This window comes from Salmo salar, chromosome 12 (assembly GCF_965601325.2).
Source record: "Salmo salar chromosome 12, fSalSal1, whole genome shotgun sequence".
NCBI classification, from domain to species: Eukaryota; Metazoa; Chordata; class Actinopteri; order Salmoniformes; family Salmonidae; genus Salmo; species Salmo salar.
Genome location: NC_138302.1, coordinates 48147704 through 48436061, shown reverse-complemented (window position 1 = coordinate 48436061; position 288358 = coordinate 48147704). Strand labels below are relative to the sequence as shown.

At 42.6% G+C, this 288358-nt stretch overlaps 4 protein-coding genes and 1 non-coding gene across 6 annotated transcripts; 2 read left to right on the top strand and 3 right to left on the bottom strand.

Annotated features, from left to right (window-relative positions):
- Positions 1-31122: 31122 nt before the first annotated feature.
- Positions 31123-31198, top strand: trnae-uuc (transfer RNA glutamic acid (anticodon UUC)). Its single transcript has one exon. It is a non-coding gene; the product is annotated as a tRNA-Glu (tRNA).
- A 399-nt stretch (positions 31199-31597) lies between these two features.
- Positions 31598-73180, bottom strand: LOC106565269 (3'-5' exoribonuclease HELZ2). The gene is made up of 20 exons (XM_082959555.1): positions 73075-73180; positions 67224-68279; positions 66793-66976; positions 66268-66375; positions 55692-56206; positions 48984-49619; positions 44545-45343; positions 44312-44387; positions 40514-44033; positions 40368-40377; positions 39860-40031; positions 39605-39760; positions 39329-39473; positions 39010-39141; positions 37127-37319; positions 35955-36098; positions 34174-34383; positions 33869-34025; positions 33560-33727; positions 31598-33461 (listed from the first exon to the last, which is right to left on the bottom strand). Exons 2-20 carry the CDS (start codon positions 68225-68227, stop codon positions 33349-33351), a joined length of 8442 nt encoding a protein of 2813 aa, XP_082815681.1. The 5' UTR covers positions 68228-68279; positions 73075-73180; the 3' UTR covers positions 31598-33348.
- An 18102-nt stretch (positions 73181-91282) lies between these two features.
- On the top strand, positions 91283-110251 carry LOC106565270 (stathmin-3). Its single transcript, XM_014132185.3, has 5 exons — positions 91283-91452; positions 106829-106924; positions 108383-108558; positions 108730-108921; positions 109582-110251. The coding sequence occupies exons 1-5, from the start codon at positions 91434-91436 to the stop codon at positions 109639-109641; spliced, it is 543 nt and encodes a 180-aa protein (XP_013987660.2). The 5' UTR covers positions 91283-91433; the 3' UTR covers positions 109642-110251.
- A 34642-nt stretch (positions 110252-144893) lies between these two features.
- arfrp (ADP-ribosylation factor-related protein 1) lies at positions 144894-149137 on the bottom strand. 2 transcript variants are annotated; one of them, XM_014131725.3, is made up of 8 exons: positions 149012-149137; positions 148474-148566; positions 148257-148344; positions 148057-148139; positions 147837-147918; positions 147082-147152; positions 146111-146211; positions 145584-145936 (listed from the first exon to the last, which is right to left on the bottom strand). In XM_014131725.3, exons 2-8 carry the CDS (start codon positions 148564-148566, stop codon positions 145849-145851), a joined length of 606 nt encoding a protein of 201 aa, XP_013987200.2. In that variant the 5' UTR covers positions 149012-149137; the 3' UTR covers positions 145584-145848.
- A 14516-nt stretch (positions 149138-163653) lies between these two features.
- On the bottom strand, positions 163654-273598 carry LOC106565271 (potassium voltage-gated channel subfamily KQT member 2). The gene is made up of 17 exons (XM_014132186.3): positions 273089-273598; positions 226733-226823; positions 225553-225679; positions 221061-221236; positions 212506-212631; positions 211674-211784; positions 211343-211438; positions 210378-210472; positions 194784-194855; positions 194527-194556; positions 190692-190966; positions 189757-189804; positions 182466-182574; positions 182026-182157; positions 176807-176902; positions 167262-167385; positions 163654-167155 (listed from the first exon to the last, which is right to left on the bottom strand). Exons 1-17 carry the CDS (start codon positions 273388-273390, stop codon positions 166433-166435), a joined length of 2733 nt encoding a protein of 910 aa, XP_013987661.1. The 5' UTR covers positions 273391-273598; the 3' UTR covers positions 163654-166432.
- Between the last annotated feature and the right edge of the window lie 14760 nt (positions 273599-288358).

Genomic DNA, 288358 nt, shown 5'->3' with positions numbered 1-288358 from the left:
TTCTGCAGTTGGTAACCACAGACCACTTCTCAGTTCCTATGCTTCCTGGCTGATGTTTTGGTCACTTTTGAATGCTGGCGGTGCTTTCACTCTAGTGGTAGCATGAGACGGAGTCTACAACCCACGCAAGTGGCTCAGGTAGTGCAGCTCATCCAGGATGGCACATCAATGCGAGCTGTGGCAAGAAGGTTTGCTGTGTCTGTCAGCGTAGTGTCCAGAGCATGGAGGCACTACCAGGAGACAGGCCAGTACATCAGGAGACATGGAGGAGGCCGTAGGAGGGCAACAACCCAGCAGCAGGACCACAATCTCCGCCTTTGTGCAAGGAGGAGCAGGAGAAGCACTGCCAGAGCCCTGCAAAATGGGCTCCAGCAGGCCACAAATGTGCATGTGTCTGCTCAAACGGTCAGAAACAGACTCCATGAGGGTGGTATGAGGGCCCGACGTCCACAGGTGGGGGTTGTGCTAACAGCCCAACACCGTCCAGGACGTTTGGCATTTGCCAGAGAACACCAAGATTGGCAAATTCGCCACTGGCGCCCTGTGCTCTTCACAGAAAGCAGGTTCACACTGAGCACATGTGACAGACGTGACAGTCTGGAGACGCCGTGGAGAACGTTCTGCTGCCTGCAACATCCTCCAGCATGACCGGTTTGGCGGTGGGTCAGTCATGGTGTGGGGTGGCATTTCTTTGGGGGGCCGCACAGCCCTCCATGTGCTCGCCAGAGGTAGCCTGACTGCCATTAGGTACCGAGATGAGATCCTCAGACCCCTTGTGAGACCATATGCTGGTGCAGTTGGCCCTGGGTTCCTCCTAATGCAAGACAATGCTAGACCTCATGTGGCTGGAGTGTGTCAGCAGTTCCTGCAAGAGGAAGGCATTGATGCTATGGACTGGCCCGCCCATTCCCCAGACCTGAATCCAATTGAGCACATCTGGGACATCATGTCTCGCTCCAGCCACTAACGCCACGTTGCACCACAGACTGTCCAGGAGTTGGCGGATGCTTTAGTCCAGGTCTGGGAGGAGATCCCTCAGGAGACCATCCGCCACCTCATCAGGAGCATGCCCAGGTGTTGTAGGGAGGTCATACAGGCACGCGGAGGCCACACACACTACTGAGCCTCATTTTGACTTGTTTTAAGGACATTACATCAAAGTTGTATCAGCCTGTAGTGTGGTTTTCCACTTTAAGTTGAGTGTGACTCCAAATCCAGACCTCCATGGGTTGATAAATTGGATTTCCATTGATTATTTTTGTGTGATTTTGTTGTCAGCACATTCAACTATGTAAAGAAAAAAGTATTTAATAAGATTATTTCATTCATTCAGATCTAGGATGTGTTATTTTAGTGTTCCCTTCATTTTTTTGAGCAGTGTATTTCACTCTAACAGATTTTTTCAAATATAATTTTTCTAATGATCTTTCTCAAAGAAAATGGTGTATTGTCCCATACAATAACCTGTACTCTAAATGATTTGTTCCTAAAATGTACCAGGATTCTGATTGGCTGGCCTCATCACCTGTTATCTTCACAGCGTAGCCGGCTCTCGATAGCTAGTTCCTTGTTGTACACAGTGGCTTGCTCAGGGTTGTGCATTAGGTGACCCTTTATAGCTCCCAGGAGGGCCATCACAGCTGTGGGAGGTGCTTCCAGACTGAATGTGTTCTTCTTACGGAGAAGTGGAGTAGCATAGCGGGACACTCCATCCACTCCATTGGCCTCTAGCACCTCCACTGCAGCTTTGCTTGGAGCGGGTCACCTTCTAATTTATGTATGGGAGTGTGTCGAGCTGCCACAGTATCTCAACATTCTGGTGGAGTTCTTGAGAGGGAGAAAGGAATGTAGTGAGCAGGCGTGAGATCTCACCTGACAGATGCTGTAGGAAGCTTGTGAGTCCCTGCACAGCCCAGCCCAGCCCAGCTGTGTGCACACTGCAACAGGGCCACCCGGGGTCCAATGCGAACTGGATGTTATCAGGTGTTAACAGGTGACAGTGATCCAACCCTATAAGGAGCATAGGATGCACTCCACTGAATGTCTTGTGGGACACCTTTCAAATATCCATACCTCCTCTTCAGTGATTCCACGGGACAAAACTGTTCTTCCAGGTTTAACCCGTCTGCGGTGAAGGCATAGTGGATGTGATGTTTCACCTGTGGGTTGGTCTTAGCAGACACCTCGTTGGGCCACCTCTGGTAGGGTGATAGTTCTCTCTGGGCGATTGTGCAGGGCAGCATGGGTACAGTGGGTCCTCGTTTAAAAGTTGCATCATACCACAGCACAGCTTGCGGGATGCTGCACAATGTTATGAGATGTTGGATTTCAAGACGTCATAGTATTTTACTGTCAGCCATTGTTGCCATTGATGCTAGTTTGACCATCAGAGGGCATCTTTGAGAGCGCCTTTATTTAGCTTGTTGGTGCTTGCTTACTTTTTCAAATAATCCCACAGAGGTCCATGCAGGCCAGAGTTTTGATTGCTATACCCTATCCAAAAGAGCATATTCCAAGATTTTTAATTAACCTAGTTTTGCCAAACAACGCAAAATGTTTTACAGGTGGTCTTTCTTTCAGGGCGAAACGGTGCTGAAATAGTTGACCAGATGCGGGCTATTGCTTCAAATCCTATTATAACTATTGGATGACTTTGGGTGTTTCAGTAAGCAACAATTATGCCTTCCCTGTGGCTCAGTTGGTAGAGCATGGTGTTTGCAATGCCAGCATGGTGTGTGCAACGCCAGGGTTGTGGGTTCAATTCCCACGGGGGGCCAGTACAAAAAAAAATTCAATAAAAAAAATGCATGTAATGAAAATGAAATGTATGTATTCACTACTGTAAGTCGCTCTGGACAAGAGCGTCTGCTAAATATGTAAATGTAATTTGATGCCTTTAATTGCATTAGCCTACTTTATTTAAAAAAATTGTCAGTCAGTGATATTTATTCCCATAGTAATTCGTTATGGATCCTTGCAGATGAGGCTAGAAAACAGTGCTAGTGGTGGGCTACAGTATGTAAAGAGAAGGGTGAAGTCTCATTAATAAATGTAAAGTCCCTAAACTCGGCAAGATTTTATTGTCCTGCTGATAGCCCATTAAGGCTGGATGGCTTATTTTGTATTCAAATTTATTGGAAAGGCTGCTAAACCATTCACACCTGGCCCACAGCCTTTTTGCGTACTCTCTGCCACCAGATGCTTTTTATTGTTGCTACCTATTCGGTAACAGTCCACAAGTAAATGTAATAATTAAAACACATACATTATATAGCTCAGGTCTGTAAAATATGTTAAACCCTTTTTTTTGTTTGAAGCCGAGGCTTTAACTTGTTAATTTAGCAGACATCACTTGCATATATTCAGTCAACACATATATTTGAAGAATATAGTGGAATATAACAACATTTTCGTTTCTCTTAGAATAAAAACCTTACAGTGTAACAACAGTTTTATTAAGTAATAGGCTATAGTCCAGTTACACCATTTTATGACAAAGTAAAAACAAAAAAAAGTGCATTTGTTTGAGTGTGTGCGTGGGACAGCGGAAGAACAATTCTTACACTATTGTTCTAAATTCAATCACCCTCATCATTCTGTTCATTCCCGTTCAACAACTCCAAATCACTTTTGTATGTGCTCCAAAGAGATAACTTGAAATAACATGATATAGATTAATTAAATAATCGAAAGGTAAAATGTGATTATTTATTAGCCTTGTGGATATAAGTATTTTAGGCATATCATGTGAATTAGGCCTCATTTAAAAGCATTGTAAAGCACAAGAGATACTGTTGCATGCAACACAATCTCACATTCAATTCGTGCAAATAAAACAAATTGCTCTTCTTTCAAAAACAAGGACATTTCTATGTGACCCCAAACTTTTGAATGGTAGTGTACATAAAGTATTTCAACAGATTTTGTGCTTTTTTTGTGTGGCTTAATTCATGTGAAAAGACACATTTTTGTGTGACTTCATTCATAGCAAAAACATTTTTGGGGGCAAACTTCAGAACAGTCTTTTGAAAGTTATTAGAGCACTGCATGATGGGCAGTGGTGTTCTACACTGCCTTTTTTTGTGTCCCACATTTATTTATATAAAAAACAATGGTGTAAATAACCCAGTATTGTTAATCAACCAGGTTGTCACCGAAATAATAATAATATAGTACCTTACCTTGCCTTACCTTGTTTTTTATTAATGCCAATACTGTTTTCTATGCGTTTCCCACTTAAAACTTTGGGATAATGGGGCACCTGTATGCAGAATGGCCTTTTGTTCATATAGGCAACAGTAAGCCTACACTATTTTCTTCATAACGCATTTAATATTTAGTGAAGCCTACATTATACAATTTTGTTCCTAATGCATTCAATACAAGGCCTTGTCGAATTTTATGAGGGTTGCCTGATTGGAGAAAAAAAATATATATATACAGTTGAAGTCGGAAGTTTACATACACTTAGGTTGGAGTCATTAAAACTTGTTTTTCAACCACTCCACACATTTCTTGTTAACAAACTATAGTTTTGGCAAGTCGGTTAGGACAGCACACCTTGCGGGCTGCTGCAGAATTCTATGGTACGTTATTTCATTGTCAGCCATTGTTGCCATTTATCTTGGTTGGTGCTAGTTTGACCACCAAAGGGCATCTTTGAGAAGCATTTGACTGTCTTCAATATTGGTTGTACTAGAGAATTTAAAACCTTTTTTGTAAGAACATAGTATATGGGATTGGTTTTAAGAAATTTAGCTTAATTAAATGTATTAAATTATATGGTGTTTCTATTCCAAGAAAAACTCTGAAAATATGACGCTGTACAATGTGACCGGTCGGGAGTAGACTACAGTACTAAGAGCAAATAATCCTAACATTTCCACACCTTAATTGTAGACTAACGAATACCCAAACGGAGATTCAGTGAAAATAAAAATCAAATGTATTTATCAAGACCAGTCCCCATGCTTGTCTCAGAGCATTGCGAAACGGTGATGAAATAGTTGACCACACATGGGTAGGCTATTGTTTCAAATCCTATTGCTTCTAACTTCAATTTGCTTAAAATGCCACAATGTCCCAAATAATTGAACACACACAATTCTTAAAACTCTAATACTTTAATATTTAATCATTTCTGCCCTCCGAATTCATTATGTAAATAGGCCATGTGCACCTTGATATTGGGGGTGTGCCATGCGGCAGTGCCTAACGGGGCGACATGGAGATGCGGGGATCTGAGAGCCGAAGCCACCCTACCGACCCTCCCATCCCAGAACCCCACGCCAAGGGAAGGGAGAAGCGGAGGGTGTGGGCCCCCTACACTACCCAGTCCTCAGAGAGTCATAGATACTCCAGCTGTTTAGGCTAATCACACAATTGTACAAAATGGTAAGAGAACTGCTGAAGAAAGTTATAATAATGGTTCATCAACGAACCTTTTGTTCATTTTTTAACTCCCTGTACACCCTCCTTCCATTATAAAAAAAATATTTGTATAATAATAAAAATATTGACAATATTGATTTAAATAATTAATTGTTTATTTAGTGGCACCACAAATGTGAATTAAAATTTACAAACCAATTTACCAAACAAAACACATTACAAAATTGCAACACATTTTTTTAAATTTAACCTTTATTTATCTAGGCAAGTCAGTTAATTAAGAACACATTCTTATTTACAATGATGGTCTACCCGGGCAAAACCCAGATGACGCTGGGCCAATTGTGTGCCGCCCTATGGGAATCCCAATCACAGCCGGATGTGATACAGCCTGGATTTGAACCAGGGACTGTAGTGATGCCTCTTGCATTGAGATGTGCAAGAGGCATCACTGTAGGCTACTGTAGGCTACACAATGAGAAAATATGGAAAAATAAATAAATAATGAAATGTTAATTGTGTAAAGCAGCCTGTGTCGGCCCGAGTCCGATCATCATCAAGAGATTTGCTGGACCCTATGTCAGAGAGGTGTTTTTGGGACCACATCAGGTCTATTGTCCTGCTAATATCCCTTGTAAAACAATGTTTTTAAAAGGCCTCCAGGGCCGACAGAGAAGTTCCTTACTTTTCCTCCCTTCCACTTGTCTTTTCCATTTATTCCCATAGTAATTCGTTATGGTTTGCATTGCAAATGAGGGCATAAACTGGGTCAAGATGCCAGCAAAGTAGACCTTTATGTAGTAAAATAAAGGTTAAATAAAAATAAATAAATAAGACCTACAACACTTTTATCAGCACATTACTCAACACCAGTGAGACTCATGTCGCCTACGGTAGGACTACAGTATATCTAAAAATATTTTTTTCAATGCCGTGACTCTTTGCCATTAATACAGTTTAGAGGATTGGAGGATTCTAAATTAATATCTAAGGGGTGTTTTTCGTTAGATATTCTCACAGATCAGATTTGCCCTAAGGGGCTTTTATATAATTATAATGCAGGGTTAATAATAATAATAATTACTTTGTTTAAAAAATAACGATATTTTGGAGATGATTTCATTTTCAAATAACCGAAAGTGAGCGATTGAAATCTGAATAAAGGGAAAAAGGACCTTCTTGAACATGGGGTGAGACATTATTACTAATTTGTAAATAAAGCCAGTTTGTTATTTAGAATGAATTATTTCTGTTTTTAGAGGGAGAGAAACCAAAAGCCCACTATGCCTATTTTTTGGACAAGGACATCCCGGCTGGCCAAACCCTCCCCTAATCCGGACGACCTGGGCCAATTGTGCGCCACCCTATGGCACTCCCAATCACGGTTGGATGTAATACAGCCTGGATTCAAACCAGGGACTCTAGTGATGTCTCTTGCACTGAGATGCAGGGCCTTAGACCACAGCCTGCTACGCTTGTGAAAAACAAAATGCCTCCAGCTGTCCATCACTACTGTAAATAAAAACACAGAATATCTAAGGGGCTTTTATATAATTATAATGCAGGGTTAATAATAATAATAATAATAATAATAATACTTTTTTCTCCCTTCCACTTGTTAAAGGTTCCAATTGATAAAGTTGTTTTTATTTTTATAATTTAGTATATTTGAGTTTCATCACAATATTTGCTGTATTATTTGTTCTGTCTATTCTGATGGATTAAACTGAAATTGCAAACAATTTTCTATGGCTTGTTTTGATTTGATATTTTGGAGATGATTTCGTTTTTTAAAATAACCGAAAGTGAGTGAGAAAAAGGCCATTCTTGAACATTGGATGAGACATTCTTACTAATTTGTAAATTAAGCCAGTTTGTTAATTATAATTATTTATTTATGTTTTTATGGCGAAAGAAAGCAAATGCCCAACGTGCCTATTTTTTGGACAAGGACATTCCGGCCGGCCAAACCCTACCCTGACCCGGACGTCACCAGTTGTGCGTCACCTCATGGGTCTCGCGGTCGCGGCTGGCACGGGTATCGAAACAGCATCTGTAGCAACGCAGTTTGCACAGAGACATTCAATGACATAAGCAAGAGATATGCTGGACCCTATGTCAGAGAGGTGTTTTTGGGACCACATTGTGTCAATTGTCCTGCTAATAGCCCATGTGAAAAACAAGTGTTTAAAAACATTAAATATATTTTGGAGATTATTTAGTTTTCAAATAACCAAGGGTTATTGGCTGTACTAGAGAATTTTAAACCTTTTTTTTGTAAGAACATAGTATATGGGATTGATTTTAAGAAATGTACCTCCATTATTTTTGATTAACATTATGGAGTTTCTATTCCAAGAAAAACAAAAAATGAAACCCTCAGTGTTTCCTTTAGGAAAATGTGGCGTTGTACAACATGGCCTTTATTTAAGTAGGCAAGTCAGTTAAGAACAAATACTTATTTACAATGACTGCCTACACTGGCGAAACCTGGACGATGCTGGGCCAATTGTGTGCCGCCCATGGGACTCGCAATCACGGCCCATGGGACTCGCAATCCACTTGACTCTTCCATTAATTTTGAAAGAGTATTTTCCAGTAAGCATAATCAGTGCTTTAACTCCCCCTTGCGCTGGTCTGGAGCAGTGACTCAGGGTACCCTACTAAACCACAAATGACCTCTATGTCCCGCAGCATAATCTCAAAACTTGTAGTTGAGCAACCACTGTATAAAGTAAAATATATCATTATAATTAATTTTTCTTCTTGGCTTTAAAAGTAGCTTCAGACTAAACATTACTCACTCAGTTCCAGTTTGGATGGTGTTTTCAGGTTTCAAAAGTTTGGACACACCTACTCATTCAAAGGTTTTTCTTTATTTTCACTATTTTCTACATTGTCGACATCAAAACTATGAACTAACACACATGGAATCATGTAGTAACCAAAAAAGTGTTAAACAAATAAAAATATGTTTTATATTTGAGATTCTTCAAAGTAGCCACCCTTTGCCTTGATGACTGCTTTGCACACTGTTAGCATTCTCTCAACCAGCTTCACCTGGAATGCTTTTCCAACAATCTTGAAGGAGTTCCCACATATGCTGAGCACTCGTGGACTGCTTTTCCTTCACTCCGCAGTCCAACTTAACCGAAACCATCTCAATCTATTATTATTATAAAAAAATATATATTTTACCTTTATTTATACAGGTTTTTCTTATTGTCATAACATCTCTTTTTCAAGAGAGACCTGGTCCAATAGCAGCAGGGGGAACAACGTTTCAGACAAAACAACTTACATACACTAACACAACATTAAACAAAACTATAAACACACATACAATACAACAAAAACATTTTACATTAAAAACACGAAAGTCATTGTCCTGCCGAAAAACAAATGATAGTCCCAAAAAGAGCAAACCAGAAAGGATGTCGTATCGCTGCAGAATGCTGTGGTAGCCATGCTGGTTAAGTGTGCATTGAATTCTAAATAAATCACAGACAGTGTCATCAGCAAAGCACCCCCACACCATCACACCTCCTCCTCCATGCTTCACGGTGGGAACCACACATGCAGAGATAAACACATGCAGAGATAATCCATTCACCTACTTTGCGTCTCAGAAAGACCTGGCGCTTGGAACCAAAAATATCAAATTTGGACTATCAGACCAAAGGACAGATTTCCACTGGTCTAATGGCCATTGCTTGTGTGTTTTGGCCCAAGCGAGTCTCTTCTTCTTATTGGTGTCCTTTAGTAGTGGTTTCTTTGCAGCAATTTGACCATAAAGACCTGATTCAAGCAGTCTCCTCTGAACAGTTGATGTTGTGATGTGTCTGTTACTTGAACTCTGTGAAATATTTATTTGTGCTGGAATTTCTGAGGCTGGTAATTCTAATGAACTTATCCTCAGCAGCAGAGCTAACTCTGGGTCTTCTTTTCCTGCGGCGGTCCTCATGAGAGCCAGTTTCATCATAGCGCTTGATGGTTTTTGAGACGGCACTTGAAGAAACTTTCAAAGTTCTTGACATTTTACGTATTGACTGACCTTCAATACTTAAAGTAATGATGGACTGTTGTAACTCTTTGCTTATTTGAGCTGTTGTTGCCATAATATGGACTCGGTCTGTTACCAAATAGGGCTATCTTCTGTATACCACGCCTACCTTTTCACAACACAACTGATTGGCTCAAACGCATTAAGAAGGAAAGAAATTCCACAAATTAACTTTTAACAAGGCACACCTGTTAATTGAAGTGCATTCCAGGTGACTAGCTCATGAAGCTGGTTGAGAGAATACCAAGAACGTGCAAAGCTGTCATCAAGACAAAGGGTTGCTAATTTGAAGAATTTCAAATATAAAAATGTATTTTGATTTGTTAAAAAATATTTGTTACTACATTATTGCAAATGTGTTATTTCATAGTTTGATGTCTTCACTATTATTCTACAATGTAGAAAATAGTATAAATAAAGAAAAACCCTTGAATGAGTAGGTGTGTCCAAACTTTTGACTGGTACTGTATAACCCCTAACTTTAGTTCAGTCTTCACCAATGAGAACCTAGAGGGGCATAGGTTCATCCTTCATGACTGGGAAAGGCCTTGATTTTAGGCCGCATAAAATCCTACATCCATTGCATTAAATCAGAACAGTGTGGATCAACAGTGATTCATATTACTGGTTTGCATCCTAATAGTGTTTGGCTGCATAACACACATTGTTTGTCTACCCATATGATGTGGATCATTGTCTGGTTATTTGATATATAAGCTTCAGTAACAAAAGAACACCATGGTTGTAATAACACTTTAAAACCTGTTAAGGATAGGGGGCAGTATTTTCACATTCGGATGAAAAACGTGCCCAAATTAAACTGCCTCCTACTCAGACTCAGAAGGTAGGATATGTATATTATTAGTAGATTCGGATAGAAAACACTCTGAAGTTTCTAAAACTGTTTGAATGATGTCTGTGAGTATAACAGAACTCATATGGCAGGCAAAAACCTGATAAAAATCCAACCAGGAAGTGGGAAATCTGAGAATTGTAGTTCTTCTTTTGAATCCCTATCGAAACTACAGTGTCTGTGGGGTCACGTTGCACTTCCTATGGCTTCCATTGGCTGTCAACAGCCTTTAGAAAGTTGTTTCATCCTTCTCCTGTTACTGGGCAGAGAATAGTAGCTCAGTCAATGAGTGGACTGCCTATGGACAAAGGGCTTGGTTATGCGCGAGCCCACGAGCGCACCGTTCATTCTTTTTCTTCTGGAATCAATACGCTATTGTCCGGTTGGAATATTATCACATTTTTACGTAAAAAAATACCCTAAAGATTGATTGTAAACAAAGTTTGACATGTTTCTACGAACGGTAATGGAACATTTTAACTTTTCGTGTCTGGATTTACGCTCGCGCATTATGGCTTTGGATAGTGATCTGAACGCACGAACAAAACAGAGGTATTTGGACATAAATATGGAGTATTTCGAACAAAACGAACATTTCTTGTGGAAGTAGGAGTCCTGGGAGTGCATTCCGCCGAAGATCACCAAAGGTAAGGAATGATTTATAACACTAATTCAGAGTTTTGTTGATGTCAGAACTTGGCGGGTAGCTGTATAGCTTGCATTGATGGTTGAGCTATGTACTCAGAATATTGAACAATGTGCTTTCTCCGTAAAGTTATTTTGAAATCTGACACAGCGGTTGCATCAAGGAGTAGTGTATCTATAACTCTTTAACCTCTTCCATCTAGACGTTCCACTAGCGGAACACCGCTCCAATATCCAATGATAGGGTGTGGCGCGAAATACAAACTCCTCGAAAATCCGAAAACTTCAATTTTTCAAACATATGACTATTTTACACCATTTTAAAGACAAGACTCTCCTTTATATAACCACATTGTCTGATTACAAAAAGGCTTTACAACGAAAGCAAAACATTAGATTATGTCAGGAGAATACCCAGCCAGAAATAATCAGACACCCATTTTTCAAGCTCGCATATAATGTCACAAAAACCAAAACCACAGCTAAATGCAGCACTAACCTTTGATGATCTTCATCAGATGACACTCCTAGGACATTATGTTATACAATACATGCATGTTTTGTTCAATCAAGTTCATATTTATATCAAAAACCAGCTTTTTACATTAGCATGTGACGTTCAGAACTAGCATACCCACCGAAGACTTCCGGTGAATTTACTAAATTACTCACGATAAACGTTCACAAAAAACATAACAATTATTTTAAGAATTATAGATACAGAACTCCTTTATGCAATCGCGGTGTCCGATTTTAAAATAGCTTTTTGGTGAAAGCACATTTTGCAATATTCTGAGTAGATAGCCCGGCCATCACAGGCTAGCTATTTTGACACCCACCAAGTTTGGTACTCACCAAACTCAGATTTACTATAAGAAAAACTGGATTACCTTTGCTGTTCTTCGTCAGAATGCACTCCCAGGACTTCTACTTCAACAACAAATGTTGGTTTGGTTCCAAATAATCCATAGTTATATCCAAATAGCGGCGTTTTGTTCGTGCGTTCAAGACACTATCCGAAGGGTAACGAAGGGTGACGCGCCGGCGCGTTTCGTGACAGAAAATGTCAAAATATTCCATTACCGTACTTCGAAGCATGTCAAACGCTGTTTAAAATCAATTTTTATGCGATTTTCCTCGTAAAATAGCGATAATATTCCGACCGGGAGTCGTTGTTTTCGTTCAAAGACTGAAAATGTAAAATGGCCTCTTCACGTGTACGCGAGCACCCGTCTCATTGTTCTCAGATCGACCACTATCCAAATGCGCTACTGTTTTTCAGCCAGAGACTGCAGAGTCATCATTCAACGTTCTGGCGCCTTCTGAGAGCCCATGGGAGCCTTAGAAAGTGTCACGTTACAGCAGAGATCCTCTGTTTTGGATAGAGATGACAAAGAAGGCCAAGAAATGGTCAGACAGGGTACTTCCTGTACAGAATCTTCTCAGGTTTTGGCCTGCCATTTGAGTTCTGTTATACTCACAGACACCATTCAAACAGTTTTAGAAACTTTGGAGTGTTTTCTATCCAAAGCTACTGCTTCATTTTAGCTGTATTTTGGGTTTTTGTGACACATCTCCTTGCTTGGAAAATGGCTGTGTGGTTATTGTTTGTCTATGTACTGTCCTAACATAATCTAATGTTTTGCTTTCGCTGTAAAGCCTTTTTGAAATCGGACAATGTGGTTACATTAAGGAGAAGTGTATCTTTAAAATGGTGTAAAATAGTCGTATGTTTGAGAAATTAAAACTATTCGATTTTTGATGTTTTGTATTTCGCGTCCTGCTGTTCCATTGGCTCTTCGGAACGTCCGTCCTCAACAGGTTTTAAACAGGAAGTTTGTAAATGTGTAGAAGGTGTTTGTTTTGGGTCCACACTGGTAAGTTAACTTATGCAAATTAGAGAGGTGAGGAATTTCTTCTGAATAACTGGTTAGGGCATAGCACTTTCCATTCAGCTTCAGGCAACTTTGATGGAAGGCTTGATCACACCTGTAATGATTACTTCTATCCGTCACACCCATTGTTGCTTATCCATTGTTCACTAGTTATATCAATGTAATTACACCCAACACAATGTTGAATAACAGAATGCTTCCCACCACTAGATCACATAAATAGACGTGAGCTGGACATGATCCCAACTCTGCCACCAGTGTAGCGGAAAAAAGTGAAAGCTGTAGCAGGGACTCTAACCAGGTCTCATACGTGGCAAAGTGAGCTCCAACGGCCGTTGGCACGAAAGCATAGTAGGCCTCTGGGCAGAGGCAGTTGGCCTACAATGCTGGCATATGTCTTTTTACAATGGCTTAAGTATATGACATGATTGACATGTCTGTAATAACCATCATGAAATGACCTTTGAAGTGCCATAAGTGCAAGCCAACATAATTCATTATGTTAATTAACCTGTTTAATTGCATTGATATGGGTTAATTGATCATAGTCCAGACTCGTTATAGTTGCAAATACCATGCAGTTGCACCAGGGGAATTTAAACCAAACAGATTTTTTTGCAGGTCTTCTGTTTCCCCCCATTTATTGATGAATTAATTTCACATCATGAAAATGTATCCCAATTCTCCAATCAAATACCTTCAGAGATACCACAAAAATATATATATTTTTACTCCAATCTGGCAACCCTCACGAAATCCAACATAACACCAGTATCCCAAAGTATTCAGCGAAAACAAGCATAGAAAAAGTTGCTATTATATTCTAAGTATTTTGGTGACAACTTGGTTGATTAACAATATTGGGTTTTTAACGTTTGTTTTTTTGTTATAAATAAATGTGGGACACAAAAAGAGTCTGTGTAGAAAACCATTGCCCAAAAAACATTGCTCCAAAAACTTTCAAAAGATTGTTCTGAAGTTTGCCCCCCAAAAATGTATTTTCCTATGAATGAAGCCACATAAATACGCATGAAAACGCACAAAATCTGCTGAAATACCTTTAGTACATATTTGCACAAATTGAGTTGAGATTCTGCTGAATATTAGCACAACTAATTGACCTACACTACAAATTGAACAGCATTTTTAACACATCTGGTTAGTACATAATACATTATGTAAAAATAACAATTATTTTGATCTGATTATGCTCATAAAACCACCAATGTCTCTATTCAATTATTATTTTGGTGTATTTCTCTCTGCGTTGATTGGTGGGGAAAAACAGGTCTACGTAGCCTACTGTAGGCTACACTACCTTTTTTAACGTCAACATTCGTTCAGAACAATTAGCTTGATAGCAAGAGAGAATGTCGCTCTCAAAAAGTATCAAAAGAAAGGTGGATAATGAAAGTCGAAGAACCTTCTTTTCCCAATGCCAAGCCAGTGCGTCTTATTTGCAATGAAAATGTCGCTGCTTGCAAATCATTTAATCTCAGACGTCATTATGAATCTAAGCATGGAACTTTCGAAGTGACCTTGCCGCCCCAGACGAGCCCCGGCGCACAAACATTGAAGCATTAACTGCAAACTACAAACACAGCTTTTTTGGCTGACATATTCTGTCACTTAAAACGGGTTAAATTTGCAGTTACAAGGAAGAGGGAAAAAAGTTGTGTACATGGTGGAAAAACTTGAGGCCTTTACTAGGAAGCTTGAGTTGTTCGATTTGGACTTGTCATCTGGAAGGCTACTGCACTTCAGCACACTGAAGAAACTGCAGAGAAAGGTACCAGGCCGCAGCATTGTCACAGAGGTGATGGAAGATTTCATCAAGCAGCTGAGGGACAACTTCTACACTGGATTTGAAGACTACAGCAGGCCCAAGGATATCATTGCGTTTGTACGTGATCCTCTCACAGTCTGCCCAGGTGGAGAATTCTCCTCCCTTGCTAAAGAAACAATACCCTCACTGGATGAGGCCACAATTCAAACTGAGTTGATTGAATTCCAGACATCCTGCCAAATCAGGTATGCGCTCAGGAGTGCCGAGTCCTTGTGTTCGTTTTGGGTGGCATGCTCAGAGGAATAAAGCACAGTAAAGAAACTTGCATTTTATGTGCTAACAATGTTTGGATCAACTTACACCTGCAAGTCCTCACGACAGGAACCGTCTTTCACATAAGTCATACTGCCTACACATTAAAATCACAACTATCTCACCTGACATCCACAAGATTGTGTCCGAGTAAGTAACTTAGTGGCCTACATGACTGTATTTAGTAAATACTAACATTATTGTGAGTGCTTATCCAGGGCTATTTAGGTCTCAAGCTGACAGTATTTTCTGTATGTTCTGTCGTTACAGGAGCAGGCTATCCCAAGACTCCCAATACAGACATTCAGGCACAGACATCTTTAAATTATTGTTTTATGTAGGATGCTACATTTTTGGCTAGTTGCAATTGTAAGTAGGCTTAATTTAAAAAATCACGATTCTATTAGGCAAGATATTTTTTGCTTTTGCTGTTAAGCCTCATAGCCTACATTAGCCAGGTAATTTATTTTATATAGGCCTAGGCTTGGAAGAAATAGACACCAATTAAGCCCTCTTGTTGTTTAAAATGAAGATTATTGTTGAAGTGAATTACTCGACTGGTGTAGTTTTTCTCCATCTGTTGCTGTGCGCTACATGCATAACAAGTTAGCTATATTTTCAGCACTAGGCACAGTGCACCTCCTATTGATTGCGCTGTGGTTGCAGTTTTATGTTTCAGCACCACAAAATTGTCCGCTTCCTGCTTTATTATTTGACTGTCTACTGTATTCTTTCGCCTCATGAATTAAGTTAAAATGTAACTTGCATTTTTTAGGTACTGTAGGGATAACTTCCTGCTTGGGACATTGCATTTGCATCTCGGGCCCTAGATTTCTTTATAGTTTTTTTAATGGAACAAAAAATATTCATAATAATTTGGATGGCCAAATAAAATTGCTGGTGGGCCAGATGTGGCCCACGGTGTAGTCCATAAGATGAGGCTGGGCATTGTGGAGTCTGCTGGAGGCTAAACTGGTGCATTTGGAAGCACGGGATATGGATATCAAGACTCGATGCTGTGGCACTGGGTATGGTGCTGGCTGTGGCCAGGGTTGTGGAGCTGGCTGCGGCCCAGGTTGTGGAGCTGGTTGCGGCCTGGGTTGTGGAGCTGGCTGCGGCCCGGGTTGTAGAGCTGGCTGCGGCCCGGGTTGTGGGCTGGCTATGCTGGGTCTAGGGGCTGTGGCCCAGGAGGTGGAGGTGTCTGGGCAGGCTGAGCTGAACCTGGACCTGGCAGTGGCCGAATTGGTGATGCTGGCCGGGATGGTTGTATTGGGTTGATTCCCCGTAGCAGAGTATGAATTGGGCTATGTGGATCCAGGAGAGGAAGGCTCTGATGGTGTTGGAGCCGTGTGGACAGGGAACTTGTCTGGTTTCGTTTAATGACAACTGACAGCGCCCTCATCTGTCTGCTAATGTCCTGCCCATAGAAATATAGTGATCCTCTAACTGTAGCAGTCTGATGGGTAAACTCAGGGGGACTACTCACAATGGCTGCCTGGTAATGTGATGCAATTTCCATGGTAGTGTAGAATGTTCATTCAAATTATGCTAACTATTGTGGCTCATGCAATGTAATGTCTTTTTTTCTGTTGTCTGAGTTGATTCAACAAATCACAGCATAGATTGATGGGTACACTTCCTGCTTTTACTTTCTGCTTTGCTCCAATGTGTACACTCACAATGGCCGCCAGTCCAACCATTATTCCATCATTGGCTTCAATGGGGACGTCTGTTCTATTTCTTCTATTTCTATGTTCCTGCCAACATGCCTCCATCCTACTCCATCTTTGATCTTCACTTACGCTCTCCTCGACATGGGCAGCACTGTTGAGTAGTGGACCTGTGGACGCCGCAGCCCGTCTGGTGTTCAACTTTCCCAAGTTCTCTCACGTCACCCCGCTCCTCCGCACACTCCACTGGCTTCCAGTTGAAGCTCGCATCTGCTACAAGACCATGGTGCTTGCCTACGGAGCTGTGAGGGGAACGGCACCTCCGTACCTTCAGGCTCTGATCAGGCCCTACACCCAAACAAGGGCACTGCATTCATCCACCTCTGGCCTGCTGGCCCCCCTACCTCTGCGGAAGCACAGTTCCCGCTCAGCCCAGTCAAAACTGTTCGCTGCTCTGGCACCCCAATGGTGGAACAAGCTCCCTCACGATGCCAGGACAGCGGAGTCAATCACCACCTTCCGTAGAAGTAGGCTACATATTATGATTATATCCCCTTTATGTAATTAAGTATGCATTGGTTAAAGTCAGGGACATTCGAAGAAATACATTTAATGTATTTCAATTTTTATTTATTTTATTTCATCTTTATTTAACTAGACAAGTCAGTTAAGAACAAATTCTTATTTACAATGATGGCCTACTTGTAAAGTCCCCCCCCCCCCCCCCCCTTGGCCAAACCCTCCCCTACCCGGACGACGCTGGGCCAATTGAGCACCGACCTATGGGACTCCCAATCACGGCCGGTTGTGATACAGCCCGGGATCGAACCCAGGTCTGTAGTGAAGCTTTAGACCGCTGCGCCACTCGGCAGTATTCTGTAGGCCTATTATGATAGGACTAAAGAATTAATAAGCTGTATTGGAAACACTAACTTATTTAGAAAACCATAACTTTATGAAACATTCTTGAAAAAAGTAATGTGAAATGAAATACAGTATTAGTATGCTTGCACTCCAATCAAGTGATTCAATCTTATTTGTGACCCTCCTATTGCAGCAATTTCAGGTCCTCTGAAGCTTATAGTTAGGCCTATCTGTGTAAAGTGACAAACTGGTAAAAGTAAAGTTGGGCTGATAAAGACAAATTCAACTACCAGAAACCAAGGTTGAGTTATATCACAGCTATTATGACAGTATTTTTGGGAAACTTTTGACTGGAAACACTTCTTCCACATGAACAATTGAAACCATCAGGTACTATCCTGCTAAATTCACTTGTACTGACTTCTTCAAGAATTAAAAAGTCAACAGTACATTTTGGGGAAATTGTTAAAAATGGTTACATTTTGAATAATGATTTGGTTTAGTATGATACACCAAGTGTAGAAAACATTAGGAACACCTCCTCTTTCCATGAAATAGACTATGATCCTTTATTGATGTCATGTTAAATCCACTTCAATCAGTGTAGATGAAGGGGAGGAGACAGGTTAAAGAAGGATTTTTAAGCCTTGAGACAATTGAGACATGGATTGTGTATTTGTGCCATTCAGAGGGTGAATGGGCAAGACAAAGGGCCTTTGAACGGTGCGCCTGGCACCTATGGTAGTAGGTTTGAGTGTGTCAAGAACTGCCACACTGTTGGGTTTTTCACGCTCAACAGTTTCCCGTGTGTATCAAGAATTGTCCACCACCCGAAGGACATCCAGCCAACTTGACACAACTTTGAGAAGAGGTCAACATGGGCCATCATCCCTGTGGAATACTTTGGACACCTTGTAGAGTCCATGCCCTGACGTATTCAGGCTGTTCTGAGGGCAAAAGGAAGGTGTGTCTCATGTTTTGTACACTCAGTGCACATTCATAATAAATACAGACACCACAGTTTGAAAGCAGAACCGTGGTTAGTCAATCCATCCCACAATTTACAATGTGCCTGTTCACGTCTGTAATAACTCAATGTGGTTGCTGTAGTAATTCATTAGAGAAAAGCCTGGCCTTGTACACCGCTGACATCAGCCTCTATAAAACAAATACAAGATGGCCACAGATGACCACAACCCTCCACCCTGACTTGAGTCTCTGGTGAGAGCAGTAGTGAATTTAGCATGTCAATCTTGGTGGGGCAAACACTTTTTTTTTTTTTGATGCATGCCAGCGAAGCCAGTACACAACTCTAAACAATACATTAACTGCACTACAACGGTGACAAACGGTGCCCACAAACTTTTAGGTACTACATAAATCTGTCCCGAGAGTGGAACTTATGGCTGACTTCCTAAAATAAACTGACTCCTCGTGGATTTGTGTAACTGGATAAGAACTGCATTCTCCTTCAATAATAATGAACGTCGACATGAGTTTTGACTTTTGAACCATACACAAACGTTTTTACATTTATGTTCAGTAAATTCACAATGTTTGTTCTTATATAATTTAACACTTAGCTCTTAAGTATAAGCAAGTGCAAGCAAACGAGCTGCGATGAGGTATGCCTATTCGTTCAGCAATTTCGAAATGGATAGCGACAGAAATTCAGATAGATATTAGTTCCGATTAGTTTCGATAAATTCAGCAAGATGTTGAGGTCTTAACTTTACTCTTCTTTAAGTCACCACAGAGAGAGAAGAGAGAGAGAGAGAGAGAGAGACTCAGCAGTTAGCCTACCATTTTAAGTATTTTATTAGGCCTATGTGGTCTAACAAGGAAGGACAATACAATGATGATGATCCACTTTTATAGACAATATACAGACGCACTGACAGTGCATTGTGCAAACAAAACAACCCTCACAATATGAACTGGAATTACATGGGTCTATTACGGAAAGTTTTGTTGACATGGCAAACATGGTTACGAGGAGGGGATACTATAATATAATGTTGTTGGGTCTGTAACTTAACACTCTCCTCGTGGAGAAAAGCACCAGAGCTATTTATAACCCACAAAGTAAGAAAAACATTTAAATGCACCATTCTAACATTGCCTACAATTATTATTAAGATAGACCTATATAAGCAATATAACAATGCAGATGTACAAACTATGACATCTATAACGATAAGCGGTTAAGAGGCAAGCCGTAATTTCGATTGACTTGAGCGAGCTGAGATGGATGTAGCCAATATGCCACCTATTTGTTCAGCACTTTTGAAATGGACAGCGACATAATTCAGAACATGGGCCATTCTTCCAGTATTCTCCCTGTACACCAAGTCAGAACCACAGAATAAATAACGGTGGCACATAAGCAGCCAATGAAAGCTCTTACAAGGGGGGCAGGTAAGCAGGCAATGAAAGCTCTTACAATGGGGGCAGGTAAGCAGGCAATGAAAGCTGTTACAATATTCGGAGATGAGATTTCTCTAAAACAGGCGATAGGCTACATGTGCACCACCAAGTCAAAACAGTAGTCTAAGTTCTAAGTGGGGAAAGGGACCACATTCTCAGGGTGAGGCACATGGGCTACTAACTGCTTAGTATACAACATACACTTAGTATTACTTTCTTAGCTAATGTATACATAACTCCCCAGCATATTAAATCACTTATGCAGCAGCATACTAGACATATTTTTGGACTCACCTTGTTGTGCTGTGCTCACTTGAACAGGAAGTTGGCACAGTGGTCCTTCTTGTGGGCAAACTTCTCAATTACTTTGTCATCAAAGTCTGGCATTCTCTGGAAAAAGTCATGCAGGATTGACAGCATGGCAAATGCATTTAACCTTTTCTGGCCCATGGAGTTGCGTTTGAAGGTCTTTATCCTTTTAAGGGTGGAACAGTTTCTCTCTGACTTGGCGGTTGTCATCTAAGTGGTGATAATGATTTTGAGAAGAGAGACCGTCTCAGACAAGGCCTCCTGCAGGTTATTCTTGTAGAGTGATTTCAATAAAGAAAGTGTTACCTTTCCAGTGTGCAGCTCAGGATGCCGGTAAACTGTGAACAGCTCCCTCTTCAACTTCTCCTGGTTGCCGACAGGCCATAGCTTGGTAGCACACTGGAGTTCTGCGGTCGTAAAGGAATCCTAAAGTAGCGTTTGGACACCACGTACATTGCTACTCATCACCGCTGCCCTGTCGTAGGTTTGTGCAACCAGCTTCTCCTTGACATTCACTGGCGCTAGGACTTGTTTGATGGTGTTGGAGAGGACAACACCAGTTCTGTCCTTCAACTCTACAAAAACCTGTTACTGTTGTCTGGTAACATGTAGCGCAGCACTATTACCATCTGTGATTTACAGGAGACGTCAGTGGTCTCATCTGCCTGTACAAATGCAAAACAAGTCTCAGACACCTCCTTAGCTATATCTTCTCTGTACACTTCATACATATAATCCAAAAGTTTGTTTTGGATTGTGCTTGATGTACCCTTAAACATTGGTTGGTCGCCAGAATGCCTTTATATCCTGTAGTCTCCTTCATGCATGGTCTCAAAAATACACCTGAAAACACCTAGGTTCAAGGAGTCGGCCGACTTCATGGCTCCGCAGTGCTGTCTCACAATTGCCACACAATTTAATGCATGCTATAATTCTGGCAAGCACGTACCTATTCTCTATTTGTTGGTTGTGAAGGTCGATTGCTCATCTATATGCGGTGTCTAGCTAAGCCACAACGTTTGACTTCCCCAGTAATCCGAGTTTAACAGCATTGTCTATATGTGATGCACAATTCTCATGTTTTGAGACCCTTTCAGACAGATGTTTTAAATCCTTAAACGCAGACTTGGACCACACAGCCTCTCCACTGGATAGCGGACAGGGGAAGCAAAATAGTGATGCTTGCAGTTGAGATGCTTGCAGTTAGCCACTGCTCCTTCCAAACCACAAATTTCTGACTTGTTGTGTAATGTTTATGTCCAATGGCCAATGAGCACCGAGACCTTTTTTTCTAATTTCTCTTCATATGAGGATTGAAAAGGATTTGCCAGTAGATTGTAGACTTGATTCATGATGATGACTGCTAGCTTGCTAGCTAAGATTTTGAAAATATGATGTTGACATGATCAGTCCAATCAAAGGTACTGTAGATATAACTACCACGGCTCAGGATAAGGCCTGTAATGGGTGCATACTGATGGCAGAGAAGTCAGGCGCAGGGGAGCAAAAACTGATTTACAATGGCGCAGTTTAATAAATAAAACCACCGTTAACAGCACAATAAATCAATGGGTAAAACCCATCACACACCAGCATAACGTGCACAAGCATTACAATAAACAATTCCGGAGAAGGACATGGGGGGAACAGAGGGTTAAATACACAACATGTAATGATGGAATTGAAACCAGGTGTGTGGGAAGACAAGACAAAACAAATGGAAAATGAAAGGTGGATCGGCGATGGCTAGAAGGCCGGTGACGTCGACTGCCGAACGCTGCCCGAATAAGGAGAGGGTCGACTTCAGCGGAAGTCGTGACAGTACCCCCCCCTTGATGCGCGGCTCCAGCAGAGCGCCGACACCGGCCTCGGGGACGACCCGGAGGGCGAGGCACAGGGCGATCCGGATGAAGACGGTGGAACTCCTGCAGCATTGACGGGTCCAACATATCCTCGACCGGAACCCAGCACCTTTCCTCCGGACTGTACCCCTCCCACTCCACGAGATACTGAAGGCCCCTCGCCCGACGCCTCGAATCCAGTATGGAGAGAATGGAGTACGCCGGGGCCCCATCGATGTCCAGAGGGGGAGGAGGAACCTCCCGCACCTCAGACTCCTGGAGCGGGCCAGCCACCACCGGCCTGAGGAGAGACACATGGAACGAGGGGTTAATACGGTAATCGGGGGGGGGGGGGAGCTGTAACCTATAAAAAACCTTGTTCACTCTCCTCAGGACTTTAAATGGCCCCACAAACCACGGACCCAGCTTCCGGCAGGGCAGGCGGAGGGACAGGTTTCGGGTCGAGAGCCAGACCCGGTGCGAACACCGGGGCCTCACTGCGGTGGCGGTCTGCGTTCTCTTTTTGGCGCAGCACAGCCAGCTGAATGTGAACACGGACAGCTTCCCATGTCTCCTCCGCGCGCCTGAACCAGTCGTCCACCGCAGGAGCCTTGATCTGACTCTGATGCCAAGGCACCAGAACCGGCTGGTACCCCAGTACACACTGAAAGGGAGAGAGGATAGTGGAAGAGTGGTGAAGCGAGATCTGTGCCATCTCGGCCCAGGGCACGAACGCCGCCCACTACCCCGGCCGGTCCTGGCAATAGGACTGCAGAAACCTGCCCACATCCTGGTTTACTCTCTTCAACTGCCCATTACTCTCGGGGTGAAACCCTGAAGTAAAGCTGATCGAGACCCCCAGACGTTCCATGAATGCCTTCCAGACACTAGACGTGAACTGGGGACCTCAATCAGACACTATATCCTCAGGCACCCCTTGGTGCTGGAAGGCGTGCGTAAACAAGGCCTCCGCAGTCTGTAGGGCCGTAGGGAGACCGGGCAGAGGGAGGAGACGACAGGACTTAGAGAACGACCAGGATCAGGACCAGGATCGCGGTGTTATCCTGTGAGGGGGGAAGATCAGTAAGAAAATCCAGCGACAGGTGCGACCAAGGCCGTTGTGGAACGGGTAAGGAGTGTAGCTTCCCTCTGGGCAGGTGCCTAGGAGTCTTACACTGGGCGCACACTGAGCAGGAGGAAACATAAACCCTCACGTCCTTAGCCAAGGTAGGCCACCAGTACCTCCCACTCAAACAGCGCACTGTCCAACCGATCACAGGATGACCAGAGGAGCGTGACGTGTGGGTCCAATAGATCAACCGGTCACGAACAGCAGATGGGACGTACAGACGCCCAGCGGGACACTGGACGGGAGCGGGCTCTGAACGTAACGCCTGCTCAATGTCCGTGTCCAGCTCCCACACTACCGGCGCCACCAGGCAGGAGGCGGGGAGTATGGGAGTGGGATCCATGGGCCGCTCCTCTGTGTCATACAGCAGGGACAATGCGTCTGCCTTCACGTTCTGGGAGTCTGGTCTGTAGGAAAGGGTGAACACAACACGGGTGAAAAACATGGCCCACCTTCCCTGGCGAGGGTTCAGTCTCCTCGCCGCCCAGATGTACTCCAGATTGCGGTGGTCAGTCCAGATGAGAAAAGGGTGTTTAGCCCCCTCAAGCCAATGTCTCCACACCTTCAAGGCCTTGACGACAGCCAACTGCTCCCGGTCCCCCACGTCATAGTTTCGCTCCGCCGGGCTGAGCTTCTTTGAGAAGAAGGCAAAGGGGCGGAGCTTCGGTGGCGTACCCGAGCACTGAGAGAGCACAGCTCCTATCCCAGCCTCGGACGCGTCTACCTCCACTATGAACGCCAAAGAGGGTTCCGGATGGGCCAGCACGGGAGCCGAGGTAAACAGAGCCCTCAGGTGACTAAACGCCCTGTCCGCCTCAGCTGACCAGTGCAAACGTACCGGGCCCCCCTTCAGCAGTAAAGTAATGGGAGCCACTACCTGACCAAAACCACGGATAAACCTCTGGTAGCAGTTGGCAAACCCTAAGAACCGCTGCCCCTCCTTTACCATGGTGGGAGTCGGCCAATTACGCACGGCTGAAATGCGGTCACTCTCCATCTCCACCCCTGAGGTGGAAATGCGATACCCTAGGAAGGAGACGGACTGCTGGAAGAACAGGCATTTCTCAGCCTTGACGTACAGGTCATTCTCCAACAGGCAACCAAGCACCCTGCGCACCAGGGACACATGCTCGGCGCGTGTAGTGGAGTATATCAGAATGTCATCAATATACACCACTACACCCTGCCTGTGCAGGTCCCTGAAAATCTTGTCTACAAAGGCTTGGAAGACTGATGGTGCATGCATCAACCCGTACGGCATGACGAGGTACTCATAGTGCCCTGAGGTGGTACTTATAGCCGTCTTCCCCTTGCCTCCCTCCCGGATACGCACCAGGTTGTAAGTGTTCCTGAGATCTAGTTAGGAAATCTAGTTTCGCCTTCTTTTTGGAGAAGGCGAGAGCTAAATCGGCATATTTACGGAGGAATGCACACGGTGGAGGCCTGGTCTGGACTTTCCACCATAGTAGCACCAACGGAAACCCCTAAACACCTCCCCAAGCTCTCTTGCGACCAACCTGTGAGAGCCCTCTGTTGCCAAGAAACAGTGGGGCCATGACAAGCTAACCAGGGTAGACCTAGCACCACGGGAAACGCAGGAGAGTCAATAAGGAAGAGACTAATTCTCTCCTTGTGACCCCCCTGCGTCACCATGTGGCCTCCCTAATTAACCCTGACCCTAATGGTTGACTATCTAAGGCGTGAACGGGGAAGGGCACAGCCACGGGCACAATGGGGATCCCTAAACTACGGGCGAACGATCTATCTATAAAATCACCTGGGGTGATGCCAGAGCGCCCTGCCTGCTGCCTCGATACCCAGAGGAACCAACCCGGCACCGACCAGCAGTGTGACCTCTCCGGTCTCCCTGCGCACCACCCCTCCCAGCTCCATGTGTATCAGAGCGGGGGTGCGGATGGATGGAACCAACAGAGCCTGATCTGAACGTCCGCAGGTAGCCAGCAGGTTATCCAGCCGGATGGACAGGTCCACCAGCTGGTCGAACGTGAGGGTGGTGTCTCTGCAGGCCAACGGATGTCTTCACGCAGACTGCAGCGATAATGGTCGATCAGGGCCCTGTTGTTCCATCCCGCGCCGGCAGCCAGGGTCCGAAACTCCAGGGCGAACTCCTGGGCGCTCCTCGTCCCCTGCCTCAGATGGAAGAGGCGCTCACCCGCCGCTCTATCCTCGGGCGGGTGGTCAAAGACTGCCCGGAAGCGGCGGGTGAACTCCTCAAACTGGTCCAACGCCGCAACTCCCTCTCTCCACATGGTGTTGGCCAACTCCAGGGCTTTCCCGGTGAGCAAGAACACAAATCAGTGTATAGTGGACAAGAATACAGGACAAGAACTCTAAGGCCTGTCAAAAATCTAACTAACTCCCAATGCAATTAAAATGGGAGGCTACTTTGTTTTGAATCACCAAGTCAACATAATATAACACATTTCTTAACTACTTAATAATAAGAATCTTTTGAAGACTAATGATATTTTAGCATTTTTATATCTGGTGTAGGCCGTCATTGTAAATAAGAATTTGTTCTCACTGCGACTCACTGCGAGCTCACAGAACAGGGCTCCGGGCAGCCGAGCGGAAATGGAGGAAAACTCGCCTCCCTGCGGACCTGGCATCCTTTCACTCCCTCCTCTCTACATTTTCCTCTTCTGTCTCTGCTGCTAAAGCCACTTTCTACCACTCTAAATTCCAAGCATCTGCCTCTAACCCTAGGAAGCTCTTTGCTACCTTCTCCTCCCTCCTGAATCCTCCTCCCCCTCCCCCCCCCTCCTCCCTCTCTGCGGATGACTTCGTCAACCATTTTGAAAAGAAGGTTGACGACATCCGATCCTCGTTTGCTAAGTCAAACGACACTGCTGGTCCTGCTCACACTGCCCTACCCTGTGCTTTGACCTCTTTCTCCCCTCTCTCTCCAGATGAAATCTCGCGTCTTGTGACGGCCGGCCGCCCAACAACCTGCCCACTTGACCCTATCCCCTCCTCTCTTCTCCAGACCATTTCCGGAGACCTTCTCCCCTACCTCACCTCGCTCATCAACGCATCCTTGACCGCTGGCTACGTCCCTTCCGTCTTCAAGAGAGCGAGAGTTGCACCCCTTCTGAAAAAACCTACACTCGATCCCTCCGATGTCAACAACTACAGACCAGTATCCCTTCTTTCCTTTCTCTCCAAAACTCTTGAACGCGCCGTCCTTGGCCAGCTCTCTTGCTATCTCTCTCAGAATGACCTTCTTGATCCTAATCAGTCAGGTTTCAAGACTGGGCATTCAACTGAGACTGCTCTTCTCTGTGTCACGGAGGCTCTCCGCACTGCTAAAGCTAACTCTCTCTCCTCTGCTCTCATCCTTCTAGACCTATCTGCTGCCTTTGATACCGTGAACCATCAGATCCTCCTCTCCACCCTCTCCGAGCTGGGCATCTCCGGCACCGCGCACGCTTGGATTGCGTCCTACCTGACAGGTCGCTCCTACCAGGTGGCGTGGCGAGAATCTGTCTCCGCACCACGTGCTCTCACCACTGGTGTCCCCCAGGGCTCTGTTCTTGGCCCACTCCTATTCTCGCTATACACCAAGTCACTTGGCTCTGTCATATCCTCACATGGTCTCTCATATCATTGCTATGCAGATGACACACAATTAATCTTCTCCTTTCCCCCTTCTGACAACCAGGTGGCGAATCGCATCTCTGCATGTCTGGCAGACATATCAGTGTGGATGACGGATCACCACCTCAAGCTGAACCTCGGCAAGACGGAGCTGCTCTTCCTCCCGGGGAAGGACTGCCCGTTCCATGATCTCGCCATCACGGTTGACAACTCCCTTGTGTCCTCCTCCCAGAGTGCTAAGAGCCTTGGCGTGACCCTGGACAACACCCTGTCGTTCTCCACCAACATCAAGGCGGTGACCCGATCCTGTAGGTTCATGCTCTACAACATTCGCAGAGTACGACCCTGCCTCACACAGGAAGCGGCGCAGGTCCTAATCCAGGCACTTGTCATCTCCCGTCTGGATTATTGCAACTCGCTGTTGGCTGGGCTCCCTGCCTGTGCCATTAAACCCCTACAACTCATCCAGAACGCCGCAGCCCGTCTGGTGTTCAACCTTCCCAAGTTCTCTCACGTCACCCCGCTCCTCCGCTCTCTCCACTGGCTTCCAGTCGAAGCTCGCATCCGCTACAAGACCATGGTGCTTGCCTACGGAGCTGTGAGGGGAACGGCACCTCCATACCTTCAGGCTCTGATCAGGCCCTACACCCAAACAAGGGCACTCCGTTCATCCACCTCTGGCCTGCTCGCCTCCCTACCTCTGAGGAAGCACAGTTCCCGCTCAGCCCAGTCAAAACTGTTCGCTGCTCTGGCACCCCAATGGTGGAACAAGCTCCCTCACGACGCCAGGACAGCGGAGTCAATCACCACCTTCCGGAGACACCTGAAACCCCACCTCTTCAAGGAATACCTGGGATAGGATAAAGTAATCCTTCTAACCCCCCCCTTAAAAGATTTAGATGCACTACTGTAAAGTGGTTGTTCCACTGGATATTATAGGTGAATGCACCAATTTGTAAGTCGCTCTGGATAAGAGCGTCTGCTAAATGACTAAAATGTAAATGTAAATGTTCTCAACTGACTTCCCAGGTGTGGCATATCAAGAAGATTATTAAACAGTATGATCATTACACAGGTGCACCTTGGACTGAGGACATAAGGCCACTCTAAAATGTGCAGTTTTTTCACACAGCACAATGCCACAGATGTCTCAAGTTTTGAGGGAGCCTGCAATTGACCTTCTGACAGCAGGAATGTCCACCAGAGCTGTTGCCAGCTAATTGAATGTTCATTTCTCTACCATAAGCTGAGACTTACGTTGTTTTAGAGAATTTGGTAGTATGTCCAACCGGCCTCACAACTGCAGACCACGTGTAACCACGCCAGCCCAGGAGCTCCACATCCAGCTTCTTCACCTGTGGGATCATCTGAGACAGTTTCTGACAGCTGATATAACTGTGGGTTTGCACAACCAAACAATTTCTGCACAAACTGTCAGAAACCGTCTCAGGGATTCTCATCTGCGTACTCGTCGTCCTAACCAGGGTCTTTACCTGACTGCAGTCCGGCATCGTAACTGACTTCAGTGGGCAAATAAATGCTCAACTTCGATAGCCACTGGCATGCTGGAGAAGTGTGCTCTTCACGGAAGAATACCGGTTTCAACTGTACCAGGAAGATGGGAGACAGTGTATATGGTGTTGTGTGGGCGAGCGTTTTGCTGATGTCAATGTTGTAAACAGAGTGCCCCATGGTGGCGATGGGATTATGGTATGGTCAGGCATAAACTACAGACAACGAACACAATTGCATTTTATCAATGGCAATTTGGATGCACAGAGATACTGTGACGAAGGAGATGTTGCGCTGAATGAGGCCAAAAAAAGGCCCTTACCTTTTTTTAAGGTATCTGTGACCAACAAATGGATGTCTGTATTCCCATTCATGTGAAATCCGTAGATTAAGGCCTAATGAATTTATTTCAATTGACTGATTTCCTTATATGAACAGTAACTCAGTCAGAAATGTTTGCAAGTTGCATTTATGTTTTTGTTCATGTAGTATGATATCTTACGTTTGGTATGGTTACATAAGATCGATGGTTACTTAAGAGAAAAAATAAAGGAGGGTGTATAACATGAATGTATCACAAATGAACTTGTAGCAACCGAAAGGTTGTGAGTTCAAATCTCATCACGGGCAATTTTAGCTAATTGGCAACTTTTCAACTACTTACTACTTTTTTAGCTACTTTGCAACTACTTAGCATGTCAGCTAACCCTTCCCCTAACCCTAACCTTAACCCTTCCCATAACATTAACCTTAACCCAACCTATAGCCTAGCTAACATTAGCAACCTAGCTAGGATTCGTAACATATCATCCATTTTGCAAATTCGTAACATATTATACGAAATTCTCGGAGACCAGGTTGCAATGACAAGCACAGTAATTACCCTATATTTTAGCCCATTGTTAAGAATGAGAATTGTTCTACTGATCAGACTAAATAAAGTAAATAGATAACAAAATATCATGAAAACAAGATTACATAAATCTGCCCCTATACACCTAACTTATTTATTCTACCCCTCTAGAATAAAACTTAACCTTTAAGATTGTGGTTCACAATCTGTTTAACTTCCCTGCTAAAACATACTGTTGTCACATCTGCTCCTGCCACGCCCTCTAGTGCTCATCCTGTGTTTCCTTGACCTGCCGCCACTCCCCCAGTGCTTTCTCCCTCTCTCTCTCTCTCTGTGTGTGATTGTGTGGGCGGAGACAGGTGTGCTGGAGTCAGAGCAGATCCCCACCAGCTGCAACCTGTTCCATAATCAAGACTTCTACAAATACTCAGTCCTGCCACTTCCACACTACCAGATCGTAGTCTCTGCCCAGTCAGTCCACGGTTCTAGCAGTTTGTGCCTGGTTTCCCTTGCCTGATGCTGTTTTCCTCTCCGCTACAGTTCTGCCCGCTCTGACTCTGGTCCCTGTCTCCAGTCTGACTTCTCGTCAGTCCTGCTATTCTGTCCTGGATTCCCCACTCTACGCTCCCTTGGATTCCCCTCCGGACCTGCTTACCCTGTCCCCACACCTCTCGCTCCAGCCTCAGCCTCCGCACCTGGTTTCCAGCAACCTGCCCGAGCTTCCCCTGGCCTGCACTCAATCTTCACCCCGTGTTTCAATAAATACCTTGGTTACCTCATCCCAGTCTCCTCATCTGAGTCTGCTCTTGGGTTCACCTGTTCTGCTCCGCATGACAACTGTAGGTCTGTCTGCTGCCTTTTCATTGACACAGCCTAAATGGCAACCACCAAACGAGAGGACTAATGTGGATTAAGTCAACTAGTATATGGTGTCAAAAGGCTGCATTCTACAACAGGGACGGGAGTAATCGAATTTTGTTGACACGTAAAAGTTCTACATGCTGCTCTTTTTACAGTGTTATACACTGAGCAGAGAAAGATTCTCTCTCTCCATTCAGCCACTCAGCGTCTCTTTAAAACATGCATCCAATCCCCTTGATCCCTTACATAACTAGACCAATTATATGATTCAGTGTGCCGTGGTTCAGTGCTGTGGCAAGACAGGAAAATGATAGTTTCTGCTCGTGATGTTAAATTGCAGGCGCAGATGCTCCGATTTCAAAACAATTTGGAGTACATTTGAAAAGTTAACACGCTGACAATACAATGCACCAATTACAAAAATAAAAGCAGTACTTTTCAATGCTTGTGATATAAGAGGTGTGCCCTGAGATTAGGGTCAAATGCATGTGTCTCGCGGCCAATGTGTGAGAGTTGGCAGCTCTGCATTGCGGCATGCAACGCTGAATGTGTGCTTTTGACATCAGCCAACTAACTAGCTAGCTAGCTAACGTTGGACACTAGCAATAGCTAGCAAGTGATCTCGTCAGCTATTCAGACAAACAACCAAAGTTAAACTAACTAGTTAATTCAGGAATGTGTCCATTATGAAGACCAGCACAGATTTTTTAAATCCTGAATTGGTGTTCTGGCTAGCCAGCTAATGAAAAATGATGCAAATCATATTTTTTTAATCTGTTTTCTTTCAGGGACTAAACAAGGCAATTCATGCTTTGGCAGGAGACAGCAATCCTTTATGTGGGCCACAAAAAATATTAAATACTTAGGATGCTTAAGTGACAACGAACAACAAATATATATGAAGATAACTTAATTCCATTACTCAACAATATGAAAGCAGATCTAATTAAATGGAATAATCTTCCCATAAATCCTACAGGTAGCATAAACCTCTTTAGAATGGCATGGTCCCAAAGTTTTTTTATTTACTTTCGGTAATACCAATTTAAAGACATTCTTTAAAAAAGTATACTCGGTCATAAGATTTCATATGGCCTTCCCTGTAGCTCAGTTGGTAGAGCATGGTGTTTTCAACGCCAGGGTTGTGGGTTCGATTCCCACGGGGGGCCAAGTATGAAGAAAAAAAAAAATGTATGGAATGAAAAAAATGAAATGTATGCATTCACTACTGTAAGTCGCTCTGGATAAGAGCGTCTGCTAAATGACTAAAATGTAAATGTAAATATGGGAAAATAAAATTCATAGAATAAAAAGGAACATTTTACATCTTCCTAAGTTTGAGGGTGGTTTTAACCTTCCATACTTGGAATTGTATCAACTCGCTACCCAAGGCTTTTAATTCTGACAAATACAGTGCATTCGAAAAGTATTCAGATCCCTTGACTTTTTCCACATTTTGCAGCCTTATTCTATTTTACAGCCTTATTCTAAAATCGACTAAATTGTGTTTTCCCCTCATCAATCTACACACAATACCCCACAAAGCAAAAACAGGTTGTTAGATTTTTTTTGGAAATTTATTACAAATAAAACATGTAAATATAACATTTACATAAGTTACAGTTGAAGTCGGAAGTTTACATACACTTAGGTTGGAGTCATTAAAACCTGTTTTTCAACCACTCCACAAATTTCTTGTTAACAAACTACAGTTTTGGCAAGTCGGTTAGGACATCTACTTTGTGCATGACACAAGTAATTTTTCCAACAATTGTTTACAGACATTATTTCACTTCTATTTCACTGTATCACAATTCAAGTGGGTCAGATGTTTACATACACAGAGTTGACTGTGCCTTTAAACAGCTTGGAAAATTCCAGAAAATTATGTCATGGCTTTAGAAGCTTCTGATAGGCGAACTGACATAATTTGAGTCAATTGGAGGTGTACCTGTGGATGTATTTCAAGGCCTACCTTCAAACTCAGTGTCTCTTTGCTTGACATCATGGGAAAATCAAAAGAAATCAGCCAAGACATCAGAAAAAGAATTGTAGACCTCCACAAGTCTGGTTCATCCTTTGGAGCAATTTCCAAATGCCTGAAAGTACCACGTTCATCTGTACAAACAATAGTATGCAAGTATAAACATCATGGGACCATGCAGCAGTCATACCGCTCAGGAAGGAGATGCGTTCTGTCTCCTAGAGATGAACCTACTTTGGTGCGAAAAGTCCAAATCAATCCCAGAACAACAGCAAAGGACCTTGTGAAAATGCTGGAGGAAACAGGTACAAAATGATATATATCCACAGTAAAATGAGTCCTATATCGACCTAACCTGAAAGGCTGCTCAGGAAGGAAGAAGGCACTGCTCCAAAATCACCATAAAGAAGCCAGACTACAGTTGGGGACAGACTGCCCATGGGGACAAAGATCGTACTTTCTGGAGAAATGTCCTCCGGTCTGATGAAACAAAAATAGAAATGTTTGACCATAATGAGCATTGTTATGTTTGGAGGAAAAGGGGGGAGGCTTGAAAGCCGAAGAACACCATCCCAACCGTGAAGCACGGGGGTGGCAAATGGGTCTTCCAAATGGACAATGACCCCAAGAATACTTCCAAAGTTGTGGCAAAATGGCTTAAGGACAACAAAGTCAAGGTATTTGAGTGGCCATCACCAGGCCCTGACTTCAAACCTATAGAACATTTGTGGGCAGAACTGAAAAAGCATCTGCGAGCAAGAAGGCCTACAAAATTCACCCAACTTATTGTGGGAAGCTTGTGGAAGGCTGCCTGGAACATTTGACCCAAGTTAACCAATTTAAAGGCAATGCTACCAAATACTAATTGAGTGTATGTAAATTTCTGACCCACTGGGAATGTGATGAAAGAAATAAAAACTGAAATAAATAATTATCTGTAATGTTATTCTGACATTTCACATTCTTAAAATAAAGTGGTGATCCTATCTAACCTAAGACAGGGAATTTTTACTAGGATTACATTTCAGAAATTGTGAGAAGCTGAGTTTAAATGTATTTGGCTAAGGTGTATGTAAACTTCTGACTTCAACTGTATGTATACAGTGTATATATTAACAAACAGTATAGTTAGCAGTAAAAAATTTACACTAATACAATTGACAGATAATTTAAAGGTCACTTAAAAATGGCAGTGAGTGCAGATTATAACTAATTTGATTCAACATTGCAATATAGAAATTAAAAGCACATAATACATTGTCTCTGAAAACTAATTCTAATTTTACTATTCATAGTGCACTGATCCGGTGCCGAGACCATGTCTTTCAATGTAGCTTACAGGATGCTTTGCACAGAGATCTTGTCAGCTTCTGTGACAAAGTTCCTTGCTGTATAATGTTTGAGGAGCTGTCTCCAAGCGCCACTGCGGCTCAACAACTCTTGGTTACCTTTTAAGAAAGGAAGAACATTTTAAAATGACACTAGTTTAGATTAGGCTTACTCTAATGATCTTAACATTAAGCCCTGGATGAAAAGCCTTGCTCACCGATAATGCACAGTCCCTCTTTGGCCCTGGTGATGCCCACATTTATCTGGTTGGGGTCGCCAACAAAGCCCACATGTTTAGACCTCCAGGCCCTGTCCGGCTCGATCTCGATCTCCTTGCTGGGTAATGAGCGCACAGTGGACAGAATGACGTAGCGCCATTCACATCCTGCATTGGAGACGAAGCAGCGATTGTTATAGCAATGGCTAACCTAATCAGATTAAAGTTGACAAAAGGACAATGGGGGACAACCATAGCATCATAACCAAGATAGAACAGAGGGGAAAGTATGAAAGAGAAAATTGGCACCTTGACTTTTTGTGATGGTGGTGACAGTGATTTTGTCCATTTTGAGTTCACCAAGTTCTTTCTTAAGTTCAGACACCTGGGCGTTGTAGGGTGATAGAATTGCAATATTCTGTTGTTTTATTTTGGATTCTTTTACCAGTGATTTGGCGAGCCGGATCTGTGATGAACAAAAACAAAACCATAAATCATATAACTTCCTTTTAGGAAAGTGACTCACCTGACTATACCAGTAGAATGGCAAGATTTGAGGTGTATGTCTTGAAGTGTGAGTTATGTGTTAAGACAAAACAAAAAGGGTTCCTTACCACTTCATTTCTCTCCTCCCTATTCGCTTTGGAGTTTTCACTACCCTTTTCCATGCTCACAACCAGGCTGACCTCCTCTCCAATGACGTTCCCGAAAACAATGTGCGTCTGTTGGCTGTCAGCCTGAAGGACACTGCTTGAGTGATTCACTTCAGTCTTCAGTTTTCCTTCATAATATTCCTCCGATGGGAACTTGCATATATCTTCATGCTACAAAAAGGTAATCAATGGAGAATACTATGTACTTTGTCATTGGATATCAAATCAAAATCAAATTGTATTTGTCACATGCGCTGAATACAACAGGTGTAGACCTGACAGTGAAAAGCTTAATTACAAGCCCTTAACCAACAATGCAGTTTTAAGAAAATAATAGTAAAAAATAGATAAGTCCATTTTTTAAAATATAATTAAAGAGCAGCAGTAAAATAACAGTAGCGAGGCTATATACAGGGGGTACCGGTACAGAGGCAATGTGTGGGGGCACAGGTTAGTTGAGGTAATTGAGGTAATATGTACATGTGGTAGCAGAGAGAATAGTCTATGACTAGGGTGACTGGAGTCTGACAATTTTTAGGGCCTTCCTCTGACACCGCATGGTATAGAGGTCCTGGATGGAAGGAAGCATGGCCCCAGTGATGTACTGGGCCATACGCACTACCCTCTGTAGTGCCTTGCGGTCGGAGGCTGAGCAGTTTTGAGGATCTAAGAACCCATGCCGATTCTTTTCAGTCTCCTGAGGGGGAATAGGCTTTGTCGTGCCCTCTTCATGACGATCTTGGTGTGTTTGGACCATGATAGTTTGTTGGTGATGTGGACAGCAAGAACTTGAAGCTCTCAACCTGCTCCACTACAGCCCAGTTGATGAGAATGGGGGTGTGCTCGGGCCTCCTTTTCCTGTAGTCCACAATCATCTCCTTTGTCTTGATCACGTTGAGGGAGAGGTTGTTATCCTGGCACCACGCGGCCAGGTCTCTGACCTCCTTCCATATAGGCTGTCTCATCGTTGTCGGTGGTCAGGCCTACCACCGTTGTGTCGTCGGCAAACTTAATGATGGTGTTGGAGTCGTGCCTGGCCATGCAGTCATGGGTGAACAGGGACTACAGGAGGGGACTGAGCACGCACCCCTGAGGGGCCCCTGTGTTGAGGATCAGCGTGGCGGATGTGTTGTTACCTACTCTTACCACCTGGGGGCGGCCCATCAGGAAGTCCAGGATCCAGTTGCAGAGGGAGGTGTTTAGTCCCAGGGTCCTTAGATTATTGTTGAGCTTTGAGGGCACTATAGTGTTGAACGCTGAGCTGTAGTCAACGAATAGCATTCTCACATAGGTGTTCCTTTTGTCCAGGTGGGAAAGGGCAGTGTGTAGTGCCATAGAGATTGCATCATCTGCGGATCTGTTGGGGCGGTATGCAAATTGGAGTGGGTCTAGTGTTTCTGGGATAATGGTGTTTGTGAGACATGACCAGCCGTTCAAAGCACTTCACCGCTACAGACGTGAGAGCTACGGGTCGGTAGTCATTTAGGCATGTTACCTTAGTGTTCTTGGGCACAGGGACTGTGGTGGTCTGCTTGAAACATATTGGTACTACAGACTCAGTCAGGGACAGGTTGAAAATGTCAGTGAAGACACTTGCCAGTTGGTCAGCGCATGCTGATATTAATCAATATGCATCTAAAAGCAGTCAAAGGCACAGTTTTATAAACATTTGGGAAATTAGATTATATGATGTGAATTAGGCTGCGATAAATTCATAGCCCAAACATTTCCGGACCTCTTACCATTCTGTACTGGGTATCCAGCATCACTGTCTGGGACCGGCACTCAAAGTAACGCTCAAACAGAGACTTTGACATCCCCAACTTCCTTAGAAGTTCATTCTTAAAGATGGGACGTAGTTGTTTATGGTCACCGAGCAACACAATCTAGGAAGCGGAAAGAGGTTATTTCGCCATCAATCTTCATCACTTGCAAATGTGGTGATGACATTTAATAAACATATAGGATGGCTGGATTGGAATAAATGTAACAGTCAAACATGTGGTTTCCATATTTCATGTGTTTAATACCGTTCCATCTGATCCATTCCAGCCATTTCAATGACCCCATCATACTATAGCTCCTCCCACCAGCCTCCTCTGCTTGGGAAGCAGGTGAGAAAACAGGGTTGCTGTTAAGGCTTAGTTTAACAGATTCTGTATCAATGCAGTCTTTGTAGGGTTCTACTAAGCTAACATATGGAATTGTTTTAAGATGATCATACCATGGATCATTTAGCTATTTGATTTTTAATTTTAGGACCCCTTTATGTATATCATTTTATTTACATTTTATAAAATATAGAATTTCGACTTTATAACTATAGGCCATAGAAACACATTGAATAACACATTCAAAAATGTAAAAAAAAATAAGAAAAAAAATGTATCATAAGGAATAAGGTTTTGAAGTGTCTGTCCTAAATCTCGGCGATATAAGAAAGCTCAGGAAATATTGTAGTTTTTTTTTACCCATATTTAACCCCTTATTTTTGTTGCCACAAAACTACCTCCATACTTCCATTAATTTCCATGTGTTACCTACAGATGAGTCCCGTGACACTTGTGGGGGTCGTTCCGCAAAATTGAGAGTCTCCCCTTTCCACAGTGGGGTCATATTAATTTGTAGCCAAAACGGTTCGGACACTACAGACAGAAATTGGCACATCAGTGTTACCAACTTCAGAGTCCCGTGGGGCATGTGGGGGTCGTAGACGCTACAGATTTTCGGGATGTCTCCTGGTGTGACACTTTCAGATATCACTATCTTAAATTTACAGATTTTGATGGGGATTTTTTTGTTATATTTATTAGATTGACACACGGGTGCATCAATAGACTCTTATTTTAAACCCTCATACATGGAAATATCATTCTATAACAAAAAGTAAATGAATACATGAATTTTAACACACCTTTTCTGGTTTGTTGCTGACCAATGGGATGAGGGCCTGAGGTTCTGTTGCCATGGCACATTCATCAATAAGAATTTGGCGTGCACTGACTGTTTTAGTGAGGTTAGGAGAAGAGGCTGCTGTACAGGTGCACAGAATGACATCGTGCCTCTGCAGCTCATGCACACGAGCTTTATTCAGAAGCCTTTTGTAGCTAGAAGAAAAAACAAAACAAATGTACACACTTATATACACTGCTCAAAAAAATAAAGGGAACACTTAAACAACACAATGTAACTCCAAGTCAATCACACTTCTGTGAAATCAAACTGTCCACTTAGGAAGCAACACTGATTGACAATAAATTTCACATGCTGTTGTGCAAATGGAATAGACAACAGGTAGAAATTATAGGCAATTAGCAAGACACCCCCAATAAAGGAGTGGTTCTGCAGGTGGGGACCACAGACCACTTCTCAGTTCCTATGCTTCCTGGCTGATGTTTTGGTCACTTTTGAATGCTGGCGGTGCTTTCACTCTAGTGGTAGCATGAGACGGAGTCAACAACCCACACAAGTGGCTCAGGTAGTGCAGCTCATCCAGGATGGCACATCAATGCGAGCTGTGGCAAGAAGGTTTGCTGTGTCTGTCAGCGTAGTGTCCAGAGCATGGAGGCGCTACCAGGAGACAGGCCAGTACATCAGGAGACGTGGAGGAGGCCGTAGGAGGGCAACAACTCAGCAGCAGGACCGCTACCTCCGCCTTTGTGCAAGGAGGAGCAGGAGAAGCACTGCCAGAGCCCTGCAAAATGACCTCCAGCAGGCCACAAATGTGCATGTGTCTGCTCAAACGGTCAGAAATAGACTCCATGAGGGTGGTATGAGGGCCCGACGTCCACAGGTGGGGATTGTGCTTACAGCCCAACACCGTGCAGGACGTTTGGCATTTGCCAGAGAACACCAAGATTGGCAAATTCGCCACTGGCGCCCTGTGCTCTTCACAGATGAAAGAAGGTTCACACTGAGCACGTGACAGACGTGACAGAGTCTGGAGACGCCGTGGAGAACGTTCTGCTGCCTGCAACATCCTCCAGCATGACCGGTTTGGCGGTGGGTCAGTCATGGTGTGGGGTGGCATTTCTTTGGGGGGCCGCACAGCCCTCCATGTGCTCGCCAGAGGTAGCCTGACTGCCATTAGGTACCAAGATGAGATCCTCAGACCCCTTGTGAGACCATATGCTTGTACTGTTGGCCCTGGGTTCCTCCTAATGCAAGACAATGCTAGACCTCATGTGGCTGGAGTGTGTCAGCAGTTCCTGCAAGAGGAAGGCATTGATGCTATGGACTGGCCCGCCCGTTCCCCAGACCTGAATCCAATTGAGCACATCTGGGACATCATGTCTCGCTCCATCCACCAACACCACGTTGCACCACAGACTGTCCAGGAGTTGGCGGATGCTTTAGTCCAGGTCTGGGAGGAGATCCCTGAGGAGACTATCCGCCACCTCATCAGGAGCATGCCCAGGCGTTGTAGGGAGGTCATACAGGCACGTGGAGGCCACACACACTACTGAGCCTCATTTTGACTTGTTTTAAGGACATTACATCGAAGTTGGATTAGCCTGTAGTGTGGTTTTCCACTTTAATTTTGAGTGTGACTCCAAATCCAGACCTCCATGGGTTGATAAATTGGATTTCCATTGATTATTTTTGTGTGATTTTGTTGTCAGCACATTCAACTATGTAAAGAAAAAAGTATTTAATAAGATTATTTCTTTCATTCAGATCTAGGATGTGTTGTTTAAGTGTTCCCTTTATTTTTTTGAGCAGTATATATACATCAATCAGATGTAGGTTTATATTTTTTTTCATAAAAATTGCATTACAGCAAAATTCTTTACTTACTCCTCAACTTCTTCTTCTGTCAACTCCTCTCCCTTTGAGTCTATTGCTAGCTTTATTCTGTGGTCAAACTCTTTTATTGCCGTGGAATGTGGATTTTGTTCTTCCCGTATGCGATGATGCAAGGTAATATCTCTAAAAATGGTACAGATATGGTAAAATACTGTGATATGGTGAGTTTGTGTTATGTGAACCATTTGACAAAAACATGTTGAGACACTGGTCAGACATGATAAAGCCAGCCCTACGATCAGATTATCAAAGACAGAGATTCCCTGAAATAGTGGCCACAACTGCAGAGTGATGTGTGTATATTTTATACCGGAGTTCTGCCTTGGACCGCTCATGGCGAAGTGACCTGGGAGAGAGCTGAAGGACACTCCCTGGGTAAGGGTACTCCGCCATCTCCAGTTGTCGGCTGTACACCCTGAGGGGCTTCAACTTGTCTCCAAACTTCACCAGGCACTCTACAGAATGTTCAGAATTAATATAATGTTACCTAGAATGTTCCCTACAGAACCCGGATCATGTTTAAGCTGTGGTTGTATTATACATTATTTTGTAGAGACAATTTCAATTCAAGTATGAAGTAACTTGCCAGCAACCACATCGACAGACTTATTGGAAGGACCACAGCAAAGAATAACTTCTTTCTTGTCCTTGTCCTTCGGATTTTCAAATATCCTGGGGTTTTTGGAGTTCAGCACAAGGAACCAGTACACAATGTAAACTCCTAAAACAGTCTTTCCAGTCCCTATGAAACAGGTGTGTATTTTTTATTGCAGTAAACATAGCAATGGGCAATATAACAGCTTCAGGTATTCTGGTAGTAGTACTGTATTTCTTAACTTACCAGGTGGCCCTTGTATGATTGTGAAGTTGTTATTCAGAGCTTTCTCCACTGCATCAATTTGACTTTTATTCAGCTCTGGGAGACCCTCTGGTGCCTTTTCCCTTATGAGTTGGTACCGTGGTGGTACAACAGATTGCGACGCTACAATCCCAAGCAAGACCACAAAACAATACTTTCAAGCATATAGCTTAAAAACAAGGTTGTTGTAAATTCCCACAGATGTAAAATGGGGTTACTTTACCTCCTTTTGGAATGTGTTGTCCTAGGGCTATTTTCTGAACAAGCTCATTTGCAGACACAATGTTGTTCACAGCCATTTCTTTACGTCTAGACAGTAGAAATGCTAACAACCATTAATTATATATACTGAATTAATTATGGGAACATTATGTCCATCCAATAAAAATATGGGATAGTACTTTTACATTATCTTATTTTAAAGAGTGTACTTTAAAATAATCGTATTTTAAAATGTGAGTAGTACTTTATATTTGACTGCAGCAATTACCAGGTATTTACTAAAAATGGTAATTACATTTGAAGCACCATTTTGAAGACTTAAATAAGACTTAAATAAGAACTGGAAATGTAAAATAAAGTGTTACGGTAATACATTTGTTCAATGACAATTGTTCAATCTCTTTTTTTGCATACTAATTTAATACTTGCATGTCTGTCAGAAGCTTTGGGATTATCTCAACCGTGTATGTCGTCTTTCTCTGGTAGACACACTCCGGAATGGTATCCATTGGCAAGTGGTTGATGTAGAAGTGCACTTTTCTGGCTTGATTTTGGTTGTTTTTTGGTTCTTCAAACTTTGTTGTAACACCATGTGCTACCCATGTGTAATTCTTAGGGTCGACTACTTCCTCTGATTGGTCAGGGATTGAAGTCAGTTTCAATCCCCTTTTTCGGATGCACAGAAAGCACTTGCTAAGGTTGCATTCAATGGCCCATTCTTTAATGTATTTGAGTGGAAGGTCAAAACTTCCTTTCAGTCTGTTCCCTTGCTTCAAGTTCAGCTTCAGGTCCTCAATTATTATGCTGTCACTTTCATCCACAGCGTTGTCTGCAGACTCCATCTCACAAAGTGGTTGCCAGATCTTCACATACTCTCTTGCGTTGCTATATTCACTCTTAGATGGATAGTTTGCACATTTGGAGAAGCATTTGATAGGACTGTGGGCATGGTCTACACACACCTCAAATATTGGTTTGATGCACACCAACTGAACAGTGGGTGTCCAATAACCTTTTTTTCTTTCAGATGTCATTTGGACTTGAAGTGTGTCTCCTGGCTTCAAATCTAGGGTAAGATCAACATAGTGCTCCATTTCAATTTTTTCAGCTTGTCCATGTGCAGTTCTATGGGAGTCATTCCCAGCTTCAAGCAAATCCATCTTGGCATGTTTTAAAATACTCTTTACATTTTCTGTTTGTTTTGTTGTGGCATCTAGTATGAGAGACCTTGCTTTGTTCCATTTTTCATGGTCCATTGCATTAACAATGGCTTGCCAAGTCTTTTGTGGTAGCTTGATGCAGGCAGCTGAATTTTGCACCTTTTTTAGCTCTTGGTGAATATTGGCAGTGTCAATTGAGTACACTCGTCTTCTCCATGTCAGAGTCATTTGGTTCTCATTTGAATCATACAGTGGTTGATCCTCCAGTTGCAAATCTCTGTACATAACAGGAAAACACTCTGGAAAAGAGTGCCTGTCGAACGGAAATGACAGCTTGAAACTGTCTCCTACTGCTACACCAACAACAAATGCTAGCTTCAGAAAATGTTGTTTCTTCATGTTGATGGCAAAAGATATCATCGCAGCCTTCTTTTCATACTCATTGGCCTTCTTGTAGCTGTCTTCAATCTTCTGACACAGAATGTCAATGTCTTGTGGAGAATATTGGACTGGAGTGCCGCTTAGGACCGAATGCAAAAGCCTTTGCAGGATAATATCCATGTAGCGGCGTATGGGCGAGGATGCTTGTGTATAGGACTCAAGTTGCAAGGAATAGTGCCCAACTGTTGCCTTAAGGGATGAATTGGAACGGATGAAGTAGGCTTGGTCAAGACACTTCCTAAACTCATATATCACTGGAAGGAGTTGGGGGTAGATGTCATCTGTACCAATCAGATCAATCATTGTGTCAGTGTCAACTACCTCTTTCTTGGCAGCTGACAGGATCTCATTCCATATTGATGTTAGCACGTAGAAGCTTTTGCTCTCCATGGCCTCCTGGTCAAGTTTAATGTCATGGTCAAGGTTGTGCCTCAGGTGTGAGGACAGTGGTATGATGTCTTTGTATTGCTCTTTCAAGTCTTCTAACATTTCAGGGTCAGGTCTTACTTGACATCGGAGTGGAGTGCAGTTCTTGGTTTCATTTGCATTGATCAAAAATTCAGACACAGAATAGTTGAACAGTATACTAAGCTCCTCAATCATCTGACTGGATCTCCTCTTCCCTGGCTTATGGTGATCGTCCAATCGTTTATAGCTCCAATCCTTGCCAAGCCTGGCCTTCCTTTGGACTTTGGCAAAACGATATGCCACAGAAACACAGTCTTCTATAGTATCAAACTTGGCCTCTTCTTCTGACCGGTTACTGAGGATGTCCTCTGCCTCATCATAACACAACTTTCTATCGGACTTGATTTGCGAAAGCTGGAATTTCTTTTCAGTGATTTTGTGTGTTGCCTTGTCCACTTTTACCATTAACGAAACTACCTTTCGATCTCGACCAGGCAGGAGACTCAAGTGGTAGATGCTATCTGGTTTTGGGAACATGTAAACTGGTTCTTTTCTAGGGCTGTAAAATGTTGCACCATGTTTTTGTGCAGCAGCATCCAATGAATCGCCAAGATTCACGAAACTTGCCACATCTGCTATGTGGACTCCAACCTCATAATGGCTTTCCATGTCAATGACACTGATAGCATCATCCAAGTCTTGGGATTTCTTTGGGTCAACAGTGAAAGTAATCAACTTTCGGAGGTCCTTTCTGTTACCATTTTGGGTGTCTTCCCAGGAACATGGTTTAGCTAAAACATGGCTGGGAGGCAACGGTTGAACTTTAAATTCTGCATCCAAAATCCTTAAGCCCTCCTCCAAAGATGATCCTATGGAAAGAATATCTATCACGTTCCCTAACGGATAGGCATAGTTTCCTTTGTTTTCTGTTTTCGTTTTCCAGCAAAACACTTCCACCATAAATACATGATTGCGTTTGATTTCTTCATCAAGGTGTTGATATCTGACAATTTCCCATTCTCCATCATCGTGCTTCCATATTGGAATAAAATTGTGACTCTTCTTGCTGACCAAGGTACACATTTTGGTGGTGTTTGTGTTGAGGGGTACCATTATTTTTCGGAGGAATTGATATTCAGACTTCGTTTTGGGTTTCTGGTCATCTTCAACTTCAAGGGTACAAGCAAACACACGACGGGATTCAGCTGCCTTGATGGTGCCTAACACTTTTCCTTGTGGAATACCCTCACAAGGAACTACTTCGGCCACCACTTCATCACCACAGAAGGACTTGCCGAGGTTACCTCTACCTTTGATGATAATGTGGTTAGTTGGGTTGTCAAATGGAATGATATAACCTGAATTATGTTTCTCCATGACCAATTCACCTCGCTTGTACACATTGGGCTGCTCTCTCAACAACTGCAACAAGGCATCTCTTTCAACTTTGGCACTATCGTATGGTCTCTTTCGTTCCAGTACATGTTCACATTCTGAACTGTCTCCATAAGATGAATTGTAGTGTGCCCTGTTTTGCTCCTCTAGTAGTTCTTGGAGAATAGCATCCATGTCGTTCTCTGTATCAAACATGACTGACTGAGTGCTGCTCTCATCCAGGTATTCTGTCCTTTGGAATCTTGAGATTTCCTTGATATCGCCATCAATGAAGTCATTGGTAAGGTGTTTCGGTTCAGCACTTCCCTTGCTAATACAATGGTGAATGTAGCTTCTCCAGATTCTTGAGCACTTCCCAAAGTAGCAAAGCGCAGCAGCATCTCCAACCACAACAACCTGGGATTGAGCCCTAGTCATGGCTGTGTTCAGCATGCGAGCATCGTTGAAAAACTCCACACAATATGAGTCAGGAGGGTGAAGGCTGTCACGGGTTTGAACGGCTGTCATTACTATTGCTCTGAACTGTTTGCCTGTCAAGAAATAATGAAAGTGTTATATGATTATATTATTTTGATGATTAGAAAGGTTTCAATACAAAGATTAAAATAAATGAAGTCAACAAAAATATTACAACAATGTATTATATTAACAAATCATGTGTTAATTTCTGACTGAGTCAACATATGCAGCTACTGTGAATGATGTCTCCTCGAATGCAGGAACATTGCCTTTAAAAGCCGCATTGTCCACAAAGCGCGATCTGAATAAATTCCAGCCCAAATCTTTGAGTTGTTTTCATGATAAATACCTTGAACATTGGATATATTCTCCACAGTCACTCGGTCAAGGAATCTTTTCTGAAGCTCTTTCCTGATCATTGAAACCTATGAAAAATACATAAATAATGTCAACCAAAAAAGTTAAGGACATAACACAACATTGACTTGGGAGAAGTTTTTCCTCATTCTCTCAGGAAATGCATTAGAATTCTTAAACTGTACATGGTAATTGATAAGTTTAAATGAGGAACAACTGTTTCACCTGGCATCGTTCAGAGAGGACACAGATTGAGCTTTGATCATGATTCCCCCATGCGATTGGCCAATCTCTGAGCAGATTTTGCACTATTTCAACCACGCATTCAACCTCGTCAAGATTAAACCATGACATGGATGTGGTGTCCAAGTGGGATTCTCCTCTGACATGGTGAAACCTCAGGGGGTGGCTGTTCGGATGAGCTGGAACATTACCAACAGCCTTGATGGCATCCGACTTGCCAACGTAGAAGTGAGTGGACACAAATTCTACTATCTCTTTTGTGGTGCGATAGTTCTCGTAAAAGAATATTCTGCTTTTCAAAGCTGTACTACTCTCACAGCCTTGATAGAAGTGGAACAGACGGTTCAGCAAAGAGTGATTGGAGTGTTGGTCATCGTCCATTGAAAATAGTTTTGGTCCCATCTGCATGTGATCTCCGGCTAGAACCACCCGAGTTACTGGCCCTGCCAGACCAAGGGGCATTAGGGCTTCACATTCGAGCATCTGGGAGGCTTCGTCAATCAGGATGTGGGTGAAGTAGCCATCGGAAAGCTTTAGGTCATTGAAGTGTCTTGCCATTGCAGTAGTTGTTATGACTATTCTGTGGTGATCCAAAGCAGATTTGGTAGGAGGTAGAAAAAACTGACCATCTTTGGATAGAAGGCAGTACTTCTGTGTGATCTCATCTGTAGAACTCACTAGAACCCCTTGTTTATTTGCTTTTATTCTCAGTGGCTTCATCTCAGGGTGTCCAGAGTTGACGTATGGATGGAAGTGGTCTTTGATATACAAATCTGCAGAGCTGACCAGAGAAAGAGAGGGGTTAACTATGCTTACCATTTAACAGTTCCACTAAAATGTGACTGTCCTTAAAACCAGAATGGAAAACTGGTCTCCCTACTTTTTCATGAAATGTATGTTGCACCAGTAATTAAAAAGCAGGTACATTGCAACTACAAGTGTGTGTGTGTGTGTTAACATTTGCATTCAAATCTGTGTGTTAACATTGGGATTAATACAAGGCATAATACTTGTAAATGTTAATTTATAACTGTCAAACCCATATGAGGCTTACACAATTCAAATGATTGATGAGCAAACTCATGACAGCCCTATGACCTAACTGTGTTATGTTAATTAATCATTACACAGAGGTCAAATAAACGTATTTTGTTGCAAATCTGATGTTTACAAAAATCTCACATGTTATTAACAGTTTTAAGCACCATTATGTAACAATGCATGCCTGTCAACTCAGGGCTGGGGTTTATTCAAACTGAAGAAGTAAACTTGAATAATAATTCAAAATGCATCTATTTTCAATGACTTCTCAATAAACGTAGCTATTTATTTCAAATGTTGTTTTTTTTAAAATTTATATTAAAATAACTTCCTGAATTTACTGCATGTAAACTAAATGCATTATGTAAGACTGAACATATACAGCAGATTCGGAAAGTATTCAGACCCCTTCCCTTTTCCACATTTTGTTGCGTTACAGCCAATATTCTAAAATTGATTAAATTATTTTTCCATCATCAATCAACACACAATACCCATAATGACAAAGCGAAAACAGGTTTTAACAATTTTCTGCAATTTGTTTTTAAAAATACAACAAAAAACTGAAATACCTTATTTACATAAGTATTCAGACCCTTTGCTATGAGACTCGAAATTGAGCTCAGGTGCATCCTGTTTCCATTGATCATCCTTGGAGTTTCTACAACTTGGTTGGAGTCCACCTGTGGTAAATTCAATTGAGTGGACATGATTTGGAAAGGCACACACCTATCTACAGTACAAGTCAAAAGTTTGGACCGACCTACTCATTCCAGGGTTTTTCTTTATTTATCAATTTTCGTCATTGTGGTATAATAGTGAAGACATCAAAACTATGAAATAACACATATAAAATCATGTAGTAAGCAAACAAGTGTTAAACAAATCAAAATGTATTTTATATTTGAGATTCTTCAAAGTAGCCTTCCTTTGCCTTGATGACAGCTTTGCACACTCTTGGCATTCTCTCAACCAGCTTCATGAGGTAGTTACCTGGAATGCATTTCAATGAACAGGTGAGCCTTGTTGAAAGATCATTTGTGGAATATCTTCTTGTTTAAGTTAATTTGTAGTAAAAGACCAAGTCCATATTATGGCAAGAACAGCTCAAATAAGAAAAGAGAAATGACAGTCCATCATTACTTGAAGACATAATGTGCAGTTGCAAAAACCATCAAGCGCTATGATGAAACTGGCTTTCTTGAGGACCACCACAGGAAAGGAAGACCCAGACTTACCTCTGCTGCAGAGGATATGTTAATTAGAGCTACCAGCCTCAGAAATTGCAGCCAAAATAAATGCTTCAGAATTCAAGTAACAGACACATCTCAACATCAACTGTTCAGAGGAGACCGCGTGAATCGGGCCTTCATGGTCGAATTGCTGCAAAGAAACCACTGCTAAAGGACACCAATAATAAGAAGAGACATGCTTTGGCCAAGAAACACGAGCAATGGACATTAGACTGGTGGAAATCTGTCTTTTGGTCTGAGTCCAAATGTATTTGTTTTTTGGTTCCAACCACCGTGTCTTTGTGAGACGCAGAGTAGGTGAACGGATGATCTCTGCATATGTGGTTCCCCCGTGAAGCATGGAGGAGGAGGTGTGATGGTGTGGGGGTGCTTTGCTGGTGACACTGTCAGTGATTTATTTATTATTCAAGGCACACTTAACCAGCATGGCTACCACAGCATTCGGCAGTGATACGCCATCTCATCTGGTTTGCGCTAAGTGAGACTATCATTTGTTTTTCAACAGGACAATGACCAAACACACCTCCAGGCTGTTTAAGGGATATTTGACGAAGAAGGAGCGTGATAGAGTGCTGCATCAGATGACCTGGCCTCCAGAATCACTCAACCTCAACCCAATTGAGATGGTTTGGGATGAGTTGGACCGAAGAGTGAAGGAAAAGCAGCCAACAAGTAGTCAGCATATGTGGGAACTGCTTCACGACTGTTGGAAAAGCACTTCAGGTGAAGCTGGTAGAGAGAATGTAGAAAATTGTAAAAATAAAGAAAAACCCTTGAATGAGTAGGTTTGTCCAAACTTTTGACCGGTACTGTATATAAGGTCCCACAGTTGACAGTGCATGTCAGAGCAAATACCTAGCCATGAGGTCAAAGGAATTGTCCGTAGAGCTCTGAGACAGGATTGTGTCAAGGCACAGATCTGGGGAAAGGTACCAAAACATTTCTGCGGCATTGAAGGTCCCCAAGAACATGGTGCCCTCCATCATTCTTAAATGGAAGAAGATTGGAACCATCAAGACTCTGGCTGCCTGGCCAAACTAAGCAATCAGGGGAGAAGGGCCTTGGTCAGTGAGGTGGCCAAGAGTCTGATGGTCACTCTGACAGAGCTCCAGAGTTCCTCTGTGGAGATGGGAGAACGTTCCAGAAGGACAACCATCTGTGCAGCACTCCCCCAGTCAGGCCTTTACGGTCGAGTGGCCAGACGGAAGCCACTTCCTAGTAAAAGGCACATGACAGCCCGTTTGGAGTTTGCCAAAAGGCACCTAAAGGACTCTCAGACCATGAGAAGCAAGATTCTCTGGTCTGATGAAACCAAAATTGAACTCTTTGGCCTGAATGCCAACTCTTTGGCCTGAATGTCATGTCTGGAGGAAACCAGCCACCATCCAGGCACCATGGTCGTGGCAGCATCATGCTCTGGGGATGTTTTTCAGCGGCAGGGACTGAGACTAGTCAGGATCGAGGGAAAGATGAACGGAGCAAAGTACATAGGGATCCTTGATGAAAACCTGCACCAGAGCGCTCAGGACCTCAGACTGGGAGAAAGGTTCACCTTCCAACAGGACAATGACCCAAAGCACACTGCCAAGACAACGCAGGAGTGGCTTTGGGACTAATCTATGAATGTCCTTGAGTGGTCCAGCCAGAGCCCGGACTTGAACCCGATCGAACATCTCTGGAGAGACCTAACAAAAGCTGTGCAGCAACGCACCCCATCCAACCTGACAGAGCTTCAGAGGATCTGCAGAGAAGAATGGGAGAAACTCCCCAAATACAGGTGTGCCAAGCTTGTAGCGTCATACCCAAGAAGACTTGAGGCTGTAATCGCTTCCAAAGATGTTTCAACAAAGTACTGAGTAAGGGTCTGAATACTTATGTCATTGTGATATTTCATTCTTTAATTTTTTTAAATAAATATAAAAAAAAACTTTTTTCCTTTGTCATTATGGGGAATTGTGCGTAGATTGATGAGGGAAAAACTATTTAATCAATTTTAGAATAAGGCTGTAATGTAACAAAATGTGGAAAACGTAAAGGTGTCTGAATACTTTCCGAATGCACTATAGTAAAGTACTAGAAAGTTAAACTCAATGTAAGTGAATCTATATAGAACACTGGAGTCATTACCTGTTGGTGAGGGTGCAGATCAGTACTCTGGTGTGTGGCTGCCGTACCAGCTCTTTGGCTGCTGTAGCAAGCGTGAAGGTTTTCCCAGTTCCAAACGGTCCATAAATGAGGAGTGGTGCCACACCACTTCCATCTGAGTCCCCTACGATGAAATCAATGGCTGCATGCTGCTTTGCATTGAGTTTGGGATATTCAATTTCATTAACAGGGACAATGCAGTTCCTGAAGTCTGGCAACACTCTCTCTGTGTCTGGAAGGACATCTATGGCTTTGTGCATCTCACAGAACTTCAGACAATTCAGGTGGAACTGGACCTCCATTACATATGTTTCGTTTCTTTGGAGCTTCAGATCAGAGCAGCATCTTTTAGACAGCTGCAAGTGCATTTTATTCTCACTTGTGGCATCTCGGAGGATGATGGCTTCGTAGACCTTATGACTTTGATTATCTGAAGATACTGGTGCTATGAGAGCTGACTGGACGCTTCGCCTAAGCACCCAACCCTCTGGGCTGTCTGGGGTTAGAGTATAAGGGACTGAGACGGCACAGAATAGTTCCCCTAGAGGAGCCATCTTCATTCCAAACTGAGGGTCGTCTAGGGTCACAGACAAGGTGATGGTCCCTCGAACATTGAGTCTAAAACCCGAAAGAAAATGAAGAGACTTAAACCATGTTCACATCTAACATTAGGAGAGACGAGATAAAACTAGACACATCAAAAAGACAAGACGCGTGGTTGAGACTGTTTCCACAGTAAAATTGACACTATACAATGACATGATAAAACTTTGAAATAAATTTGCTACTTTTCTAGCAAGCGAGTATAATGTAACACAAGCAGCCACTTGCTCACCAGAGACAGGGCATACTCTGAGTTGAGAGCAGGGTTTCCGTTAGCCGGTAATAACCAGATTTTGATTTTTTTAAATGTAAAAGCAGATAAATAAAATTAGGGGAAGGAGAATAAAGAATTACATTGCGAAGTCATGCTTTTTAGCCTATTCATTGATGGAAATACCAGTCGATGGAAATACATTTGACTGGTCATGCTTATAGGTCTATAGGTTAATTAACATAATTTCATGGAAAAATGTAATTGCCGTGTGTGGACAGTAGCCTATGTTCATTTTGGATCTTACTTATCACACAGGTACTGCATACAGAGCCTTTGAGTGGAAAATATGTCAGATAGTGCAAGAGCTGCTGCTGCAGCATTTTATGGTGCTTGACACTGGGAACTTTGAAAAATACGAGGTCAAATCATAACGTCAGTGATCTTCAGGTCGGAGCACTAGAAAGAGGCCAGAATTCCCGAGTTGGAAGACCGTTCAAATAGATTTTTCCCAGTCGGAGATAGTGTTTTTCCCAGTTGCCTTGAATGCACTGAAGTCATAAGTCGAGATTTACGAATTCCCAGTTATTTTGAACGCGGCATCAAACAGCAATGTAAGGCATGCTTCATCAGCGCGTCACTCTCTACTTTGCAATGAGCTGGAGGCAGTATGCATTTTGAAAACATATAGCCTACTTTATTGTTTGGAACCTGAACGTTGTAATATATTGAACAAAAATATAAACGCAACATGTAAAGAGCTGATCCCATGTTTCATGAGCTGAAATGAAAGATCCTGGAATTGTTCCATACGCACAAAAAGCTTATTTCTCTCAAATGTTGTGCACAACTTTGTTTATGCTCCTGTTAGTGAGCATGTCTCCTTTGCCAAGATAATCCATCCACCTGACGGGTGTGGCATATCAAGAAGCTGATTAAACAGCATGATCATTACTGATAGAAGAATTTGAATGTTTAACCTGTTGGGGATAGGGGGCAGTATTTGCACGGCCGGATAAAAAACGTACCCGATTTAATCTGGTTACTACTCCTGCCCAGTAACTAGAATATGCATACAATTGTTTGATTTGGATAGAAAACACTCCAAAGTTTCTAAAACTGTTTGAATGGTGTCTGTGAGTATAACAGAACTCATTTGGCAGGCCAAAACCTGAGAAGATTCCAAACAGGAAGCGCCCTCTCTGACCATTTCTTGGCCTTCTTTGTTATCTCTATCCAAAACAAAGGATCTCTGCTGTAACGTGACATTTTCTAAGGCTCCCATAGGCTCTCAGAAGGCGCCAGAACGTTGAATGATGACTTTGCAGCCCATGGCTGAAAAACAGTAGCGCATTTGGTAAGTGGTCGATCTGAGAACAATGAGACGGGTGCGCGCGTGCACGAGACGACTCCATTTTCAACTTTGAGTCTTTGAACGAAAACAGGGTTTCCCGGTCGGAATATTATCGCTATTTTACGAGAAAAATCGCATAAAAATTGATTTTAAACAGCGTTTGACATGCTTCCAAATACGTTAATGGAATATTTAGACATTTTTTGTCACGATACGCGCCGGGCACGTCACCCTTCGTTACCCTTCGGATAGTGTCTTGAACGCACGAACAAAACGCCGCTATTTGGATATAACTATGGATTATTTGGAACCAAACCAATATTTGTTATTGAAGTAGAAGTCCTGGGAGTGCATTCTGACGAAGAACAGCAAAGGTAATCAAATTTTTCTTATAGTAAATCTGAGTTTGGTGAGTACCAAACTTGGTGGGTGTCAAAATAGCTAGCCTGTGATGGCCGGGCTATCTACTCAGAATATTGCAAAATGTGCTTTCACCGAAAGCTGGCTGTTGACTAGGGTGGGACGCAAACGTCCCACCTAGCCCAGAGAGGTTAAAGGTAAGGACTAAAGTATTCCACCCAAAATTGTATAACTGTGTGAAATGTGTTAGACTCATAAGAATATAATCTGAGAATGTGTGTGGTATGGTCCTGCCGTACATACCTACACGTACGCTACGGTCACAAGACGCAGGCCTCCTAATTGTCCCTAGAATTTCTAAGCAAACGGCTGGAGGTAGGGCTTTCTCCTATAGAGCTCCATTTTTATGGAATGGTCTGCCTACCCATGTGAGAGACGCAGACTCAGTCTCAACCTTTAAGTCTTTACTGAAGACTTATCTTTTCAGTAGGTCCTATGATTAAGTATAGTCTGGCCCAGGAGTGTGAAGGTGAACGGAAAGGCTGGAGCAACGAACCGCCCTTGCTGTCTCTGCCTTGCCGGTTCCCCTCTCTCCACTGGGATTCTCTGCCTCTAACCCTTTTTACAGGGGCTGAGTCACTGGCTTACTGGTGTTCTTCCATGCCGTCCATGGGAGGGGTGCGTCACTTGAGTGGGTTGAGTCACTGACGTGGTCTTCCTGTCTGGGTTAGCGCCACCCCCCCCCTTGGGTTGTGCCGTGGCGAAGATCTTTGTGGGCTATACTCGGCCTTGTCTTAGGACGGTAAGTTGGTGGTTGGAGACATCCCTCTAGTGGTGTGGGGGCTGTGCTTTGGCAAAGTGGGTGGGGTTATATCCTGCCTGTTTGGCCCTGTCCGGAGGTATCATCGGATGGGGCCACAGTGTCTTCTGATCCCTCCTGTCTCAGCCTCCAGTATTTATGCTGCAGTAGTTTATGTGTCGGGGGGCTAGAGTCAGTCTGTTACATCTGGAGTATTTTTCTTGTCTTATCCGGTGTCCTGTGTGAATTTAAATATGCTCTCTCTAATTCTCTCTTTCTCTCTTTCTTTCTTTCTCTCGGAGGACCTGAGCCCTAGGACCATGCCTCAGGACTACCTGGCATGATGACTCCTTGCTGTCCCCAGTCCACCTGGCCGTGCTGCTGCTCCAGTTTCAACTGTCCTGCCTGCGGCTATGGAACCCTGACCTGTTCACCGGACGTGCTACCTGTCCCCGACCTGCTGTTCTCAACTCTCTAGAGACAGCAGGAGCAGTAGAGATACTCTCAAAGATCGGCTATGAAAAAGCCAACTGACACTTACTCTTGAGTTGCTGACTTGTTGCACCCTCGACAACTACTATGATTATTATTATTTGACCATGCTGGTCATTTATGAACATTTTAACATCTTGACCATGTTCTGTTATAATATCCACCCGGCACAGCCAGAAGAGGACTGGCCACCCCTCATAGCCTGGTTCCTCTCTAGGTTTCTTCCTAGGTTTTGGCCTTTCTAGGGAGTTTTTCCTAAGGAGTTTTTCCTAGCCACCGTGCTTCTTTCACATGCATTGCTTGCTGTTTGGGGTTTTAGGCTGGGTTTCTGTACAGCACTTTGAGATATCAGCTGATGTACGAAGGTACATTTGATTTGATTTTTGATTTGATTTGTGTAGCTCTGTTAGAATTCTAGAACTAGGGCATTATATTATTTTGTAGATATGCAAGCAGGGTGCAGCTGCAAAACAGATAACAGAAAACCATTAGAGGTTTTCCAACCAAGGGGCCCCCAACGGGGGAGGAGAAGTGAAAGACTTGAAGAATGTGACAAGATCGATAGTTCTTTCTCTATTCTGAGGTCAGTGGAAAAAAACGGTTTGTTTGAACAGGGAGTAGCCTAAGATAAGAATTTGTGTGTGTATAAAAGCTCTCTGAATAAAGAATTGACCTATTGCAGACTGAGACTTTGTCTATTTCTTCAAACTGGAGTTTTACAGCCTTCAGGAATTAGACAGATATATAAAATAGTTCAGTTAGAACATTGAAATAGAAATTCTCGTGACAATTACACAGGTGCACCTTGTGCTGGGAAAAATGTGCAGTTTTGTTACACAATACAATGCAACCGATTTCTCAAGTTTTAAGGGAGCATGCAATTGGTATGCTGACTGCAGGAATGTCCACCAGAGCGGCTGCCGGAGAATTGAATGTTAAAACTATCAGAACCCATTTCGGGAAGCTCATCTGCGTGCTGGTTGTCGTCACCAGGGTCTTGACCTGACTGCAGTTCAGTGTCGTAACCAACTTCAGTGGGCAAATGCTCACCTTTGATGGCCACTGGTATGTTGCAGAAGTGTGCTCTTCATGGATGAATCCCGGTTTCAACTGTACCAGGCAGATCTGTTTTCTGATGTCAACATTGTGAACAGAGTGCCGAATGGTGGCGGTGGGGTTATGGTATTGTCAGGCATAAACTACGGACAATGATCACAATTGCATTTTATCGATGGTAATTTGAGATCCTGAGGCCTATTGTCATGCCATTCATCTGCCGCTATCACCTCATGTTTCAGCATGATAATGCAGGAACCCATGTTGCAAGGATCTGTACACAATTCCTGGTAGCTGAAAATGTCCCAGTTATTTTATGGCCTGCATACTCCGATGCTGTTGGAAGTGGTGTTGGAGGGCCAGTAGGAGGCACCCTTTCCTCTGGTCCCCAAAAAATAATATCCCAATACCCCAGGGAAATGACTGGGGACGTGGCTCTGTGTAGGGCGCTGTCATTTGGGCTGGGACGTTAAATGGGTGTCCTGACTATCTGTGGTCACTGAAGATCCCATGGCACTTATCGTAGGGGTGTTAACACCCTGGTGTCCTGGCTAAATTCTCAATCTTGCCCTCATATGGTCACCTAATCATCCCTAGCTTACATTTGGCTCATTCATCCCCCTGTAGCTATTTCCCAGGTCGTTGCTGTAAATTACAATGTGTTCTCAGTCAACTTACCTGGTCAAATAAATGGTGGTCGGTCCCACGAGATACTGACTGGTTTTCTGATCCACACCCCTACTTTTTTTAAAGGTATCTGTGAGCAACAGATGCACATCTGTATTCCCAGTCATGTGAAATCCATAGATTGGGGCTTAATGAATTTATTTCAATCGACTGATTTCCTTATATGAACTGTAACTCAGTAAAATCTTTGAAATTGTTGCATTTTGTTTATATTTTTGTTCAATGTACATATTATGAGGCATGTCTCACCTTACTTCAAAGTAGCCATTAGATTTAGTCTCTTTCAACATTTCTAACAGATTGTGTGCAGAGCCCTTCTGACAACTATTTTCCCCATAATTGCATTATGGTGCGAACATTCGCACTTAGCCTACTGCCTTGTGTGCATTGCTATGCTTATAATGTGAAGAAATAATAGTTTATCAACCTTTCAAGCTAAATGTTCTTATCTGTTGCATCACTCATTGGTTTTAAAGTTGTTTTTTTGTAGCCTAGGCCTACTGGTTTTATGAATTTGTGGGACAGTCCAAGTGTATTTGGAATATGCCATTTCTTTCTCGACAACCTGACCAATAGAATAGGTAGCCTAAACCTTTCTACTATAGTAGATTGACACAGGCTAGTGATTTTGCTGTGCGTTACTCATCTTGTTGGCTGAGGAAAAGTACATGTGGACATCTATTCTAACATGTACAAAGTGCACATCAGAATTCAGTAAGAAGAGCCCCACATCGCTCTATCTTCGACTTGAATGTTCTGTTAATATAAATGAACATATTCTAAATGTGATTTCTGTCATTCTGAGCACTGTGGGTGGACACCCTAATCAGGTTACGCACCTAATGCATGGGTCTAGTAAATTTCTCAAATGTCTGGGCAATTAAAATGTTGGCGGTCAAATGTCCAGCACCACATGTTCCTAACGGAAACCCTGGTTGAGAGAAATTTGAGCACCTTAGGCTTACTAACTGGAGCTTCAGATCAAGCAAACTTTGTTTGAAAACTGCATTAAACCATCTAGCCTTGTCTCTGCTGTTAGATGTGAACCGGACTTTAGAGGTTGTTTTTTTATGTGTATTTATAATAGTATTGGAGACAAAGCCATGAAAAAGTTACTGGTGTTATTACCTTGAAACTACCTGATCTTCTGCCTGCTCCTCTGTGTACAGGAAGCTGTGCATTTTCTTTTTGTAGTTCTGGTGATTCATGGCCGTGTTGCTGTCATCAAGTGGTTTAAACTGCAAGCTAATCTGAGGGGGCTTGTACTCCTTCAGAAGCTCTTCCTGTACTTCTGTCTTGTCCATGCATGGGACGATGACCCTGTTCCCCCGATGCCAGTGTTCCAGATTCTGGGATGGGCGGCCAAAATCCTCAGGTGGCTCCTCGAGGTTAGGGGATGGCTGCTGTCTGACTTTAACTTTGAGTTTCTGTAGGAGGACTGGCCTCATGTCGAAGTCAAACACCAACCACTGTTCATAAAGACCCGGGTTGTTGGATTTGAAGGACACAGTGATGTCATAGGTCATGTCTGAGTTACATAACTGTTCACCAGTGGAGTAAGTGCAGGGTTCAGGACTGTTTTCATCCAGGGAGAAAGAGGCTCCAGGTTCCTGTTTCAGTAATGCTACATGTGCAAGTAGTCTCTGTGAAGACACAGGCAAAATGCACAGGTGACCAATGACATTAAATAAACAATGAAAGTGGAGACATCACAAACAGCAAAATGTAAACTTAGCTGGAGCCACCCCACTGGGCACACACTGGTTGAATCAACGTTGTTTCCATGTAATGTCAATGAAATCTCGGATTTAATTGACGTTTGTGCCCTGTGGGACCTCATTATTATTAGAGGCATGACGCAACGTTAGAGTAGATAGCTTAAAGTGGAACAACAGCGTTTTAACTACTTTGCCAATATGAAAAAGACAATCACAATATCAGTCAAAAATGTACAATTCCCAGTTAATGCTACAAAACCAACTTCATAAGAGGTTTTACAAATAGGTTCTATTTGACTCAAAATTCAATGACCTACAGTAAGGTATTGTTGGCAGAATAGATAGATGCAGTTCAACGCATGATTAATATAATTCACCAATATTTTTCTTTCTATTCCAAAAATGTTTGCTATCAGGTTGTAAATCACAGCTGGCCTGGTACATTGTTTGCTGCCTCCACCCATTCGGGATGCACTTTTTCAGTTTCAATGACTCAATATTTTGGACAAAAACAGACAAATGTAACTAAGGCTGGGAATGTCAATACAATCAAACTTGCAAGGGCAATGATCACAAGTCAGGAATAATGTGGCTAATAGGCTAGCGTATCTATTTATGTAGATTTTTATTTAGAAAGCTAAAAACTTGGTGTCTAACATTAGTTAGCTAGCTAGCTGCTGGGAGGATTGGAGGAGTTGGTGAGTGCGACTTTTTCCCCTCATCGTTTTTCAGTGGCTACAGCTAGAGATGTGTCATTTTGCTAGCTATAAGTAAATGTTAATCACTTTGCTAGCTAGCTAGCTATGCTGAACTTGAAGACTGTTATCCAGTTAGCCAGAGTGAATTTACGAACACAAAATACATGCTATCTACTCCGATTTCAGAGCACTCTTGTCTGAGTGTCCCAGATCACAGAATAACGGATGAATTTACAAATGCGCAACACCCGCTGAATATGACCGGTGTCAGTAAACGTTGACAAAAAAGTTTGAACATTTTTTCCCAGCAGCACAGTTAGTCACTAATGTTCTCGATAACATGTAATAGCCTAACCAGCTCAGCTAGGGCTAGTAAAATGGTCAGAGTGAGGTGTTTTCTAATGTGTGTCTGGAAGTAGCTAGAAAGCTAGCCAACTTTAGCCAGTTAGCTTGGGTGCTTGACTGCCATTGTGAGGAACACTCGGATCAACCCTACTCCTTGGCCAGAGCATCTAGTGTCAATAGTGCAGTGTATGCTTTGAGAGCGAAACACTCTGAATTTACGAACCGACAATCTGACAATGCTCTGAATTTACGAATGACCCAGAGCACACTCTGGCACACTGAAGGTAATTTACAAACACACCCTTAGTTGTCAATCAAATCTATTTTGCATCGATCAAATGGGCGGGCAGGCAAGTTCCCATTCAGTGGTCAAAACGTGGGTTGGCACAAGCATGCATTGGCAGGCAAGCTGCAGAAGGATGATCAGGCTACTAGTCCCCATCATTTATCAGTGTAATTCTGATGGCCAACTTGCTGAAAAAGTTTGAGATTTTAACTCATCTTGCTCTGGCTAGCATTAGTTGTTGATCTTGTTGTTGTTGTTGATGTGCATAAATGAGGGAGAGAGAGTTTACCTTTCATTGTTGTTTGATCAAAGTTCCCAAATGTAAGAGGACTCCTGTGGCATTTACATATTTGCAGAAATCCATTCAGGTGCCTTTTGTCGTGTTTGGCAAATGCGTTCTAATGATCTAAAGTTTCGCTGTTGCTACAACCTGTAAACACCTGGGCAGGTAGCCTAGTGGTTAGAGCATTGGACTAGTAAACGAAAGTTTGCAAGATTGAATCCCCGAGCTGACAAGGTAAAAATCTGTCGTACTGCCCCTGAACAAGGCAGTTAACCCACTGTTCCTAGGCCGTCATTGAAGATAAGAATTTGTTCTTAACTGACTTGTCTAGTTAAATAAAGGTAAAATAAAAAAATAAAAACACACAGTCCACTTCAAAGTCAATGTTGGAAGGCCCGTGTGGCAAATGGCTTATTTGCATAAAGCTCTACTGTAGCTCTGATTGGCTATGGCGCACCATTCTGTGTAGACTCAGGTCCTGGATGAGACAGATGTTTTAATTAGGTTTTATTCACTGCAGTGTCTCTTAATTGACAAGTGCACGTCCGTTTTCCCACTCTCTATTGTTATAGAATTTTCACAAATGCCTCACTTTACGTCATTGCCAAACAATCTGTGAAAATGACCATATCTAAGTGCTCGCTTGTCAGAAAATGTAAAAAAAAAGGTGTAATATTCTTCCTGGGGGTGTATATTAACAGATTTTAATACAATTTCATGTTACTAAAAGGCTGTCAGTTCTATTTTAAGAGTGGAGGAGCAATACCTAACATAAATGTAAATAAATATAAATAACCCTTGCTTGGGGAAAAACAATACATTTTTTGTTTTGTGCAAGAAATGTGCTTTATAAATAAAAATAGCATTATCACTTCAGCCATTTGATAAAACAGATAGAAGAATGAGTCCACTTCAAATCAGAGGTGGGACCTTCAAAGTTTAGTGGAGGGAATATAGGCCTACTCTGTTTCTCGGAGCCCAAGCAGATAGCAACAAAGGACTAAAAAAGTGGAAACAGCTGCGGGTAACAACTGGCCTTGAATCTTAGACTTGCAACAGTACACAGATTGAGGAGAACCACACATTGGGAAGAAACTGTAAGAGCACAGTGTATTCACAAACATGAGCAAGAAGTCTGTTAACAGTGTATTTGAGGCATTCCTCATGAAACCAGGACAAAGAAATACCATGATTTTGGGGATTTCACAACATTTTATCCCTAGAATGGTCCTGTTGAGGAAAGATTGTTGACATACACTCAGTGGCCAGTTTATTATGTACACCCATCTAGTACTGAGTCAAACTCCCTTTTGCCTCCAGAACAGCTTGACTTCTTCAGGGCATGGAAACATTGCTCAATTGGTATCAAGGGACCAGGAAACATTCCCCCCGCCATTAGACCAGCATTACCAGCCTGTACCATTGATACCAGGCAGGATGGGGCCATGGACTCATGCTGCTTACACCAAATCCTGACTCTGCCATCAGATGGTCACAGAGGTAAATGTTAGGACTCTCGTGAAGAAGAATTGATAGCAGTGACAAACGTATTTCTACAATAGAATTTGATCTTGAGCTGTATATGTGTCCTCACTGCCCTTTCCCACCTGGACAAAAGGAACACCTATGTGAGAATGCTGTTCATTGACTACAGTTCAGTATTCAACACCATAGTACCCACAAAGCTCATCACATAGACCCTGTGACTATACACCTCCCTCTGCAACTGGATCCTTGACTTCCTGACGGGCTGCCCCCAGGTGACCAAGATCCCAGAAATCTTTCATACACACAGTGTAACCAATCACTACTCTGGCTGACACTTAACTCAAAAGGCTATTTTGAAGGGGATGTGCTTTTTTACTGATTGTCTTTCTCACTCAAACAACCACATGGAGTGGTGTAATAGTGCCTGGAGAAGTGGGTATACTCAAATTTTGCCCAACATTTACCAAATGGCCGGTCCCGCCGAAGGAAAGGCACCCTGTGTGAAAAGAATCTGTGAGAAACCGGGACATACACTCTTAATGACCTAAAATGATAAATCCCATATTGGTCTTTCACAGTCAGGTCAAGCTTTACTGTGAAAGTAGGCTAATAATAGGCCTACTATTGAAACAGATAAATGAGGCTGTCAACTCAGATATGCACAGGTTTCAGATTTTTCAAATTTTCCAATTTGCTCCTAAAGTCACACTTTTGTAAGAGAAAAACAACAAAATTGGATGTTCTAAGTACATAAGAATGCTTAAACCACTTAAACCACCACTTTTGAGGTCTAGGGTAGTTACCCTTTAATTTTTAGGGTAGTTACCCTTTAATTGATGTGCACAGGCACCTAGCACAGTTGTTTGGCTAGCGGTGTTTGTTGCACATGAGACGGAATTTGCTAAACAAATGGCCACTGGAGTGATGCAAATAATCATGATATCATTCTTCCAGGTAGGCATAGGCTTTCCATCTACCAGAAGGTTAGGCCTATTTGTACTTAAACTCAGCAAAAAAAAGAAATGTCCTCTCACTGTCAACTGCATTTATTTTCAGCAAACTAAAGGTGTAATTATTTGTATGAACATAACAAGATTCAACAACTGAGGCATAAACTGAACAAGTTCCACAGACATGTGACTAACAGAATTGAATAATGTGTCCCTGAACAAAGAGGGGGGAGGGGGTCAAAATCAAAAGTAACAGTCAATATCTGGTGTGGCCACCAGCTGCATTAAGTACTGCAGTGCATCTCCTCCTCATGGACTGCACCAGATTTGCCTGTTCTTGCTGTGAGATGTTACCCCACTCTTCCACCAAGGCACCTGCAAGTTCCCGGACATTTCTGGGGGGAACAGTCCTAGCCCTCACCCTCCGATCCAACAGGTCCCAGACGTGCTCAATGGGATTGAGATCTTGGCTCTTTGCTGGCCATGGCAGAACACTGACATTCCTGTCTTGCAGGAAATCACGCACAGAACGAGCAGTATGGCTGGTGGCATTGTCTTGCTGGAGGGTCATGTCAGGATGAGGGTACCACATGGGGGGTACCACGTGAGGGAAGAGGATGTCTTCCCTGTAACGCACAGCGTTGAGATTGCCTGCAATGACAACAAGCTCAGTCCGATGATGCTGTGCCACACCGCCCCAGACCATGACGGTCCCTCCACCTCCAAATCGATCCCGCTCCAGAGTACAGGGCTCGGTGTAACGCTCAATTCTTTGACGATAAATACGAATCCGATTGAGACAAAACCGCTTTCCACCTGGGTTTGTCTAACTCCATCAAGGATAAACTGGCCTCTTGGGAACTGTGTGAGGACCTTGAGTCCCTGATAACGCTGGCAATTAGGATGGACAACTGCCTCCGAGAATGTTTTTTGTTGTTAACACCACCCCAGTATCCTGGTTTCCTGAGCACCCTAAGCCCCCCGAACCCAGCATTGAGGAGCCCATAAAGCTGGGACTGCGGAGGTCTCGGCCATCTCCGTGCTACATGCCCAGAACTGACGGAAATGCCAGGGCTTGCCAGGACAAGGGGAGACCCTGACGAGCTGTGCAGTTACCTCCCGGCTACACAGTCACTGTCTGTCACTACCCGTAACCCTCCACTGGGATAACTGTCAGAACCAGATTCAAGCCTTCATGGCCGCATATAATTGAATTGATCAGGACTTTGCCAGAGAATTACAAATCCCCTGCGTGAAGTGTCCCATCCCTCTGCAGATTGGCTCCGGTCAGGTGGCTCTGGTCAAGTGGAATTGGCTCAGGTCATTGGTTCCGGTCAGGTGGAATATCAGACCAAGCCCATTCTATTGCAGGTTGAGGTGAACCACTCAGAGACTTAGTTTAATTTTGATTGCTGCTCCAGAGAACACCCTTATCCTAGTGTACCCCTGACTAGCGCAACATAACCCACTATTCTCCTGGTCCATGGGACACCTACTAGACTGGGGTAAGGACTGCCAGACTTAATGTCTAAGACCCCCACCAAGAGCCTTGCCGTGTCCTCCTGCATCCACTGAAGATCAAGACTTTTCCGCTCTCCCTCCTGAATACTTTGACCTCGGAGAGGCAAGCCGCCACCCCATCGTCCATATGTCTGTGCCATAGAACTCCTACCCGGCTCCACACCTCCCCGGGGCCGTCTGTACTCCCTCTCGGCCCCTGAAGCAACAGGCATGGACTATTACATCCGGGAGTCGCTGGAGGCAGGTTTCATTCTTCCCTCTACATCCCCAGATGACACTGATATGTTGAATCGGTATGTCTTTATTTACCTCGATGACATCCTGATCTTCTCCAAAACCATTCCGGAACACATTCTGCACGTCTGCCAAGTCCTGAGACACCTCCGTCAGAGCCAATTATATGTCAAGATAGTGTGAGTTCCACGTATCCAAAGTTTCCTTCCTGGGTCACATTATCTCTACCGCAGGCATCCAAATAGACCCCATAAAGGTTGAGGCGGTTGCCGACTGGCCCCGCCCCACCTCACTCAAGCAGATCCAGCAGTTCCTCAGGTTTGCCAATTTTTATAGCCATTTTATATGCAACTTTGGTGCACTGGTAGCGCCTCTCACGTTTTTGCTGGACTCCCGAGGCTGACAGGGCATTCACGGAGTTCAAGGGACGTTTCACCTCTGGACCCATACATACTTGTTCATCCTGATCATACATGTCCCTTTGTGGTAGAGGTGGACACCTTGGGCACTGGAGCAGGGGCGGTCCTTTCACAGCAGAACAAGGAGGACAAGAAACTGCACCCATTCGCCTTTCTCTCCAAGTAGTTCTCTCCAGATGAATGTAACTACAATGTAGGCAACCGGGAGCTCTTGGCAGTTAAGTGGGCCCTTGATGGGTGGAGACACTGGTTGGAGGGGGTACCTCATCCTTTCGTGTTCTGGATGGACCATAAGAACTTGGTCTCCATTCAAGAAGCCAAGAGTTTGAAAGCTCGCCAGGCTAGGTGGGCTCTGTTTTTAAACAGGTTCAATTTCACACTAGCCTATCGCCCAGGATCCAAGAATCAGAAATCAGACGCCCTGTCCCGCCAACACGATGTCTTTAACTTCTTTGGGATAGGGGGCGGTATTTTGACATCCGGATGAAAAGCGTGCCCAAAGTAAACTGCCTGCTACTCAGGCCCAGAAGCTATGATATGCATATAATTGGTAGATTTGGATAGAAAACACTCTAAGGTTTCTAAAACTGTTAAAATAATGTCTGTGAGTATAACAGAACTGAAATGGCAGGCGAAACCCCGAGGACAAACCATCCCCCCCCAAAGAAATTCATCCTACCACTGATTTCAATGGCTGGCACTTTTATAATAGGGCGAAATCGTGCCCGATTTGCAGTTCCTAGGGCTTCCACTAGATGTCAACAGTCTTTAGAAAGAGTTTCAGGCTGGTTTTTTGAAAAATGTGTAGTTTTTCTAGGTGGCTCCTATTTTGGCTGTAGTGTTTCCAATTGCGTGAATGAGAGCGCGTTCTTTGGTATTTTTCTCCGGTAAAGACAATAACGATTCTCCATCTTAAATTGTATCATTTATTTGTGTATTAGGGTACCTAAGGTTTGATTATAAACGTTGATTGACTTGTTTGGATAAGTTTATTGGTAACATTTGGGATTCATTTTGTATGCATTTTGAAGGAGGGAAACCGAGTGTATTATTGACTGAAGCGCACCAGCTAAACTGAGTTTTTATGGATATAAAGAAGGACTTTATCGAACAAAAGGACCGTTTGTAATGTAACTGGGACCTTTTCGAGTGCCAACAGAAGAAGATCTTCAAAGGTAAGGCATATATTATATCGCTATTTCTGACTTTCGTGTCGCACCTCCCTGGTTGAAAATGATTTGTTATGCATTTGTGTGCTGGGTGCTGTCCTCAGATAATCGCATGGTTTGCTTTCGCCGTAAAGCCTTTTTGAAATCTGACACGGAGGCTGGATTAACAACAAGTTAATCTTTATTTTGATGTATTGCACTTGAGATTTCATGAAAGTTTAATATTTATAGTAATTTAATTTGAATTTGGCGCTCTGCAATTTCACCGGAAGTTGTCGAAATGCAAGCATCCCACTTATCCGCAAGAAGTTAACAAGGAGAGGGACTCCGAGCACATCATCCCCAGCTCCAGCATTGTGGCTCCTGTGATATGGAGTATTGAGACCACGGTCCGACAAGCCCAGACCCGAGAACCTGACCCCTGCAGGGGACCCACTAACAGACTTTACGTTCCGCGATCAGGCCGTTCCTGAGTACTACAATGTGGACACTCCTTTAAATCAACTGGGCATCCAGGGGTTAATCGGACACTGGAGTTCCTGAGGTGGAAATTCTGGTAGCCCAACATGATTGAGGATGTGAGATCCTTTGTTGTGGCCTGTTCCACCCGTGCTCAAAGCAAGTCCTCACTGCAACCTCCTGGGTTTCTCCAACCTCTGCCCATCCCTAGCCGGCCCTGGTCCCACCTGTTCGTAGACTTTATCACAGGGTTACCTCCATCCCAAAGGCTTACCACTATCCTGGTGGTCGTTGATCGGTTTTCCAAGGCAGCCCATTTCATTGCCTTACCAAAGTTGCCCTCAGCGATGGAGACCTCATGATTACCCATGTCTTTTGACCACACGAACTTCCCCAAGATATTGTCTTTAATCGTGGACCCCAGTTCATTGCAAGGTATTGGAAAGCCTTCTGCTCCCTGTTGGGAGCGTCGGTGAGTCTCTCCTCGGGATTCCACCCACAGTTGAATGGGCAAACAGAGCGGGCCAACCAGGAGCTGGAGAAGATCCAGCGATATACAAATTATCTTAATTATTTATTTACTAAATAACTAAACAAATCACAGAAATACATAAACAGTATGGTTATTGGTTACTAACACAATGCATTGATAAGTCCCTAGTGGGCTAAACCGGTATGACGGCTTGGTAAACAATGGAAAGGGGTGAGGACAGATAAAAAGTGGGAAAGACAAAATGGATTCATTACACACACAGTTGCTAATTATATTATTTGAAATGCTAATCCTTTGCACATGAACGGCCGCTCATTCGAAAATAATTGCAATGTATATGTTTACGCCCGTATGTCGTTGTTGTCTTCTATGTTGGAATCGCCGGTCCGTCTCCTGGAGAGTCAGTTCATCAGCGAGTCTCTGGTTAACTTCCCCAGAAGTCACAATGTCTTTCATAGTTGTCACATTCTCAGTGGCTCTGTATAGTGTCTGTTGTAATGGATACGTCAGGCGTACAGATGGTCATTGCATGGAATAGATGCTTCCGCAGTTGTCAGTATTCTCGTACTAGATTTACGTCATTTCCAACTGCAGACTAGTAATTCTACGTCTAGGATTTGCTCTTATTCTGTGGTGATCGATAGTCTGAGTTTCACCATTTCCAGCCGTGTGGCCAACACTACACGCGGTCTTGTCTCCTGGGCCTATAGAGTTGAAGTTCTTAACCATTTTAACATGTAGCGTCAGCTCCATATTTTCTGGTCTGATGGCCTATAGAATTGTAGCCATTCCAATGTGGGGACTGTCCCGGCATTCTCTGGTTTAATGTACATTTTGTAGGAAGTGGATTTTATACTCTGTGGAAGAAGAGGCGGTTCTATGACACCTAATGTATTGTCTGGGCTCACTGTAGTGTGGCCACTGACTAGTTAAACTTGAAATGAAAATCCATACTCTTATTTAGAAGGCTAACATCACATTTCATCTTTTCACAAATCATTTCATATGTAATCATATATTTTACACAACCATCAGATGTAAACCCCATAATTTGAAGGTGTACACAACCAGAGATACAGTAATGGCCTGTCTTTCATAAGGTCACCACATTTTGTATTTAACTAGGCAAGTCTGTTAAGAACAAATTCTTATTTACAATGACAGCCTAGGAACAGAGGGTTAACTGCCTTGTTCAGGGGCAGAATGACAGATGTTTACCTTGTCAGCTTGGGGATTCAATCTAGCAACCTTTTGGTTACTGGCCCAACGCTCTAACCACTAAGCTACCTGCCGCCCCAAATGAAACAACTTTGACAGGATTGTTCTGTAAATACCCATGGACCATTCCCACATTCTCAAAAATATCAATATTGTGTAATTATTCAAACTCTTGATTGTCCAACTGTCTCTCTGTGTTCTACAATTTACATTCCATTCTCGAACACTACAGAGCATAGAGGCAGCGTATTTTATGACCGCCATAACAGCAGACTTCCCGCTCTCCCCCTCTACTAGAGAGAGCACACTGTAGAGCGGACCCACTGTAACCTGATGCTTCAGATCATCACAGGAGTGTTATGACACTGCTCACAGGGAAAGTAAACCAATGTGTTATTTAGCAACATAGAATACATTACTTACCTCTGTTTTGATCTGGAAGTTCCATTTTAATTTGGCATCAGTCTTCACACACTCCACACACAAATCCTCATCAAAAGTGACACTCACGTCATCAACTTGTTCTGAAATCTGTAAAATGAAGTCATAGTTAGTTTGTTGCTTGGGGATAATTAAAATGTTATAGTAAACCATGTTGGATAATACTGTATGTACAGTAGTAAGTAGAATATCTAAGCGATCGTTGCACAGGAGGACAATGTCTTACGATGTATTAGAATCATATAAAATGCATTATACCAGTTGGCCTTAAGTAAAGTATTGGCTATTTGATCAGTTCTCTGTTTAATAGTAACTATTCAGAAACCTGCAATGCTAAAATAATTATGTGCAGTAGTTCCTGCAAAATGTTGTTTTTTAATGCCACTACTGCTTTGTTCTTTTTCACACAATAAGCATTAATTATTAGCCTCACTTGGTTTACTCAAATGCAGGTTTGATTGAATCTCTTGATTGAATGTGCTCCTCATCTGAACTATGATGACTTACAATTTGCACTTCATTGCTGCTCTGTCTGTACTCCTCTAAGAGATGTTCCCTGTAGGACATGAGGCCTTGAGCCTTCATGTTGCGCCTTATCAGCTTGTCCTCTTCGGCTCGCATTAGCCACTCTTCAAACTCCTCCACAGAGTGAGCTTTCATGCAGTTGGTGCCATATTCACATATGTCAGGCCTAAGACGAAATGGCAGTGCAAACTATAATGAGACGCTAGAGGCACAATCTGTAAGATTTCTTGCTGCTTTTTGGTAATTAAACAAATGAAATGTATACCCCATGTTTTTTTTAAGAATATGTGTTATTGATCACTTATAGACAGTAAGGGCTGTTTACATATGCATCTGTCACACAGATTGCACTTTTAGGCTTTGCAGTGTTCGCAGACATAGGTGTCTCTCCTTGTTTACAAAAACATGTTTACCTGTCGCAAATCCAAAACTCTGCTTTGTGGCTGTGAGGTGGGGGACGATGTTTCCACTCTGTGGTTGTGTCCCCAGACATCATCTGGGAGTGCCCCAAGGAGGCACAATGTTTGAAAAAGCTCTCCTGAGAAGAGAGGGCTATGAAGCAAACCTTGCAGTAGATCGCCGCCTGCGGGTTAGGGGCGGGCACTACGTCTTGAGCCGACTGTTGCCTCTGCTGTTCCCTTTCATGGGAGAGCTGCAGGAGTTCCTGGCGACTCCACTCCCCACGTGCCTCTGCTCGCCAGACAGCCAATTCCACCTCGCTGTGCAATAACTGGCACTGGCTGGGCCCGTGCCAACAGGGCATACCTTGCATGAAATAGTTGCAGTACTGGAAAGGGAAGACTGGAGGCAGAGGCCTGATCTGATTGTAGACTTCCTTCCCCAGACTTTCTGCCAGGTGATGAACCAAGACTGGGCTCCAGACATGGGCTGTATCCGCTGAGCAAGTGTTGTTCCACCGTTTACCTGTAATTTTTGTCGGAGTGCCACAGAAGCAGTCTTGACAGAGCTCTTGAAATTCCCCTGAAAACTCAGTGAGAATTTTTTCGGCTGGGTTTTGCTGTTGGACAGCGATTCTCTCTGACTCAGTTATCAGTCTAATTAACATGCTGTGATCTATCTTCTGGTGCTTTAAAAAGTTCCACATGGCAGCCTCCTCAAGGCTCCTTGCGAAGGTGCAGCGTTTCTTGTGCTTTGAACACCCAAACCCCTCCACAAAGAACCAACACACATTATACTGGCTGGGGTTTGTAAATTTAGGGCGGCAGGAAACAGGCCTCCATTTGCTAGTACCTTTGCCTTTAGCCAATATAAGTTCTCTGCTGCATTGGTGGTCAACTGCTTTAAGGCTGTATGTGATTTCGTTCTCTTTGACAGAGCATGCAGAACACACAACTTTAAGGTTATATGCCACTAAGAGCTCAGCCAGTTTGGACCTATTTGTCCCCTTGGCTGGCATTGTTGAATCTTCATAGAATGATGCATAAAATGTGGCCTTCTTTGACTTGAGTCTAGAGGAGATGAAAATACCATTGTTAAAAATGTAAACAATGTAAATAAAAATGTAAATATGTGCTGCACATGTACGTTCACCATTATAGCAAACACTGGACTGGAGCAAGATGGTTTTAGGATTCAAAACATAACACATTGATGTCATGAATTAAAGAAAATAGGGTAACAATTTACATTGACTATACAGTGCATTCGGAAAGTATTCAGACCCCTTGACTTCTTCCACATTTTGCTACATTACAGCCTTATTCTACAATGGATTACATTTTTTTCACTTATTAATCTACACCAATACCCCATAATGACAAAGCAAAACAGTTTTTTTTCATTTTTGCCAAATTTAAATTCTGACCCTTTACTCAGTACTCTGTTGAAGCACCTTTGGCAACGATTACAGCCTCAAGTCTTCTTGGGTATGACACTACAAGCTTGGCACACCTGCAAGTGGGTTGGATTTGGTTCAGGTTGGAAGGGGACTGTCACGACACAGCTATTTTCAGGTCTTTCCAGAGATGTTAAGTCGGGTTCAAGTCCGGGCTCTGGCTGGGCCACTAAAGGACATTCAGAGACTTGTCCCAAAGCCACTCCTGCATTGTCTTGGCTGTGTGCTTAGGGTCGTTGTCATCTTGGAAGGTGAACCTTCACCCCAGTCTGAGGTCCTGAGTGCTCTGGAGCAGGTTTTCATCCAGGATCTCTCTGTACTTTGCTCCGTTCATCTTTCTCTCGATCCTGACTAGTCTTCCAGTCCCTTCCGGTGAAAAACATCCCTACAGCATGATGCTGTCACCACCATGCTTCACCATAGGGATGGTGCCAGGTTTCCTCCAGATGTGACGCTTGGCAGTCAGGCAAAAGAGTTCAATCTTGGTTTCATCAGACCAGAGAATCTTGTTTCTCATCGTCTGGGAGTCCTTTAGGTGCCTTTTGGCAAACTCCAAGCAGGCTTTCGTGCCTTTTACTGAGGAGTGGCTTCCGTCTGGCCACTCTATCATAAAGGCCTGATAGGTGGGGTGCTGCAGAGATGGTTGTCCTTCTGGAAGGTTCTCCCATCTAAAACTTGTTTTCGCTTTGTCATTATTGGGTATAGATTGATGAGGGAAAAAAGTAATTTAATACATTTTAGAATTAGGCTGTAATGTAACAAAATGTGGAAAAGGGAAGGGGTTTGAATACCTTCCAAACGCACTGCATATCCCATAACACATTCATTACACATTTTAATGAATTACACATTATACAAATGTGGTGTGGGCTATATTGGCATATTCACTAGGGGCTCTGCTCAATCTATAAAATGGAAGGGTTCCAGATTCTGTAATAGAAATGCAAAAGTAATGTTAGATTGAGCCGACATATGCAGTGTTTACCGTGAATGCAGTCTCCTCTAAAGTTGGAACATTGCCTTGAAATTTCAATCATGGTGTATAGCTGAACTTCCGCGATATGGATTGAATAGAGCCCTAACACTGGTACGGCAGAAGCACACTTTTGAGAACAGCCATAATGGTGACCGAGGTAAAATTAGTTTTATACTGGATATTCAGGGGATATTAGGTTTTCTCTCGTCAATAGTTATTGAACCAAGCCAAGCAAGCCATGACTATGAAGATGGTATATTTTGACTAAGGGGTGGTTGGAGAAAAATGCTATGCTTTTTTGTTGTTTAAATTGATTTTTTTGTTTTGGGGGGCTTTCAATTTTCAATAGCTCTTACACAAAGTGTATCATGTCTATGGAAATTATATATTCTGAATCAGGGAAGAGTAGAGAAAAATCCATGACTTCTTTTGTTGTTAACATTTCAATTAAAAGAATGCTCTTCCAACTTTAAATCTTCAATAGCTCTTACACAAAGTGTGCCATGACAATCCCAAAATCAGTTACAGTTAATTAGGGTTAGGCTTCCCACTAGCGGGACAACTTCGGGTGAAACTGGAGGGCGCGCAATTCAAATAAATAATCATAAAAATTATGGATATTAAACATTTAGGTACATACAAGTGGCTTATATTGCTTGAAAGCTTAAATGATTGTTAATCTAACTGCACTGTCCAATTGACAGTAGCTATTACAGCGAAAGCATGCCATGTGATTGTTTGAGAACGGCGCCCCACATCAAAATATTTTTCTACCGGCACAGGTTTCATAATTTCACAAATAGCGATTAAATGTTCACTTTCTTTTTGAAAATCTACCTCTGATATGTCATCCAAAGGGTCCCAGCTATAACATGTAGTGTCATTTTTTTAGATAACATCCTTCTTTATATCCCAAACACTGGAAAGAGGAACTCTGCCTAGAAGGCCAGCATCTCGGAGTCGCCTCTTCACTGTTGACGTTGAGACTGGTGTTTTAATGATGCTGCCAGTTGAGGAGTCCATATTATGGCAAGAACAGCTCAAATAACCAAAGAGAAATGACAGTCCATCATTACTTTAAAACACAAAGGTCAGTCAATCCGGAAAATTTCAAGAACTTCGAAAGATTCTTCAAGTGCAGTCGCAAAAACCATCAAGTGCAATGATGAAACTGGCTCTCATGAGGACCGCCATAGGAATGGCAGACCCAGAGTAACCTCTGCTGCAGAGGATAAGTTCATTAGAGTTACCAGCCTCAGAAATTGCAGCCCAAATAAATGCTTCACAGAGTTTAAGAAACAGACACATCTCAACATCAACTGTTCAGAGGAGACTGTGTGAATCAGGCCTTCATGGTCGAATTGCTGCAAAGAAACCCTTACACATTTGGAGAGATTTTGGACCATTCCTCTATGCAGATCCTTTCAAGATCCTTCACATTCTTGGGTTTGTGCTTATCAACTGCCCTCTTCAACTCAGCCCACAGGTTTTTGATTGGATTGAGGTCCGGCGACTGAGATAGTCATGGCCGAACATTGATTTTGTTGTCACAGAACCATTTCTGTGTGGATTTTGAGGTATGTTTTGGGTCATTGTCTTGTTGGAAAGTCCACATACAGCCAAGTCCCAGCCTTCTGGCAGAGGCAACCAGATTGTCAGCCAAAATTGCCTGGTACTTGGTGGAATTCATTATGCCATCAATCTTAACCAGTGCCTCTGGACCTATGGAATTAAAACAGCCCCAAAACATCACTGACCCACCACCATATTTCACCGTGAGTATGAGGTGCCTCTCCTTGTATGCATATCTGTTTTGGCGCCAAGCATGCCGATGCTGTATCTGACCAAAATGTTCAATTTTGGTCTCATCTGACCAGAGCACATTTGTCCAATCATAATTTAAATGACATTTGGCAAACTCCAAACGCATGCTTCTTCTGGCAACCCTTCCAAAGAGCCATCTGTCCCTTTTGAACTGCCAGTTCTTTTCTTTTCTTCATGGTGTTGGATGACAAAGGGATATTGCATGCCTGTTACCTCATTTTTATACTCTAGTGAAAAGGTAAGTGATGTAATGGCTCAATATAGTTCCTTAATACTTAGATAAACTTAAATAAGTGGAATTTAATTCCTGGTTTAATGTTGGTTGATGTTATTTACAATAATATTTAAGGGTGCCATTAACTGTGAAACTTTGATTTGGAGGACATAGATTTTTAATTAAATCAATAAATGATTTTGTTGGGTTCCACTGAAACATTAATAAAGTACAGTATTTTTCACATGTTGTTATTTTGAGTTTATCTCTATAATTATATTGTTTATATTTTTTTAAGTATTGTTTGTGCATTGCCAGTCAGGGGTGCCAGTAATTTTGGAGCCCACTGTATATAAAGCAAGAGACAGCCACAGGAGAGGAGCGGTTCTTTGGTTTATGGTTAATCCATATGGTACTCTTTGATCGTGTGACGAAATACTATTGAACAAAAAGAAGTTGATGCTGGATAGTAAACAATGCCTTTGTGCAAACAACCTTCCAGAAGTAATCAAGGCATTCTCATGTAGTGGAACATTTCAAAAACCTTATTGTTTTAGGGCTTATACATGGCAATAATAAAAAACCCACCGACGTGTTATGGCTACAACAGCCTTCATCAGGATCATCTACTTATTAGATGGTGTGGATTACTCTCCATCCACCCCCAATTCAGAATATACCATCTTCATAGTTATGGCATTCTTGGTCATAGTTATGGCATGCTTGGTTCAATAGTTATTGATAAGAGAAACCCGAATATCCACTGAACATCCAATATCAAACAAATTTTACTTCCCGAATATCTAGTACAAAAAACATTTTACCTCGGTATATTGGTGACACTATACCTTCATTGTAATGATGCATCTATTAAGATACCTAAAAAGCTATTGCATAGCATTATATGAATGCACAATGCTATGGATATATTTCATTAACCTTTAATAATGCATTTTGGAACTGTTAGAACACATTCATGAAATGCTTATAGATATGTAATGAATGTGTTTTGGATATATAATCAAAGTAAATTGTTACCAAAAAAAGACAGTGTTAAATAGTTAAATTACTTTCCCATCACATGTCACTCTAAGTCCCAACAACAGACCAATAATGTGCTTTTGTAACAGTCATTTCTGAAGTTACTGTTATGTAAATTAAGATCAAAACGTTTTCTTTGCCTGTTTAATCTACTTACTTGGCTGACTTTTCACCAGGAAACAATTAGTCAATTTGTTGTCATTACAAAAAATGCACCATCAAGTAATTCCTGGTTTGAGCTAGGAGGAAGTAGCAGGCGCCTCTGACACTTCCCATTCACAGTTTTATTATATCAACACATTCATGTGTAGGCTACACATTGTAAATTAACTCATTTTGAAAATCTGAACTTACCACAGTAGTTTCAGGAGGAGTTTTTAACAGGCGGTACACCACAGACATTACCCATTCAATTAAAAGTCCAGTTTTTTCTTCAGTTGTATCTCATTGTGGATATTTGAGACAATAATCCCTCCCATCGCTGGAGGATCGTTTTATTTGCTGTTGAGTTAAGTTTTGTTTCTGTCATTCTGGGCGTCGGCATCATGGAGTTACTCCAGTCTATAAGCAGTGGTTCTCAACTGGTTTTACCTTGGGGACCCAAATTGAACCAGGTTGTATCAGTCGTGACCCAATATTCGAATCCCAATTCTTTTTTTTGTCAAAATACAATCTAATGCTATATTGATAATACATGTAGCAATTATATGGCAAGGGAACAAAATTCCCACCGTTTTCATTCTTGATGAAGAATGTTAATAAGCTCACTGGTCTGGGACAACAAAATCAACCAAATCTGCTAAATAGTGCTGCTAATACAGTAGCTCTATATTAAACATACTGTGATTTAAGAAAAATAGCTCAGATTAAATTACAAAAAAATGTATGTTCATTTTTATTTCTTCACACGTTCTACCAGGTTTGGCCCCCCTAAAATAAAATCTATAAAATGTATATTTTTTTTAAACTCAGAAACCCATGACCCATTCAAAACATCCCAGGACCCAAATTTGGTCGCAACCCACCAGTTGAGAATTGCTGGTCTAAAGCCTCGATGATATCACATTTAACATACTTTTTTGAGATTGTCCGCTTTGTGTTCTTGGGCGTGAACCTATTCAAGTAAGTAAATAAATACATTTAAAAAAAACGTTTAAAATACAATGTATTATTAGCTAGCTACAGCAGGCCACTGTGTGTAGGTTAATGAGCTGCTAGCTAGCTAGCCAAATGTACATACTATAGCTAAGTGAATAATCATCAGCTAGCTGGAACACTGAAATCAAAGAACGGTACAGACCACAATACGCAGGTATCCTAACCATAATAAAACAAACGAGGCATATCCGAAGGGCATGCTTAGATGAACAGAAGCAGAAATTGGCTAATGCATTAGAAAAGAGTCAAATGTGAAACCAGGAATTAGAGGGAGTGCTTGAGGATAGACAAAAGCAAATAAAACAACTCATGGTTGCGCTTCAACAGTATTAAAGTACCTGTGGAGGAGTATATGCCACTCCTCCACCATTCGCCCCAGGCTCACATCATTATATCCCTCTCTTAAAGAGAAAAAAGAGCGATATGGGTTGCAAAAGGCAGAGAGAGGAATGCTGCTGTGTCTGAGGGCAGTACATGCAATAGAAATGGTTTTGCATTACACTGCTTCGATAACAGTGGGTCAAAAAGTACAGTAGATCTGTATGTTCCACACGCTGTAGCAACCATAGTTAACAGCACGAAAGGACAACATGTTACTAGTGCGAGATGACAAAATGGGAGTTAACATTAAAAATGGGGAAAGTTTGAATCCTGCATCGTTAATGCCGTTGCCTGGGGAGGGAGAATCGCATGTATGTAACCCAGATCAAATTACTCCAAAGCTGCTGCCTGTTTAACAAGAGACAGAATTGGAAACTGTCAAGTATTGTACACAGATTGCTCTAGTTACATGACCACAAAAGGGAAGAGGGTGACGGGATATTCTGTGTGTGACGACGGGGGAGTAGTGAAGGCTGGCTTGCTGCCAGCCTCCGTGTCAGCCCAGGGGGCAGAGTTATATGCTTTAGCAGAGGCTTGTAGGTTGTCAGAAGGGGAGAGTGTGACCATATACACAGACTCTTGTTTTGCATTTGGGGTGATACATTGTGGCCACAACAGGGCATGTTAACGGTGACAGGAACACCAATCAAAATGGACAAGAAGTAGAAGCATTATTAGAAGCGTGTCTATTACCCAGTAAATTAGCAGTAGTGAAATGTGAAGTTCATACGAGTCGTACAGATAAAAGAAACAGAGTACAGAAGAGTAAAGGCTGTTATAGCAGATAAGGAGGGACCAACTCCATATTAATGCCCATAATTTTGGAATGAGTGTCACACTCGCAGCGTGTATAGTGCTCATCTTCATTTATTTTAAGAGAACACTTAAACTGTCAGGTGCGTCGTAAAAGGTGGACCAAAACACAGTGGGTATATGAATACTCATCTTTTATTAGATGAAAAAACACTATTACAAAAACAATGATGAAAACAGTCCTGTAAGGCTAACAGCTATACACGGAACAACTACCCACAAAACCCATGGAAAAAACACCCCTACTAAATAGGACTTTCAATTAGAGGCAGCGAGGAACAGCTGCCTCCAATTGAAGGTCAACCCAATAAACTAAACATAGAAATAGAAGACCTAGAAAGAACATAGAAATATACTAACATAGAACATTAACCAAAACCCCCGAAACACATAAAACAAACACCCCCTGCCATGCCCTGACCAAACTACAATAACAAATAACCCCCTTTACTGGTCAGGACGTGACAGTACACCCCCCCCCCAAAGACGCAGACCCTGTATGCACCTTAAACAAAAGAAACTAAAAAGAATTTGCCCCAAATAAAGGGAGGGAAGGGAGGGTGGCCACCGTCACCGACGGTTCTTGTGCAACACCCCCCCTTCCCAATCCTCCCCCCTACGGAGGTGGCTCAGGAGCGGGACGCAGATCCCGCTCCACCATTGGCTCACCCCACTTTGGTGGCGCCTCTAGAGCGAGGTCCTTCGCCGCCGACCCCGGACTGGGGACCCTCGCAACGGGCCGACTCTGGCGGCGCCGGACTGGCGGGTCGACTCTGGCGGCGCCGGACTGGTGGGCCGACTCTGGCGGCGCCGGACTGTACTGGCGCACTAAAGGCCTAGTGCGTGGGGCTGGCTTTGGAGGCGCCAGACTAGTGACATGCACCTCAGGGCTATTGCGAGGAGCAGGAACAGGATGTACTTGACTGGGCAGGCGCACTAGAGGCCTGATGCGTGGGGCTGGCTTTGGAGGCGCCAGACTAGTGACACGCACCTCAAGGCTAGTGCGAGGAGCAGGAACAGGACGTACTGGACTGGGCAAGCGCACTAAAGGCCTGGTGCGTGGGGCTGGCTTTGGAGGCGCCAGACTAGGGACGCGCACCACAGGGCTAGTGCGAGGAGCAGGAACAGGACGTACTGGACTGGGCAAGCGCACTAAATGCCTGGTGCGTGGGGCTGGCTTTGGAGGCGCCAGACTGGTGACACGCACCTCAAGGCTAGTGCGAATAGCAGGAACAGGGTAAACTGGACCCTGGAGATGCACTGGAGGTCTGGAGCATACGGCCTGCACAACCCTTCTTGGCTGAGTGCTCACCATAGCTTGGCCATACTGAGGAGCTTTCACCAATTGCACCGGCCTTTGAACGCGTCTGGGCAATACAGTGCGCATTTCCGCATAACTCGGTGCTTTCTCGATCTGTCGCTCCCCGTAATAAGCACGAGGAGTTGGTTCAGGCCTATTGCCTGACTTGCTCCAACTCCCCGTGTGCCCCCCCCAACAAATGTTTTGGGGCTGCCTCTCAGGCTTCCTTGCCAGCCGTGTTCCCACATAACATTCCCGGTTTTCTCCAGCCTTCTTCCATGGTCCCTCTCCAGCCAAAATTGTCCATGACTCCAGATACCTCTGCTGCTCCTTCCTCCGCTGCTTGGTCCGTTGTTGGTGGGTAGTTCTGTCAGGTGCATCGTAAAAGGTGGACCAAAACGCAGCGGGTATGTGAATACTCATCTTCTTTTATTAGATGAATAAACAAAACAAAACACTATTACAAAAACAACGACGAAAACAGTCCTGTAAGGCTAACAGCTATACACGGAACATCTACCCACAAAACCCATGGAAAAAACACCCCTACTAAATAGGACCTTCAATTAGAGGCAACGAGGAACAGCTGCCTCCAATTGAAGAACAACCCAATAAACTAAACATAGAAATAGAAGACCTAGAAAGAACATAGAAATATACTAACATAGAACATTAACCAAAAACCCCGAAACACATAAAACAAACACCCCCTGCCATGCCCTGACCAAACTACAATAACAAATAACCCCCTTTACTGGTCAGGACGTGACAGTACACCCCCCCCCCCCCCCCCAAAGGCGCAGACCCTGTATGCACCTTAAACAAAAGAAACTAAAAAGAATTTGCCCCAAATAAAGGGAGGGAAGGGAGGGTGGCCACCGTCACCGACGGTTCTTGTGCAACACCCCCCCTTCCCAATCCTCCCCCCTACGGAGGTGGCTCAGGAGCGGGACGCAGATCCCGCTCCACCACTGGCTCACCCCACTTTGGTGGCGCCTCTAGAGCGAGGTCCCTCGCCGCCGATCCCGGACTGGGGACCCTCGCAGCGGGCCGACTCTGGCGGCGCCGGACTGGCGGGTTGACTCTGGCGGCACGGGCTGGTGGGCCGACTCTGGCGGCGCCGGACTGTACTGGCGCACTTAAGGCCTAGTGCGTGGGGCTGGCTTTGGAGGCGCCAGACTAGTGACATGCACCTCAGGGCTAGTGCAAGGAGCAGGAACAGGATGTACTGGACTGGGCAGGCGCACTAGAGGCCTGATGCGTGGGGCTGGCTTTGGAGGCGCTAGACTAGTGACACGCACCTCAAGGCTAGTGCGAGGAGCAGGAACAGGACGTACTGGACTGGGCAAGCGCACTAAAGGCCTGGTGCGTGGGGCTGGCTTTGGAGGCGCCAGACTGGTGAAACGCACCTCAAGGCTAGTGCGAATAGCAGGAACAGGGTAAACTGGACCCTGGAGATGCACTGGAGGTCTGGAGCATACGGCCTGCACAACCCTTCTTGGCTGAGTGCTCACCATAGCTTGGCCATACTGAGGAGCTTTCACCAATTGCACCGGCCTTTGAACGCGTCTGGGCAATACAGTGCGCATTTCCGCATAACTCGGTGCTTTCTCGATCTGTCGCTCCCCGTAATAAGCACGAGGAGTTGGTTCAGGCCTATTGCCTGACTTGCTCCAACTCCCCGTGTGCCCCCCCCAACAAATGTTTTGGGGCTGCCTCTCAGGCTTCCTTGCCAGCCGTGTTCCCACATAACATTCCCGGTTTTCTCCAGCCTTCTTCCATGGTCCCTCTCCAGCCAAAATTGTCCATGACTCCAGATACCTCTGCTGCTCCTTCCTCCGCTGCTTGGTCCGTTGTTGGTGGGTAGTTCTGTCAGGTGCATCGTAAAAGGTGGACCAAAACGCAGCGGGTATGTGAATACTCATCTTCTTTTATTAGATGAATAAACAAAACAAAACACTATTACAAAAACAACGACGAAAACAGTCCTGTAAGGCTAACAGCTATACACGGAACATCTACCCACAAAACCCATGGAAAAAACACCCCTACTAAATAGGACCTTCAATTAGAGGCAACGAGGAACAGCTGCCTCCAATTGAAGGTCAACCCAATAAACTAAACATAGAAATAGAAGACCTAGAAAGAAAATAGAAATATACTAACATAGAACATTAACCAAAAACCCCGAAACACATAAAACAAACACCCCCTGCCACGCCCTGACCAAACTACAATAACAAATAACCCCCTTTACTGGTCAGGACGTGACATAAACAAAATAACCAAAACGACAAAACAGTTCCGTCAGGTACAATCACTAAACGGAAAATAACCACCCACAAAACCCAAAGGAAAACAGGCTGCCTAAGTATGGCTTCCAATCAGAGACAACGAAAGACACCTGCCTCTGATTGGAAACCATACTCGGCCAAACATAAAAATGAAACATAGAACTAGAAAACTAGAACAAAATCCCCTAGAACCAAAAAACCCCAAGACACACAAAACAATGCCATGCCCTGACCATTCTACTATGGCAAATTACCCTTTTCACTGGTCAGGACGTGACAATGAGGTGTTTGACGAACAGGTGTCCACATACTTTTGGTCATGTAGTGTAGATAAGTACTAGTTAGAGCAGGTTGTGGGAGGAAATTATGAAAAGATTCTCCAGTTCTAGTCCCTAGAGAGGAAAACTATAAAGACAGAGAGATAATAGTCAGGGTTGTCTAATTGTAATGTAATGAAGCCTGTTTCTTTGTGATGTCTGTCCTCATACACGGAGAGCTGCAAAAGCCTGTCTGCTGTGAAAGAAAAGTGATGTATTTACCTGATTTGTTTGATATTAATAGTTATCAATTAATACTTAAGGAATAGGAAAACATTTCTGTTCTGCTAATGCTGTGTTTTTACAGTCTCCACTCTAGTTACCTGCAGCTAATCTGGGCGTATGGTCACTAGAGATGGCTTAAGCTGACATATCAGTTAAAGACTGCATTACATAGACAAGATGTGGTGGGTGTAACTGAGGTAGAGATTTATGTTTTACATTTTTTTATTTCACCTTTATTTAACCAGGTAGGCTAGTTGAGAACAAGTTCTCATTTACAACTACGACCTGGCCAAGATAAAGCAAAGCATTGCAACAAAAACAACAACACAGAGTTACACATAAACAAACGCACAGTCAATAACACAATAGAAAAACCTATGTACAGTGTGTGCAAATGTAGAAGAGTAGGGAGGTAAGGCAATAAATAGGCCATAGAGGCGAAATAATTACAATTTAGCATCAACACTGGAGTGATAGATGTGCAAATGATGATGTGCAAGTAGAGATACTGTGGTGCAAAAGAGCAAGAGGATAAATAACAATATGGGGATGAGGTGTGATATTTACAGATTGGCTGTGTACAGGTACAGTGATCAGTAAGCTGCTCTGACAGCTGATGCTTAAAGTTAGAGAGGGAGATATATGACTCCAGCTTCAGCGAGTTTTGCAATTCGTTCCAGTCATTGGCAGCAGAAAACTGGAAGGAAAGGCAGCCAAAGGAAGTGCTGGCTTTGGGGATGACCAGTGAAATATACCTGCTGGAGCATGTGCTATGGGTGGGTGTTGCTATGGTGACCAGTGAGCTGAGATAAGGCGGAGCTTTACCTAGCAAAGACTTATAGATGACCTGGGGCCAGTGGGTTTGGCGATGAATATGTAGTGCGGGCCAGCCAACGAGAGCATACAGGTCGCAGTGGTGGGTAGTATATGTGGCTTTGGTGACAAAACGGATGGCAATGTGATAGACTACATCCAGTTTGCTGAGTAGAGTGTTGGAGGCTATTTTGTAAATGACATCACCGAAGTCAAGGATCGGTAGAATAGTCAGGGTTTGCTTGGGCAAGTTGCTGCAGTGGGTGCTGAGCTGGAAGCCTGGAAGAGTTAAGAACAATCCTTCATTGTCTCTAAATCATCCTGACTTCTGAGAAACTAAGCTAAGGTGGGGTAAACCTGTTATGGCTAGGGGGCAGTATTTTCACGGCTGGATAAAAAACGTATCCGATTTAATCTGGTTACCACTCCTACCCAGTAACTAGAATATGCATATACTTATTACATATGGATAGAAAACACCCTAAAGTTTTTAAAACTGTTTGAATGGTGTCTGTGAGTATAACAGAACTCATTTGGCAGGCAAAAACCTGACAAGGTTTCAGGCAGGAAGTGGCCTGTCTGACAAGGTGTCGTTCTTCTTGTCTCTGTTTATTGAAGAGTGAGGATCTTAGCTGTCCCGTGACACTTCCTACGGCTGCCATAGGGTCTCAGAAGGCGGCAAAAAGCTGAATCGTGGCTTTGCTGGCTCTGGCTGAAAAAAAGTAGCGCGTTTGGGTAGTGGCTGGTTACAGTACTGTGAGACTCAGGCTCGTGCCCGCATCGACCGAAAGCTTTGTTTACTCTCCTCTGTTTAGCTAAAAGGAGATTCCCGGTCGGAATATTATCGTTTTTCTTTACGAGAAAAATGGCATAAAAATGGATTTTAAACAGCGGTTGACATGCTTCGAAGTACGGTAATGGAATATTTAGATTTTTTTTGTCACGAATTGCGCCATGCGCACGACCCTGATTTACCATTTCAGATAGTGTCTGGGACGCACGAACAAAACGCCGCTATTCGGATATAACGATGGATTATTTTGGACCAAACCAACATTTGTTATTGAAGTAGCAGTCCTGGGAGTGCATTCTGACGAAGACAACAAAAGGTAATCAAACTTTTATAATAGTAAACCTGATATTGGTGAGTGCTAAACTTGCCGGGTGTCTAAATTGCTAGCCCGTGATGCCTGGGCTATGTACTTAGAATATTGCAAAATGTGCTTTCACCAAAAAGCTATTTTAAAATCGGACATATCGAGTGCATAGAGGAGTTCTGTATCTATAATTCTTAAAATAATTGTTATGCTTTTTGTGAACGTTTATCGTGAGTAATTTAGTAAATTCTTAGTGAATTCGCCGGAAGTTTGCGGGGGGTATGCTAGTTCTGAACGTCACATGCTAATGTAAAAAGCTGGTTTTTGATATAAATATGAACTTGATTGAACAAAACATGCATGTATTGTATAACATAATGTCCTAGGGTTGTCATCTGATGAAGATCATCAAAGGTTAGTGCTGCATTTAGCTGTCTTCTGGGTTTTTGTGACATTATATGCTAGCTTGAAAAATGGGTGTCTGATTATTTCTGGCTTGGTACTCTGCTGACATAATCTAATGTTTTGCTTTCGTTGTAAAGCCTTTTTGAAATCGGACAGTGTGGTTAGATAAAGGAGAGTCTTATGTTTAAAATGCTGTGAAATAGTTATATGTTTGAAAAATTGAAGTTTTTGTATTTTTGAGGAATTTGTAATTCGCGCCACGCCTATCATTGGATATTGGAGCAGGTGTTCCGCTAGCGGAACGTCTAGATGTAAGAGGTTAAGACAACAACCCCGAGCAGATAATGACCGGATGAACCCAGAGCGTCTTATGATGCCCCCTGGTCTGCATGGGAGGGGTGGAACCAGCCATAACAAAGCATACTTAGTGTCAGCTATATAAAGAACTCTGCATTTCTGTAAAGGTTAGGTTACTTGTCAAGACTGTTGGGTTGACCAGCATCATTATTGCAATAATTAATTGATATTAAATAAAGATGATTGTCTGAAGAAATGACAGTCTCTCTCACTTGATTAGAATATTCCACAAGACTGCAGAAGAAGGCCCCAAGAGACTGCTGGCACATCTTATGCAGTGCATTCGTAAAGTATTCAGACCCCTTGACTTTTCACACATTTTGTTATTTTACAATTTAAAAAACAAATATTTTAATTCTAAAATGAATTTCTTCCCCTCATCCATCTACACACAATACCCCATAATGACAGGGCAAAAACTGGTTTTTAGAAATTATTGCTAAGTTATAAAATAAAACTGAAATATCACATTTACATAAGTATTCAGCCCCTTTACTCAGTACTTTGTTGAAGAACCTTTGGTTGCAATTACAGCCCTGAGTCTTCTTGGGTATGACGCTACAAGCTTGGCCCACCTGTATTTGGTGAGATCCTCTTAAGGTCTGTCAGGTTGGATGGGGAGCGTTGCTGCACAGTTATTTTTAGGTTGTCTTGTTGGATTGTGAACCTTCACCCATTCTGAGGTCCTGAGCACTTTGGAGCAGGTTTGCATCAAGGATCTCTCTGTACTTTGCTCCGTTCATCTTTCCCTCAACCCTGACTAGTCTCCCAGTCCCTGCTCCTGAAAAACCTCCCCCCACATGATGCTGTCACCATCATACTTCACTGTAGGGATGGTGCCAGGTTTCCACCAGAAGTGATGCTTGGTATTCAGGCCAAAGAGTTCAATCTTGGTTTCATCAGATCAGAGAATCTTGTTTCTCATGTTCTGAGAGTCCTTTTGGCAAACTCCAAGTGGGCTGTCATGTGCCTTTTACTGAGGAGTGGCTTCCATCTGGCCACTCTACCAAAAAGGCCTGATTGGTGGAGTGCTGCAGAGATGGTTGTAATTCTGGAAAGTTCTCCCATCTACACAGAGGAACTCTGGAGCTCTGTCAGAGTGACCATCGGGTTCTTGGTCACCTCCCTGACCAAGGCCCTTCTCCCCCGATTGCTCAGTTTGGCTGGGCAGCCAGCTCTAGGAAAAGACATGGTGGTTCCAAACTTCTTTCACTTAAGAATGATGGAGGCCACTGTGTTCTTGGGGACCTTCAATGCTGTATAACTGTTTTGGTACCCTTCCCCAAATCTGTTTCTCTACACAACGCTGTCGCTGAGCTCTACGCACAATCCCTTCAACCCCTTGGCTTGTTTTTTTCTCTGACATGCACTATCAACTTTGGAACCTTTATATAGACAGGTGTGTGCCTTTCCAAATCATGTCCAATCAATAGAATTTACCACAAGTGAACTCCATTCAATATGGAGAAACATCTCAAGGATGATCAATGGAGACAGGATGCACCTGAGCTCAATTTCGAGTCTCGTAGCAAAGGGTCTGAATAGTTAGGTAAATTTGGTATTTCAGTTTTGTTTTTTAATACATTTGCAAAAAGAAATTTGCTCTGTCATCATGGGGTATTGTGTGAGGAAAAAATGTAATGTAATACATTTTAGAATAAGGCTGTAACGTAACAAAATGTGAAGGGCTCTGAATACTTTCCAAATGCACTGTATGCCATGGGTTGTGTGGGTACTCTACAAATGTATTACAACTGTAGCAGGCCAATCCTGCTCCTGGAGGAATGCGGGTGTTCAGGCTTCTGTTCCAGCCCAGCACTAGCACACCTGAATCAACTCATCAAACCAAATGAGTTGATAATAATGTTTTATTGCTAGTCTGGAATAGAAGTCTGCTCACCCAGTATTACATTTTTATTTTATCCTTATTTTACCAGGTAAGTTGACTGAGAACACCTTCTCATTTACAGCAACGACCTGTGGTATAGATACATGGGGGAGGAGGGGGGATGAATGAGACAATTGTAAGCTGGGGATGATTAGGTGACCGGGATGGTATGAGGGCCAGATTGGGAATTTAGCCAGGACACTGGGGTTAACACCCCTACTCTTACAATAAATGCCCTGGAATCTTTAGTGACCACAGAGAGTAGTCACTAAAGACACCCGTTTAACATCCCATCCAAAGACAGCATCCTACACAGGGCAATGTCCCCAATCACTGCCTTAGGGCATTGGGATATTTGTATTTCTTTATTTTTTAGACCAGAGGACAGGGTGACTCCTACTGTCCCTCCAACAACACTTCCAGCAGCATCTGGTCTCCCATCCAGGGACCAACCAGGACCAACCCTGCTTGGATTCAGAAGCAAGCCAGCAGTGGGATGCAGGGTGGTATGCTGCTAGATCAGGGAGTGGAGCAAGGTTGCCCACCTCTGGTATGGACAATTTTTGGTTCACCCAAAATTATGCTTTAGTAATAATAGCCTACTTACTAAGATGCAGGGGCAAAAATCTGATATCAACTTTGGAGAGGACAATTACATAAAATTTTCTCAAGAGCAATTCCTGAGGGGGACACCAAAAGTAGTGCTGTACTTAGCCTACATTGTAATATGGTAAATGTATATTGAGGAACCAAAGAAATAAGGTGTTTGCCGTACTCCTAACTACCGGTACTCAAAACTACACAACTAATCACAACAGCAATACCATTGCCTTTAACAAATCTTAGTTCAGTCACCAGTTTAAGTTGAGAGTGGGGGTATCCATGGCATTTTCCAATTATGTTCCTATTTTACAAGTCAAAAAAATTGAGAACCTTTCATAATGTTGCCAAACAAAGACTCAACAAACTTACCTGAGACTTCCTGTCTCTGCCAGTCTGTCCCTGCATATCTGTCCCCAACTCTGCTGTCTGTGTGCCATCTGTTGCCTGCTCTGCCCAATGACATCATTGTGAAACATTTCCATTAGAATTTCATTTCTTTCTTATGAACATTTTATCAACTAGTCTTTGAGATATTAGGCTACTAGGGTTTTTACTTTGCGTTTTGGTGTACTGAAAAATACTCTGATGTCCGTCTTTTATTTTTCTGCCATTTTTCTACCTGGCTGGCTGGCTGGCTGGCTACACACACACACAGTGTGTAGGTTATTTACTGTAGGAGATGGGCTTCTATCATCTTATCTTTTATCATTCTATTTGAGCTTCGATCTAAAAGGTAGCTAGCAAATGTGAAACATATTAAAATGACAAGAGTTGACAGCTGTATGAGTTCACCATTTACACAACATATGCTGCAACCTTTTGTAATTTTACTAGTTTGTTTCATATTGGCTGGCTTCCAACAATAGCTGAATTTGCAAAGCAAGCGAGCACCAATTCCGTTTCAGTGGTGTTTGCTATAATCTTTGCTACCCGGGTTAAATAAAATAAATAAATAAAAGTTCCATTGCGACAATTTAGCTTTTGCAACGAGACCATTAAATATATTTAAGACAATGGTAGAAGAGAGTGTAGTTCTGTTCAGTTTGGACTTCAGTTTATCGCTAACCTTATCACAGGGACTTTGAAGCACTAACTTACATCATCTGCATGCTGATCTTGGAATAAATTGACGATAGCAAAGATTCCATCTTTGACGAGGCCACATAAATGGAATAGGTACTAGCTAGCTTAATAGTTCATGTTAATATTTGCACGCTAGCTCTGCATATTCAGCTAGTGTGTGCGCGATTGACTGGATTAACCTCACGTCAGTTACGTTCGTTGAGTGCCTTTCAGACAGTAGATACGACCCCTCTGTTAGCTTGCCAACTAAGGAACTGGCAGTGGATCAAACCATTGTGAGGCAAAGGGTGGGGGGGGGTCGCAATCTTTTGAAACTTAAAAACGCGCTCTTAAGTGTCTATAATCAGCACAATTGCTTTCATTGCGTATTATTAATATTATTTAAATTACATAGTTATGTTTCAGTGATATATTGGGGGGGACAAATCATATTTTTCCCAGGATGGGGGGTCGTGTCCCCCCCGTCCCCCCCGGGATTTCCGCCCCTGCTAAGATGTCTAACATTTACAAACAAGTTAGCTTATTTGTACATTTTGAATTGATATGTTGATTCACTAAATGTTTATTCATTGAAGTGAAGTGTTTAAACTTGTTTTAATTGTTAACCGAAAAATATTATTCCAGATTAACTAGTGTCCATGTTCATTAATTACAAATCACAATTCTGCAATAAAAAGGGGATCTGTCTCTAATTTGACTGATTCTGTGTTGATTTCTAAAATGAACATGACCTTTTTATCCATTGTGAGCTCTCCAAATTGTTTTATTTGATTGTCACTCTGTCTAAGGATATCAGCCATGTGAACCTAGTTTGCAATTTATCATAATGGCATGCATCCCCAATGCAGCCATAGACCTACAGTAGGATGGCAATGCTTGTCTAACAGGCATGTGCAATGTGCACTTTGTCATTGTACATCTGAAGCAGAAAATAGCTAGCTATATGTTCTCAATATAAAATGATACCAGTAGATAATGTGATGCTAAGCCAGAGTTTCCATAAACCAGATATTCTACAAGATTTTTCTGACATATTCCATTGTTTAGTGCAAATCCAACCCTTGTATTCTAGGTACATTACTGTACATGAAAATAAGGAGCTGACCATTTGTAGGCTAATTCAAAAAATGCCCCAAAATAAAAAAATTATGGGGCATGGGGAGTGTTGTAATTCTATTTATTTGCTGAGAATGATTTTAGAACACAGAGACAAAATCAAAAGGTCAATGGCATGGAGGAGGATTTCAGAGATTGTTCGTGTTAATGCTGGGTGAAGAGAGATTTTCAGAACAATGTTTGCAAGTCAAAGTCACAATGTCATGACACGGTATAAGGAAATAGCCATAAGCTATAATACATGACAATCATGATGTTAAGATACCATAATCCAATTCCATGTTACATGGGAAATGAATGCTTGCTGTGTCATTTACAATGTTATAATGTGTTACTGGTGATTTCTTCTATCAGAGTTTTGAGGTTTAGGTTGATTGATGTTCATAGCTAGCTATGTACCAGCACAAGCAAACATTGTTGTGTAAATCTCTCCTCACCCATCATCAACATCAACAATCTCTGCAATCTACCTCCATGCCACTGATCTTCTGATTTTGTCTCTGTATTCTAGCGACAAGAGACATCCTATAGAATAGGAAAACCAGACACATCAATGATTGGCTTTCCTCTATCATTTTTGGTTTTGCTTGCCCGGAGCTAATGACAGGCGGAACTATGTTTCAGAAACGGAAGACTTTGAAGCAAACATCTGTTCCTTTGTTAACGGCAGCGGTGGCCACATGCAATTTGCATTAAGTAGAGCAGAGCTGAACTTTTTCTGCCACTCCCCTGGCAGGGTTCTCGCCACTCACCTTTCCACAATCCCCTCCGCCTTGCTCCGCGTGCCCCCATTGTACATTAAATGAATGGGGTCCGAACTTTGTCTGACGAATTTTGAAGTGCTGAAAACCCTGTGTTAGGATGAAGTCGGGGCGAAAAACGCTAACCACCGCCAAAGGAACATTCCCCTGCCTGTAATTCTCACAGAAACCTCTAAATGTCACCTCACAAAAAATCCAACACCCTCCCTGGCTGCCACTACTCTAGCTTTTTAACACAATTTATGTTCTTAAAATATGTTTAACCTATGGTTTACTTTAAAATGTTCCCGTTTGCTAACAGGAATCGATGAGTCATTTGAAATCAGTGGTGTAAAGTAGTTAAGTAAAAATACTTTAAAGTACTACTTAAGTATCTGTACTTTACTATTTATATTTTTGACAACTTTTAATTCACTACAAAATAATGTACTTTTTACCCTGACACCCAAAAGTATTTGTTACATTTTGAATGCTTAGCAGAACAGGAAAATGGTCCAATTTACAAAATGGTCCAATTGCGGACTCACTAAACAAACATTCTTTGTTTATAAATGATGTCTGAGTGTTGGAGTGTGCCCCTGGCTATCCGTAAATTAAGAAAACAAGAAAATGGTGACGTCTGGTTTGTTTAAAATAAGGAATTAGAAATTATTCATATTTTTACTTTTACTTTTGATATTTAAGTATATTGTAACTATTGCATTTAGTTTTGATACTTAAGTATATTTAAAACCAAATACTTTTAGATTTTTACATAAGTAGTATTTTACTGGGTGACTTTCACTTTTACTTGAGTCATTTTCTGTTGGTATCTATACTTTTACTCAAGTATTACAATTGGCTACTTTTTTCACCACTGTTTGAAATTGTAATATCCACTGAATTTGGTGACAGCAATGTTTGACTAGGAGACTAAAATGTCTTTCCCATTTGTGTTTGGATCTGTTCTAAAAAGGCTGAGAGGGATCAAACAATTGTAATGCGTCTGTGTGTAGCTGTTGTAGATGAGTCAGGCGCAGGACAGCAGATATGAGTAATGTACACAATTTTACTCAACAATAATCACAATAGGTGTCAAATAAATCCAAGGCCACAATAACAGACCGCAATACAATAAACAATCACTCACAAACAAACATGGGGGAACAGAAATAATGAACAAGTAATTGGGGGATTGAAACCAGGTGTGTAAGACAAGGACAAAACAAATGGAAAATGAAAAGTGGATCGGCGATGGCTAGAAGGCCGGTGACGTCGACCGCCGAACGCCGCCCGAACAAGGAGAGGGACCGACTTCGGCGGAAGTCGTGACAACAATGAAAAAGTGTGACATTATAAGGTAAGCTAAGCTAAGATGGTTTGTTCTTGATCCTATTGTTTCATCATCTTGGTGAACAACAAAAAATGACCAATTCAAGTTACTCATTACATGTATCTGTCCTTATACAAAGCCAACAGCATGCCATTCTAGTGTATTTGATCGATCAGTTACAGGATATGACCCATCTCTGAGTCATGTCCAATTCTTAACGTCCAGATAAACTCTGACCTCAGAGCTCTACCCTGACCAGACCCTCTTACTGTCAGCATCACGCGTGCCAGGGAGAAGGTACCATCATCAGGGGAGAGGGGTCCTTTGAGGCTGAACGATTTCTGAGGCTGAATGACAGGATGACCTTGGTCACCTCGGGGCAACTGTCCGGCAACAGGCAGTTGAGGACACAGGCGGGCGGCATGGCAAAGGCTGGCGCCGGGATAGGCCTCTGTTTGGATCTGTCTAGACCGGACCATTTGTAGTTGGGTGATGTTGGAGTTGCCAAGGATGAGGATGGGTCGCGTAGGGTTGACTCTCCACTCGGGTTTATAGCGTTGACCTAAGTCCTCCCCCCTCTCCATTTTCTCTTCTGTTGTGGCATATCATACAAAGGGAGTAAGTATAGTCTTTTCTGAACCAAATTTGAAAAAGGCGCTTTTAGATAGAAAATAAACTGGAAGGCTGGACAGAAAATGAAATCAACAATTAAATAACACTGGTGTTACATTAAAGGTGGCAGGGAACTGTAGATGAAGGCAGAGACAACCAGGGGTTGGACCCAAAATTATTTTCCAATCGTTATTATCCAAACTCCTATTTATTTACTTCCATTCCCGCATAATCAAATCAAATCAAATTTATTTATATAGCCCTTCGTACATCAGCTGATATCTCAAAGTGCTGTACAGAAACCCAGCCTAAAACCCCAAACAGCAAGCAAAGCATGTGAAAGAAGCACGGTGGCTAGGAAAAACTCCCTAGGAAAAACTCCCTAGAAAGGTCAAAAACCTAGGAAGAAACCTAGAGAGGAACCAGGCTATGAGGGGTGGCCAGTCCTCTTCTGGCTGTGCAGGGTGGATATTATAACAGAACATGGTCAAGATGTTAAAATGTTAAAATGTTCATAAATGACCAGCATGGTCAAATAATAATAATCATAGTAGTTGTCGAGGGTGCAACAAGCACGTCCGGTGAACAGGTCAGGGTTCCATAGCCGCAGGCAGAACAGTTGAAACTGGAGCAGCAGCACGGCCAGGTGGACTGGGGACAGCAAGGAGTCATCATACCAGGTAGTCCTGAGGCATGGTCCTAGGGCTCAGGTCCTCCGAGAGAAAGACAGAAAGAGAGAATTAGAGAGAGCATATTTAAATTCACACAGGACACCGGATAAGACAAGAGAAATACTCCAGATGTAACAGACTGACCCTAGCCCCCCGACACATAAACTACTGCAGCATAAATACTGGAGGCTGAGACAGGAGGGATCAGAATAAAGTTCTGAACTGGTTCGAACCCCAAAATAGTAACGGTTCATATTGTTCCTTTCATACATTTTGATCTTGTGAAATCAACATGGATTTTACATTTAGCTAATAAATTAGCTCCACCAATTAATGTGGATAGAGCAGCCTGCTATGGCACAGGTAAGCTAGTTGTTTACATGTTTGATGGACAGATAAGTGCTGGTGTGAGAAGCGATTTGTCACGCCCTGACCTGAGAGAGAGGGTTTGTTTCTCTATGTGGTTAAGTCAGGGTGTGGGGTGGGCATTCTATGTTTTGTATTTCTTTGTGTTGAGCCGAGTATGGTTCCTAAACAGAGGCAGCTGTCTATCGTTGTCTCTGATTAGGAACCATACTTAGGCAGCCTTTTTTCCACCTGTGTTTGTGGGATCTTATTTTTGTATTGCTTTGTGTGCCTACAGAACGTGACGGTCGTATTTTCTTTGTTCATTACTTTTTATCGTGTTCTGAGTAAATAAATCACAAGATGAACATATTCCACGCTGCACCTTGGTCGACTCCTTTTGATGAACGTTACACGATTGAAATTTCACAGGTGGTGAGAGAGCCAGAGAAAGGGGTGCTCATGGAGGAGGCTTGGTTTGCAGCGCTGAGCATTATGACGTGTTTAGGCTATTACTAGCATAATAACTTCAATGTATTACATAATGGAACAAAAATGAACATTGTTAACCAGATCTTAAGATTTGATAATAATGGTTCAGTTCCGGAACACTAGAGATCACTTTCGTTCCCTTTTCCTCAAAAGTGTTTTTCTTTTTTAGATTTTTGGTTCTGTTACTTGAACCGGTTCATATCCCTGGGGACAACCACATTCGTCTAGCAGGGAAGTGTGGGTGTGTTCCATCCCTCCCTCACATATCCTCTTTTGAGGATGCACATCAGATCCTAAGATGTTCCATATAATGTTACATTTTAAGAATAAAACATATTAAAGCTACCTATTTAGTGCTTTAGCGAGAGGTACTGTAGTATGGGTGCCTGCCTGTTTGTATGTGTGTGTGTGTGTGAAAGAGAGAAAGGTGTGTGTGCATAGGCCTCCCTCCACCCCTCCCCCTCTCCTTGTCTCTGGCAGGTTGCAGCAGCCCCTATCGAGTCGAGCCGGCTGGTCATTGTCCGTGCAACACCGCAGAGAGGCTTGTGCATTGCACCACTTGGAGACAGATATACACACAGAGCCATCTCTCCTCCTCCTCCTCCTCTCTCACATTCTTGCCTCTCCTCCATCCGGCAGCATCCTACTCTCGCCTCCACCTCCAGCAACCATGGCCAGCACCGTATCAGGTAAGACATCCAACATTTTGTTACCAACTATCTGTTATAAAATGGGGGTGGACATGTATTTATCAGATGAAATCCTTCTGTTGTATGATTTTAGACAGAATATCTAGATGTTATTGAAGATGCGTTGCTGGGTGGGGAGTATTTTGGTATGAACTGAGATGTATTGCTCATTTAGGTGGTTTATTTTACATGTGAAATAGATCTCTGAGAGCATCATTTATTTGACCTAATGTCTGACCACATCGAATTTGTCCATTTATGAATGGAAGAGGATCTAGGAATGGCATTTGTTTCATTTGAATGCTTATAAAAGGTCATATGTAGAAACTGAGGGTTGCATTTTTTTATGTCCGTCTAAAATGACAAACCATGCTGTGTATCTTGTTCCTAAAGAACTGGATTACTTCAGGGGATCAGATAATTTCCATTGCTGATTGGAGATCTCAGGGATTTTCCTCAGTCGTGCCAAGAGCTGCGATCTTAAATTACACATTATTCCCTATATAATGAACTATCTTTGACCAGGGCACATAGCGCTCTAGTCGCAAGAAGTGCACGATATAGGGAATAGGGTGCATTTTATGACACAACCAAGGTGTGACTGCTGATAAAATGGCCGCTTGATGATGCAGATCTGAAGCAATAAAAATTGCTTGGGCACATTGGGCTTGCAAGGCGGGAAGCTATAGGTCCCATACAGTTTATTCTATATTAATCACCAAGGGTTTAAACCTCTGACAAATCTATGATACATGACAGTATTTTATACAATATATTATATAGAATGTATCACAATCTGATTCAATAAAATATGATACAGCACAGTATAACAGCTCCACCCTTTAGGCCTGCTTATTTGATTCTAGAACAGTTCAGAGATCATCGACAGCTATAGCATCTGTCAGCATCATCAGCCACGCAACCAGCTAAAAGGCAGGTAGTTTGATGAACATCAATACTCATTTCACCACTATTCAATCAAAGAATAACTGTTCTTAGCGTAGGTATCACTGTCTGAGTATATATGCAGCATGGAATAAGTATTCAACATGTTATGGCGCTGTAGATTATCAGACTGTGTCATATCAAAAGCTAAGCGCTGTAACAAACTCTACAGTTACTGCAGTGTCAAAATAATGTGTAAAGAATCAGTAGCATACATACGATTATCCTGTCACTCAATCCTTTCTTTTGTGGAAGTGAACTGTAGATCTCTTTGAAGAGCTGATCATCAGTAGGGATGAGCTAATCCAATCTTAAACCCCCTCTATATGGCGTTCACATCGGTGATATTTTATCTAACCCCATGGTAAATGTATTTTTATGTGCGGTACACCACACTTAACATGTTTGACATTAGAGAAGCTTCCATTAGATAGATAGCTCTGAATCCACAATATGGCAAAGGTTGAAAAGCCATAACACATAAATTCTCAACAACATGTTATGGTCAATAATATCAAAGGCTGTACTGAAATCTAACATTACAGCTCACACAATCTTCTTATTATCCATTTTTTCAACCAATCATCAGTAATTTGTGTCAGTGCAGTACATGTTGAGTGCCCTTCTCTATAAAAATGTTGAAAGTCTATTGTAAATTTGTTAACAGAGAAATAGCATTGTATTTGGTCAAACACATTTTTTTCCAACGGTTTGCTAAGAGCTGGCAGCAAGCTAAAAGCTCTGCTGTTAGAACCAGTAAAGGCAGCTTAACCACTCTTGGGTAGCGGAATGACTTTGGCTTCCCTCCAGGCCTGAGGAGAAAGACTTTCCTCTAGGCTCAGATTAAAGATGCGCAGATAGGAGTGGCTGTAGAATCAGCTACCATCCTTAGTTGCTTTCCATCTAGTTGTCATTGCCAGGAGGTTTGTCATTATTGATCGATAACAATAATTTTTCCTTACAAATTTCAAACCTACAATGCTTTTCTTTCACTATTTGTTTTTATGCATGAGTACAATGGCTCACTGGTCATTGTTGGCATTTGTTGGCATAGTATCATGTAATATCTTATATTTCACCGAGTCGTGGCTGAATGACGACATGAATAACATACAGCTGGCGGGTTATACACTCTATCGGCAGGATAGAACAGCAGCTTCTGGTAAGACAAGGGGTGAAGGTCTATGTATATTTGTAAGCAACAGCTGGTGCACGATATCTCTGAAGTCTCGAGGTTTTGCTCGCCTGAGGTAGAGGAACTCATGATAAGCTGAAGACCACACTATCTACCTAGAGAGTTTTCATCTGTATTTTTCGTAGCTGTCTACATACCACCACAGACTGATGCTGGCACTAAGACCACACTCAATGAGCTGTATTCCACCATAAGCAAACAGGAAAACGCTTACCCAGAGGCGGCGCTCCTAGTGGCCGGGGACTTTAATGAAGGGAAGCTTAAATCTGTCTAGCCAAATTTCTATCAGCATGATAAATGTGCAACCAGAGAGAAAAAAACTCTGGACCACCTTTACTCCACACACAAAGCTCTCCCTCGCCCTCCATTTGGCAAATCTGACCATAATTCTATCCTACTTACAAGCAAAAATTAAAGCAGGAAGCACCAGTGACTCGGTCAATAAAAAAGTGGTCAGATGAAGCAGATGCTAAACTACAGGACTGTTTTGCTAGCACAGACTGGAATATGTTCCGGGATTCTTCCGATGGCATTGAGGAGTACACCACATCAGTCATTGGCTTCATCAATAAGTGCATCAATGATGTCGTCCCCACAGTGACTGTACGTAATACCCCAACCAGAAGCCATGGATTATAGGCAACATCCGCACTGAGCTAAAGGGTAGAGCTGCCACTTTCAAGGAACGGGACTCTAATCCGGAAGTTTATAAGAAATCCCGCTGTGCCCTGCGACGAACCATCAAACAGGCAAAGCATCAATACAGGACTAAGATCGAATCGTACTACACCGGCTCCGACGCTCGTCGGATGTGGCAGGGCTTGCAAACTATTAGACTACAAATGGAAGCACAGCTGAGAGCTGCCTAGTGACACAAGCCTACCAGACAAGCTAAATAACTTCTATGCTCGCTTCGAGGCAAGTAACACTGAAACATGCATGAGAGCATCAGCTGTTCCGGACGACTGTGTGATCACGCTCTCCACAGCTGACCTTTAAACAATAGGACTGATTACCAGGACGAGTACTCCGAGCACTCGCTGACCAACTAGGAAGTGTCTTCACTGACATTTTCAACCTCTCCCTGTCTGAGTCTGTAATACCAACATGTTTCAAGCAGACCACCATAGTCCCTGTGCCCAAGAACACTAAGGTAACCTGCCTAAATGACTACCGACCCGTAGCACTCACGTCTGTAGCCATGAAGTGCTTTGAAAGGCTGGTCATGGCTCACATCAACACCATTATCCCTGAAACCCTAGACCCACTCCAATTTGCATACCGCCCCAACAGATCCACAGACGATGCAATCTCTATTGCACTCCACACTGCCCTTTCACACCTGGAAAAAATGTACACCTACATGAGAATGCTGTTCATTGACTACAACTCAGCGTTCAACACCATAGTGCTCTCATAGCTCATCACTAAGCTAAGGACCCTGGGACTAAATGCCTCCCTCTGCAACTAGATCCTGGACTTCCTGACGGGCCGCCCTCAGGTGGTAAGGGTAGGTAACAACACATCCTCCACACTGATCCTCAACATGGGGGCCCCCCAGGGGTGCGTACTCAGTCCGCTCCTGTACGCTCTGTTCACTCATGACTGCACGGCCAGGCACAACTCCAACACCATCATTAAGTTTGCAGATGACACAACAGTGCCAGGCCTGATCACCAACAATGACGAGACAGCCTATTGGGAGGAGGTTCACCAACAATGACGAGACAGCCTATAGGGAGGAGGTGTTACATCTGCTCCTGCCACGCCCTCCACTTCTCATCCTGGACCACCCTAACCTGCCACCACTCCCCCAGTGCTCTCTCTCTCCTTCTCTCTCTATGTGTGTATGTGATTGTGTGAGTGGAGACAGGTGTGCTGGAAGCAGAGCAGATTCCCACCAGCTGCAACCTGTTCCATAATCAAGAACCCTAAAAAATAGTCAACCCTGCCACTTCCACGCTGCCAGATCGCAGCCTCTACTCAGTCAGTCTGCATTTCTAGCTGTTTGTTCCTGCAAAGATTTAATTGTCCTGTTGTGCCTGTTTCCCAAGCCTCACACTGAAAGGACAACAACCTCTCCCTCAACGTGATCAAGACAAAGGAGATGATTGTGGACTACACGAAAAGGAGGACTGAGCACGCCCCAATCTCATCGACGGGACTGTAGTGGAGCAGGTTGAGAGCTTCAAGTTCCTTGTTGTCCACATCACCAACAAACTAACATGGTCCAAGCACACCAAGACAGTCGTGGAGAGGGCACGACAAAACCAATTCCCCCTCAGGAGACTGAAAAGATTTGGCATGGGTCCTCAGATCCTCAAAAGGTTATACAGCTGCACCATCGAGAGCATCCTGACTGGTAGCATCACTGCCTGGTATGGCAACTGCTCGGGCTCCGACCGTGTCTTGCGGTCGGAGACAGAGCAGTTGCCATACCAGGCAGTGATGCTACCAGTCAGGATGCTCTCGATGGTGCAGCTGTAGAACCTTTTGAGGATCTGAGGACCCATGCCAAATCTTTTCAGTCTCCTGAGGGGGAATTGGTTTTACAGAGGGTGGTGTGTACAGCCCAGTAAATCACCGGGGCCAAGCTTCCTGCCATCCAGGACCTCTATACCAGGCGGTGTCAGAGGAAGGCCCTAAAAATGGTCAAAGACTCCAGCCACACTAGTCATAGACTGTTCTCTCTGCTACCACATGGCAAGCGGTGCCGGAGCGCCAAGTCTAGGTCCAAGAGGCTTCTAAACAGCTTTTACCCCAAGCCATAAGACTCCAGAACATCTAATCAAACGGCTACCCAGACTATTTGCATTGCCCCCCTTCCTTTTCTATGCTGCTGCTACTCTCTGTTATTATCTATGCATAGTAACTTTAATAATTCTACCTACATGTACATATTACCTCAATTACCTTGACTAACCGTTGCCCCCGCACATTGACTAACCGGAACCCCCTGTATATACACAGTTGAAGTCAGAAGTTTACATACACTTAGGTTGGAGTTATTAAAACTCGTTTTTCAACCACTCCACAAATTTCTTGTTAACAAACTATAGTTTTGGCAAGTCGGTTAGGACATTTACTTTGTGCATAACACAAGTAATTTTTCCAACAATTGTTTACAGACAGATTATTTCACTTATAATTAACTGTATCACAAATCCAGTGGGTCAGAAGTTTACATACATTAACTTGACTGTGACTTTAAACAGCTTGGAAAATTCCAGAAAGTATGTAATGGCTTTAGAAGCTGTTCTGTCTCCTAGAGATGAATGTACTTTGGTGTGAAAAGTGCAAATCAATCCCAGAACAGCAAAGGACCTTGTGAAGATGCTGGAGGAAACGGGTACAAAAGTATCTATAGCCACAGTAAAACGATTCCTATGTAGACATAACCTGAATGGCAGCTCAGCAAGGAAAAAGCCACTGCTTCAAAACTGCCATAAAAAAGCCAGACTACGGTTTGCAACTGCACATGGGGACAAAGATTGTACTTTTTGGAGAAAGGTCCTCTGGTCTGATGAAACAAAAATAGAACTGTTTGGCCATAATGACCATTTATGTTTGGAGGAAAAGGGGGGAGGCTTGCAAACCGAAGAACACCATCCCATCCGTGAAGCACAGGGGTGGCAGCATCATGTTGTGGGGGTGCTTTGCTGCAGGAGGGACTGGTGCACTTCACAAAATAGATGGCATCATGAGGGAGGAAAATTATCAAATCAAATCAAATGTATTTATATAGCCCTTCGTACATCAGCTGATATCTCAAAGTGCTGTACAGAAACCCAGCCTAAAACCCCAAACAGCAAGCAATGCATGTGAAAGAAGCACGGTGGCTAGGAAAAACTCCCTAGGAAAAACTCCCTAGAAAGGTCAAAAACCTAGGAAGAAACCTAGAGAGGAACCAGGCTATGAGGGGTGGCCAGTCCTCTTCTGGCTGTGCAGGGTGGATATTATAACAGAACATGGTCAAGATGTTAAAATGTTCATAAATGACCAGCATGGTCAAATAATAATAATCATAGTAGTTGTCGAGGGTGCAACAAGCACGTCCGGTGAACAGGTCAGGGTTCCATAGCCGCAGGCAGAACAGTTGAGACTGGAGCAGCAGCACGGCCAGGTGGACTGGGGACAGCAAGGAGTCATCATACCAGGTAGTCCTGAGGCATGGTCCTAGGGCTCAGGTCCTCCGAGAGAAAGACAGAAAGAGAGAAAGAGAGAATTAGAGAGAGCATATTTAAATTCACAAAGGACACCGGATAAGACAAGAGAAATACTCCAGATGTAACAGACTGACCCTAGCCCCCCGACACATAAACTACTGCAGCATAAATACTGGAGGCTGAGACAGGAGGGATCATGTGGATATATTGAAGCAACATCTCAATACATCAGTCAGGAAGTTAAAGATTGTTCACAAATGTGTCTTCCAAATGGACAATGACCCCAAGAATACTTCCAAAGTTGTGGCAAAATGGCTTGACAACAAAGTCAAGGTATTTGAGTGGCCATCACAAAACCCTGACCTCAATCCTATAGGAAATGTGTTGGCAGAACTGAAAAAGCGTGTGCGAGCAAGGAGGCCTACAAACCTGACTCAGTTACACCAGCTCTGTCAAGACGAATGGGCCAAAATTCACCCAACTTATTGTTGGAAGCTTGGGAAAGGCTACCCGAAACATTTGACTCAAGTTAAACAATTTAAAGGCAATACTACCAAATACTAATTGAGTGTATGTAAACTTCTGACCCACTGGGAATGTGATGAAAGAAATAAAAGCTGAAATAAATAATTCTCTCTACTATTATTCTGACATTTCACATTCTTAAAATAAAGTGGTGATCCTAACTGACATAAGACAGGGAATTTTTACTAGGATTAAATGTCAGGCCCTAAAAATGGTCAAAGACCCCAGCCACCCCAATCATAGACTGTTCTCTCTACTAACACATGGCAAGTGGTACCGGAGTGCCAAGTCTAGGACAAAAAGGCTTCTCAACAGTTTTTACCCCCAAGCCATAAGACTCCTGAACAGGTAATCAAATGGCTACACAGACTATTTGCATTGTGTGCCCCCCCAACCCCTCTTTTACGCTGCTGCTACTCTCTGTTTATCTTATATGCATAGTCACTTTAACTATACATTCATGTACATACTACTTCAATTGGCCCGACCAACCAGTGCCCCCGCACATTTGCTAACCGGGCTATCTGCATTGTGCCCCGCCACCCGCCACCCACCACCCACCAACCCCTCTTTTACGCTACTGCTACTCTCTGTTTATCATATATGCAGTCACTTTAAACATATCTACATGTACATACTACCTCAATCAGCCCGACTAACCGGTGCCTGTATAAAGTCTCACTACTGTTATAGCCTCGCTACTGTTATTTTTCACTCTTTTTACTGTTGTTTTTATTTGTTTGTATTTATTTACCTATTGCTCACCTAATACCTTTTTTGCACTGTTGGTTAGAGCCTGTAAGTAAGCATTTCACTCTAAGGTCTACACCGGTTGTATTCGTGACAAATACACTTTGATTTGATTCATCTTTACAAAACTGTTTCAGTTCAACAATATTCTTAAGATGTCTGGTGTGAACCTCTCTCGAGGTCATGCCACAACATTTTAAATCAGGTTGAGGTCAGGACTCTGACTGGGCCACTGCAGAAGGCGTATTTTCTTCTCTTGAAACCATTCTGTTGTTGATTTACTTCTGTGTTTTGGGTCATTGTCCTGTTCCATCCCGCAACTTCTGGTCTTCAATTGGCAGACAGATAGCCTTACATTCTCCTGCAAAATGTCTTGATAAACTTGGGGATTCATGTTTCCGTCAATGATAGCAAGCTTTCCAGACCCTGAGGCAGCAAAGCAGCCCCAAACCATGATGCTCCCTCCACCATACTTTACAGTTGGGAAGAGATTTTGATGTTGGTGTGCTGTGCCTTTTTTTCTCACACATAGTATTGTTTGTTCCTACCAAACATCTCAACTGTAGTTTCATCTGTCCACAGAATATTTTGTCAGAAGCGCTGTGGAGCATCCAGGTGCTCTTTTGCGAACTTCAGACATGCAGCAATGTTTTTTATGGACAGCAGTGGCTTCTTCCGTGGTGTCCTCCCATGAACACCATTCTTGTTTAGTGTTTAACATATCGTGGACTCGTCAACAGAGATGTTAGCATGTTCTAGAGATGTATGTAAGTCTTTAACTGACACTCTAGGAGAGTAGCAACAGTGCTGAACTTTAACAATTTAGAGACCATTTGTCTTACTGTGGACTGATGAACATCAAGACTTTTAGAGATACTTTTGTAACCCTTTCCAGCTTAAAGCAAGTCAATAATTCTTAATCTTAGGTCTTCTGAGATCTCTTTCGTTCGAGGCATGGTTCACATCAGGCAATGCTTCTTGTGAATAGTAAACTCATATTTTGTGTGTTTTTTATAGGACAAGGCAGCTCTAACCAACATCTCCAATCTTGTCTGTTGCATTCGGGGTAAACTTTGAACATTGCGATATTAAAGACATGATAGATCAGACTAATAGTATGTAAAGGAGTGAGAAGATAATGGTTCTCTGTAGCAAGACAACTAAGCTTGGAATGTGCTGAGTGCAGGGAAAACAGTTTCTCCCCTGATAAGGGGAGAAACTGTTGAAGGCTCATATCACTTAGTTCCCTGCTTAGCAAGAAGGATGCAGTGTTTAGAGATAAGGAGGAGACTTACCACCACGGGGGAAGCCATTTTCTTTGTCTGAATTACAACTGTTACGACCCTTTGGGAAGAATTAAGCTTCTCTAGTGTCTATGAGTTATTTACTCTGTGAAATAAGAACCTAACATGTCTCATTGATTGGACTCCAGGTTAGCCGACAAATAATTTATGCAGAAATCCAGGTAATTGCAAAGGGTTCACATACTTTTTCTTTCCACTGTAGAACATAGCCTCAGGGTGTTCTGGTTATGACTGCTGTTTCAGACATGGCTCCCTGGCTCTAGCTGATAGAAGACCTATTCTCTGCCAAGCAGACAGCGATATCACCTTGGCAACACACAGTGATTGTGTCTGTTTTAAGGAGCAGTCGACTCACAGACACACACAAGCTACCCTCCCACCCTCTCTCTGTATCTCTCACTCCATGCACACATGCATGCACACTCACTGACACCCACAGACACACACAAACACTGTGGGCCATTAATTTCACTACACATAGAGCGTGCACGCTAGGACACAATCCCTTCTTTGTGGTGCTTGACTAAGTTGGTTATCGCTTTGACATCATGCCAACTTCCAAATGTATAATCTTTGTCTAAAATCGTCCCACAGGCCATTATTTTACATAGTGCCCACTCACATGCAAACACAGACACACACACACAAATAAACAAACCTTCCATCCCTGAGCTGCTCAATTGAGTAGTCCTGCTGCAGTGGGTGGAGAGAAGGGGAGGGTTGGGTCTGCACTCAGTCTGACCCACAAACTGTCGCCAGGGAAACAGTGCCTGTGTTTGCGATTGTCTGATTACACCGGTATCTATTAAATTACCTTGGGTGTCTGGGAGAATTTATGAACATGCTGTGGGTAGATATTTCCAGTAGTCACAGATCTTGGATCAGCGTACCCAAATCCTAGCACAATACTTCATTGGATTCCACTCCAGATCTGCTTTTCCCGGTTCCTAATCTTCTTGCCCCCAGCCTCAGCCTTAGTCCGGATTCCATACTACCCACCCGAGATTCCCCCGGACTGCACCCCATCTCCTCTCCCGCTTTTCAATAAATACATTGGTTAGCTATCCTTGTCGCCTTGTCTGAGTCTGCATTTGGGTTCACCTGCACCGCACCACGTAACAGGAGGTGAGAGACCTGACCGTGTGGTGCAAGGACAGTAACCGCTCCCTTAACGTGATCAAGACAAAGGAGATGATTGTGGACTACAGGAAAAGGAGGACGGAGCACGCCCAAATTCTCATCGATGGGGCTGCAGTGGAGCAGGTTGAGAGCTTCAGGTTCCTTGTCATCCACATCACCAACAAACTAACATGGTTCAAGCACACCAAGACAGTTGTGAAGAGGGCACGACATAACCTATTACCCCTCAGGAGACTGAAAAGATTTGGCATGGGTCCTCAGATCCTCAAAAGGTTTTACAGCTGCACCATCGAGAGCATCCTGACGGGTTGCATCACTGCCTGGTATGGCATCTGCTCGGGCTCCAACCGCAAGGCACTACAGAGGGTGGTGCGTACAGCCCAGTACATCACCGGGGCCAAGCTTCCTGCCATCCAGGACCTCTATGCCAGGCGGTGTCAGAGGAAGGCCTTAAAAATGGTCAAAGAATCCAGCCACCCTAGTCATAGATTGTTCTCTCTGCTACCGCACGGCAAGCGGTACCGGAGCGCCAAGTATGGTCCAAGAATCTTCTAAACAGCTTTTACCCCCAAGCCATAAGACTCCTGAACATCTAATCAAATGGCTGCCCAGACTATTTGCATTGCTCCCTCCGTCTTCTACGCTGCTGCTACTCTCTGTTATTATCTATGCATAGTCACTTTAATAACTCTACCTACATGTACATATTACCTCAATCACCTTGACTAACCAGTGCCCCCACACATTGACTAACCGGAACCCCCTGTATATGTAGCCTCGCTATTGTTATTGTACTGCTGCTCTTTAATTATTTGTTACTTTTATTTCTTACCTTTTTTGTATTTTCTTACAACTGCATTGTTGGTTAAGGGCTTGTAAGTAAGCATTTCACTGTCAGGTCTACATCTGTTGTATTCAGTGCATGTGACACATTTTATTTGATTTCCTGCCTAAGTTTGCCCACTTTGCTGATTAAGTAATCATTAAAATAATTAGCAACATCAAATGGTTTTGTGATGAATAAGCCATCTGATTCGATGAAAGATGGGAGTTGAATTTGTCTTTCCGCCCATCATTTCATTTAAAGTACGAAGTTTATATCTTTATATCTTATATGCATAGTCCCTTTAACTATACATTCATGTACATACTACCTCAATTGGCCCGACCAACCAGTGCTCCCGCACATTGGCTAACCGGGCTATCTGCATTGTGTCCCACCACCCGCCAACCCCTCTTTTTACGCTACTGCTACTCTCTGTTCATCATATATGCATAGTCACTTTAACCATACCTACATGTACATACTACCTCAATAAGCCTGACTAACCGGTGTCTGTATATAGCCTTGCTACTCTTATTTTCAAATGTCTTTTTACTGCTGTTTTATTTCTTTACTTACTTACCTACACACACACACCTTTTTTTTTTGCACTATTGGTTAGAGCCTGTAAGTAAGAATTTCACAGTAAGGTCTACACCTGTTGTATTCCGCTCACGTGACAAATAAACTTTCATTGAAACTGACTTCATAATACAGTTTCTTCTTCTTTTTGTGCCATCCCCCCCCCATCTCTTTCAACCATACAGTTTTTAAATTCCACATCAATCCATGGAGCCTTAACTGCTCTAACAGTCAGTTTCTTAACATGTGCATGTTTGTCAAAAATTGAAAGAAGCAATTTCATAAAAATCACTATAGAACTAAATCAAGTATATACACTACCGTTCAAAAGTTTGGGGTCACTTAGAAATGTCCTTGTTTTTGAAAGAAAAGCACATTTTCTGTCCATTAAAATAACATCAAATTGATCAGAAATGCAGTGTAGGCATTGTTAATGTTGTAAATGACTATTGTATCTGGAAACGGCAGATTTTTTTATAGAATATCGACATAGGCATTTCAGCCCACGGACCCTCGTTACACGTCAGTGAAGATCTCTCTTTATTTTATACAGATACAGAACGTCATTTCTAGGAAGGAGTTCAAACCCCTGTTGACAAAGATCTTGTGACACTGAAAGTTGCTGCTACAGAGAGGAATGAACTTGATGAACTCAGCCAAATTCAGTCGTGTTGAGGCCATCCTTGCTACTGGCACGTGTGTTGAGTGCAGGCCCTGCCGCAACATTTTTTTGTGAGCTAAGTGTCCTCACAAGTGTTGGTTCACAGTGCACAATCCAACCAAACCTGAAAGTGGTAGCTCTGTGACGTGTCGAATCATTATCACTGACGCTACGTAAATATTACATGAGCCAAAGCAGAGTGAGGAGTCAAGAGGAAGGAAGTTTGCCGCATGCAATTGTAACTTTAATGTCATCCAACTTCTAGCCTATGTGCATGTTTCTGCCTCGGACAACTCCTTCATTGCTGCCCAAACATGATTTGGCATAAAAACAAAGGCAGTTGGCTAAAACTGGAACAGGCACAACTTCCACTATGTTCATTGTTGGCTTAGTTGAAAATCTTTTTTTCAGTATTAACCAGTTCCATTGTCACTCACCGTCAGCTAGGGTTCAATACCGGTGACTGGTATTCTGGGACTTTCCGATCAAATCAAATTTATTTATATAGCCCTTCTTACGTCAGCTGATATCTCAAAGTGCTGTACAGAAACCCAGCCTAAAACCCCAAACAACAAGCAATGCAGGTGTAGAAGCACGTTGGCTAGGGAAAACTCCCTAGAAAGGCCAAAACCTAGGAAGAAACCTAGAGAGGAACCAGGCTATGAGGGGTGGCGACTCCTCTTTGGCTGTGCGGGGTGGCCACTCCTCTTTGGTTGTGCCGGGTGGAGATTATAACAGAACATGGCCAAGATGTTCAAATGTTCACAAATTATAATAATAATCGCAGTAGTTGTCGAGGGTGCAACAAGTCAGCACCTCAAGAGTAAATGTCAGTTGGCTTTTCATAGCCGATCATTGAGAGTATCTCTACTGCTCCTGCTGTCTCTAGAGAGTTGAAAACAGCAGGTCTGGGACAGGTACCACGTCTGGTGAAAGGTCATGGTTCCATAGCCACAGGCAGAACAGTTGAAACTGGAGCAGCAGCACGGCCAGGTGGACAGCAAGGAGTCAGGTGGACAGCTCTCTCTCTCTCTCTCTCTCTCTCTGAGAGCCCTAGGACCAGGTAGCCCTGAGGCATGGTCCTAGGGCTCAGAGAGAGAGAGAGAGAGAGAGAATAAAAATATGGACGTGTGAATTGCTGCATGAGCCGGACATATCAACTCTCTGGCTTCATTCAAACATTAGACCAGTCATCACAACTCTAATATATTTAGCCTACTCAACTTAAAGTCCCCAATACAAAACATCACTTACTTGCATGACTTCTATAAATTTCATTGCTGACTATCATGTGTAGGCTACACGCGACATCTTGACACAGTTTACTAAAGGAAATCTCCATCTCACATTCACAAATCTCCAAACTAGCTTTGTGACACTGGCAGAGGCTCATAATACAAACTGCAGCTAATCACTGTTAACAAAACGGCTGATACCTTGTGTCCACAAATGCGCACTTGGAAATAGACATTTGCAACATTGTTCCATGATGTTACAATAAGAAAAGTGAGTGCACAGGCTTGACTTGTTAGATTTGCCGGAATTTGATCAACCACGGCGCTATCCATGGTGCTGAATCTCCGCTACTGCTACACTACATGACCAAAAGTATGTGGACACCTGCTCGTCAAAAATCGAATTCCAAAATCATGGGCATTGATATGGAGTTGTAAAATTGCTGCGGGATTTGCTTCCATTCAGCCTCAAGAGCAATAGTGAGGTCGGGCACTGATGTTCCTCCATGCTTCACAGTGGTAACCGCACATGCGGAGATCACCCGTTCACCTACTCTGCGTCTCACAAGGTTGGAAACAAAAATATCACATTTGGACTCATCAGACCAAAGAACAGATTCCCACCGGTCTAATGTCCATTGCTCGTGGTTCTTGGCCCAAGCAAGTCTCTTCTTATTATTAGTGTCCTTTAGTAGTGGTTTCTTTGCAGCAATTCGACCATGAAGGCCTGATTCACACAGTCTCCTCTGAACAGTTGATGTTGAGATGTGTCTGTTACTTGAACTCTGTGAAGCATTATTTGTTTTTATTTAACCTTTATTTAACCAGGTAAGCTAGTTGAGAACAAGTTCTCATTTACAACTGCGACCTAGCCAAGATAAAGCAAAGCAGTGCGACACAAACAACAACACAGAGTTACACATGGAATAAACAAGCGTACAGTCAATAACACAATAGAAAAAAAAAAGTCTATATACAGTGTGTGTAAATGGCATGAGGAGGTAAGGCAATAAATAGGCCATAGGAGCGAGGTAATTACAATTCAGCAAATTAACACTGGAGTGATAGATGAGCAGATGGTGATGTGCAAGTAGAAATACTGGTGTGCAAAAGAGCAGAAAAGTAAATAAAAACAATATGGGGATAAGGTAGGTAGATTGGGTGGGCTATTTACAGACGGGCTATGTACAGCTGCAGCGATCGGTTAGCTGCTGAGATAGCTGATGTTTAAAGTTAGTGAGGGAAATATAAGTCTCCAGCTTCAGTGATTTTTGCAATACGTTCCAGTCATTAGCAGCAGAGAACTGGAAAGAAAGGCGGCCAAAGTAGGTTTTGGCTTTGGGGATGACTAGTGAGATATACCTGCTGGAGTGCGTGCTATGGGTGGGTGTTGTTATCGTGACCAGTGAGCTGAGATAAGGCGGAGCTTTACCTAGCACAGACTTATAGATGACCTGGAGCCAGTGGGTCTGGCGATGAATATGTAGCGGGGGCCAGCCGACTAGAGCATACAGGTCGCAGGCTTCACCCCTGGTAAGCCCCTGCGCTTAATCCGGCCATGCGGTCATATTGAACCCCAACACATACACATACACACTCTTGGACACGTACTTATCTGCCACACACACCGTACAGTCCCCGTGGATAAGCTACATTATGGACATGTAACCCACCACATATACACACACACACTGCACAGTCCTAGTTAGGGGGTGAAGAGAAAACCAGAGATAAAAGTCTACATATGAATAATTGATAATTCTCCCAATGTTACTGGCGACGGGATTAAACCCCCCAAAATATTCATGCCATACATCCTGCCATACAGTAATTTGTTATGAACAATATACAATACAGCCTGAATTCAACCTTTTCGCATTAGACCTTTCGTGCATACATTATCTAATCATATGATGATATCAGTGCTGTTTAGCAAATACAAAATGACTGTATCATTCACAATAAATGCAAGATGCCAATTTAAAAGTGGATGCAAGGATAACTGTGGATATCTTTTCTCACTCTGTCTTCTCCTCTCCCTCTTTTCCAGCCTACTCGGACAAGATCAAAGAGATGTCCATGCTGTCTCTGATCTGCTCCTGCTTCCACTCACAACCACATCCCAACAGCCTCTACCAATATGGAGGTTAGTGATGAAGAGCTCTATGCGTTTGCCTGTGTCCCATAGAGATCATATAATTATACTCAGAATGTAATTCTATGGTTTGTCCACCCACCTTTGCTATTTGCCTCTCTTTCTCTCTCTCTGTCTGTCTGTCCAACATCCCCCTTTCTGTCTGTCTATCGATCTTTCTGTCTGTCCATCCTACCCCTTTCTGTCCATCTTTCTGTCTGTATGTCCATCCTACCCCTCTCTGTCTGTCTGTTTGTGTGTCTGTCTGTCCAACATCCCCCTTTCTGTCAATCTGTCTTTCTGTCTGTCCATCCCACCCCTCCCTGTCCATCTGTCTGTCTGTCTTTTGTTGTGGAAATTCTAATCAATAATGAGGAGAGACAAGGTCAAAAGGAACATATGGAGTAATTGCTTCTATAATAATGAGGCTGGTCAACTCAACACTCCTAAGTGTTGTGGCGAGTAGCTCTGACATACGAAGAGTACAAATATATTTTATAACAAAGATACGCCCTCTCAGTCTACATGACAAACAACAGATGTATGGAATGGGTCACCATGTAAAAGTTGATATGAGAAAGGAGTATCCCGCAGCCAGATAGCATTTGCTATGAAGTCTGTTCCTATTGTTCAGAGTTTGGCCCCTAAGACGAGGCTCTGATCTCGTCCCTGGTACTTCATAACACTGAAACACCAACTCATTCTATGGCATAAATCAATTGTCAACTCCAGATACTCCCATCTCAAGTAAAACCCCTTCTCGACCATACACCTGGACAAGCTCACTGAGGGGAGTGAGCCTCTAGGTCATACACTATCCCAGGATAGGTGCAACATCAGAGATGACATACAATGGTTCCAGACACTACCTCACACATCTTGTCTCAGACCTTATCTCCCCCAAGGCCAAAGGAGGGAGTGACTGGGCACAGACATTGTGGAGACAAGTAATTGGTTCCCCATTAATCACGCCATCCCTTCACATGGTTTAAAATAGGTAAAGACACATTCGCATATGAAGACAATGTTCCCTCCTGTCCTCTTCTCTTTCTGGTATTCTGCATAGCACCAGAGACATGTGATAGACAAGTCTGACTTCTCCCCTCTCTGGGCCCCAGGTGACTGAGCCCCAGCTGAGGGAGGAAGTGCAATTGCCAACACCAGAGTCTGAAGGGATACATTCTAATAACAAAAGTTCAACCGTTCAATCATATAAGCATATTATGCAGATAAGACATCTTAATTATCTATGTTACCTAACTAATTATGATTCTTCCACCCCACTTTCTGTCTGTCTGTCCATCCTACCCTTCTCTGTCAGTCCAACCTACGTCTGTCTGTCTGTCTGTCTGTCTGTCTGTCTGTCTGTCTGTCTGTCTGTCTGTCTGTCTGTCTGTCTGTCTGTCTGTCTGTCTGTCTGTCTGTCTGTCTGCACAGCCTTACTGCCCTAATACCTGTTGTCCTCCACAGACATGGAGGTGAAGTCCCTAAACAAGCGGGCATCCGGCCAGGCCTTCGAGGTCATCCTGAAGGCCCCCGCTGACCTCTCTCCTGACAGGCCCCAGCCGCTGTTCTCTCCCCCCAAGAAGGACCTCTCCCTGGAGGAGCTCCAGAAGAGGCTAGAGGCTGCGGAGGAGAGGAGGAAGGTAAACAGAGAGCATGACAGAGAATGGGTCTGCAATATATTTTTCACCCCTCAATTCTAATCATGCTTCCGCTCACTCTCCCCAATCTTTCTCATCATCTATCCCTCTTCCACACTCCCCTCTCTCTGTTTCTCCCTCTTTACCATCTCTCTCACTCTTCTCTCTCTGCAGTCTCAGGAGGCCCTGCTCCTGAAGCAGCTGGCTGAGAAGCGGGAGCATGAGCGAGAGGTGCTCCACAAGGCCCTGGAGGAGAACAACAACTTCAGCAAGATGGCAGAGGAGAAACTCAACTACAAGATGGAGGTCAACAAAGAGAACCGCGAGGCCCACCTGAATGCGCTAAAGCAGCGGCTCCGTGAGAAGGTAAATCGCCCACTGACTGTCATTCGAAGCTATGGCCTAGTCTAGAGAAAGGAAAGACGTGGAGCGTTATGTGGGTAGCGAGTAGAGTATCAAAGGCAGGGTTGGAGGTGCTCTTCGGTTTTAGGGGGCTACTGTAATGGTTAAAACAAGGAGGACCAAGGCCGTAGACATATGCATTGTGAATACCTACTGGAAGAGTGAGGATGACCTAGCCTGTGTGACAACAGGGTGATATGCAATAGAATGAATTTATTACCCTGAATGCCAGTCTGTAACTAGATACCATTCTGTAACATCATTAGCAAGCCAACAAATTAGCATTGCTAAGTAGAAACAATCCGAATTCTTCACTCTTGTTGGATGGCAGTTGATGTTGAAACATGAAGAATAGAGGAAGGTCTTGGACCATGTCTTGTCCTTCTTAAGAACAATTCTACGAGGTTATGGTTCTATCTATCTGTGCTCATATATCTAGGCTATCTCTCAATCGAATGACATGACAAGCAGAGAGAAACTGTCTCCGCTAATCATAACACAAACCAAAGTAAATTTATGTGTAAGAGGCTACAACATACAGGGAACAGTGGGAATATCTAAATTAACTTATACTGCGGTATCGTATCGCAATTTTTTTCTAACTTTCATTTTGTTCTATCACAGGAAATCCATGCCGATGAGGTCCGTAGAAACAAGGAACTCCAAGCTGATCTCTCTGGTTGAAGATATTTTCTACAGTTTTTGTCAAGAGATTCTCGTCTGGTTTTGGTTGGAAGAAATGCTACTTTTTTAAATCTCGATGTCTGAAAGTCTCTTGCATTGTTCAATATACACTGGTTTCACAAGCTAATAATTCAACAACAATTTACACAGATTGTTTCTCATCTCTCAATTTATTTTTTGAAAATAATATTGATATTGAGCACGGGTAGAGCTGAAGTAAGGCCCAAGGTCAAGGGTCAGATTTACTAAACATTTGCACCTTTCTTAAGACTGCACCTGTGAGTTCATACAAGGGAACAAAATGAAAACAATTGAAACATTTCTTCTTTATCTTAGGAAACTTACTCCTTCTCTTACCTTTATTTTACATTTTGTTTTAAGTCGTTGTGTTTGGTTCTGTCTGGAAAAATAACCAGTAAAAGTTTACACTTGTGCAAATGCTTGGTAAGTCGGGCCCTCTGTGTGTGTCAGACCTAAGAAGCTACTGTTAGATCATAATGATGAATTTCCCTTATTGATCCAAAAACATAGCTCAATAGTTACGTTTAATTCTCATAGGAAGTCATGATTATGCTGCATCTGTACTGTGAGCAAACCTGTTACACATATTTCCAAAATGTCTTTCTCTTCAAAAATGAGCTTGAGGTCTTTACACAATCCCTCCATCTATTGCATAAGGTACTGTATAACAGGGGAGCAGAGCCAAGCTAAATTGATTCAAGTGTTGCCCTTGCTTGGACTATGTGTAAAAGGGGTATATGATAATATACAATATTCAGCACGCTCTATAGGCAAACACTATAACCTGGTCATTCATCATATATAGTCACACCCATTGTCAGTTTGTGCAGCCATCTTCAATCACGCATGCAACGTCAATCAAGTGACGGTATAAAATGGAGCACAGTCGCATTTAGGCTTCAGTTCAATAAAGTTCAGTATTCACTTTGCCGTATAGGTCAGTAAATGAATAAGGTTACGATACATACGTTTAAACTGCTTTAAGAGTGGCTTTAAGAGTGGGTTCCGGTCTCTTTTAGGTTTAATTTCCTAGCTACTGAAATCTCCCACACAGTCTGTCACTCACTTCTGTTGTCACTTTAGGGGACTACGTTTAGTAACAAGATGACTCCACTACAGAGTGCCATAGTTTGTTTGCAGTGAGATACAGAGTCAATGTGACATAATTGTTTTAATGCAAATTATATGCAAAGTGTTTATTTGATTTTATTATTGGATTATGATGTGAATGTTGGCATGTAATGTAGAGGCATCAAATGCTGACACAGCACTGATTGTATTGCCAGACACACTTACCCTTCTAGCAGCATATAGGCCTGCATATGCCGTATCTTCATTTGGTCATCCTGTTGTTGCAGGAATTTTCCTGCATGGCAGGAAATGCAAACTTGTAGTGTATTTAAGGTTTAAAAAGGCTTCTAAAGTTTGTAATTTCCACTTAAAAATGTCAGACTTGATTTACTCTAATGAAAAATGTATCAAACCCTACAAAAATGTCCATTCATTATAATCCACATAATAATTCACAGTTCCTGTTGCTGCAGGATCATTTTCCTGCTTTAGCAAACTGGCTCAATGTAAGATCCTACATCTGTAGGCAACTCGTGACTGGTTTCCCTATAGCAGTGTTATTTGGGATAAGACTGCTCAGCTTCAGTGGGGTTCTGCTAGGACATAGTCCTTTCATGCTGGTGCTTGACTTGGTTGGTTGTCGCCATGTATTAAGTAACCTTGACATCGTGCCAACTTCTGTTTTTATTCTCTTTGTCTAAGATGAGTCCACCAGGCCACCATGCTTACACAGTACATACACACACACTGTTGGCCATTCATTTAACTTTTGTTGCTGGAATATAAAGTCTGATGAACTATAATAAAGTTGGTGATACCTTATTTTGTCATTTACATTTGTGACCCTTATTAATTAACATATTTTTTACAATAACCAAGCTTCCATCCAGCCTTTTTATGCTAGTAAAGTCCATCTCGGATAATGAATGTCATGACAGGCCTGATGGAAACATGACATTTGTCTGATGTGCGAAATGGTGGCGGAAAGTCCTTTATGCGCAAATATTTATATAATGACAATCATATCGAAGTCAAGTTGGAGTCACAGAATCAAATCCAATCAAAGTTTATTTGTCACATGCGCTTAATACGACAGGTGTAGACCTTACAGTGAAATGCTTACTTACAGGCTCTAACCAATAGTGCAAAAAAGGTATAAGGTGAACAATAGGTAGGTAAATAAATAAAACAACAGTAAAAAGACAGGCTATATACAGTAGCGAGGCTATAAAAGTAGTGAGGCTACATACAGACACCGGTTAGTCAGGCTGATTGAGGTAGTATGTACATGTAGATATTGTTAAAGTGACTATGCATATATGATGAACCGAGAGTAGCATTAGCGTAAAAGAGGGGTTGGAGGGTGGTGGGTGGGACGCAATGCAGATAGCCCGGTTAACCAATGTGCGGGAGCACTGGTTGGTCGGGCCAGTTGAGGTAGTATGTACATGAATGTATAGTTAAAGGGACTATGCATATATGATAAACAGAGAGTAGCAGCAGCATAAAAAGAGGGGTTGGGGGGGCACACAATGCAAATAGTCTGGGTAGCCATTTGATTACCTGTTCAGGAGTCTTATGGCTTCGGGGGAAAAACTGTTGAGAAGCCTTTTTGTCCTAGACTTGGCACTCCGGTACCACTTGCCATGTGGTAGTAGAGAGAACAGTCTATGACTGGGGTGGCTGGGGTCTTTGACAAGTTTTAGGGCCTTCCTCTGACACCGCCTGGTGTAGAGGTCCTGGATGGCAGGCAGCTTAGCCCCAGTGATGTACTGGGCCGTACGCACTACCCTCTGTAGTGCCTTGCGGTCAGAGGCCGAGCAATTGCCGTACCAGGCAGTGATGCAACCAGTCAGGATGCTCTCGATGTTGCAGCTGTAGAACCATTTCAGGATCTCAGGACTCATGCCAAATCTTTTTAGTTTCCTGAGCGGGAATAGGCTTTGTCGTGCCCTCTTCATGACTGTCTTGGTGTGTTTGGACCATTCTAGTTTGTTGTTGATGTGGACACCAAGGAACTTGAAGCTCTCAACCTGCTCCACTACAGCCCCGTCGATGAGAATGGGGGCGTGCTCGGTCCTCCTTTTCCTGTAGTCCACAATAATCTCCTTAGTCTTGGTTACGTTGAGGGATAGGTTGTTATTCTGGCACCACCCGGTCAGGTCTCTGACTTCCTCCCTATAGGCTGTCTCGTCGTTGTTGGTGATCAGGCTGTTGTGTCATCTCCAAACTTAATGATGGTGTTGGAGTCATGCCTGGCCATGCAGTCGTGGGTGAACAGCGAGTACAGGAGGGGACTGAGCACGCACCCCTGGGGAGTTCCAGTGTTGAGGATCAGCGTGGCAGATGTGTTGCTACCTACCCTCACCACCTGGGGGCGGCCCGTCAGGAAGTCCAGGATCCAGTTGCAGAGGGAGGTGTTTAGTCCCAGGATCCTTAGCTTGGTGATGAGCTTTGAGGGTACTATGGTGTTGAACGCTGAGCTGTAGTCGATGAATAGCATTCTCACATAAGTGTTGTTTGGTATGTTGTTTGGTCCTCCCACTACGACTAAGGAATGCATGCAGTTTATTAGGCTACAGATTAAATAAATGATGATGAACTTCACAGGGTGGTGAAAGTGCACAGTGATGAGCTCCTTTCCAATAAATACAGAGGGTCTTACTCTGGTGACATGATGATCGATGCTTGGCTGCCATTTAACAGATAAAAATAATCTTGCTCTTTTGTCCATAATATTTAATCATGTACTGTAGGTAGCCTACCTGCACTGTATCTGTGAGATGTTGGCTAGAGCGTACATGTCAAGACCAGAGTGTGCACATTCTATATAAAATGCAACATATTTAACAAAAACATTATTTTGTGACAAATCCATCAGTAGAGTTGAAAATGCAATGGAAACCCATGGGAATTTTATGACAAAAGTTATTTTTATGTGCACCTCATCATCAAATGGCGACGCGTGTACAACGCAAGACTTGGCGTCTTCCCAGATTTTGCGAATTAGCAGTAATTTACTTAGTTCTTAGTTTACTCACTCAGTACAGCCTGACGCACACTCTATATAGCTGACAAGAACTCCTGGATATTGGAACACAATGCACAAAGAGAGATCTTGACAACTTACAACTTCCACTGGAGATCGGGAAGATGCCCCAGGAGACTGAAACATCGCCGAGAGGAAGTGCCCGGAGGCGGCGTCGAGATTGTAAACAAAGGCGAGGGAAGCGGTGTGGCCTCTGGGCTAGGCAAAAGCTAACCCCACATTGGCTTTCACTACCTAGCCTTTTCCTCGCTAACGTCCGGTCATTGGCAAACAAAATGGATGAAATACAACTAAGAATCATCTCACGAAAAAGGATTATGGATTGCTGTGTCATGATTTTCATGGAAACGTGGCTAAACAACAGCACACACGACAACGCTATTGAGCTAGAGGGGCGCGACGTCTTCAGGGCTGATCGTACTGCAGAAGAATCTGTTAAGACCAGAGGAGGTGGTCTGTGCATTTATGTAAACAAAGCATGGTGTACAGACAGTAACATAACCGGGAGTCACTGCTCAACCAATCTGGAGTACCTGATGGTTAGGTGCAGGCCTTTCTACTTGCCTTGGGAGCTTACATCCATTGTTGTTACTGCAGCCCATGTACCTCCGGATGTTAATGCTAAACTAGCAATGAAAGAACTGCAGGTTGCTATTAGCAAACAGCAAACTGCACATCCTGATAGTGCTTTTATTGTTTTAGAGGATTTTAACCACTCAAATCTGAAAACTGTTTTTCCCAAATTCCACCAAAATGTCTCCTGCCCCAGTAGAGGAGACAATACACTAGACCACGTGTATACAAACATTCCGTAAGGCTTACAAAGCCATTCCCCTCCCCCACATGGGACAGTCTGATCACCTTTCACTGTTCCTACTCCCCAAGTATTTACCCCTCATTAAACGCGTGAAACCATCAGTGAGGACAAAGTGTGGCCAGAGGGGTCAGACTCATTACTACAGCACCAGTTTCAACACAGACTGGAGATATTTTGCCACTCAGGCCACCCTTTGACTCCCATACGGACATTAAAACATATGCTTCTTCCATTCTGGACTACATCTGCATCAACAATGTCACCAGCCATAAACTAATAAAGACCTTCCCCAACCAGAAGCCTTGGATGAACAGAGAGGTCCGACTACTGCTAAAGGCACGCGACGCTGCTTTCAGATCCGGCGATGCAGAAGCCTACAGCTCATCCATGGCCAACCTGAAAAAGGGAATCAAGATGGCTGAACATGACCACAAACTGTGGATTGAGGAGCACTTCAAAAACAACTCTGACCCTCAACGCATGTGGCAGGGCATCCAAGCCATCACAGACTACCGGCCAAAATACCCTACACCCACAGCCAGCGACGTCTCCATCACCGACAAGTTAAACAGGTTCTATGCTCGCTTCGACAGGGACAACAAAGATCCAGCCATCAAAGCTGAGCTCCCCCCAGACGACCTCCCCCTCAGACTATCCATTGCAGATGTGTTGTCTGCACTGAGCAGAGTGAATGCACGCAAAACTGCTGGTCCTGATGGCATCCCCAGTCGTGTGCTCAGAGCATGTACTGGGCAGCTGGCCGAGGTCTTCACTGACATTTTCAACCTGTCACTGGCCCAGGCAGTTGTCCCCACGTGCTTCAAGACCGCAACCCTCTTCACCCACGACTGCATTCCTGTACACGGTTCCAACACCATCGTCAAGTTCGCAGACGACATCACGGTGGTAGGCCTGATCAGTGACAATGATGAGTCAGCCTACAGGGAGGAGGTCAAGCACCTGGCTGCATGGTGCGCTGACAACAACCTGGCCCTCAATGCAAAGAAAACCAAGGAGCTCATTGTGGATTACAGGAAATCTAAATGCTACAACCACGCCCCAGTTCTCATTGATGGCACTTAGGTGGAGCGTGTGCCCAGCTTCAAATTCCTGGGTGTCTACATCTCCAAGGATCTCTCCTGGACCCTCTCCTGGTGAACTTTTGCTGCTGCACGGTCGAGAGCATTCTGACTATCCGAACCACAGTGTGGTTTGGCGGATGCTCCATGGCCGGCCGGAAGGCCCTGCAACGGGTGGTGAAAACCGCCCAGCACATCACTGGTGCCCAGCTCCCTGCCATCGTAGACCTCCAGCGCAAGCGGTGTCTGCGTAGGGCGTGCGGCATCATCAGGGACCCTTTACATCCATGCCACAAACTGTTTGCCCTCCTTACATCATGCAGGCGATACAGGTCTATACGTTCCCACACTAGCAGGCTCAAGAACAGTTTCTTTCCAGCTACTGTAACCTGGCACTTGCCATATCCACCCGCCCACTGTTTAGTACTGCCTATCAGGGACCTTGTTGCACTACTCTCTTTGCACTCTTCACAGTACTACTGGACTCTGACATTGCTTTGCAAAGTCTGATTAAGGACATAATTCAGTTGTACATGTACATGTCTACCTCGGTAACCTCATTGCTTCTATCCCTGCATTTCAGGTGCATACTTCCTTGCACTTTAAATTTGCCTTCGTTGCACATTTAGACTTGCCATTTGTACTTGCCATTTGCCTTCATTGCACATTTATACATCCCACTTAATAACATACATTGTACTTAATTGTTTCACTTGTACATTTTTTGCACTCTTTTATTTGCACTTCTGGTCAGATGCTAACCTGTTAGGGCTAGGGGGCAGTATTGACACGGCTGGATAAAAAACATACCCGATTTAATCTGGTTACCACTCCTACCCAGTAACTAGAATATGCATATACTTATTACATATGGATAGAAAACACCCTAAATTTTCTAAAACTGTTTGAATGGTGTCTGTGAGTATAACAGAACTAACATGGCAGGTCAAAACCTGAGAGATTCCTTTACAGGAAGTGGCCTGTCTGACCATTTCTTGAACTTGTTTTCCATCTCTATCATTTACTAAGGATCTCTGCTCTAACGTGACACTTCCCACGTCGTCCATAGGCGCTCAGAGCCCGGGAAAAAACAGAATGTTGTCATTCCAGCCCCAGGCTGAAACACATTATCGCCTTTCTCAAGTGGCCGATCAAGGGACACTGGCTTATGCGCGTGACCCCGACCGCCCCCGCCTTTGGGATTTTTTCCTCTGTTTGCCGAAAAGGAGATTCCCTGTCGGAATATTATCGCTTTTCTACGAGAAAAATGGCGTAAAAATTGATTTTAAACAGCGGTTGACATGCTTCGAAGTACGGTAATGGAATACTTAGAATTTTATTGTCACGAATTGCGCCATGCGCGCGACACTTCTTTACTATTTCGGATAGTGTCTGGAACGCACGAACAAAACGCCGCTATTCGGCTATAACGATGGATTATTTTGGACCAAACCAACATTTGTTATTGAAGTAGCAGTCCTGGGTGTGTATTCTGACGAAGACAACAAAAGGTAATCAAACTTTTATAATAGTAAATATGATTATGGTGAGTGCTAAACTTGCCGGGTGTCTAAATAGCGAGCCCGTGATGCCTGGGCTATGTACTTAGAATATTGCAAAATGTGCTTTCACCAAAAAGCTATTTTAAAATCGGACATATCGAGTGCATAGAGGAGGTCTGTATCTATAATTCTTAAAATAATTGTTATGCTTTTTGTGAACGTTTATCGTGAGTAATTTAGTAAAATGTTAGCAAATTCCCCGGAAGTTTGCGGGGGGTATGCTAGTTCTGAACGTCACATGCTAATGTAAAAAGCTGGTTTTTGATATAAATATGAACTTGATTGAACAAAACATGCATGTATTGTATAACATAATGTCCTAGGGTTGTCATCTGATGAAGATCATCAAAGGTGAGTGCTGCATTTAGCTGTCTTCTGGGTTTTGGTGACATTATATGCTGGCTTGAAAAATGTGTGTCTGATTATTTCTGGCTTGGTACTCTGCTGACATAATCTAATGTTTTGCTTTCGTTGTAAAGCCTTTTTGAAATCGGACAGTGTGGTTAGATTAACGAGAGTCTTGTCTTTAAATGGCTGTAAAATAGTCATATGTTTGAGAAATTGAAGTAATAGGATTTTTAAGGTTTTGAAAATCGCGCCACAGGATAGCAGTGGCTGTTACGTAGGTGGGACGAATTCGTCCCGCCTAGCCTAGAGAGGCTAACTGTATTTCGTTGTACTGTACTTGTACTTATTCAATGACAATAAAATTGAATCTAATCTAATCTAATCAAGCACAGCCTTATATCCGCAAGTCAAACACATATCTGGTGGGAAAATGTACAATTTATTGATGGTCCCTAACTCGACAGGGAGATGGGCTATCCAAAGTCAAACCAGGTTTTGAATAGTTGCATGAAAATCTAGCAAACTAAATGGAAACCTAGCTATTAACCTTTTACTCCTGTAGGCTATTACTTTTGCCTCAATCAAACTAGAGCTGAATCAAATGATGAAACCATCGGCCAAACGATTGAAGATTGATATTCGGATGTTTTTTCAGTGCAATGTGAGTTGTATTACTAACTATGTCAATTTAATATTATTGATCTGTCAGTTTCCCTAGCTAATTCCATGCTTTTCACACAGACACAGTAATAAACAGCTCTAACGTTACAGGCTTCACTGTCATGGTGCACAGTAGAGATCTGCACGGATTGGTTTCTTCATCCTGCTCCCGCTTGCACCAGCTGGCTTTCTGTTCGACTCCCACCCGCTACCGGCAAAGAAGCCAAGAAGAAAAACAAATCTACTAAGTACCTCACACACATAGTAATAGGCTTAAAAAAATAAGACACCTGTACCATGTCAGATATAGAGTTGAAATGTATTCATATTTCAGTTTGCATCCCAATATTACACTTTATATACATCACAACTGTTTGACATAGAAACACCTGTTCTGCTATCTGACGGACTATTACTATAATTTGCATATTCTGAAGATAAACTTGGCTGTTAGAACATTTGGGCAGTATTGGAGACTTGGAACCTCCGAGTTAAAATGAACGTAAGTTATTTGTGTAGCGCTTCCTATTCTGGTACTTTCAAGTGGGAAACCCAGAGCTCATGATTCTACAACAACTAGTAATATCCGGGATCCTTGGTACGTCCCTACTCTAAACCCTAACACTAACCTTAACCCCTGCTCTAACCTTATAGGGTGACAGTACTTCCTGATTTGGCCTCGTTTTAGATTTTGTCCATAAAGAAACGCTAGCGGCATTCAAAAATGAGTTAATTTCGGGGTGTGGCTTGATGTGGATTTCTCGCATGTGTTTGCAGGTGGAAAGAGTTAGCCAAATTGTTTTGCCAATTAGTTTCAACTTTGCAAAATTGGTTTGACTTTGGATAGCCTATCTCCGGGGCTAGTGAGGAACCATCAATAAATTACACAATGTAAAAGAGACAACATTTTCATGTTGCACACTTTTTAGTTTTCTCATTAAAATGTTTTTAATTTATAATTTAATTTCTACAATTTATAGCTGGTTTGAGGTTAAGTCATTTAAATTTGGAGCTATTGGAATTTTAACATATTGTCCCATGTACATTGTGGAATTTGTAGATGGTCCCTAACTAATCCCAAAGGGATATCCAAAGTGAAACCAAATTTACCACGGGCATTACGATCAGGTCGCGTGCAACTTGTTATAGGCTTTGGGGTCTTGCTCGATTTCGTTTTCAATTTCGAGGTTGGTTCTGTTTGGGTGTGGCTTGCCGTGATTGGAATATTCCTCATAAGTCAGGATGTGTTTCACCTATCGCATCGTTAGTTTCTCCTGTGCTGGCACAGGTGATATTTAAGAGCAGCTGGCCCATTGCTCCAGTGGGCATGAGAGATGTTGGAAGAGCTTGACAGCTGTTTAGTGGTTCCAAATTGAGTTTGTGAAAAACATAGCCGTTTATCTTTTCCCCTTTGGTTTGCTCCACTTACTTTTTTATTCCATATTATAAGTTAGTGAGGGTTTTTATTTTGGTTTGCCTTTTCTGGGGCATATTTAGTGGGCATTCATGGTGGGTGTCTTTTACAGACCCAGTTTCTTGCTGCTAGTCCACTTTCAGTGAAAACCCCCATAAGTGTCTTTGAAAAGAAACCCCACCTTTTTTATTTTGGTTGTTAGTGCCTCTTTGTTAGTTCCCCCTTCTGTTTGAGCACAAACATTTTTGGTTTCTTGTTGGGGAGCGTAATAAAATGGGGACTTGTCTAGGATATTGTTTCCCATGAGTATAGTCAGGGGAGCAACTTTCACTGGGGCTGGTGTGCTTTAGGACCATGTGGGTGCCTCCGAGCGGTCAAGTAGGCTATTTGGAGTGTTTATCCAACTGGATTTAGGACAATGAGCACACCACAGGGCAGGCTGACAGGTTGTATGAAGACAAAGCTTCTGGAAGACTGGCTCGACCAGCATGGGCGAGTTGAGCATAGTTCAGTGTACGCGTTGTGCTCTTTCACTGAGTTTTGAAAGGAACAGAAACTGGCTACTCTTTACTTGACTGATGTAGCTGGTAAGGTAACTGCTGTTTAACTTAACCTGTTTGGGCTAGTGGGCAGTATTGACACGGCCGGATAAAAAACGTACCCGATTTAATCTGGTTACAACTCCTGCCCAGTAACTAGAATATGCATATAATTATTGGCTTTGGATAGAAAACACCCTAAAGTTTCTAAAACTGTTTGAATGGTGTCTGTGAGTATAACAGAACTCAAATGGCAGGCCAAAACCTGAGAAGATTCCATGCAGGAAGTGGCCTGTCTGACAAGTTGTGTTTCATCTTGGCTCTTTTTATTGAAGACTGAGGATCTTTGCTCTAACGTGACACTTCCTACGGCTCCCATAGGCTCTCAGAGCCCGGGAAAAAGCTGAACGATATCGAGGCAGCCTCTGGCTGAAACACATTATCGCTTTTGGCAAGTGGCCGATCAGAGTACTATGGGCTTATGCGCGTGCCCGAGTCGACCCCATGCTTTATTTTCTTTCGTCTGTTTACCTAAACGCAGATTCCCGGTTGGAATATTATCACTTTTTTATGAGAAAAATGGCATAAAAACTGATTTTAAACAGCGGGTTGACATGCTTCGAAGTACGGTAATGGAATATTTAGACATTTCTTGTCACGAATTGCGCCATGCTCGTCACCCTTATTTACCCTTTCGGATAGTGTCTTGAACGCACTAACAAAACGCCGCTGTTTGGATATAACTATGGATTATTTTGAACCAAACCAACATTTGTTATTGAAGTAGAAGTCCTGGGAGTGCATTCTGACGAAGACAGCAAAGGTAATAACATTTTTCTTATAGTAAATCTGACTTTGGTGAGTGCTAAACTTGCTGGGTGTCTAAATAGCTAGCCCTGTGATGCCGGGCTATCTACTGAGAATATTGCAAAATGTGCTTTCACCGAAAAGCTATTTTAAAATCGGACATATCGAGTGCATAGAGGAGTTCTGTATCTATAATTCTTAAAATAATTGTTATGCTTTTTGTGAACGTTTATCGTGAGTAATTTAGTAAATTCACCGGCAGTGTTCGGTGGGAATGCTAGTCACATGCTAGTCACATGCTAATGTAAAAAGCTGGTTTTTGATATAAATATGAACTTGATTGAACAAAACATGCATGTATTGTATAACATAATGTCCTAGGGTTGTCATCTGATGAAGATCATCAAAGGTTAGTGCTGCATTTAGCTGTGGTTTGGGTTTATGTGACATTATATGCTAGCTTGAAAAATGGGTGTCTGATTATTTCTGGCTGGGTACTCTGCTGACATAATCTAATGTTTTGCTTTCGTTGTAAAGCCTTTTTGAAATCGGACAGTGTGGTTAGATTAACGAGAGTCTTGTCTTTAAAATGGTGTAAAATAGTCATATGTTTGAAAAATTGAAGTTTTTGCATTTTTGAGGTTTTTGAATAATGCGCCACGGGATTACACTGGCTGTTATGTAGGTTTGACGATTTGGTGCCACCTACCCTAGAGAGGTTAACAGGATAAAAAAAGATACTAGTGTTTATTCGCTGTGCTGAGCTAGTATTGTAACTGACATGTAATGTTAGCTAATATTTCATCCCCTCTCGACTGCAGTGAATGAATAAGCTACGCTAGTGAGTAACTACCACAGCCAGGTCAGCTCTAGCCTCTTATCTGTCAGATAGCGATATGAGATGGCTATGATTACTAACAGCAGTTGTTTGTATGGACATGTTTTGTCACGTTTCGCCAGTTAATGTACCGTTAGAGAGAGCTGGCCAAAAGTTGGCTTACATTAGCTATTACTTTTGCCTCAATCAAACTAGAGCTGAATCAAATGATGAAACCATCGGCCAAAGGATTGAAGATTGATATTCTAAAAAAATGTCAGTGCAATGTGAGTTGTATTAGTAACTATGTCAAAATAATGTTATCGATCTGTCAGTTTCCCTAGCTAATTCCATGCTTTTCACACAGACACAGTAATAAACAGCTCTAATGTTAGTCTTCACTGTCATGGTGCACAGTAGAGATCTGCACGGACCGAATTCTTCATCCGGCTCCCATCTGCACCAGCTGTCTTTCTGTCTGACTCCCACCCGCCACAGTCCAAGAAGAAAAATACATTACAATGATATATTTTACTTCATAAGGACTGAATGCTAAGGCTACCAAGCTTGCTAGGATAAAGAGATACAACTTCAATTAGCACTGACGTGTGAAGCCGAGAGGTGTCCAAGCCTTTGAGCCCAACAAATGTCAGGCTACCCCACCCAAATCCAGAGGCCTAGAAGCCCCCTCCTGCTGTTCAGAGACTGGCATTTTCTACAAGAAATGTGCTTTTGGAAATAAAAGCTTCTCCCAAGTGGGTGTGGCACCTACTCCCGTTGCCTGCAGCACAGCTGCTTGGATTCCACCTGGTGATCTGTTCACCATCTGCCCTGGTTGTCTCCCCCTGTCTGGTACAGGTACCCCCACCACCCCCTTTCACTCGCCTCCAGCACACAGGCACTGTTGTGGCAAGTGACTCTGAACTTCAATGGCTAGCCCCAAGTCGTTATTTTATATTACATTTTTTTCTTGTGTATTTTGCTATTTGCCTCATGACTCCTGCATGCTTTGTTGACTACGTACTTTCTTTACCCAACTGTGGGACAGACTGTTTGTTCCCAGACTCGGAACTCTAACTCTATTGGTTACACAGATTTTTGGCCTCCCATCCCATTCTAACCACTTCTCGCCGGCTTTTTATTCATGTTACCTGATATAATTGCTGTCCAATCAAATCAAATCAAATGTATTTATATAGCCCTTCTTACATCAGCTGATATTTTTTTATTTTTTTATTTCACCTTTATTTAACCAGGTAGGCAAGTTGAGAACAAGTTCTCATTTACAATTGCGACCTGGCCAAGATAAAGCAAAGCAGTTCGACAACATACAAAAACACAGAGTTACACATGGAGTAAAACAACATACAATCAATTATGCAGTAGAAAGAAAAAAAATAAGACTATATACAATGTGAGCAAATGATGTGAGATAAGGGAGGTAAAGGCAAAAAAATGCCATGGTGGCAAAGTAAATAAAGTATAGCAAGAAAAACACTGGAATGGTAGATTTGTAGTTTGAAGAAAGTTCAAAGTTAAAATATAAATAATATGGTGCAAAGGAGCAAAATAAATAAAATAAATAAATACAGTAGGGGAAGAGGTAGTAGTTTGGGCAAAATTATAGATGGGCTATGTACAGGTGCAGTGATCTGTGAGCTTCTCTGACACCTGGTGCTTAAAGCTAGTGAGGGAGATAAGTGTTTCCAGTTTCAGAGATTTTTGTAGTTCGTTCCAGTCATTGGCAGCAGAGAACTGGAAGGAGAGACGACCAAAGGAGGAGTTGGCTTTAGGGGTGACCAGAGAGATATACCTGCTGGAGCGCGTGCTACAGGTGGGTGCTGCTATGGTGACCAGTGAGCGGAGATAAGGGGGGACTTTACCTAGCAGGGTCTTGTAGATGACCTGGAGCCAATGTGTTTGGCGACGATTATGAAGCGAAGGCCAGCCAACGAGAGCGTACAGGTTGCAATGGTGGGTAGTATATGGGGCTTTGGTGACAAAACGGATGGCACTGTGATAGACTGCATCCAGCTTGTTGAGTAGGGTATTGGAGGCTATTTTGTAAATGACATCGCCGAAGTCGAGGATTGGTAGGATGGTCAGTTTTACGAGGGTATGTTTGGCAGCATGAGTGAAGGATGCTTTGTTGCGAAATAGGAAGCCAATTCGAGATTTCACTTTGGATTGGAGATGATTGATGTGAGTCTGGAAGGAGAGTTTACAGTCTAACCAGACACCTAGGTATTTGTAGTTGTCCACAAATTCTAAGTTAGAACCGTCCAGAGAAGTGATGCTGGACAGGTGGGCAGGTGCAGGCAGCGATCGGTTGAAGAGCATGCATTTAGTTTTACTTGTGTTTAGGAGCAGTTGGAGACCACGGAAGGAGAGTTGAATGGCATTGAAGCTCGTCTGGAGGGTTGTTAACACAGTGTCCAAAGAAGGGCCAGAAGTGTACAGAATGGTGTCGTCTGCGTAGAGGTGGATCAGAGATTCACCAGCAGCAAGAGCGACATCATTTATGTATACAGAGAAAAGAGTTGGCCCAAGAATTGAACCCTGTGGTACCCCCATAGAGACTGCCAGAGGTCCAGACAATATCTCAAAGTGCTGTACAGAAACCCAGCCTAAAACCCCAAACAGCAAGAAATGCAGGTGTAGAAGCATGGTGGCTAGGAAAAACTCCCTAGAAAGGCCAAAACCTAGGAAGAAACCTAGAGAGGAACCAGGCTATGAGGGGTGGCCAGTCCTCTTCTGGCTGTGCCGGGTGGAGATTATAACAGCACATGGCCAAGATGTTCAAATATTCATAAATGACCAGCATGGTCAAATAATAATAATCATAGTAGTTGTCGAGGGTGCAAAAAGTCAGCAACTCAAGAGTAAGTGTCAGTTGGCTTTTTCATAGCCGATCTTTGAGAGTATCTCTACTGCTCCTGCTGTCTCTAGAGAGTTGAAAACAGCAGGTCTGGGACAGGTAGCACGTCCGGTGAACAGGTCAGGGTTCCAGCATGTCTGGGGCAGCAGGTCTGGGACAGGTAGCACATTCGGTGAACAGGTCAGGGTTCCAGCAGCTCTGGGACAGCATGTCTGGGACAGGTAGCACGTCCGGTGAACAGGTCAGGGATCCATAGCCGCAGTCAGAACAGTTGAAACTGGAGCAGCAGCACGGCCAGGTGGACTGGGGACAGCAAGGAGTCATCATGCCAGGTAGTCCTGATGCATGGTCCTAGGGCTCAAGTCCTCCAAGAGAGAGAAAGAAATAGAGAAAGAGAGAATTAGAGAGAGCATATTTAAATTCACACAGGACACCGGATAAGACAAGAGAAATACTCCAGATGTAACAGATGATTTTCTAGCCCCCCGACACATAAACTACTGCAGCATAAATACTGGAGGCTGAGACAGGAGGGGTCAGGAGACACTGTGGCCCCATCCGATGAAACCCCCGGACAGGGCCAAACAGGTAGGATATAACCCCACCCACTTTGCCAAAGCACAGCCCCCACACCACTGGAGGGATGTCTCCAACCACCAACTTACCATCCTGAGACAAGGCCGAGTATAGCCCACAAATATCTCCGCCACGGCACAACCCAAGGGGCGGGCGCCAACCCAGACAGGAAGACCACGTCAGTGACTCAACCCACTCAAGTGACGCACCCCTCCCATGGACGGCAAGGAAGAACACCAGTAAGTCAGTGACTCAGCCCCTGTAATAGGGTTAGAGGCAGAGAATCCCAGTGGAGAGAGGGGAACCGGCCAGGCACAGACAGCAAGGGCGGTTCGTTGCTCCAGACTTTCCGTTCATCTTCACACCCCTGGGCCAGACTACACTTAATCATTGGACCTACTGAAGAGATGAGTCTTCAGTAAAGACTTAAAGGTTGAGACTGAGTCTGCGTCTCTCACATGGGTAGGCAGACCATTCCATAAAAATGGAGCTCTATAGGAGAAAGCCCTACCTCCAGCTGTTTGCTTAGAAATTCTGGGGACAATTAGGAGGCCCGCGTCTTGTGACCGTAGCGTACGTGTAGGTACGTACGGCAGGACCAAATTGGAGAGATGGGTAGGAGCAAGCCCATGTAATGCTTTGTAGGTTAGCAGTAAAACCTTGAAATCAGCCCTTGCCTTAACAGGAAGCCAGTGTAGAGAGGCTAGCACTGGAGTAATATGATCCATTTTTTGGGGTTCTAGTCAGGATTCTAGCAGCCGTATTTAGCACTTACTGAAGTTTATTTAGTGCTTTATCCGGGTAGCCGGAAAGTAGAGCATTGCAGTAGTCCAACCTATAAGTATCAAAAGCATGGATTCATTTTTCTGCATAATATTTGGACAGAAAGTTTCTGATTTTTGCAATGTTACGTAGATGGAAAAAAGCTGTCCTTGAAACAGTCATATGTTCTTCAAAAGAGAGATCAGGGTCCAGAGTAACGCCGAGGTCCTTCACAGTTTTATTTGAGACGACTGTACAACCATCCAGATTAATTGTCAGATTCAACAGAAGATCTCTTTGTTTCTTGGGACCTAGAACAAGCATCTCTGTTTTGTCCGAGTTTAAAAGTAGAAAGTTTGCAGCCATCCACTTCCTTATGTCTGAAACACAGGCTTCTAGCGAGGGCAATTTTGGGGCTTCACCATGTTTCATTGAAATGTACAGCTGTGTGTCATCCGCATAGCAGTGAAATTTAACATTATGTTTTCGAATGACATCCCCAAGAGGTAAAATATATAGTGAAAACAATAGTGGTCCTAAAACGGAACCTTGAGGAACACCGAAATTTACAGTTGATTTGTCAGAGGACAAACCATTCACAGAGACAAACTGATATCTTTCCGACAGATAAGATCTAAACCAGGCCAGAACTTGTCCATGTAGACCAATTTGGGTTTCCAATCTCTCCAAAATAATGTGGTGATCGATGTTGCCATCTGATGCACATTCAGATGTCATAAATCAGTACTGCAGAGCTCTCCCTGTCCTCTGCCGTGCCCTGATTGTATTACTGTTGATTATATCTGGAAATGTGCATGTACACCCTGGCCCATCTACTGTTGCTAGCCCCAATTTTGACTTGTGCTCTGAAATCTGCTTCACTGATTTCTGCTCTCATAAAAACCTGGGTTTTCTGCACGTTAACACTAGAAGCTTATTACCTAAAATGGATCAACTGAAAGTGTGGGTGCACAGCTCCAATCCAGATGTGTTGCTCATTACTGAGACGTGATTAAGGAAGAGTGTTTAGAATACTGACGTTAACCTTTATGATTATAACCTTTTTCGTCAAGACAGATCTTCCAAAGGTGGGGAGTGGCAATCTTTACCAAGGAACACCTTCAGTGCTTGGTTATCTCCACCAAGTCTGTCCCCAAACAATTTTATTTGATGTTGCTGGGTGCTATCATCCTCCATCAGCACCGGCCTGTACCCTACCTGTCCTAAGTGCTCTCCTGGCCCCTTACACTAAGTCTGAATTTGTCCAGCAAGGTGACCTAAACTGGGACATGCTTAAACCACCTGACCAAGTCCTAAAGCAATGGGACTCCCTAAATCTTTCTCAGAGTATTACCAATCCCACAAGGTATGACTCCAAACACCCAGAAAAGGCTACTCTCCTCGATGTTATCCTCACAAATAATCCTGATAGGTACCAGTCTGGTGTTTACTGTAATGACCTTGGTGATCACTGTTTTACAGCCTGTGTTCGTAATGGCTGCTCAGTGAAACGAACTGAGTCAGATGGTTTAGATCCTTTTAGATCCTGTGTTAGATGGTTTAGACCCTTTCTTCTTTAAGGTTGCTGCCCCTATCATCGCCTAGCCTGTCTCCAACATGTTTAACCTGTCAGTAATCAACTGACTGGCTTTCTTCATATCTATAGTATTCTCTCTGGTATGCAACCTGGTTCCCACTCAGGTTATGGATGTGTCACTACAACCTTAAAGGTCTTCAATGATGTCACCATTGCCCTTTTAAGCAATGTTGTGCTGCTATATTTATTGACTTGGCCAAAGTTTTTGATATGGTAGACCATTCCATTCTTGTGGGCCGGCTAAGGAGTATTGGTGTCTCTGGGGTGTCTTTGGCCTGGTTTGCAAACTACCTCTCTCAAAGTGTGCAGTGTATAAAGTCAGAATCTGCTGTCTCAGCCACTGCCTGTCACCAAGGGAGTACCCCAAGGCTCAATCCTAGGCCCCACGCTCTTCTCAATTTACATCAGCAACATAGCTCAGTCAGTAGGAAACTCTGTCGATCCATTTATATGCAGATGATAGTCTTATACTCAGCTGGCCCCTCCCTGGATTTTGTGTGAAATGCTCTACAACAAATCTTTCTTAGTGTCCAACAAGCTTTATCTACCCTTAACCTTGTTTTGAACATCTTCAATACAAAGGTCATATGGTTTGGTAAGAAGAATGCCCCTCTCCCCATAGGTGTGATTACTACCTCTGAGGGTTTAGAGCTTGAGGTAGTCACCTCATACAAGTACTTAGGAGTATGGCTAGATGGTACACTCTCCTTCTCTCAGCACAAATCAAAGCGGCAGGCTAAAGTTAAATCTAGACTTGGTTTCCTCTATTGTAACCGCTCCTCTTTCAACCCAGCTGCCAAACTAACCCTGATTCAAATGACCATCCTACCCATGCTAGATTACAGAGACATAATTTATAGATTGGCAGGTAAGGGTGCTCTCGAGCGGCTAGATGTTCTTTACCATTCAGCCATCAGATTTGCCACCAATGCTCCTTATAGGACACATCACTGCACTCTACTCCTCTGTAAACTGGTCATCTCGGTATACCAGTTGCAAGACCGACTGTTTGATGCTTATTTATAAAACCCTCTTAGGCCTCACTCCCCCTATCTGAGATATCTACTGCAGCCCTCATCCTCCACATACAACACCGTTCTGCCAGTCACATTCTGTTAAAGGTCCCCAAAGCACACACATCCCTGGGTTGCTCATCTTTTCAGTTCGCTGCAGCTAGTGACTGGAATGAGCTGCAACAAACACTCAAACTGGACAGTTTTATCTCAGTCTCTTCATTCAAAGACTCAATCATGGACCCTCTTGCTATCAGTTGTCTGCTTTGCTTGATATATTGTTGTCTGGATGCCTTATATGGAATACTGTGTGACAAAAGGAGTCTGTATTGAAAACATCAGGAGAGATTTAGGCAATCCCAAGTAAATAGAGCTCTGCAGTACTATTAGGCCTATGATATGAATTATATGGAGGGTGTACTGTTTCTGTGTGTTAATGTGTATGTGCATGTGTTTTCATTCAGCTTTTGTTTTCCAAACCTTTCCTTTGAGACATTAAAAAAAGATGGGAAGGAAGTTGTGTTGAGTTACTGACTAGACTGGTGGGGGTTGGGTGTGTAGGTGGCTCGGGTTGTCTGGGCAGTTCTGCTGAAATTTGATATATAGGCTGTATTAAAGACAATCAAACGTTGTCTTTGTAATTTATTTGTAAGAGTTGTTCATTTGTTAGGCTATTGGTTAAAGGTGCAACACAATATTGAATTATCATGGATCTAGTTCAGGTTATTTATCATTTCAACTCTTACCCCCAGACCCCCTGCTAAGTTATGTCCCCCTATGCAAATAGCACTGCTGGGTGATTTAAAAAAGTAATAATCAATCGATCAATAATATAATAACATTCTCAGCAAAAATAAATAAATAATTTACAAGATGTAGAATCTATTAAAATAGAAATGTTCAGAACTTTTGTGAGACATCACAGCACAGTTGAAAGATATATGGAAAATCGAAATCAACTGGATGGTGTTCAGAGATAGATGGGAGGGGTTGAGTGGAGCTGAAGGATGGGACTAAGAACAAACAGAAGTTAACTATTGTAAAATATTGTGTGTCTGTAAAATTGATATAGTATGTATAAGCTGGAAGTAGAAGCCTAAATGTTGTTGTCCATTAGTTTACTCCAATTAGGTGGGGTAAGGTTAGGGGGAAATAATAATATGTGGGGATTGGAAATTATGCAGACAATCACATTGATGGAAGCCTCAATCTATCTGCAGTATTAACGTTGATCTACCCCCCCCCCCCCCCCTCCAAATGTAAAATAAATAAATAATTATGTCCCCCCCCCCCCCCCACACACTTCTAAAACTAAAGTTGTGCCCCTGAGTATGGTAGTCGCTCTAATCACCTACTCTGAAGCGCTACTGTGCCCAGATACTGTATTTTAGTGTTCAAAATACACTTTTGTGGTACAGTTTATGTCACTGACAACCACTCAGAGGTTGTCAGTGACATAAACTGTACTAAGATGTCAGCATTTGTGGAAAACCCTACTTGGGAGATGCTAGATAAATGTATTACGGCAAATCTGATCGTCATTACCATGCATTTTGACATCAATGTAACCACTGCCCAGTCAAAAGCAGTAGTCAGAGTTGCTCGCTGCTGAATTGGTAGAGGTGGAAATCCACCCAATGAGAGAGACTGATGAAAAGGTTGCTCCCTTAGATGTGCAACTGAGGGAGTTAGAACTAAAGGCAGAGTTGGAGCAACAGAAATTAGAGTTAGAGCACAGGGAAAGACAAAAAGAGCGACCAGCCAAACAAGAACAAAAACGTGAGCATGCCTTTTGATTAAGAGATTTGGAAGCACTCCAAAACCAGTCAGGCCATCCGGCACCCTCAACATAATTCAATATTGGTTAGAACAGCCAGCTTGTACTGCCTTTCAATGAAAAGGAGGCGGACGTAGATTTTACTCTGTTGGAGCGGATTGCAACATTCCTAAAAAGGCTGTGCGATACCTGGTCACTGCTCCTCCAAAGTGTTCTTATAGGAAAAGCTCAGGAAGTGTATGTTGCTATCCTTCGGAATTACGAGTGGGTCCCCGAGGCATACAGACAACAATTCCCTAAATTACGAAAAAAAGATTGCAAAGTAATTTGCAAGGGGTAAAGCATGTCTATTTGATCGGTGGTGTGGTTGTCAAGAGATCAAGGAACTTGACGATTTAAAGACATTCATACTGTGGAAAAGCCCACTGTTGATTGACACTTGTGTTTTGCGTAATCACCTTTTGCACACGGCCCTGCACGCCTGATACAAGCCTGCATCTGTCAGCAGCTCTAAATCGACTCGTTTCAGGAAACTACGCATATGTCGCGCATCCAGTGGTGACCCGCCATTCAGGGCAGGTGAGCCCCACATGTTTTATGCCCCACATTTTTTTGAAAAACTCAATGATATTTTGGCATTAATACGTGTCACATATCAGTTTGCAAACAATGTAAACAGAAAAAAAAGATATCATTGCGTTAATAAAGCCGCATACGAACATGGTCTCTTTTTTGTTTTCTTGAGTAAGGCAGATGCAAAATGCAGGTGTTTCAGCCTAGCTCAGTGCTTTCTATGGTGGTGGGGCAAACCAGCAGAAAATACAGAGCGTTGCGCCGTGATTGACTCAGTGTTCTGTCAGTCATGGGGACACTACGTCACCGCCAAGTCTAAGGTTAGACCTCGAAAATTCTAGCCCCTTGTGTGCTGCCATAGAGTTACATTAGAAGTGCCGTTCCAAGAAGGCTGAAGGTCATTGGCCACAGATAAAATGACACCAAATCACGTTATATGTATAGTAGTTTAGGTTGGACTGATCATGTCAACATCATACTTCCAAAATCTTAGCTAGCAGTCATCATCATGAATCAAGTCGACAATCTACTGGCACATCCTTTTTAATCCTTGTCATATGAAGAGAAATTATAGAGAAAACGTATCGGTGCTCATCGGTCATTGGACATTTAGACAACATTACACAACAAGTTGGAAACTGCAAATGTGGGCTGTGTGGTCCCAAATCTGGGATTAAGGGGCTCTTTTCCAAGTTTAAAATTATAAACATTCAACGTTGACCATGCTGTCAATGAAGCATGATTTGTGCCGCTCTCAAAACAACTGTTAACTCGGCACTGCAAAAACTTGACTTCAGTCAGTTCAAGACAACTGGGAAGTCGGGAATAAACCAGCTCCGACGGGGAAAATAAGTTTGAACGGTCATCCAAATCGGAATTGTAAATCCGGCCTCTTTCTAGAGCAACGACCTGAAGATCAATGACGTCATTGTGATTCGACCTTGTTTTTATCCGAGTTCCCAGTTGTTTTGAAAGCACCATAAATCCAGAGAATGCCAGACATTGACACAATTTGCCCACGAAGAACCACCGCATCACCTTCCTGTTCAAGTGAGCACAGCACAAAAAGGTGAGGCTTCTTCAACATGCGGCCAGTCTTTAGGCATTGTTTCAGGCTTTTACTCTGAAAAATGAGGGAGATACAGCACTTTCAATGAGTGGACAGTGGAGATTTCCAGACCTGAGTCCAGCAAGTGATCGGGAACGCGCCTTTCTTGTTTCTCCTTTTCTATTGACGAAGCTTTTGTCCGGTTGAAATATTATTGATTATTTATGACAAAAACAACCTGAGGATTGATTTTAAACATCGTTTGACATGTTTCTACTAACTTTTATTGTACTTTTTTGACTTTTCGTCTTGATGTTGAGAGCGCGCATTGTGCCTTTGGATTACTGAACTAAATGCACCAACAAAACTGAGGTTTTTGGACATAAAGAGGGACATTATCGAACAAAACAAACATTTATTGTCTAACATGGAGACCTGGGAGTGCAACCAGATGAAGATCATCAAAGGTAAGTGATTAATTTTAACGTTATTTCTGACTTTTATGACACCTCTCCATGGTTGGAAAATGGCTGTATGGTTTTCTGTGGCTAGGCGCTGACCTAACATAATCGCGTGGTGTGCTTTCGCCGTTAAGCCTTTTTGAAATCTGAAACAGCGGTTGCATTAAGGAGAAGTTTATCTTTAATCGTATGTTAAACACTTGTATCTTTCATCAATGTTTATGATGAGTATTTCTGTAATTTGATGTGGCTCTCTGCATTTTCACCGGATGTTTGTTTGAGACAATGATTACTGTACATAACGCGCCAATTTCAACTGAGGTTTTTGGACATAAAGATTAACTTTATCGAACAAAACACACATTTATTGTGTAACATGAAGTCCTGTGGGTGACATCTGATGAAGATCATCAAAGGTTAGTGACTAATTTAATCGCTATTTCTAACTTTTGTGACCCCTCTCCTTGGCTGGAAAATGGCTGTATGGTTTTCTGTGACTAGGCGCTGACCTAACATAATCGCATGGTGTGCTTTCTCATTTACACCTAATTCTCTCATTCTGAAAATTAACCACATACTGTAGAGGGAAAACATTAGTTAACAGATAGTGGTTAGTTCGTTAGCTAGTTAATATTTCACACAGATTGCCATGGTCCAGTAAGCAACTAACGTGTTATAACTTGAACGGCAAGGAGTCGTATACCAGTTAATACTATAGCAAATTGGTTAGGTTACTAATGTTAGCTAGCTGTCTGACTTTATTAGCAAGCAAATTTTAGCACCATAAACTCAATTATTTGATCAGATAAGTTGGCTAATGTTGCTCAATATTTCTCTGGCTAGCTAACGAAGAATTCAATCCAGTTAACAAGATACTTAACAATGCTAATACTTGTTCCACCACACTTTCTCCCTCACCTCAAACTTTCCAAATGCCAGTAGTTTTTCGGTTACAGCTCATGAAATACGCTTCATCACCTTCTCACCCCCGTCTCCGCGGTCAGGCTTCTCACCTAATGTTACCTCTTCTTATCGTTCAGGGGACGCGCTGCTGTAACTGGCAAGCTGCCTTTCCAGAACACGTGCTGATGCTATAACTAGTAAGTTGATTCTCTTCTTTCTTCATTCGCGTATCATCAGATCTACATGAATCACGTAGGTCACCTATTTTGGATTCAAAATGGCAAATTTTGTCGAAAGGTGACTAGTTTGCATCCCTGCACTATGCAAGTAACCATTTTACTGTACTGTTTACACTTTCTATATCCTGTGCATGTGACAAATAAACGTAGATTTTATTTGATATAGTGTGTGTTTGCCAGAGATGGTAAAATGAAGAACAACATGACCTGCACCAAAGTCAAATTAGGACATAACGTTAGGCCAACGAGACAGAGTCCAAGTTCTAAAATTCTCTGCAAGAAAGGCCTGCTTTTATTTCATCACACTCACAACCATAAGCAATTTTCTGTAATTAGCTTGCCATTAACTTGTAAATAATGAGCTTGTTGTGAGTTAATTTAGAGGTTTTTGCAATGTAAAATTGATTGTCTGCTGTTAATGTATTTTCTGGCCCTGCAAGAGGAAGTCTTTTTAATCATATTAAATTTATTGCATTTATTTCTGTTATCAATCAAGGTGAGACTGAATGTCAACAAGGTCCAGGAGAAACAGGAGAGCTACCAGAGGAGAATCAAGACCAAGTTCTTTGACATCCGGCGAATGACTTGGTTTGGAAGAAGGACCAAAGAAAGGCGAGACCTGGGAAAACTTTCTGCTCTTTCGCTCCTAGCTGGGGTCACCATCTATTAAATTAAGGTAAATATTAAAATCTCAGATAATAACTATTTGCACACAAACTTACCTGAAGCTAGTTTTAGTTTTCCTAACTCTGATATTGTCACGATTGCTAGGAGTGGTGGTAGGAGTCAGGCGCAGAGAGCAGAGGTAAGAAAAATGAGTTTTATTTTTCTCTGGTTCGACAACGGTCGACGCCAACACAACAGGCGTGAGAACTAAGTGCCCAACCCATACACAACGGGTCCACAGTTCGGAAAGAAAATAACTCAAGCAGATCGCCAGCACATCCAAAAAAAGCACACTGACGAAAATAATCCCGCACAAACCTGGGCGGGCTAAACAGGCTTAAATAACCACAAATCAAGATACACAAATAAGGAACAGGTGCAAACAATAAGACATACCAACCAAAAAGGAAAAAGGGATCAGCGGCGGCTAGTAGGCCAGCGAAGACGACTGCCGCCCGAGCAGGCAGGGGAGCCACCTTCGGTGGGATTCGTGACAGATATTTTCCTCTTTATGTGGTGTCCTTTCTTTTTTTCCTATGCCATTAAAATTATTGCATGGCTAATTAAAGATTTTGTTTAAATTAAATCAATCAATAACTGTATTTTTACATACTTGTTCTACCTGTAACCTGTGTGTTTGCGACTCTGTCTCTTCCCCTTTAACTCTGCTCCTGTTCTCCAGGAGCTAGGGGTTCAGCCTAACACCCAGATGAGGATCCACCTGATGTCCTCCATTACCAACCACCCTCCAACTTTTCATTATATAATCTACAGCTACTCTTATTAGCATTATCTGCTAAGAAAGCTTGCTTGCTTTATCATACTGGGCCATAATACTGTATGTGAGATACACAGATGCACTAAAAACACTAGCACTGCAAACACTCAGAATGAAGAGAGCAGCAGTGCCTGGACTTCAAAGTCTCCTTCTTCAAGTCCTCCTACCAAGACTGGCTGCCTGTTGAGAACAAGTGACAGGCAGAACCACCCACCCACACAGCACCCTACTCCTCTCTATTCCACACACCATAATTGAGTATTTGAGTCTATGATTGCCATGTGAGTGTAAGAAAAAAATTTGTGAAAATAAATTACTGACACACCTGTAGCACAAAAAGATCAACGTTTATGTTCAGTATTTAAATCTTAAATATTGCCAGGTTGGTTATCACAGCTGTTTCACAAGGTGTCCATTGTTATTGTTGTATCCTAGGACCTGCAATGGGCACTTATACACTCCGTGGCCAGTTTATTAGTTACACCATCCGTTCACAAAAATGGTTCGCTAATACAGACAGTGAGACACGTGGCTTGCTGTATAAAGCAGACAGACAGGAATCCAGTTACTGTTCTATTGAACGTTAGAATGGCAAAACGAGTGACCTAAGCGGCGGCCAGGTGCGCCGGTTCCAGTATCTCCGAAACGGACGGCCTCCTGGGCTTTTCATGCACAACAGTGTCAAGGGTTTACCGAGAGTGGTGCGACAAACAAAAAACATTTAGTCAGTGGCAGTCCTCTGGGCAAAAACAGCTCATTGATGAGAGAGAGATCAAAGGAGAATGGGAGGAAAACGTGCAAGCTACTGTAACGGCGCAGTACAACAGTGGTTTGCAGAACGGCATCTCGGGAATGCACAACTCGTCGGTCCTTGTCATGAATGGGCTATTGCAGCAGACGACCACACCGGGTTCCACTCCTATCAGCTAAAAACAACACGAAGCGGCTCCAGTGGGCACGCTATCACCAACACTGGACAACTGAGGAGTGGAAAAACATTGCCTGGTCTGACAAATCCCAGTTCCTGTCGCGTCATGCTGATGGCAGTGTCAGGATTTGGAATAAGCAACATGAGTCCATGGCCCCATCCTGCCTGTTGTCAACAGTACAGGCTGGTGGAGGTGGTGTAATGGTGTGGGAATGTTTTCCTGGCATAAGTTACTTCCCTTGATACCAATTCAGGCTGTTCTGGAGGAAAATGGGAGTCCAACCCGCTTCTAGATGGGTGTACCTTATAAACTCAGTATATATTCAACCACAAGGTTGTACTAATAAGATATACAAAAAAATCATAATAGAGGACTACTGAAAACATATTATTTTAATGTAGACAAGACCAGGTGAGGGAAGCTCAAAATAAAAACATGCCAGCAAGACCAAGACTTTTTGTCAAGTGGACATTATTTGGCATGACATGCCCGGGGCCGGGTCTTTTTTTACTGAGTCCAAATAGTTTTTAATAGTTTGCAGCTCAAACTATCTATGAAAAGATGAGACTCACAAACACGAACATGTTTTTCTCTATGACGCTCACAAGCTACACAAGAGTCGTTAGAAGGTGACCGGGAGTTGCATAGGGTGGCGGATAATTGGCCCAGCATTGTCTGGGGGGGCTTTACTTGGCTCATCGCGCTCTAGCGACTCCTTGTGGCGGGCCGGACAACTGCAGGCTGACTTCGGGCAGTCAGTTGAACGGTGTTTCCTCCGACACATTGGTGCGTCTGGCTTCCGGGTTAAGCAGGCGGGTTTTAAGAAGCGCGTTTTGGCGGGTCATGTTTCGGAGGACGGATGCCTCGACCTTCACCTCTCCCAAGCCCGTTGGGGAGTTGCAGCGATGAGAAAAGATTGTAATTGGATCGCAATTGAAAATCACGAAATTGTGGAGCAAAAGGAGGTAAAAATAAAATAGGAAATAGAAGGTAAAGGGTTCTTCTACAAAGGAAATCCAAGGACATAGTGACTATAATACTGTAATGAACCCACAGTTGCTATCACAAACTCCAAACAGTTGTCAATGACTAGTTTTATATTAATTTCCCATTGAGCAAACAATTTATGTACTTACAGCAGTCAAATACATTAATTTGAAATGAAATAATATTTTTTTTATGTTTTCGCTTTGGTGGACCTTATTTTTGTGTTGTTGACATTTGTCAATAACACTCTTAAATGCAACTGTTTATGTCAAATTGTTTTGTGTTCTACTTGTAGCCGTGGTTGTCCTGACAATAAAATGATAAAACACTTCATTGTGAGGCTAAATATAAGGGCTGGACATTTAGATAAATGATGTGTCTAGTCAGTGAGATCATTTTTATAAATTGATGAATTGCGGAGCTGTGCTTCAGCACCTCAATTTTTTGCCCACCATTTGTGGATGAAATGACAGACTGTAGCCTACATGAAATGTTGGAGTATTTAGAAATCATAACGTCATTCACTTCACCTGTTTTTCCAAGGAAAATTCTGTACTACTTATTCATTGTTGTTTGTGACTGTCTTTTTACTGCTATTGGCAAGCCATTTAAAGAGATTAGAATAAACTTTTATTGGTATTCTGGTAAACTTTGGTAAACTTTCATTGGTTGTCTGCAACCACAGAGCTTAATGTTAACTTTTCTTGCACTGAACATTCCACATTCAATCCATTTAAAATAGAAGTGGAACTACACTTTTACATGTCTTTAAAATTGGATTGTCTTAGAACCAAAACTGGAATCCATCTATAATTGACAGACAATGTAATTTTTGCCTGGATTAATCCTTGAGCAAAATAAAAATGGAAGTGCTAATCCACTGTGGGCTCTGCCACCTCAAACATACTGTCAATCAATCATCAATTAATCCACTCCTATTTTCTGTATAGGGGCAGTTTCTTGGACACAGATTAAGCCTAATCCTAGACTCAATTTCACTTTTAAACCGGACTGCCTGAAATTACATTTCTTAGACATGGTTTAAAATAGTCTCAGACTTGCCCTAGTCTTGATTTTAAAAGTCTGATTTCCAGAAGGACGATTAGAGTTAACCTAGATCTAACTGAAGACTTAAATTAAACCTGGCCAGAGGCAGGTTTAGCTTCAGATTAATGAATGTTGGCCCCCAGGTTAACCTTAGCAATGGAGGAAAATGTATTACCTGGACTATTTCAATGATGATCAAAAACACCACCAAGGCCAGACAGAAGTGTAGTTATAGACAGGAGCAACCCATTGAATGATTTTGATTAAATCAATTGACATGACCGTTTCTGTACGTACAAAGAAAACACAGCTGACATTTGTTTGCTTGAGCCAAAGCTTTCATCTGACTCTCTTTGGGGAAGGCCCATCCCTCCTTCCCTACAAGTACTGGTCACCTTGAGATTTTTGGAATCTGGAACCTTCCTTCGTGAAAAAGGAGATTTGTGTGGTGTAAGTGAACGGACTGTATGCAGAATAAATAGTCCACTATGTTTGCAATGCTATATGTGAACTGAAGGACATTTACATCAAGTTCCCTGATGCTGCTGGCCAAACCAACTACAAGGTAGAGTTATATGAATATGGGAACTTCTCTGGAGTCATTGGCTGTATAGATGGATGTCATATTCTCGTCAAGTGTCCCTCTACAGCAAATGCTGAGGAGCACAGGAATGTTAAAAACTGGTTCTCAATAAATGTACAGTGTGCACTCCCAATTTGCAGTTCTCCAACATTGTTGCAAATTGTAAAGGTGGAACTCATGACTCAAGGATTTTCCAAAAATCCACTTTGTATGCTCAGCTTGAAGGAGGACAACATAGTGGAATCATACTTGGTGACAGTGGGTATGCACAGACCAACTTCTTGTCCCCTATTTTCATGCAATAGGACCTGAGCAACAACGATACAACCAAGCTCATATCCGCACTGAGGTGTAGTGGAGCGCGTGTTTGGAAGAGTCGTTTCCAGTGTCTCAAAAACACATTGCACTTTCAACCAAGAAGATGTTGCATCGTCATAATTGTAACAGCAGTGCTTCACAATTACCTCAAACAGCATGCTCGGCCAGAACCTCGCATTGAAGATGAGGATGGCCCAGATGTTTCCATGGTAGAGGCAGACAATGACAGAAATGGACAAAGAGATGCTTTTGCTATGCAGCACTTCTCACCGCAAAGATAGCTCAAGTGATTGAAGCAAACAATAGCCATGGATTGGTATCAAAAAGGTTTTTAGTTCCCAAATGGAAATATCGGGACCCCGAAGTAGTGCTGATTTTGAGAAGAACATTGGTACTGCTGCTACTTCATGTTTCTCTCCTCCTTCATAGCCAACTCAACATGAAGTATGTACATCTTCATATCATGCTCTTCTTTTAAATACATTCGTTTTCACTAATGAAATTCCATGGCCAGTTTTTTTTGGTGATAAGCACAATTAATATTAGCAGCACAGATGTGCAGCACAGCTCTGTTAAGCAGTAGGAAGGACGCGCCACACCCGGCCCACACAGCCTACATCAGCTGGTGAGCTGCGGGGGAGCAAGCAATGAGTGTGGGCAGACAGCCACACTGGCTCCGCATCGCGCAGGCAACTCTCTTGCTTCCCTGTAGCTAACCAGTCACCATCAGCCTTTTCGTTAGCTACCCTTTGCCTGGTTAAGTAACACAAGCTGCTTTACGAAATGAAAATCGATAGTAGCATTGAGTTTAATAGTAAAACAACAGTCTAGCCATGTTTTTATCTCACTTGAGTATAGAAAAGTTGTCTGTCTTTGAATTTGTAGTCTCAGTCAACCCTCCCAATTTCCTCACAGCATTTCATAGACAGGTTCTGTAGCCAACGTTGCCCAGTCTCCTTCTTTTGCTCAGAGAATTCTAGCCCTTACTGTTCAAAAGATATGACCCATAATGGCTAAGTTTGTTTCTATCTTGCAACCTCAGGAGGCTGAATAAATGTAGCTTGTCACCCAAAACCCTGACAAACTTTTACAGATGCACAATCGAGAGCATCCTGTTGGGCTGTATCACAGCCTGGTTTGGCAACTGCACCGCCCTCAACCGCAAGGCTCTCCAGAGGGTGGTGCGGTCTGCAAAACTCATCACCGGGGGCAAACTACCTGGCCTCCATGACACCTACAAGGACAATAACCACCCGAGCCACTGTCTGTTCACACCGCTATCATCCAGACGGCGAGGTCAGTACAGGCATCAAAGCTGGGACCGAGAGCTTGAAAAACAGCTTCTATCTCAAGGCCATCAGACTGCTAAACAGCAATCACTAACTCAGAGAGGCTGCTGCCTACAATGAGACCCAATCACTGGACACTTCAATAAATGGATCACTAGTCACTTTAAACAATGGCAATTTAAATAATGCCACTTTAATATTGTTTACATATCTTACATTACTCATATCACATGTATCTACTGTATTTTATACCATCTACTGCACCTTGCCTATGCCGCTCGGCCATCGCTCATCCATATACTTATATGTACGCATTCTCATTCACCCCTTTAGATTTGTGTGTATTAGGTACTTGTTGGGGAATTGTTAGGTTACCTGTTAGATATTACTGCACTGTCGGAACTAGAAGCATAAGCTTTTCGCTATACTCACATTAACGTCTGCTAACCATGTGTATGTGACCAATAAAATTTGATTTGATTTAGCTTGGAAAGACAGTACCGTGCAATATCGAAGAGCCCTTACTGCTGCTCAATCAGCCTATTCTTCCAATCTAATTTCTTTTTGATACTGTTGAAAAGCTAACCAAAAATCAGCATTCCCCAAGAGAGGAGTTGCTCAAACCAGTTAGATAGAACTGGTTCTTATTGGACGGAAACGTGCATGTGAGAGCAATAAATTATACATTTAATAAAAACTGTTGCACCTACAAACTTAGTCAATCCTAAATGTTTAAAGTCCAATGGTCACTTTATGGACGCTATAGTCTTGTTTTAATCCAATGTCTAGAATTTGAGCAAGGTAGGCGCTGAAAATACTCGGAAAACTAAATTGGTAACACCCCTGTTAAAAAATCTGCTATGTGGTTCTTGGCAATGGCTGGACGAAACATGAGGGAGATTTGCGAACTTTCATCGAGATTGATTTGCGAACTTTCATCGAGATTGGTATCATATTGGCTTAGATATGATGGTAGGGAGATATGAATTAAAACATTGAGCTTCAATCAATACCTACAATAGTAGCGCTGACCGGCGCGACTATAATATCCATTCATATCAAAGTACTGACAGAATAATATGTAGTTGTCTGACTAAAAACACCCACATATTGTTTTACTACGCAAGTCAATTAAGAACAAATTCTTATTTTCAATGACGGCCTAGGAACAGTGGGTTAACTGCCGATGTTCAGGGGCAGAACGACAGATTTTAACCTTGTCAGCTCAGGGATTCAATCTTGCAACCTTACGGTTACTAGTCCAACACTCTAACCACTAGGCTACCTGCTGCCCCATATAAGCAGTTAAATACACATAATATGCTAAGGGAATGATTATGATTGTATGTATTGTAGACTAGGGGCCACGTTATTATTAGTGTGATTATTAGACCTTGGCCAGTACACTGAGGGTTAGTCCTGCTACAGTTTGATGTATGACTTCCGTGAGTCAAGGCCTGACTGAGGCCACATGTTAGCACTCATCATCCCGAGATGGGTGAATTGGGATCTATAGTACTTGGACTAGAGGGAGGATGCCCTCTACTGGTTTCTCAACACCACTTCCTGCATTACTTGTACTTTATTAATGCCAGTCAGAATCCATGAGAGAAAACAGAGTATGACAATTATATGGTTCTTAATATTCATTTGACAAGATATTTATTTGACATACATTAATGTGGGGTTCTGATCAAAGACGTCATACCCATAGGAGGCACAAGGGAACGTGCCCCCTCAGATGTTTTTCTTCCAGATGTTAAATGAATGACTAAACTTAAGTTATCATAATTATTTATAAAAAATATCTCTCAACAGTATTTTGCGGAGGGGTCACACTGACTGGACCAGGCAAAGAGCCCCCCCCCCCCCGCCCATCCCATTCTCCCTAGTAAGTGGTTCAGTTCAAAGTTCACAATGGAGCAAAGATATGCTAGGAAGGATGCTAGATACTCTAGTGCATGCAGACAGTATAGTCAGTATAGTCAGTGGAGTAGGAGATCTGGTGATGGGCAGGACTTGCAGGAGGTATGTTTGTACATTAGTTTGATCAAGCTATGTAGCCTATTGATTCCTTCTTGATGAACAAATCAAATGAAAATGTTTTGGTTTCCTTGTAATACTAGCCATCTAGCAATTTTATAAAGTTGGTTTTAGCCAGCCAGCTAGATAGGTTCCTAACCTCATAACTAGCAACCAAGCCATTTCATTATATTGAGATGTGTGATTTACAACAGACAGAATGACACTGTCATTAAAATGACCTATGCAGAATTATATTTATGTATTTATACATAGAAATAGACAAAATTATTATGGCTAGATTGCAGGAAAAAACTGTTTCAGGTGTTTAAGAAAATGTAAAATTCTTCAACCTCATATACTTTGTGCCCCATCTAAAATAATGCATGCATGACGCCCCTGGTTCTGATGAATTGAAACAGGTTGTGCCTTCAATTCAATACAACTATCAGTCCCAGTAAGAGCATTACCCGCATGGCCACACATTGGTTGAATCAACGTTGTTTCCACGTCATTTGAATAAAATTAAGTTGAACCAATGTGGAATAGACATTGAATTGACGTCTGTGCCCAGTGGGTAAGCATACATAGCATGAACAAGTCTACACACAACTCAAACCTACTCACACAACTCAAATTCCTTAAGGTGTCTGAACTTATTTAGAGGAACAATATACTGTAATAATTAGCTGATTGTAAAAGATATGGCTTTAAAATGATATATATTTTCAACCCTTTCCTGTCCTAAAGTTTTATATCTATAGAAGTCATTTGATCAAATTATCAGATTTTTTGGTTACACAACTGACGTGGCATTTCCTGTCAAAACATGTTTTAACCCTTCTGACACACCTGTGGCTTATCTGTATTGTGTCATCCCTTAGTGACATGCTCTTACTTGCCAGTCAAAGTTATTTCCAAGTAACTATTAAGTAAATATGACTATTTTAGCCTATTGGTCATAAATTAAGGTATACAAATACATTTGAAATACTTTTTTTTTTTTATTCAGTTAAATCCACCTCGCGGGGATCAGTGCTACGCCAGTTTTTAACTATAAGTTACGTATAACTATAAGAAATCTAAGATGTGTCAAATAAATGATATCCAACCCAGGACTCCAGCTATGCATTTTTTTCCACTGATAAGAGCAATCTGTCCAGGTCCTGAGGCAGCAAAGCAGCCCCAAACAATATCGCTCCCTCCACCATACTTTACAGTGGGGATAAGTTTTTGATGTTGGTGTGCTGTGCCTTTTTTTCTCCACACATAGTGGTGTGTGTTCCTTGCAAACAACTCAACTGTAGTTTCATCTGTCCACAGAATATTTAGCCAGTAGTGCTGTGAAAAATCCAGGTTGCAAACTTCAGACGTGCAGCAATGGTTTTCTTGGACAGCAGTGGCTTCTTCCATGGTGTCCTCCCATGAACACCATTCTTGTTTAGTGTTTTACGTATAGTAGACTCGTCAACAGAGATGATAACATGTTCCAGAGATTTCTGTAAGTCTTTAGCTGACACTAGGATTCTTAACCTCATTGAGCATTCTGCGCTGTGCTCTTGCAGTCATCGTTCCCTTAGGGCCACTCCTAGGGAGAGTTGCAAAAGTGCAGAACTTTCTCCATTTATAGACAATGTCTTACTGTGGACTGATGAACATCAAGGCTTAGGTCTTCTGAGATCTCTTTTGTCCGAGGCATGGTTCACATCAGGCAACGTTTCTTGTGAGTAGCAAACTCAAATTTTGTGAGTGTTTTTTATAGAGCAAGGCAGCTCTAACCAACATCTCCAATCTCGTCTCATTGATTGGACTCCAGGTTAGCTGACTCCTGACTCCAATAAGCTTTTGGAAAAGTCATTAGCCTAGGTGTTCACATACTTTTTCCAACCTACACTGTGAATGTTTAAATTATATAGACAAGAAAAATACAATAATTTGTGTTTAGTTTAAGCATACTGTGTTTGTCTATTATTGTGACCTAGATGAAGATCAGATCAAATTGTATGACACATTTATGAAGAAATCCAGGTAATTCCAAAGGATTCACATACTTTTTCTTGCAACTATGTTAGGAAGCGATGGGAGATCACCACCCCTTTGCTCAGTCCAATGCTTAGAAATGCATGCATTTGTGTAAGGTTTGTAATAAGAGATTGGTGGCCAAATCAGATTTACACCCTGGAACAGATAATGTAATAACACTGCATACCATAACAACTTGCCATAATGTAATAACTTTTATAATATAATCAAACTGGTTAATGTAATACATTGACGGATAACGTAATAAACATGAACAGATAACGTGATAACTTTTTCCCGATAATGTAATAACTTATTACATTTTCCGGTGGGTATTACATTCCAGTGAGTACATTTTTTTTTGTGAATAAACAAACCACAGATAACGTAATACCATACTCCACCCTGGTGACGAGGGTTTGAATACACTCCTTTCATGTCTGTTTTCCTCTCTTCATGGGTATCCCACTCTACTTTCCTACAGTTTTGTAAACACTTAAATATTAATAAAGGAATCGGAATTTTGATGCGATTAAAAGGAAGCAGCTGACATTCTTTACATTTCGTCACCACACTAACATCTAAGAACAAGTCAAACAAAAGTGTCAACTGTTTATTACATCTTCATAATGTCATTAAAATAGGCTTTCAGCCTGATCATTGGAGATACTTTGCATATGTCACCAGGTTAGAGTACAAAGAAATAGGATGCCGTTGAGGACACACCTAAATAGTGTTCCATTTGGGACTCGACTATACACCACACACACCCAATTTCAAACTATAAAACTAGTATTTAAACAGGTCCTGTCAATGAAAGGGAAGTCATTTATATATCGTTGACCCTCTGTACAATTCCATTACATGTAGCCTCTTTGCATAATATAAATAACAACTCACGGTTGTGTCAAGGTTCATCCTCTGACTTAAAAAAAAAACTCAAGCATTGGGATGAAAACACACGGCCCGTATTCAGAGTAAAATAATCCATATCAATTTGATTTGTTGTGATCTAAAAGGAAAAGTTGATACTAGATCAGCACCCTACTCTGAGATGCTTTATGAATACGGATTATACGACCGAAGGGAAACGGAGGTACTTGAGCTAGATAAAAACCTTAGCGACTTGACACTGTTATACTTCGATCAGAATGCCTCAAAAAGCGTTTCACCCAAATCAGAGTACATATCCAAATAATACACAATAATCAATAGTTTCCCAATTGTTTCCCCCTGATGCTAAGCTGTATCTGAAAAATAGACTTGAGTTCACAGCACCCACTCAAATAGGATGAGAGAGAGAAGTTCATTGCCAGAGGATGGGTAGAATCCATCTCGGTTTCTGAAAGTCACACTGTAGCAAAGCGGGCGCCTGGGTCGTATTCAACAGGGCAGAACGTAGGAAAATGTTTTAAAGCATATTTCAACTGAAAATGGTTCTTATTGGACTGGCAGTCTAGGTAGTCCCTTCTTGTTTCAGTACGTTTTCTACCATTTGGTGCCTAATGAATAGGACCCAGTTTCGGGAGCCCTAGTGGGGAAGTCATGGCTTGCTCTATGTGATGTCCTTCAGTCTCGGTGGCCGGTGAATGTTTCTGATGACGCACTTCACCATCCACTCGATGCCTTCGTTAACCCCCTGCCTGAGAGAGAATTCATTATGAGCAAAGAATACTGCTTTTCTTAAAGCAAAGATGACAAATAGTACATTTCACATTGCTCTCACAGACACACACACACACACACACACACACACGAGTTCTCTCAGACCAGATGAACAACAGAGAGTAAAGTGGAATAGAAAACTCTGTTCTTACCCTGTTAGGGCTGTGCAAGGCTGCACCAGGCAATCTCGTTTACCGATCTTTGGAGCGCAGTCGCTAAAAGCGGTTTTGATGTCCGGCACAGACATACAGTTCTACCGAAAAAACACAAAGAAATATGCCTAAATGGATACGATCTTAAAGATTTTCAAAGAGACAGAATTGACCTAGCAAGGGATAGCTATATGTGGTGGAAATCACATTTATTTCAAGAGTACAATAACGCCGCATTAAGGTGAGCTTGAACACTGAGTACACCAAACATTAGGTACATCTTCCTAATATTGAGTTGCACCCCCTTCCCCACCTTTTGCCCTCAGAACAGACTCAATTTGTTGGGTTATCCACAAGTTGTCGAAAACATTCCACAGGGATGCTGGCCCATGTTAACTCCAATGTTTCCCAAAGTTGTGTCAAGTTGGCTGGATGTCCTTTGGGTGGTGGACCATTCTTGATACTCACGGGAAAGTGTAGAGCGTGAAAAACCCAGCAGCGATGCAGTTCTTGACACAAACCGCTGCGCCTGGCACCTAATACCATCCCCCGTTCAAAGACATTTTTTGTATTGCCCATTCACCCTCTGAATGGCACACATACACAATCCATGTCTCAAGACTTAAAAATACTTATTTAATCGGTTTCCTCCCATTTCATCTATACTGATTGAAGTGGATTGAAATGACATCAATAAGGGATCACAGCTTTCACCTGGTGAGTCTGTCATGGAAAGAGCAGGTGTTCTTCATGTTTTGTACACTCAGTGTATAGTACGGTTATGGTATAACATATTATAACACCGAGTCATCTATGAAAAGTATGCACGAGGGATGGAGGACTACTTTGTTGTGATCCTATTATAGGCCAAACAACTTCTGCTGGCAACAAGCCTTGTCATATTTTAGTTTATACAAGGCATGGTTAGACTTCTTTTCAAAACAATCCCAGACTGGATTATATAGGCCTACCGCCACATCCTGCTTGTTGGCGAGCACCAGGAGAGGCACACCTTCCAAAACCTCACTGCTGATCATTTTCTCTGGAAAAAAAGAAAATGGAACCGTCAGTCCAAGCTATGGTTCAATACTTGACCCTTCTGTTAGGAAGAGTGGATTCGCTGACTCTCTCTCATGAGACGCTAAAACACAACATCACAGTTTTTGCTTTGTACTGCTCGATCTTGAAAACTAGACTGCTGACATGCTTAATTAGGGTCGTGGCATTGCATCGGGCAGGATTAGGCAAGATTTGGCAGCCGGTTACGGCGGCACTTTAGGGCGGCATTTTGGTAATTGGCTGCCCCTCTCAGGCACCCCTCATCGGCTACTACACCGCCGACGGCGCCCCAGCCACCAGCTCATAACCGTTGCTCATAGCCGCCCCCACCCCATTCCCGCTTCTCTCGAAGTTCACTCCCACTAGCTATGGTGATGTGTTTTTTTGTGATTATCCAATTGTGAAACTCACTCTCTCTCTCTCTGATTGTATTAACAGTGAATAAAATACTAAAAGATTGAATTAACTATCCCTTTAAAGTCGTTATATTGGTGCAAGCAGGGGCTAGGGAGTTTCCACCATATTTCTAACACCAGTCCATTCCTTTTACATCCATAATGTGGAGTGTACATTCAGACTGTAGCCCATGACAAATATCACTCTATGTGCCCTGTTGACGTTTGGCATTCTTCTCTAAATGTTTCAGGCAAGCGAGTGAGGAACTCACCAAATGCCTCTTTTGATTCTGCTAGTCGCTCCTCATCGGTGGAGTCTATAACATAGATCACACCGTGGGACTCGGCGTAGTACTGTGGATTCACAAAGCCATGTTTCAGTAGTCAACCTCAAATCATTGTACTTGAATGACAAAAACAGACATGACATCTAGCTGGATATGGTGTGTGTGTGTGTGTGTGTGTGTGTAATTTGATATCGGTGCTGCTCACTTTGTCCCATAGCGACTGAAGCTCCTCTTGACCACCAAGGTCCCAGAACATTAGACGAGCTTTGCCCACATCGATTGTGCCGACTGCGTGAAGGAAGGAGTCAGAAGAACATTTAAGAATGGCATGGACTCTTGAAAAACCAATGTGCTACAATTGAATGCAACACAACAAGCTCAGTCGTACTGGTTGGCTATACTTACTGTTAAGTCCAACTGTAGTGGTGATCTTGGACAAATTCATTCCCTTGTAGTTCTTACTGAACTTGGTCTTGGTCTGTTCCAAAAAGGTCTGTGTGTAGAACATACATGACTAAATCAAACAAGCAGCAGCAGTTCATCCAACAGAGACAAACAAGGACAACGAGCAGTGCTCAGCGTGCTCTTCCAACGAGAGAAAACTGCTATGAGACAGACTTACCGTTTTTCCTGCATTGTCAAGTCCTAGGATCAAGATGCAGTATTCGTCCTTCTGGAACACGTATTTGTACAGACCAGATAATAACGTGTACATCTTCGAATTGTAGAAAAAAATACAAAAATAAACACTTGCTGGTGATGCGCAAGGCAATAGACAACTCACATTGTAGAAAGATTCAGTTGTGTGGCTAGCCACGTTAGCAAGTCAAGTTAGCTAGCTGTTGTTATGACTAGCTATTTGCCTGTGGTTTGAGGCAAGCAAGCTAACATTACTTGTCCGTAATCGATACTAGCTAGCTGACTTACTGCCACCAAATACTAAAGTGAAATATAATGCGCCAATCAAGGCACAAATACCTGGCTAGCTACAGTGCAGTCGCTTGCTAATGCTAGCCAACGTTTGTTAACTGTCTAGCTCAAGTTAGTGTTGCTGCGTGTAAAACGAGATTTGCGAGCGGACAACCTTCAGCAACTTACAAACTGCATAAGGAAATCAAGCTAAAATGATTAGCTATGTCGACAAAATGTCATCTAGCTACCTTGACAGATGGATCTTATTTTATCTCAACTAATTTTGATGTAAACACGGTGGCCATCCGTATTTAGGAAGTAGCTGGTAAAGCAATGCACTGTGGTACTTCTTCTTCGATGGGGTTTAACGGCGGTTGGCATCCAATGTTAATGGTCCATTACCGCCGGCAGCTGGACGGGGCATTGAACAAGAAACAAACAAAAAATTCCGGGAAAGGGTTATAAAACGACTTCATACAAAATAAAACACGTTAACAAAAATTTGTTTAAATAAATAAATAAATTAAATAAAACATCATACCTCAATCACAGTCCACTCCAAAATACATCCCTACACAGGCTCAGGGGCCTGTGATGGGGCTACATTCACCGACAGAATTTATTGCACCGCCTCCGCTGTGAAATCACCGAGACCCCAAAAACGTTCAGCGGCATTCACAATGATTCCAATTTTCTTAGACTTCTTTTCCGCTTGTGTTGTACAGTTTTTGACCATTGAAATGAATAATACAAAGTCCACTTTTTTAACATGTAGCATTTCACTATCACTCGGTTGATGAGAAACATTGTCGTCGTGGTGGCTCTACTACCATTTCTTCTTCCCCGCCACTCGTTCCTTCGAATTTTATCACCACCTCCAGATAGGAGACAAGCTGGACACATCTTACCCTTGCCACTTCATTCTCCTTCACCTTAACATGGCACTCCAAAAATTCAGGCGCATGTTCACCTCCATAACTGCAGCATTTGATTTATTATTTGCTTCACAATTTTATTTCCATTTCACACATTTCACATTTCTCTCTCTCTCACACACAGCCTCTCTCTCTCTCTCTCTCTCTCTGTGTGTGTACGAGAGAGATGTAATGCAAATTGCTGCTTGTAAGGACAGACTGTTGGTAAGGACAGTCATTATCAACCTGACAATAACTGAGAAGGTTCAAAGCTCACATGCTCAATATTGTACTGTTGAGAACACAATCAGAACTCTATTTTACATTTGATCCAGCTGGATACAAATTTTATGATGTACTTAGCAGCACCAATGGCTGTCTTGCTAGCTTGGGACAAGTCATTGAATGTCTTGAGTGGCCCAGCCAGAGCCTTGACTTGAACCCGATCTAACATCTCTAGAGAGACCTGCAAATAGCTGTGCAGCGACGCTCCCCATCCAACCTGACAGAGCTTGAGAGGATTTGCAGAGAAGAATGGGAGAAACTTCCCAAATACAGGGGTGGCAAGCTTGTAGCGTCATACCCAAGAAGACACGAGGCTGTAACCCCTGCCAAAGCTGCTTCAACAAAGTACTGAGTAAAGGGTCTGAATACTTATGTAAATGTGATATTTTAGTTTTCTAAAAACCTGTTTTTGCTTTTTTGTTGTCTTTATGGGGTATTATGTGCAGATTGATGAGAAAAAAATCTATTTAATCAATTTTAGAACAAGGCTGTAACGTAGCAAAATGTGGAAAAAGTGAAGGGGTCTGAATACTTTCCAAATGTAAGATGGCACTTTTATAACATTGCTGTTGAGAAGTAAAATCTAAAATTTGTTTCTGTTTTTACTAAGCCAGCCATATGGTTTTCAACAATGAACTTAATTGCAATCCTCACTTTAAACACATTATTAGTGGCGATGACAGCTTGTCGATTTTGAGCTAAATCATCAGTGAATGATGAAAAGACAGTTACATTTTCAACTTGATCAAGGCTTGCAATAATTTACTTGTAAAAACCTGGGAAAAGGTAATGAGAGCCACTGAACCTTCTGAGTCTGTCTCACTAATAATCATAAGCAGTAGTATAATTTATTAAATTGTTATACAGTAAATCACCAGTATACTAAACACAAGACAAAGTGGAATCCATATTTATTCAAATGTAGTAACTTTCTACAATGTCTGTGTGCATCACAGTTATCATAAAGATATCAACAACACCTTTGTTTAAAACTGACTTACCTTGAAGAGCAAGAAGAGACATTAAAATTCCTACATGATGATAACACTTTACCGAAGAAATTTTCTCGACTATGTGAACTTCTCTTTTTACCCAGATTTGCTTCCATCCACTCGTCTTCAAATATTTACATGTTCACCTTCTGTGCCATTTCTTTTCATGATACATTCACATTATTATTATTGATATATTTTCTCTTTCCACTCTTCATGAGTGTCATCTCCCTTTATATGTTGATTTTATTCTGACTACATTCCTTTGGAATTCAAACTCCTCTTTAGCACAAAATTTAGGTCGCACAAAAAACTGACTGACATCCACTGTCACTTTGTGTCACCACGCTGTCAGATCATCTCGCTCTCTCTCTCTCTCTGTACACTATAGAGGGGACTGCCTTTCACTAAAACACAAGACAAATGCTGCCAGTCCCTGTCCTCTTTCAACCCAGGACACTCAACCCTAAGGCACTTACACGATCACTTCAAATGGGTTGGTACATTGTACTGTATTGTATGCTTTCCATTATCTATTGAAAATGCATAAATTTGAATATTTAAAAAAAAAATTCATACAATATAATATTTTTTTTAATTAGATGGAACATTTTATATACAATTTATAGAATTTGATCATGTGTTCAACAAATGTATTTCCCTGGTCAAAACTGTTCATTTGAATATACATTGCACAAATGATATTGTTCAGTCCATCTTTACTGTACATCAACAAGAAATGATGTCACTGTTAAGGCATGTTCTGTATTGTCCTGATAGGAGTCATTCATTTGCAGTATTATAGTATACCAAGTCTTTCCATCAGCAAAAACAGTGGCATACTACAGTTTTGTTCACAGTTATAGGTGAAAACATCACAGAGTGCGCTTGAGAATAAGGAAAAACTGTTTTTGTTTTTCTCAGAGAAGAGGAGGAAGACTAACCCTCCATTTTGTGACACTACAGCTCGAGAGTGTGAAAATGTCCTCCCGTTGCCGTCAGGATTCTTCACCTTGATGACACAGTTTGGGTTTGGACTAGAAAACAACATGTAATATACTCACCTGTATGCTGCTCTGAAAGCTTGTGCATTTTGTTCAGAAAAAAATATTGTGAAGAATTGAATAAGGGTCGACATGTAAACTCAGCAAAAAAAGAAACGTCCCTTTTTCAGGACCCTGTCTTCCAAAGATAATTAGTAGAAATCCAAATAACTTCACAGATCTTCATTGTAAAGGGTTTAAACACTGTTTCCCATGCTTGTTCAATGATCCATAAACAATTAATGAACATGCACCTGTGGAACGGTCGTTAAGACACTAACAGCTTACAGACGGTAGGCAACTATGGTCACAGTTATGAAAACGTAAGACACTAAAGAGGCCTTTCTACTACCTCTGAAAAACACCAAAAGAAAGATGCCCAGGGTCCCTGCTCATCTGTGTGAACGTGCCTTAGGCATGCTGCAAGGAGGCTTGAGGACTGCAGATGTGGCCAGGGAAATAAATTGCAATGTCCGTACTGTGAGACGCCTAAGACAGCGCTACAGGGAGACAGGACGGACAGCAGATTGTCCTCGCAGTGGCAGACCACGTGTAACAGCACCTGCACAGGATCGGTACATCCGAACATCACACCTGCGTGACAGGTACAGGATGGCAACAACAACTGCCCGAGTTACACCAGGAACGCACAATCCCTCCATCAGTGCTCAGACTGTCCGCAGTAGGCTGGGAGAAGTTGGACTGAGGGCTTGTAGGCCTGTTGTAAGGCAGGTCCTCACCAGACATCACCGGCATTGATTTCTTTCTGCCTAAAGTATAGTCATTCTAAGAATGATTGTTCATGTAACACAACACATAGTTGTAGTCTTCCCGGTCCTGACCATTCTGCCTACACTGACCTCGAGCCTGCCTGCCGTTCTGTCCCTGATTGATGCTGCCTTAGATTACTGACCTCTGCCTGCCCTTGACCTGCCGTTTGCCTGCCCCGTTTTGTAATAAACATCTGAGATTCAAACTGTCTGCCTCCAATGTCTGCATCCGGGTCCGGAGTCATGTTAGTACGAACTGGCCATGACTGACCCAGCAGACTCGGACCAGCTCCGCAACGCCGTCTCTTCCCAGGGAGCCACCATTGGAAAACACGAGGAGTTACTTCAAAATCTTATGGAAGGATTCCAGACCTTGGCGGAACGCCATGACCGCGCTTTCAATACATAGCTGGAGCATTTCTGCGGTTTGTCTATTAGGCAGCCAGACACAACAGTAACCTCCCAGCCTCTCAGTAACCCCGCTGTCAGCAGCGCGTTTCCCCAGCCCACCCCGGCTTCCCGAGAACCCCCTCCGCTCGAGATTCAGGAACCTGTCGGGCGTTTCTCTCCCAGTGCTCCCTCATCTTCGAGCTGCAGCCCTCTTCTTTTCCCTCCGACCGCTCGAAGATAGTGTACATTATAACGCTGATGTTCAGGAGGGCTCTCGCATGGGCTACGGCAGTGAGGGAGCAACAATCCACCATGTGCTTCAGTCTGGATGAGTTCATGGCGGAGGTAAAAAAAGGTGTTAATTCTCTATTTTCCGGGAGAGAGGCTGTTCGGAAGCTACTCCTACTATGTCAAGACTCCCGTAGTGTGGCAGACTATGCAGTCGATTTCCGCACGTTGGCCACTGAGAGTGCCTGGAAGCCAGAATCCCTGTTTGACACATTTCTTCATGGATTATCGGAGGAGGTTAAAGACGAACTCACAGCCCAGGAGCTGCCCATGGATCTCGACTCTCTCATCGCCTTGACCATACAGATTGATGGTGGCTACGGGAACATAGGAGGGAGAGGAGGTCTGTCCCCAGTCACACTCGCTCATCCAAGGATCCCACCTTGCCTCCGAGGAATCCTGGAAGTCCCCGGCGTCTACATTACCGAGAGAATCCGAGGTTACCCGAGTTCCCCCTGGAATCACAGAGGTTTGACGACTCGCTTCCTCCGGAGCCCATGCAACTTGGCAGAGCTAGATTGTCTCCTGCTGAACGTTTACGCAGACTGAACACCAATAGCTGTCTGTATTGTAGAACTACAGGTCATTACATTTCTACCTGTCCATTAAAAGACCAGGCTCATCAGTAGGTACGAGTACGCTGGTGGGCCATTACTAGTACTGCTCTCCATGCCATCCTGCTGTGGGGTGACCGGTCAAAATCTCAACGGGCACTCATTGACTTTGGGGCCGACGCAAGTTTTATGGACACTACCCTGGTGTCAGAGTTGGAAACCCCTGTTCAACCCCTCTTCATTACCATGGACGTCAGAGTGCTGGATGGGCACTCTATTGGTAGAGTCACCCACAATACAGTTCCTATCAACCTGCGAGTGTCAGGTAATCACAGTGAGTCTATGTAATTTCTGCGGTTTTGGGGTTTTCATGGCTCCAGAGGCACAATCCCTTTATCGACTGGACTGTTGGTTCTATCAAGGGTTGGAGCCCGTTCTACCACGATCATTGTCTGAAGTTGGCGCAGCCTGCCTGGGACATCTTCCTGTGGGCTTGGGAAAAGCCTTGGACCTCTTCGCCGTTCCCGCAGAGTACCAGGACCTCCGGGAGGTTTTCAACAAAGCCCGTGCACATCACTTTATTTCCCTTCGGGTCTGGAGACCAAGGCAATGGAACGGTACATTGAGGACTCCCTGGCTGCAGGGTGTATCCGTCCATCTGCCTCCCGCCATCTGCCTCCATGGGCACTACGAATACCTGGTGATGCCATTCGGACAGACCAACTCTCCTGCTGTGTTCCAGGCCCTGGTTAACAATGTTTTCTGTGACACGTTGAACCGGTTCAACGTGTTTGTCTACCTCGATGACATCCTCGTATTTTCCCACTCAGCTCAAGAACATGTCCTCCACGTCCGACAGGTCCTCCAGCGTCTTCTGGAGAACCAGCTTTTTGTTAAAGCTGAGAAATGCAAATTTCATGGCTCCAGCATCTCCTTCCCAGGATACATCATTGCTGCAGGAAATATGCAGATGGATCCTGGCAAGGTGAGAGAGGTAGTGGATTGGCCTCAAACCACATCCAGAGTGCAGCTGCAACGCTTCCTGGGCTTTGCTAATTTATATTGCCGTTTCATCCAGGGTTACAGCATCCTGGCTTACCCCCTTTCAGCACTCACCTCTCCCAAGGTCCCGTTCACGTGGTCTCCAGCTGCTGACCGGGCGTTCTCGGAACTCAAGCATCGGTTCACTACAGCTCCCATCTTAATCCATCCCTTTCCATCCCTTCAGTTCGTGGTGGAAGTCAACGCCTCGGACGTCAGAGTGGGTTCTGTCCTGTCCCAGCGTTCTGCCCAGGACCAAAAGCTGCATCCCTGTGCTTTCCTTTCCACCACTGAGAGTGGTGGAACACCACTGAGAGGAATTATGACGTGAGAAACCAAGAACAACTGACGGTGAAGATGGCGTTGGAGGAGTGGAGGCACTGGTTAGAGGGGGCGGAACATCCATTCTTAGTGTGGACTGATCATAAGAACCTGGAATATCTCCGCACTACCAAGCGCCTCAACTCTAGGAAAGCTCGATGGGCCCTGCTATTCACTTGGTTCAACTTTACCATCTTTTACTGCCCGGTGTCCAAGAATGTGAAGCCTGACACTCTCTCACACTTCCATAGCCCTGCTGCTATAGGCATAGCATTCCCAGCCGGATGTTTGTCCTGGACTCCGCCCATTCCCCGGTCCTGGAATGGGCTCATTCCTCCAGACCCTAGCCTTTGTACAACAACGTTTTTTGGTGGCCCACCATGGTTCATGACGTCTCTGCGTTTGTCGCTGCCTGCACTGTGTGTGCTCAGAAGAAGACTCCGCGGCAATCTCCGGCTGGCCTCCTGTCACGATTCCCACCGACGGTGGCGCCCCCTCCTGCTCGGGTGGCGCTCGGCGGTCGTCGTCACCGGCCTATTAGCTGCCACTGATTCCCTTTTTTGGTTTTCCCTTCCTTTTGGTTTTGTGCACCTGTGTTTAGTTTGGTTAATTAGCGGGGCTATTTATGTTAGCTGGTCCGCTTCCGTGTTGTGCGGGATTATTTCTAAAGTGACGGATCATGTTCGTGTCGGCGCTATTTTACGCCATGTGTATTTTCTCCATTGTGTTTTTGAGTATTTTGTTTAATGAGTGAGTGTACATTAAATACGCCACTACCCTGTGCTCGCTGCTTCCTGTGCCTCATTCCTTCACCACGACTGCCAATCCGTTACACCTCTTTCAACCACTCCCTGTTCCTCACCGCCCCTGGTCCAATATATCCCTGGACTTCGTCACTGGTCTCCCTCCATCAGATGGCAGCATCACTATCCTTACAGTGGTGGATAGGTTTTCCAAAGCCACCTATTTCATTCCCCTTCCCAAGTTACCCTCAGCCAAGGAGACGGCCAAGCTCATGGTGCAGCATGTCTTTCGGATCCATGGACTCCCGGTGGACATGGTCTCCAATCTCGGTCCTCAGTTCTCGTCCCGGTTCTGGAATGCGTTCTGCACCCTCATTGGGTCGTCGGCCAGCCTGTCCTCCAGTTTTCACCCCCAGTCTAACAGCCAGTCAGAGTGAGCCAATCAGGACCTGGAGACGGCTCTTCGTTGCCTCGTCTCCGCCAACCCCAACACCTGGAGCCAGCAACTTGTGTGGGTGGAATACGCCCGCAACACCCTTCCCTGCTCGGCCACTGGTCTCTCGCCCTTCAAGTGTTCCATGGGATATCAGCCCCCGCTCTTCCCTGAGCCATAGGAAGAGGTCAGCATACCCTCGGCCCAGACGTTTGTCCGCTACTGTCGCCGTACCTGGAAGAGAGCCCAGTCTGTTTTTCTCAAGACTACCTCCAGGTATTGGCGACAGGCGGACCGGCACCAGACCCTGCTCCCCGCTATTGTCTCATGCAGAGGGTATGTCTGTCCACTTAGGGATCAGCCCCTCTGGGTGGAGTCCCATAAACTTTACCCCCGTTTTATCGCCCTTTCCCCATCTCTAAGATTCTTAGCCCCTCTACTGTTCGTCTTCTGTTGCCCCGCACCCTCCGTATACATCCCACTTTTCATGTGTCTAGGATTAAACCTCTGTCTCACAGCCCTTTGTCTCCTGTTTCCAGTCTTCCCGGTTCTGACCATTCTGCCTGCCCTGATACTGAGCCTGCTTGCCGTTCTGTCCCTGATTGACGCTGCCTTGGATTACTGACCTCTGCCTGCCCTTGACCTGCCGTTTGCCTGCCCCTGTTTTGTAATACACATCTGAGATTCGAACTGTCTGCCTCCTGTGTCTGCATCTGGGTCTTATCCTGAGTCGTGTTAGTAATGTAACAAAATGTGGAAAAAGTCATGGGGTCTGAATACTTTCCGAAGGCTCTCTATATCTAACTGTGTGTGTTTGTGTCTAAACTTGCACATTTGTCTGTGTATGTGTGTGCGTGTGTGTTACTTGGAGAAAGGGGAGTGTGTGTGTGTGTGTGTGTGTGTGTGTGTGTGTGTGTGTGTGTGTGTGTGTGTGTGTGTGTGTGTGTGTGTGTGTGTACAGTTTGTTTGTGTTTGTGCAGTGCCTACAGCATATGTGTGTGTCTGTGCAGTGAGGGGCACAGAGAGCCAGCCAGCGAGGACCTGGGCCCAGATTCACAAAACCTTCTTAAGAAGAAATGTCTTCTTAACCGCCATTTTTCCTTAATTATAGACTTATGAAGAAAGTTAAGAAACGTTGCTATTCCTCAATAAATTTATTGGAAAATGTTCTTACATTTTTTCCCTGTTTCTTCCTTAGAAAAAAAGTGAATCTTGAAAATAATGTTTTAGGATTTGTTCTTGGAAATTTACTTAACCATATATTACAATATTCTAGAAGTGTTAAATAGCTAGCGTTAGCTTGTCAATTTGCAAAGAATAACTTAGCTAATGTTAATGTCGTTAGCTATGTTGGCTTATGTCGTTACGTGTTAGCTAGCTACCTAACTTACCAGTTGAGTAGTCCCTCAACCACCTTCTCCTCCAGCTGGTCCAAATGAATGGTCGATCCCCCCTGCTTCTGTCTCCTTCAACTCATTGCTTCTCTCATCCCCCTTCTTCTTAGCAGCTGACTTGATGTCAGACCACTTTTTTTTACAGCGTCACTGTCCCTTGCCATACCTCAGATGGCAGAGACAGACTCTGCCACTCTCGCCCATCCTCTCTTTTTGGTCTCTGCAGTGACCCCGCAGTTATTGAGTCTCCCCAACAGCAACCTTTTCCTGGCTGCTATTTCCTCAAACATCACTTCAAGCTCTTGTTGCTGAAATCTTTATTCCGCTTTCGTTGGTTATCCATTTTTGTTTTTGATATAGCTAGTCTGATGGCTATAATGTGTGAAAAATAACGTTTGTTTTTGTGTATAAAGGCTTTGCGACCCATCTAAAAAATGTATCTTCAAGACAAAGCAGATAAATAAATGTAATAAAATGAAATATCAACACTTTATTATAGTGGGTCAAATCCTATCATCCCTGTCACATAGGCTTATTTATTGGTTTCAAGCACGTCATTAATGTCAGTGCCGCATAAGTAGATATTTACGAAGTTCTTAGGAAAGATAGTTACGAAGTTCCTAAGAATACTATGAATTCCTAAGAACATTTTGAGGAATTTCACTTATGAACTATCTTATGAACCTCTTATTTTTTTTCCTTAAGAAACTTCTTAGGTTTTTTCGTAAGTATTGTTTTGTGAATCCGGCCTCTAGTGTCTTTCAGATTCTCTTAGAAGGGCTGTTTGTGGAGAGAGGCCAGAGTGTGAGAACACAGGCTGTTAGATCAAACCCTTGAGGGCAGAGAACAAACTTAATGTAGCTCTCTCATTTATGCTCTCCCACTCCTGATATCACACCACAACAGCCCCTCAAGCCCAACATTGCTGTTTTTACCTCCATAAAAGCACATAACTGTAGAGGCTGACAAAATGACATTCTGAGATGGAAGATCCTATATTGTATCAGAGCGCACCACACTGAACATTATTTTATGAAAGCACTATTTATTTTGTGATGCTAATGAAACAGTGCATACAAAATACGGTAGAGTAGGCTTTGACATTTTAAGGTTGAGACCTATTGGATTAAAATAAACCTAGGCCTGTGAAGAAAACATATCGAAATATGTCAACAGTGATTTCAATGAGTGTTCAGTGCCCTATTGTGATTCAGCTCTGAAATTACATGGGTTACATTCTATTACAGTCAGTCGGCAGCAGGGGTGTAGGAGTGACTCTGACATTGGATACAGACAAATCTTAATTTATAAATGAGCAAATCTACAAGGCTAAGGGGGAGTCTTACAGAGGGGCACTTACTATGGTACAGTCCAATCAGTCTTAGGGGCCATGGCAATTCATACTGTACTGAATATCAGTCTGAATGTTAACCTTATCACACGTGAGTTCCAAATATCTCTAACGGTCATCCCAGTGTGAGATTTTCTTATGCATGTGATGTTAGAATGTACTCACTGTTCCAAAATGTGATTGTTATGCAACAGGACAGTTAACCCGTGCTGCCCTCAAGCCAAGGCACACTGTCTGCTAATTATCTACAGGCTATACTTGTCAATTTCTAATTATTTTCAAACAACAGTTTGAATTGAGGTGTGGCCACCTCCTCATTAATTCACATAAGAAGTAGCCCATTTCATTGTTGCGGACAATTTATGACTTGAGGCTTTACTGAGCTGCACAAACTTCTCTCTTTGACGAGAGCCCAAGCACTTCCCCAGCGTTTCCCCAGATCATGTATGCAGACATTTGCGCATCTCTAGTCTGAACAAGCCTTGCAAAAACTTTTTCTCTCTGGCACAATTTCTGGCTGGAGCCCACATTGCCTTCATTGTTGTTTTCCTTACAAATAATAACATTGCATTCCTATCAAAGTAAGTGCCTTATTTTCTATATATCGTGTTGTCGTTTCTACTGTAGCATACCATATGTAGGTACAGTGAATTCGGAAAGTATTCAAACCCCTTCCCTTTTTCCACATTTTGTTATGTTACAGCATTATTCTAAAATGAATTAAATAAAACATCTCATCAATCTACACACAACACCCCAAAATACCAAGGGGAGTGAATACTTTTGCAACCATTGTATCTATCCTGTTGACTAGTCACTTTATCCCTACCTATCTGCCCCGACTCGGCACTGGTACCCCATGTATATAGCCAAGTTATCGTTACTCATTGTGTATTTACTGCTCGTGTAATACAGTAATTGTTAAAAAAAAAAATCCCTCTCTGCACCTGTTGTTTACAAAGCATGTTACAAATACAATTTTATTTTATCCGGCACAGTGCTTTTTCTCTCACTCACACACTGCCTCACTGCTGGTAACAACCAACCGAGAGTGAGAATGAAGCAGTCAGTGGAGGCGGGAGAAGTGACTCACGTTCTAGCAGCAGATGCCTTTTGAAAATAAATGTCCCTCAAGGAATACAGCGACTCGTTTTTCAAAATTATTCATTTATTTATTGGGGAGGACCATTTAACCTGCTTCTAACATTGGCGGGGGACATGTCCACCCCAGCTCCTATGCCATTGGTCAGAAGCATATCTTCAGGTTTTAATCATGTGTCTAATCTAATTCTGGGATGTGGTGAAACTCACCTTCATGAGATGAATTTGGAATAACTTGCACTCTGTGATTTTTTCGAGTCTTGTTTCTCTGTAACATAGACAGCCTATAGACAGAAACTAAAACAGGAAACGCCCATGCTCAGGTCTGTTCAACGCTGGTCCAACCAATCTGATTCCACGCTTCAAGATTGCTTCGATCACGTGGACTGGGATATGTTCCGGACAGTGTCGAACAACAACATTGATGTATACGCTGATTCGGTGAGCGAGTTTATTAGCAAGTACATCGATGATGTACCAACAGAGACTATTAAAACCTTCCCCAACCAGAAACCGTGGATTGATGGCAGCATTCGTGCAAAACTGATAGCGCGAACCACTGCTTTTAATCAGGGCAAGGCGACAGGAAACATGACCGAATGCAAACAGTGTAGCTATTCCCTCCGCAAGGCAATGAAACAAGCTACGCGTCAGTATAGAGACAAAGTAGAGTCGCAATTCAACGGCTCAGACATGAGAGGAATGTGGCAGGGTCTACAGTCAGTCATGGACTACAAAAAGAAAACCAGCCCCGTCGCCGACCCAGATGTCTTGCTCCCAGACAAACTGAACAACTTCTTCGCTCGCTTTGAGGACAATACAGTGCCACCGACACGGCCCACTAACAAAACCTGCGGACTCTCCTTCACCGCAGCCAACGTGAGTAAAACATTTAAACGTGTTAACCCTCACGAGGCTGCTGGCCCAGATGGCATCCATAGCCGCATCCTCAGAGCATGCGCAGACCAGCTGGCTGGTGTGTTTACGGACATATTCAATCAATCCCTATCCCAGTCTGCTGTTCCCACATGCTTCAAGAGGGCCACCATTATTCCTGTTCCCAAGAAAGCTAAGGTAACTGAGCTAAATGACTATCGCCCCATAGCACTCACTTCCGTCATCATGAAGTGCTTTGAGAGACTAGTCAAGGATCATATCACCTCCACCCTACCTGACACCCTAGACCCACTCCAATTTGCTTACCGCTCCAATAGGTCCACAGATGACGCAATCACACTGCACACTGCCCTAACCCATCTGGACAAGAGGAATACCTATGTAAGAATGCTGTTCATCGACTACAGCTCAGCATTTAACACCATAGTACCCTCCAAACTCGTCATTAAGCTCGAGACCCTGGGTCTCGACCCCGCCCTGTGCAACTGGGTCCTGGACTTTGATGGGGCGCCCCCAGGTGGTGAGGGTAGGAAACAACATCTCCACCCCGATGATACCAGCCCTCTCCTGTACTCCCTGTTCACCCATGACTGCGTGGCCATGCACGCCTCCAACTCAATCATCAAGTTTGCAGACGACACTACAGTGGTAGGCTTGATTACCAACAACGACGAGACGGCCTACAGGGAGGAGGTGAGGGCCCTCGGAGCATGGTGTCAGGAAAACAACCTCACACTCAACGTCAACAAAACAAAGGAGATGATCGTGGACTTCAGGAAACAGCAGAGGGAGCACCCCCCTATCCAAATCGACGGGACAGTAGTGGAGAAGGTGGAAAGTTTTATGTTCCTCGGCGTACACATCACGGACAAACTGAAATGGTCCACCAACACAGACAGCGTGGTGAAGAAGGCGCAACAGAGCCTCTTCAATCTCAGGAGGCTGAAGAAATTTGGCTTGTCACCAAAAACACTCACAAACCTTTACAGATGCATAATCAAGAGCATCCTGTCGGGCTGTATCACCGCCTGGTACGGCAACTGCTCCGCACAGAACCGCAAGGCTCTCCAGAGGGTAGTGAGGTCTGCACAACGCATCACCGGGGGCAAACTACCTGCCCTCCAAGACACCTACACCCCCCGATGTCACAGGAAGGCCAAAAAGATCATCAAGGACAACAACCACCCAAGCCACTGCCTGTTCACCCCGCTATCATCCAGAAGGCGAGGTCAGTACAGGTGCATCAAAGCTGGGACCGAGAGACTGAAAAACAGCTTCTATCTCAAGGCCATCAGACTGTTAAACAGCCATCACTAACATTGAGTGGCTGCTGCCAACATACTGACTCAAATCTCTAGCCACTTTAATCCTAAAAAATTGGATGTAATAAATGTAACACTAGACACTTTAAACAATGCCACTTTATATAATGTTTACATACCCTACATTACTCATCTCATTTGTATATACAGTACTCTATACCATCTACTGCATCTTGCCTATGCCGCACGGCCATCATCATCCATATATTTATATGTACATATTCTTATTCATTCCTTTACACTTGTGTGTATAAGGTAGTTGTTGTGAAATTGTTAGATTACTTGTTAGATATTACTGCATGGTCGGAACTAGAAGCACAAGCATTTCGCTACACTCGCATTAACATCTGCTAGCCATGTGTATGTGACCAATAACATTTGATTTGATTTATAAATTAAGTCTGGTTAGTTAAAGACTGAACCATTCACTGTACTCAAACCTTATTGATCGAATCAATGAAAACAATCTTATGATAAACAAAGTTTATTATACAGTTTCCATTAGGTTCATGGATTTGAGTGTTACTATATGGCAATGCTACATAATAAGTAAAATATATATTCATGGTATACTTAAGCAATAAGGCACGAGGGGTGTGGTATATGCCCAATATACCACGGCTAAGGGCTGTTCTTAAGCAGGACGCAACGCGGAGTGCCTGGATACAGCCCTTAGCCGTGGTATATTGGCCATATACCACAAACCCCCGAGGCGCCTTATTGCTATTATAAACTGGTTATGTCCGTAACTAGAGCAGTAAAATCTATGTTTTGTCATACCTGATATACCACGGCTGTCAGACAAACTGCATTCAGGGCTCGAACCACCCAGTTTTTATAATAAGGTTCAAAACATGCCGGCAAGCATTGATTCCAAAAGATGGAGTATTTTAGTAAAAAAAACAAAAACAATAATGGCTGAAATCATAGAGTCAACATTTTGTCAGAGTGAATGGTCGGGGGGAAGGAAAATAATAATAACTTGTACACTGCAAATTGACCACTACTAAGCCCAAAAAGACGTATTTCAAAATAACAATAATTTCATAGCTTGATTACATTGAGACACGATCACATGCCTCTTTTTTTATTTGTAGAAATACAGATTATATATTTTTTTCTGAATTCTTCGTCTTTTTTCCCCAAAAAACTTAACTTGGTGTGCCAAGAAAAACAAAAACAACATTTGGGGGTTGCTTGCTTGCTTACAGCATGTCACAAAATCCCTGTGACTGTGAAATTGATACTTTCAGTAAAATAAAATTAATATATCCTGTAAACACATATATGCTGTAAGTACGATAAGTGCCCCCCCCCCAAAAAAAAAAAATGTAAGCTTGCAGGGGTTGCTAAATGCAAGTGCCATGAAGTATCGCTCTGTCTGTAGTCCTTTTAAGAACTTTGTCTTTCTAATACTTGTTTGTTTCTGGTTTGCTCCAAATAACTACGTTTAAGCATGCTGTGCGCTAACAGTGATGAGTAATACCTTGAGTGAGACAACATTCAAAAATACATTCAGAAGCATATTTTGTGTTCAGAATAGCTCTTAACCTTTCAAATGTGGCCTGTAACAAAGGTTGCGGGAAAAAAACATAAAATACATCCAAGTCATTTGAGAAGTATACTCTGGAAAATAACTTAATATAAACAAGCAAGCAAGGCAGCGTAGATGTGAAAATATGTAAGAAACATTTTTGCGGAGATGATAGTTGTTGAAAATGTTGTTGATAGTTGTTGAAAATGTGTATTCTCCCTTGCAGTAAATTGTGTTGCCAGTTGAACCTAGGAAATATAATTGTTTTGGGTCTTCTGGGTCTTTTCATTTAGAATGACAGGAGTAAAGATATGTCACCAGGACAATTACAAGACAGTTGCTGAAAAGATCATTTTATCTCATGCAAGTCTGCATTTTAAAGGGTTTGAAGGTAGCTCTCTATTTGATGATTCATTTAATAATTTTTGGAGTAATTTAACAATACTTTTGAATCTCTGGATGAACCTATTTAGATCCAGTTGCATAATGTATCAGTTCAATCATTGTGTATCCACAATACAAAGTGTGAATAAAAAATGTCTGCTGTCAGTAATTCATATCTTTGCCATCAATATTTGTCTAAATATTCTGATCGGCACTGGAGAAAATGGAGGGAAAACAGCAGCAAAAATATTGGCAGTGCGAACGGAAGTTTGACTAAAATAATCATAAAGTCAAAGCAAAACATTACACATACATTCTTAAATGTTTTTGCCTTGGAAAGGATAATAACGTAACATCACACAATTAATTTAAAAAAATGAATGGATAAAGGGGCTTTTCAAAGGATAAACAGTTTGTTAAATGCTCCCATTTGGCTTAAATCAAACATCATTTCAAAGCCTGTGAGTAAGGCTTTTGCAAAAAAGTATGAAATGTTAATTAAATAGCATGCCTGAAAATGTTGTTAACATTTTTATCACCATGAAATGATATTATATACTTTCATAAAAATGTGATGCAATCAACAAAATATCAAAGCGTTCATCTAACTATAGCTGTTGCAATTTTATGTTAGTGAATTCTGATAATGTTTCCAGTTGTGTCATATTATGGATGTAGTTGGCAAATAGTGCATTTGAATACTATTTGGCAAACAGCTGCAAGGTGTTTGTACTTGCACAAGCAGCTTGTTTTCCAAAAATGTCACACATTTATCTTACAGCAAATGAATAAACAAATAAATATAATTACAATTATGTGATCTAAAAAAAATCAATAAAATACATCTTTACAGATCATAAAGACAAAACAAAATGTCCCAATACTGGTTGTACTCCAACCTCTTGCCAAAGAAAGCATCTTTGTGGATATCACAAATATAATATCGTGGGCATCGAATAGAATATGTACAATCTCTATAGTGAGTAGTGTAATGTGAACGTCATCAGTGCGTTTGTGCCTTGTGCACATTTATGCAATGAAGCCTTAAAGGGTTGTGTACAACAATTACTACTAAAATAGTGTACATAGAACTGGTTATCACATGTCTCTATATCCAATAGGGTTTATGGACACGAGCCATAATATTGACTATAATATTACACTCCTTTGAAATAAATATATTTAGCTGATGAACCATAAAGCAAAACATGTCATCTGTTATCCACTGTAAATAACTAAGTCATTTGGGATGTAAATACAATACATGACATGTTAGATGAAATTGGGAATCTCTTATGCCACAAAAACAATCAAATGCAACAAAAGAATATGGGTGTCATAGTTTTGAACAAATTCAAGTGCGTTCTTTAAATCTGTAACAATCTCAATGATAATATAAGGTTGGCAATTAATATGCATTCCGTTCCCGAGTAAAAGATCAAAACAATCATTGACAAGCTTAACCTTGAGTTAATGAGTGTGCGAATGCATTAGAACAAATGTGTGTACTTTAAGTGTGGTCCCGTGTGGCTCAGTTGGTAGAGCATGGTGTTTGCAACACCAGGGTTGTGGGTTTGATTCCCACGGGGGACCAGTACGGGGAAAAAAATGTATGAAATGTATGCATTCACTACTGTAAGTTGCTCTGGATAAGAGCGTCTGCTAAATGACTAAAATGTAAGTCAAGTTGCAGCAAACATTCCCAGCATGAAAAACTACAGGTGTTTTCTCAGCAAAACTGTTGGAGCGTGGTCTGATAACCTTTTTTCTCACTCTGCACTGCAGTCATTCAAGAGGAGCCAGGTTATTCGGTTCTCACAAGTACCATTGGTGGTAATACCTAGCATATTGGGCATTCAACTCTGAACTCCAAGGCAGAGTAACCATTTATATGAGCAGTTCCAGTTTTGGCCTACTTGGATCCTGACCACCCTCTGCCCTCGTAAGCGCCTTCCCCGTTGGCAGAGTGGGGCGAGGGGGCACAGAGGTCTGAGTCAGTGTCGGATTCACCTTCTGCGATGTAGGGCCTTACTTTGGCGCAGCGGGCTACAACACTGAAGTAGCTGTTGTTCAGGAAGTCCAGATTTTCCTTGGACTGGGAGATGCTGAAGCCGCTGAACGAGCGCTCCAGTTCCTCGTGGTCCACCGAGGGGATAGAGATGGACGTGTCGCTGTCTGCCTTGCCCTCTCTATCCCCCTCACCACTGCCACCACCGCTGTTGCGGTGGGACCCCCGATTGCTCCCACTGTGGCCTCCAGATGAGCGCTCATGGGCCGGTGGAGGAGGGATGCGGACCAGGGAGGGATCCCCTACGGGGGAGGGGGAGTTGTCCTGGCTGCGCTGGTGTACCTCGCTGACGGGGTGCTGCTGCCAGGAGGTGGAGGGGGGGCAGTGGCCCCCTAGGCCAGAGCAAGCTGGTGGGGGGTCGAAGTTCTTCTGTCCTGCCGAGCTGTTGGAGCGGATGATTTTGGTGATGGAGCCACTCTTCTCCATGTGGTCCACGGGGCTGTGGTAAGGCGGTGCCGGGTCGGGCTCTTTGGACCCAAAGTAGGCGTCAGTCTCCGACTGGGGGATGCCCATGCGCTGGATGTAGATGTTCACCAAGAAGTCCAGCTTTCTTTCCATTGACATGACCTGCCCAGAAGGAAAGACACCATGACGTGGTGGAGAATTGGAAAGCCCAAGGGACAGACATGGACACAGTCAATACTGCCATTAATTGCTAAATGGTATACCTTACCTTTTTCTCCACTTTCCCCAAATGCCCCATCATGCTTGGGTCCTCCTCAACCCCCCCGTCAGTGGTTCCTTTGGGACGGTCTTTATCTGTGATTGGAGTACCTCGACCAACAATTTGGTCAACTCTACCGATTCAAAACACAAAACAGGCAATGTCTAGAATAAAGCCAATAGAGTTGAATAAAACCTGTTTAAAATTGACACAGCCGGCACAGCAGGAAACATTTTTTTTTTTAAATCAACCTTCAAAAGTTATGTCCACAATTGTAAAGAAAAAGGATGTATATAACCCCAGACTTTCTCTGATCCTATTGCAAGAGGTAGATGAGTGCAGGCTTAGAGAGGAGAGCACCACACACTCAGGTATAGCTCTCACCTGCCTAGCGCTGAGCACAATGGGAGTGGGATGGGCACATGCATGGGATGGCATACGGAGAGATGGAGGAGGAAGACCGGGGGCCTTACAGGGTGCAGGGTTAGGGGCATCTTTTCTTTCAACTACTCATCATTGCCATTCATTGGCTCTCCCAGCAAGACAATACAGCAATACATGACTTTACGTTTGTATGCCTACTTAAAGCTGTTATAAGAATGACATAATACCTGTCTTAAGTGGGTATTACAGCTTCTAACAAAGGACGTAACACCCTATGAAGTTGCCAGGGATGGTAATATAGTTGCCACAGATGGTCTGCTTTATAACATTGTTATGCCAGTTGTCAGAAGTGTAAAGCAAGTTGTCACAATCAGTCATGACAAGGGTTCTATGACTGCTATGACAAAGGTTCTGTACGCGTTCTGAAAGTAAAGTGTGAATCGAATGTTTACACTTCAAGGGAAGATTGCTTCAAGTAAAGTGTCACTGAAAAATTGCTTGGACATATTGGATCAGCTATACTTATTGCCCCAAAGCACAGCCTGGTCTCAGACTAGAAGTAACATAGCAAATGTAAATCCGGGATACTCAAATATGACTAGATTCAGGAAACTAGGCGAATGTCGCAAGTCATGACATAACAGGAGAGTCGTTTGAACGTAAAAACAATATATATTTTTTTATCAAAATGTGTTTTTCTTGGCAAAAATGCGAACTTTCATGTGCCTTAATAACAAACTCGTATGCCATCTGTAAATATGAATACAATTGTTAAATTACAATCCTTGTTGGTTAAGCCACAGAAAAAGTTAGCAACCTTCCCACTAGCCATGATTGGCTCGAGATAATGAGTGGGCTGGACATGTCGAGAGAGGAGTTCGGATTGGTCTCCCATAGAAGCTCGTCAGTCTGTGTTGGTAATTCTGTTGAACGCAGCTTTTTTTTTAAATGTATTGTGTGCAGCTGCATAAGTGTGGCTCTCCACTTTCTGGAGGATCACATTTTGAAATCAGTGGAATTCGAGTATGATAGCGAAAGAGATGGAGGAAACACCTGTCTCCAGATTTCATCTTCAAAGTAAGGGCAACCGTGGCATGGCATTCCTGACAGGGAGACGCATCCATGCACAATGATGTATACAGTTAAGATAGTCTAGCGTTTTCTAATTTTGACAGAAAGGGGTTTCATTTTAAGCTAACATTAGCTGGCTGGCTCCCTAGCTGATGTTATTATTCGTTTCCCAGAGCCGTTTGCTCTTCTAGTTAGAGCCTAATGTTAGCTAGCTAACATTGAATATGGTTGGTTAGCTCCCAGCACTGTGGCATTGTTGGCACTGTTCATTGTTGTTTGACTAGCTAACGTTAGCTGGCTGGCTCGTTAGCTAACATTATGTGTGTGAACTTACACTTTGTTTACCTAACTAGGTACAATGTTTACCTAGCTAGCAAGCTATATGTCTTACGCTAAAGTGTACTGTTAGCTAGCTGGCTCCCTAGCTGACATTCTTTTCCCAGATCCGTGTGCTGTTCTAGTTAGAGCCTAATGTTAGCTAGCTAACATTGAACATGGTTGGTTAGCTCCCAGCACTGTTGCATTGTTGGCACTGTTTATTGTTTAACTAGATAACGTTGGCTGGCTGGCTCGTTAGCTGACGTTACGTGACGTGTGTACAATACCCGCTGAATATGGCCGGTGTCAGTAAACGTCTGCAAAAAAGTGTAATTAAATTGTTGCCAGCAGAGCTAGTTAGGTTGTTTTCATGTTATCCAGAGGTTGTCACGGTTGTTGTAAGGCAACGATTACCACAGCGTTTGTTGAGTTCAACATATTTATTTAAAGTGAAAACTTCTTTAACAAAAACAATAAACAAGCAACACAACGTGACTACGTGGTGACACAAGCACCAATACCAACAATATCCCACAAACACAGGTGGGAAAAATGGCTACCTAAATATGATCTCCAATTAGAGGCAACGATTACCAGCTTTCTCTAATTAGGAACCATACAAAACACCAACATAGAAATATTGAACTAGAACACCCCCTAGTCACGCCCTGACCTACTACACCTTACAGAACCAAGGGCTCTCTATGGTCTGGGCGTGACAGTACCCCCCCAAAGGTGCGGACTCCGGCCGCAAAACCTGAAACCGGGGGGGGGGGGGGGGTGACTAGTGTCAGTGGCGGCTCCGGTGCAGGTCGTAGCCCCCGCCCAGACCCCGGATCCGGTCCTGGCGCCGGGCTGAACACCGTGCCTGGACTTGGCATCGGCGCAGAGAAAGGCTCCGGCCTTGGAGCGGTACTGGATGCCGTGCCTGGACCGGGCACCGACGCAGAGGAGGGCTCCTGCCATGGAGCTGGGTTGGACGCCGTGCCTGGACTGCGCACCGGCGCAGAGGAAGGCTCCGGCCATGGAGCTGGATTTGCCGCCATGCCTGGACTGCGCACCGGCACAGAGGAAGGCTCCGGCCTTGAAGCAGTACTGGATGCCGTGCCTGGACCGGGCACCGGCACAGAGGAGGGCTCCAGCCATGGAGCTGGGTTGGACATCGTGCCTGGACCGGGCACCGTCGCAAAGGAAGGCTCCAGCCATGGAGCTGGGTTGGCTGCCGTGCCTGGACTGGGCACCGGCGCAGAGGAAGGCTTCGGCCTTGGAGCGGTACTGGACGCCGTGCCTGGATTGGGCACCGGCGCAGAGGAAGGCTCCTGCCATGGAGCGGGACTGGACGCCGTGCCTGGACTGGGCACCGGCGCAGAGGAAGGCTCCGGCCATGGAGCGGAACTGGACGCCGTGCCTGGACTGGGCACCGGCGCAGAGGAAGGCTCCGGCCATGAAGCTGGGTTGGACGTCGTGCCTGGACTGGGCATCGGCGCAGAGGAAGGCTCTGGCCATGGAGCTGGGTTGGCTGCCATGCCTGGACTGGGCACCGGCGCAGAGGAAGGCTCCGGCCTTGGAGCGGTACTGGACGCCGTGCCTGGACTGGGCACCGGCGCAGAGGAAGGCTCCTGCCATGGAGCAGGACTGGACGCCGTGCCTGGACGCCGTGCCTGGACTGGGCACCGGCGTAGAGGAAGGCTCCGGCCATGGAGCGGAACTGGACGCCATGCCTGGACTGGGCACCGGCGCAGAGGAAGGCTCCAGCCTTGGAACGGGACTGGAAGCCGTGCCTGGACTGGGCATCGGCGCAGAGGAAGGCTCCGGCCATGGAGCTGGGTTGGCTGCCGTGCCTGGACTGGGCACCGGCGCAGAGGAAGGCTCCGGCCTTGGAGAAGTACTGGACGCCGTGCCTGGACTGGGCACCGGCGCAGAGGAAGGCTCCTGCCATGGAGCGGGACTGGACGCCGTGCCGGGACTGGGCACCGGCGCAGAGGAAGGCTCCGGCCATGGAGCGGAACTGGACGCCGTGCCTGGACTGGGCACTGGCGCAGAAGAAGGCTCTGGCCATGGCAACGGCGCAGGAAGGTCAGGCCCGTGGACCGTCACTGGAGGCTCCGGACCGTTGACCGTCACTGGAAGCTCCGGGCCGTTGACCGTCACTGGAAGCTCCGGGCCGTTGACCGTCACTGGAAGCTCCGGGCAATTGACCGTCACTGGAAGCTCCGAGCCGTTGACCGTCACTGGAAGCTCTGGGCCATTGACCGTCACTGGAAGCTCCGGACCGTTGACCGTCACTGGAAGCTCCGGGCCGTTGACCGTCACTGGAAGCTCCGGGCCGTTGACGTCACTGGAAGCTCCGGGCCGTTGACCGTCACTGGAAGCTCCGGCCGTTGACCGTCACTGGAAGCTCCGGACTGTGGACCATCACTGGAAGCTCTGGACTGTGAACCGTCACTGGAAGCTCTGGACTGTAAACCATCGCTGGAGGTTCCGGGCTGTAGAGGCACACTGGAGGCCTAGTGCGGGGAGCAGGCACAGGACGTACCGGGCTGGGGAAGCGCACTGGAGGCCTGGTGCATGGAGCCGGCACAGGTGGCACCGGACTGTTGACACGCACTTCAGGAATGGTGCGGGGAGCTGGCACAGGACGTACCAGACTGGGGAGACGCACTGGAGGCCTGGTGCGTGCAGCCGGCACAGGTGGCACCGGACTGTTGGCACACACTTCAGGAAGGGTGCAGGGAGCTTGCACAGGACTCACCAGACTGCTGACAGGCTCTTCAGGTCGAATGCCGTGCAGAACACCTACATAACATTTCTCTCCTCTCTCCCAACCTCTCCATCGCCTCCCTGACGGTCTCTGGCTCTTTAGGGCGAGTGCGGGGAGCTGGCACAGATGGCACCGGACTGGTGTCACACTCTTCAGCACGCCTGCGCTGCAGCATACTTCTAGCCAAAACCTCTCTCCGGTATCCCTCATTGAACTCCTCCAGAGACTCCCATTCAGGCTCTGGCACTCTTTGCTGCTCAACCATCTGCCCCATGTGCCCCCCCCCCCCCCCCAAAAAAAAAACAATCTTGTGGTTTCTGTGGCTCGCGGTCCCCGGCGTCGTCGCTGTCCTTCCTGCATCCTCTGAAACTCCCGCCAAGGAAGGGTCTCGTGTCCTCCCATGATCTCCCATGTCCAAAACTCCTTCACCTCATGAACACGCTGCTTGGTCCTTGTGTGGTGGGATATTCTGTCACGGTTGTTGTAAGAGACGGACCAAGGCACAGCGTTTGTTGAGTTCCACATATTTATTTAAAGTGAAAACTTCTTTAACCAAAACAATAAACAAGCAACACAATACAAGCACCAATACCAACAATATCCCACAAACACAGGTGGGAAAAATGGCTACCTAAATATGATCCCCAATTAGAGGCAACGATTACCAGCTGCCTCTAATTGGGAACCATACAAAACACCAACATAGAAATATTGAACTAGAACAACCCCTAGTAATGCCCTGACCTACTACACCATAGAAAACCAAGGGCTCTCTATGGTCAGGGCGTGACAGAGGTAAACAAATCATCGGCCAGAGCATCAAGTGTGCGCTTCGAGAGCGAAACGAGATGGGTGGGTTCTAAAACTTAGGGTGAGGGTGTGAACGATGCTTAATGGGTGTAGACAAAGAAGAGTTCTTCACTAGATAGCAAAACAGGCAATTTTCTCAAAAGTGAGTTTACAAGTTTCAAAGCAGAATTACTTTCCCGTTGTTCCTCAAATGCAGTGTTTGATATACCATTTTGTAGCTCTGAGTCTCTACTTTTATATAATGTCAAAAACATAATTTCAAATTTTGCTACATAAGACCGAATCCAGGTGGTATGGTATGGTTACATAAGACAGAAGGTTACTTAAGGCAAAAACGGGTTGGTCAGGTTGGATAGGTGGGCGGATATCGCAATCGTCTTGCAACCCTAAGGTTGCGTGTTTGAATCTCACCACAGACAACTTTACCATTTACCATTTTAGCAACTTTTCAACTACTTAAAACTTCTTATGGCTCAAATCCCGTTAACGGGATCGATTTGACAACATCCGGTGAAATGGCAGAGCGCCAAATTCAAAAAAAATTATTACAAATATTGAACTTTCATACATTCACAAGTGCAATACACCAAATTAATGCTGAACTTCTTGTTTATCTAGCCACAGTGTCAGATTTCAAAAAGGCTTTATGGCAAAAGCAAACAATGCTATTATGTGAGGACAGCACCCCATCAAACAACATAAGACAATCATATTTCATCCCGCCAGGCGCGACACAAAACTCAGAAATAACGATATAATTAATGCCTTACCTTTGACGAGCTTCTTCTGTTGGCACTCCAATATGTCCCATAAACATCACAAATGGTCCTTTTGTTCGATTAATTCCGTCGTTATATATCCAAAATGTTCATTTATTTGTTTGATCCAGAAAAACACCGGTTCCAACTCGCGCAACATGACTACAAAATATCTCAAGTTACCTGTAATCTTTGTCCAAACATTTCAAACAACTTTCCTAATACAACTTTAGGTATTTTTTTAACGTAAATAATCTATAAAATTTAAGATGGGATAAACTGTGTTCAATACCGGAGGAAAACAAAGTGGAGAGTGCTTTTCAGGTCACGCGCCTCTATCAAAGAGTACACTTCCCTCGAGCCTCATTCTGAACAGGGCTACTTCTTCATTACACAAAGGAAAAACATCAACCAATTTCTAAAGACTGTTGACATCCAGTGGAAGCGATAGGAACTGCAGGCAACTGCCTTAGAATTATGGATTCTCAATGAAAACGCATTGACAAATTGAAAAGAAAAACCATTGACAAAAAAGAATCCTGGATGGTTTGTCCTCGGGGTTTCGTCTGCCAAATAAGTTCTGTTATACTCACAGACATCATTCAAACAGTTCTCGAAACCTTAGAGTGTTTTCTATCCAAATCTACCAATTATATGCATATCCTAGCTTCTGGGCCTGAATAGCAGGCAGTAAACTTTGGGCACACTTTTCATCCGGACGTGAAAATAGCGCCCTCAAGCCATAAGAAGTTAATACATTTGGAACCTCCTGGAATGTTTGCCATTTCCCTCTAACGAGATGGAAATTGTGAGAAAATTGGAAAACATGAAAAACATGGCAGGATAATAAAAAGGAGGTGCGTGTATGATTAGCAAACTTTTTTGATGGCCTATTTACTCTGGTGGGCTGTTGGGTGTTTGCCAATGAGGGGTAGGCCTCAAGTTCTATTCTCTGCTATGATATGTACTGTGCTGAGATTTGCTTGGCAGCTCCTGACGCTGATGGTTTGTAAATGTGACCGACCGCCTTGATTCGGTCTTATGTAGCAAAATTTGAAATTGTGTTTTTTACGTTGGATAAAAGCAGAGACACAGAGCTACAAAATGGTATATCATACACTGCATTATTTGTATTTATTCTTTACCCCTTTTTCTCCCCAATTTCATGGTATCTAATTGGAAGGTACAGTCTTGTCTCATCACTGCAACTTCCATATGGACTCGGGCGAGGCGAAGTTCGAGAGCCGTGCGTCCTCCGAAACACAACCCAACCAAGCCACACTGCTTCTTGACACAATACCCACTTAAGCCGGAAGCCAGCCGCACCAATGTGTCGGAGGAAACACCTGGCGACCATGTCAGCGTGCACTGCGCCCGGCCCGCCACAGGAGTTGCTAGTGCGCGATGGGACAAGGACATCCCTGCTGGCCAAACCCTCCCCTAATCCAGACGACGCTGGGCCAATTGTGCGCCGCCCCATGGATCTCCCGGTCGCGGCCAGCTGCGACAGAGCCTGGACTCGAACCCATAATCTCTGGTGCCACAGCTAGCACTACGATGCAGGAGGCCCTACTTAATACTTTTTAGATACTTTGCAACTATTTACATTTGAGCTAACCCTTCCCCTTAGCCTAACCTTAACCCTTTTAGCTAAACCTAATCTTAACCCTTGAACCTAACTCCTAACTACTAAACTTAACCCTAACCTCTAGCCTAGCTAACATTAGACAGGTAGCTAATGTTAGCATTAGCCACCTAGCTAATGTAGCTACAACAAATTGGAATTGGTAACATGTAAGTTTGCAACTTCGTAACATGATGTACATTTAGCAAATTCGTAACACATAAAACAAATGGTAATTTGCAACATATCATACGAATTGGATGATGCACATCCACAGCTTAATACATACCGTACAAACGTAACATATCATACTAAACGGAGTGTTACGGATTTACATACAGAATAATACTAAATGCTCTGAGACCAGTTTGTAAAGCACCATGAACCTTATAAAAACCATCCATAACATCTATGCAAGATTGAAAACTGGCTGAGGCCTACTTATAAGAGGGTTGGCACTGAACTAGACATTTTAAACATCTGAATAAGTGAGTAATATCCTAGAAAAAAAATATTCACAGAACGGCTCCTTGGTCAGGCAAAACATGCTTACCAAGATTAAGCGGCCAAGATTAGAAAACTATGCAACTTCTAAAATGTAGATTGTGCATCATGTGGCATGCTTCAATACACTTCATGCCAACATGCATCCAAAACCAAAGAATTTACTGTATTGTTCATAGGTGCCTCACAGGTCATAGGCTGTAAATGAATTTCGCTATCTTTACATATAAGCCCTTCACATTGTCAATGTGTTGCAGGCAATATCAATTAATCAAATGTATTTATAAAGACATTTTTACATCTGCAGCGCAAACCCTTTTTTGTTCGGCTACATGACTTCACTACTTACCTATGAGCTTCGCTTCTCCTATGTCCTACCGGAGCATTTAGCATATTCTTAACTATTGGATAAACCATGTTAGTCTTCTTTTACTTTAATTCTACTTTCTATTAATTCTCTAGTACGATTGTAGCAGTATAGTGCAAGGAAAATAAGAATTATACGTGTTCGATACACCGAGTGCACAAAACATTAGGAACATCTGCTCTTTCTATGACAGACTGACCAGATGAATCCAGGTGAAAGCTATGATCCCTTATTGATGTCACTTGTTAAATCCACTTCAAATCAGTGTAGATGAAGGGGAGGAGACAGGTTAAAAAATGATTGTTAAGTCTTGAGACAATTGAGACATGGATTGTGTATGTGTGCCATTCAGAGGGTAAATGGGCAAGACAAAAGATTTAAGTGCCTTTGAACATGGTATGCTAGTAGTTGCCAGGAGCACCGGTTTGAGTGTGTCAAGAACTGCAATGCTGCTGGGTTTTTCAAACTCAACAGTTTCCCGTGTGTATCAAGAATGGTCCACCACCCAAAGGACATCCAGCCAACTTAACACAACTGTGGGAAACATTGGAGTCAACATCGGCTTTCTACACCTTGTATAGTTCATGCCCCGACAAATTGGGCTGTTCTGGAGGTAAAAGCAGGTGCAACTCAATATTAGGAAAGTGTTCCTAATGTTTTGTACACTCAGTGTATGTGTATACACATGTGTATAAAGCTGATCAGCACTCAAAGGGCGTCAAAGAGACTTTGAATCACTGAGTTTGAGTAATTATTTGCTGAGAATAACTGAATAATTGCTGCAAGATGTTTTCTACTTTGATCAAGTCACTGCATCACATTGCGATATAGACACCGCTAGTCACACGTGTCACAGTAGGCCGAGCCAAAAAAAGGTTTCTCGCTGCTTGTCAAGAGAATAGATAATGAACTAAGGGATAAGCTCTTGATGAGAGAGATAGTCTGGTGAGGCCTAACCTAGGAGAGTTTTTTGGTGACTCTTTGGGTCCATCAGTTGAATACTTCTTATGGCGGGGAGTTGAGGGTCCAGGGGGACCAACAATCATATCTATCCTGGCAAAGTGAATAGAGAAGACACCAGCACAATGCAGGATGACGGCGCAACAAGGACCAGTCCGACAGGCACACATCAAATGAACGAAACCAAAACAACAGAACCAGGAGACAAAAGACAAGGACAAATAAGTGAAAATATATTCCAAACATATTTGCCAATAGTAAAACAGCAAATCGCTGTTTTCATTTGGTAAATTAATCAGCCACTGAACTGTAGCTGTATGATATGACAGTGAAGCCATCATTTTAAGAAAGTGAGGAGATTTGAAAGTATTTTTTCTTCTTCTTCTAAGTAGGAATATATTTACATATATGTGGTACCATTTGTAAACTCACAACATATATTGTACTTATTTGACAACAACGCCCCTGAGATGAGACTGAATGCTCAAGATATCGCCTTGTGTTATCCATGGTGGACAGACACTTACTATTGTTGTGTAATGCGTATAGACGTTGAATTCAGATTCAATGCGTTCTGACCTTTGGGGGAACAAAACTCACAACTCCATAATTGCAACAACAAAACAATGGCTGGGTTCACTTGGTAAGAACAACCTCATGGAAAATGAGCTTGGTCATAGGTGGGTTGTGTTTCTGGAAATTGGACCCTTTATGGTCTCTTAACATCATAAAATATGCATGGAGCAGGTCAGGCCAAATGCTAATTGGCTTGATAAGAGTTGTATTAACATGCATACAGGACAGTTAGAAAGAAACAGACTACATCAACGTTTCATTGAAATAACCACTTATCGTCACTGAATCCGTATTGTGAGTTGATCTTTTCTTGTAATTATTTGAGGTACAGTAGCCTATACAGTGATGTGGGTGGGACTCGGGAATATCATGAATTATCAATCATCCAATGATTCCAGCCAACAGGGGCTGTTGTTTGCTCACGGCATTAACAACATGCTATTTGGTTTAGGAATATTTGATTGACAGACTATCATAACATCGTCAACAATAGGTTTAAGGAATTGAATTTAGCTATGAATTGTGTGACAGCAAAGCATTTAGGTTGTTATTATAAAAGAGAATGTGTTCTCAGTAACTTACCTGGTTAAGTAAAAGTAACAATATTTTATTTGGCCACTGATTTTTTTTAATTTATTGTTGGACATAAAAGACTGTAAAAACAACAGAAAATCAGCTCCAAGTGATTTCATTTTGGAAATCTGTTTCAAAGTATTCCCACGCATCATAGAGAGATACAGTATATGTGATTGTCTACACATTTGTTGTAATTACACTACTGTTCAAAAGATTGGGGTCAATTAGAAATGACCTTGTTTTTTAAAGAAAAGCCATTTTTTTGTCCATTAAAATTACATCAAATTGATCAGAAATACAGTGTAGACATTGTTCATGTCCTAAAAGAATATTGTAGCTGGAAACAGCAGATTCTTTATGGAATATCTATATAGGCGTACAGAGGCCCATTTTCAGCAACCATCACTCATGTTCCAATGGCACGCTGTGTTAGCTAATCCAAGTTTATCATTTTAAAAGGCAAACTGATCATTAGAAAACCCTTTTGCAATTATGTTAGCACAGCTGAAAACTGTGCTGGCCTTCTTTAGACTAGTTGAGTATCTGGAGCATCAGCATTTGTGGGTTCGATTACAGGCTCAAAATGGTCAGAAACAAAGAACTTTCTTCCAAAACTCATCAGTCTATTCTTGTTCTGAGAAATGAAGGCTATTCCATGCGATAAATTGCCAAGAAACTGAAGATCTCGTAGAACACTGTGCACTACTCCCTTCACAGAACAGCGCAAAACTGGCTCTAACCAGAATAGAAAGAGGAGTGGGAGGCCCTGGTGCACAACTGAGCAAGAGGACAAGTACATTAGAGTGTCTAGTTTGAGAAACAAACGCTGCACATGTCCTAAACTGTCAGCTTCCTTAAATAGTTCCCGCAAAACACCAGTCTCAACGTCAACAGTGAAGAGGCGACTCCGGGATGCTGGCCTTTGGGATGCTGATCATGGTCTCTGATTATTCTGACACTGTCTTTAAGGCCCTCGATTAGATCAATGCAATCAGTGATCGATATAGAGGGGGACTGGAGGGCCTTCATGGTAAAATCACTGATATCACATAACTTCGCAAATTCTTCAACATCCTTTCTCAAAAAAAATTTAACAGTGAGCTTTGTTTGGACATTTAGCTAACTAGCTAACGGTGAGTAGCCTACACAGTGTAGCCTAGCCTACACAGCGATAGCTACTGTTTACTGCATATTGTATCAGTGCGAAGTGAACCCACCCATTATTTTGAAATTGAGAAGATGATATTTTTTTAACAACTTCCTTTTACTGTTTTTTCCAGGTAAATAATCAAGCATAATTCAAATTCAATACATAGCCCTAAATTAAATAGATTTTATGTACAGCACTAGATTTTATATAAGAAGCCCTTGAGTGTCCTGAAAGGCATCTGCCAAATACAATTTATTATTATTATTGTCAATACATATCCCTTTCGTTTTCCCACCCCTATCCCACTGCTATGCATGTTTAGGCCAGTGCTTGACTTGGACTGAAATAGGTGCCAGTACCGTTTATATACTGCTCAAAAAAATAAAGGGAACACTTAAACAACACATCCTAGATCTGAATGAAAGAAATAATCTTATTAAATACTTTTTTTCTTTACATAGCTGAATGTGCTGACAACAAAATCACACAAAAAGAATCAATGGAAATCCAATTTATCAACCCATGGAGGTCTGGATTTAGAGTCACACTCAAAATTAAAGTGGAAAACCACACTACAGGCTGATACAACTTTGATGTAATGTCCTTAAAACAAGTCAAAATGAGGCTCAGTAGTGTGTGTGGCCTCCACGTGCCTGTATGACCTCCCTACAACACCTGGGCATGCTCCTGATGAGGTGGCGGATGGTCTCCTGAGGGATCTCCAAAACAGACCTGGACTAAAGCATCCGCCAACTCCTGGACAGTCTGTGGTGCAACGTGGCGTTGGTGGATGGAGCGAGACATGATGTCCCAGATGTGCTCAATTGGATTCAGGTCTGGGGAACGGGCGGGCCGGTCCATAGCATCAATGCCTTCCTCTTGCAGGAACTGCTGACACACCCCAGCCACATGAGGTCTAGCATTGTCTTGCATTAGGAGGAACCCAGGGCCAACCGCACCAGCATATGGTTTCACAAGGGGTCTGAGGATCTCATCTCGGTACCTAATGGCAGTCAGGCTACCTCTGGCGAGCACATGGAGGGCTGTGCGGCCCCCCAAAGAAATGCCACCCCACACCATGACTGACCCACCGCCAAACCGGTCATGCTGGAGGATGTTGCAGGCAGCAGAACGTTCACCACGGCGTCTCCAGACTCTGTCACGTCTGTCACGTGCTCAGTGTGAACCTGCTTTCATCTGTGAAGAGCACAGGGTGCCAGTGGCGAATTTGCCAATCTTGGTGTTCTCTGGCAAATGCCAAACGTCCTGCACGGTGTTGGGCTGTAAGCACAACCCCCACCTGTGGACGTCGGGCCCTCATACCACCCCCATGGAGTCTGTTTCTGACCGTTTGAGCAGACACATGCACATTTGTGGCCTGCTGGAGGTCATTTTGCAGGGCTCTGGCAGTGCTTCCCCTGCTCCTCCTTGCACAAAGTGGAGGTAGCGGTCCTTCTGCTGGGTTGTTGCCCTCCTACGGCCTCCTCCATGTCTCCTGATGTACTGGCCTGTCTCCTGGTAGCGCCTCCATGCTCTGGACACTACACTGACAGACACAGCAAACCTTCTTGCCACAGCTCGCATTGATGTGCCATCCTGGATGAGCTGCACTACCTGAGCCACTTGTGTGGATTGTAGACTCCGTCTCATGCTACCACTAGAGTGAAAGCACCGCCAGCATTCAAAAGTGACCAAAACATCAGCCAGGAAGCATAGGAACTGAGAAGTGGTCTGTGTTCCCCACCTGCAGAACCACTCCTTTATTGGGGGTGTCTTGCTAATTGCCTATAATTTCCACCTGTTGTCTATTCCATTTGCACAACAGCATGTGAATTTTATTGTCAATCAGTGTTGCTTCCTAAGTGGACAGTTTGATTTCACAGAAGTGTGATTGACTTGGAGTTACATTGTGTTGTGTAAGTGTTCCCTTTATTTTTTTGAGCAGTGTATTTAGGTGCAGAAACTCCTCAATACTTTTGAGCTAATATTCTATAGGAGGTGCAAGAAGTCAAGCAGAAGAAAAAGGTACTCAGTTCCGGTGAGCTTCTGCCCAAGTCAAGTACTGTGCTTAAGTAAAAATACAAATAACAATGACAAGTAGAGCATAATTATTATTATTTTTAATATATTTTTTGCTTAATCTGATTGGGTGGGCTTGGCTCCCCAGTGGGTGGGCCTTCGCCGACCCACGCCCACCCATGCCTACGCCCCTGTGGAACACTCAGGAACACTCAAAACCTCTGGCAAAGCCATTCTGGTGTGTCTTTGGCATTTAAATCAAATCAAATTTTATTGGTCACATACACGTGTTTTAGCGATGTTATTGCAGGTGTAGCCAATCGCTTGTGGAACTGACAGTGTTTTAACTATTTGAGGATATGAAATAAACAGACAATCATAATAGCAGTCAAAATAGTACCGGCACCTATTTCAGTCCAATTGACTGGGAAGCTTGTCAGGATCAGAAGAAATATGAAAGTAGCAAAGCACAGGTAAAAAGTTAGAAGAAAACCCACCGTAGTCTTCTGAAAACCTAACCCTGGGATATAGTTAACATTTTTAGCAGGACAATAACACATATTTTAATGCCACACCTTTGAATGGCTTTCCATGAGGTGTTGATTGTTCCTGAGTGGTTCAGTCTGAGTTCTGACTTAAATCTGCTTGAAAATCAGAGATAAGGTTTGAATATTGCTGTCTATCAATGATTCCCAACTAAATGTACTGAGCTTGAGCAATTTTGATGTATTGTGAAGGTTGGTAGAATATTTTCAAAATGATTCACAGTTGTAATGGTTTCCAAAGGTGCTTCCACCAAGTATTACCCCTGCGGTGTGAAGACATACGCAATCAATACAGGTCTCAGAGTGAGATAGAGAATAAGAGAGAGAGAATAGGAGGGAGGTTATCTTGCCTGGACTGGAGATTTTTGATGCGGGCCAGCATGTCCAAGTGGCCTGCTGAATACTGCTCTATGACATCCATCACGTCGTACGGCCGCAGGCTCTCTTTGAACTTCCTCTTGGAGACCATGAACCTCATAATGCTGAGGAGAGAGACGTTTGAGATATGAACACAACCTCAATAGGATATTTTAATGGGACATTGCATAGATCATTATATTGGGTTGGGGACAACTATGTGGGCCATGAGATATTTCAATTAAACTTTCTACATGTCTGTATAACAGTGTAAACCGATTTTCCCAGATTGAGATTGAAGAGCAGGAGGGTGATATGAATATCCCAAGCTTGAATATACCAGTGCTGGGTAAAATAAATCATACAGATAATGAGAGATAGAGATTGACCTGACCTAGACACACTCTGAAAGACAAAACTTGTCTTGGCTTACCAAATGGACCTGATAGTGACCTTGAGTCCGGGAGTTAGGTCCTGAGGGACAAACTCACAGTGGCAGCTCTTATTGTCGTCTGCTATGTCCTCTCCAGGGAGGCTGGCTTCTACGAAACACAACAAGCACACGGGAGCTCCAGTGTTAGCGTGTTCCTGTGGCATGGGGCGGATGGAAACACTGAACTGTCACCTGCACTCTCCCCTAACCTTGACTCATTCAGTCTTTAAGGATGTCAGTCTGCATGGAACCAAGCGAAGGCACGGCTATTAACTTGCACAGCCCAGGGTTACAGTGTGGGATTGGGCGTCGAATCGAGGGCAGGTTAATGGCAGTGTCGGTTCATCTCATTGGCTGATGCAGGATAAGGAAAAGGAAAGAGGTGTGGGGGGGGGGGGGGGGGGGGGGATTGGGAGGAAGGGGGGACATAGCGGTACCAGTTTCTGAGGTTAATGGCTTCACCTGACTACTGTGGCCCAAAAATATTAAATACGGAGGCGTGACGTGGCGTGCCGAAGCCAGTGTGCTCTTATCTTAAGCTACGCTAGCAGCTAGCATCGTTGTGAATGACACTGAGACAGTCAGCAGACAGGCCACTGCAGTGGACCACAGCCTCGTCAATCTGCAGTTTGAGACACTTGAGTTCCAGGTGTAGGCCTATTCAGAGTGGGATACAGAGAAAGTCGTTAAAGTATTTCAAACTGCTGAATGCCTATTATGGCAGAAGGGGGACAATGTGCCTATATGAGGTTCAATGCAGAGACGTAACAGTACAAAACATGGATGTTCATTAAGCACCTATATACAAGCCATAGCAGGACAGCTAACTCTGCAATCAATATATCTAGCTATATCTTGAAGTAAACTTAATAGTGGAAACAGTGTAACACTGTAAATCGGTCCTACTGTATATAATTCATTATATTAGGCATTAAATATACTCCTTTCAATATCAAACTTTTTTATGTGTGGCTGAGTCACTGGATTTATTGTAAATTTGACTGGCAGGGGGGAGCCGAGAAGGAGTTTGGATATTGGCTTGTGCAGTCACACATTTAACTTTCAATTATTGTAATAGTTGCTTTTCTATTTTTGGGATCTAAAGGCCAGACTCAAGTTGGTAGCAATTTGCATCAGTGAAATAGGAGGTTCAGACTGGTGACAAGGCTGGGTAAATCTTTCCCTATATATTTCAATGTCGGTGTTGTATTTGAGATGGTAAGGATTTCTCCCTTTTCAAGACCATAATGGTTTTATGGTGTGTAAAGAGGCTTTGTTCATCTTTGGTTCTGTGTATCTAGTGTATGTAGTATGTGTATCTAGCATAATCAAGTATGTCTCTGAGCTCAAATATGTGAACTCTGAGCGTAAGAAATTTGACGTAGATATCTGTATTGACAAATAAAGTGCTTGAACTTGCCTGAAGGTGTCAATAATTTTGGGCCACAGCATTGACCTATCCCAGTTTCACTCCAACAGACAAAAACATTGTGCGCCTAATGCCAACCAAAATACAGAGCCGTGAAACTGCATCACGTCTTCCCCCAACATGGCTTCCATTTTAAGGGGAGGGGATCTAGTGTCACGGTTCTATAGTGCTGTGCTTCAAAGGCCCTTAGTGGGCACTGAAGGCCAACTGACAGAGATCAGACAGCTTCCTTCATGCAGGTTAGAATGCAACAGCGGCAGCCATTTTGAGTTGAGTGCATGGCTTTCGGGCTGCTTGCTTGTAGTTGGGCTATTATGAAAATGATGGGGCCCACCCATTACTGTGCTCATGGAATGGGTCTACAGTTGGGCATGCAATATATTGCTTCAATCATATAAACACTTGTTTTTATTCATTTTGATCTGGTGGCCGTCCCCCAAGCAGACAAGGGATTTGTTTCTTACTGATTAACCCCTCAATTGCTGCAAAAGAGGTGGAGAGGAGAAGGAAACGACAATAAAATAAACCTGGTTAAATTTAAGGATAAAATCATAATACAATCACCAAAAAAACAGGCTTATTAGGAAATGATATACAATATCATGATGTAAAGAACCCGAGGGCTGTGGTGATATTCAGTTGTCTCAGTGGGTATCTTGTCATGTATTACAGAACCTCTCTGAAGGTACAATGCAATAAGGACTGCAGGGGTATTGGCCAGATCTGCATCGTGAAAGGGAGGGGTGATAAGTAAAAATGATGGGCATCAAATGTAGTTTGGTACAGTAATTAGTGGAATGGACTGAAGAAGAAAGGACTGCAGCAACAGGTTTTAATAACCCCTTAAGAAATACGCAAAATCCATTACAATGCAAAACATAGGCGCTTACATTTCCTTATGATTAGGGCATTCACAGAAGGTGTTACCAAGATTTTCATACTGGTTGCAGTCACTTATTCTAATGTCAAATTGTGAAAAGGAATGTTGTGACAATGGTCATTTGACAGTGAAAACCCTACACTGTCATGCAGCAACCAGTGACAATGCTGTGGAAATATGCATCGGATGTTAAATAAGTTAGCTAGCAAACTCAATCAAAATGTCACTCTGAAAACAAGGTTCCAAAGCCGTTTAAGCTATGGCTTCATATGAACATGACCCAACTGATACAGTATCAAAATGTCACTCTGAAAACAAGGTTCCAAAGCTGTTTAAGCTATGGCTTCATATGAACATGACCCAACTGATACAGTATCAAAATGTCACTCTGAAAACAAGGTTCCAAAGCTGTTTAAGCTATGGCTTCATATGAACATGACCCAACTGATACACTATTAAAATGAGGCTAAAGCAGCAACTCTGTAACACTGCCAACATATTTAGAAGTATACAGATTTGTATATTTGTCAGATTTGAATTAATTCCACTGCTCAGATATGGCAAGATGTGATATATTGTACAATAGTCAAATAGTGCCAAATCAGTATATTCAAAAGTCTTTCCCCAAAGGATGGATCAATCTAATGTCACACACTTGAACATATTATGTGCATAGTGTTACAATTATTTTTCATAAATGATCAGTAGGTATCTCACAACTGCACTTTGTAATATGTAAGCATGTAGGATCTTTTGTTTTCCAAAGGTGTGCAGTTGAAGATTATTCCCAAGTCACAACTGGTTGCTGCATTAGAGTTATGGGCAGTGGAAATCAGTAAATGCAGCATCACAATGCCTTCATAAGGCTGCCATAGAAATGGCATAAGGCCTGCTACAGTATACCATTACATGTAAGCCAAGATGGCATTATGAAGTGGAAAAACATACAATCAGATTAAAATGTCTTACAGTTGTCGCTTTGTAAGTGTTATGTCACTTTGCAAAATGGTAATGACATATCATGACAGGTTTTATGTCATAATTTTGACACTATAATTTGTCATGATCATGTTATAGAGGCATCATGTCAGGCTAACTGAAATGTAACAGTTTACTTGAGTCCTAAAAAGTATTTTTTTTGCTAGCCTGGGAATCCAAAATGAATTGCTCTGTTTTACCAAGCTAATAATTAGCATAAGGTAACAGACATATCAACAGAGGTCAGTAACAGTCATTACTATAAACTGACAGATTGTTATGGCTTGTTACTGGGGTTGAGATGATATCATAACCATGCTACTAAATGATTGCTGTAATTTAGCCAAATAACTTTGCAACAGTTATCAGCTAATGGCATGAGACTGAAATCAATGAGAGACTGATATGTGCACAACACTGATTACATGCACACTTGGTTTTTGGCACTAATTTAACTCCATATAATGACTTTAGAAAATTGTTTTAAGCATCATTTAGCATTATTTTGATCTGGTTGATCACCAGAACTCATGTGAGAAATCAGATTTAGACAGATTTCTTCTCATTTCATGTCCAAATTCTCCCAAAATGTCTAAAACTCCAGCAAACATTCAACCTCAAATGTTGTTTTTTGCCATCATTGTAAGCCTGCCACACACACACACACACACACACACACACACACACACACACACTATACGATACCTTTATTAAACATAAGAATGAGTGTGAGTTTTTGTCACAACCCGGCTCGTGAGGACCAGGGCACAAATAAAGTAACTTTATTGAGCTACACCAGGTTTTCCCAAACCCCCCAGGGGTACGAGCAAAGCCGTCGGGGGCACGCCAAATAAAAATGTGATTCACATTCATTTAAAAAAAAAAAAAAGAATTTATTTTTATTCACATTTTCAAACAGTCCATTTCTATTTTCCAACGGGGTTATACATTTGGGTGTTTTTTTTCTCGCCTGAGTAGCCTCGTTTCACTGCCAAAAATAAAGTTAAACAATCTAGTGTTCAGCGAAATAACAACACAATGTCAAATACAGGTAGCCTAGTCAAATAATGAACATCCAATCAAATGAACCATTACTCTCTCGTGGGAATTCCACTAACTATCCGTATGTAGCCAAACGTAGCTGCTGCTCATTCCGTTTGCTGGGAAATTGATAAATGGTTAAAAAAAGTAAGGCCCGCGTCCATAGAGACACATACCAGCTCTACTGGTAGTACTGCTACTACCAGCAGTACTACACCTGCGCCTGTCGACGACACAAGTTGTTCTGCTTCCACGAGCACATCCAATGCTAGCATCAGTAATTCTACATATGTTGTTAGCCCAGCTAGCATGGACACTGACAGTTGTGAATCTGATGCAGCCGAAGAGCTACTGCCCCCTTACCTGGGAAAGCACCAAACAACAGACAGGGATGTTGGTCCATCGAAGAGGCGCACATATGATGAGAACTAAATTGATTTGGGGTTCACTTATATTGGAAGTAGTGCCTTTCCTCAGGCACAGTGTGTTATATGTGCAAAAGTACTATCTCACAACTCGATGAAACCTTCACTCTTGCGCAGATATTTAGAAACAAAACATGCCAATTTGAAACTAAGCCACAGGAGTTTTTTGAGCAAGAATTAAGACAACTTTCGAGTAGTAAGTCATGTATAAAATCAACAGATACCATTAATAAGAAGGGACTAGAAGCGTCTTATATGGTAAGCTGCCAAGTGGCTAGGACAGGCAAGCCCCATGCTATTGTGGAGGACTTAATTCTTCATGCTGCCGCAGATATGGCTGGGACAATGCTGGGGGAAATGGCCAAAGAAACTATACAAACAATGTCTTCATCAAACAACACTGTTTCACGACGCATCAGTGACGTGGCAGGAGATGTTTTGAAACAATTAACGGCTTTGCATACAAGCCAGTGAATTATATGTGTTACAGCTGGATGAGTCAACAGACGTGGCGGGCCTGGCACAGCTCCTGGTATATGTCCTTTACGTTTATGGGGGGTCAATTAAGGATGGCATCCTCTTCTGCAAACCACTGGAAACCAGGACAACAAGAGAGGATATTGGACAGCTTTGTAACATCAAATGGCCTTTGGTGGTCAAGATGTGTTGGCATCTGTACTGATGGCGCAAAAGCCATGACAAGGAGACATAGTGGAGTGGTAACGTGCGTACAAGCAGTTGCTCCCGATGCCACTTAGGTACACTGCAGCATCCACCGAGCGGCTCTTGCTGCCAAGGGAATGCCTGACAGCTTGAAAGATGTTTTGGACACTACAGTGAAATGGTCAACTTTGTTAAAGCAAGGCCCCTGAACTCTTGTGTATTTTCTGCACTATGCAATGATATGGGCAGCGACCATGTAACACTTTTACAACATACAGAAGTGCGCTGGTTATCAAGGGGCAAAGTACTGACACGTTTTCTTTACTGACCATAATTTTCACTTGTCTGACCGCATGCATGATGACAAGTTTCTCACACGACTGGCCTATCGGGGTGATGTTTTTTCTCGCCTGAATGATCTGAATCTAGGATTACAGGGAATCTCCGCAACTATATTCAACGTGTGGGACAAAATTCAGGCTATGATTAAGAAGTTGGAGCTCTTCTCTGTCTGCATTAACAAGGACAAAACACAGGTCTTTCCATCATTATTAGATTTTTTTGTGTGCAAATGAACTCAAGCTTACGGACAATGTAAAATGTGATATAGCGAAGCACCTGAGTGAGATGGGTGCGCAATTACGCAGGTACTTTCCCGAAACGGAAGGCACAAACAACTGGATTCGTTATCCCTTTCATGCCCTGCCTCCAGTCCACTTACCGATATCTGAAAAAAAGAACCTCATCGAAATTGCAATTGAATTTAATCAGAAGCCACTGCCAGATTTCTGGTTTGGGCTGCGCTCAGAGTATCCTGCCTTGGCAAATCGCGCTGTTAAGACACTGATGCCCTTTGCAAGCATGTACCTATGTGAGAGTGGATTCTCGGCCCTCACTAGCATGAAAACTAAATACAGGCACAGACTGTGTGAAAAATTATTTAAGACTGAGACTCTCTCCAATACAACCCAACATTGCAGAGTTATGTGCATCCTTTCCAGCACACCCTTTTCATTAACCTGTGGTGAGTTATTCACAATTTTCGATGAACAAATAAGGTTTTATATGTAACATGGTTAAATAAAGAGCAAAATTATTGATTATTATTATATAATTATTGTGCCTGGTCCTATAAAAGCTTTTTGTCACTTCCCACGAGCCGGGTTGTGACAAACTCACACTCATTCTTATGTTTAATAAAGGTATCGTATAGTGTGTGTTTGGCAGGCTTATAATGATGGCAAAAAACAACATTTGAGAGTGTGCTGACCCTGGTGCTAGAGGAGGAACGCAGCTGGAGGTTGAATGTTGGAAGGGGTACGGGACTATAAAAAGTTTGGGCAACACTGAGCTACACAATACATTTTAGACACTTTGGGAGAATTTGGACATGAAATTAGAAAAATCTGTCTAAATCTGATTACTCACATGAGTTCTGGTGATTAGTATTGACAGTACATGGTTTATGATGATGTTATCATATTCAAAAACAAAGTAAAACAAACAGACAACATGAAGATGATGCCATTGCCAGCAAATAAAAATAGACGTTATCCTGTACTATATTCTAACTTCTTTACAGCTATTTGCCAAATGGAACAAAAAAAAAAATATAATTCCGAACATGGGCCGTGTTCTCAGACACAGATTAAGCCTAATCCTGGACTGGAAAGCACTTTAAATGGAGATTCTCTATTGAGCACGCTTTTTAGTCAGGGACTGGGCTTCTGTATCTGGGAAATCAGTCCAAAAAGCATACCAAACCAAAAACAAAACATGAAAGCATATATGTACATGAGGTAATAAATCCCTTGATATATTGCTTATCGGTGTGTTGATCGTGGATGTTGAAACAAGCATCTCTGTTTGCCTGACCTGGTGAGCTCTTCTGTCTGAATTCTTCATCCTGCATCTCAATCAGCACTTTAGCCCACCGTCAAATAGAGAAACGAAAAAGGAATCGATGAGGATTGCGTTTTGCCTAGCGTGCATCAAATTATTTGTTTTCTGTCAACGTACAGAGAAAACGCCATCAAGAGCAACAATTGCATGAATACAGACACATAAAACAGACCGGACATGTTTAACAGAACTGCCTCATGTAGGGCAAACATATGCTGCCATGCTGTTTAATTCATGATTAATATCTATGCTTAATTAACAGTAACACTTAAACACTTTAAGACTTGAACATCTAAACACTTTAAGGGGTGGTGACAATGCTAATAATATACTACCACTAGGAGTGTTATAAGACATGTTATGAGAACTCATGAGTTTGACATGAAACTGTTTTATTAAAGAGCTATATAGAGGACAGAGGTTATTACACTGTCATCATCAGTTCAAAGGTTTGTTATAACCTGCTATAGTCAGAGTAATGTCGCTAACCAAATCCTTATGATAGCATTAAGTGACATTATGACCATTGTTATAACTTGTCATTGTCACCTAACTTTTAAACATCAACTACATCAGCAGAACATAATCACCACACTGTCTTTCTCTAATTGTACTGTTCCAAGTTTGTTTCAAATGAACCAAACAGAAAGGTAACAAAGATACCACAGATAACAGAAAAAAAGTATGAAACCCGGGAAAGAACAGAGCAACAAAAGATACAGCACATAACACAACATGCAATTTGAACTCTTACAGCGCATCACACCACACAACAAACTCATTTCCAAGACGGCCGCTTGGATGACATTGCAACACTAAAGCCACAAAGAATAACACATCATTCAAAAGCTAGACGGAACTCAACATATCAAGTACCACAGAAACACACTGCGTAAAGATACTCCTACCTTCCGAGTTTTGGCGCGAGGCAGCGCCCTTAATGCGGAAGGCTTGACGTGCCCGGCTGCGTTCTCCGAAACTCCAACTCTTGGGCACTTTGTTGGGGCTGTCTTCATTGCTGTTGTCAGCGCTGGGGGACCTGTGAATGGGTTGGCCCTGGCCTTGGCCCCCCTGGCCTTGACCCTGGCTGCCTTGTCCACTGGGGCCATGGGGTGAACCTTTCCCTTTGGTCCCTGAGCTCCGGGGACTGGAGAAAACACGCTCCTTCAGGCTGACCTTCTGACTGGAGGAGTCAGGGGATCAAGAGACGTTGAGAGGAGATATGTCATGTTATCGCCACTCAATCAATACAAGTCAGTGTTGTTCTGTGTATTCATGCACACCATGCACATCTTTATTGACCAACTTGCAGTTATGGTAATCAGATGCTATTGATGTTGCAATATTTAGTGGTTTACTAGCCGTACAATGTTCTGGTATTGCATTCATTCAGCCCCAACTGAATATTGTCGGAGTATCACAACAAACGCCTCACAAGTTACTCTAATTGCTTGGCAGTAAGTAATCAGTTAAAATACGCTTTTCAATAAATCTTCTCATTTTATAGGACTTGTCTAATGTTTTGCTTTCGTTGTAAAGCCTTTTTGAAATCGGACAGTGTGGTTAGATTAACGAGAGTCTTGTCTTTAAATAGCTGTAAAATAGTCATATGTTTGAGAAATTGAAGTAATAGGATTTTTACAAGCGTCCCACCTAGCCCATAGAGGTTAAATCACATTTACATAAGTATTCAGTCCCTTTGTTGAAGAACCTTTTGCAGCGATTACAGCCTCAAGTCTTCATGAGTATGACGCTACAAGCTTGGCCCACCTGTATTTGGGGAGTTTCTCCCATTCTTCTCTGCAGATCCTCTCAAACTCTGTCAGGTTGGATGGGGAGTGTCGCTGCACAGCTATTTTCAGGTCTCTCCAGAGATGTAAGATCAGTTTCAAGTCCGGGCTCTGGCTGGGCCACTCAAGGACATTCAGAGACATGTCCCGAAACCACTCCTGCATCGACTTGGCTGTGTGCTTAGGGTCGTTGTCCTGTTGGAAGGTGAACCTTTTCCACAATCTGAGGTCCTGAGCACTCTGAAGCAGGTTTTCGTCAAGGATCTCTCTGTACTTTGCTCTGTTCATCTTTGCCTCGATCCTGACCATTCTCCCAGTCCCTGCCGCTGAAAAACATCCCCACAGCATGATGCTGCCACAACCATGCTTCACCATAAGAATGGTGCCAGATTTCCTCCAGGCGTGACGCTTGGTATTCAGACCAAAGAGTTCAATCTTGGTTTCATCTGACCAGAGAATCTTGTTTCTCATGGTCTGAGAGTCCTTTAGGTGCTTTATGGCAAACTACAAGCAGGCTGCCATGTGCCTTTTACTGAGGAGTGGCTTCCGTCTGGCCACTCTACCATAAAGGCCTGATTGGTGAAGTGCTGCAAAGGTGGTTGTCCTTCTGGAAGGTTCTCCCATCTCCACAGAGGAACTCTGGAACTCTGTTATTGACCATCCGGTTCTTGGTCACCTCCTCACCACGGCCCTTCTCCCCCAATTGCTCAGTTTGGCCAGGCGGCCAGCTCTAGGAAGGGTCTTGGTGGTTCCAAACTTCTTCTATTTATGAATGACGGAGGCCACTGTGTTTTTGGGGGCCTTCAATGCTGCAGAATTTTTTTGGTACCCTTCCCCAGATCGGTGCCTTGACACAATCCTGTCTCGGAGCTCTTCCTTTGACCTCATGGCTTGGTTTTTGCTCTGACATTCAGTCAACTGTGGGACATTATACAGACAGGTGTGTGCAAGTTGTAGAAACATCAAGGATGCTCAATGGAAACAGAATGCACCTGAGCTCAATTTCAAGCCTCATAGCAAAGGGTCTGAAAACGTATGCAAATAAGCTATTTCTGTTTTTTCTTTGCAATACATTTGCAAAAATGTCTAAACCTGTTTTCGCTTTGTCATTATGGAGTATTGTGTGTAGATTGAGAAGGGCAAAAAATTATTAAATCAATTTTAGAATAAGGCTGTAATGTAACAAAATGTGGTTAGAAGTTAAGTGGTGTACTGTATATACAAACAAGTTATTTAGGTCAGAGAGGGGAGAGGTGTGGGTCATGAGGTATTGTTTTATTTGGTTTTTAAAGCTCTTTTAGCAGATTGTAAAATGAGATGGGAGTTCCATGTAACCATGTCTTTATATAAAATGCCTTCAGAAAGTATTCAAACCCCTTGACTTATTCCACATTTTGTTGTGTTACAGCCTGAATTCCAAATGGATCAAATTGATAAAAAACATTCTCCAATCTACAAAAAACATTTTTGCACATTTATTGGAAATTTAATACAGAAATATGTCATTTACATAAGTATTCACACCTCTGAGTCTATACTTTGGAGAAGCACTTTTAGAATTGAATTCAGCTGTGAGTCTTTCTGGGTACATTCTAAGAGTTTTCCACACCTGGATTGTGCAACATTTGGCAAGTATTCTTTTCAAAATTCTTCAAGCTCTGTCAAAATGATTGTTGATCATTGCTAGACAACCATTTTCAGGTCTTGCAATAGATTTTAAAGTAGATTTAAGTCAAAACTGTAACACGGCCAACATTCTTCTTGGTAAGTAACTCTAGTGTAGATTTGGCCTCGTGTTTTAGGTCATTGTCCTGCTGAAAGGTGAATACATCTCCCATTGTCTCGTGGAAAGCAGACTTAACCAGGTTTTCCTTTAGGAATTTGCCTTTGCTTGGCTCTATTACGTTTCTATTCATCCTGAAAAATGAGCCTATCCTTAACGATTACAAGCATACCAATAACATGATGCAGCAACCACTAAGCTTGAAAATATGAGTGGTACTCAGTAATGTGTTGTATTGGATTTGCCACAAACATAAAACTTTGTATTCATGATAAAAAGTTTCCTTCCTCTCCAGCAACTGAGTTAAGAAGGACTCCTGTATCTTTGTAGTGACTCTGTGTATTGATACACCATCCAAAGAGTAATTAATAACTTCACCATGCTCAAAGGGATATTCAATATCTGCTTTTAAATTTTTTTACTACCAATAAGTGCCCTTCTTTGCGAGGCATTGGAAAACCTCCCTGTTCTTTGAGGTTGAATCTGTGTTTGAAATTCATAGCTCGACTGAGGGACCTTACAGATAATTGTTTGTGTGGGGTACAGAGATGCGGTAGTCAGTGCAACTTATTATGTGACTTGTTAAGCACATTTTTACTCCTGAACTTATTTAGGCTTGCCAAAACAAGGGGGTTGAATACTTATTGACTCAAGACATTTTAGCTTTACATTTTTATTCATTTGTTAATGTTTTGTTTTGAAAAACATAATTCCACTTTAACATTATGGGGTAATGTGTGTGACAAAATCCAAGCTGTAACACAACAAAATTTGAAAAAAGTAAAGAGGTGTGAACGCACTGTAACATTGTGCGTTGCATTAAATTTGTATATTGTAGATATGAACCCTCTAAGTTCAGTGAAGTGCAAGGCGTGCTGCTCTATTCTGGGCCAGCTGAAGCTTTCTTAGGTTATTCTTTGCTGCACCTGACCATACAACCGTGAAATAGTCAATATGTGATAAACTAGAGACAGTAGGTCTTATTTGGTCGAGTGTTGGTCACCTTATCTTACAACGAACAAGTGACATGGCTGGTACTCTCAACGTTGGTGACTGTTTTGAACAGTCTTCAGGTTCAGTGTCGACTTTAGAACTGACCAGAAATTTGGGATGGAGATGAGTGAAATAGATTATTTTGACCTCGTTGTAAGATAAGGTTTTGATACTGACCTTGGGGAGGGCTCCGGTTGGGGTTCCTTCCTGTTTGGTCAGGAAACACAAAGACACACAAACAAACAAACAAACAAACAAACAAACAAAACAAACAGATACATACAGTACATTCAATTGTCAATAATCTGTCAAATCTGACATAGTAGTATTGATGCTATATTTTTTATAGAAAAAGTAGCACACTATATTTTACATAATGTTTCATAATGCTATAAAGATCTTAGTAGATGATGAATTCGGATTTTGTTTTTGACCTGAATGACAGTCCCGACTTGCTCTTCAGATTTCTTAGTAGATCCAGTTGATTTAGTGGCGGGATCAGTCTACTTATAAATAAAAGACAAAAGATGTGTTGGTGTTACAAGGAAGAAAAAAAACATACCCCAGCACAGCTTTACTGCATATAGAATGGCTTGGTGCTGTTTCAAATGTTCTATATGAATGTATATTATTCCCGATGCAATCCCTGCCATTTATGGGTAGTAGGCCATTTATGGGTAGTAGGTTGTAGATTTCAATTTTGCTTGATTTCATATGCCTCCTTACCAAGAGCTTGAATTCTGTGAGGATGTTTTCAATTGCCCTGTAACCAAAACTAAGATGGCATTTTCATAATTTTTTGGGAATGCAGATAAGAGAATGTGACACAGTAACAAACAACTGCAATTACTATCCCATTCATTAATAGTCCAAAGTTTTGTAAAAGATACTTGTTTTACGTAATATAATGTTCGATTAAACATCACTGTAGTCATACAGCCCTTGAATTCAATTTGACACCCCAACTTTCAAAGTAGCCTGTTGTTCCTTATGAGACAGGCACACTTTAATTTATCTAAGACTTGTAGTACCTATCCAATGGAAATCTTTCCCTGCAGATGAGGTAAAAAGTACCCAGTCCTTCGGGCCCTGGGCCCACAATGCAACAATCAGATATGGCCCAGTTGCAGGCTGTTTGCCTTTTTCCCTTCAGCCATCAATCAATACTCAAGCTAAGTTAGCCATCTATACACCTGGCATAGAACATTCACATTAACAAAGACTAATCACTACCAATATGTTTAGACAAGCCTGTGACATCACCAAGGGGACCAAATAGTCACAAACTAACTGAAATTGTGAACCATATTTAATCAAAATAAAATGTGAAAACATCAGTCTTTTTCATTTGTCTTCATCTGTGTGTGTCTGTGTGTGTGTGTGTGTGTGTGTGTGTGTGTGTGTGTGTGTGTGTGTGTGTGTGTGTGTGTGTGAATAATGGTATGCCGTGCTGTGTTTTTGTGTGCTATGCCAAGAGAGCGAGAGCAAGATAGAGAACGACAGCGAGTGCGAGTGTGCGCGCGTGAGCTACTGTGCATCTAATATGATGAGAAGATGGTGCTGCAGTGGATTTTGTGTGTTTTCTTTACGCTGATCTTAACTTTTTTTGCACATAATATTTCTACCATAATTTCCTATGACCAAAAACATCTTCTGGATATCAGAACAGTGATCATTAACCTCAATTCTTAACTATATTTTCTTAAAACTGCATTGTTGGTTAAGGGCTTGTAAGTAAGCATTTCACAGTAACAATACTTGTTGTATTGGGCGCAATTGATAAATACAATTTGATTGACGATTTTTACTTCAATGAGTCAGCAGCTGTGGACTGCTCATTCAGGACCAGGCCCTAATCCCCGGGACTCGAAAAAGGAAGAGATGGCGCAAGAGAGGCAAACGAGCAGGCTCCCTGATGAGACTATGCCGGCAAGTAAATAAACCGCCTCTACCGTCCATTCTATTGGCGAACGTGCAATCACTAGAGAACAAACTGGACAAGCTCCTTTCGAGACTATCCTATCAACAGGACTTGAAGCACTGTAATATCCTATGTTTATCTGAGTCGTGGCTGAGCAAGGACATGGATAATATACATCTAGCAGGTTTTTCTATGCATCGTCAAGACCGAATGGCAGCTTCTGGTAAGGTTATGGGGAGGTGTCTGTCTCTGTTAACAACAGCTGGTGTGCAATCTCTAATGTTAAGGAAGTCTTTTGTCCACCCGATTTAGAATACCTCATGAATAGCTGCAGACCATACTATTTACATGTTTCATAGCTGTCTATTTACCACCACAAACTGATGCTGGCACTAAGACCACACTCAACGAGCTGGATATAGCCATAAGAAAACAAGAAAATGCACATACAGAGGTGGCGCTCCTAGTGGCTTGTGATTTTAATGCAGGGAAACTGAAATCTGTGTTACTTAATTTTTACAAGCATGTCACCTTTACAACTAGAGGCGACAAAACTCTAGATCACCTTTACTCCACACACAGAAATACATACAAGGCCCTCCCTGGCCCTCCACTTAGCAAATCTGACCATAAGTCTATCCTACTGATTCCTGCTTACAAGCAAAAACTCAAACAGAAAGTACCAGTGACGCTCTCAATACGGTGGTCAAGTGGTCCGATGAAGCCAATGTTAGGCTACAGAACTATTTCGATAGCACAGACTGGAATATGTTCCGGGATTCATCTGATAACATTACCACATCATGGTACGTACGTACAGACATATATACATATCAATACATGACTAAGATCGAATCCTACTACGCCGGCTCTGATGCTCGTCGGATGTGGCAGGGCTTGCAAACTATCACGGATTACAAAAGGAAACCCAGCTGTGAGCTGCCCAGTGATGCGAGCCTACCAGACAAGCTATATTTCTTCCATGCTCGCTTTGAGGCAAGCAACCAAGCATGAGAACACCAGCTGTTCCGGACGACTGTGTGATCTCACTCTCCGTAGCCGATGTGAGTAAGACCTTTAACTTGTTATGGATAGGGGGCAGTATTTTCACGGCCGGATAAAAAACATACCCGATTTAATCGGTAGTCATTTAGGCAGGTTACCTTAGTGTTCTTGGGCACAGGGACTATGGTGGTCTGCTTAAAACATGTTGGTATTACAGACTCAGACAGGGAGAGGTTGAAAATGTCAGTGAAGACACTTGCCAGTTGGTCAGCGCATGCTCGCAGTACACGTCCTGGTAATCCATCTGGCCCAGCGGCCTTGTGAATGTTGACCTGCTTAAAGGTCTTACTCACATCGGCTGCGGAGAGCGTGATCACACAGTCTTCCGGAACAGCTGGTGCTCTCATGCATGTTTTAGTGTTATTTGCCTCAAAGCGAGCATAGAAGTAGTTTAGCTCATCTGATAGGCTTGTGTCACTGGGCAGCTCTCGGCTGTGCTTCCTTTTGCAGTCTGTAATGGTTTGCAAGCCCTGCCACATCCGACCAGCATCAGAGCCGGTGTAGTACGATTTGATCTTGATGCTTTGCCTGTTTGATGGTTCGTCGGAGGGCATAGCGGGATTTCTTATAAGCTTCTGTGTTAGAGTCCCACTCCTTGAACGTGGCAGGTCTAGCCTTTAGCTCAGTGCGGATGCTGCCTGTGCTTCTGGTTGGGGTATGTACGTACGGTCACTGTGGGGACGACGTCATCAATGCACCTATTGATGAAGCAAATGACTGATGTGGTGTACTCCTCAATACCATCCGAGGAATCCTGGAACATATTCCAGTCTGTGCTAACAAAACAGTCCTGTAGCTTAGCATCTGCTTCCTCTGACCACTTTTTTATTGATCTAGTCACTGGTGCTTCCTGCTTTAATTTTAGCTTGTAGGCAGGAATCAGGAGGATAGAATTATGGTCAGATTTGCCAAATGGAGGGCAAGGGAGAGCTTTGTATGTGTCTCTGTGTGTGGGGTATAGGTGGTCCAGAGTTCTTTTTCCTCTGGTTGCACATTTAACCTGTTAGGGCTAGGGGGCAGTATTGACACGGCTGGATAAAAAACGTACCCGATTTAATCTGGTTACTACTCCTGCCCAGTAACTAGAATATGCATATAATTAGTAGCTTTGGATAGAAAACACTCCAAAGTTCCTAAAACTGTTTGAATGGTGTCTGTGAGTATAACAGAACTCAAATGGCAGGCCAAAACCTGAGAAGATTCTCTACAGGAAGTACCCTGTCTGACCATTTCTTGGCCTTCTTTGTCATCTCTATCCAAAACAAAGGATCTCTGCTGTAACGTGACACTTTCTAAGGCTCCCATAGGCTCTCAGAAGGCGCCAGAACGTTGAATGATGACTTTGCAGTCTATGGCTGAAAAACAGTAGCGCATTTGGTAAGTGGTCGATCTGAGAACAATGAGACGGGCGTGCGCATGCACTTGAAGAGTCCATTTTACTTTTTCAGTCTTTGAACGAAAACAACGACTCCCGGTTGGAATATTATCGCTATTTTACGAGAAAAATCGCATAAAAATTTATTTTAACCTGTTATGGCTAGGGGGCAGTATTTTCACGGCCGGATAAAAAACGTACCCGATTTAATCTGATTATTACTCCTGCCCAGAAACTAGAATATGCATATAATTAGTAGCTTTGGATAGAAAACACTCCAAAGTTTCTAAAACTGTTTGAATGGTGTCTGTGAGTATAACAGAACTCATTTGGCAGGCCAAAACCTGAGACGATTCCATGCAGGAAGTGCCCTGTCTGTCAATTTCTTGGCCTTCTTGATTATCTCTATCCATTACAGGGGATCTCTGCTGTTACGTGACACTTCCTACGGCTCCCATGGGCTCTCAGAAGGCGGCAAAAAGCTGAATCGTGGCTTTGCAGGCTCTGGCTGAAAAAAAGTAGCGCGTTTGGATAGTGGCTGGTCACAGTACTGTGAGACTCAGGCTCGTGCCCGAGTCGACCCCATGCTTTATTTTCTTTCGTCTTTTTACCTAAACGCAGATTCCCGGTCGGAATATTATCGCTTTTTTACGAGAAAAATGGCATAAAAATTGATTTTAAACAGCGGTTGACATGCTTCGAAGTACGGTAATGGAATATTTTGAAATCTGTTGTCACGAAATGCGCCATGCTCGTGACCCTTATTTACACTTCGGATAGTGTCTTGAACGCACGAACAAAACGCCGCTATTTGGATATAACAATGGATTATTTTGAACCAAACCAACATTTGTTATTGAAGTAGCAGTCCTGGGAGTGCATTCTGACGAAGAACACCAAAGGTAATCAAACTTTTCTAATAGTAAATCTGACTTTGGTCAGGGCTAAACTTGGTGGGTGTCTAAATAGCTAGCCGTGATGGCTGGGCTATGTACTCAGAATATTGCAAAATGTGCTTTCACCAAAAAGCTATTTTAAAATCGGACACCTCGATTGCACAAAGGAGTTCTGTATCTATAAATCTTAAAATAATTGTTATGTTTTTTGTGAACGTTTATCGTGAGTAATTTAGTAAATTCACCGGAGGTTTGCGGGGGGTATGCTAGTTCTGAACGTCACATGCTAATGTAAAAAGCTGGTTTTTGATATAAATATGAACTTGATTGAACAAAACATGCATGTATTGTATAACATAATGTCCTAGGTGTGTCATCTGATGAAGATCATCAAAGGTTAGTGCTGCATTTAGCTGTGGTTTTGTTTTTTGTGACATTATATGCTAGCTTGAAAAATGGGTGTCTGATTATTTCTGGCTGGGTACTCTGCTGACATAATCTAATGTTTTGCTTTCGCGGTAAAACCTTTTTGAAATCGGACAGTGTGGTTAGATAAAGGAGAGTCTTGTCTTTAAAATGCTGTGAAATAGTCATATGTTTGAAAAATGGACGTTTTTGTATTTTTGAGGAATTTGTAATTCGCGCCACGCCTATCATTGGATATTGGAGCAGGTGTTCCGCTAGCGGAACGTCTAGATGTAAGAGGTTAAACAGCGTTAAACATGCTTCGAAGTACGGTAATGGAATATTTTGAAAGCTTTTGTCACGATACGCGTCCGCGCGTCACCCTTCGTTACCCTTCGGATAGTGTCTTGAACGCACGAACAAAACGCCGCTATTTGGATATAACTATGGATTATTTGGAACCAAACCAACATTTGTTGTTGAAGTAGAAGTCCTGGGAGTGCATTCTGATGAAGAACAGCAAAGGTAATAACATTTTTCTTATAGTAAATCTGAGTTTGGTGAGTACCAAACTTGGTGGGTGTCAAATTAGCTAGCCCGTGATGGCTGGGCTATCTACTCAGAATATTGCAAAATGTGCTTTCACCGAAAAGCTATTTTAAAATTGGACACCGCGATTGCATAAAGGAGTTCTGTATCTATAATTCTTAAAATAATTGTTATGTTTTTTTGTGAACGTTTATCGTGAGTAATTTAGTAAATTCACCGGAAGTCTTCGGTGGGAATGCTAGTTCTGAACGTCACATGCTGGGTTTTGATATAAATATGTACTTGATTGAACAAAACATGCATGTATTGTATAACATAATGTCCTAGGAGTGTCATCTGATGAAGATCATCAAAGGTTAGTGCTGCATTTAGCTGTGGTTTTGGTTTTTGTGACATTATATACTAGCTTGAAAAATGGGTGTCTGATTATTTCTGGCTGGGTACTCTGCTGACATAATCTAATGTTTTGCTTTCGTTGTAAAGCCTTTTTGAAATCGGACAGTGTGGTTAGATAAAGGAGAGTCTTGTCTTTAAAATGGTGTAAAATAGTCATATGTTTGAAAAATTGAAGTTTTCGGATTTTCGAGGAGTTTGTATTTCGCGCCACGCCCAATCATTGGATATTGGAGTGGTGTTCCGCTAGCGGAACGTCTAGATGTAATTAATATTCACAAGGCAGCAGGGCCAGACGGATTACCAGGATGAGTACTCAGAGCATGCGTTGACCTGCTGGCAAGTGTCTTCACTGACATTTTAAACCTCTCCCATTCTGTAATATCAGCATTCAACACCATACTGCCCTCCAAGCAGCTCAGGACCCTGGGACTGAACACCTTCCAACTGCAACTGGATCCTGGACTTCCTGACGGGGCCCCCAGGTGGTGACGGTAGGCAACAACACATCCGCCACAATGACCTTCAATACGGGGGCCCCTTAGGATTGCGTGCTTAATCCACTCCTGTACTCCCTGTTCACCCACGACTGCATGGCCACGTAAGACTCCAACACCATCATTAAGTTTGCTGATGACATGATGGTGGTTGGCCTGATTACTGACGATGAGACAGCCTATAGGGAGGAGGTCAGTGAGCTGGCAGTGTAGTGCCGGGACAACAACTTCTCCCTCAACGTCAGCAAGACAAAGGAGCTGATAGTGGACTACAGGAAACGGAGGGCCGAGCACGCCCCCATCTACATTGAAGGCTGTAGTGGAGCGGGTCGCGAGCTTCAAGTTCCTCGGTGTCCACATCACTAAGGACTTTACATGGTCCACAAACACCAACACAGCCGTGAAGAAAGCACGACAATAACTCTTCCCCCTCAGGAGGCTGAAAAGAGTTGGCATGGGCCCTCAGATTCTCAAAAAGTTCTACAGCTGCACCATTGAGAGCATCTTGACTGGCTGCATCTAGGGCTGTGGCGGTCCCACGGTGTCACGTCCTGACCAGTATAAGGGGTTATTTGTTATTGTAGTTTCGGGGTTTGTTGGGCTATGTTCATATTTAAGAGGGGTGTTTGTTTAGAGTGTTTCAGGGTTTGTTGGGCTATGTTCTTTGTTCGTCTATTTCTATGTTAGTTCTAGTATGTCTATTTCTATGTGATGTTTATTGGGTGGACCTTCAATTGGAAGCAGCTGCTCCTCGTTGCTTCTAATTGAAGGTCCTATTTAAGAGGGGTGTTTTTTCTATGGAATTTTGTGGGTAGTTGATCCTTGTTTAGTGTTTGTTGCACCTGACAGGACTGTTTTGTTCTTTTTTTGTATACGTATTTAGTTGTTTCTCCTTCTTCAAATAAAAAGAAGATGAGTATACATATTCCCGCTGCATTTTGGTCCAATCCTTACGACACCCGTGACACACGGCAATAGCCTGTTAATTAACATAAACAAGTTTAGCATCTCCAGGCCTCCACCCATACAAGCTGCATTCAAGCCGCTGATGTGCGCTTTAAGAACATCTACATTTAAAGTCTAATAAATCTATTTATACACCATCACAATAAATCCATTATTTATTTTAACCAGGTCTAAAGAAACATTATGATATGAATAACAATTTATTTTTGAAGAACAGAATATGAGTTGGTCTACTGTATGTTATCTGGCAATGCTCAATGCCATAGGCTTGTTCATTTAGCTGAAAAGATATGCTTATAAGTCCTGTGCCATTATTTTACGGACTCCTATTTAAATCTGCGTATTTCTCCAAAGCTCAGTTGTCCTGAGTCTGCACAACACAGCCAGGACCTAGGATCAAAGGAGACACTCAAGTTTGTTAATCCCATATCGCTTGACACATTCATGAAAATAGTAATGGCCTCTAAACCTTCAAGATGCATACTGGACCCTATTCCAACTAAACTACTGAAAGAGCGGCTTCCTGTTCTTGGCCCTTCTATGTTGAACATAAATGGTTCCCAATCCACCGGATGTATACCAAACTCACTAAAAGTGGCAGTAATAAAGCCTCTCTTGAAAAAGCCAAACCATCACCCAGAAAATAAAAAATGATCGATTCTTCCTTTCCTCTTAAAAACTTTTGAAAAGCTGTTGCACAGCAACTCACTGCCTATCTGAAACCAACAATGTATACGAAACGCTTCAGTCTGGTTTTAGACCCCATCATAGCACTGAGACTGCACTCGTGAAGGTGGTAAATTACCTTTTAATGGTGTCAGACCAAGGCTCTGCATCTGTCCTCATGCTCCTAGACCTTAGTGCTGCTTTTGACACCACATTCTTTTGGAGAGATTGGAAACCCAAATTGGTCTACACGGACAAGTTCTGGCCTGGTTTAGATCTTATCTGTCAGAAAGATATCAGTTTGTCTCTGTGGATGGTTTATCCTCTGACAAATCAACTAAGTTTCAGTGTTCCTCAAGGCTCCGTTTTTAGGACCACTATTGTTTTCACTATATATTTTACCTCTTGGTGATGTCATTCGGAAACATAATGTTAACTTTCATTCCTATGCGGACGATACACAGCTGTACATTTCAATGAAACATGGTGAAGCCCCAAAATTGCCCTCCCTGGAAGCCTGTGTTTCATACATAAGGAAGGGAATGGCGGCAAATGTTTTACTATTAAACTCGGACAAAGCGGAGATGTTAGTTCTACGTTCCAAGAAAAAAGAGATCTTCTGTTGGATCTGTCAATTAATCTCGATGGTTGTACAGTCGTCTCAAATAAAACTGTGAAGGACCTCAGCGTTACTCTGAACCTTGATCTCTCTTTTGACGAACATATCAAGACTATTTCAAGGACAGTTTTTTTCCATCTTCGTAACATTGCAAAAATCAAAAACGTTCTGTCCAAAAATGATGCAGATAAATTAATCCATGCTTTTGTCACTTGATCTCAAGGTTTAACTGCTAACCTACAAAACATAACATGGGCTTGCTGCTACCTATCTCTCCGATTTGGTCCTGCCATACATACCTACACGTACGCTACGGTCACAAGACGCAGGCCTCCTTATTGTCCCTAGAATTTCTAAGCAAACAGCTGGAGGCAGGGCTTGCTCCTATAGAGCTCCATTTTTATGGAATGGTCTGCCTATCCATGTGAGAGAAGCAGACTCGGTCTCGACCTTTAAGTCTTTATTGAAGACTCATCTCTTCAGTAGGTCCTATGATTGAGTGTAATCTGGCCCAGGGGTGTGAAGGTGAACAGAAAGGCACTGGAGCGACGAACCACCGTTGCTGTCTCCGCCTGACCGGTTCCCCTCTCTCCACTGGGATTCTAATGCTATTATGTGGGCTGAGTCACTGGTGCTCTTCCATCCCATCCCTAGGAGGGGTGCGTCACTTGAGTGGGTTGAATCACTGACATGATCTTCCTGTCCGGGTTTGGCGCCCCCCTCGGGTTCGTGCCGCGGGGGATATCTTGGTGGGCTATACCCGGCCTTATCTCAGGGTAGTAAGCCTAGTGGTTAGAGCGTTGGAATAGTAACCGTAAGGTTGCAATTTCGAATCCCCGAGCTGACAAGGTACAAATCTGTCGTTCTGCCCCTGAACAAGGCAGTTAACCCACTGTTCCTAGGCTGTCATTGAAAATAAGAATTTGTTCTTAACTGACTTGCCTAGTTAAATAAAGGTAAAATAAAAAATAAAAAAAAGTTGGTGGTTGAAGATATCCCTCTTGTGGTGTCGAGGTGTGTGATTTGGCAAAGTGGGTGGGGTTATATACTGCCTGGTTGGCCTGTCTGGGGGTATTGTTGGACGGGGCCACAGTGTCTCCCGACCCCTCCTGTCTCACCCTCCAGTATTTATGCTGCAAAAGTTTGTGTCGGGGGGCTAGGGTTAGTCTTATATGTGAAGTATTTCTCCTGTCTTATCCGGTATCCTGTGTGAATTTAAGTATGCTCCCTATAATTCTCTCTCTCTCCCTCCCCTCCCGGAGGACCTGAGCCCTGTGACCATGCCTGGCCTGATGACTCCTTGCTGTCCCTAGTCCTCCTGCTCCAGTTTCAACTGTTCTGCCTGCGGCTATGGAACCCTGACCTGTTCACCGGATGTGCTACCTTGTCCCGGACCTGCTGTTTTCGACTCTCTCTCTCTCTCTCTCTCTCTCTCTCTCTCTCTCTCTCTCTCTCTCTCTCTCTCTCTCTCTCTCTCTCTCTCTCTCTACGTCACCTGCTGTTTCTAACTCTGAATGCTCAGCTATGAAAAGCCAACTGACATTTACTCTTGAGGTGCTGAACTGTTGCACCCTCTACAACCACTGTGATTATTATTAATTATTGTTATTATTATTTGACCCTGCTGGTCATCTATGAACGTTTGAACATCTTGGCCATGCACTGTTATAATCTCAACCCGGCACAGCCAGAAAAGGACTGGCCACCACTCAGACTCTTGTTCCTCTCTAGGTTTCTTCCTAGGTTCCTGCCTTTGTAGGGAGTTTTTCCTAGCCACCGTGCTTCTACATCTGAATTGCTTGTTGTTTGGGGTTTAAGGCTGGGTTTTTGTATAGCACTTTGTGACATCGGCTGATGTAAAAAGGGCTTTATAAATACATTTGATTGATTGATTTGATTGATTTTATATTATATGATTTTATAGTAAAAACAATATAATTGAACTTAGCTGAATAAAATAGAAAGGATATTATTTCCATTCTGGAGCATGTGCACATATGAAGTGTTTATGTTGAGCATAAAAGTGATCATTTGAAACAGGTCCTATACGCTAGATTTAGAGTTACTTGGCAACTTTAGCTGTGAATGATACAACCCTTAGAAATCAAAACATATATGGGCTGCATGATGCAACTATAGGCTATTGATGATTTGAGAAAGTCAGGGGGAAAAAGCTTGGGCTCCGTTTCTTGCTTCAGGCTGCACAGCTATTCAGTCATCAAGTGATCATATTGTCACCCATCGGACTATTCTCAAATGAATCTTTTCTTTACTAATATGTCAAATTAGTTTCGATTTAGAATGGCCCGTCAATGGGCAGGGGGGGCAAGGGGAAAACATACATGTCATCCATATGCACTCGAATAATGGAGGACGTGCGCATTCCACCGCTACGTTATTTCAAGGATGGCGGACAGGATACTTCGGGTTAATAACAGAAATGTGCTTAATATAAGCAGCTGAGAAAGAAATCTAAAAACACCGATTTCACTCCACACATCAACCACTGTTTGAGGAGCATGCTCTCGGCTGCGTGACAGGTGATATTCCGCCCAAAATCTGTATGTCATGGGCTCTCCAGCCCTGTTCCTGCAGTTACCCAATGCTTCGTGAACATCGATAGTAAAATGTTTTCACAACAAAACATATATCACTAAACTGTTGACGACCCCTTTACGTGCTTGAGAAAGGAATGAAGGAGATAGAAATGCATGGTGGTGATATTCTGTAGCTGAAAGGTAATGTGTCAGTATATTAATTATAAAATTATAAAACATTCCCTATTACTAGGCTACTGAAAAGTTAACTGTAAGGCGCCATGTACAATCCATGAACCAAATACATTTCCTAGGGTTATACGTTCTCTCAGACTCGTGGATAGACATTTTGGAGCATGGCATAAAGCAACCCAGTCCAATCTGTATGCATAACAATACAGTCCACTATTTTATTGCGGTGTGGCGGTACCGCAACAGCCCTAGCTGCATCACCACTTGGTATGGCAACTGCTTGGCATCCGACTGCATGGCGCTACAGATGCTAGTGCGTATGGCCCAGTACATAATTTTTTTCTCACCAATCTACACACAATACCCCATAATGACAAAGCAAAAACAGGCTTTTTAGACATTTTTGCTAATTTATTTAAAATAAAAAACTGAAATATCACATAAGTATTCAGACCCTTTACTCAGTACTTTGTTGAAGCACCTTTGGCAGGGATTTACAGCATCGAGTCTTCTTGGCTATGACGCTACAAGCTTGGCACACCTGTATTTGGAGAGTTTCCTTCCATTCTTCTCTGCAGATCCTCTGAAGCTCTGTCAGGTTGGATGGGGAGCATTGCTGTACAGCTATTTGCAGGTCTCTCCAGAGATGTTAGATCAGGTTTAAGTCCGGGCTCAGGCTGGGCCACTCAAGGACATTAAGAGACTTGTCCTGAAGCCACTCCTGCATTGTTTGGGCTGTGTGCTTAGGGTCATTGTCCTGTTGGAAGGTGAACCTTCCCCCCCAGTCTGAGCTCCTGAGCGCTCTGAAGCAGGTTTTCATCAAGGATCTCTCTGTACTTTCCTACATTCATCTTTGCCTCGATCCTGACTATTCTCCCAGTCCCTGCCGCTGAAACACATCCCAACAGCATGATACTGCCACCACCATGCTTCACCGTAGGGATGGTGCCAGGTTTCCTCCAGACGTGATTCTTGGCATTCAGGCCAAAGAGTTCAATCTTGGTTTCATCAGACCAGATAATCTTGTTTCTCATGGTCTGAGAGTCTTTAGGTGCCTTATGGAAAACTCCAAGCGGGCTGTCATGTGCCTTTTATTAATGAGAAGTGGCTTCCGTCTGGCCACTCTACCATAATGGCCTGATTGGTGGAGTGCTGCAGAGATGTTTGTCCTTCTGGAAGCTTCTCTCATCTCCACAGAGGAACTCTAGAGCTCTGTCAGTGACCATCGAGTTTTGGTCACCTCCCTCACAAAAGCCCTTCTCCCCCGATTGCTCAGTACCTTTCCAAATCATGTCCAATTTATTGAATTTACCACAGGTGGACTCCAATCACGTTGTAGAAACATCTGAAGGATGCTCAATGGAAACAGGATGCACCTGAGCTCAATTTCGAGTCTCATAGCAAATGGTCTGAATACTCATGTAAATAAGGTATCCGTTATTTTCTTTAAATACAAATTCTAAAAACCTGTTTTTCGTTTCTGTCAATATGGGGTATTGTGTGTACATTGCTGAGGAAAATGTTTTATTTAAGCAATTTTAGAATAAGGCTGTAACATAACAAAAAGTGAAAGAAGTCAAGGGGTCTGAAAACTCTCCGAAGGCACTTTATATCTACATACAGTTGAAGTCGGAAGTTAACATACACTTAGGATGGAGTCATTAAAACTTGTTTTTCAACCACTCAAGACATTTGTGAACAAACCATAGTTTTGGCAAGTCGGTTAGGACATCTACTTTGTGCATGACACAAGTAATTTTTCCAACAATTTTTTACAGACAGATTATTTCACTGTATCACCATTCCAGTGGGTCAGAAGTTAACATACACTAAGTTGACTGTGCCTTTAAACAGCTTGGAAAATTCCAGAAAATGATGTCATGGCTTTAGAAGCTTCTGATAGGCTAATTGACATCATTTGAGTCAATTGGAGGTGTACCTGTGGATGTATTTCAAGGCCTACCTTCAAACTCAGTGCCTCTTTGCTTGACATCATGGGAAAATCTAAAGAAATCAGCCAAGACCTCAGAAAAAAAGTTGTAGACCTCCACAAGTCTGGTACATCCTTGTGAGCAATTTCCAAACGCTTGAAAGGTATCACGTTAATCTGTACAAACAATAGCACGCAAGTATAAACACCATTGGACCACGCAGCCGTCATACCGCTCAGGAAGGAGACGCGTTCTGTCTCCTAGAGATGAACGTACTTTGGTGCCAAAAGTGCAAATCAATCCCAGAACAACAACAAAGGACCTTGTGAAGATGCTGGAGGAAATAGGTACAAAAGTATCTATATCCACAGTAAAACGAGTCCTATATCGACATAACCTGAAAGGCCGCTCAGCAAGGAAGAAGCCACTGCTCCAAAACCGCCATCAAAAAGCCAGACCACTGCACATGGGGACAAAGATCGTACCTTTTGGATAAATGTCCTCTGATCTGATGAAACAAAAATAGAACTGTTTGGCCATAATGACCATCGTAATGTTTGGAGGAAAAAGGGGGAAGCTTGCAAGCTGAAGAACACCATCCCAACCGTGAAGCAGTTGTGGGGGTCTTTGCTGCAGGAGGGACTGGTGCACTTCACAAAATAGATGGCATCATGAGGGAGGAATATTATGTGGATTTATTGAAGCAACATCTCAAGACATCAGTCAGGAAGTTAAAGCATGGTCGCAAATGGGTCTTCCAAATGGACAATGACCTCAAGCATACTTCCAAAGTTGTGGCAAAATGGCTTAAGGACAACAAAACCAATGGAAAATGTGTGGGCAGAACTGAAAAAGCGTGTGTGAGCAAGGAAACCTCCAAACCTGACTCAGTTACACCAGCTCTGTCAGGAGGAATCGGCCAAAATTCACCCAACTTATTGTGGTAAGCTTGTGGAAGGCTACCCAAAACGTTTGACCCAAGTTAAACAATTTAATGGCAATGCTACCAAATACTAATTGAGTGTATGTAAACTTCTGACCCACTGGGAATGTGATGAAATTACTGAATGAATTAAATAGTTCTCTCTACTATTATTCTGACATTTCACATTATTAAAATAAAGTGGTGATCCTAACTGACCTGAGGGAATTTTTTACTAGGATTAAATGTCAGGAATTGTGAAAAACTGAGTTTAAATTTATTTGGCTAAGGTGTATGTAAACTTATGACTTCAACTGTATTTACCTCAATTACCTCATGCCCCTGCACATCGACTCGGTACTGGTACCCCGTGCATATAGCCAAGTTATCATTGTGTATTTATTTCTCTTATTTATTTATCTGAATTGTTTGGAAGGGCCCCTAAGTAAGCATTTCACTGATAGTCTACACCTGTTGTTTACGAAGCATGTGACAAATAAAATGTTACATGGATTTGCCCCAAACATAGCACTTTGTATTCAGGACAAAATGTAATTTCTTTGCCTAATTCTTTGCAGTATTACTTTAGTGGCTTACTGCAAACAGGATGCATGTTTTCTAATATTTGTTATTCTCTACAGGCTTCATTCTTTTCACTCTGGCATATATGTTAGTATTGTGGAGTAACTACAATGTTGTTTATACATTCTCAGTTATCTTCTATCACATAAATTCAGGCTGCACCAACAAAAATGTGCTAAAAGTCAAGGGGTTAAAAACTTTCTGTAGGCACTGTATTTCTATAATAATAATAATAATAATAATAATAATGTCATGCTTTAGAAATGAATTCACATGGTCCTTTCTGGTTCAGCTGATAGAGCATGGTTGTTGTGAGTTACTTTGGATAAAAGCTGCTAAATGGAATTTATTATTATAAATGAGGTAAATGTCTATTTGCTTGGACTAGGAATCCATCAGCCCTTAGCCTCTACGCAGATCCTGATTGGACGGGAAAAAGCAATGGGCAAAGGTTAGAGCTGGGATCGAGGCCCAATGTAAATCTAGGCGCTGATTTACTATATGATCAATACCTGTACATCGGCACGGACACGGTGCGCTCGTAATAATCCCACGTCGACTCCAGGTCTGGCCGGGTGAGATTGGTGGCGTAGAAGCGCCACGCGGCCTGGGGGGAGAGAGAGAGAGAGAGAGAAATAATACATGGCAGAGATAGAGAAAAATAGACAGTGAGGGAATGGGAGTAAGACAAATAGAAACCGAGCGAGAGGAATAATACATGGCAGAGATAGAGAAAAATAGACAGTGAGGGAATGGGAGTAAGAAAAATAGAAACCGAGCGAGAGAGAGAGAGATCAGGTCATGGTTTTGAAAGGTAGGTAATGAATACAGCGTTTTCTTTATGTTCACTTTGCTGCTATCTATCTCGGTGCTCTGAGAGTGCTTTGAAATGAACGAGATCATACAAATCTTTACGTGTACCGTATTATCTTTTTTTGTAAGGAAAACTATTTCACTAGATTTGTAATTAATTATAGGTCATACTTCATAGAAATCTGGAAACACTGGACAGTTACTTTAAGGTAGCTAGGTGTGACAACCACATATCACAGTCATAGTAAGAAAAACCTTTCAAGTAAAGCAGCTATCAGCAAAGTCAATGCTAGAAAAGACAAGCATGAGTGTTAGTGCAAGAAAGGCAAGGGTATTAGGTTTTTGTAAAAACCAAAAAGAATACTGCCCAAAATGTATTATAGAAGTTGACTAAGAGGTGGGTCCAGGATCCAGGACTAGAGTACCAGGTATTGTGACAAGGTGTATGCCACATGGAACTTTTTGCGACATATAAACAAGTGAGCATGGTAACATCATGTACAATGTGTCTTGAAAAGCATACCCTGAAACCTTTATTTTCAGTTCTTGTAGATCAAAGAGCATATTGTGAAATTCCCAGTAACGGTCTAAGGTACCCCACCAGGATACCAACACTCTAAATGTTGTTGTTTTTTAGAGTGGGTAAGCGCCCTGCTTTGTTCACCTGAATAAGCCCTGCCGCAGGATTCCGCCGCTTCTCAAAGTGTTTTTGTCGATGTTGCTCCTGGACCTTTAAGGCAAAGCCAGAGCCCAAGATACCCTTAAAGATACAGAGAAACCATTAGTCACAACAACAAGCCTCTGGAAAACATTATCGATTCACAATTAAATTGCTAAGTCCAGTGAATTACTTCAGAGTAACACTTGACTATCAAATTGCAGATGCTTCAGGCACTCATTCTGAGTTTCCTAGAAGCACTCCATTTCCTTGCATTCAGTGCACATTAATAAGTTAGCTCAGCCATTTCTTCACAAATCAATAGTCTTTAACTTACTGCTGGAAGTGCAAAGAAAGACACTCCAATCAAGGTGAAGGTTGCGGCCAGAAGACGCCCGTTCCACGTTATGGGAAACTTGTCTCCATACCCAATAGTAGTCAGGGTGATCTGAGAAGGCAAATTGGCAGACATCTTGAATTACATATTTTATTAATATTCACAGTTGTTTCTTCATCTGGGCTCCCGAGTGACACAGCGGTCTAAGACACTACATCTCAGTGCAAGAGGCGTCACTACAGTCCCTGGTTTGAATCCAGGCTGTGATTGGAAGTCCCACAGGGCGGCACACAATTGGCCCAGCATTGTCCGGGTTTGGCCGGGGTAGACCGTCATTGTAAATAAGAATTTTCTCTAAACTGACTTGCCCAGTTAAATAAAAAATAGCTATTGAATGTAATTCAACTTCATGGTAATTGTGGAAGTGTGACACAAGTGGGTTAAATACCACCGGCATGTTAAGTCCCAAAGTTGAATCACACTAATATCCTTTAGATTTCACACAAATACTGGGTGTTTTATGAGAACCTATTGAAATTATCCTATTAAGAAATGCTGGGTTGTGGGGACATGATGAAATTCTTCTGTCAAGCACTGGATATTTTTTACGGGGACATGCAGATATTTGGCTTTAAACAAGCATTGAATGTTTTGCGGAGACCTGCAGAAATTATCTTATAAAAATGAGTGCTGAGTGTTTTGTGGGACCTGCTGACAATCTGCTGTCCAGCCACTGAGTGTTTTTTTTGGGACACGCCAACATTGTCCTATTAACAACTGCTGAGCGTGGTTTGTGAGGACCGGTGAAACAAGGCTTAGAGTGATGACTTACCAGGCCCCACCACAGCGCGTCTGCGTAGGTCTCAAACTGGTCGTTGTCCTCTTTCTCTGCCAGATAAACCAGGAAGGACGCCAGGATGAGGCAGAGGAAGCCAATGTACCACGCTGTGATCAGCTCCTGCAAAAAGTCAAGGTGTCAGGAAGGACTAAACAATATACTGTAGCTACTTCATTTATTTCAGGAACAGAGTATCGAAGCAATAATACTTATGAAGGAAAACCTTGCTTTATCAAATCAATAGATGACAGTTATCGTGTATTTATGTTATGACCAGAGTATCAAAGCACTATTAACTTAACCTTTTACACTCGTGGAAATCGGCCTATATGGATAGGGCCGAATTGAAACGTTTCTAAAAGAAGAACTACAAAAAGCACATGCATTCTGCATGTCATCCTTGTAACTGTGGACCAAACATAGTGATCATAAATGTTGATACTGTAAATCACATGAGCTTTTAAATAAGGAAAAGTGAAGTGCACATTTGGACTAACGGGGTTGTGTGGTTTGATTGTACGGTATTTATTATAATCCTCATCGTGTCATCTTTCAGAACACATTGATTTACAGCATTTCCCTCACAACAACAAAACGTGTAAAAGTAGCCTAATCAGCGGGAGGAATGGAGGTACCGTACAGCCACTGCATTCCAATTTAGGCACTTATCAGTGACAAAATCTGCCATTTTCAACCCTTTATGGGATGACACTGGCTGTGAGTGGAAAGGGAGGGAAAAAAAAGGAAAGTAAAAAAAAATGGTTGTATGGAACAAGAGGACGGGAGTGTGTTACATTGGATTCATAATTGAATGAAATTGCCAGAGGAGCCATACACTAAGAAGTAGTTCCTATAGTCTAAATGGACAGTTAAACATCTCCAAGTGTTCCCAACACCAGTCCCAAATGTGTATGAAAGTATTTATTGCACACCGTATCTTGTCCCAAAACAATTGATGTAACTAAGACATTGTATCACGGTTATATTCGCCTACATGTTCAAATATTGATAGAACAGAATGACACAGCTACATGAGGTTATATACTGAGTGCACAAAACATTAGGGACACCTGTTCTTTCCATGACACAGACTGACCAGGTGAAAGCTATGATCCCTTATTGATGTCACCTGTTAAATCCACTACAATCAGTGTAGATGAAGGGGAGGAGACAGGTTAAAGAAGGATTTTTAATAATCGAGACAATTGAGACATGGATTGTATATGTGTGCCATTCAGAGGACAAAATATTTAAGTGCCTTTGAACGGGGTATGGTAGTAGGTGCCAGGAACACCGGTTTGAGTCAAGAACTGCAACACTGCTGGGTTTTTCACGCTCAACAGTTTCCCGTGTGTATCAAGAATGGTCAACCACCCAAAGGACATCCAGCCAACTTGACACACGTGTGGGAAGCATTGGAGTCAACATGGGCCAGCATCCCTGTGGAATGCTTTCTACACCTTGTAGAGTCCATGCTCCGACGAATTGAGTCTGTTCTGAGGCCAAAAGGGGGTGTAACTCAATATTAGGAAGGTGTTCCTAATGTTTTGTGCACTCAGTGTGCACAGTATAGTAAACACTATTAGTCCATTGATTGATCAATATAAGAACAACCTGATGTAATAGGTTTGACCTACAACTCACATATACAGAGGGACCATGTCCTTCAATAAAACGGTCAACCCAAAGAATGAGGTTTAGGAGTAAATACCTCATTAAGGGAAGTTCCAACATTAGGGAAATGAAGGCCAATATCAATTGTCAAAGTGCTGTAAAACTCAACGCTTTACGATTGATGAGAAACAACCCTTTTATTGAGCATCACTGAGAAGCGACTAACATGATAAAAACCTGTCCGTAAACCCAAAATACATCAACTAAAAGTCAGATTTTGTACCGCAGGAAATTCTTTGAAACCAAATGTTTTTTTTCAATCCAGTAAATGTTGTAACCTAGAAATATGTCAGGTTATAATTTGGTAATAAAATATCCAGTGCTGGATAGAGTATCAGGTCCACTTTGTTTGAGGGACTGACTGGTGCTGAAGTCAACACAAGGAAATACTGTGGTTGGCTACTCTGAGAAATGGGCACTCTGCCCCTCTTCAAAGAGAATGGGCATTCCCTGGCATTACCTATCATTCCGGCTGTTGATGCAGCTCCCCCGATGCCACTGTTGTCCATATTTAACCACGGGGAGGAGAGAGATAGAGAGACAGAATTGGGGATGAGATGGAGAGAGAGGGAGGAGGTAAGCGAAAGGGAGAGAGACCGAGGCAGAATAAGTGACAGAGAGACAGGGATGAGATGGAGATGGAGAAAGAGAGAAACAGAGAGAGAGAGGAAAGAGCGACTGATTGAAAGGTCAGCATGATGAAAGTGCACGGGGCATCCCTGAACATGAAACATAAATTTGGCAAAATAGTCATGACCCTGACAGATGGCTGTGTGGAAATAGGTGCAGCTCAACATCACAGAGACAGACACGTTGGTTAATTATCCCTGATTCCCTGGCTTATCCCTTCAGTGTTGGCAGAGTTGGGATCTTTTTTACACCTAAAAAGGACACGTTTTTGTACTATTTGTGTTTGAAATATTGGTTGTCTTGAGGAAAGAAGCTGGCTCATAACTTTATGTATGCGGTTTCATATTAGAAGTTATAATATTAATATCTGCTTGGATAAATAAATAAGACTTGGTACTTTGAAATGAAGTGATAAAGATGATACTGTATATTGTAACAAAAAGCAAGTCAGAAAAAAGGAACTTATCACAGAAGAAACTCTTCGAAAGTGAGAAAAACTCACTTTAGACAGTGACTAACAACCAACGTACAATTTTAACTCACTCTTAATCAAGTCCAAACTTCTGCATATTTAAACAATGTTTACAATGCAAAATACAATGCTACCCAAGATGATCATCAATTTGTTAAAGATAGAAATGTACTGGGTTTTCTCACTGACACAACAGCTTCCCTATTCCCCATGTGGCAAGCGCTGGTTTAGAAAAGACGGGAAACTGCTGAGACGACGAAAACAAACAAGCAACAGAATTAGTTGGGCTAAAAATAGCCTCCACTTTCTGGGCTGGTTCACGTGGAATTCTGTACCAGGTTTGTGAGGACACAAAGTGTAAGAGAGCCTGCATCAGTCATTGATAGATCATATAGTCTACAGTGCGTTCAGAAAGAATTGAAACCTCTTTTGTTTTTCCACATTTTGTTATGTTACTACCTGCATTTTAAAAGGATTAAATTGAGATTTAATTTGTCACTGATCTACACACAATACCCTATAATGGCCAAGTGGAATTTTAATTGTAGAAAATGTTAGGAATTAATAAAAAATGTAAAGCTGAAATGATTGAGTCAATAAGTATTCAACCCCTTTGTTATGGCAAGCCTAAATAAGTTCAGGAATAAAATTGTGCTTAACAAATCACATAATAAGTTGCATGGACTCATTCCATGTTCAATAATAGTGGTTAACATTATTTTTGAATAACTACCCTCTCTCTGTACCCCACACATACAATTATCTGTAAGGCAGAGAATTTTAAGCACAGATTCAACCAGGGAAGTTTTCCAATGCCTCACAGAGAAGGCCACCGATTGGTAAATGTGTAAAACAAACAAAAAAAGCAGACAATGAAAATCCCTTTCAGCATGGTGATGTAATTAATTAGGCTTTGGATGGTGTATCAATACACAAAATCATTATAAAGATACAGGTATCCTTCCTAACTCAGTTGCTGGGTAGGAAAAAAACTGCTTAGGGATTTCACCATGAGGTCAATGGTGATTTTAAAACAGTTACAGAGTTTAATGGTTGTGATATGAGAAAACTGAGGATGGATCAACAACATTGTAGTTAATCCACAATACTAACCTAAATGACAGAATGATAAAAAGAAAGCCTGTACAGAATAAATATATTCCAAAACAGGCATTCTGTCTGCGACAAGGCACTTTTTAGGATAAAACTAAATGGAATAAAGCTAAGCACAGGCTAAATCCAAGATGAAAACCTGGTTCAGTCTGCTTTTCAAAAGACACTGGGAGACAAATTCACCTTTTAGCTGGACAATAACTTAAAACACAAGGCCAAATTTACACTGGAGTTCCTTACCAAGAATGCATTGAATATTCCTGAGTGGCCTAGTTACAGTTTTGACTTGAATTGGCTTGAAAATCTATGGAAAATGGCTGTCTAGCAATTAGGGATGTCCCTGATTAAAACAAATATTGCTCGACTGAGAGTCGTCTGTTCTTTCGACCAATCAATTGGTCTAAACTTGAAAACATGTATTTTTCCATATATAGACCCACCCTATGTGTTTTAATCAAATATATGTACTGAGCTTGTCTGATGCTTTAAGCGCACTGTTTGATGAAATAATTAAAACACAGAAATGACTAGAGGGAGTCCGACCGCAATTGATTTGATTGTACCGGGTCGGGCTCAGACTTGCTGCATAATGTAAAAAAATGACAGCAAGTGACTGTGACTAGCACCCGTTGGCTCTCTCTCCTCCCTGCTGCAGCGACAACCACAGAACATCAGTGTTTATCGTCTGTTGCTGAAGATGCAAAAAAATTACAGCCAATTCTGACTGAAAAGTTCTGTTACCGAAATCCCTAATTTCTTTAACATTCCCTAATCCCTCAACCCTTGCTCTATTTACGTGAAACAGGCATCCATCACATGCACGTGAGAAATAGGACCTGACCTATAGCAGATCATAATCACATCAATAAATTGGTTATAACAAACTCCGAACACACGTGACAGCAAAATGGATACAGAGGATGTGACAAATAAACTCGAAACAGGGAATGTTTACTGGTTGCTCAGGAGGCAAAGGGGAAGTCAGATGTGTGTAATACATTTGAATAGTTGCGGAAAGATACTGGAGATCAAGAAAAAGAAGGTAAGGAGCAAGCGTTGTGTGTATATTATGTGTGCCAAACAGGTGCTGTTAGATTACAATATAATTTTTCGGACCGTTTGGAACAATGAAACAACACTAAATAAATCATAAGTGTACCAGTGAGTCTGTTGTAAGCAAACTAAAAGTAGTTGCATTCATTCGTGAATATAATTTCCAAAATGGAACTGTTTATTTATTGTTTACACTAATTATTGAAGGGTCGCTTTGTTATTTATTTTTAAAATTAAAATGCTTGATTGTATTTCAAATCATGAATGACTCGTATCCTGTATGATGACATGAACGAATGAATGATTGATTGATACAGTACTGTAGCCTATATAATAAGTATTGAAAAATACAGTGCATTCGGAAAGTATTCAGACCCCATGACTTTTTTAACATTTTGTTAAGTTACAGCCTTATTCTAAAATGTATTAAATAAAATAAATCCTCAATCTACACACAATACCCCATAATGACAAAGGGAAAACAGTTTTTTGCATCCTGTGCATCCGGTGCATCCTGTTTCCATTGATCGTACATGAGATGTTTTTACAACTTGATTGAGTCCACCTGTGGTAAATGTAATTGACTGGACATGATTTGGAAAGGTACACACCTGTCAATATAAGGTCCCACAGTTGACAGTGCATGTCAGAGCAAAAACCAAGCCATGAGGTCGAAGGAATTGTCTGCAGAGCTCCGAGACAGGATTGTGTCTGACAAGATTCTCCGGTCTGATGAAACCAAGATTGAACTCTTTGGCCTTTTGCCAAGCCTCACGTCTGGAGAAAACCTGGCACCATCCCTACGGTGAAGCATGGTGGTGGCAGCATCATGCTATGGGGATGTGTTTCAGTGGCAGGCACTGGGAGAATAGTCAGGATCGAGGCAAAGATGAACGGAGCAAAGTACAGAGAGATCCTTGATGAAAACCTGCTCTAGAGCGCTCAGGACCTCAGACTGGGGCGAAGGTTCACCGTCCAACAGGACAACGACCCTAAGCACACAGCCAAGACAACGCAGGAGTGGGTTCGGGACAAGTCTCTGAATGTCCTTGAGTGGCCCAGCTAGAGCCTGGACTTGAACCCGATCGAACATCTCTGGAGAGACCAGAGAATATCTGTGCAGCGACGCTCCCCATCCAACCTGACAGAGCTTGAGAGGATCTGCAGAGAAGAATGGGAGAATCTGCCCAAATACAGGTTTGCCAAGCTTGTAGCATCATACCCAAGAAGACTCAAGGCTGTAATTGCTGCCAAAGGTGCTTCAACAAAGTACTGAGTAAAGGGTCTGAATACTTATGTAAATGTTATTTCAGTTTTTAATATTTTATACATTTGCTAAACAGTCTGTTTTAAGACTAAACAGGATGCACTCTTAGGCCTACAGCTCGATGGTGGCTATGCAAGGCTGCTATTTTAAGCCTACTCATGACAATGACATTACTTATTATTATTATAATAATAAATGATAATCATAACAATAATAGCAATAATAACAATAAGTAGATCAATAAAAAATAGGATTATTATTATTAATTTAAAAAAAATTAAACACTAAATAAATTATAAATAATACTAGAGAGGCACAGCAAAGATATCAGTAGGCTATTAAACAAACACTCAAACAGGCAACATGAGCAGGATTTGTCGCTATATAGATATATATGAATGATTTATAAAGCCAGGCACATTTAACAGTTAAGCTATTGATTATAGACCTAATTAAGTTTGGATTTCCTCTCCTCACTTTTCTTAGACAATTAAGGCAAGAGATGTTTTCTCGTCTCCTAACTCCACTGCTGCCACCACATCATTATTCTCAACACCAATATGCTGGTGAACATTGCTATTATGCACATAGCAACATGGAAGGTTCTCCCGTCTCCACAGAGGAACTTTGGAGCTCTGTCAGAGTGACCATCGGGTTCTTGGTCACCTCCCTTACCAAGGTCCTTCTCCCCCGATTGTTCAGTTTGGCCGGGCGGCCAGCTCTAGTAAGAGTCTTGGTGGTTCCAAACTTCTTCCGTTTAAGAATGATGGAGGCCACTGTGTTCTTGGAGACCTTCAATGCTGTAGAAATGTTTTGGCACCCTTCCCCAGATCTGTGCCTCCACACAATCCTGTCTCAGAGCTCTATGGACAATTTCTTTGACCTCATGGCTTGGTTTTTGCTCTGGCATGCACTGTCAACTGTGGGACCTTATATAGACAGGTGTGTGCCTTTCCAAATCATGTCCAATCAATTGAATTTACCACAGGTTTCACGTTGTAGAAACATCTGAAGGATGATCAATGGAAACAGGATGCACCTGAGCTCAATTTCGAGTCTCATAGCAAATGGTCTGAATACTTAAGTAAATAAGGTATTCATGTTTTTTATTTTTAATAGATTTGCAAAAATGTGTAAAAACCTGTTTTCCCTTTGTCATTATAGGGTATTGTGTGTAGATTAATGATGACTTTTTTTAATTCATTCATTTTAGAATAAGGATGTAATGTAACAAAATGTGGAAAAAAGGGAAGGGGCCTGAATACTTTCCGAATGCACTGTATATTATGAGGTAATCAATTAGCAACAATATGCATTAAGCTTAGACAGAATACCAGTAAGAATACTCCCAACCACCTGCATTCTGCTCATACTCAATCCCAAGGCTCTGTTAAAGATCAGCTTACAGTAAAAACACACTGCCTTTATCATTGTTAATATATTAGATCACGACAAGGCTGCACAGTAATCTAGCTGTTCGATCTCACAGGCAGGCAGAAGAAAGACACGGTGTGACAAACCAAATTCAATAAGAGGAAATAGTCCATGGCCGCTTCGGCGTCTGCCTGTGTCAGACTCCGGACCTGATCCATTTTGCCCTGACACTCCTCTAACAGAAGATCCCTTTAGGTTCTCTGCACATCACCGCCCTCTGCTCTTTCTCTCTGGCTCTCTATGGAGATTCTGCTGCTATGCATCTCTGGGACTGGGAGAGGGAGACACTCTTAATTCCCAATTGAGAGTGCTCCATTTATCAGACCAAGTGTGTGTCCCGAATGGTACCCTATTCTCTATATGGTGTACTAATTTTTACCAAAGCCATTTGGGTCCTGGACAAAAATAGTGCACTACATATGGAATAAGATGCAATTTGGAATACAAACCTAAGCTTCACGAGCTTTTGACAAATTGGAGGGTACATTTAGTCATAGTGGGTATGGGATTGGTCACAGCATGGCTCGTGGAGAGCTCGATGATGAGTGTGCTGTTTTCTGTGCTACGGGTGTAGTAGAACAATCTGAGAGCCGTAACGTTTCTAGAAGTTATTATTTGTTTGAGCAGCCTGTCAATCAATCTGGTTAGGGGGAGGGGACAGTCATATGGCAGTGTGATCAATGAACTTGGATAAATACACTTGACATGTGGTATCAGTTGACTTGACTTGTCTGTGGAAGCTCAAGTCCAGATATTGGATTTATAGAAACATGCTGCAATGCGGGCAAAGAGCTAGATTGGAGTGGTGAGGTACATGCATCAGTTCAATGAATCAAATCTCACACACGTGCACACATAGATACACGTGTACGCACACACACAAGCACCCACCCAGTCATTTATTACCTTGCTGTGAGCGTAAACAACAGATCCCAGGAGTTTCCAGGTGCCTCCGCGGCGGTCCATCCGGATCATGCGCAAGATCTGCAGGAACCTCAAACTCCTGATGGCAGAAGTAGCAAAGACATTTCCCTGGGTTCCAGCCGCCAGCACAGAGATGGACGCAATCAGCACCATGACGTCTGGGAAAGAGACATTTAATTTTTATTTGTGTGCATATTCTGTATACATACATACATACATACATACATACATACATACATACATACATACATACATACATACATACATACATACATACATACATACATACATACATACATACATACATACATACATACATAAATAAATAAAGACACCCCTTCAAAAGTTTGGGGTCACTTAGAAATGTCCATGTTTTGAAAGAAAAGCAAATATTTTGTCCATTAAAACAACATCAAATTGATTAGAAATACAATGTAGACATTGTTCATGTTGTAAATGACTATTGTAGCTGGAAACGGCAGATTTCTTATGGAATATCTACATAGGCATACAGAGGCCCATTTTCAGCAACGTTCACTCCTGTGTTCCAATGGCACTTTGTGTTAGCTAATCCAAGTTCATCATTTTAAAAGGCTAATTGATCATTAGAAAACCCATTTGCAATTATGTTAGCACAGCTGAAAACTGTTGTACTGATTAAAGAAGCAATAAAACTGGCCTTTAGACTAGTTGAGTATCAGCATTTGTGGGTTCGATGACAGGCTCAAAATGGCCAGAAACAAAGCACTTTCTTCTGAAACTCATCAGTATATTCTTGTTCTGAGAAATGAAGGCTATTCCATGTGAGAAATTGCCAAGAAACTGAAGATCTCGTACAACACTGTGTACTACTCCCTTCACAGAACAGCACAAACTGGAGTGGGATGAGTGGGAGGCCCCGGTGCACAACTGAGCAAGAGGACAAATACATTTGAGTGTCTAGTTTGAGAAACAGACGCCTCACAAGTCCTCAACTGGCAGCTTCATTAAATAGTACCCGCAAAACACCAATCTCAACGACAACAGTGAAGAGGCGACTATGGGACGCTGGCCTTCTAGGCAGAGGGCCTCTGTCCAGTGTCTGTGTTCTTTTCCCCCATCTTAATATTTTATTTTTATTGGCCAGTCTGAGATATGGCTTTTTCTTTGCAACTCTGCCTAGAAGGCCAGCATCCCGGAGTCGGTTGACGTCAGAGCTCAGACTGCGCTTCACAGCACTGTATGGGTTTTGACTGATAGCCGTTCTGAACATGAGCACCGCACGCGACAAAATGTTGCCCCAACCCTCCTGCTAATTGGTAAACTTTTGCAAATGTTTTGTTGTCAGAGTGAAGGAAAATGCTGTAAATTAAGAGGACCCAATGTATTTTGAAAGATGAGACATTAAGGGATTATAATAAATACTGTTTTGATGTCATACAAGCAAGCCAAACACCTACGAGTCCAAATGTGCACTTCACATTTCCATATCATAAAGCTCATCTCATATACAGTGTCAACTTTTATGATCACTATGTTTGAGGTACAGTTACAAGACGACATACCATTGGTTGTCAGGAAAAGAACGAGCCTGTTTGTCTATTGTGAAGAAAACTTGCCACGGCACACGCAACTGAAAGCACTAAAAACAAAATTAATTACGATCTGTTTCTCTGAATTGCCTTCTGAAAACCTAACACTGTGAGATTGTATTTTATAACTTTGCTAGTCATGTTGGCAACAGAACAAGCTTTCAAATGATGCCCACCTGACCAAGATTGCGATTGATAATGGTAAAGTTTTGCATTGTGTAAACAGTAATTCTGTGATGGCGGGGATTCAGGGTTGTGTTCCAAACAAAACAACTTAATGTGCTCGCTTCAGTTCCTCAACGGCACAACTAGGAGATCTCAAAAAAGCACCATATACACTGAACAAAAATATAAACGCAACATGCAACAATTTCAAAGACTTACAGTTCATATAAGGAAATCAGTCAAATAAAATGAATTAATTAGGCCCTAACCTATGGATTTCACATGACTGTGAATACAGATATGCATCTGTTGATCGGAAGTCGGAAGTTCACATACACCTTAGCCAAATACATTTAAACTCAGTTTTTCACAATTCCTGACATTTAATCTTAGTAAAAATTCCCTCTCTTAGGTCAGTTAGGATCACCACTTTAATAATGATAATGTGAAATGTCAGAATAATAGTAGAGAGAAGGATTAATTTCAGCTTTTATTTCTTTCATCACATTCCCAGTGGGTCAGAAGTTTACAGACACTCAATTAGTATTTGGTAGCATTGGTTTTAAATTGTTTAACTTGGGTCAAACGCTTTGGGTAGCCTTCCACAAGCTTCCCACAATAAGTTGGGTGAATTTTGGCCCATTTCTCCTGACAGAGCTGGTGTAACTGTGTCAGGTTTGGAGGTTTTCTTGCTCACACACGCTTTTTCAGTTCTGCCCTTAAGCCATTTTGCCACAACTTTGGAAGTATGCTTAGGGTCATTGTCCATTTGGAAGACCCATTTGCGACCAAGCTTTAACTTCCTGACTGATGTCTTGAGATGTTGCGTCAATAAATCCACATAATTTTCCTCCCTCATAATGCCATCTATTTTGTGAAGTGCACCAGTCCCTCCTGCAGCAAAGCACACCCACAACATGATGCTGCCACCTCCGTGCTTGGGATGGTGTTCTTCAGCTTGCAAGCCTCCCCCTTTTTCCTCCAAATATAACGATGGTCATTATGGCCAAACAGTTCTATTTTTGTTTCATCAGACCAGAGGACATTTCTCCAAAAAGTACGATCTTTGTCCCCATGTGCAGTTGCAAACCGTAGTCTGGCTTTTTTATGGGGGTTTTGGAGCAGTGACTTCTTACTTGCTGAACGGCCTTTCAGGTTATGTCGATATAGGACTCGTTTTACTGTGGATATAGATACTTTTGTACCTGTTTCCTCCAGATTCCTCCAGGTTCCTTCACAAGGTCCTTTGCTGTTGTTCTGGGATTGATTTGCACTTGATTTGCACTTTTCACACCAAAGTACATTCATCTCTAGGAGACAGAACGGGTCTCCTTCCTGAGCGGTATGACGGCTGCGTGGTCCCATGGTGTTTATACTTGCGTGCTATTGTTTGTACAGATGAACGTGATACCTTCAGGCGTTTGGAAATTGCTCCCAAGGATGAACCAGAGGTCTGAGGTCTTGGCTGATTTCTTTTGATTTTCCCATGATGTCAAGCAAAGAGGCACTGAGTTTGAAAGTAGGCCTTGAAATACATCCACAGGCACACCTCCAATTGACTTAGGCTAATTGACATAATTTATCAGAAGCTTCTAAAGCCATGACATCATTTTCTGGAATTTTCCAAGCTGTTTAAAGGCAGAGTCAACTCAGTGTATGTAAACTTCTGACCCACTGGAATTGTGATACAGTGAATTATAAGTGAAATAATCTGTCTGTAAACAATTGTTGGAAAAATTACTTGTGTCATGCACAAAGTAGATGTACTAACCGACTTAGCAAAACTATAGTTTGTTAACAATAAATTTGTGGATTGGTTGAAAAACAAGTTTTAATGACTCCAACCTAAGTGTATGTAAACTTCCGACTTCAACTGTACCTAAAAAGGTAGGGTCGTGGATCAGAAAACCAGTCACTATCTGGTGTTACCACCATTTGCCTCATGCAGTGCGATACATCTCCTTCGCATAGAGTTGATCAGGCTGTTGATTGTGGCCTGTGGAATTTTGTCCCACTCCTTCAATGGCTGTGCGAAGTTGCTGGATATTGCCGGGAACTGGAACAGGCTGCCGTACAGGTCGATGCAGAGCATTCCAAACATGCTCAATGGGTAACATGTCTGGTGAGTATGCAGTGTCATGGAAAAACTGGGACAATTTCATCTTCCTGGAATTGTGTACAGATCCTTGTGACATAGGGCCGTGCATTATCATGAGGTGATGGGCATAAAAGTTATTTGAAATGACTTAGGAACTTTGCACACTTTGGAGAGGTGTGTGGCCACTTGTAGACACTCGTTAGTCCTCTCATTCAAACTCTTGTAATTTTTGTTGTCTTATGTTGCACCTACCCCACATTTTCCAGGAATATTCTTATGTTACTGAATGTATCTAGAGTATTTTCAGATTTCTTTATCAACAAATGCAGCTAAAAGTACAGTAAATGTAAAATGCATATCAAATCAACAGTGTAATGTTTGGATTCAGTCTTGTGTCAGGTGTACTGCTGTCTCCTCAACTTTGGTCTAATAATTTCCCCATATTCTCCAAACTGTTCCCTTTTTAATTGCTACCATGCTAATGTATATGCATTTTATATTTCTCTGTAAGAAACATTTAAATTTAGCCCTAACCCTATAGACCAATTCCCACGAGTGTGAAGGGTTAAGTGACCGCTAGCAGACAGTTTTATCTCACTGACGACACAGAACAGGCAGGGGTGGTTGCGGTCAAACTCACCGATCACACAGAAGGGCTTGCGGGCAAATTTCAGACGGCCACTCCATCCTCTGTATCTGCAGCAGCATCCGGCAGCCCATATCCTCACTATGTACTCCACACCAAACACTACGATGGTGACTATTTCCTGTTTAAAGACAAAGGCTTCCTGTTATCACAGAGTTGCTCATGCATATTAACTATTATGATAATGCTTTAATATATGCTTTTATTTTGAAGGTTGTCAAAGTTATTTTGCAAGTGGATCCATATAATATATTACATGTGCGCATATAGCCAACATTGAGGTAAACAATAAGCTACTCAGTATGAATAGGTGATCTAATGAACAGCTAATACATGCCATTCACCCCATGTGTCTGTGTTTCTGGTGTGTTTTTTGTTGTTGTTACATGTGCATTCTACATTTTACATACATGTTACTTCTCTTTCTTTTCTTCGCAGTAGTTACATGGCAAGAATATAGTTACTTGACATGCATCACATTTGGATAGACAGTACCCAAACACATACTGTACAGCAGGGGTACTCAACTCTTACCCTACGAGGTCTAGAGCCTGCTGGTTTTCTGTTCTAGATGATAATTAATTGCACCCACCTGGTGTCCCAGGTCTAAATCAGTCCCTGATTACAGGGTAACAATGAAAAAATGCAGTGGAACTGGCATCAAGGTCCAGAGTTGAGTTTGAGGGCAGTATAAATGATCGATCATGTTTTTTTCATTACTATTATACAATATGAGCTTTTAAACCCCACACATCAGCTACTCTCAGTCCATCCCACCCATCTCCATAAACCGCCTTCTTTTGATTTCCATGTGTCATATATTTTTCAACTTTGCTGTTTCACATATATTCTTAACCTTTCTAATCACATAGTATCCACAGTTTTTAAAGTTAAAGATTAATATTTTTACTGAAAGTATTATATTGTTGATTGATTTGACTATGTCTTTCCAAATCTCCCAACAGTGCTATTTGTAGGGTTCATTTTAGGTAAATGTAATTTTTCAGCCATTCCTGAACCTGTGACCAGAAACAAGCCACATACTGGCAATACCAGAATCAGTGATCTAATCTAATCTGTCTCTGCAGAGCTGAGATGGTTGTATGCCCCATATATATCAGTGTTACTTATACATTTCATGAACTGTACAGTAAGTGGGAGACAAAGTGCCTACCAGTATATACAAGGCATCTTCAGAGCTCTTCTCATACTCCTTAATGGTGGAAAACACAGAGAGGACCAGACAGGAGAAGACCAGCAGAAAACTGTGGATAACAAGATAAGAGAAAGCATATTAAGGTCAATCTGTGCCATGTCCAATCCAATCAATATACACTTCAATTACAAATAGTCTTCTGTCTCCACCGGTAATAACTATAAGTACCACTTGCCTGTATATACCACAGGCAAGTCAATAAACCTGCAAGTAATACCAATTTCACACAATGAGAGATCTGATGGGGTTTCAGAGGCTTAACCAATTCAATTGATTAATATGGAATTGCTGAGCTTCACTGTATCACTCTCCCAAGCCATTAAAAAAAAATATTTCACCTTTATTTGACCAGGTAGGCTAGTTGAGAACAAGTTCTCATTTGCAACTGCGACCTGGCCAAGATAAAGCATAGCAATTCGACACATAGAACAACAGAGTTACACATGGAATAAACAAAACATACAGTCAATAATACAGTAGAACAAAAGAAAACAAAACGTCTATATACAGTGAGTGCAAATGAGGTAAGTTAAGGCAATAAATAGGCCATGGTGGCGAAGTAATTACAATATAGCAATTAAACACTGGAATGGTAAATGTGCAGTAGATGAATGTGCAAGTAGAGATACTGGGGTGCAAAGGAGCAAGATAAATAAATACATTATGAGGATGAGGTAGGTAGATAGATGGGCTGTTTACAGATGGGCTATGTACAGGTGCAGTGACCTGTGAGCTGCTCTGACAGCTGGTGCTTAAAGCTAGTGAGGGAGATATGAGTCTCCAGCTTCAGAGATTTTTGCAGTTCGTTCCAGTCATTGGCAGCAGAGAACTGGAAGGAAAGACGACCAAAGGAGGAATTAGCTTTAGGGGTGACCAGTGAGATATACCTGCTGGAGCGCGTGCTACTATGGTAACCAGTGAGCTGAGATAAGGCAGGGCTTTACCTAGCAGAGACTTGTAGATAACCTGTAGCCAGTGGGTTTGGCGACGAGTATGAAGCGAGGGCCAACCAACGAGAGCGTACAGGTCGCAATGGTGGGTAGTGTATGGGGCTTTGGTGACGAAGTGATAGACTGCATCCAGTTTGTTGAGTAGAGTGTTGGAGGCTATTTTATAGGTTACATTTACATTTTAGTCATTTAGTAGACACTCTTATCCAGAGCAACTTACAGTAGTGAATGCATACATTTCATACATTTTTTTCCCATACTGGTCCCCCGTGGGAATTGAACCCACAACCCTGGCGTTGCAAACACCATGCTCTACCAACTGAGCCACACGGAGGCTGAGCCACACGAGGATCGGTAGGATGGTCAGTTTTACGAGGGTATGTTTGGCAGCATGAGTGAAGGATGCTTTGTTGCGATATAGGAAGCCGATTCTAGATTTAATTTTGGATTGGAGATGCTAAATGTGAGTCTGGAAGGAGAGCTTACAGTCTAACCAGACACCCAGGTATTTGTAGTTGTCCACGTATTCTAAGTCAGAGCCAGTAATGCTGGACGGGCGAGCATGTGCGGGCAGTGATCGATTGAATAGCATGCATTTAGTTTTACTTGCGTTTAAGAGCAGTTGGAGGCCACGGAAGGAGAGTTGTATGGCATTGAAGCTCGTCTGGAGGTTAGTTAACACAGTGTCCAAAGAGGGGCCAGAAGTATACAGAATGGTGTTATCTGCGTAGAGGTGGATCAGAGAATCACCAGCAGCAAGAGCAACATCATTGATGTATACAGAGAAGAGAGTCGGCCCGAGAATTGAACCCTGTGGCACACCCATAGAGACTGCCAGAGGTCCGGACAACAGGCCCTCCGATTTGACACACTGAACTCTATCGGAGAAGTAGTTGGTAAACCAGGCGAGGCAATCATTTGAGAAACCAAGGCTGTCGAGTCTGCCAATAAGAATGTGGTGATTGACAGAGTCGAAAGCCTTGGCCAGGTCGATGACTATGGCTGCACAGTAATGTCTCTTATCAATGACGGTTATGATGTCGTTTAGGACCTTGAGCGTGGCTGAGGTGCACCCATGACCAGCTCTGAAACCAGATTGCATAGTGGAGAAGGTACGGTGGGATTCGAAATGGTCGGTAATCTGTTTGTTAACTTGGCTTTCGAAGACCTTAAAAGACAGGGTAGGATAGATATAGGTCTGTAGCAGTTTGGGTCCAGAGTGTCACCCCCTTTGAAGAGGGGGATGACTGCGGCAGCTTTCCAATCTTTGGGAATCTCAGATGATGCGAAAGAGAGGTTGAACAGCCTAAGAATAGGGGTTGCAACAATTTCGGCAGAGAATTTTAGAAAGAGAGGGTCCAGATTGTCTAGCCCGGCTGATTTGTATGGGTCCAGATTTTGCAGCTCTTTCAGAACATCAGCTATCTAGATTTGGGTGAAGGAGAAATGGTGGGGGGCATTGGCGGGTTGCTGTGGAGGTTGCCGGGCAGTTGACCGGGGTAGGGGTAGCCAGGTGGAAAGCATGGCCAGCCGTAGAGAAATGGTTATTGAAATTCTCAATTATAGTGGATTTATCGGTGGTAACAGTGTTTCCTAGCCTCAGAGCAGTGGGCAGCTGGGAGGAGGTGCTCTTATTCGGACTTTACAGTGTCCCCAAACTTTTTTGAGTTAGTACTACAGGATGCAAATTTCTGTTTGAAAAAGCTAGCCTTAACTTTTCTAACTGCCTGTGTATATTTGTTCCTAACTTCTCTGAAAAGTTGCATATCACGGGGGCTATTCGATGCTTATGCAGAACGCCACAGGATGTTTTTGTGCTGGTCAAGGGCAGACAGATCTCGAGTGAACCAAGGACTATATCTATTCCTAGTTCTACATTTTTTTGAGTGGGGCATGCTTATTTAAGATGGTGAGGAAGGCACTTTTAAAAGAATAGCCAGACATCATCTAGTGACGGGATGAGGACAATGTCATTCCAGGATACCCCGACCAGGTTGATTAGAAAGGCCTGCTCAAAGAAGTGTTTTAGGGAGCGTATGACAGTGATGAGGGGTGGTCGTTTGGTCGCACACCCCTTACAGATGCTGGAGATGAGGCAGTGATCACTGAGAAAACAGCAGAGGTGTATTTGGAGGGCCAGTTAGTTAGGATGACATCTATGAGGGTGCCCATGTTGACGGATTTGGGGTTTTACCTGGTAGGTTCATTGATAATTTGTGTGAGATTGAGGGCATCAAGCTTAGATTGTATGATGTCCGGAGTGTTAAGCATGTCCCAGTTTAGGTCACCTAGTAGCACGAGCTCAGAAGATAGATGGGGGGCAATCAATTCACATATGGTATCAAGGGCACAGCTGGGGGCAGAGGGAGGTCTATAGCAAGCGGCAACAGTGAGAGACTTGTTTCTGGAAAGGTGAATTTTTAGAAGTAGAAGCTTGAATTGTTTGGGTACAGACTTGGATAGTAATACAGATCTCTGCAGGCTATCTTTGCAGTAGATTGCAACACCGCCCCCTTTGGCAGTTCTATCTTGGCGGAAAATGTTATAGTTAGCAATGGAGATTTCAGGGTTTTTGGTGGTTTTCCTAAGCCAGGATTCAGACACGGCTAACACATCTGGGTTGGCAGAGTGTGCTAAAGCAGTGAGTAAATCAAACCTAGGGAGTAGGCTTCTAATGTTAACATGCATGAAACCAAGGATTTTACGGTTACAGAAGTCAACAAATGAGAGCACCTGGGGAGTGGGAGTGGAGCTAGGCACTGCAGGACCTGGATTAACCTCCACATCCTCAGAGGAACAGAGGAGAAGTAGGATAAGTGTATGGCTAAAGGCTATACTAACTGGCCATCTAGCACGTTCGGAACAGAGAGTAAAAGGAGCAGGTTTCTGGGCACGATAGCATAGATTCAAGGCATAGTGTACAGACAAAGGTAAGGTAGGATGTGAGTACATTGGATGATGATGAGAGAGATATAGTCTCTAGAGATGTTTAAACCAGGTGATGTCATCGCATATGTAGGAGGTGGAACAACCTGGTTGGTTAAGGCATATTGAGCAGGGCTACAGTGAAATAAGACAGTAATCACTAACCAGGACAGTAATGGACGAGGCATGGATGAGCCATGAAGAGACATATGAGCTATTGTAGGAGATGCAAGAGATTAGTCTGACAGTAGATGGTTAGGAACCCAAGAGGGTTTGAGTCCTATAGATCAGAGCTGGGGAGGAGGGGAAAAGTCAATATATTGACAGATATGTCATTTTTCACTCTTTTGTGAAATAGATTTAAATGGTGAGTAGTGGGTGTTATAGTAGACAGTGATGCTAAGGTCGAGGTTGGGGCAAGGGGGAGACGAGGAAATTTGAGGAGAGGAAGCTAAACTGAAAAAGGCAAAGGAAATAAAATAAGAAAAATATTGAAGAGTATTGGTATTTCCAGAACTTTCTGGTAAAAATACATAAATAAAATTGAGTCAAAGTGATAGTTCACTCCAAAATCAAAGTTTGTCTGATGTTTTCAGACCTTAAAAGTGGTTAAATGTCAAGACGACACCGAGCCCACACCATCTGTTGTGTAGATCCAAGTAAATCCCAAATTAATGGCAAAGATATGCAGCTACTAATTTAAGTATTTTAAAATGGGCTATCCCATTCATGGCATGAAGCTGTGAACAGATGGTGTGGGATGTGCACTCATCTCAATATTAAACCACTTTGCTGTTTCTCATCTAAGAATGTCCAACACGTCTGATTTTGCAGTGAATGTCTAACAGTCATTTTTTTTAAGTGATAGGATCAACATCAATGTTTATCACTTTATAGCTGGAATCCTTAATCGTGAAATGTACACGTCTGTTCTGGGATATTACAACAAAGAACTTACTGCAAACAACAAACATTGTTTTTTTCCCCCTCAGACGTCATTACACTTGCGATAGTACAGCAGAATATGTACTGCACATTTTCTTACCACGCTGCGCTCCTCAGCTCCGTTTAGTCAACAAAACAAAAACAATAAATGCGCCTAGGGCGACCAGTGGTGCCTTCACCTTTTGCAGATCTAAGCTTTACATAAACCACATATTAAACCAAAATGGATCCAAAATAGAGGTCCCCACCCCATAACACTTGCAATTGTCTTTCCCATTACTCGTTAACACTGCTTTGGCAGATATAGTGGCTTGCGAAAGTATTCACCCCTCTTGGCATTTCTCCTAATTTGTTGTCTTACAACCTGGAATTAAAATTGACTTTTGGGGGATTTGTATAATTTGATTTACACAACATGCCTACCACTTTGAAGTTGCAATATATTTTTTATTGTGAAACAAACAAAGAAGTAAGACTAAAAAACAGAAAACTTGAGTCAATACTTCGTAGAGCCACCTTTTGCAGCAATTACAGCTGCAAGTCTCTTGGGGTATGTCTCTATAAGCTTGGCACATCTAGCCGCTGGGATTTTTGCCCATTCTTCAAGGCAATCCTGCTCCAGCTCCTTCAAGTTGGATGGGTTCCGCTGATGTACAGCAATCTTTAAGTCATACCACAGATTCTCAATTGGATTGAGGTCTGGGCTTTGACTAGGCCATTCCAAGACATTTAAATGTTTCCCCTTAAACCAATCGAGTGTTGCTTTAGCAGTATGCTTAGGGTCATTGTCCTGCTGGAGGGTGAACCTCTGTCCCAGACTCAAATCTCTGGAAGACTGAAACAGGTTTCCCACAAAAATGTTCCTGTATTTAGCACCATCCATCATTCCTTCAATTCTGACCAGTTTCCCAGTACCTGGGAACAGATGGTGTTCTCGGGGTAATGAGAGGTGTTGGGTTTGCCCCAGACATAGCGTTTTTCTTGATGGCCAAAAAGCTACATTTTAGCCTCATCTGACCAGAGTACCTTCTTCCATATGTTAGGGGAGTCTCCCACATGCCTTTTGGCGAACACCAAACATCTTTGCTTATTTTTTTCTGGACACTTCTGTAAAGCCCAGCTCTGTGGAGTGTATGGCTTAAAGTGGTCGTATGAACAGATACTCCAATCTCCACTGTGGAGCTTTGCAGCACCTTCAGGCCCTCTCTTGGCAGGTTTGTTGTGGTGCCATATTCTTTCCATTTTTTAATAATGGATTTAATGGTGCTCTGTGTGATGTTCAAAGATTCTGATATTTTATTTATAACCCATCCCTGATCTGTACTTCTCCACAACTTTGTCCCTGACCTGTTTGGAGAGCTCCTTGGTCATCATGGTGCCACTTGCTTGGTGGTGCCTCTTGCTTAGTGGTGTTGCAGACTCTGGGGCCTTTTAGAACAGGTGCATATATACTGAGATCATGTGACACTTAAATAAAGTCCGCCTGTGTGCAATCTAACTAATTATGTGACTTCTGAAGGTAATTGTTTGCAGCAGATCTTATTTAGGGGCTTCATAGCAAAGGGGGTGAATACAAATGCACGCACCACTTTTCAGTTTTTTATTTTTTTAATAATTTTGGGAAAAAAGTCAATTTTTTCATTTAACTTCATCAATTTGGACTATTTTGTGTATGTCTATTATATGAAATCCAAATAAAAATTACAGGTTGTAATGCAACAAAATAGGAAAAACGCCAATACTTTTGCAAGGCACTGTAGCTGCAGTGATATGTGGTTGTTTTATCTTCTGGTCGGTATCAGTCAATGCACTTATTGTAAGTTGTTTGACTTCATTGCAAAATGTCATATCCTTCAAGGACATTGAGCGAGACATCTGCTAGGAAGTGTCTATTATGACTGACAATGCTTGCCTTGGCACATCGACGTGTGACGCAAAACATTACAAACCAGGGTAAATGGATACTTGCTCGTCACCATGACAGAGGGAGAGTCCCAAAAGGCATCCTATTCCCAGCTTTATACTGAACTATATAGGGAATAGCGTGCAAATTAGGATGTAACCATATAGTACAGCCAGTGCTCTAGCTAGCAAGATGATTCATTAGGCCTCCCAATAGTTCACTCGACTACTCGGAAACAGTTGTCGGGTATGTCGATAAAAAAATCCCACGTCAGTGTGTTTACCGTGACACCATTTGAAAAATAAACTGATGAATCATTGGATGAGCAGTGCTGTGTCAAGGACGACTAGAGGAGAAAACAAAAAGTTACAACACTAGTTAAAACCTGTACAAGTAAGCCTTTCAACTTTTTATAAGACTGTATGAACGTTTACAATGGCTTGTAATGCGTATTATGTGTTATGTTTATATGTAGCAACATTTCAACTGAATCAAAATGCCTGCAGGCTAGGAGATCTGCGTTCAAGACCCACAAAGGGTGGTGCAATGTAACTGTTTGCTACAATACATTTAAAAATCGAAGATAGTAATTACTTGATCTTTAGAAAGACACTTGTTTTGGGATTTGCATATTAGAACCATGTAGTGGATCAGTTTACAGTGAGCATTTTGGTGTGGGTCATTTCAGATAGAAGTGCAACTGAAAACAGACATGGTGAACAGTGTATTAAATGACACCAGATGAGAAGAGATATCTCCTCTAATTTTAGCCCATTGATTCTGAACAGATGACATCAGTTGACCTGAGGGCACTGGACACAGGAAACAGCAGATTGTATGTCCTCGACCCGGTTTTGATTGGAGTGCACTGAGTACACCAAGGTGGTCCCCTTTTCCTGGTCGTATTCATTTGGGCACACCGTAACAAACCGTTTTGCACTGTAAAATGGAAACAAGCGTCTTATTGCGCAAGTTCAGGTAGTTTCGATTCCATGTTTCAGTCTGTTTTCTTCCCTTTGGTGCCTATTAAGAATCTTACATTTGTCTTTGAAATCACTGTCTACTGTATGGATCACAACCAAGAAGATAGAGGCTTGGATGTGAAACATCAAATAACTTGGAACAGATGCTGGATGCTAAGTGCAATTACGCTAATAAAATCTAAAGATAACGGATCGGTGCACTGCTGTCATTGATAAACAGATCCTTTTCAAATTTTTTCATGACCAGTCAGACCAATTCATGTCTCCCCTGAAAAAGAGATACTGTGGCTCTACCATTCTCCAGAAGTGCACACTCGTTCACTCCCCTTCAAGCATTTAAAAGCCTTAGCTTGTTGCAAGTTTAGCTGGAGGGAGATAATAGGAATATAGCCTAAAGCTCTATAGGCCATGCTCTGTTTCATGTCTGGGCATGCTCCTCTGTAAAGGATGACCAACAGGGTTTTAACTGATGGGGCTTTTTCTTTTGTATCGCTTATCTCTGCCTTAATGTATTAGTCAGGGTCCTAGAGAATAGTCTCCCTCTTTCTCTCTCTCTCTCCCTCGTTTTTTTCTCCCTCTCTATCTCCCCTCTCTGTTATCTTTCACCAGGCTCTGGTCATTGATAAACCATTTCCTCTGGCCGTTTCTGAAGTAGTAGAAAGCTGTTCTTTCTCCCTCACAGTGTCGGTGGGGTGAGCTAAAGTAAGCAGTCACGCCATCTCGCCTCGGGCTCAGACAGATGCTGCCAGACAGGCTGGAAGAAATACAGCCCACTCAGCAGCAGCAACAGAATCAGTACCGTAGCAGCAACAGCAGTAGCACAGAGAGTACAAGGATCAGGAGCCAGAGGAAAAGCCTGGCCTGTTTCAGACCTGCACCACTCCATCCCTGCCAGCCCCGAGGGAAGAGGGGGGGCAAGGGGAGAAAGAGAGAGAAAAAGAGAGTGAGTGTACTCCAAACAAGCCCCCACAGTGCTCCAGTTCCAGTCCTCCAGCTAGCAGCTCGGGGGACCAAAAACAATATTTCAACTCAATGCACCAAACAAATAACAGACAGCTGAAAATCCATCACTCCCTCAGCAGGGTAGCCCTGCAGTGATGTCTCACTTTGGTTTGTGTGTATGTGTGTGTGTCTTTGTGTCTTCCGTCCATGAATGCGTTTGTGTGTGTCTGTGCACAAATATGTTGGCACAAATACGCGTGTATTCGCATGTGTGCGTGTATCAAATTAAATTGTATTGGTCACATACACATATTTAGCAGATGTTATTACGGGTATCGTGAAACGCTTGTGTTCCTAGCTCCAACAGTGCAGTAGTATCCAAGAATTCACACAAATCTAAAAGTCAAGTAATGGAATAAAGAAATATATAAATAATAGATCGAGCATAGGTGTGTTTGTTTTTAGTCATCCCAGACATCAATTTCTCCCTGCGACACTGTCTGTGGTTAAGCAGGTGACTGGTGAAGCAGCAATCAATTACTGCAGCTATAGCCACAAGCTCCTGGCTGAGTCCCCTCAGTAAAGCCGAGCACTTCTCCGCCGCAATGTGCCATGCAAATGAGTTCACGGAAAAGCTCTCTCCATCAGGGAATACGAGCGTCGTGTCAGGTTGAAGGTTTGTGCTCCCATCTTAGCACTGCAACTCCGGGGAAGCCTTTGATTGGATTTGAGGACACCGAGCTAATTGGTGCCACCGCCAACGTTTCTGTCTGAAGTCTTTTTGTACATGTCAAACACAGCCCGGTTTAAAATGGAGGCCCACTTTGAACTCCGAGGGAGCGTTGCTCGCTGGAGCGATCAATTGGCTAGGTTTGGTGCTGTGAGGTTGTTGTAGCATAAGCCGGAAGGTGGAAATGGAGAACGTGGTAGTGAACTGTGTAATCTGATGGTCAAAGACTAACATGGGGAGGATTCATGAAACAACAAAGCACTCTGTACATTGAATCGAAGGCTAGTTGTACGATAGATTTGTTTTGGAAAGGTTTGTGTTGGAAAGTGCTGTAGTATCAAGATGCATTAGGTGTACAGTATATATACCAGGGTTCCTCAACTGGCAGCATGCGGGCCAAGGTGGTTTTATTTGGCCCATGTTTTCTGATCACCAAAAAATATAAATGTTTTCTTGAAATTTCTTTGTTGGACATAAAACACCAGGAAATCAGCTCCAAGTGATTTTAATTTGGGAAATGTGTTCCCAATTACTGTATTTCCAGCCATAATAGAGACACATGATGATATACAAATGTGTGCAAGGTTCGAAATTATTACATTTTAATCAGGACGCTTGGATTGCGTCCTACCTGACAGCTCCTACCAGGTGGCGTGGCGAGAATCTGTCTCCGCACCACGTGCTCTCACCACTGGTGTCCCCCAGGGCTCTGTTCTAGGCCCTCTCCTATTCTCGCTATACACCAAGTCACTTGGCTCTGTCATATCCTCACATGGTCTCTCCTATCATTGCTATGCAGATGACACACAATTAATCTTCTCCTTTCCCCCTTCTGATAACCAGGTGGCGAACCGCATCTCTGCATGTCTGGCAGACATATCAGTGTGGATGACGGATCACCACCTCAAGCTGAACCTCGGCAAGACGGAGCTGCTCTTCCTCCCGGGGAAGGACTGCCCGTTCCACGATCTCGCCATCACGGTTGACAACTCCCTTGTGTCCTCCTCCCAGAGTGCTAAGAACCTTGGCGTGACCCTGGACAACACCCTGTCGTTCTCCAATAACATCAAGGCGGTGACCCGATCCTGTAGGTTCATGCTCTACAACATTCGCAGAGTACGACCCTGCCTCACACAGGAAGCGGCGCAGGTCCTAATCCAGGCACTTGTCATCTCCCGTCTGGATTACTGCAACTCGCTGTTGGCTGGGCTCCCTGCCTGTGCCATTAAACCCCTACAACTCATCCAGAACGCTGCAGCCCGTCTGGTGTTCAACCTTCCCAAGTTCTCTCACGTCACCCCGCTCCTCCGCTCTCTCCACTGGCTTCCAGTTGAAGCTCGCATCCGCTACAAGACCATGGTGCTTGCCTACAGAGCTGTGAGGGGAACGGCACCTCCGTACCTTCAGGCTCTGATCAGGCCCTGCACCCAAACAAGGGCACTGCGTTCATCCACCTCTGGCCTGCTCGCCTCCCTACCTCTGAGGAAGCACAGTTCCCGCTCAGCCCAGTCAAAACTGTTCGCTGCTCTGGCACCCCAATGGTGGAACAAGCTCCCTCACGACGCCAGGACAGCGGAGTCAATCACCACCTTCCGGAGACACCTGAAACCCCACCTCTTTAAGGAATACCTAGGATAGGATCAAGTAATCCTTCTACCCCCCCCCCCTAAAAGATTTAGATGCACTATTGTAAAGTGGTTGTTCCACTGGATATCATAAGGTGAATGCACCAATTTGTAAGTCGCTCTGGATAAGAGCGTCTGCTAAATGACTTAAATGTAATGTAAATGTAATCAAATATTATATCTGCTTGGGCTTCTTGCAGTCAATTGCAGTTTACAAATTATTTGTAATTATGTTCCAGCCCCCCGACCATGCGCACAATAATTTTTTTCCCCCGCGGTTGAATCTAGTTGATGATCTCTGATGTATACTGAACAAAAATATTAACACAACATGTAAAAGTGTTGGTCCCATGTTTCATGTGCTGAAATAAAAGTTCGCAGAAATGTTCCATGTGCACAAAATTGTTTACATCCCTGTTAGTGAGCATTTCTCCTTTACCAAGATAATCCATCCACCTGACAGGTGTGGCATATAAAGAATCTGATTAAACAGCGTGATAATTACATAGGTGCACCTTGTGCTGGGGACAATAAAAGGGAGCTTCTCCATCAATAAAATGTGCAGTTTTGTTACACAACACAATGCCACAGAGGTCTCAATGTTTGATGGAGCGTGCAATTGGCATGCTGACTGCAGGAATATCCACCAGAGCTGGTGCCGGAGAATTGAATGTTAATTTCTCTACCATAAGCTGCCTCCAACGTCATTTTAGAGAATTTGCCAGTACATCCAACCGGCCTCACAACTGCAGACCACGTGTAATCACGCCAGCCCAGGACCTTCACATCTGTCTGCTTCACCTGCGGGATCAACTGAGGAGGGGGAGAGGGGGTGCTGAGGAGTTTTTTTTCCTGTAATAAAGCCCTTTTGTTGGGAAAAACGAATTCTGATTGATTGGGCCTGGCTCCTAAGTGGGTGGGCTTCTGCCCAGTCATTTGAAATCCATAGATTAGGGCTTAATAAATTTATTTCAATTGACTGATTTCCTTCTATGAACTGTAACTCCATAAAATCTTTGAAATTGTTGCATGTTGCGTTTATATATTTTTTCAATAGCTGTTGTGACATGGATCAATGTTGTCTGGCATTCCCTAAGCTATAAGAGCAAAGACCTTGAGGTGATGTGCATTTGAGGTGTGTGTGTGCCCTCTCCTTGACACAGCCACCTCTGAGGACAGAGAGGCATTATTACATCCCATGACAAGGCTGTCATCAATATTCAGGCTTGACTTGACCTCTCTGACCATATGATGTTAATATCAACAACAATAAATATAGATTGAGGCTTCTGACTACACTTAAAGGAAAATTCCACCCAAAAACTGTCTTCTGGTATTTGTTTCACTAGTCCAAAAATGTTGAGCATTTTTTTGGGATGATATGAAAAATGGACTAATGGAACAAATACCAAAAGATTTTGGAGTTTTCCTTTAAGGGAAAACAGTATGCCTTTGTCCCAAACCACACCCTATTTCCTACATAGTCAAAAGAAGGGCACTTTGTAGGTAACAGGGTGTCATTTGGGATGCAGAGTATAACTAAGGCAATGGAGGTTAAAACCAAACAGGAAAGGTTCTGAAAATACCTCCATGAAAATGTAATCCTGCTGTTACAAATAACAGCCTTAGGAAAACCAAATGGCCAAGAAAATTGTAGAGAAATAAATAATTTTGTTAATCAAAATTATATATATAACATTTAACTTTTAGTAATATCTCAAATTACTGGTGTAATCCCACCGAGTCATGACACTCCATTTCAGAACTCTGTTTCATTGACTAAGGATATTGTCTTCTACTCACTTCCTGAACATACAGCCTTCTATAACTGTGATATCAGTTATTCCAATGGGAAAAACACTATGTAAATAAATAATACCATCCATCCAGATACTTTAGTAACTCTACTCTGTGATAAACATATCATATTCAAAACTCATTAGTCAACCGTCCTTGAGCATTCACACCCCCTTCATCTGTAAACAGCTGGTCGGAGATTGAGGGATGGCTTAAAGATATGGTTTCTTCTAAAGGGAAGCAGACTGTTTTATATTCCGAGCATGCTGAAGTATTCTCGGGCTCGTGAATCCACAAAACACCTCAGATGTGGCTGGGGTGGTGGTTAATTTCTTTACTATCAAATAAGGAGAGACAAACTTATCACACAGTCAGAGTTATACTTAAACTAAATCTTTAATAATAAAGAGCTTTACAATAGCAATGACTTTCAACGATTCACCATTTCTAATGATCCGTTGAGAGTGATAAAACAAAAGTACAAAGGTCTTTTATAACCAAGATACACCCCTTTCAACCTACATGACGAACAACAGATACATAGAATGTGTCACAAGGTTAACACTCCAAACTAGAACCATCTCTCCCTGGTACGGTATAGAGCAGAAACATTAACTTATGTTCTCTGAAATGCTCTTTAGGTTTTATCACCCAAAGACATCGTAAATCTCCTCTGTCAGTGTTATCTCATAGAGGCCCATCCTCAGTAGAACACACACACACAATAGTTAACAGAATACTCTATTCTGTCGAATAAAACAACCATTATGCAATATAAGCATTACAACATAATCTTGCAATTTCCCTGACACTGGCCATGGAGTGCATTCTGTGTTTGAATAGACTATCAGCTAGGGGGTCAACGTTGAGGTGTGTGTATGGGTGTGTGTGTGTGTGTGTGTGTGTGTGTGTGTGCAGGGTAAATTACTTTCTAAATGTAAATCTGTTACAGTTACTAGTTACCTGTCCAAAATGTTAAATCACTAACATAACTTTTGGATTATCCAAACTCCATAACGTAATCTGATTACTTTCAGTTCATTTTGGATTACTCTTAAAGGCATTACAAGAAGACAAAAAGGATCCATCAAATGCATTTTTGTGTAGTCATAGTGGTCTCTGAGTTGTCGTCAAACCGGATAACCTGCTATTTCCTGACAAACCTGGAAGTGTCACTCTAAAGCATACACATATGCCTGGATATGATTAGAGCTTTTATCAACATGAAAATTCAAGCCTGATTCAACCTGTCATTAAAGACATTTTATGAGGCAAAGCACAAATAATTTCACGTAGGTTATAGGCACATTACGGACGATAGAAAAACATAAAAGTCCATAGATGTGGCTATGCTCTCTTGGGTAAGTACATGAAACAAGCTCCAGTAATATTTTGGAGTGTGGACTGTATTTCTGTATTGTATTATTTTATATGGACTGGAATTAAACACGCGATGCTGGTGCAGGACATGCGGCATTCAAAGTTACAATTCTAGGCTAGCGATTTAGAGTTTAATTATGAAATATAATATGGTCTATTAAAAAAAATACAAAAAAAATTGTAGGCCGGTGCACTATCCTAACTTTCATAATATTTAGCCGAATGTTGTGCGACGTGGGTATTACCTCTTTCTCTCTGTAGTTGCTTCATTCCTTCCTCGCTCTCAACAGTTATGCTCATCTTCATCACCGTAATGACATGTTTGAATACTATAGGTCTAGAAAATGATGCAGACGGGTTTCTCTTCAAAAAGAGTTATGGGTCAAAATAACTTCTATTCTATAGCCTATTGCTATTGTGCGTTTTCTCTTCTTTCAAACAGCGAGTTCTTTTGGCTGCTGTATTTAATAAGACATGTAATATGTATAGCGCTTTTCATTACTGAGGAAAAATAAATACAAATTACAATAAAAAACGACGTACATGTAGATTTAAGGCAGGTAAAATAGCAATAGTAAGGTAGGTGCAAAATACATTTTAGATTGGGATTAGGACTATGAATGAGACTGTAGAGGTGGATTTTAAGACCTGTTTTAAAATGTATGATTGATGGAGATGCTCCCAGATGGTCAGGGAGAGCATTCCATGGGTGAGGGGCAAGGAAGCAGAAGGCTCGGTCCCCCATAGTTCAGAGATGTGTCTTGGGGACTTGAAGCAGTAGGGTGTGGCTAGAGCGGAGAGTGCACTGTGGCTCGCTGATTGAGTTGAGGTCGCTGACGTAGGTGAAGCTCGATCCATTCAAGGCATTAAATACAAGCATGAGAATTTTGTAGTCGATCCTGTAGTTGACCGGTAGCCAGTGGAGTTGGCCCAGGATCGGTGTGATGTGGTCTGACTTTTTGGTCCTGGTCAGGACCCTAGCAGCACTGTTCTGGATTAGTTGGAGCCTCTGTGGTGATTTGGCAGGGAGGCCCCCAAACAGCGCATTGTCAATCCGAGAGCAGATGAAGGCATGTATGAGTTTCTCTGCATCTGGTTGGAAAAGAGTGATGGTATATTTTTTAGATGGAAAAATGATGCTTTAAATATTTGTTTTATGTGGGCATCGAAGGAGAGAGAAAGATCAAACTTGACTCCTAGGTTGAAGATGACATATGGATGGCCTGGCCGTTGATTGTACAGTGGTTGTTCAACTAAAAGTTTTGAGATTATGCTGCGGGACTTAGAGGTAATTTGTGGTTTAGTATGGTACCCTGCGTCACCACTTCATTGCTCCAGACCAGCGCAAAGGGGAGTTAGAGCACTGATTATGCTTTTGGGTCCCAAGGCGCTAATGTGTCTCTAACTGACAATGAATGGGTGACATAAACCAAATAGAAACTAATAATTCTGCACGACTTCAAAATTGAATTTCCTTTAACTGAATGATGAGGATTTAGAAGGTGATTGAATTTAGAACAATAGTGTACGAAATGCTATTCCTCTGTCCTGCACACCATGAAAAATACACATATTTTTTTTGTTACTACTTGTCAGTCTTACTTACTAAAACTGTTGTTACACTAAGGTTTTTATTCTAAGAGAAACAAAAATGTTCAATTTATTCAATTATGTGTTGTCTGAATATAATTAAGTGATGTCTGCTAAATAATCAAGTTGATAGCGCAGTGATATAGCCTCGGCACCTACATAAAGCTGAGTGATCAAAATAAATAAGTACCAACATTTTTCTGATAGTCTTTAATAAAGAAATGTTTTGGTTATCCTGACCTGGACACCATGTATTATAATAGCCCATTAGCAGGATAATATACTCTTGCATAAAGTATCAAAATATAGAGAGGTGTTGGCAAGGCAATTTATCAGCATTAAAAACTTTGTGGATGGGGCCTCCTGAGTGGCGCAGTGGTCCAAGACACTTTAGCTCACTTTAGGTTATTTGAAAACAAAATCATCTCCAAAATATCATAATTTTTTAAACAAGCCAACTTTTGGTTGCAATTTCAGTTTAATCCACCAGAAAAAAATTATAATAATAAAACAAATATTGTGGTTAAACTCAAATATACTAATTGATGAAAAAAACTTTATTGGCTGTACTAGATTTTCCATTCCTCCTGAAAACCCTAATCTGCTCACTTAAATGAATAGAGATCCTGGTCATGGTGCTACAGTATGTTGTTACAGCATAATCAAAGTGAGGACAATAGGTGATCTGCTGTATACTTATGGCCTATTGTTAGCTGAAAGGCACACCTTTCCAGTACTCCTCACCCTGCCGAAAAAATCCACCCTTAACACAGTTAACATTCAAAAACAAGCTTTTCTTTAAAAGAAAATGACATTGCGACCAAAGAGAACAGACAAAATGGACATTGTTTTCATCAAGCCAGCTTCGTTCTATGCTGCTACCCGTCCCAGGGTTAGGACAGTAACCACCAGAGGACTTGAAAATGAGCTGGAGCTGAGAGGTTCACCAAAACTAAAAGGTATTTTGGTTTCAGTGCATTTTCTTAAACAAATATGTATATACCTTATCAATGTGTAGTTATACTGTGTAATAAAATTGATGATTAAATAAAGGTTAAATTAAAAATAATTGTGTACTAAAAACGAGAATGTGTTTTTGCAGAGCATACAACCATCCGCTCCAGGCAATAGCATTCTGCTCATCTGATGAAGGTGGACATGGATCAGATTCAAACTTTGAAGACCGAGATCGAGTCATTGAAGGCAGACCAGCAGAAAGAGAAACATTATCTGAGTGCAGAGATATGGGCAACAGCTGATGCATTGGTCCAGAGCCAGGCGGTATTGGCAGAGAGTCAGTCGTCATTGGCAGAGAGTCAGGCGGAGAATGATGCGTTGAAGAGGGCAAGGAACGAGATGGAGTCACAATCCATGCCAGGCACACCTGTGAGCTCTGGAACTCCACCTCCAACAGGCAGAATCGACATACCTGGTGGGTTCGTCAGGTCGTCGGTTCACCCTGACATGTCCATTCCTCTTCTGACAACAGAACTTGACAAACTGCTCACCAGGCACAGCAAGGTCTGTCTGGACCGTTATGCTGTTCTGCTATTCCAAGGATGTGTAACCGAAGAGAGATACTACGAGTGGACACAGAATACCAACTGGGATGGATCCCGAGGCAAATGTGGCTTACTAGTGAACTTCCAGGTGTTCATCATTAATACTGTGTCTCAGAAGTTTCTGCCCATGACTGATGCAACCCGAAAAAGCATTAAAGACAGAGTTAATGAGTACTTGAGGTCACCGAGAAAGTCTGGACATGGCCCGCTCTCCCTTATGTAAGGAATTAGGCACTTTACCATGTTTACTACAGTATGTACTGTAGGCTGTTTACTTGTCAGACTGCACAGTAGCCTAATAAACAAATGGAGGTGGCTTCTATCTTCATTATGCTTGTTTAAAGTGTGTCTGGGTGACCTCATGCAACCGCAAAATGTCGGATAAAGCATATACTGTGCAGTACTGTATTTCTTCATCAGCATCTTTATTCGTTCGTTAATAAAATATTATAAAAATACTCTTTCAAAATGCTGATGTTTATTTCATTATGGATCCATAACTAATTACTATGGGAATAAATATCACTGAATGACAGAAATATTGGAACAAAGTAGGCTATTGAAGGTAAACAAACAGTAGATTACTGGAAAATACTCATTCAAAATTTATGAAAGAGACAGCATTCAGAGGTCAAGACAGCGCTGCTCTCAGACAAATCAAGATTTGTATTTTCACTGAATCTCTGTTTTGGTATTGGTTAGACTACAATTAGGGTGTGGAAATGTTAGGATTATTTTGCTCTTACTATAGTACTGTAGCCTATCCCGACCGGTCATGTTGTTCAGCGCCATAATGGGCTATTAGCAGGACAATAGACTCTTGCCAAGGAGGGTAGGGGGAGAATTGTAATGTCAAATGTATTTCTTAGGTAGGTTGGCTGTATCACAACCGGGCATGATTGGGAGTCCCTTAGGGTGGTGCACAATTGGTCCAGTGTCGTCCAGGTTTGGCCGGTGTAGGCCATTATTGGAAATAAGAATTTGTTCTTAACTGACTTTCCTAGTTAAATAAAGGTCATGTTGTACAGCGCCATATTTTCGTAACGGAACCCTGAGGGTTTTCGTTTTTTAAAAATATTTTTTCATAGAAACACCATAATATGAATCATATTAATAAAGCTCGATTTCTTAAAATGAATCCCATATACTATGTTCTTACAAAAAAAAGGTTTTATGAGGCAACAGTGGGCTTTTGGTTTCTCTCCCTCTAAAAACAGAAATAAATCATTCTAAATAACAAACTGGCTTTATTTACAAATTAGTAATAATGTCTGGAGGGTCACGTGACCTACAAATGCAATGGTCAGTAGACTCTGAAGCTCCTGCCGATAATTCCACATTCTATATTTTATTGAGGTTATCTACTTCAAGGTTTTATACTTTCTAGTTTAAATGTTGGTGGAAATGTCTGGGGCCAAGAAACATACGGGTTCACCCACAAAAATGGCAAATAAACGCCAGAAAACTGAGGTTACTACTGATGCTAGCTTTAGCAATGCCATCTCGTTAGCTTTAGCTGAACAAGAGAGAATGGAGGCGGTGGTTACACGTGCTGCTGGTGCAGCAATTCAAGGAGTGAAGGAACAAGTTGCTACCTTGCAAGATAAACTGGACACCCACATGGGATCAGTTCGAGCACTAATAGAAAAAGTGGATCACATTCAAACTGAGGCAAGGGGCCTAAAAAGGGACGTGAACATCTGCACTTCGGAACTTGAGAAGATGCGTTTCAAAATGGCGTCGCTTGAGGATCAAGACAGACAAAATAACGTGAGGGTCACGGGGATTACTACAAACCGGGAGGGAGGTGATGCAATTGCTTTCCTGCAAGAAATGGATTGCGTCACTTGGTACTACTATGATTCAAATGGAAAGGTCCCACGGGATCTACAGCCAAAATGCAAAGAAGTACAACCCCCAGACCATCGTCTTCAAGGTTCTCAGATACCAAGACCACAACGCTATTCTACAAGGAGTGCGGGAAGCAAGGAAGAATGCGCCCATCCACGATGCCGGGAGAACCATACGTTTTTATGCGGACTACAGTGCCTTTACAAATGAGTGAAGGAAAGCATTTGCAGATATCCAGAGGGTGTTGTACATGCAGGGCATACCCTCTTTTCTGATCTATCCCGTTACCCCTTGACTTACTTTCAACGGACAGCAGGATGATAAGGAGGCGGAGAATGAAATGGGAGCAACTGGGCGCTAAAGATGCAGTTAACCGGCTAGCTAACATTTAGTTGACTACTCAACTCTTATATATCCTGTTAGGGCTAGGGGGCAGCATTTGCACGTCTGGATAAAAAAAATGTACCCGATTTAATCTGGTTACTAATCCTACCCAGTAACTAGAATATGCATATACTTATTATATATGGATAGAAAACACTCTAAAGTTTCTAAAACTGTTTGAATGGTGTCTGTGAGTATAACAGAACTCATTTGGCAGGCAAAACCCTGAGACATTTTCTGACAGGAAGTGGATACCTGATGTGTTGTATTACCTTTAAACCTATCCCATTGAAAAACACAGGGGCTGAGGAATATTTTGGCACTTCCTATTGCTTCCACTAGATGTCACCAGCCTTTACAAAGTGTTTTGAGTCTTCTGGAGGGAGATCTGACCGAACAAGAGCCATGGAACAATGATGTCCCATTAGACACCTGGCGCGCGAGTTCATGTTGGGTACCCTCGTTCCAATACGTTATAAAAGAGTATGCATTCGTCCACCTTGAATATTATTCATGTTCTGGTTAAAAAAGGCCCTAATGATTTATGCTATACAACGTTTGACATGTTTGAACGAACGTAAATATATTTTTTCCCCTCGTTCATGACGAGAAGTCCGGCTGGCTTAGATCATGTGCTAACAAGACGGAGATTTTTGGACATAAATTATGAGCTTTTTTGAACAAAACTACATTCGTTATGGACCTGTGATACCTGGAAGTGACATCTGATGAAGAGAATCAAAGGTAATGGATTATTTACATAGTATTTTCGATTTTAGATCTCCCCAACATGACGTCTAGTCTGTATCGCAACGCGTATTTTTCTGGGCGCAGTGCTCAGATTATTGCAAAGTGTGATTTCCCAGTAAGGTTATTTTTAAATCTGGCAAGTTGATTGCGTTCAAGAGATGTAAATCTATAATTCTTTAAATGACAATATAATATTTTACCAATGTTTTCTAATTTTAATTATTTAATTTGTGACGCTGACTTGACTGCCGGTTATTGGAGGGAAACGATTTCCTCAACATCAATGCCATAGTAAAACGCTGTTTTTGGATATAAATATGAACTTGATAGAACTAAAAATGCATGCATTGTCTAACATAATGTCCTAGGAGTGTCATCTGATGGAGATTGTAAAAGGTTAGTGCATCATTTTAGCTGGTTTTATGGTTTTGGTGACCCTGTCTTTGAATTGACAAAACATTACACACAACTCTTGTAAATGTACTGTCCTAACATACTCTAAATTTATGCTTTCGCCGTAAAACCTTTTTGAAATCGTAAAACGTGGTTAGATTAAGGAGATGTTTATCTTTCAAAGGGTGTAAAATAGTTGTATGTTTGAAAAATTTGAATTTTGACATTTATTTGGATTCAAATTTGCCGCTCTTGAAATGCACCTGCTGTTGATGGAGTGCACCACGGGTGGCACGCTAGCGTCCCACCTAGCCCATAGAGGATATCTTTATTTTGGACAGGAACTTCACCTAGTACCGGCACCGAAAACGGAGGACGCGTTCCTTCACTGTTGGAGCTAAGGATTAACATTAGCTGGCTAGCGGAGCTGGAGGCTGGTTCAACCTGTTGACTTTACTTGGGAAGCTTTATTTGATTTCTTCATTATTATTTTTATTATTTAGTACCGGTGTCACGCCCTGACCTGAGAGAGACGTTTTTCTCTGTTTAGTTAGGCCAGGGTGTGATATGGGGTGGGCATTCTATGTATTTGTATTTCTATGTTTTGGCCAGGTATGGTTTCCAATCAGAGGCAGCTGTCTATCGTTGTCTCTGATTGGGAACCATACTTAGGCAGCCTTTTTCCACGTGTGTTTTGTGGGTAGTTATTTTCTGTTTTGTATTTCGTTACCTGACGGAACTGTTTGGCTTTTCAGTTTGTTTCTTTGTTCTAGTGTTTCGTTGTTTAATAAATAATAATGAACACTTACCACGCTGCGCTTTGGTCCCCTCGCTACATCAGCCGTAACAACCGGATTACAGAAAATATGGTAATGTTTTCACTGTTTGAACTCTTGGATTTACAGCAATCGTCAGACTACCTAACGTTTCAACGACATTTAAATAGAGGTATGTTGAAGTTGGAATGTGATTAGTAGGGGTTGATAGCTTTGGAGGTGATTAACGTTTATCACTTCATTGTGTCCCTATTTTCCTAAACCACTGTAGCCAGGTTTTGTTTTCATGTTTGGCTACACAGCTTCACAAGTGTCATTTCACTTGGTTATGTCTCCCTGAATTTGTCTACTTTCAATTGTTTTTTTTGATAACCTGATTGGAATATATTTTATTTAGGAGGAATAGGCCCGAGTTCTAGAGAACTACAGAGTTGCATTGTGTGGATGTCACACTTCTCAGAAACGGGGGCCGCTTAGCTAACTTCAGGCCGCTTAGCTAACATTTGCAAGTCTATATATGGCAAGAAAGTAGCATTTGTGTCTATCTATGCACCTGCTGCTTTTGAGGACAGCATTTTCCCTGGGCTTACATGAGAATTGTTATCACTTTCAGAGTACGAATTGGTCATAGAGGCAGATATGAATGCAGTTTTCAATCTCAAGCTTGATAGATCCACGCAAACGTTTTCACATGCCCAACAATCAGCATCATTAGCATTGAATGCAATGACGGAACATCTCAATAATCTCTGATGTGTGGCGAGTTCAGAATCTGGGCATCAAAGATTATACCTGCTTTTCTGCATATCACAAATCATACTCTAGAATTGATTGTTTTCTATTCTCACGTACTCTAAGTATGTGCGTCGCGCCAATACAAATATTGCCTGTGACGCTTTCAGATCATAATCCCCTGGTTACTCAAGAGCTTTAAGATAAATGAAAAAAACATTGGCGTTTTAATACGACCCTTCTTCAAAACGAATTGTTCGTGGCTGAATTTCAAGCCAAAGTAGTTGAATTCTTAGCAAAAAACAAAAGGACTCTGTAGAGGACCCAAGGTTTACATGGATGGCTACAAAAGAGTTTATCAGAGACTTTACATCTTCTTTTGCATCTCACTTCAATAAAGCCAGGAATCACAGAATCAAGTTATTGAAGAAAACATTTTAATCACTTGAACAGAACCTGAAAAGGAATTACTCAAATAATGTCAATGATTTGAGGGTGGTTAAAATGGAACTGAATGATTTATTAAGGAGGAGAGCTGAGTTCATCATGCATAGAGTGAGGCAGAACTATTATTTTAATGGGAGCAAACCAAGTAGGCTTCTAGCCTTAAAATTTAAACAAAGTGAATCTTGTACTTCTATAGAATCTATTCAATCACCAGTTAAAGGCTTACTTTCTGATCCACAGGAAATGAATGCAACATTTCAGTCTTTTTACCAGGAGTTATATACATCTTCTATCTAGTTTGAACAAGACAAATGCAAGCAGTTTTTAGATAATCTTGATTGCTTCTCCTCCAATACGGGCCAATCTGCGGATCGGGGCCGACCCATCTCACTAGAGGAACTAGAGGAAGCACTGAAAGTTGCTAAAAAGGGTAAATCATCCGGGTCCGGATGGCATTCCACCTGAGCTGTTACAACATTTTTGGGGCATTTTAGGACCAGTATTATTGGAGTCAATTCATTCGGCCATTGACAAGGTTTAAAAAAATGTTTTATTAATCTCTCTACTGCCAAAGAAAGGGGTAGATCAGACTGTGCAAATTATTGTCCGATATCTTTAATTCGGACCAAAAATGTTGTTCAAAAGTATTGGCGTTTCAGATGGAAAAGTATTTGGATCGAAGTTGATTCACATGGACCAGTCAGGTTTTATGAAAGGTCGCCTTGCAGCTGACAATGTCAGACGATTAATGCATGTAGTACATGAACCACATGGACACACCGTGTGCTGGGCTGTCTCTAGATGCTGAGAAGGCTTTTGACAGGCTTGAATGGCAATACTTGTGGGCTGTTTTAGAAAAATTTGGTTTGGGAAATAATTTTATCGATATGGTTTGTGTTATATGCTAACCACGTGGCTATGGTTTCTACTAATGGCATACACTCAAGTCCATCGCCTATTTTTCGGGGATGTAGACAAGGAGATGGCCTGTTCTCAACATTATTCATTTTGTCGCTAGAGCCTTTAGTCTTTCCAGTTATGCCCACTTAGATCATGGTTTGATCAGTCTACATCAGTCTCTTGGAGAACTATTGAACTTGTTTCACCTACAAGATTGCAAGATGTGTTATTGTCTGGTATATATAATAAGAAATGCATGTTGTATTTTGGTCCAATCATTTCTAATACAATAGCGAATTTTAGGAAGGTTGAGAAGTGCGTAGGTGGTAACTGGAAAGGGCATCTCCATACCCCTCTATGGCATAACAAGGCTATTACTTCCGCTAATAAACCGAGTCTAGAGCCTGGTCTGCAAAAGGGGTCAATAATCTAAGGGATATATTCAACTCCAATGTTCTTCTTAGTTTTCAGGAACTTTGTTTTCATTTTGATTTGCCAGGGTCGTCATTCTTTCTATATCTTCGACTATGGTCAGCGCTTCGTGCATATGGGGTTCCATGGGGTACAAGTTTGGGAAGGCACCCGGTGATAGAGTGGATTTTTACATTCCAGTCCATTTCAGTCCAGAGGTTTTGTGTCTACTATTTATTCTCATCTTCAACGATTAAAGCAGAAAGATCTTTCAATGGTTAAAGCATGGGTCAATTTACATTTTAGTCATTTAGCAGACGCTCTTATCCAGAGCGACTTACAGTAGTGAAGGCATACATTTAATGCATTTAAAAAAAAAATGTTATACTGGCCCCCCATGGGAATCAAACCCACAACCCTGGCATTGCACACACCATGCTCTACCAACTGAGCGACAGGGAAGACTAAATGATTTGGCTGTCGATGATGAGGCTATTTCACTCATCAAAGAACCCAAACCATCAATTAATTCATTTTAAACTTTGTCATAGATCGTACTGGACACCACATGTAAGATTTCATGCAAAACAGGCTCAAAGCCCATACTGTGACCTATGTAACCTCAATACACTTGGTACATACAAATATATGGGATTGTCCTGAGGTTTTGGAGGAAAGTGTCATCTATTCTCTCTGACATGATTGATAAAACTGTACCCCTTGAACCAATTATGCCGTTGCTTAACGATGATACAGGCATGCAGCTGAATGAGAAACAGCAAACTGTTGCTGGCTGGGTTGACTGCTGCCAAAACTTGTTGTTCAACATTGGGTGCCACCACATGACCTACATATAAGGAAATGGCTAGCATACTATCAGGATGTAATTATGTTGGAGTTATCCACTGCTCGTATGAATAAAGCCAGTCCTAGCACTCTGGAAACATGGAAAGTAGCCACCTCAGAAATCTCTATCGTTAGATGTGATGTAAAATGCTTAATCGCTGGTGTTGTATTAGAAAATGACTATGCTGTGTATATTGGAGTTGTTTATTTTAACTTGGGGGGGATGGGGGGGGGGGCATGTTTGGAATGGGTGGGAGGGTGTGTAAGTAAAAAAAAAGGGAGGGGGGGAAGCGTAATGTTACTTATGATTGTATTGCCCTTGTGACCCCCAAAAAAACAATTGTTCACCCCAAAAATATAAGAATGTCTCACCTCGTGTTCAAGAATGGCCTTTTTACTCGCTCACTTTCGGTTATTTGAAAACAAAATAATCTCCAAAATATCGTTGTTTTTTAAACAAGCCATAGAAAGTTGGCTGCAATTTCAGTTTAATCCACCAGAAAAGACAGAACAAATAATACAACAAATATTGTGGTTAAACTCAAATATACTAATTGATAAAAAAAATATTGATTGGAATCTTTAACAAGGGGAAGGGGGAAAAAGTTATTATTATTAACCCTGTTTTTCACAAGCGAAGCAGGCTGTGAATTCTGTAAACATCGTTTCTAGGATGGGCTTTTAGCAGGACAATATATATTGGTCATGGCTCCCGAGTGGCACGGTGGTCTAAGGCACTGCATCTCAGTGCAAGAAGTATCATTACAGTCCCTGGTTTGAATCCAGACTGTAGCACAGCCGACCGTGATTGGGAGTCCCATTGGACGGCGCACAATTGGCCCAGCGTCGTCCGGGTTAGGGGAGGGTTTGGCCTGCCGGGATGTCCTTGTCCAAAAAAAAGGCATGGTGGGCTTTTGGTTTCTCTCCCTCTAAAAACAGAAATATTTTGGCCTTTATTCAGATTACAATTGCTCACTTTTGGTTTTTTGAAAATGAAATAATCTCCAACATAGTTATTTTTTTAAACAAAGCGATTATTACTATTAAGCATATTGAAGTTAGAAGCAATAGCCTACCCGCTGTGGTCAACTATTTCAGTTTGTAACCACTTTCTCCAGTACTTTTGATAGGAAGGGGAGGTTGGAGATGGGCCTGTAGTTGGATAGGATGTCCTGGTCAAGGTTGGGCTTCTAACGTAAGGGGGCGACTGCAGCTGTTTTGAAGATCAATGGTACCTCTCCGTTCAACAGGGACTTGATGATCAGGGTGGTGACAAACATACGCAGGCTACATGAGCAGGTTTTGAGTAGGGATATGGTCAAGGGAGCAAGTGGTGGCCTTCATTTTAGAGATGGACTGCACAGCGGAGGATGTGACTTCTGTAAAGTTGCTGAAGGAAGGGGCAGTCTGTGTTGGAGGCTCATGAGGTGGGGTGCAGGCCGTCTTAGAGGCCATGATGTTTGTCCTGATGGTGTCAATCTTTGTCTTGAAAAAATCTGAGAAGCGATTGCACTGCTCAGAGGAGGCTGCTGAACAGCATGAGTTTGCAGCGTTGAAAAGGTGGATGATGGCAGAGAACAGGGTTTTGGGGTTAGCTTGCCTGGCGGTCTTTATAGGCCAGTAGGTGGACATTGAGGCCATCCTTCCTCCAATGTCTCGCAAGCGTACTGCCATGAGTCTTCATTCTGCACAGTTCATCAGTGAACCAGATTCAACCACAAAGACCAGGGAGGTTTACCAATACCTTGCAAAGAAGGGCACCTATTGAATATCCCTTTGAGCATGGTGAAGTTATTAATTACACTTTGGATGGTATATCAATACACTCAGTCACTACAAAGATACAGGCGTCCTTCCTAACACAGTTGCTGGAGAGGAAGGAAACCCATAACATGATGCAGCCACCACTATGCTTGAAAATATGTAGAGTGGTACTCAGTAATGTGTTGTATTGAAAAACCAGTGGGTCCAAGCAACTATGCTTGTCACGACTTCAGCCGAAGTCAGTTCCTCTCCTTGTTCGGGCGGCGCTCGGCAGTCGGCGTCGATGGTCTACTAGCCATCCCCGTTCAAAATTGCTTTGTCTTTGTTTCTACACACCTGTTTGTCATTCCCCTAATTATTGTTCATGTATTTAACCCTCTGTTTCCCCCATGGTGTTGTGGGGGATTGTTTTATGTCATGTTCGTTAATGTTGTTTGGGCAAGTGTAGTGTTTTACCTTGCACCATTTATTATTCTGAGTAAAGTTATGTTGCTCCCAATTCTCTGCTCTCCTGCGCCTGACTGCATACACCAGCTACACCCACCATTATGACAATGCTGCAGCTAATCTACCTTTCACAAGAAAACAAGTTACCAGCTGATGACATGATACATCATACATGCATTGTGAACTGCACTCCATACTGCAGGGTTCATCAACTCAAAAAAACAATTCTTGTAGGGGGGACCATTCTAAATAATTTGTAGACTCCAAATTGACCACAAGAAGCACAAACTGATATAACATTTGACTTAAACATTTCAAGCCTTACATGTGTATATCACATACAGTATCTCTATCTCTCTATGAGTGGGAATACTTTGGAACAGATTTCCACAATTAAAAACACTGGTGTTTTTACAGTCTGTCAAACAATAATTTGAGTGTTGATTGATCATGCAGCTAGCAGACCAGGCCGTAGAAAAGCAATATTTAGACATTGCATATAATGTAACAGTTCCATTTCACACGCTGTTCATAGTTGTTCCCCTTGCTCTGCGAGGGCCGTGGCTTTTGTGGAGCGATTCTTCGAGGGTGGCTGTTTTCGATGTGTTCCTTGTTCGAGCCCAGGTAGGGGCGAGGAGAGGGACGGAAGCTATACTGTTACACTGGCAATACTATAGTGCCTATAAGAACATCCAATAGTCAAAGGTATATGAAATACAAATGGTATAGAGAGAAATATACTGCTCAAAAAAATAAAGGGAACACTTAAACAACACATCCTAGATCTGAATGAAAGAAATAATCTTATTAAATACTTTTTTCTTTACATAGTTGAATGTGCTGACAACAAAATCACACAAAAATAATCAATGGAAATCCAATTTATCAACCCATGGAGGTCTGGAATTGGAGTCCCACTCAAAATTAAAGTGGAAAACCACACTACAGGCTGATCCAACTTTGATGTAATGTCCTTAAAACAAGTCAAAATGAGGCTCAGTAGTGTGTGTGGCCTCCACGTGCCTGTATGACCTCCCTACAACGCCTGGGCATGCTCCTGATGAGGTGGCGGATGGTCTCCTGAGGGATCTCCTCACAGACCTGGACTAAAGCATCCGCCAACTCCTGGACAGTCGGTGGTGCAACGTGGCGTTGGTGGATGGAGCGAGACATGATGTCCCAGATGTGCTCAATTGGATTCAGGTCTGGGGAACAAGCGGGCCAGTCCATAGCATCAATGCCTTCCTCTTGCAGGAACTGCTGACACACTCCAGCCACATGAGGTCTAGCATTGTCTTGCATTAGGAGGAACCCAGGGCCAACCGCACCAGCATATGCTCTCACAAGGGGTCTGAGGATCTCATCTCGGTACCTAATGGCAGTCAGGCTACCTCTGGCGAGCACATGGAGGGCTGTGCGGCCCCCCCAAAGAAATGCCACCCCACACCATGACTGACCCACCGCCAAACCGGTCATGCTGGAGGATGTTGCAGGCAGCAGAACGTTCTCCACGGCGTCTCCAGACTCTGTCACGTCTGTCACGTGCTCAGTGTGAACCTGCTTTCATCTGTGAAGAGCACAGTGCGCCAGTGGCGAATTTGCCAATCTTGGTGTTCTCTGGCAAATGCCAAACGTCCTGCACGGTGTTGGGCTGTAAGCACAACCCCCACCTGTGGACGTCGGACCCTCATACCACCCTCATGGAGTCTGTTTCTGACCGTTTGAGCAGACACATGCACATTTGTGGCCTGCTGGAGGTAATTTTGCAGGGCTCTGGCAGTGCTTCTCCTGCTCCTCCTTGCACAAAGGCGGAGGTAGCGGTCCTTCTGCTGGGTTGTTGCCCTCCTACGGCCTCCTCCACATCTCCTGATGTACTGGCTTGTCTCCTGGTAGTGCCTCCATGCTCTGGACACTACGCTGACAGACACAGCAAACCTTCTTGCCACAGCCCGCATTTGATGTGCCATCCTGGCTGAGCTGCACTACCTGAGCCACTTGTGTGGGTTGTAGACTCCGTCTCATGCTACCACTAGAGTGAAAGCACCGCCAGCATTCAAAAGTGACCAAAACATCAGCCAGGAAGCATAGGAACTGAGAAGTGGTCTGTGGTCCCCACCTGCAGAACCACTCCTTTATTGGGGGTGTCTTGCTAATTGCCTATAATATTCACCTGTTGTCTATTCCATTTGCACAACAGCATGTGAAATGTATTGTCAGTCAGTGTTGCTTCCTAAGTGGACAGTTTGATTTCACAGAAGTGTGATTGACTTGGAGTTACATTGTGTTGTTTAAGTGTTCCCTTTATTTTTTTGAGCAGTGTAGTTCCTATAATAACCTCAATCTAAAACTTCTTACCTGGGAATATTGAAGATTCATGTTAAAAGGAACCACCAGCTTTCATATGTTCTGAGCAAGGAACTTAAACGTTAGCTTTTTTTTACATGGCACATTTTGCACTTTTACTTTCTTCTTCAACACTTTGTTTTTGCATTATTTAAACCAAATTGAACATGTTTCATTATTTATTTGAGGCTAAATTGATTTGATTGATGTATTATATTATGTTAAAATAAAAGTGTTCATTCAGTATGGTTGTAATTGTCATTATTACAAATAAATAAATAAATAAAAATATATATATATTTTTTAAATCAGCCGATTAATCGGTATCAGTTTTTTTGGTCCTCCAATAATCGGTATCGGCATTGAAAAATCATAAATCGGTCGACCTCTAATTAATATATTATGTGTCTTATATATTATGTGTATCACCATGTGTATAGTGCAAAGTGAGTGTTAACGTGCATGAAATTAAAATGGTCTGGGTTTTACTGTGCAGTCCAAATTGCGGCCATCACACACATGAACACACACATTAACACACGAATGTCAGTATGGTTGCACACTCAGAGGTACAGCCTCACACAGACTGTACATGCTCTCAAACATACGCATAAACACACAACTACGTACAGAAAAACTACCAGTAACACTTACTTAAATCCTTCAGCTATCATAGTTTAGAACGTGTTATAATAAAGCTTATACTGTATGTTTTGTCTATGTATGTACAACATTTCACCTGATTCAAAATGGCCGGCATTTAGTTATTATGAGAAGATACTAAGTCATCATAAAAGGGTCATGCATGTTAATGACAAGTCCACCAATGAAAGCGGTCCTTTGTAGCTCAATTGGTAGAGCATGGTGCTTGTAATGCCAGGGTAGTGGGTTTGATTCCCTGGACCACCCATACGTAAAATGTATGGACGCATGACTGTAAATCACTTTGGATAAAATCGTCTGCAAAATGACCGGCATCTTGTTATTATGAAAAGATACTAAGTCATTATAAAAAAGGGTCATACATGCTAATGACAATTCTTACAATACATAACCACATCATAATGCATTATAACCTACCTGTTGGCTTTAACTAAAGTATTGTCACACTACAAAACCTTGTCCCCGGGCTATTGGGCAAAGTATTTGGCGGAAGTGTCTGGGAACGAGATTGCCACACTACCACCTGCAACATACTGCACACATCTTCCTTGTTAGCAGTGAGAGTGCCTGGAGTCTGGGCTCGGCAAGCACACCAGTCCAACTGGGAGACTGGAGCTGGTAGCACCCTTACCCAATGGCAGTCACTGTTTTTCAGCCTCATTAGGCACTTGGCCCACAGCCTTTTGCCAGACAGATGTTGCCTCTACATGCCGCTACAGCTGCTGTTACGCCTTCTCAATGCTACCTCCTGGTTCCCATGAAGATTTTTGTTGTACATTTTGGTAATTTAGTTGAAATGAATCACACTTCGGCTACATTAAAATGAGACTTCCCAATGTCACTAAATCAAAGTAGGACCAATGTGGGCCCGCCCAAGACTGTTCTTTGGCCCCAGCCTCAGTCATGGAAACACAAAAGACTGAGTCTTTAGGCCGAGCACCGATGTAAATCCCAAAGGTGGAAAAAGGACATGAAACCTAAGTCGGGTTCATTTAATGTTCTTTTGAGCTCCCTTTTTTTTTTTAGCTTAAGGCAGAATGGGGCACAAGGTACATTTTGGGTTGAGTGAGTCTGCATTAAAAAGTTTTAGAATCCTTATCAGTATTGGGTGATTAGAAAACAAAAACACATACATCTAATCTGATCGAGTACCTGGACTAATTTGACAGGAGTGCCTGGACACGGAGATTTATATCACTCAAAACTTTTATTGTGGATGCATTCTCCCTCTAGATACAATCTGTTGCATGCTGGCAATAGTCTCCTGTATCGAGACTGCTGTGAAACTCTCCTCTCATCCCTCAACAATCTTGCCAGACAATTCCTTATCTCTGTCTTTCTCCTCTTGCTTTATCACTGCAAACGCCAAATCAGGCTTTCAGGCACGGTTCTCATGTTGAAGGAGGAATCCATTTGTCCCGTCGTTATCTCCTAGGCGGTGTGTTAGTGTTCCAGGCAGGCAGATGTAATAGTCAGCCTGGCAAGCAGTGCCTTGGTCTTATCAGTTCTACTCAGGTGAGCTCACCATCTACCTCCCGAATGACTCATTAATCAGTAGAGTGCCGAGACGCCACTAGCTCAGACCCAGCACAGCCCAGGATAGACCTCAAGGCCCCCTGGGACCATAACTGCGCCAGCACAGTAAAATAAACCATGCCTCGACATTGGGTTGGTCACAGCAAGCACCCAATACACACTCATGCATGTACAGTATGCACACACGCCTAGATATACATAGGTGTTTGTTTGGTCAATGCAAAGGGTCCGTGCTGCCGCTTGCACACGAGTGTAAGCGTCAACACAGAGTTCTATCAAAAAAGCAAAAAACAGTTATGTTATTGTCAGCTTGGAATAGATAGCAGTTTTATGCTAGATAAAGGCATGCTGTTTGTTTTTTATTTATTTAACTAGGCAAGTCAGTTAAGAACAAATTCTTATCGACAATGACGGCCTACACATGCCAAACCCAAATGACCCTGGGCCAATTGAGTGCCGCCCTATGGGACTCGCAAACACGGGCGGTTGTGAAACAGCCTGTATTCTTGTCATTAGATTTTCTGTTTAATAAGCATTTCCACATTGACCATTTCACCCCTGGGCAGGTTAACCTGGGTTCAAACTCTATCCATTGGACGAAAATGCCAATGAGTCTGAACCAATGACATATATAAACCATGGATTGCTGATGCCATGTATTGGACATTGAGGGGCCATATTGGCACTCCCAAGTAGAAGCAGTCCTCCGTAGGATTGAATGGACTTCTACTAGTAAAGGCTGCTGAGGGGAGGACGGCTCTTAAGTAATTGCTAGAAAGGAGCGAATGGAATGGAGGTTGTTGATACCTTTCCACTTATTCCACTCAAGCCATTACCACATGCCCGTCTTCCCCAATTAAGGTGCCACCAACCTCCGGTGAATTCTATAGCATTTCAAATACATTTTTCTATGACAAAATTACATGTTTTTAAGCATTTTCCTGTTGTAGTGGGGGCAATAACATTAGCAATCTCAGAAAATTATACTTTAAGGAAAATGTTTTTATATATGTTTGGCTGACATAATATAATTTCAAAGTATGAACTAAGCTGTCTGTAATATAATAAATGTGGCAAAAACATATGTAGACATTAATAAATGCATTTCTAGAGCTTCCAAAATATTTTTTTTACAACGGTGGGAGAGTGCCAAGATGGAGGCACGGTGGCTTTAACACAGCGTCAGTCATCTAGTGCAGTGGTTCTCAAAGCTCTCCTCTGGGACCCCCAGCCGTTCCATGTATTTGAACTATTCCAGAGGTAGCACACCTGATTCAACTTGTCAACAAATCATTAAGCCCTTGATTAGTGAATCAGGTGTGCTAGACTAGAACCACTGATAAATCATTGGTCTGAACCCACTAGCCTGTTCACCACAGGGTGAAAACGCCCATACCATTTGCAAGACTTTTAATTTGTCTCTAATCAATGTTTTATTCATCCCCAGACTGACTCTAATGCATTGGCTGTACACTCCATTTGCTAGGACCAAGATTCCAAATGAGTAGACGTAGTGCTTTTGCAGGAAATAATGTGTATAAAAGCCTATTACTGTGATTGTCTATGGGAAGGAGAAAGAGAGAGACTAACTGCATATGACTTGATAAAAGTATACTATGTTCGATCTATAGGAAGGAGGAAGAGAGATAAACAGCATAGGCGTATTATTGGATATCAGTACTTGACAAAAGCCTACTGTATTCATTGGTAAAGAGAAAGAGAAAAACTGCCTAAGGATGTGAATCTCATGTTTCTGACATAGGCCACAACAGTATTTATAGAGAAAACAGGATGTGAGTGATGGGAAGACAGAGAGACAAAGCGTATAAATGCTCATTGATCAGAAGCTCTACTCTGTTACGAAAAAATATCCATACTGCATTGGTAAAAAAAATGAAAACAGCCAGACAGAAAAAAGCCTTATATCATGATTCAATAATTTGGTTCCTATCATAGGAACCATTTGCCTCTAGGCGCAAATGCAATAGTGTTCGAGCCATGTGCTTTGCTTTACAGGAACACAAAGTAGGAGCTAGTGGAGCTGTCCAGTTGCTTTTGGTGCTGAATTAAGAAAAGCCCTGGAAGAGTTGCAGCAGTACACTCAATTAGCTCAGTCAGAATCACATTAAATCAACAGACTAGTAACTATGGTTAGAGGGGAAATTCTGCCACTGGTAAAGCGTTGACAATTCAACATGAGACATGTGTAATTTAAGGAATTCACACTGACACAGCAGTAGCCTATGATCTGATGTAAAAATGCATAATCCACGTTCCTAAAAGCATAATCGCATGGATCGCCTAGGTAGCCTTTTGATAGTACTTTATCCATTTAAAAGGCAATGTAAACAACATTAACAAAAATGTAAAGGAATGACAGATTTCAAAGTGATGCCAAGTAGCCCAGATTAGATTGTTATCACAAACTTATAACAATGTAGCCCATACCACCATTCCCACCCATATAAAGGATATGTATGGAATAGGCTACATACATGCCTAATTAAAGTATGATGATATTGAAATGATTTCTGCCCGTGCCAACCTACTGGGCACAAACTGGTTGAATCAATGTTGTTTCAATGTAATTTGTCAATGTATTGTGACGTGGAATCTAAGTGGAAAATACATTCGATTTGAAAAAAGTCATCCAAAGTCAAAATCGTTGTTTTGAGTGTGACATTTTAACCACAGGATTATATCATCATTGTAACCAAATTTGAACAGAGACAAACCTTGTATAAAATGTTGAATTTGTACCTTTAAATCAACGTCAGATCTTCAACGTTATATCCAGTATATATATATTTTTTAACTATAAGTTGGGCAGTACCTCCTACTGGGGAATTGATCTATAGCTACCCTTTGGTCTCCCATCTAGGGTCATTGTCTCACGGCCATCTGCACTGATCTGTCTGATAACTCGCAAACACTCATGGGATAGCTCAAAAGGAGGTTGGCGACAATGTGCTGTTCTAACACTAGAAAATATTACCAAGGCAACATCATCCTCTGAAACCCCTTTTATCATAAAAAAAAGTCATAGTTAATCTTCCCAAAAACGTATTTTTTTTTTCATGAGCAAGTTCACTATTTAATCCTACATTTAGCTAAGGTGTTTTGTGGTTGTAGAATCAGTATTTATGTGCTACCTAGCTAACGTTAGCATCTGTTGGGTAGGTTACTTTCTAAATGAAATCTGTTACAGATACTAGTTAGTTACCTGTCCAAAATTGTAATCAGTAAGGTAATTTTTAGATTACCCAAATTCAGTACTGTAATCGGATTATTTTGTTACTTTTTGATTACTTTCCCCTTAAGATGCATTAGAAGAAGACAAAAAGGATTCGCTCAGGTGAAACAAACTTAAACTTTCACCTTTTTTCAAAGCTGAATTCAAAGTCATTGAGAAAACAGAAAGGTGTGATAATGTACTTGGGTTTTTTTCACAAACATTTAAAAGTGATCCAAGAAGTAATCATCTAGTTTTTCAAAAGTATCTGTAATTTGATTTCAATATTTTTGCTGGTAACGTAACTGATTACAGTTCAAGTTTTTTTGCAATCAGATTACATGTAAACAGTTACTCCCAAACCCTGCGTCTGTTTACTGGCTGAATCAGTCTCATATCAATCCATAATGAAATGAAAGGGATGCTAAAAACGCCAGTTCACACACAATGCTGAATACTCCCTCTAGCTAGCTAGTGTAGTGACATTCTAGCTAATAGCACATGAGTTTTCATGATCAGGCAGTTTCTGTTCTGCTGTGATAAGTGTGCCGAATCACACAACTAGCTACTGTACGTGCACTGGCTGTAACGTTATCGCGTTGGCCAAATGTTATAAAGAAGTGAGGCACAGTGCCAGCTGTCAGAATCAGATACATGCTGATTTTTGAGAACATTCCCATAACTTGGGTACCATACAACTTCATCAGCAAGCTGACAAATTAACTACCGTAAAGGCCATTAAAACAAGCTCACACTAGGCTGCTAGATGGTGAAAGTTTGCTCAGGTGATCGAGCATGATTTGCCATAGTAGCCATTAGCCAGTGTGGCATAGCTACGGAGAGCAGAGTGATTTTCAGAATAAGGAACTAGTGTTAGGCTGAGCTAAATCTAGATTTTTTGGGGATGGGTTACACATTAATACTTGATATGTTGAATTCACGTTTCCATCTCAACCAAAAATCGAAGTCATGAAGAATAGGACTAAATCAAATCTAACTTTATTTAAATTGTAAATGTTTGATTTGGTCCTACTCTTCAGCTTAGATTTTTGGTTGAGATGAAGGCGTGAATCCAACATATCAATGATTTAATTTGTAGATAAAGTGGAATTAAAGCCAGACCAAGTTCCACAGATGGAAATATCCAAGCAGAAGATTAATCCCCTTTAAATGTTGATATTTGGTTGCATTGACAACCAAACAGAATTCAATATCACATTTCAAATACAATGAGTAGCCTATTAACTTGTCGACAAGTTAACAAATTATGTGTTGGATTCACGTCTCCAACTCAACCAAAAATACAAGTATAAGAATTGGATTAAGCCGGTGGCTCAGATGGAACTATCCAAGCAGTAGATTCAGTGCATTCGGGGAAGTATTCAGACCCCTTGAATATTTCCACATTTTGTTTGTGACGATCGTCAAAAGGAGTAGACCAAGGTGCAGCGTGGCAAGTGTTCATATTTATATTTATTGTAACTCAGAACACTCAAACAAAATAACAAACAAAGAAAAAACAAATGTCACGTTCTGCAGGCTTACTGAGCTGACAAAAACAAGATCCCACACTGAAGGAGGGAAAAAGGGCTGCCTAAGTATGTTTCCTAATCAGTGACAACGATAGACAGCTGCCTCTGATTGGAAACCATACTAGGCCAATCAAAGAAAAAAAACAACATAGAAATATGACACATAGAATGCCCACCCCATGTCACACCCTGACGTAAGCAAACAGAGAAAAACGGCTCTCTCATGTCAGGGCGTGACAGTACCCCACCCCCAAAGGTGCGGACTCCCGGCAGCAAACCTGAACCTATAGGGGAGGGTCCGGGTGGGCATCTACTTATGGTGGCAGCTCCAGTTCGGGGCGTAGCCCCCACTCCGCCCGCTGATCCCTCCGCTTTTGTGTCGCCGGAGGAACCAGACCATGGATCTTCGCTGGAAGCTCCGAACCGTGGATCGTCGTTGAAGGAACTGGACCGAGGATCATCGCCGGAGGCTCTGGGCTGCAGGCCGCCGCTGGAGGCTCCGGGCTGCAGGCCGCCGCTGGAGGCTCCGGGCTGCAGGCCGCCTCTGGAGGCTCCGGGCTGCAGGCCGCCCCTGGAGGCTCCGGGCTGCAGGCCGTCGCTGGAGGCTCCGGGCTGCAGGCCGTCGCTGCAGGCTCCGCGCCATGGATTGTCGCTGCAGGCTCCGCGCCATGGATTGTCACTGCAGGCTCCGCGCCAGGGATTATGCCTAGAGGCTTCGTGCCATGGATCATCCCTACAGGCTCCGGGCCATGGATCATCCCTACAGGCTCTGGGCCATGGATCATCACTGGAGGCTTCGTGCCATGGATCATCACTGGAGGCTTCACACGTGGAGCCGGAACAGGTCTCACCGGACTAGGGAACGTCGCTGGAGGCTCCGGACTGGGGAACGTCGCTGGGAGCTCTGGACTAGGGAACGTCGCTGGAGGCTGGGTGCGCAGAGTAGGCACAGGGTATACTGGGCCATGGAGGCACACTGCAGGTCTGGAGCTTATGACAGGCACAACCCGTCCTGGCTGGACGCCCAGTCTAGCCCGGCAAGTGCGGGGCGCCGGCACAGGACGAACCGGGCCGCGAAGGCATACTGGCGACACCATGCGTAGAGCTGGCGCAGGATATCCTGGGCCAAAGAGACGCACTGGAGACCAGGAACACTGAGCTGGCACAATCCTTCCTGGCTGAATGTCAACTCTAGCACGGCAACTGCGGGGAGCTTTCACAGAGCGCACCGGGCTGTGGCTGCGCACTGGAGACACCGTGCGCATCACCGCATAACATGGTGCCTGACCAGTCCTACTCTCACCATGGTAAGCACGGGGAGTTGGCTCAGGTCTGAAACCTGACTTAGCCAATCTCCCCGTGTGCCCCCCCAAAAAAATATTTGGGGGCTGCCTCTCGTGCTTGCCTCGTTGCCGTGCTATTTCCTCCTCTCGTCGCCGCTCTGCTCTCGCTGCCTCCACCTGTTCCCATGGGAGGCGATCCCATCCAGCCTGGATCTCCTCCCACGTCCAGGATCCCTTGCCGTCCAGGATGTCTTCCCAGGTCCAGTTGTCCTGACCACGCTGCTTGGTCCTTTTGTGGAGGGATCTTCTGTGACGATCGTCAAAAGGAGTAGACCAAGGTGCAGCGGGGTACGTGTTCATATTTATTATATTTAACTCAGAACACTCAAACAAAATAACAAACAAAGAAAAAATGAACGTCACGTTCTGCAGGCTTACTGAGCTGACAAAAACAAGATCCCACACCCAATCAGAGACAACGATAGACAGCTGCCTCTGATTGGAAACCATACTAGGCCAATTAAAGAAAAAAACAACATAGAAATATGACACATAGAATGCCCACCCCATGTCACACCCTGGCCTAACCAAACAGAGAAAAACTGCTCTCAGGTCAGGGCGTGACAGTGTTACGTTACAGTTTTATTTTAAAATGGATGAAAATGTTTTTTCCCCCTCAATCTACACACAATACCTCATAATGACAAAGCAAAAACAGGTTTTTAGAAATGTTTGCAAATGTATAAAATAAAAAAAACTGAAATATCACATTTACAGAAGTATTCAGACCCTTTACTCAGTACTTTGTTGAAGCACCTTTGGCAGTCTTCTTGGGTATGACTCTACATGCTTGGCACACCTGTATTTGGGGAGTTTATCCCATTCTTCTCTGCAGATCCTCTCAAGCTCTGTCAGGTTGGATGGGGAGCGTCGCTGCAAAGCTAGTTTTAGGTCTCTCCAGAGATGTAAGATCGGGTTCAAGAGACTTGTCCTAAAGCCACTCGTGCATTGTATTGGCTGTGTGCTTAGGGTCGTTGTCCTGTTGGAAGGTGAACATTTGCACCCAGTCCTGAGGTCCTGAGCGCTCTGCAGCAGATTTTCATCAAGGATCTCTCTGTACTTTGCTCCGTTCATATTTCCCTGGATCCTGACTAGTCTCCCAGTCCCTGCCGCTGAAAAACATCTCCACAGCATGATGCTGCCACTACCATGCTTCATCGTAGGGATGATGCCAGGTTTCCTCCAGACATGGCGCTTGGCATTCAGGACAAAGAGTTCCATCTTGGTTTCATCAGACCAGAGAATCTTGTTTCTCATGGTCTGAGTCCTTTAGGTGCCTACAAGCAGGCTTTTATGTGCCTTTTACTGAGGAGAGGCTTCCGTCTGGCCACTACCATAAAGGCCTGATTGACGGAGTGCTACAGAGATGATTGTCCTTCTGGAAGGTTCTCCCATCTCCCCAGAGGAACTCTGGAGCTCTGTCAGAGTGACCATCGGGTTCTTGGTCACCACCCTGACCAAGGCCGTTCTCCCCTGATTGCTCAGTTCCACTTGGCATCCAGCTCTAGGAAGAGTCTTGGTGGTTCCAAACATCTTTTATTTAAGGTGAGTTCCAAATATTTCTAACGGTCGCCCCAGCATGAGTTGTTTATAAGCACGTGATGTGAGAATGCACTCCCTATTCCAAAACGCGATTGTTACGCAACATGTTAGTTAACAAGCTCATTATCTATAGGCTGTTTCAACTTGTCAATTTCTAATTATTTTCTAACAAGTTGTATTTTCTAACAGTTTGAATTGAGGTGTGTTCCGCCTCCTCATTAATTCACATAGAAGTAGCCCATTTCAGTGTTCACGGACAATTTATGTTTGAGGCTTTCTGAGCCGGACAAACTTCCCTCTTTGAGGAGAGCTCTTCCCCATTTTTTCCGCACATCAAGTATGCAGACATTTGCGCAGTCTTGCATGAACTGGCACATTTTCTGACTGGTGCTCACATTGTTCCATTGTTGTTTTCCTTATAAATAATAACTTTGGACATGTGTGCGTTGCTATCAAAGTAAGTGTCTTATTTTCTGTATATCGTGTTGTCGTTTCTACTGTAGCATACAGTGTCTGTATGTATGTATGTATGTATGTATGTATGTATGTATGTATGTACAGTGAGGGGATTAAGTATTTGATCCCCTGCTGATTTTGTACGTTTGCCCACTGACAAAGAAATTATCAGTCTATAATTTTAATGGTAGGTTTATTTGAACAGTGAGAGACAGAATAACAAAAAAATCCAGAAAAACGCATGTCAGAAATGTTATAAATGGATTTGCATTTTAATGAGGGAAATAAGTATTTGACCCCCTCTCAATCAGAAAGATTTCTGTCTCCCAGGTGTCTTTTATACAGGTAACTAGCTGAGATTAGGAGCACACTCTTAAAGGGAGTGCTCCTAATCTCAGTTTGTTACCTGTATAAAAGACACCTGTCCACAGAAGCAATCAATCAATGAGATTCCAAACTCTCCACCATGGCCAAGACCAAAGCGCTCTCCAAGGATGTCAGGGACAAGATTGTAGACCTACACAAGGCTGGAATGGGCTACAAGACCATCGCCAAGCAGCTTGGTGAGAAGGTGACAACAGTTGGTGCGATTATTTGCAAATGGAAGAAACACAAAAGAACTGTCAATCTCCCTCGGCCTGGGGCTCCATGCAAGATCTCACCTCGTGGAGTTGCAATGATCATGAGAACGGTGAGGAATCAGCCCAGAACTACACGTGAGTATCTTGTCAATGATCTCAAGGCAGCTGGGACTATAGTCACCAAGAAAACAATTGGTAACACACTACGCCGTGAAGAACTAAAATCCTGCAGCGCCCGCAAGGTCCCCCTGCTCAAGAAAGCACATATACATGCCCGTCTGAAGTTTGCCAATGAACATCTGAATGATTCAGAGGACAACTGGGTGAAAGTGTTGTGGTCAGATGAGACCAAAATGGAGCTCTTTGGCATCAACTCAACTCACCGTGTTTGGAGGACGAGGAATGCTGCCTATGACCCCAAGAACACCATCCCCACCGTCAAACATGGAGGTGGAAACATTATGCTTTGGGGGTGTTTATCTGCTAAGGGGACAGGACAACTTCACCGCATCAAAGGGAAGATGGACGGGGCCATGTACCGTCAAATCTTGGGTGAGAACCTCCTTCCCTCAGCCAGGGCATTGAAAATGGGTCGTGGATGGGTATTCCAGCATGACAATGACCCAAAACACACGGCCAAGGCAACAAAGGAGTGGCTCAAGAAGAAGCACATTAAGGTCCTGGAGTGGCCTAGCCAGCCTCCAGGCCTTAATCCCACAGAAAATCTGTGGAGGGAGCTGAAGGTTTGAGTTGCCAAATGTCAGCCTCGAAACATTAATGACTTGGAGAAGATCTGCAAAGAGGTGTGGGACAAAATCCCTCCTGAGATGTGTGCAAACCTGGTGGCCAACTACAGGGTTTTGCCACCAACTACTAAGCCATGTTTTGCAGAGGGGTCAAATACTTATTTCCCTCATTAAAATGAGAGGTCGACCGATTATGATTTTTCAACGCCGGTACCGATTATTGGAGGACCCCCAAAAAAGCCGATACCGATTAATCAGCCGATTTTTTATTTATTTTTTTATATATTTTTTTGGTCTATTTATTTGTAATAATAACAATTACAACAATACACTTATTTTAACTTAACCTGTTTGGGATAGGGGGCAGTATTTGCACGGCCGGATAAAAAACGTACCCGATTTAATCTGGTTACTACTCCTGCCCAGAAACTAGAATATGCATATAATTAGTAGATTTGGATAGAAAACACTCTAAAGTTTCTAAACTGTTTGAATGGTGTCTGTGAGTATAACAGAACTCATATGGCAGGCCAAAACCTGAGAAGATTCCATACAGGAAGTGCTCTGTCTGACAATTTGTTCTCCTTCTGTGGCATCTCTATCGAAAATACATCATCTGTGCTGTAATGTGACATTTTCTAAGGCTTCCATTGGCTCTCAGAAGTCGCCAGAAAGTGTAATGGGGTGTCTGCAGTCTCTGGGCGAAGAACATCAGGAGTATTTGTGAGTGGTCAGGCTGGGAACAGTGACACTGGAGATGCGCATACATGAGACTACTCCATTTTTTTCTTTCAGCCTTTGAATGAATACAACGTCGCCAGGTTGGAATATTATCGCTATTTTACGAGAAAAATAGCATAAAAATTGATTTTAAACAGCGTTTGACATGCTTCGAAGTACGGTAATGGAATATTTCAATTTTTTGGGTCACGAAATGCGCTCGCGCATCACCCTTCGGATTGTGACCTGAACGCACGAACAAAACGGAGCTATTTGAATATAACTATGGATTATTTGGAACCATAACAACATTTGTTGTTGAAGTAGAAGTCCTGGGAGTGCATTCTGACAAAGAACAGCAAAGGTAATCCAATTTTTCTTATAGTAAATCTGAGTTTGGTACTCACAGACACCATTCAAACAGTTTTAGAAACTTTAGAGTGTTTTCTATCCACATCTACTAATTATATGCATATTCTCGTTTCTGGGCAAGAGTAGTAACCAGTTTAAATCAGGTAAGTTTTTTATACGGCCGTGCAAATACTGCCCCCTAGCCCCAACAGGTTAATATGGTCGAATCCGGAAACTATGATCTCGAAAACAACACGTTTTTCCTGTCAGTGAAATACAGAACCGTTCCGTATTTTATCTAACGGGTGGCATCCCTATGTCTAAACCTTCAATGTTAAGTCATAATTACGTAAAATTCTGGCAAATTAGTTCGCAACAAGCCAGGCGGCCCAAACTGTTGCATATACCCTGACTGCGTGCAATGAACGCAAAATGACACAATTTCACCTGGTTAATAATGCCTGCTAACCTGGATTTCTTTTAGCTAAATATGCTGGTTTAAAAATATATACTTCTGTGTACTGATTTTAAGAAAGGCATTGATGTTTATGGTTAGGTACATTCGTGCAACGATTGTGCTTTTTTCGCAAATGCGCTTTTGTTAAATCATCCCCCGTTTGGCGAAGTCGGCTGTCTTTGTTAGGAAGAAATAGTCTTCACAGTTCGCAACGAGCCAGGCGGCCCAAACTGCATATCCCCTGACTCTGTTTGCAAGAGAAGTGACACATTTTCCCTAGTTAAAAGAAATTCATGTTAGCAGGCAATATTAACTAAATATGCACGTTTAAAAATATATACTTGTGTATTGATTTTAAGAAAGGCATTGATGTTTATGGTTGGAGCAACGTGTACCTAAGCGATTATATGCAACGCAGGACAGGCTAGATAAACTAGTAATATCATCAACCATATGTAGTTAACTAGTGATTATGATTGATTGATTGTTTTTTATAAGATACGTTTAATGCTAGCTAGCAACTTAACTTGGCTTCTTACTGCATTCGCGTAACAGGCAGGCTCCTCATGGTGTCACGTCCTGACCAGCAGAGGGAGTAATGGTATTAGTTTTGGTCAGGACGTGGCAGAGGATTTGTGTTTTTGTATGTATTTCTACGTTCTGTCTAGTTTAGTTTTTCTATGTTTAGGTTTGGGACTCTCAATTGGAGGCAGGTGTTTCTAGTTGCCTCTGATTGAGAGTCCTATAATTAGGTGTGTGTTTGGTTTGGGTTTTGTGGGTAGTTGTATTTCACACTGCTAGTATTCATTTAGCCTCTGAAACTGTCCTTCGTCGTTCTTGTTGTTTTCTTGTTTTTTTTGTGTATGCGTTATCCTAATTAATTAAAAGATGAGCATTCACATTCCGCCTGCGTATTGGTCCTCCCTTCAGCACGACGGCTGTTTTTGTGACACATGGAGTGCAATGTAAAGCAGGTGGTTAGAGCGTTGGACTAGTTAACCGTAAGGTTGCAAGATTGAATCCCCGAGCTGACAAGGTAAAAATCTATCGTTCTGCCCCTGAACAAGGCAGTTAACCCACTGTTCCTAGGCCGTCATTGAAAATAAGAACGTGTTCTTAACTGACTTGCCTAGTTAAATAAAGGTCTAAAAAAATATATTATTTTTTAAATTAAAAAATTTAAATTAAATCGCCCAAATCGGCGTCCAAAAATACCGATTTACGATTGTTATGAAAACTTGAAATCGGTCCTAATTAATCGGCCATTCTGATTAATCAGTCAACCTCTAATTAAAATGCAAATCATTTTATAACATTTTTGTCATGGGTTTTTCTGGATTTTTTTGTTGTTATTCTGTCTCTCACTGTTCAAATAAACCTACCATTAAAATTATAGATTGATCATTTCTTTGTCAGTGGGCAAACGTACAAAATCAGCAGGGGATCAAATACTTTTTCCCTCACTGTATGTATGGAGCATAATGCACAGTACCAGTCAAAAGTTTGGACACACCTACTCATTCAAGGGCTTTTCTTTATTTAAAAAAATATTATCTAGACTGTAGAATAATAGTGAAGACATTAAAACTATGAAATAACACATTTGGAATCATGTAGTGTCCAAGAAAGTGTTAAATAAATCAACATATATTTTCTATTTAAGATTCTTCAAAGTAGCCACTCTTTGCCTTGATGACAGTTTTGCACACTCTTGGCATTCTTTCAACCAGCTTCATGATTTCAATTAACAGGTGTGCTTTGTTAAAAGTTAATTGGTGGAATTTCTTTCTTTCCTTGAGCCAATCAATTGTGTTGTGACAAGGTAGGGGTGTTATACAGAAGATAGCCCTATTTGGTAAAATACCAAGTCCATATTATGGCAAGAACAGCTCAAATAAGCAAAGAGACACGACAGTTCATCATTACTTTAAGACATGAAGGTCAGTCAATCCGGTAAATTTCTAGAACTTTGAAAGTTTCTTCAAGTGCAGTCACAAAAACCATCAAGCGCTATGATGAAACTGGCTCTCATGAGGACCGCCACAGGAAAGGAAGACGCAGAGTTACCTCTGCTGCAGAGGATAAGTTCATTAGAATTACCAGCCTCAGAAATTGGAGCCAAAATAAATGCTTCAAAGAGTTCAAGTAACAGACACATCAACATCAACTGTTCAGAGGAGACTGTGTGAATCAGGCCTTCATGGTTGAATTGCTGCAAAAAAACACATGACTGAAGTACACCAATAAGAAGAAGAGACTTGCTTGGGCCAAAAAACAAGAATAATGGACATTAGACCGGTGGAAATCTGTCCTTTGGTCTGATGAGTTCAAATTTAAGATTTTTGGTTCCAACCGCCGTGTCTTTGTGAGACGCAGAGTAGGTGAACGGATGATCTCTGCATGTGTGGCTCCCACCGTGTAGCATGGAGGAGGTGTGATTATTGAATCAATTTTAGAATAAGGCTGTAACGTAACAAAATGTGGGAAAAGTCAAGGGGTCTGAATACTTTCCGAATACTCTGTACATCTCCTTTAAAATGTTGATATTTGGTTGTGTTGTCAACCAAACACAATTTCAATATTACTTTTGTAATACAGTGAATTAGTCTTACAAACTAATGTAACATTCAACCTTAAAATGAGCAACACATTCGTGGCCACATTTAGGTTACTGTAACTACACATTTGTTCTGTAATCATAATCAAGATAAGTTCAAGATCGCATGCATAGGTTGTCGCAGGTCTTTGGGGACCTTCAAAATTGCTGTAATAATAATAATAATAATGTGCAGAATCTTAAACGGCATTGATCCCTTGCACCCAGGGAACATCAACTGCAATCCAGGTCATTGGTTCTGCTATTAGATGCAGCACTGTTATAACACATGAATCTGTTTTATAAATAAACAAAATATCTGGCTTTGTATTCCCGTTGGAACTTTGCTGTGCTTTTAAATGGTTGAAAGTGCAGTGAGATTAAACCTAAAATCAGACATTGTTTTTCCATTGGAATTTGGTTGAGCGTCTAGATGGTTGAAAGCGTAGTGATAAGACATTGGCAATTCAACTAACTTTTAGCTGTCTTTTTGATTGGGTGAATATACAGATAACTGCTAAAATAAAGGAAACACAAACAAAGTGTCTTAATAGGACATCAGGCTACCAGAACAGCTTCAATGCTCCTTGGCATAGATTCTACAAGTGTCTGGAACTCTACTGGAGGGATGCGACACCGTTCTTCCACAAGAAATTCTATAATTTGGTGTTTTGTTTATGGTGGTGGAAAACACCATCTCAGTTGCTGCTCCAGAAATCTCCCATAAGTGTTCAGTTGGGTTGAGATCTGGTGACACACACATACACACCCTTTAAACCCCCTAAGTTCCCTTGAGACCCCCCTTTCAATGTCACTGAGATCTCTTCTTCTAGCCATGGTAGCAAAGATAATGGGCAACTGGTCATTTTTATACATGACCCTATTCATGAAGGGATGTTAATTGCTCAATTAACTCAGGAAGCACCTGCTTTCAATCTACTTTGTACCCCTCATAACTGGAATGTTTCCTTTATTTTGGCAGTTACCTGTAAATCGTAATCTCATTGCACAACAACCCTCACGCTACACTTCCCGGTGAGTCCGTCGTTTGAATGTCTTCACTGTCTATATAAAGAAGACAATAATAAACAATATTTCAGACGCCTCCCGAGACCATGTTGGAGGCTGGTGGTATTTTTTAGCACTCTGGTCTTGCTTTTAATCCATTTAAACAAATACTTACACGTATGCGTGGTAAATGAATGCCCATCCTCTTGGTCTCTCCAAAACATTGTAAAGAAAATTCTGCAGTCTTCTGTAGAAGACAGTTCTCTTTGGAGGCTTGGGTTTGCCGGAGAGGCTGGATCTCGGTTTGCTAAGGATGCTGCCCCGTGTTGTTGCCTTGGCGTCCGCACCTGCTATGAGCAGCGCCGCATCTCTGTTCGAGTCCGTAGCCCCAGGGTCGATCCCGACAAAGCCTACTTTGAGTTTTTTCTCCGCAGCTGGACCCGGGTAAACACCGCCGTTGCCGGATTTTTTGACCATTCTGTCGAAATACTGTCATGTGGAGCTTGGAGATTTTTTCCGCCCTTTACCAGGTAACAGCATCGCAGTGCTGGGCGTATATAATGATCCGTAGAGCGCCCGAGACCCAGACTGTGCACGTTGCTGAGGCTACCCTGCCTCTCTGAGAAGCCAATTGAAATGCAGAGAAGAATCTGCAATGAACACAATTCTCCTACCTCAGCGTCTTCCGGCCACCTGACAACAAAAAAGGAATTAGGTGAAAACAAATGTTTTTCTTATAGTCTATATATAAACAATGTATGATTTCCTCCACGTTTGGCTAACCACCTTTAAAAAATGATATTATCGAATGAAATAGCCTATGTTCAAGGTTAGAACTACTCATCACTAGTCTTTTTCAAGCAATAATAGCAAAGTACTTCATAAATTAGTGTTCATGTGGTAGGTTACTGTCCTAATTTGCCTAAAGCTCCAAACTAATGCCGTAAGCAAATACAGCAACTATTCCATAGTGCTTGAATTATAGTCCTTGCTCGTATTCATAAAGTGTCAGAGTAGTACTGATCTAGGATCCTCCTAGATAAGCACTTTTAGATAGATGCTTTATGAGATGCATTGGATTGCTACAGTATTCAGATTCTTCATGTGTTTGATCCAAAATGCCCCCCCATCTTCCCCTTAGGGACACAGACCTAATTACATCTAATGACAGGCAGTGGTAGCACCACCCTTAAAGAGACGTTTGGGAACTTTGGCGACTATGTAAGTATCATTTTGTTTTAAACACCAGAAGAAATCAACTTTTTTCGAGCTGAAAGACGATGGCCAGAGCTTACCCATGATGTTGCACAATGATTTGTCAATAAGTCATCGGTTTAGTCAAAGTGGGATATATTTGGGCTTGAAGTGACAGATTCGAACTGCCCACTTCGTACAAATCCACGTCAATGATGTGTCTTTTCCTATGAGATGATGTGGAAATTATTTTTATCCTACATTTTCTTTCAGGGCTGGGTTTTATTTGAATGTTATCACCCACCAGCATGGCATTATTTATTTATCAGAAACACCTGCAAAGTTGTTGATCTTCGCGAGTCGCAAATGAGCCTAAGGCGATGGTCAAGTCATGCATCGTCCGAAACATGACCCGCCAAACCGCGCTTCTTAACACCCGCCCGCTTAACCCAGAAGCCAACTGCACCAATGTGTCAGAGGAAACACCGTTCAACTGACTACTGAGGTCAGCCTGCAGGCGCCCGGCCCGCCACATAGAGTCGCTAGAGCGCGATGAGCCAAGTAAAGCCTCCCCCGGCCAATCCCTCCTCTAACCTGGACAACACTGGGCCAATTGTGCGCCGCCCTATGGGACTCCCGATCACGGCCAGTTGTGATACAGCCAGGAATCGAACCCGAATCTATCATATAATGAATAGGCACCCACTAAAGAAAATTCAAGGAACAGGTTTATTTATTTTGTTCTACTGTTACATTTGTAATGGTGTTTCGTGTCCGATGCTCTCAAGATGTTGTTACATGTCATTTGCGACGTGCATCATAAGCAAAGTCATTGTAGCCTATCATTTCACTTCCCCTGTGAGAACCATTAGCATGGGCTGACTTGGCTTTGCTGCACCGTAGCCAAAGCCTGCCAGCAGCTTACCTACCAAAGATGAAACCGTGTCCTTTACAATGTACAAAAACACATCTCTTATGGAAGATGCCAAAACTTGAGAACCATAGATGGCGAAGACAAAGATACTGGTGTCCATCTGTGGCAAAGTTTTCCTTATTATATTTATGACAGTTCCAGAACCAGTAGCCAGCTGGCTAATCTTTTGAATAGGGTGTACAGTCGGAGCCAACATTTTTGAGAATGACACAAATATTAATTTTCACAAAGTCTGCTGCCTCAGTTTGTATGATGGCAATTTGCATATAATCCAGAATGTTATGAAGAGTGATCAGATGAATTGCATTTAATCGCAAAGTCCCTCTTTGCCATGCAAATGAACTGAATCCCCCCAAAACATTTCCACTGCATTTCAGCCCTGCCACAAAAGGACCAGCTGACATCATGTCAGTGATTCTCTCGTTAACACAGGTGTGAGTGTTGACGAGGACAAGGCTGGAGATCACTCTGTCATGCTGATTGAGTTCGAATAACAGACTGAAAGCTTCAAAAGGAGGGTGGTGCTTGGAATCGTTGTTGTTCCTCTGTCAAACATGGTTACCTGCAAGGCAACATGTGCCACCATCATTGCTTTGCACAAAAAGGGCTTCACAGGCAAGGATATTGCTGCCAGTAAGATTGCACCTAAATCAACCATTTTATCGGATCATCAAGAACTTCAAGGAGAGCGGTTAAATTGTTGTGAAGAAGGCTTCAGGGCGCCCAAGAAAGTCCAGCAAGCGCCAGGACCGTCTCCAGCACCACCAGTACAGAGCTTGCTCAAGAATGGCAGCAAGCAGGTGTGAGTGCATCTGCACGCACAGTGAGGCGAAGACTTTTGGAGGATGGCCTGGTGTCAAGAAAGGCAGCAAAGAAGCCACTTCTCTCCAGGAAAAACATCAGGGACAGACTGATATTCTGCAAAAGGTATAGGGATTGGACTTCTGAGGACTGGGGTAAAGTCATTTTCTCTGATGAATCCCCTTTCCGATTGTTTGGGGCATCTGGAAAAAAGCTTGTCCGGAGAAGACAAAGTGAGCGCTACCATCAGTCCTGTGTCATGCCAACAGTAAAGCATCCTGAGACCATTCATGTGTGGGGTTGCTTCTCAGCCAAGGAAGTGGGCTCACTCACAATTTTGCCTAAGAACACAGACATGAATAAAGAATGGTACCAACACATCCTCCGAGAGCAACTTCTCCCAACCATCCAGGAACAGTTTGGTGACAAACAATGCCTTTTCCAGCATGATGGAGCACCTTGCCATAAGGCAAAAGTGATAACTAAGTGGCTCGGGGAACAAAACATCGATATTTTGGGTCCATGGCCAGGAAACTCCCCAGACCTTAATCCCATTGAGAACTTGTGGTCAATCCTGAAGAGGCAGGTGGACAAACAAAACCCCACAAATTCTGACAAACTCCAAGCATTGATTATGCAAGAATGGGCTGCCATCAGTCAGGATGTGGCCCAGAAGTTAATTTACAGCATGCCAGGGCAGATTGCAGAGGTCTTGAAAAAGAAGGGTCAACACTGCAAATATTGACTCTTTGCATCAACTTCATATAATTGTCATTAAGAGCTTTTGACACTTATGAAATGCTTGTAATTATGCTTCAGTATTTCAGTAACATTCAGTATTCCAGTATTCAGTAACATCTGACAAAAATATCTAAAGACACTGAAGCAGCAAACTTTGTGAAAATGAATATTTGTGTCATTCTCAAAGCTTTTGGCCACGACTGTACTTAAAAAAAAACAGTAACAAGAGACGATATTAGCTAGCTAGATAAGGTTAGGAATATAGCTAGCTATGGTTAGCATGCTAGCTAGCTACACTGACAGCTGCCAGTTCCAAATCAAATCAAATGTATTTATATAGCCCTTCGTACATCAGCTGATATCTCAAAGTGCTGTACAGAAACCCAGCCTAAAACCCCAAACAGCAAGCAATGCATGTGAAAGAAGCACGGTGGCTAGGAAAAACTCCCTAGGAAAAACTCCCTAGAAAGGCCAAAACCTAGAGAGGAACCAGGCTATGAGGGGTGGCCAGTCCTCTTCTGGCTATTATAACAGAACATGGTCAAGATGTTAAAATGTTCATAAATGACCAGCATGGTCAAATAATAATAATCATAGTAGTTGTCGAGGGTGCAACAAGTCAGCAACTCAAGAGCAAGTGTCAGTTGGCTCTTTCATAGCCGATCCTTGAGAGCATCTCTACCGCTCCTGCTGTCTCTAGAGAGTTGAGAACAGCAGGTCGGGGACAGGTAGCACGTCCGGTGAACAGGTCAGGGTTCCATAGCCGCAGGCAGAACAGTTGAAACTGGAGCAGCAGCACGGCCAGGTGGACTAGGGACAGCAAGGAGTCATCATGCCAGGTAGTCCTGAGGCATGGTCCTAGGGCTCAGGTCCTCCGAGAGAAAGAAAGAAAGAGAGAAAGAGAGAATTAGAGAGAGCATATTTAAATTCACACAGGACACCGGATAAGACAAGAGAAATACTCCAGATGTAACAGACTGACCCTAGCCCCCCGACACATAAACTACTGCAGCATAAATACTGGAGGCTGAGACAGGAGGGATCAGAAGACACTGTGGCCCCATCCGAAGATACCCCCGGACAGGGCCAAACAGGCAGGATATAACCCCACCCACTTTGCCAAAGCACAGCCCCCACACCACTAGAGGGATGTCTCCAACCACCAACTTACCGTCCTAAGACAAGGCCGAGTATTGCCCACAAAGATCTCCGCCACGGCACAACCCAAGGGGGGGGGGGGGGGGGGCGCCAACCCAGACAGGAAGACCACGTCAGTGACTCAACCCACTCAAGTGACGCACCCCTCCCATGGACGGCAAGGAAGAACACCAGTAAGCCAGTGACTCAGCCCCTGTAATAGGGTTAGAGGCAGAGAATCCCAGTGGAGAGAGGGGAACCGGCAAGGCAGAGACAGCAAGGGCGGTTCGTTGCTCCAGCCTTTCCGTTCACCTTCACACTCCTGGGCCAGACTATACTTAATCATAGGACCTACTGAAGAGATAAGTCTTCAGTAAAGACTTAAAGGTTGAGACTGAGTCTGCGTCTCTCACATGGGTAGGCAGACCATTCCATAAAAATGGAGCTCTATAGGAGAAAGCCCTACCTCCAGCCGTTTGCTTAGAAATTCTAGGGACAATTAGGAGGCCTGCGTCTTGTGACCGTAGTGTACGTGTAGGTGTGTACGGCAGGACCAAATCGGAAAGATGGGTAGGAGCAAGCCCATGTAATGCTTTGTAGGTTAGCAGTAAAACCTTGAAATCAGCCCTTGCCTTAACAGGAAGCCAGTGTAGGGAGGCTAGCACTGGAGTAATATGATCAAATTTTTTGGTTCTAGTCAGGATTCTAGCAGCCGTATTTAGCACTAACTGAAGTTTGTTTCGCGCTTTATCCGGGTAGCCGGAAAGTAGAGCATTGCAGTAGTCCAGCCTAGAAGTAACAAAAGCATGGATTAATTTTTCTGCATCATTTTTGGACAGAAAGTTTCTGATTTTTGCAATGTTACGTAGATGGAAAAAAGCTGTCCTTGAAACAGTCTTGATATGTTCTTCAAAAGAGAGATCAGGGTCCAGAGTAACGCCGAGGTCCTTCACAGTTTTATTTGAGACGACTGTACAACCATCCAGATTAATTGTCAGATTCAACAGAAGATCTCTTTGTTTCTTGGGACCTAGAACAAGCATCTCTGTTTTGTCCGAGTTTAAAAGTAGAACGTTTGCAGCAATCCACTTCTTTATGTCTGAAACACAGGCTTCTAGCGAGGGGAATTTTGGGGCTTCACCATGTTTCATTGAAATGTACAGCTGTGTGTCGTCCGCATAGCAGTGAAATTTAACATTATCTTTTCGAATGACATCCCGAAGAGGTAAAATATATAGTGAAAACAATAGTGGTCCTAAAACGGAACCTTGAGGAACACCGAAATTTACAATTGATTTGTCAGAGGACAAACCATTCACAGAGACAAACTGATATCTTTCCGACAGATAAGATCTAAACCAGGCCAGAACTTGTCCATGTAGACCAATTTGGGTTTCCAATCTCTCCAAAAGAATGTGGTGATCGATGGTATCAAAAGCGGCACGAAGATCTAGGAGCACGAGGACAGATGCAGAGCCTCGGTCTGACGTCATTAAAAGGTCATTTACCACCTTCACAAGTGCAGTCTCAGTGCTATGATGGGGTCTAAAACCAGACTGAAGCGTTTCGTATACATTGTTTGTCTTCAGGAAGGCAGTGAGTTGCTGCGCAACAGCTTTTTCAATTTTTTTTGAGAGGAATGGAAGATTCGATATAGGCCGATAGTTTTTTATAATTTCTGGGTCAAGATTCGGCTTTTTCAAGAGAGGCTTTATTACTGCCACTTTTAGTGAGCTTGGTACACATCCGGTGGATAGAGAGCTGTTTATTATGTTCAACATAGGAGGGCTAAGCACAGGAAGCAGCTCTTTCAGTAGTTTAGTTGGAATAGGGTCCAGTATGCAGCTTGAGGGTTTAGAGGCCATGATTATTTTCATCATTGTGTCAAGAGATATAGTACTAAAACACATTAGTATCTCCCTTGATCCTAGGTCCTGGCAGAGTTGTGCAGACTCAGGACAATGGAGCTTTGGAGGAATACGCAGATTTAAAGAGGAGTCCGTAATTTGCTTTCTAATGATCATGATCTTTTCCTCAAAGAAGTTCATAAATGTATTACTGCTGAAGTGAAAGCCATCCTCCATTTGCGAATGCTGCTTTTTAGTTAGCTTTGCGACAGTATCAAAAATAAATTTAGGATTGTTCTTATTTTCCTCAATTAAGTTGGAAAAATAGGATGATCGAGCAGCAGTGAGGGCTCTTCGATACTGCACGGTACTGTCTTTCCAAGCTAGTCGGAAGACTTCCGGTTTGGTGTGGCGCCATTTCCGTTCCAATATTCTGGAAGCTTGCTTCAGAGCTCGTGTATTTTCTGTATACCAGGGAGCTAGTTTCTTATGACAGATGTTTTTAGGGGTGCAACTGCATCTAGGGTATTGCGCAAGGTTAAATTGAGTTCCTCGGTTAGGTGGTTAACTGATTTTTGTCCTCTGTCATCCTTGGGTAAGCAGAGGGAGTCTGGAAGGGCATCAAGGAATCTTTGGGTTGTCTGAGAATATATAGCACGACTTTTAATGCTCCTTGGTTGGGGTCTGAGCAGATTATTTGTTGCATTGCAAACGCAATAAAATGGTGGTCCGATAATCCAGGATTATGAGGAAAAACATTAAGATCCACAACGTTTATTCCATGGGACAAAACTAGGTCCAGAGTATGACTGTGGCAGTGAGTAGGTCCAGAGACATGTTGGACAAAACCCACTGAGTTGATGATGGCTCCGAAAGCCTTTTGGAGTGGGTCTGTGGACTTTTCCATGTGAATGTTAAAGTCACCAAAAATTAGAATATTATCTGCTATGACTACAAGATCCGATAGGATTTCAGGGAACTCAGTGAGGAACACTGCATATGGCCCAGGAGGCCTGTAAACAGTAGCTATAAAAAGTGATTGAGTAGGCTGCATAGATTTCATGACTAGAAGCTCAAAAGACGAAAACGTCATTGTTTTTTTTTTTATTGAAATTTGCTATCGTAAATGTTAGCAACACCTCCGCCTTTGCCGGATGCACGGGGGGTATGGTCACTAGTGTAACCAGGGGGTGAAGCCTCATTTTAACACAGTAAATTCATCAGGCTTAAGCCATGTTTCAGTCAGGCCAATCACATCAAGATTATGATCAGTGATTAGTTCGTTGACTATAACTGCCTTGGATGTGAGGGATCTAACATTAAGTAACCCAATTTTGAGATGTAAGGTATCACAATCTCTTTCAATAATGGCAGGAATGGAGGAGGTCTTTATACTAGTGAGATTGCTAAAGCGAACACCGCCATCTTTAATTTTGCCCAACCTAGATCGAGGCACAGACACGGTCTCAATGGGGAAAGCTGAGCTGACTACACTGACCGTGCTAGTGGCAGACTCCACTAAACTAGCAGGCTGGCTAACAGCCTGCTGCCTGGCCTGCACCCTATTTCATTGTGGAGCTAGAGGAGTTAGAGCCCTGTCTATGTTCGTAGATAAGATGAGAGCACCCCTCCAGCTAGGATGGAGTCCGTCACTCCTCAACAGGCCAGGCTTGGTCCTGTTTGTGGGTGAGTCCCAGAAAGAGGGCCAATTGTCTACAAATTCTATATTTTGGGAGGGGCAGAAAACAGTTTTCAACCAGCGATTGAGTTGTGAGACTCTGCTGTAGAGCTCATCACTCCCCCTAACTGGGAGGGGGCCAGAGACAATTGCTCGATGCCGACACATCTTTCTAGCTGGTTCCCTATTTCTTGATGTTTCTCCGGTCCACATGGAAATCACCAGGACATTCTTTCCCACACAAATTCATGAGGGGTGGGAAAGTGCGCAAAGCTGTCATCAAGCCAAAGGGTGGCTACTTCGAAGAATCTAAAATAGAAATATATGTTGATTTTGTTTAACACTTTCTTGGTTACTACATGAGTCCATATGTGTTATTTCATAGTGTTGATGTCTTCACTATTATTCTACAATGTAGAAAATAGTAAAAATAAAGAAAAACCCTGGAATGAGTAGGTTTGTCCAAACTTTTGACTGGTACTGTATAAGGAGCCTGGAGGTGGAACCTAAACAAGTATTTACGCTCTAGGGCAGGAAATGCGTCAAAATAGGGGCGGCATTACAGTTTCAATTAGCAACAAAATCCCTAGTTTGAAAGCGACACGTTTACTGGAAGCTGTGCAGCGCCATTTTGAGTACTGCAAGCCAGACCCCTATCAATTGAAGTTACAGCCAATGAGCTTCAGTCACTTGCGTGACAGCTAGCATGATGCACATTGACAGAAGGCTGACCCATGCCTACTCCGCATTATCCAATGAGGTTCCAGGTTGGGCCCAACGGCTCAGTAACGAGAGAGAGAGAGAGAGAGAGAGAGAGAGAGAGAGAGAGAGAGAGAGAGAGAGAGAGAGGAGAGAGAGAGAGAGGAGAGAGAGAGAGAGAGAGAGAGAGAGAGAGAGAGAGAGAGAGAGAGAGAGAGAGAGAGAGAGAGAGAGAGCAATTTTCGGGGACCCGTTTTGGCTTGAGCGCTACTTTCAGAACAGTAGTTCTTTTTATTCAATTTATTCAATTTATTCCACCGAGTCTCCTACTATAGGCTGATACAGTGTCTCTCAGGGGTGTAATTCACAGGTGTGTGTGTGTGCAGTACTAAACCATTTTTGTCAATATAATTTATATCAACCTTTTACATTTAATCACTTTCTTCCAGAGGCTGAGTGGCTGTTCAGGCAAAGGCCAGATGAGCAGAATGATATTTATTTGGCTAATAATGGAGGCCTGAAGGAAAAAAATAAGACCAGTATATTAAAAATGCTTGTGCCAATTTCTGGTCCCAGTCCGTCCCTGACCTCTTCTCTAAAAGAAACCACAACCGAAGACCCAGGGTTTCAATCTATATTCATTATGTTTGTTTTGTGGTGGGCACATAAACCGAGGACTGAAAACCAACAATTGAACAAGACTTTTACATGCATATATTCTGCATAAATATGGATTTATGGTCTCTGTGGTCAAACTTTACAACTTGAAATGGAATCAGTATAGTTATAGATATATTGGAATACTGTACTTCCAACCATGTTATATGGCAATAATACCACGATAAAAGGGGAAGTTAATTATAAAAAATATTCGCTAGTAATATATTTTTTTTACATTGAACCTTTTATTTAACTAGGCAAGTCAGTTAAGAACAAATTCTCATTTTCAATGACAGTGGGTTAACTGCCTTGTTCAGGGGCAGAATGACAGATTTTTATCTTGTCAGCTCAGGGATTTGATCCAGCAACCTTTCAGTTACTGGCCCAAATCTCTAACCAATAGGCTACCTGCCGCCCCAACATAGTTGTTTAACATTAAGGCATTAAAGAGGCAATCTGTGATTGGTACATCTATATGCATTTTTAATTAAAGGTATAGCCCTTATTGTTTTGTTAAAGCAAATTAATCACAAATGATTTTTTTTGGTCTTCAAAGGGTAAAGGACAGAATCAGCTCACATGCGGTATATACTGACTGATGATTTGGTAATCCTTCAGTAAAACTATATGGGGCATGATATATCGTAACATACATAAAACCTGTCTTACATTAATATGAATATTTATTACAAGCAAATGTAGATCATATTTGGAGTAAAGTCATTCAGAACTTTGAATATACACTACCGGTCAAAAGTTTTAGAACACCTATTCATTCAAGGGTTTTTCTTTATTTTTACTATTTTCTACATTGTAGAATAATAGTGAAGACATCCAAACTATGAAATAACACATGGAATCATGTAGTAACCAAAAAACTGTTAAACAAAATATACATTTGAAGTCGGAAGTTTACATACACCTTAGCCAAATACATTTAAACTCAGTTTTTCACAATTCCTGACATTTAATCCTAGTAAGAATTCCATGTCTTAGGTCAGTTAGGATCACCACTTTATTTCAAGAATGTGAAATGTCAGAATAATAGTAGAGAGAATGATTTATTTCAGCTTTTATTTCTTTCATCACATTCCCAGTGGGTTATAAGTTTACATACACTCAATTAGTATTTGGTAGCATTGCCTATAAATTGTTTAACTTGGGTCAAACGTTTCGGGTAGCCTTCCACAAGCTTCCCACAATAAGTTTGGTGAATTTTGGCCCATTCCTCCTGACAGAGCTGGTGTAACTGAGTCAGGTTTGGAGGCCTCCTTGCTCACACACGCTTTTTCAGTTTTCAAGCCATTTTGCCACAACTTTGGAAGTATGCTTGGGGTCATTGTCCATTTGGAAGACCCATTTGCGACCAAGCTTTAACTTCTTCCTGACTGATGTCTTGAGATGTTGCTTCAATATATCCACATAATTTTCCTCCCTCATGATGCCATCTATTTTGTGAAGTGCACCAGTCCCTCCTGCAGCAAAGCACCCCCACAACATGATGCTGCTACCTCTGTGCTTCACGGTTGGGATGGTGTTCTTCGGCTTGCAAGCCTCCCCCTTTTTCCTCCAAACATAACGATGGTCATTATGGCCAAACAGTCCTATTTTTGTTTAATCAGACCAGAGGACATTTCTCCAAAAAGTACGATCTTTGTCCCCATGTGCAGTTGCAAACCGTAGTCTGGCTTTTTTATGGCGGTTTAGGAGTGTAGGCTTCTTCCTTGCTGAGCGGCCTTTCAGGTTATGTCGATATAGGACTCATTTTGCTGTGGATATAGATATTTTGGACCTGTTTTTTCCAGCATCTTCACAAGGTCCTTTGCTGTTGTTCTGGGATTGATTTGCACTTTTGGCACCAAAGTACATTCATCTCTAGGAGACAGAGCGTGTCTCCTTCCTGAGTGGTATGACGGCTACGTGATCCCATGGGGTTTATACTTGCGTACTATTGTTTGTACAGAAGAACGTGGTACCTTCAGGAGTTTGGAAATTTCTCCCAAGGATGAACCAGACTTGTGGAGGTCTTGGCTGATTTCTTTTGATTTTCCCATGATGTCAAGCAAAGAGGCACTGAGTTTGAAGGTAGGCCTTGAAATACATCCACAGATACACCTCCAATTGACACAAATTATGTCAATTAGCCTATCAGAAGTTTCTAAAGCCATGACAACATTTGCTTGAATTTTCCAAGCTGTTTAAAGGCACAGTCAACTTAGTGTATGTAAACTTCTGACCCACTGGAATTGTGATACAGTGAAATATGCTATAAGTGAAATAATCTGTCTGTAAACAATTGTTGGAAAAATGACTTGTGTCATGCACAAAGTACATGTCCTAACCGACTTGCCAAAACTATAGTTTGTTAACAAGAAATTTGTTTAGTGGTTGAAAAACAAGTTTTAATGACTCCAACCTAAGTGTATGTAAACTTCCGACTTCAACTGTATTTTATATTTGAGATTCTTCAAATAGCCACCATTTGCCTTGATGACAGCTTTGCACACTCTTGGCATTCTCTCAACCAGCTTCACCTGGAATGCTTTTCCAACAGTCTTGAAGGAGTTCCCACATATGCTGAGCACTTTGTTGGCTGATTTTCTTTCACGCTGTGGTCCGACTCATCCCAAACCATCTCAATTTGTTTGAGGTCGGGGGATTGTGGAGGCCAGGTCATCTGATGCAGCACTCCATCACTCTCCTTCTTGGTAAAATAGCCCTAACACAGCCTGGAGGTGTGTTTGGTCATTGTCCATCCCAAATCCGATGGGATGGCGTGTCGTTGCAGAATGCTGTGGTAGCCATGCTGGTGAAGTGTGCCTTGAATTCTAAATAAATCAGTGTCACCAGCAAAGCACTCTCACACCATAACACCTCCTCCTCCATGCTTTACGGTGGGAAATACATCCGTTCACCCACACCTCTCACAAAGACACGGCGGTTGGAACCAAAATTCTCAAATTTGGACTCCAGACCAAAGGACAAATTTCTTCCAGTCTAATGTCCATTGCTAGTGTTTCTTGGCCCAAGCAAGTCTCTTCTTATTATTGGTCCTGTAGTAGTGGTTTCTTTGCAGCAATTTGACCATGAAGGCCTGATTCACGCAGTCTCCTCTGAACAGTTGATGTTGAGATGTGTCTGTTATTTGAACTCTGTGAAGCATTTATTTAGGCTGCAATTTCTGAGGCTGGTAACTTTCTAATGAACTTATCCTCTGCAGCAGAGGTAACTCTGGGTCTTCCATTCCTGTGGCGGTCCTGATGAGAGCCAGTTTCATCATAGCGCTTGATCGTTTTTGACATTTTCCGGATTGACTGACAATTATGTCTTAAAGTAATGATGGACTTTAATTTCTCTTTGCTTATTTGAGTCGTTCTTGCCAATATATGGACTTGGTCTTTTACCAAATAGGGCTATCTTCTGTATACCCCCCTACCTTGTCACAACACAGCTGAGGAAAGAAACACATTAAGGAAAGAAATTCCACAAATGAACTTTTAACACGGCACACCTGTTAATTGAAATGCATTCCAGGTGACTGCCTCATGAAGCTGGTTGAGAGAATGCCAAGAATGTGCAAAGCTGTCATCAAGCCAAAGGGTGGCTATTTGAAGAATCTCAAATATAACATATTTCGTTTTTTTTTAACACTTTTTAGTTACTACATGATTCCATTTGTGTTATTTAATAGTTTTGATGTCTTCACTATTATTCTACAATGTAGAAAATAGTACATATAAAGAAAAACCCTTGATTGTGTAGGTGTACTAAAACTTTTGACCGGTAGTGTATGTAGATGAAGTAGATTATTCAGCAATTAATGGTAGTAGTAGGCCTCCTACTGTAGCTACACACATTTAGCTTATCACATAGAGAGAGCGAAAGTGATAGAGAGAGAGACCGAGAAGGAGAAAGAAAAGACAAGACCAGGTTTCCATCCAACTTTATTCTGCGAGTAAAGTACATGTCGGATAAAAAATGTCACAACAGGCCTGATGGAAACAGCTAATTAGTTAGTAAACTTTCCAAATGTCGACAAAACAAAATGCACTAGACAAGGTGTGATTTTTTTTCTTCTTTTTTTTTCTGTAAAATGTATTTTGTGAAAAATGGCAGTGGAAATGCCTTTATGCACAAGTGTTGATATAATAACCATCATATCGAAGTGAATTTGAAGTCCCGTGATGATATGCTGTGTGGTCCTCCCACTACGACTCGGGGAAAGCATGCAGTTTATTGGGCTACAGATTAAATAAATGATGATGAACTTCACACGGTGGTGAAAGTGCACAGGATGAGCTTGACGCTTCTTTCCAATAAATATAGAGGGTCTTATTCTGGTGACATGATGATCGATCTCATCATGTAGGCTATACCTGCACTGTATCTGCGAGCTGTTAGAGTGCACCTGTCATGACCAGAGTGGGCACATTCGCTATATAACACATTTGTACCGACAAAACCATCAGTAGAGTTGAAAATGCGATGCAAACCCATTTTTTTTTATTCAGTACATGGAAATTATTTTTTTACGTGCACTACGTCATCACGCACAGGCTTTTATCTGCAACAAGTCAATTTGATGGAAACACCCCTCTGGTGGGAAAATGCGCATATTGCTTTTATGCAGATTTGAGAATATTCACAATCTGTCGCCTATTAGATGGAAATTTAGCTAGTGAAGAGAAAGGAAAGAAAGATGGCGATAGATAGAAATGTATATATTTGACCCACCCTGGTTTTAAGGTGCTGGGTTTGGTTTTCATCTAGTAAGGCTGTGTTTCCATGACAACTAACCCAGTGAACAATAAGGCCTCTTCCTCTCTGTGCCTCTTGTCCCTGACGGCCAGATGTGACGAGGTGAGACTCCACTCCATCTTGTCAATACACAGTCCACAGATACGCCAGCTGCTTTCCACAGACTGCCTTTCTAACAGGACTGACAATAACGTCTATACCTGTAATAGTCAATTACACTGTTCCCAGAAACGTTTTTAAATTATATAACTACTAAGTAGACACCTCTTTTCACAGCCTGGTGAAAAGAGGCGTCTGCTCATATAGTCTCTTTTGTAAGAGAACGTTAGTTGTGATGATTCACAGTTGAGTTGAGCAAATCCTCTGTATGTACTGAGCCACTGATAGAGAATGATCGAATAGAATATGATGTTCGTTTTTTTCTTCCAGATTGGATACAAAGCTGGTTGGGGATGGTAACCATGGAAACTATGTATGCCTCATTCACCATCACTTCAGCTTCAGGTAATAATTACACTATACTGAACAAAAATATAAACACAACATGGAACAATTTCAACGATTTTACTGAGTTACAGTTCATATGAGGAAATCAGTCAATTGAAATGAATTTATTAGGCCCTAATCTATGGATTTCACATGACTGGGCAGGGGCGCAGCCATGGCTGGGCCTGGGGGGGCATAGGCCCACCCACTGGGGAGCCAGGCACAGCCAATCAGAATACTTTTTTCCCCACAAAAGGGGTTTACAAAAGACAGAAATACTCCTCAGTTTCATTAGCTGTTTGGGTGGCTGGTCTCAGACGATCCTGCAGGTGAAGAAGCCGGATGTGGAAGTCCTGGGCTGGTGTGGTTACATGTGGTCTGCGGTTGTGAGGCCGGTTGGACGTACTGCCAAATGATCTAAAACGACGTTGGAGGTGGCCTATGGGAGAGAAATGAACATTATATTCTCTGGCAACTGTTCTGATGGATATTCCTGCAGTCAGCTTGCCA

Bases quoted from the DNA above. Each gene is read 5' to 3' on its own strand.
- LOC106565269 (XM_082959555.1), bottom strand. From the start codon at position 68,227: ATGCCAGCCAAGGGGACAAATAGGTCCAAACTGGCTGAGCTCTTAGTG. The intron at 66,376-66,792 runs GTAAGTCATCAT...TTCATTTTACAG, and splicing joins GCAGCAATGAAGTGCAAATT to ATTTCAGAACAAGTTGATGA. The intron at 44,388-44,544 runs GTGAAACAGTTG...TATTTTTCATAG, and splicing joins TCCTCTCTGAACGATGCCAG to GTTTCAATGATCAGGAAAGA.
- LOC106565270 (XM_014132185.3), top strand. The intron at 106,925-108,382 runs GTTAGTGATGAA...TGTCCTCCACAG, and splicing joins CAGCCTCTACCAATATGGAG to ACATGGAGGTGAAGTCCCTA. The intron at 108,922-109,581 runs GTAAATCGCCCA...GTTCTATCACAG, and splicing joins AGCAGCGGCTCCGTGAGAAG to GAAATCCATGCCGATGAGGT.
- LOC106565271 (XM_014132186.3), bottom strand. From the start codon at position 273,390: ATGGTCAAAAAATCCGGCAACGGCGGTGTTTACCCGGGTCCAGCTGCG. The intron at 190,967-194,526 runs GTCAGTATCAAA...TGACTCCTCCAG, and splicing joins CAACCGGAGCCCTCCCCAAG to TCAGAAGGTCAGCCTGAAGG. The intron at 189,805-190,691 runs GTAGGAGTATCT...GGTGGGCTAAAG, and splicing joins CTCGCGCCAAAACTCGGAAG to TGCTGATTGAGATGCAGGAT.
- arfrp (XM_014131725.3), bottom strand. From the start codon at position 148,566: ATGTACACGTTATTATCTGGTCTGTACAAATACGTGTTCCAGAAGGAC. The intron at 147,919-148,056 runs GTGAGCAGCACC...GTGAATCCACAG, and splicing joins TTCAGTCGCTATGGGACAAA to TACTACGCCGAGTCCCACGG. The intron at 145,937-146,110 runs GTAAGAACAGAG...ATTCTCTCTCAG, and splicing joins CCTTGCACAGCCCTAACAGG to GCAGGGGGTTAACGAAGGCA.